We start from the raw sequence: 211,894 nt of genomic DNA, 5'->3' as shown, positions 1-211,894 counted from the left end.
GGAGGTCAGGGCCAGGCAGTGGGGACCCAGCCCTGGTGTTGTGTCTCTATGAGGGTCACACTTGGTCACCCATCTGCACCTTGAAAACTGTGGCCCCAGCGGGGTTTGGCAGAATGTTTTCCTGGACCAGCTTTGCCTTTACACTCAGTGTGAGGTGGGGGAATGTCAGACCCTTCAGAGAGCAGTGAGCAGAGGGAGGGTGGGTGCAGGAGCCCCTGCTGCCAGGCTGGTGCAGGCAGGAGCTGAGGCATGAGAGGTTTGCCCAGCCATTGCCCATTGCCCATTCCCAGCCAGAGCCCCCCGCCCGGGTTAGCAGGGGGGCAGCTGGGGTGAGCCCGGTGGCCTTGGGGAGGAGCTGTCAAAGTGGCCAGCACAGACTCCTCCCCACGCTAACGTGGCATCCCAAAGGGCTTACGCAACCCTGGACAGGGCCAGCGCCACATGGACCGGGCTCCACCGTCCGAGGAGCCTCTTCTGGAGGCTGCACCCACTCATCAGTGCCCTCCCCCAGCCCACAAAGACCCACAGACCCAGTGGTACAGACTCCTCTGTGCATCACTGCAGGGCATTTCCCTGTCAGGAGAATGAGGATGTTGCCACAAGCTCAGGGAGAGAATGGTAAAGAGCTCCCCAGAGCAACTGGCTTTGAGTGTGTAGAGGTGCTGAGGGTCAGCCTCAGCCCTCTCTGCACCCCTTGGTTTTCTTCTTTGGGGTATGGCTGAGAAATGCAATGAGCAGCTGGTGCTGAGGGCCATGCTGGACAGGTGAACCACTGAGAGGAGATTGTGGGAGCCCCCAGACTCAGTTTATAGAGCAACTGGGAGCTGAAGTCTCCATGTAGGATGCAAGTGGGATCAGGTATTAATAAGTCTGCTCAGCCCATGGGTCCTGCAGCCCATGGTGCCCTGTTGTCTGCTCAATCCACAGCATTCAGGAGGGCAGGCCTCAGGACAGGGTGGTGACAGTGGAGCTTCTCTTATTCTGTGTTCAGCAGCCCTTTCTGTGCTGGTTTCCAGCATCCTACAAAATGCTGCTGTCTGTTGATTCCCTTAGGAAGCAGAAGAGTCCCTGCTTGCTAAAATATTTTTCCCTGTTTTTTTCTGTCCAAAATGACTCCCTGGCTGCATCCCCTTGCTGCCCTCTGCCCTCCATGGGGCTCACAAAGCAGTGCCAGGCATTCCCAGAGCAGAGCCCCTCAGGGATCCTCCCAAGTCCCTCCAGCTGGGGGATGGATGCTGAGCTCCTGGTGTGGCCCAGCTCCCAAGGGCATCCTCTTGGATAGCAGGACTGTGGTTGCTCCACAAGGAGAGAGACTTGCACCATGGACACATTATCCTGATGGAGCAGCCCTGTGTGCAGGGCTCCTGAGCTGTTATTTCAGGACTTTTGACCACCAGGCATTCAGGAATGGCCATTTGCAACCCAGCCAGGGGCTCACAGACACTGCAATGTCCTCACTGCACAGGCTTTGCCTCCAAAAGGTTGTTGTTTTATAATAAATTTGTTTTACCATCTAAGGCACAAGGCAGCTCAGCAGAGCTTGTTTGCTCAGACTGTTCCATGCTCCTTCTTCCTCCAAACACAACACTGGCAGCTCCAACTGTCTGCTGGCTCCTAGCAAACATGTAATTCCCTGACCCCACTTACTGCATGCTCAGACTTTGAAACTCAAGGCTTTTTTAAAGCTTGAGGAAATGATCTAAGATGGTCTTGGTGTGGGGTTGTGCCACCTTCCACATGTGCATGCACTGCCCTCTCCTCCAGGCTGGCACTGCCCCATGGGCATCACTGAACCTCAGAGCACCTTCCAAAGCAAACAAGCTCCTGGGAGAAGCCCAGGAGGAGCCTTTACTAGCCAGGGGATACCAGCAAGAGAGGAGATGGCTAGAATCACCTGTACTTTTCCACCTCCCTCCACAAACAACCCTTCCAGCAGTGAAGAACAGTGATCTCCGCTGGCAAACGCTGGCAGAGCTCACAGAAGCCTCCAGAACAAATCAAGATGAGGGGAAGAGACAGCTCACACCAAGCAGGAGGGAGCTGCTCAGCTGCAGCCAAGACAGAGCAAAAGGGCTCATCATAGCTCCCCTGCCATTCCCCAAGCCATCCCCACCACCTCCTCCCAGCCCTGTGACATCCCAAAAAGCTGCCCTCCATTCCCTGACCCCTACTTTGCACAGACACCCCACTAGAGGCGGGGTGAGGTCCTGAGATTGCACAGAGGATTTTCTCTGAGTGGCCAAACCTCGCTAAATTCAGAAGCAGAGCCCAGCCTGTCTGGTGTCCTGGCAGCACAGGTTTGGTGTGGTTTTATACCCGGAGGGGTGCTGGGCACGAGGAGAAGGATGGAGTGACATTAGATATGCTGGGAGAGAAGAAGAAACCTTGTCCCAGCCAATCCCTGTGTCTGCCTGGCCCCAGGGCGGCCCCAGCCCCGCAGGTGGAGGGGTGGAAGGGAAGGCTTGGCACAGGGACAGGTGTCCTGGCTGGCAGAGCCAGAACGGGGCTGTTTCAGCGTCCCCGCGGGCGGAAGGGAGCGGGCAGCCCTCGCTGGCAGCAGGGGGATGCCACCCGCATATTAAGTGGCCAGCTGAGCTCCTGTGAGCCCGCACAGAGCAGCACAGCCCTGCCAAACAGGAACTGGGGGGGACAGGGACACAGGGATGTCACCAGCTGCGCACTCCTGGCTCCCATCACTGCTGTTAGCTGGGCTGCCTCGTCCTGCAGACACCAGCAGGGTGCAAAGGGCTCTTCCTTCTGTCTCCCAGCAGGACACAACCCCAAAGTGTCCTGCATCCCTCAAACCCAGTCTGGGCACCCTCAGGTCTGAGCAGGAAAGGGACAAACAATAGACACCCCAACATTTTGGGGATGAGGGACTGGTCTCTGACACCCCTAGGGGGGTCTGTGTCCGTGGTGAAAGGGTTGTCTAAAGGATTTAATTCTCTATCTCATTGTCTCTCTGTTATCTCTTTCCTTCATCCACTGCCATATTTCTTCTGATTGACAGCTAAGATGATAGAGTTTCCTTCCTTGTACCTGGCACTCGTATCAGGGGATTTTTAACATGAAAAATGTGGGGGGATTGGTGAAAAAAAAAAAAAAGCCTCCAGAGAAGGAAAGAGCCATTTTGACTGTGATTTTCCTGAAGGCATCCAGGAGACCAACAGACATCTAAACCCCACTGTCTCATTTGCAAAATCAATCGAATTTATCTTGGAAACACATTTTGGCCCAAGGTTTTGGCTAGAAAAGCCAGCATGTGGGTCTGTGCTAGTGAACAGACGAGGCAGGAAATGGAGAGAACGCCCTTCTCCAAGTGTCTGAGTGCTCAGCCTGGAGCCCAGCGGCACACAGTGGCCTCCTTCCTCATCCCTGCTTTTCCTCTGCTTTCTTCAAGGTCTGCTGAAAGATGAGGGCCTGGATTTTTTTCCTTCTCTGCCTGGCAGGCAAAGCCCTGGCAGCTCCGGTAAGTGCAGGAGGCAGCGGAGCCTCTGAGGTTGGGGTTGTCCATCTGGAGAAGCCAATGGGGCTTTTATTTTATAACAAATAAAGTACTGAGGAGTGAGAGACAACTTGAGGGTGGCCCTACTGCCTGTTCCAGTGGGTCACCCCCCTTGGGACTGTCCCATGGACCCCCCTCATGTGTATTTTCCTCTGCAGCAGGAGGCTCTGCCTGATGAGACAGAGGTCATTGAAGATCCCACCACAGAGGTAGGTGCTTCTGTCCCTCCTCCTCACCCATCCCCTCAGCACCCCCTGCTCTGGAAAGAGCATCTCCAAAGCTCTGGGGAGCCATTGGGGGGCTGCTCTGCCCCTCAGGAGCTGGGGCTGTGCAGCCACAGCAGAAATACCAACCTCTTCTGCAGGAGCCCGTGGGAGCTAACCCTGTCCAGGTGGAGGTGGGAGAGTTTGAGGAACCCACAGAGGATGTAGAGGAGATTGTTGCAGAGAGTAAGTCACTCTTCCCCTGCCCTCCAGCCAGCAGGGACACTCTCCCCTCCCTGTGTGGGGGAGCTTCAGCCACCCCAAACACTGAGGGGCTCATTTGGGCAGGGCTGTAGCACAAGAACAATGCCAGCCTGGATGCACATTTAAAGCAGAAGAGGCACATGGCCTCTTCCAGCCCTGAGCTCCCTGTAAGCCCATCTTTAAGCCCATTTTTGCAACAGAAGAACCATTGGTGTGGCTACAGAAAGGAGTGCAAGACTAGTCCCAGGGCTAACACAGACTTCTGGAAATCCTCAAGAATAGATGCTGGGGGCTGTCCCTGGCAAAGTCTCAGTCTTCCCTCTGTGCTCAGGTGCCCTGAGCATCTCATGGGAGGTGAGGATGGGACTGGCTCTGACTTTGCTCCCCTCCTGCTCCAGACCCCTGCCAGAACCACCACTGCAAGCACGGCAAGGTGTGTGAGGTGGATGACAACAACTCCCCCATGTGTGTGTGCCAGGACCCCTCCAGCTGCCCCGCCGCCGCCGGCGTCTTCGAGAAGGTGAGAGCAGGACCTGCTTGGTGGCCCAGGGCAGGGAGAGACCCACATGGGCTTTGCCAGAGATGGTGACACATGGAGACAGAGTTAGTGTGGCTGGTCCCATTGCTCACCCCAGAAAACAAACATCTCGTTTGGAGGCTCTCCCTGCCTCTCACACAGCATCTCCCCTTCCTGTGCAGGTCTGTGGCACTGACAACAAGACCTACGACTCCTCCTGCCATTTCTTTGCCACCAAGTGCACCTTGGAGGGAACCAAGAAGGGACACAAGCTGCACCTGGACTACATTGGGCCTTGCAAATGTAGGTGGAGCGTCTCCCTCAGACAAGGGGACCCCTAACTGGGCACAGCCCCCATGTCCACAGCCTGATGGAGAGCAGAGCTCCTGGGGCTGGGGTGGGAGGGCGCTGGGGCTGCGTGTCCAGGGTGTGGAGCTGCATGTCCAGGTGCTGCACTGACCCCTGTGTGTGGCTTGCAGTCATCCCAGCCTGCCTGGACACAGAGCTGACCGAGTTCCCCCTGCGCATGCGGGACTGGCTCAAGAACGTGCTGATCACTCTGTACGAGCGCGACGAGGACAACAACCTGCTGACCGAGAAGCAGAAGCTCAAGGTGGGGACAGGGGACGGGGGCTGGGAGCTCACCCTCACAATGGAGGCCAGCACCCACCCAGAATGACCTGTGGCATCCCTGTGAAGACCCTCCCAAGGTCCCCCATTTCCCTGCTGACTTTTCCCCGGCCTCTCCCACGGCAGGTGAAGAAGATCCATGAGAACGAGAAGCGCCTGGAGGCCGGTGACCACACCGTGGAGCTGCTGGCCCGTGACTTTGAGAAGAACTACAACATGTACATCTTCCCTGTGCACTGGCAGTTTGGGCAGCTGGACCAGCACCCCATTGATGGGTGAGTGCCAGCAGAGCAGGACAAGGGCCCCACCTGAACCATGTCCTGCCTGAGGAGCAGGGGGATTTGGCAGTAGAAGGTGTCAAGGCAGGCTGGAGATGGGACACAAATGGGTGGCTGGTGGCAGAGGCTGTGGCAAACCAGGCTGGGGTAGAGGCACCTTTGCCTCCTGCAAACTGCTCTTCTGCAGGAAGAGGGGCCTCCCCCAGCCCCAGCTGCTCCCACCTCCCTTGGGTGTGGAGTTTCTCTCTTCTCAGATTTACTGTTCTATGATAGTGCCCTAAAATATCTGAGTCCAAAGGCCTTGGGATAGCTTCAGCAGCTGAGATAGCAGCTGCTGGCTTAGCTGTGGGCTGCAGATGGGCATGAGAGTGATCACACACCAGGGCCTGTGGGGTGGGGGCAGCTGGCAGGCGGCAGTTTTGTGCCCAGCACAACTGGCTGCAAAGGCACATACCAGTCCTTGACCCTTATGACACTGATTCTGGGAGGGCACTGGGACAGCAGCCAAACCAGAGAGCTGGGGACACACCTTCTGGGCTGTGACAGTGTGGTCACCCTGGCAGGTACCTGTCCCACACCGAGCTGGCCCCGCTGCGTGCCCCCCTGATCCCCATGGAGCACTGCACCACTCGCTTCTTCGAGGCCTGTGACCTGGACAACGACAAGTACATCGCCCTGGAGGAGTGGGCCAGCTGCTTTGGCATCAAGGAGCGTAAGTGCTCAGGAGGGCAGGGATGGGGTGGGGGGAGACTGGAGAGCACACCCTGAAGCCCCAGTGTGGATGAAGAGATGCTTTACAGCCAGCCCTGGGTGAGGGGAAGGGTACAGGAGCAGTGGGACCTCCTAACTTTGTCCTTCTCTTTTCCTTCCACAGAGGACATAGACAAGGACCTTGTGATCTAAACTCGCCTTCCTGCTCTGCTGCCAACTCTGTCATGTTTTAACCTTCCCACTTCCTTTGGTTTTTAAACTGCTTTTGTTTTGTTTTGTTTTTCCCTGGGAACAAGGTGCTAATATAGGTCTAAACATATGTAGTAACGGTGCTAAGAGAAATAACAGTCCTGTCCATAGCCTTATCTATTACCACTAGATTACTCACCCAGCTGTTTCCACATGCTCTTACCAGCCTTTTCTCTCTCGACGTGTCTTTACCGCTGATTGTTCCTGTGCTAAATATCTGCTCTGCCTCACCATCCGCTCTCGGATCGACTTCTCTTAACTTCTCACTAAAAGCACGTCCCTGGACACGTCAGACACAAAACCCTCTCAGCTGATTCACCGCCCCAGCCACAGATGCCAGCGAGGGAAGGCAGAGCCAGAGGATGTAGGAGGATTGGGTTCTCAAGCAGAGCAGCTGCAGGTGACATTTGTGGCCACTCAGCTCGTGGTAGGAAGGATGAGGAGGGGTGAGAAAGACAGAGAGTGGTAGGATTTTGGTTTCCTTTTTTTTTGTTTTTTGTTCCTTCCCCCTCCCCTTCCCAGGGTTTGAATTTAGCAGTTATTGGGCACAAAAAAAACAAAGGGAAAAAAAAAGAAAAAAAAAAAGAGAAATTGAACAAGTGAACAGGGAAGCGCACAGAATTTAAAACTAATAAGATGAAATTATTCCCATCCTGTAAAATCCTCTTGAATAATAAAGGTTTGAAAGTGCTACTTGCTTCACCATCGCTCAATGACCACCCTGCTGTCTGATTTCCGTGCGAGGTGGGGTGTGGCCGCCTGTTCCCCGGGGTGTGTGTGGCTCACCCTGACATTGTGATTCAGCTGTAGGTGAGATAAAGCTCTTGGCTCTCCCCAGATCACAGTGCCCTTAAGCACTTCCCACTCCTCTGCCTTGGCTGTGCTTAAATTCCAGCCCTGCTGTCCCAGGGAAGCTGTGTCAGACTTGGAAGGGATATTTCTGCCCAGAAAGTGGCATTTGCCACATGCTCGAGGGAAAGGCTGTAATATTTTTTTCTTGTTGTGGATTTAAGGGATGCAAAGGATGGAAGGGAGAAGGTGTTTGGATTTTGCTTTACAACACAGGGTCTTGACAGGAGCAAAGTGATGGCTAAATCTCACAGGCTGAGAACTCTTTTTTTTTACCTCTGAATGTTCCCCATGCCTTATATTATTAAATTCCTGCCACAGTGTGAGCAACCTGATGAGTCTCTGTAATAAAAAATACTGATTTGAAACACTGACAATAAAGCAGCCTGCAATGTTCCTCTGTTTCATCCCATCCTGGTGAAAGGGATTGCCCCCTCAACACCAACCTCAAGTTGTTACCACAGCTCCAAAAAAGGTTTTGGTCCAAGGTAAGCTGAGGTGCTTCTGCCCATTCCAGCCCATCACTGTAAAGGGTTTGGGAATAGTGGATGGGTAACATGGGCAGAGACAGGGTCACTGCAGCAGCCAGCACAGACACTCACATGGCTCTCAGGCCCTTGCTTTCATCAGCAATAAAATCCCTGGGAAAGGCAAAAAGGCACAACAGTAGGAAAATAAACACCCCCATTGGCATGGGCTAAAAATAACCAAGTTGCAAGAGCTCTGGCTCAGCTGTGAGGCCCCTGTTGACAGCCCCTGTGGGATGTGCTGTGCTCCCAGCTGAGCTGTCGGGTCGGATCCTGCACAGGGTCACTCCTGGCTGCAGAGCCCTGGGCAGATCCCACAGAACACAGGCACTGTATTGCCAAGGTGTTTAACCCCAGTGGGAATGCTGTTGCCCAGAGGGGCCAGGGGAGGGTTTTCCACCCCTGCCTTGAAGCACAGCACCCATTCCACCTGGCCACACTGCTTCCCAGGGCTGTTAGCCAAAGGGGGGTTCTCAATGGAGACACAGTGAATGTCCCCAGTGTGAGAACAGCTGCTGCAAACTGGCAGAGCTGACACAGAGAGGGGCACCACTGCCCCATGACCCCTGCAAGAGGCAGCTGGATGGGACCCACCCCCAGACCTGGAGAGCTGTTGAGAGAAGGTTTGGGCAGGGGAGAAGACAGGAAGACAGGCAGGGGCTGGAGGAGATCAGCCATCCTGTGCAATCCTGCTTTGCAGTCGCTCTCAGCCAGAAACCCTCGCTGCACTCCCCCATGAGATGCAGCTGCATTCCTTCCAGCTCAGCCCTGCTGCCAGTGCTGCCAGACAGGCACGGGAGCTTGGGTCCAGTGCAAGGCAAGGCTTTCCAACTCTTCTCTCCCCTGCCTTCCCCTCTGGTGCAGGAGCCAGCTCTAAGTCCCAGCAAGCCCAGGAAAGCCAGCAGGAGAGCTGGTTATCACGGCTCTGGAAGGTCAGTGATCCATCTCCAAGGCATGTCCCATCTCATGGGACAACACTCATGTCCCAGCAGTCTGGCAGAGCCCAAAGGAGCCAACCCAGTGCTATAACAAAGTGCAGCTGCCCTGGCTTTAACTGAGCACCAGATTGAGCTCAGGAGGTTGAAGCTGAGGCTCTCTTAACCCTTCAAAGGTCACAGCCTGAAATACCAAGTGGCTGGAATTTCACTGCCTTGGGGCAAATGCCATACAAGGGGTTATGTCAGGACTTGAGGAATAAGCTGGCCTCTTTGAGCTTTCAGACCCAGACAGTCAGCAAGCGTGGAACAGAACAGCCCTTTCCCTGTTAGAGCTGAAATCGAGCCTTCCCGTGCCTGCACAGCAGTAAAGAAAACTCGCCTGTACTTTCCGAGTGGAAATTCTCAAATTCTCCCTGTGGTTTGTGCTGACTGAGGACACAGTTTGCAAACCTGAAAAAAAAAAAAAAAAAAGAAATAGAAAAATAAGAGACAGATCTGGATCCAAAACCAGCACCAGGCTGACCCAAGTGCTACAGTGCATCTGCAGAGATGGTTCCTTTTGGTGCAGTTACTGAGCCATGTCCTGCATTCAAGAGAGGAAAGATGGGGCAAAGATTTTAGAGATTTGTGCTGTCCTGTCTTGTTTTCCTGCCCCTCACTTTTGTAACAGAAACAAACTGTGACATAAATATGCCACAGGTTTGTGGCTTAAGGTACCTTAAGTTTTGTGGCTTAAATATACAAAATGCAGGTGATGAAGAAGGTGACAAGCCAGGGATCACCATGACTACTCCAGCCACACACGTGGAAACAGCCTGGACTCAGAGCCTCGCTGTTTGCATGGTGCAGCTGCACCTGGAGCTGCCTCTATGCTAACAGTGACACTGGAAACCCATGGAATTAAACCCATCCTACAGCACAGAATCATGGAATCACAGAAAATTCTGAGTTGGAAGGGGCCTACAAGGATCTCTGAGTCCAACTTCTGTGACAGGACAACCCCAAGAATTACACCATGTTCCTGAGAGTGTTGTCCAAATGCTTCTTGAAATCAGGCAGGCACTGTGGCCACTTCCCCTGGGAGCCTCTTCCAGGGCCCAACACCCTCTGGATATTTGATAATATCCAACCTAAGCCTCCCCTGACACAGCTTCACATCATTCCCTCAGGCTCCATGAGTGAAGGCTGGTATTTCACACAGGTTCAAGTCTCATCAGCTGAGATCAGCCCTGCAAAGGAAGACTGAACCATGTACCTGTGTTCAGGTACCCAGGGTGGTGGGGTTGACGGAGTTACCATTCCCAGTGGGGATCTCACACCCAGGTCTCTCTCTCACAGCAGTTCAAGCACACCCAGAATTACTGCTGAGGTGTATATAGAGAATTCCTCTTATCATGGGCTGGCACAGAGAGTGTGCCCCAGTGCCAGGATCGCCTCCACCCCTCTGCCCTGCTCCGGCTTGGGGACAGCTTCCAAACTGCCCATACCCACTGCAGAGCAGCCTTTTGGCTTAAAATCTCATCTATTTCAAAGACAGACGAATTCAGTAAAATGTTGCCCAACCTCCAGCGAAGAGACAGCGCCGTAGGAAACACTTGGAGAGAGGGATCTCCGTGCGGCCGGCCCGGAGGGAGCGCAGAGGGGATGGAAGCAAACCCCCCTCTGCCCCCTGAAACTGTGAGGCACGTCTTCTCCTTCCTCCTCGTCCTGCTCCTCCTCCTCCTGCTCCTCCCCGGCCGATCCCATCCCCGGCAGCGGCAGCGGCGCGGAGCGGCCGGCGGGGGGAGCGGTGCGGCCGGGGATGGAGCGGGAGAATCCGCCGGAGCGGGACGGGCTCGGCGGGGAGGAGGGACCGGCTCCGCATCCCTCGGCTGAGAGCTCTGCCCTTCGCAGCCGAGCGGCTCAGGGCCCTGGTCCCTTCAGGGGACCCACCTTGTTTGGCTATCCCATCCCACCCCATTGATCCCATCCCACACCATCCCATCCCATCCCATCCCATCCCATCCCATCCCATCCCATCCCATCCCATCCCATCCCATCCCATCCCATCCCATCCCATCCCATTGATCTCATCCCATCCCATCCCATCCCATCCCATCCCATCCCATCCCATCCCATCCCATCCCATCCCATCCCATCCCATCCCATTGATCTCATCCCATCCCATCCCATCCCATCCCATTGATCTCATCCCATCCCATCCCATCCCATCCCATCCCATCCCATCCCATCCCATCCCATCCCATCCCATCCCATCCCATCCCATCCCATCCCATCCCATCCCATCCCATTGATCTCATCCCATCCCATCCTATTTTCTAAATCCTTTAGAAACGAAGCATTTGATGAAGTCTGAGGCTAAATTTGGGCAGGGAGTCCACTCTGAACCTCGTGACTCAATGGGAGAATCTTCCTTACCCTTTGCACTCTTATCCTTTCACGTCTCTGGTCTCCATTATTTTGGTCAATTTTCCCCTGTGTGTTTCATCCATGTAGGAAGTGATTGAGTGGATGTTGCTTTGTCAAACTGTTAAGTTGCAGTTTCACAAACTCACATCCAAACTTGCTTTTGCTGATAGCTTTGCCAGTGATTCTTTAAGCCACTCATTCACTACACCATCCCAGCTCACCCAGAGGTGCCCAAGCCCCCCCAGCCCTTCTGGAGCACAGACTATTTTGCAGTCTAAAGAACTCATGGCTTATATGATCCCAAGCTTTGTGTTTTGCAGCTCTGTCTCTTTTTCTCAGTACCATTCCCTCTAATTTTTGAACCTTTTGCCTGGTCTAAACTTGATTTGATGGGGCATAAAACCACAGCCATGGCGTTCCTCCGGGTGGCCTGAGGACAGAGAGAGGATGCAGACAGACAGACAGACAGACTACTATTCACTGCACAGTGATGCTGAGTTCTAACAGGAGCTGGGCTTGGTCTGATGCTCTGGTGCCAAGGTAATTGCATGGTAAGTAATTATTTGTGTCAGGGTTTGTCCAGTTTCTGCACTGCCCATGAAGAACTTCCATTACTATTTTATGTCCTACCACATAAACCAGGGCCATTTCCCATTTTTTGTCAGTCTCAGTATTATGCTCCTAATCAAAGAAACTCTGGTTCTGTGATTCTTGGGAAACAACTCGCCCCAGGACAGGATTTTTATGTGCATTCCCTACATTTTTCTTAATTTCATATTCCTTTTGATTGCTATTCCACCTGGATTCGAGAGACTGCACAAGTCTCTTGTTATTTCTTGTCCAAACACCTCACTGATCACCTTCACTGCCTGGGTTTTGGAGACTCTGCTGCTGTCAGCTCTGGGGCCGAAATTCTCGGTGCACAAAGCCAAGGCTGACCACAGCCTGATGGTGACTGTCTGCGGCTGCCCAGGGCACTCATGGCACCACAACCATGCCTGGCAGGACAATTCCTGGTGGCTGGGGCTGTACCTGACACTCAAAGGGCTTTCCACAGCCAGGAGCAGTGTAAAACCACCACAGGACTCCTACACTGAGCACCCAGTGCTGACCATGTAGTGGTGTAATGCATTTCCTTCCCATGAAATGAAGGATCTCCTGGAAACTGGAGGCTCTTTCTCACCCAACACTAACATTCCCAGAAGAACTGCTTCAACTCACAAGTGCCTGAACTGGATGCAGTCTGGAAGCTGGGTTAATATCTGGGTCAAGTATCACCACTTGTTTGCTCTGCTCCTTCTCCCTGCAGCATCTGCTATTGAGTGCAGAGATGAGTCAGGGCAGACCTTTGGTCTGACCCAGTCCTGCTGCTCTTCTGCTCTAACCACACCTGCAATCATGCCCTGTCTGCTTGGGCTTGAGCAGCACCATTCATCCTGCAGGATTCCTGTTGTTTCCTCCTGGTCATGGTGTCCTTAATGAAAACCTTACTTTATCTTCCATCAGATGATTCCCCCATCACTTGTGAGCCAGCTCCAGGTTTTAGCTCTGGTGTGGATTTTCATGCCCTTCAAAGAGCCGTTCCCTATTCTGAGCACTGCCCACATGCTGTCTGTTTGGTGTGCCTTTATCCTGCTCCACAGGAATAATTTCCTTTTCCTTTACAGTTTGCTCACCCAGGAGTATTTCACTTAACATGTCTTGTTTGCATCCTTCTCCTTTGCCTGGCAGCTGGCATCAGATGAACTACCTGTGGCAGGAAGAAACATGCTGTAATAATGAGAGGGGAAATCTGGAGGGCTCCAGAGGCTTGCTCCTCTTCAGAGGCAGATGCCCATATCCCTTGCACATTAACCATAACACAGGGCCTGTGCACACAGATGTTCTCAAGCCAGTGCTGGCAAACTTCAACCCCTGGCCATGGAAACTCATTTCCCCTGGAGATCTTGGCATGGTGGACAGACTGGAAGGAGAATGAATTTCCCTCTTGGTATGCAAAAGGCAAAAGAGGATGGGAGGAGACCATCCCCCTATCCTTGGCTGCCTCTGCCTAAAAACTGGCAGGGATGAAAGAGCTGCACCTAGAGCTCACACCTACAAACCCCTGCCTGTGCTGCCCACAGGGGCAGCCCTCCAGGGAGGAGAACATGGGTGGGACCCAAGCAGCCTGCACAGCCCTCAGCACTGCGGGGCTCACTGCCACCCTCTGTGTCCATCCCTGCCCCAGCCACCTCCAGACCCCATCACCATGCTCTGCAATGACCCCCTGGCAGACCCAAACATCTACTCTGGAGGGCTTCTCTCCCTAAGGATGCTCAGTTCTGGCTTAGCTGAGGAGGAGCTGCTTTGGAAAGGAGCTGGGCTGGGATGTCAGGTCACAGCTCGCTGCTCCAGCAGCCAGCCCCCCTTGCACAGCCCCAAGCTCAGGGCTCTGCTGAGGGCTCCCCTTCTCCTCCACGCTGGAGCTGTGGCTGCCTTCCCTGCCTCTCGCCTCCAGCCGAGCCTTTAACATGTGTGGGCAAACCCAGGCTCCTGAATGCAACTCGGTTCAAGGCAAAGGTGTTGGGGCACGTTCCATTCGGGAGAGAAGGAATGATTGAATTGCTGGGGAAAGGCCAGCCTTGGACTGCCAAAGCTGGGAGAGGCCTGGCTTCCTGATCCAGCCCTGTCTGGGAAGGTTTGTGAATGGACCCAGGGAGGAGGCAGCCAGGGCTCTGCTTGGCAGCCACAGGGACAGAGGAAACAAGATGGGGTTGAGACATGCCCCTGCTGCAAAAGGTTCCTTCTGTGAGGCTGCCAAAGGATCTGTGAAGAGAGTGAATGAACCTGCCTTGGCATCCTTGCTTCTTTGTAAATGTTTCCTCTTTCCATGCAGGTGGGAGAGTAAAAATCTCCTTCCATGCAGACCAAACCAAGACCACATGGCAGAGCTGTGCTTCACACACACACAAACAGGGGTTCCTGGGTTATCTGACAAGTTTCTACTTCTTCTTCCATGTTCTGTTCCCTCTCTTGCTTCTTCCTGGGCTCAGCTCATCCTTGCACATCTCCTTCCATCCCAGTGAGTTAAGCTGAGAGTAAAGCTGAGCCCAGGTGGTTCTGACTCTTCCCAGCCCCATGGGCACCACACCAGCCCCACAGAGAACAGCAGTGGGGCTTGCTAACCCAAGAGACAACTCTTGGTGGGTGGGTGCCTCTGTATGGGAGTCATCCATTCAAACCCTGCTGCCAGCCAAATCCCATCTCTGCACTCCCCACCTCCATCCCATCCCATCCCACCAAGCAGCTCCTTGGGGCCACAGCTGTCCCCAGACTGATCCCCACACAGGGCTGGAGAGCTTCTCTGAGCTACTCCGAGCACCTCAGGTCTGCTTTGTCCTGCCCACTTTCTATCCTGCCTTCTCCAGAACTCGCCAGACTTCCCAGGAAATGCTGGAAGGGATTTTCTGCCTCTCTGTGCTGGGGTTTCCGGGAGCCAGAGAAACCTCCTACATATCTCCAGATCTAAATCACCAGAGACGTGCCACGGCCAGCAGCCACCCCAGCACCATCCCCATCCCTCTGGAGTGAAGTCAACCTTCCCCCAGAGCTAAACAGGAGGCTCTGTTCCCCACCTTCTTGGCAAGCCCATTGCTCACCCACAGGGGAATGTCAGCCTTCATTCTCCTGGCCCATCAGTCTCTCCTTCCCCTCCCAGCCTCAGGTGTTGGGAAAGAGCAGGCACTGATCTCTCAGCACGTTTTCCTACCAGAACCCTGCCTGTGACCTCTGCCTAGAGACTCTAGAGAAGCAAAGCTGAAAAACAAGAGCACAAATTGAAGGGTCTCAGCTTTCCAGCTGAGTTGGTTCATATGCAGGCACCCCAGGAATGGGAGGATCAGCTGTGGGGTTCAGCTCTTATCTTACTTTTAACCTGGCCCTGCATTGCTGAAGAAGAGATGGTTGGATTTCTTGTAGATTATTTAGTGTATCAGAAGTAGACTGGCAACAACACTTTTCTTCCTTACAACATTCAGAATTAAGCCATGTGCAGCTTTGGAAGTGGTGAAATGATCACACAGGTGAGCATTGAAAAAAAACATCCAAAACCTCCACTGACTTCTACTAATTTCCAGCTTTTCTAATTTCCTCCCATTTCTCCTGACTCTGATGATGACAAGTATGATTCCAGCACTGGGAGCCATTGATTGACCAAGTTCTTCATCCTTTGATTTACTTTCTCATCCACCCACACGTGGCCAGCCTTCGATTCCCTGAGGAATCAGCCCCTCAGTGTTTTTGGAGACTCATCTACAGCAATATTCAGCACAGATGCCCTCAGCAGGGTTGAACTGTTTGCAGGAGGGAGTGCTGATTTTTTGGTGAGAATCCAATGAATGATCTCATCCTAGAAAGGAAGCCAGAAATTGCCACCTCCACCGGGCAAGTCATGAAGTTCACTGTCACTGTCAACTGCACAGACCACCCCATGCTCTCTGCAGATGGTCTGTCATGCCTCTCCACCACCATCACCTCCACCTCCACATTCTTCAGCTTTGATTTCTTGGCAGGAATAGTCAGGACTGCTGTCATGGCTGTGACTGCTATCAGAGCCACTCTGCCACCAAATACCAACTGGACATCAGGCAAGCTTGCCAAAAAGTAGAAGAAAATGAGTTCAATGTCAGAGTAGCAAAACAAACCCCGAAGAAGGGTGGTACAAGCAAGCATTCAGTCTGATAAGGGCAGGGGTGGCACGTGTGGTGTGCTGGATGCTGCTGGGCCAGAGGCAGATTGTGCATCCCTGCAACAGCCCCATCCCTGCAACAGCCCCATCCCTGCACTGTCCCTTCCCCATTTCCCTGCTCTCACGGTGGCAGGGCAGCCTGGCCCTCATCCACAGAGCCAGGGGCTGTTCTGCACACCAGGTGTTGTCCCAGACATCCCTTCTTTCCCCTGGTGTGGCACTTCCTTAGCAGGCCCAGGCAGGAGCACGTCCATGGCACCACGCTGGGGCACCTCAGCTCTGGTGAAGTCCCCAGGATGCCCCTTCTCAGCCCGTGGGAGGAGGCCAGCAATGCCACCACTGATCAGCACCATTCACTGCTTGCATTTCTCACCTGAGCCCCCTCCTGCCTCTTCTTCCCAGCTGCATTTTCCAAAAAGGGCCCACAGGTTCTGTTTTTGAAACTTAGGAGCCATCCAGCTCCTCTCATGGTCACCCAGCCTCCACCCACCATGCTGCAGCCACAGCTCTGCTTCAGACAGAGCCCTCAAGCTTTGGCTTGCTGACACAGCCTGCTCACCTCCTGGAAGCAAGCAGAGGGAGCACCCTGCCAGGGTCACAGAGAGGGAAGGGATGTGGTTTGTGCATGTCCACAGACACCCATTGCAATGCTCCCACTGCCAGCGGGTCAGAGGCTCAGACTGCATGGGAAGAGATCCCTGCTCAAGGAGAAGGGCCCTGATCTGCAGCAGAGGTGCTCTGTGGTGGAGTGGAGCCCTCCTGGCCCACCTGCCTCTCTCACATATCCATCCTCTCACAGAGGTCTCATCTTTTTCTCTATACCACTGTGGCATATTTTCCACTCCTCTGTGTGTCTCCATACAGTCCTCCAGACTTCTGGCTCTTCCTTCCAGACTCTTCCCATATTCACCATCCTAATTCAGCATTCCAGTGCCCCTTGCCACAGCCATTTCACACATCTCATCTAAGTATTTTTGCTCTACTTCTGTCACTCACCAGCACATCCCTCACTGGCTCCATTTCCCTCCTCAGCTCCCCAAAAACCATTTCCACCCCCTTTCCTTGCTCTCAAGGGTGCTCTCTGCCCACCTCCACCCACAGCACTGCCTACTCACACGTGGCTTTCCCTGCCCACCTTCAGCCCTCCCACCCTCAAACTCTTTAGGAGGGCATGGAGCCATCACAAAAGGTTCTGCTCTTTTGGAGAGAAATCAGCCTGACCCAAATCCCCCTTCCACAAATGCAAGAGCCAGTCAGAGGGAGAGGTAATTTGGATGGGAGCCTCCCTTTGGTGGGAGGAATTGGGGTCCACAGGCAATGAGTTTTGGTTTCCTGGGCTGGAAAGTCCTGTGGGACCTCCTACCAGTCACCCTTTCCAGATAGCCCAGGGTACCCTCTGCTGAATGTGGTGCAGCTCCTTCTCTTTGTTTCTTTTCCAAACTTTGCAGCACCTTTGTTCCCTGCAGATTTCAAATTGCTGAAAGATTTATAAGACCGCAGTAAATCACAAGATGCAACACCCAAACAGGGGCTTTAATTATCATCACAAAGGTATTAAACATACATCCAAAAAGAGAGGGGGACTGCTCACCTCTCTGTGGGTATAATTCCCTGTTGATGTGTTTGGGTACATCTCTTCCCCCCACCCTGCATATTTGTATACCAGTGCATGAATTTATCTTTGAAGGCTTTACAAGAATGTGTAATCTCTGCCTTTTATGTGCTTCCATATCTTTTCTCATCTCGATTACCAGGCCTCCCCTTCAGTCATGTTCATGTTATGCCATGAAAGGCATCTGTGCACATACATGGAGAGGAGCATAAACTGCTGTTTACTACCTCCAGACATATTTCCACATAAATACATTCTGCATCAAAAGCTGCTTTTGCACCTTACAGAGATGTTTTGACACATGTGTGTGTTAAGTGTTTATTCTGTGTCCCTAAAACCACTCATTTCTGTGCATGCACAACTTTGGCATGGTTTTCTCCACTGCTAGTGTCATATCCTTGGATCAGCACCATTCCCCACCACCCCAGCCTCTGCATCCTGGCTGCCCAGAGAGGGGAAAGCAGAGATGTGAAGAACTGGTGTATTTTATGGGTCACTTGTTTTATTTACAACACCTACCTTAGGTTAGCCTAAGATGTCTTAACCAGCTTTGAAGGCAATCCCTTGATCCTAAAAACACCCAAATGTCTGTGTTCTTTCCCTTGGGATTAACTCTGCCTTCAGAGTTGGCTCTCATCAAAGGCCCTGGCAGAGAATGTTTCCCCCACCTTCAGTTTTCTGTCTCCTGACCCCCACACAGGCCACATGTCTCTTTAGGAATAAAAGCACACTCAGGAAGGTTGACTCCTCTGTGGAGCACCACAACCTGTGGTCACTTTGTCTTTACCCTCTGTTTACACAGTCCATACATGCAAAAATCCACCACAGAAAAAGACATTGGCCAGGTACATCCATGTGAGGAGTTCCCAGGGATTTGTCCATCTGGCACCCACATGCCTGCTGAAATCCCATGTTCCCACTGCCTTGCTGGTCCATTCCTGTATAAACAAGAGGAAGCTGTGGCCATCCTGTTGTTGTTTCCATGTTCCCTGCAGCCATTATGCCCTCTGGTAATTTTGGACAGAAGCACTAGGGAAATATTAAACCACAGGGTAATATGGAGGGCCTTCAGTGCTGCTGGCAGTCAGGCTTTCTTTTCCCCATCCTTAGTGATTTCAGGTATGAAGAGAAAGGAGATAAATCAGAAATACAGAACTCATGAGGATCCACATACTCTCCTGTTCTGCCAGCAAACAAAGAGCAGAAGAATGTCAAATCCTGCAGCCAGGAAGCAAATGTCCCTGCTGTGCACTGTGGGGCTCATGTCCATGCACACACTCTCTGCTGGACACACTGAGCCACATTTGGGGCCAGCCAGGCCAGCAGGCACACCAGCTGCCACAGGGAGCCTCCTGACCTGCCCCACTCTCCAGGAGCACTGCAAGCTGTGGCTCAAGGCACACATTTTGTGACCTAGGACCTGTCCCTCACTGCACACCAGCCTTGGCACACATGATGGGTGTCCTGCAGCCCAGGACTCACAGCCAGAGTCAGTGCATGGCCAGCACCTGCTCCACCCCTGACACTGCATCTCCCCAGAGGACAGCAGAGCCCAGCAGGTGGTTTCTGTTCACCTTAAGCCCCTTGGATTTAGTGGTTTGAAGCCACCCTGAATAAGGCCCCTGAGGGCTCAGTCAGAACAAGTGCTCAGCTGATGGCTCTGCCCCTCACCTGAGCATTCAGCCACAGCCACTGACACCTCACGGGCCCTTGGTGCAGGAGCTGCAAAGGCTGATCTGATCTGATCTGATCTGATCTGATCTGATCTGATCTGCCCTGGGATGGGGTCCTGAGGCCACTGAGAAAACTGGGCATAGCCAGGGGCTTTGGCTCTCCCCCTTCCAGCTCTGCTGGTTTCCCTGTACCCAGCCCAGGGAGCTTCCACAGGTGCCCACAGAGTCCAACTCCACTGCCCCTTCCTGTCTGCTGCACAGGTACATTCCCTCCTAAACCCCTTATCATTTATCCCATTAACACAACATGCTGCTTTTGCAGAAGGAAATCCTTTCCAAGTACCTAACAAAGCTATGCCCCATAATTCTCTATCCATTTGGGAATCCTGCACGTTGCTGAAATACATCAAGCTGTGCTAAGGACTGGTAAGGAGTGCACAGTCGTGTCTAAAGTAGAATTTCCTCTATAACCAGCTTAGAGAGCATTAAGAGCATATTAATAGCAATCTGGGGCTGCCTAAGGATCAGCCAGTGCAGATCCACACTAGAACACCTCACATTGACATGCAGGGCTGTGCTCCCAGCTGCAGCCAGCCCGGGCTTCTCACGCCCTGGGGCTGTAAGCATGAAGTTCTCCAGACTTAAAACTGGATTAAACACTTGGTCAAGCTTATCTGAGAGCAGACCTGTGCCTGGAGTGGCTCTGTGCAAGAGCCACAGCTCCTGTGCCTTTGCCCAACTTCAAATAACGTTAAATGAAGGGACAAGAGGTGGCAGAAGGGCACAGAGAGAAGCACCTCAACCAGCTGTGTGTGTCTGTGGCAACAGAGCAAAAGAGAGGGAGCAGGGTCTGTCCTCTGAGCCCAGAACAAGGCATTAAGCCATACCTTGTGCCCCTCATCGTGCTCCTACAGTGCTGTGCAAGCTGATCCCAGCCAAGCAGAGCCCCAGCTGAGGCCCTGGGACACCTGAAGAATTACCCCTCCCTGGTTGTGCAATGCTGGTGTGATTTGCATAACAACAAACTATTGCCCAACAATCATATTTGGGCTGCTCACAGTCATCCTTTGTACACATACACCAAGCCATGTCAGTGTTGGCCAATATTTATTAGATCTCAGCCATCCATCTGCCTGCCTGCATCTCTGCAACACTTGTGCTGCAGCAAACCAGAAGGCTGGGTTTCCCATGATCAGTCAAGGAACTGGTTATTTCTCAATTCCTGCTCTCCTGGTGTTTCAAATTCCTTATTTCAGGGACTTCACCCCTCTGATTTGATACCAAAGATGTTCAAGCTGTTCACCTGCAGATTACTTATTTGGCATTAAATAAAACCCTAACAGCAAGAAAATGCAACTGAAGTGAGATGCTCTCCAGATAGCAGGGAGAGCCCCTCAGAAGGCAGAATGACCCCAGTGATCAGCTCAGCCACCTGAAGCACCTCCAGAGCCTGGTGTGTGACCCCTTAGGTTAATTCCCTATGAATTCCCTAAGAGAAGTCACATAATACCTGATGACTTCTCCTAAAACTCAGTGTCAAATCGCCATCCTCAGCCCCAAGGGGCGGTACAGGCACACAACATTCACTTTTCAGTGAAGCACTGGGCTCCATGGAGCTAAAACCTCCCTACAGGATCATGGAGAGGAGGGGTGCACCAGAGTCTGGAGAGGTGAGGATGCTGAATGGGAAGAAGATTTATGCCAACATACCAGCCTGGGGTGCTCTGGTGCCCTGGCAGATGGTCCCGTTTCTGCCAAGTACCCTCCACAGAGCCCATTTGCTGTTATTTATCCAAGCACAAGTCAGCCAGGCACAACCCCATTGTGAGGGGAGGCACACAGGTTTTACAGCAGAGCTTTCTCCAGGCAGCTCAATAGATGGCCGGGAAATAAAACCCAGGAGAGCTTCGCTCTGGGTGGCACCCACCGGAGATAATTGCTGCTGGATACTCGCCTGGGGCTAGGGAGAAGTTCCTACATCAGCACAGCAGAGCTGCTCCCCTGATACCCCTGCTCCTTCACCTCCACATCCTCCCCTTCCAGCCTGCACCAGGGGAAATTCAGCCACAAGCTGAGGTGGCTGTGAGAGTGTCCAGCAGCAGGATGGGTGAGATGGGTTAAACTGCAGTGCCAGCAGCAGGAGCCCACCTCCCACTCCCCCTCCCTGCGGCTCCTGCCTTTTCCCGCTCCCCCCAGACGAGTTCTGGTTTGTCCTGAGGTTTGCTTCTTGCTCGCCTTGTTTATATGAATGATAATTTTGGATGTGGTAATGGCAGAACTGTAGCAACACGCCTCCCTCCCACCCCCCTTTCTCCATCGGTGGTGTGGGGCACCAGTTGCAGTGCTTTAGCCCAGACATTTTGGGGCCAGGGAAGGACCAAGCTCCTCACCTCTCACCTCTCAGCCTCCTTGTTTACTTCCTCTTCTAAGGCCAGATGGTGTTAACAGATCTCAGATCCTCCCTGGCCAGTGCTGTGTGTCCTGGGAAAGCCTCCCATGCTCCACCACCCTCACTGCAGTAGCACTGAGGAACCAGCTCTGGGTTTCACCTGATTTATTCCATATGCCTTCTGCAGGCCTGTCCCACACAAGCCTAATAAATCATGAACCAGATCCTCTCAGAAAAATATTAATAGCCATGTTTATAGTCAGCAGTTTGCAGGAAATTCCCTCCCCACACCTATCGCTGCCAGGCTTATCACTGAACTTTCAGGGGCTGCAATTTTATTATTGATTCCCGTGCCAGGAATACATGAGCTGCAGGTCCCTCGCCTTGCCCCAGAGATGTGTATCTGAGATTCATCCCCTGCAGTTATTGATGGTGTGAATTACCACAGCACCTCACAGCCCTTGTCCTGGGGTGCCTCAGCACCAGGCACGTGCACGTGTCTGCCAGCAGCAGCACCAAGAAGGTGCCTGAAGGATGGAGACACCACCAGGGTGAGGTTCCCTTCTGCCCAACACCAGGAGGGAACAACTCCATTGCTTGGTATCAAATAAGGGAGGCATGGATGGGTGTGATAAGCCATAAAACATCCCGAGAATGGAGGCAACAAGCAGACTGATATGATGCAGGATGAGGAGATACAGGTGAGTGCATCCATGCTGTCCTTAAGGGACCTGTTTCCAGATCAGACACAGCTCTGCTGTTCAGAGCACTCCTTGGGCAGACTGAATGGAGCCAGCAGCAAGGCCCAACAATCCTGGCCAATATTCCCACCAGAAAACTCAAGTCAGAGTCACAGCCAAGCACAGAGGAGCTCCACATAGGGGAAGCCCAGGTGGGATGTCTGTGGTCCTGCCCTTTCTGAGTGTAGCAGGCTTTTCAATGACTGGCCATAGGGTTGCCCTGACCTGTTAGGGACATGTTTTTGCAAATCCCATCTAAACAGATGCTCACCAGGTTTACCCACCGCATTATTTTTTTGGGGAGCCCAAACCAGCCTTACCCTCAGCTCCTAACTCCGTTCTCCCAGGACCTGGTAGTGCAAAGAGGATTTTGCTTCAAGTGACTAATGCTCATCATGCTACAGAGAGCACCAAAAGCAGACAGGTCAAAGAGGAACACTCACCAACTGGCTTTATTTTAGAACTGGTGTCATTGCCACAAGTTGTTTTTATTGTAATAGTTCTTAAATTAGATGCTCTTAACTGCTCTGAGCCAGGGGACAGCAAATGCAGACCACAGCAAATGAAATAGGCCAGCAGAAAGAACACAAGGAGAGTTTGCTCCATCCACACAGAATGCCACCCACTGCCTGTGGGAGACGACAGCTGGGCAGGCAGGATGGCCCTGGACCAGCTTCCCCATCTGAAAAATCCCCAGCCTCCAGCTCCTGTGGGAATTGGCAGAGAGCAGCCCAGCACCAGCTCAGTGAGTGACACAGCCATGTCCCCTCTGCCGTGTCCCAGCTTGCCTGAAGCAGCAGCAGAGAAGGAGCCACCAGGCTTGGGACAAGCTGCAGCCCATGGAGCCAGCACAGGGCAGGCTGGCTGCTCCCTGTGAGGGGGTCACAGCCACAGCAGGGCTGAACAGGAGCAGCCAAAGGCTCCATCCCTACTTGACTCTTGTCCCTGTGCAAAAGCCGTGAGTGGCACTGCAAAGCCCCAAGCGCAGGAGGAAGGCTGCCCACACTCCCCTCTCCTCCCATTCCCCTTCCTGCTCTCAGCAGGCAGGGCTGGGTGAGCCACTCCTGGGTGATTCACTCCCCAGCAGGCAGAAATGCTTTCTCGGATACACACAGCTGGGCACAGGGAAAAGGCACAAGTGCTCTGATCCCAGCTGAATCACTGTGCCCCAAAGAGCTCCTGCATGCAGGGACAGGGCTCCCGCTGAGGTCGTGGCCAGGTGAGTATTGCAACAGCGCGACGTGACTCACCTGCAGAGAAAAGTGCCATTTGGGGTAGGAGTGGGGAACGGGGGAGGAGAGGAGCCTGCCGGGGCACAAACCGGGGGTGGCAGGCACGGAAACACCCAGGTCTGTCTGAGGGTGAGGAGGAGAAGCTCCTGCAGAGCAGTGAGAGGGCTCAGGGAATGGGGTGGGGTGAGCGAGCCCACCCTGAGCGCCACGGGCTCCTCAGCCACGGCTTCTGCATCCCAGAGCTCAAGTGGAAAAGATCCTCGCTCAGCCACTGTACTGGAGTTCCTCTTTTTGTTTCAGGACAGGATCTAGCCACACAAGCCCCCACATGAACAGGATGGTGTCACATGAGGTTGGGCTGGATGATGCCAGGTGCACCTTGCTGGATTCTGCCGTGGAGTCACCCTCGTGCCAGACAGTGGCACTGCCAGGCTCTGGGAAAACCAGCCCATGGGACATTGTTCTCCTTCAGTCCCTAGGCACAAGGCCTCCATCTGTGCCCCAGCAGTGAGCCAGTGTCCCAGCACCCAGAGGCTTCCATGGCACTGCTTTGGGTAATTCCAGTGGCATGCCCTGCACCTGCCCTACAGGGTAACAGACTTTTTCCCACACCCCTGTTTTCCTGCCTGTCCCTGAAGGCAAGGCAGCCTTGATCAGCATTTCCATGTTGTGTTGAAACAAGACATAAACTCCCTGGAGTCAACTGTCCTAACAGCCTTGCCAGGGGCAGCAGGAAAATGGGCAGAGATTCCCAGTAAGAGTTTCCTAACGAGACTTTCCTAATTCCTGCTAGGAAATGTGTGTCCCTAGTCCAGGGCACAGCCTCATCCCTATTTCTAAGGGAAGGGTGTTGGCTGAGAGCAGCAGTGCTGAGCTGACAAGTCATGAGGGAAAGCTGCATCCTCCTGCATCCCCCAAGCCAGCTGGCTTTCCTCCTGGGGACTGCAGAGGAAAGGAAATGGCACCGTGAATCACCCACACCCAGACCAGCAGAGGGGCTCCCCATCTCCCTCTAGTGACTGCAGGCTTGGAGGATTTCAGATTAATTAGGCTGGATCATTAGCTCAAGCTGCAGCCCCACTGGTTCATGGAGCCCTGGGACCTCTTGTCCCAGAGGGCAGAGCCCAGAGCGTCCCCAGAGCAGTGTCCCCAGAGTGGTGGCAGTGTTTATGTATATGACAACAGCATGGCAGAGCAGGGGTACAGAGCCAGAGCCCTGCTGTGCAACGTGCTGTTCAAATGGAGGGCTAAAAAAAAGGTAATACCTATCTATATAAATAAACCAGGCATATATCCATTGGGAATTTCTGAAAAAAAAAACAAAAACAAAACAACAAAAAAAAAATCACTCTTTGGGATGCAAAGCAGCTAGGCCTGGAGAGCAGCTAAGAATTGTTATTAAATAAATTAATTAGCTCAGCAGAGCCCGCCAGGTACTGAACACTTTCCACTTCCAAGCAGGTAAATCAGTCCGTGGGAACAGAGGCTGCTCCACGCCTGCCAGGCAGCACAAGCTGCATTTTAATGTGCGTGCAATTTCTGCAGCTCTGCCCCTGGAACTGGCACACCAGGTGCTGTGTGTCCCCCAGGAGGGACCAAAGAGCCCCTAAATGCCAGGGACAGCAGCCACCTTGCTGGGTGCCCCGATGCAGAAGGGGTTTGTGCTAAAGGATGCCTGTGCCCAGCATAGCCTGGAGCCTGGAGCCTTCCCTCCTTCCCCCAGGGCAGGTCCAGCTGCAATGACCCTTCCTGCATCTCCCACACCAAACATTCTGCATCAAAAGGTGAACAAATCTGTGTCCCGTGTCAGCTTTGCTAAAGCTGAGAATTTCAAGGGGACTGTAGAAAACACCAGCAGTGCTCAAGCCTCCCTTCCAGGGAAGTGGGGAGTTAGGTCTGTGTTACAAGAGGAAGTTCACAATTACTGCACAAGTCGTTACTGGAAAACAAAATTCCCTGGCATGTTGCAAATAAAATCTGAATTCCCCAGTCTGGGGTTCAAGACAGCCCACAGCCTTCATTCCAGGGCCCATCTGAAAGATAAAATGAGACAATATTTACGATGGCGGAGACAGATAAAAGTTCGTAGGGGAAAAACTCTGAGAGGGCATTTCAAACAATTACTATTACATCCAAAACAGCACAAGACTCTTGCAAAAAGAAGCCCACAGTGCTGAAAACTCCTGAAATTAAATCTCTGTGCACACCCTCTCCGTAATCTGAGCAGCACTACTGCAAACAGCTCCAGAGAACAGGACTGTGCTGCCTCTTCCTCTCCTTGGGGAAAGAGAGTTAAGTCGCTGAGAATCTTTGAACAGCCCTTATTTTCACTGTGGGTGACAGCAGCGGTGTCCCTGCATTCCAGGGCATGCAGCTGCTGCAACACACCAGGACTGGGGTCTCTGCTTTGAGTCCAGCTCTGGGTACCAAGAGTGACCCACGAACCAGCAGTCAGTGCTCTCCCCACCCAGCAACGCATCCCCATTCAGGCTGATTCCTTAATGGACCCCGATCCCCACCCTGGATCAACCCTCAGCATTCCCTGGGGGCTGTCCTGAGAACAGAGCACAAACCCAACCTTCCAAGCACTCCTGCCTGCCCAGACAGATGTGCCTGCCCAGACAGATGTGTCTCCCCATATAATCATATCCCCTGCCCTTTCCTCCCAGCCTCCTCCAGAGTCACAACAAGACCCAGAAGCTCCCCAAGGGGCTGCAGAAGCATCTCATGTCACCCCATAGTTCAACAATCCACAGATTTGCCACAACTTGGGCAGGATTAGGCAGAGCTGCTGGCAGGCTGAGCTGCCCAGGGAGGACAGATTATTCCTGACAAGAGCCAAGACTCTGAAAAGGGACATTGTTTCAAGGATGATTTGCTGTTTCCCCCTCACACACACACAAATCTGTAGCTCCAATCTGGCTTTCCTGCGAGGCACCTGCTACCACCTGTGGTCAGCGATGAGACAGGAGAGGGATAAGCAAAGGAAGGAGGGAGTGAAAGATGAGCAGGTCAGACAAACCCAGGATGCCCTGCTGAGGGGCTGAGCTCGGTCTAGGTGCTCAGCCTTGCCCAAACCCAGCTGTTCCAGGTGCTCTGAGGGCACCCCAGAGCAGAAGATGCTCTGCTCCCCTCTCAGGCCAAGCCCTGGCTCCCCTCCCACAGCCCTGCTATGCTCAGGAGCCATGTGTTCAGTCCCTGCTGCAGGAACAGGTTGCAGTACCTCCCTCCCCTCCCCAGCCCATCCTGGCTGGGGGTTTGCTGGCAGCTGGGAAGGGGCAGAGCTGGAACACTGACCCCAGCCCCTGCAGGAGCTCGGCTGGGAGGGCGATGCATGCTGTCCTGGCCTCCCCATGCAACCAAACCTGTGCCAAGCCACAAGGACCAGGGCACGGGGCAACCTCCCCCTCAGCTGCTTGGGGTGTGGGATCTGATTCAGGGGCAGCTCAGCAGCAAACCCACATCCCCAAACACAGTCCCTCTGTCCAGCCACCAGGAGAAGGCATAGCCCAGAGCTGTTCTCACACGCTCTGGCTGCAGAACTCCCTTCCTATTTCTCTTTGCCCTGTGAGATCCCCTGCATCCCCTGCCCATGGCAGCACTCCCCTCCACTCCTCTGCACAGCTAGTCCCCCTGAGGTGGGCTTACCCTTGTCCTTCTCCTGCTCCAAAGCCAGCACTCCAGCCTGGCTTTGGTCACACCAATCTGAGAAGTGATGGGCAATCTCTTCTCCTGACCTCACCCTTACCCTTTGTCTTAACCTTAACCTCCAGCCAGCTGCTCCCCTCCCCTTTATCAGGCAGCAAACTCCCCACCTGCACATTTTCCCTGTATCCTTTTTCTGCCAGCACAGTCCCTGCCCAGATGAGCTGCAGGCAGACCCACACCAACCTGACCTCTAAACTTCAGGAACGCAAATTAAAATGGGCCTGAGAGATAAACCAGCCTCCCAGGTTTACTTTTAAGCTCAATGCAAATGAATACAGAGGACATTTTGCAAAAGTCAACATTGCCTCCTGCTGCAGCACTTAAAAACAAAAAAATAAACCCTTGGATTATGGGATGGCTCGGAACCAGGTTTGGTCCATGGTCAAACATGCAGCCAAAGAGGATGGAGAATGCCTTGAGGTCTTTGCAAAGTTCCTGCAAAGGATTTAGTGGGAGGATTTGCATCTGCTGAGCAAAGAACAGTGCCTGGGGCTGTGCCCCCACGACCCACAGGTCCCAGTGGTCGGGGTTGCTCAAGCTCCAGGGTTCACCCACTGTGCTGGGAGCGGGGCAGGAGCGCTGGGTGAGGAGTCATGTTCACACCCTGGCTCCCTCCAAACACTCACGATGGTTTGGAGCAGGATGCCAGAACCACCTATCATCATACTTCACTTTTTTCCTTTAGTCTTTGCCTTAATCCTTTAATGAATTAAGTGGAGCAATTAAGCAGGATTTTTATTTCTTTTTAAAGCGAACGCGCATGAAAATGGAGATGAGTATTTTTGCTTGAACGTTTAATATGATAATTAATGCAAAGCCCCTAAGCTTTAGGGATTCTTCACACCTCTCACCCAGGTTGCTTATCTTTCTGGCAGACTGCCTCTCATACTTATTCCAACGAAGGTTGCCCCTTCCTCTTGCTCACACTCTGCCTGCACTGCACAGATCGGGGGAGAAGGGAAGGGTGGACACTCAGAGCTGCCTCAGAGCAAAAGCCCCAACCAAGCATCAGTGGTGGAGAGTGCTGCCATAGCAGAAAATGGAGAAACCTCCTTTCTGGGGAAACTCAAAGGGGACCAGCTTGCTATCCAGCAATGTATCCAGCCTCCACCTCAAGCAGCTGAGTTGAGCCTTCATGCCCAGCTCGCTGGGGAAGGGTTTGCTGGACAGGGTGATGAGGGAAGTGCCTTCCCCAACCCTGACAAAGCAGAAGGTTTAGCTCTGCAAAGGAGGCTGGACAGGCCCTCCTTCCAAGGCAGTATTTCTGTACCCTACATCTTCTGGTCTCACCAAACCGCCCAGTCCTCAAGTCCCTGCTCCCTTCCTCTGCTTCCCCTCATCCATCTATTCCCTGTTTGGCTTAAAATATTTGCAAGTATGGCTGAACATTCCCATGCCTCAGTTTCCCCACCAGTGAAAAGGACTTTAACAGATGGCCCTGCTTCCCTGGAGGCACTGGCAGATGACAGACATTTGGGGGATGCTATGGGGCCCAGGTCAACACTGTGGAGGCTCTGCCACCCCTGTTCTCAGCACACATTTTTTACCAAGAAGACTGTCAGCCCTACAGACATCATTATCCCCCGTCCCAGGAATGAAGGGAAGGAGCCTGGGACTGATACAGATCAGAGCAGCACAGCTCCAAAGGTAAATTTCTCAGATATTTCTCCAAGTGGTTGGACAAAGTGCTTCAAGGAGAGGCAAAGTCTTACTGTAGATCCATGAGGTGTTACCAAAGATGGCTCACTTGAGAGCAGGCAGTGGGCCACCAGGGAATCCACAAAGACCATCCCGACTGGGCTGGATGGCATCTCTCAGCACTAGGATTTGCTGTTTGGGAAATGCCTCTGCAACCTGCATTTCTTTCATTTTCCACTCCTTTTTTTCCTTTAATTTATTTTAAACTTCTTCTTTTTTCCATCAAAACACATTTCCTGACACAAAAAGGTTTTGGTAAATGTTGTCTGACTCACTGAACTGCCCAAACAGATCTTCTGCCTCCACAGGAACTGGACCATCCTGTTTGTGGGTACAGGATGTGTGCTGAGGGCTGAGGAAAGCTGTTCCCATTGTGGAACACTCCCTGCCAGATGTAGGCAAGCCCTCCCTCACATCTGGAAAGCAGTCAGACATTTTGATTTTCTCTCTCAATTGTTTGTTTCCTTGTCCTGAGCAGGACAAGCCTTGGAGATGAGGCTCTTCGCCTCCTTCTGCAGAGAAGTCCACCAGCTTTTATTCCTGTAGGAGTGGGGTTTTGCAAATCCAGGAGGAAGACAATAATACCTCCTGAAAAGTAGCTTCAGTATTGGCAGAGAAGTTTGTCTCTTCTCTTTTGCTAGCCTGTGAGTAATCAGTGGGATTTTGGACAGTGGATTTGTTCAGTATAAAAAATGCATGGAGGTTTGGGTGCTGGTGCAGTGTCCCTTGTTGGCCACTGCTCTTTACAACACACCTGAGACCCAACCCTTTTCCATCCCAAGGCACAGAGTGCTGCAGGGGTTGCAAAGCCTGTGGTGATCATGGCCAAACACAGCAGTCAATAAAGCTGATGACCTCTGCCTGGTTGTCCAGTCAGCCAAAGGAAACACTTTTCCCCTCGGGCTCCTGTACTAGATGCTTCAGAAATTGGGGAGATTGCTCCTATAACGTCCCTGGGAAATCTCAGGGACACACCATCCATCAATATTGTGCAGTCTGAGACAGTAGTAGCATCTCCTGCTGCACTGGTACAAGCCCAGACACTGTGCTCTGGCTTCCTGTAAACAAAAGCTGTTTAGCTCTAAATTCTTCTTTTGGTTCAGGCTTGGTTCAGTGAGGATGGTATCAAGATAATCATCACATGGATTGTATTCCTGGTACAAGGCTCTGTTGCACAATGGCGCCTCTTTTAATGCCCTTGGAGCAAAGAACTTCCAGCTGGGTTTCTCTGCCAGGCAAGACTGGGTGTCAGGTCCAAGCACTAAGGCAAAGGAGAAGCAGAGAGCAAGGATCTGAGAGGGGAACATGAAATTCTGGGACTGAGGGTTAACAGATTAACAGACAAACATTTATGGACTGTAACACAAAGGAGAGAGTACAAAGGATTTGGGCTACAGTAGAACTTTTTCCCCAAAGCAAGACAAAGCAGGAGTGGAGTGGTCTTTCCTAGGGAAAAGAGTTACTGGTCCAGGATTTTTCAGGCCAGACCAGAACAAACACAAATTATTTCCCTACTTCAAAATTAACCTCCACTGTGAAAGAGTTTCTGCTCAAGCCAGGCAAACCAGAGACATCTGAGTGAAGCAAGAGTGTGGGCAGACCCTGCTCTGCCTGTGCCTGATCTCCCAGTGCCCATGCAATCCCCAGCACACAATCCAGTGTACTGGACTAAAAGTTAAACATCCAGTCCAAGCTGGTTGTGTGGCATCAGTGAGGAGAGAGACTCATCTTCTGGGAATGGCTCATTCTCCCTGCACAGACACCTGAACAATGGAGCTGTAATTTAACTTCTGATCTTTGCTCTACCCTTCAGATAAATTAGCTCACTGTCCTCCATCCCCACCTTCTAGTAAGACTCAAGCAATTCCCATGTTGACCCCTCCTCTATTATTCACTGTCATCCCCACCAATCTCTTCCACAAACACCAAGCTGAAGTTTGGTTTCTCAGCAAGGATGGTGGAAAAGCACCTCTGTGTTAATCCACCCATCACAGCCGCAGCTCCTTCCTGCAAAACTGGGCCAGGAGAGGCACTGACTGGGTCCCTGCCTTGGCCAGAAGCCACCATGCCTTGCAGTGCATGGTGGGGAGAAGGGGGTCCAGTGCAGCAACTTCAGAAAGACTTATGGTGGCCTGGGACATTCCTGATGCACAAAAGCATGACCAGGCAAAGTCCAGTGAAGAGGACCAGCTCCTGAGCTAGGCACACCAGGAGGGTTAAGGAGTCTGTGATACACCAGGCATCTGGGAACGACCAGCAATACTGAGAGAGAAACCTCCTGCCAGAGCTGGGCATGCCAGCAAGGAATTCACCTCATCCCCCACCACCCACTCAGGTCTGGTGGGCAGCTTTGCTTGAGCTCATTTCCCCAAGCCTCGCTGGGACATGGTGGCTCCTCTTCCCACGGTGTCCTGTCGGGGACTGAGGTGACACACCGCTCCGGAGTCAGTCCTGGTGGCAGGGCCAGCAATGAGATCAGCCACCCATGAGATCAGCCACCCATGAGATCAGGCACCCGTGAGATCAGCCATCCGGCACGCGGGGCAGGACGAGTGGCTCGGGATGAGCTCATGCCTGCTCTGCACGGACGGATGGAGGGCAAGGAGGAGACACGCTGACTCGCCAGCTCATCCCATGACAAGGGCCTGGTACAGCCCACTGTCCTGCCAGGAAAACGTGCAGCTCCAGCCCCCCAGTGGGGCTCTGCTCACAAGGATGATGGCAGTGGGGCCATGGCACACCTTGGTTCTCAGCCAGCGGGTCTTCACTGCCTCCCCCACGACACCAAACCTTCTCGCAGGGTCTCGAGCAGCATCTCGCCCCATCCCATCAGGGTCCCATCTGTCTGTAGAGTGATGACATCCCCTCTGCGGGCTGGCATCCCAGCCTTCTGTCGCACTGAGCTTCTGACTCTGTCCTGGTGCCAGATGGCTTCGGAGGCAGATGACTTCATCTCTTTTAAAGGGGCAAGGGATCTGTCAGCAGTGCCCTGTAGGAATCAATGTGCATCATGCTTGGTGGGAAGCCAACATGGGGAGCATGCCACAGCATCCTTATGATCCCACACAGGGCCCAAAGAGCCTTGGATTGCAGTCCAACACTGCCAGCAAACTCTGAGCCACGCGTCATGTTTGATCTGTCCCAACAATAAGCTTGTGGGGTGGGGGGCCCAGCTCCAGCAGGAGCTCCATGGTGCTGCCCTCCTGAGTGTCCAAGGGTAGGGACTACCCAGCATTCAGCCTCACGAGCCAAAGATGTCTTATAGATCCTACACTGAATGGAGGGGAGTTGTCTGCATCAGCTCTATTCCCAAAACTATGTGTGATGGGTGGCTTGAGTCAAACTCATTCATCACTGGACTCCTCTTGGACTTCAGGCCAGGACAACCTGCAGCTCGAAGGAAATCCCAGCTCAAATTTGTACTAGGTACAAAGGGTGAGTCTCAGAGTGAGAATTAGGTGTGCTCACAGTGATATGATTCAAGGGCTGTAATTACCACTCTGCTCCAAGGGGAGTGATGGATCCAGCCTGTGCCCCTTGGGAGATTCCAAGCAACCCAAATGTCCCTCTCAAGACAGCACCCCCTCATTCCCCCACAGATGCTGCCTGTCTGGGAGCTGCAGGCTGTTTTGCAGGTCTGTAGGAGCGATCCTGAGTCACTGGATCATCAGTGCTGGTCAAGGAGGCTGCAGCCAGACACAGCTCGGGGAGCCCATCCCTGCCCAGGACCGCATCCTCCCCGCCCCCAGCACACGCTCCCGCTGGCTGGGGAAGCGCTGCCGCTGTTCCAGGCAGATAATCGCCCCTTCCCTGGCAAGTCCCTGCATGCTGCTGTGCAAACAGACCCACAGAGCACGGCAGCAGTGCCGGGGCTGAAGGGCCAGACACACAGACAGGCTCTATTCTCTGCAAAGGGGAAACAGAAGTTGTTTGTCCCTGAGGGAGGTAACTCAGATTCCAGCACACCTCTGAGATGGATGTGTGCTGGAGGTTTGGAGCTGGGCTGATATATCAAGGAAGGCACTGTGGGAGAGCTGGGATCGCTGAGGAAATACCCACCAGAGTCTGGCTGCCCACCCTCACCAGCACAGCTGCACCATTCCAGTCCCAGTTCAGTCAGACCCTCGGCAGGGATGATCAAGGGGGTCACACCATCATCGCTGTTTCTGAGGGCAGAAGGGTTTGCAGAAAAAATCCAGTGCCACACCTCAACAGCACTGCCCTGACCGCCAGGTCCATGGAGGAACACTCCAGCTGCAAGTGTTGGCCAAGAAACACACTTTTGGGAGGATGAGCTGGAAGATGGGCCTGCAGGCATGCCTTGAGGAGACAGCGAGTCCAGCCATTGCCAGGGAGGCCCCTCTAAGGGTTTCTTGCTGGTCCAGAGAGTCCTGTGATGATTTCCCTACCCCAGCCTGAACATGCTGCTTCTCTGCATGCAGGTAACCCACAGCAGAATGTCTTGGCTTTATTACATGGAGATCTTGGGTGGAACCAGGAAATGAAATCTCTCCCCGTGATTAGGGAGAAAGAAGCACCTTTGGCAGCCAAGTGATGGAGCTCTGACATTCCCCACACCCTGGAAAAGGTCCCATTGCTTCTGACAGGGGGAGAGAGATCCCAGCAGTGGGACATGGTGGCATGAAGCATTGACAGCAGCTTATGGAGCACTGTTGATTTTTTTGACTGACTGTCTGAGTGGTGTGAAGGACAAATCCAGGCATCACACACAGCTCCATCTTCTTTCTTTGCTCCTGGCACAGTTCCCCCAGCCAGGCCAATCCTCTCTGCTTGCAACCACAGGTAATTCTGCAACCCACCCCTTTCTGCAGGAGGAGTTGCTCCTTGGGATAAACACAACACTTTTCTTCCCAGCCCAGTCTGACTTCAAGTTGAGCAGGAGAGCTGAGGAGGCAGAGCCAGAAAGTTTTCTCCATTTCCAGGCTCTCACCATTCTCCCATGGAATGAACAGCTGGACCTCAGGAAGAGTTCTCCTCTGCTTCTTGAACTTCCTGGATCACTGGGATAGTAACCAATCCAAATGGGCTCTAAGAGACCATGTTTGTCTTTGCATGGAAGGCAGAAGCCATCTTAGAATCCTGGTTAACTATAACATGAAGATTTTGGGGGTTCCATAGCTAGATTGCTGCTCACCCTAAAGCCACAATTTAATTAGGAAAGGTAATGTTTGTTATTAAACCATCTGGTACATTTGAAAAAGCAGGTGGGCTTTTGGATAATCAATCCCTCCTTCAGTCACATGCCTCATGTTCTGCTGCTCCATAGCCAAGGAGCAAAGTTTTTTCTGAGAGCTAAGTTCTGCAGCCAACAAGAACAGTACCATGCTCTGCCTCCTCTGTGGGAAGGGACATCCAGTGCCACCAGCCTGCTGGCAACAAGGTGGAGTTGTCAGTGGCTTTTTCATTCACTGGATAGTCGACATTTTCTGTAAGGGGATCAGGTAATAACCAGCTTACACCCAACTTTTCTGCAGGGCCTGACCAATACACAGCTCTTCCACGAGCACCAGCCTCCCAAAGAGCATTTCATCAGCAGAGCAAAGAAAAGGGATGAAAGAGGGCCCCTGTCACCAGCTGGGAGAGCAAGAAGGCAGTGCAGACAGGGAGAGCTGGCTCGTGGGTGGCATTGCTGAGATCAGCACTGCTAGCTGAGGGCTCACACCTTGCTACACAAGATGAGACCAAGACCCACTGCTCCAGATGCAAGCAGAAGGAACAAAGCACCCATGCAGTCATGAAAGGCTCCCAACACAGGGAAATGCTGGTTCTTGCAGCAATCAGCTGATGCCCTGAAGCCAGAGGTTTGCTCACTTGCACCTTGGTGTGTCTAAATATAATACAGGTATTGTTCTGAGCCCTGCGTCAGCCCCACTGAAATCCAGCCACCAATACCTGATTTTCTTGCCTTCCTCAGCTGCAAGACACGGGACATGCAGCTTGTGTGAAGGAACTTTTCCTTTCCTTCGTCCCAAATGCACCTCCCATTGCCATCACTGGCTGATCACCGGGCCTCCTCTCATGAGATGTCCTTGAAGAAGAGCTAATTTACAATTTCAAGGTGCTATTACTTCTACTGTCACTTTCATAATCCACAAAACTTCACTACAGGTTCCCCTAGAAATCATCTGAACAAACCAGCTGGAAAAATTGACAAGCTGCACTAAATTTTTGCCTTCCTCCCATTCAGTTCAGACTGTTTCTGAAAGGCCATGAAGAAGCTTGAAATCAAAGCCACTTTCCAAGTGGAGTTAAGATGCTGTGAGCAGAGCACCCAACAAGAACACTCGAAGCACAAAAGCTACAGAGATTTCCCAACCCAGCAGTGTTCCACAGTAACCTGAGGGAGATTGTTCAGTCTCACCACACTGTGGATATTTCCTCTCTCATTCCTGGTACAAACTCCCTAGATTTAATCTAAATTCCTGACCAATTTTGATTGTATCAAAACTGCACTTTCTGGTGAATTTACCATATTGCTCTCACTCATCTCCACCAACAACTCTAAATAGTCCCAATATATCATAGGCTAACTTCTTGGACTTGCACCATGAAATCACATGGATTTTCCAATGGATTGGTGTCATGTGTTTTAAATTGACAGCATCTAGTTTGAGACAAGTTCCAGATGAGGCTGTACGTGTGACCAGAGAATCAATAACCTCCTATCTTGGGAGGCTTGCTGGTGACCAGTAAGGTGCAAGTTTGCACCAACCACTCCCACTCCTCCTCAAATGGGATGTTAATAGACCCTGTCTCACTCCTCCATCCATTCCTGTGCCACCATTGTACACAGAGCCTCATGAGGAGCAGCCTGACACCTATGTGTGTGCCTGGAAGTTAAAATTGTCCAATTTCCATACATATATATATATATTAACCATACAGAAAGCTTTCTGGTAATTTCATCTGCAAAAATGCACCAGAGGGGGAGGAAACTTCACCTAAAGTTGAACATTCGTTTCCCATGTTGAGAAGTACCCTGTTTGGGGGAATGCTAATATTTACTGGGGTTTGGGGTGGAGAGGAAGAGGGGAGGCAGAAAGGGACAAAGAGGACTGAAGGATCTTCACAGAGACACCCACAGAAGGGTCTGTGTCATTCCACCTCGGTCCAGCCCTGAACAACTCCCCCAGAGTCAGGATGCTCTATTTGTACAAAGCACAATCCCCCCAAGCTCCTGTACGGTTTCTGGTCTCCCCACGCTGCTGTCTCTCCTTGCTGCCTCCCTCTCCTCGCTCTGCCTCCTGCCTTTTCAGGACAGGACCACCTTTTCATCCTCTCTCTGTGCAGCACCGAGCACCCCGGGGCTTACTGGCGGCAGCCGAGGTTTCTGGGGGCTCCCCCACCACAAACAACAACAACCTTCAAAGTGCCTCTCGCATGCAGCTGCTCTGAGGGCAGATTCAGGTTTCCCCCACCCCCTTCTACCCATCCCTCCTTACAACACCCACCTGGCAGATAGTTAAAAACAATCTTTGAGTTTTTCAGGTGTGTTGGAGGGATTTACCTGACATATTCCACCAGCCCACCACCCCCACCCCCCTTGCAGTTGAAGCCCTGGATTTCATGGCAATGCTAGTTAATCTAACAGTAAAAAGCGCTGCAATTATTTGGCTCTGAGGCTTGGGTCCTTGCCCAGCTCTGACACACGCACACATACACACACACACAACTTCACTTCGGAGCGAGGAGCGGGCGATGCCTCTCCTCCTCCTCCTCCAGCCCGTCACGGAAGGGCTGGCGCTCCTGCCAGCGAGTTCCACCCCTCGCAACTTTCTCCCTCGCCGCTCCCGAGCGGTGCCGCAGGAGTTTCAGCCGGCAGAACCCCTTCTTGCAGGAATTTCTGGGAGCCCTCCGTGATTTGCCAGCACCATGGAGCCCCGGCAGGCAGCGAGGTGCTGCTGCGGGAGAGGATTTTCAGCGGAGGGAGCAGAGAGACAGTGAGCTGCAGGAGAGGGCTCTCTCCTGTTGCAACAGGTAAGGCACGCTGCTCGTGGTGCGGGGAGTTGAAATGACTCAGGGAGCAGTCTGTACAGCGTGGATGGAGGAAGGCATGGAGATTTAGTCGAGAAACTGCCTTTACATGTGAGTAACTTTTGCTGGAAGCAGCCTTCACCTACAGAGAGAGCTTTGGGATGCGGAGCTTTTCATCTCTTCCTCCCTTCTGGCACCCCTATCACGGGGCTTATGGAAGGAGGCAGGAAAAGCTTCATTGGTGTTTGCATGTGGCCTGAGCTGGGGAGCTTCAGCTGGCTGCAGCCAGTGCAAGCAGGTGGGCTCCAGGTATCAAAGGCAAAAGCGACGCTGCAGAGCGAGGCAGGTGTGGAGGGAGTGAGCAGAGAAGCACTCCAGAGGTGTCTGAACAGGGCAGGATTTCTGCAGGGAGCAAGCTTGTGCTGGAGTGAATGGATGAGCAGGAGCGTGTGGCTGTAGGCTCGGCTGTTGGCCGTGTACAGCCCCACTAACCGGGGCGAGGTGGTGCCGCTCAAACTCTGTCCCCACGTGTCCCACTGAGCCACTTCCACTGTCACCTCGAACCGGGCTGTGCTGTGGGGATCTCTGAGTGCCCAGGGTCCCTTACACTCAGGTAGGAGCTCCTCAACTGCCCTTGTGCCCCTCCACGACACGGAGCTCTGTGTGTCTGCACCTTGGTTCGCTGCCAGGTGCCTTGTGACAGCATGAAACCCCAGAGCAAGCCCGGTCCCACTTCAGGGCGTGCAGGAATTATTTCCTATGTACATGTGCAGCCCTGATAAAAGAGGTGAAAATCCAGGGAGGCAGGCCTGGGCACTGGGAGCCAACGGCGCCCTTCCAAACTGCGGTTATCAGCTAATCAGCCTCCCGGGAAAGGGAAGGCGGCTCGGTGGAGCACAGCGCTCCAGAGGGGCAAAGATCGGCGGTCACGCGACTGGGGTTGATTCACAGAAAACCCTTAAAGAAAGCTCTGGCTCCTTAGTTTGTGGCTGCGGAGGGCTGAGAGTTTCCAGGAGGTTTGGAAATTCAGGGGTACGAGCTGGGCAGGCAGGGCTGTGGCAGACAGGCTCCTGCTTTGCCCAGGGCGCCCTGGATCCCTGCAGGTGGACATGGAATGCTCTGTTCCCCCTGTTCCGGCACTCGGAGGGGCAAAGAGCAGGCAGGGGATGTGGAGGGAGCCGCCGTGGCTCTCCAGGCTGTCAGCCAGAGACACCGGGGAGGTTATCGGAGCTTCGGGACACAAAGCAAACAGTCTGTATTGGGCTCCTGAGCAAGGCTGGGCTGTCTCGGGATTCGGGACAGCAAATCTCCAGGCTTGGGATTGTGCGCTTTTATCACCTCCTAATATGCAGCACACCTCACTTACCAGAAACGGGTCAGGGACATCGGCCTGTCTGCTAAGGTTGGGGTTCCTGAGGGTCTGGGCAGGGCAGAGGTCTCTAACCCAGCCGGGGGGTTCGGTCTCTGCTGCTCCCAGCCTGCCTGTCGTACTCAGCGTGCTCTGTGACATTCTCAAAGTGAGCCCACCTGCCCTGCCAGTGCAGGGGAGAGCGCAGCAGGGTCCGCTCGTCTCCCGAGCCTTTCCCTCGCACCATGGATGCATTTCAAATCCTAATATTCCCAAACCAGTGCATCTCCCAAGCCTGCAAACAAACAAGCATCATTCATGTACGAAGGGAGAGTTCAAAGGAGGCACGACACCTGGAATCAAACATCTGTTAGGAACCTAATGCATTTTGCATCCTGCTCTGCTGCCAACTGCTCCAAGGCAAGTCCTGCAGGATCGTTCCAGCTACTGCATGCTGCAGCAATGGCATTCCCTGCTCCCTGCACCTCGCTTTGTTTTTTGCCACGTGTGGAGCATGCAAGTGCACCTCGAGCAGTTAGCAGTGGGCTTCCTCCTGTATCATGGACAAACATAAGAGGATTTAATTCCCCTGAGCCCTTTCAAATTTTTTAAACTGGGTTGGCAGCATGGATGCTGCATTGTCTATTAACAAGCTGATCTGCTGAGCAAGCAATTTTTCCTCTAACCACACTTTTTCCTTGGCAATGAGGCAGGTACTGCTTTATTAGCAAAGAAACTTTCTCCTCTAATTCTTAGAAGTAGGAGCTCCAGGGAGGGGCAGTCTGCAAGAACTGCTAGAAAGGTTTGTAGCTCAGCAATGGACACGGAGCAGGGTTGGCACAAACCAAAGGAAACACTTTCTTTTTCTGTACAGGGGCATAATTAACTGTGGAACAAATTGCCACAGGATATTGCACACACCAAAAGTTGTATCTGGCTTCAAACAAGGTTTTGATCCATTTGGGACGGATGGCTCCAGTGAAGGTCTTAAAATGCAACAGCCCACGATCAGCCATGTACTTGCACTGATGCAAGTGGGAGAAGGAGCAGGTTACCCGTGCCTTCTTTTTATGCCCCTCCACTAAGTAATCAAAAGTGGGAGAGAGAATTTTGAGAGAGAGAGGATAGAGGGGTAGCCAAGCAGGGCTATTTTGATGCCCTTCCATTGTGTGACTATTTTTGAGTGGCCCGGTGGATAGGTGCTGTGACTCAGGCAGCCCGGGAGACGCTGGTTATGCCATGAATAGATGCTCCATATGGCCCAGGTTTGACAGGGACACTCTGTGCCCAGCCTGCTCGTCACAGGTGCTCCAAGCAGTGTCCACGCACCCTTGCTGGCTCCTCAGAGGTGCTGCAATGGCAGGAGATCGCAGAGTCCGGAGCAGGAGGGAGTGACCTGTGCTGGGAGCATGACAAGGACACACTGTGGCAATGAGACCAACGCGTCTGTCCTGGGGGCTGATCTTTTCTCCGGTGAAACGCCGAGCTGCCCCAGGGCCCGGGCTGGCCGTGCAGCAGCGCTTTGGACACGGCACAGGAGGTGGGCGGCTGCGGGCAGGGCTGCGAGCTGAAGGGTTTCTATCAGCTTGCAGGTATCCCTTTGCGTTAATAAATACCTGCTGCAGGGAATTTTTGTGGCACGGCTGCCGGCATCCTGGCCAGCCATCCTTTTAGGAGGGAGGATGATGCCCTGATTGTCTCATTAATTTTTATTTTTTTTGTCCACTGTGTCCTTACGCTGCCTCCAAAGGCAGGAAAGGGACGGGAAGGAGCAGGGCGAGCAGACAGATGGCAGCGGAGTGAGAGGGGCTGCAGGCAGAGCAGAACGCTGCTCTGTGCCCACCCTCGGGCAGCAGAAGGGAAACACCAGCAGGGTGCTGGGCAGGGGAAGAAAACACGGTGGGATCAGTGCAGGAACGGGCTGCGGGTGAATGAGAATTGCCGGCTAGGAGGGAGGAGGAGCACGGTGGGCAGGGCTGTGCTGCAGGGCACACAGAGGCTGAGCAGTCCCTGTGCTGCCAGCTCTGGGCTCCTCACCTGCACCCAGCAGGGCACAAGGGCCTCACGCCCGCCAAGATGCTCTTGGGCTCCTTCCCAAAGAGTTCTGGCGAGTTTAGGTTAGCATGCATGCTCCCCACGGGGAATCACTGGAGGGCTACCAGCGCTCAGGTGATGAGGGCAGTGCCTCCCTGCCAACACCCGGGTTGAGTTAAGGTGACAGCGAGGACTTGCAGGGTCAGACAGCTCGGGGTCAGAGCCTCTTCAACACCGGGCAGAGCTGCTGCTCTCACCAGGCTGGGCTGAGCTAAGCCCTGTGTGGGTCCAGGGCTCTGGTGGGTCAGATGGGGTCTGTGTGTGGGGACCTCTGCTCTCCCAGCTCTGCAGCACCTAAGTAAACAGCTGTTCTGTGAGCAGCAGCATTCATGAAGCTTGGTTGCCTGCGGCGCTCCCTCTTGTGTGGATTCTCTGATGTCTAATAATCGGGTTGGGCTCACATTAGAGCTTTTTCTTCCAGTTGGGAGTCCTAATTTGGATTTCTCTCCTCTGTCCTGCTGCTTTTCACAAGCTTGTGCAAAGTTAGCTCCTTCCAAGTCCTTGCCTATGAGGTTAAATTTGGCTGAAGCTGGCCAGTGGATCTGAATGGCAGCAGGGCTGACAATGTGGTCCCACACACCCAATTCCCTCAGCAGTCTGCAGACAGGGGAATGATTAGCAGTGTAAGATAACTTGCATCCCAAGCATGGGGAAGATGTGAAAGGCTCAGTTTTGGCAGGAGAAAGCGATGGGGAAAGAGCTCAGGATCCCTTGTGGTCTCTCACAGATGGTTTGCAGTGACTGAGGTGTGAGGTCTTTGGTGCTAAGAGCCTCCATGGCAGCTGAATCACAGGGTGATCACAGTCCCAGCAGAGTTGGGGCACACTCATGAGAGATCCTGGCATGCTCCACCTGGCTCTTGTGCCAACAAGCTTGGGCTGCTGCACTGTGGTGCCCAACCCCAAGGTCCCTCACACCCCACCTGGTGAGCTCCCACCAAGACTCCTTCCTGCCAGCACTGACTGCCCCTTCTCCAGCCCTAGGACTGTTTCTTGTCCCAGCCAGCAGGTACCCCATTGCCATGAGAGCCACCAGTGGGATGTGCTGTCTCCTCCCTGTCTCCTGGCTGTCATAGCTGCTCTCCTTGTCCATCCCTCAACACCTCCACTGGTTACCTGTGCAGTGGCAGCTTTTGGATCATAAGCAGGATTTACCCCCTTGCTCCCCTGACTGGAGAGAGCAGAGGAAAGGGATTAGGAAAAATGCATAAGGATGCTTTCCTCTTTGCACAAGGAAGTTCACTTCCCTCATGTCACACGTGCCCTGGGACAGAGCCAGCAGCAAGGCAGTTGGCACTGCAAGGTTCCTTCAAGCCCCCAGACCTCACTGAGGGCTCCATAGCTCTGGAGCTGCTCCATTAACTATTGCTCTAGAATGATGTTGCAATGCCAAGACAGAGAGAGATCACTGACCCTCACAACTCTACAGAGTTCAAGCATGTTCGAGCTGTCCTGTGCCTAACAGATGAGCTCACAACAGTCACACCTCAGCTAGGTGACATATCTGAGCCAGGCCTGGGTGTTGGCAGCAGTACAAAATCCAGCTCTCCCTGGGTTCCTCACTGAGCAAAGAGAAATGCACATTGCAGGTGGAAAGGTGGCAAGAGAAAGCCTTTGGCTTCACATACTAGGTGATGCTCTTGGACAGAGCATGGCTTTGAGGCAAAGACACACAGCACCTGCTTGCTCCAGTGAAGGGTCAGACCAGGGCGGCTGGAGCAGCATCAGGGCACAGCCAGAGCCCCAAGGATGGGGGAATGGGTGAGAAGTGCCAGGGGAAGGGGTGAGTGGCTGGCTGGAGGAAGCCACAGTGAGATGTCATGGGGCAAGGTGCCTTTAGAGTCAGTCTGGGTCTGAGCATCCAGCCTGTGCAATCTGGCACAGTGACAAAGGTGGCAAAAGCATCCAGCTGTAAGGGGGGAGGAGGAACTGGACAAATGCTTCCCAGCTGCCCTTCCCATGTGGAAGGCCATCCTGCCATCTCCTCTCTGGCTCAACTCACCCATGTCTTGCACCACTTAAGGGACAGCACCCCACCCTGTTCCCATTGTCAGCCCTGAATGGTGGTCCTGGCAGGACCCCTTGCAGGTCCCCTGCCCATAGCAGACCAGGCCTGGGGAAGGCAGGGCTGCCACAGAATGGAGCATTTTTACCAAGCACTGCAGCAGGACAGAGAAAAAAGGTTATCTCTGCCAGATCTCCCTCCCATCCTGGGGCCCACACTGTCCCACACAACTCAGCGTCTCACAGGCTTCCCTCAAATTCCTTCAAGGGAGTCTCTGTTCCACCAACATCCCAGAGAGGATGCCAGTCCAAACTCCTTGGGGTACCTAAACCCCCCTGGGTTAAAGCACCTGCCTGGTTCAGCTGGCAGGTGATGGAGGGAACATCTGTAGTGTTTGGGACTGTGCCTGTTCTGCTCAGGGATGTGTGTGTGACCCTCCTGCCATGCAGAGCAGGCCAAGGAGAGTCACTGCTCTGCATGCCAGCATTAGACTCATCAGTCCCAGGGCTTTCCATGGCTCTGCAGGTGAGCAGCCCTCAGTGCCCACCCCATCAGTGCACAGCCACTTCCCCCAGGAACAGAGCTCAGCCTTGAGGGGGTTATGGCACAGGTCTGGCACTGCCACTCACTGCTAGAACAGCATTTCATGGGACACTCGGAGCAAGGGCAGTCCCTGGCTGTAAAAGCCACGTGCACCAGGTTCTACATGATCAGCCACCTTGCTCCAGGCTGTCCAGCAACCTGGAAACAATTCCCAAAACTCCAACCAAGCCATTCAGAGATTGGAAAGTCGAGTTGGGGAAGGAACAGCCCAACTGTGCCTGGATGGAATCTGCAAGTCCAGCAAAAAGCTGCACCCACACTAACACAGCCCCCAAGCAGGCTGGTGCAAGCTGTTCTGCAAACATCAGCCTAAAGAAACCATCCACAGGCGCTGGAAAACCCCGAGATACATTGCAGAAGGAAACACCGTAACTTCAGGGGCTCTTTTCATTAGTTTTCTGGCTTTGTGTAGCACCTCCAGGATGTATTTATTCTGCTGCACTGCAAAACGGAGCAGAGACTGCACAACCAAATGCAGGAGCAGGATCTCCAAGAATGGGATGGTTTTGTTTGGTTGATTGGTTTAATTTTTTTTTTAAGTCCAAGAAGGTAGTTTGAAAGATACCCATCTCCACAGAGAATTCAAACCCCACAGGGTGCCTGTGAGCAGCCATCAGGGAGCTCCCCAAATGGAAAAAGATCCAATTCCACCAAAATCACTGTGGCAGAGGAAAGGGCAAACATTAACCAAGCAGCACAACCCCCCTGCAGGCTGAACACCGGTTGTTTCGGTATTGGGAAGCAAAACATTTCACAGGCATGGCCAACAGTGTCCATTTAATTGTGTGACTTTGCAGCACTGAAAGCCCAGGGAATATTTTCTGGCAGATCCTTGGCAGGCAGCTGTAGGGACATTGCCCCATCTGTAGCTGGAGCCCTTCTGCTCCACCAGGCCAGAAGAACAGTGTCCCTCCCATCTCTTACCTTCCCCAAAATCTTACACTCACCATTTTACAGGATTTACTCCCTTTGCTCTCTGTTTCACAGTGACCATTGAAATGTATCATTGGACTAATTACTTGAACAGCCAATCTCATCTCCTGTCTTTCCCCGTTCTTGCACCCTCTGACAAGGAAGTTGATGTGTTTGGGGTTGATTTTGCTTGGTCTTTATCCTGGGCAAGAGGCTGTTTCTTGTATTGAAGAAAAAAGGAAGAGAAAATGGAGGGAGGTGAGGGAAGAAAGAGAACTTGGAATACATGCTGGCAAAAGAGTAGTAAGGGAACATTTGTCCTTATTTCCCAGTGAAAATGATGATTTTTCTTTAATCTTCTGATCTCAAAACCTTGGGCCAAGCCCCCACCACAGCTCACGAGGGGAATGCTGCTCTGGGTGCACTCAGCACGCGCTTTGTTTTGTGTTTTGGGTTTTTATTGCTTTTAAATGCTCCTCTTGGAGGGAATCAAAAGGTGGGGCTGGGGCCACACCTGCTTCCTGGCAGGCTGCAGCGCTTTTCTGTGATATGACCAACAAACACAGCAGCCCACACATTGCAGGAGACCCCTGGGAGGGCCCCCAGAGAACCCCCTGGCCATAACCCAGCTAGCCAGAATAGCCTTTTCCTGCACCAATCCCCCATCTCCACGGTCTCCCCACGCACACACTTTGAATCTCAGCACCCTGTTTGTTCCCTCACTTCAAGCCGACAGATTTGGGCATGTCTTTGACAGAGGTTCACAATTTGGATGTTAAATTTAGACGCGCGCTCAGGCTCTGATTAGAGATACAGCCACTGTTTACTGGCTTTGTGGGGAGTTTGCATCTACAGGGCTGAGGGCGAAGCCCCCCCAGGCTCTCTGATCCTCACCTGGTGATTAGGAGAGGAGGCTGAATCACCACATAATGATGCCCTGGTATTTCCCTCAGTCGGGAGCGTGCCCTGCCTTCCACACTCCATCCCACCGTGGGCTTGGAGCATGGAGGCACTGCTGCCTCCCTCCCCGTGTGCAACCAGCTCCAGCAGGCCATGGAGAGGAGTGCAGCCTCAGAGTAGAAATAAATGATCCCTTGAGATGAAGAGACCAGAGGCAGATGAGGGTGTTCAAGTGCTAAATGCTTGCAGCTGATGTGGCAGCCCTGAAGTGTGTATGGCCCTTGCCACAGGTCCCATGGATCGTGCTCTAATTACTGCCAGCACAAGGGCATGGGGTAACACAGCTCAGATAAACAGGAGGAATGGTTCTCTTAATCTGCATGAAAAAATCTGTTTGATTTCACCCAGTTTCCATGTGGAGATCCTTGAATTCCATGGCAAGGACCCCTGAGCTTGGCAGTGCTGCCCCTTCTTGGTAGCCACCTACATTTGGGAGTAAGGGCCAGCAAATTGATTTTTTTTTTTTGCTGGTTTCATGCTATGCACAGTTTTCCACCCACAGAACAAAACTCGTAGAAACCCACCTAATTTCTGCTGGTTTATTCCTGTCATCTTCCAGGGTCAGCCCCAACAGGATTTTCCCTGGAGCTGAGCCAATTCACCAGATTTCCTCTCTCTTCAGAGCACTGTCCCTCATTTTTCTGTTAGGCTTCACCTTTCCATTCCGTCCCTTGGAAATGTCCTAGTCCCAGTTCTGGATAGTTTTGTGTTGTGACTGTGGCATAAATGATTCCAGAAGCAGAGGACAGACAGGGACAGCACAGTCATCTCCTGGGAGATCTATTACACTTCAAATTGCAGTAAAACTATGCTGGAGAAAGAGAAACAAGACTTCCAGAGCATGATTGCTTCCCAGTGCATCCTACTAAAGGAGAAACTTCTGCAGGTAATAGGTGATGATTCCAGGCCCAGGATGGAAAGTTGCTGTCAGGGCACACAGACTCTCTGGGCTTATGTTCAATTGAGCATGGTCTGACACAAAGAGAAACTCTTGAAAAGTTGATGGTGATGCCTCCTAGACAGTTCTCCCTAAGTTTTGACTGTGCCTTTCAAAGTTCCAGATCATTTCCAGAGGAAATGAGGCTTCTGCCTCATGCCCCAGATGTGTAGTAGCTCTCCATCCCTCATAATAACTGCTGAAGCCATTGATTGCTTTCAGTCCAGCTTGTAATTGAGAGCAAAGCTCTAAGAAATATTGAGGTCACAACAGGTTTTGCAAAATAATTACCTGGACAGAGGAGTAAAACCCTGCTAACACAGAGGGAAAAAACAGCAATGTTAAGTGAAGCCCTTCTTAGATGTCAGGAAATACACAGGGAAAAGGGAGGTTAAGTACATTCCAGGAGGGATTCAGACGACAGCTTGCATCTTGTTAAATGCCAGAAAACCCACTCCTTGCTCGAGGTTATCCTCCCATATTGAATTGCTGGTGCCCAGGAAGGCATGTGCTCTGGATCCAGCTTTTCTTGTGGTTGTGGAGTTCATAACGTCTGTGCTTTGTGGGTTCTCTGATGTCTTATGAGAGATGAGTTCACATTGCCGTTTCAGTACAATTCAATTAAAAAGTCAATTAGCCCAGATACAAAGCGATCTGCTTCATTAAGTCTGCTGTTGGTGGAACAGCTCTGGTTTGGTTGCTGGTTTATTCTGCTCTTACTCCACTCTGGGCTGTGTGGATGGCCCTGCTCCCAGTGCTGCAGACACGCGTGCGCAGCCTGCGAGCGTCTTCTCTCCGAGTTCAGCAGTTGAAAATGTTGGAAGGGAGTAGCTCAAGGCAAGTCCCTGCATGCTGCACAGCTCTGAAGCGCTGTTAAGTAACAAGCAACAAGCAGAGCTTTTAAGAACATGGTTTTCAACTTCTCAGAAGGAGCCACATGCCTTTTTGGGTCACCCATCTCTGCCCTCCTAGCTTTTCCTTAATTTGCAGCACATTTGGGACTATGTTGTGTGTCCTAGAAGTGAGATGATGGCGTGAAAAAATGAGTCTGAATTTTGTCAAAACTGATTTGTGTTGATTTCTCTCCGACTTCTGGTAGTGAAACGTCAGCCCATTCATTTCAAAAAGGAATGGCCACAGAGAGATTTTTGGGTGGTTGGCACCTATTTACCAAGGAGAGAAGGATTTGAGCAAATACGAAATTCATAGCTTTGTATTTATCAGTAATTAGATATCTCAGTGAGAGAATATGACACATACTGTTAGTTGGGCTCTAACAATTTGTTCCTAGCATTCAACTTGAGTTACAAATTGAACTAGTTCTGGTTCTTAAAGAGATGAGTCTTGAAAAAGTGTCTGGAAAAACAAGTCTTCCCTGTTTAAATTAGGAATGTGCCAAATGACTGGCAGGTACTTGATATATAATTTAAATTTAAAACAGGAAGAAACAGTTCTAGATAAAGATCTCCTAGGATATCTGGGGGAAATATATGCACCTATATTTAGCTTATCCCTGGTTTCAACCCCTAACTGCACACACAGCAGCATCCACTTAGCTTTTGAAAAGAACAGGCCTTGATCCTTTAACAAGCTCTGCAAAGCTCCCTAATAAAGTTACATCCCTGTTAATCACATGGGTGCTCCCCAGTTCCTTCTTTGATGCACCTTGCTCACAGAGACAAACCGGGGAGCCGCAGCTGCTCGTGGAGAAGCTGCTGGTGGCAGGTGGTCATGGATGGCAGATCCTCCACAGCAATCCTGACCCTGGGGCTTTGCCAGGACAAGGCACAAACCAGAGAGACTGCTCAGAGGCTGAGGGTGACATGGGCAAAGTGTCTTGCTGGGAACCTGCTCCTTCAGTCAACACAGAGGAGGCGGCAGGGTCAGGCCTGTGAGTTACAAGAACTTTGAGGTAATTGAGATAGAACTTGACCAGAAACTGAGCAAAAGCTGTTGGAAAGGCCACATCACGGAGCTGCACATTCAGAAGGAGTTTATACAACATAGCATGTGTTCCCCATCATTACTGGGGAAGGACAACACATCCTGTGGCACAGGGAGAGAAAGGGGAAGACAAACCACAGAGAGGCACATCAACCAGTTTGTATTTTGACTCTCGAATACACTTAGCAGAAACTTCAGACAGAAGTTAAGATGCAGAAGGGAAGCTGAAGAAACAAAATGAGGTAGTTTGGATTGGGTGTGGAGAGTTTAGATAGGCTGTTTGACTTAGGAGAAAGCAGAATGAAGAGAGGGCAAGATTGTTCACAGAACAGCAAGTCAGCCTGATCAGAGCATCCTGCATGACTTTGCACATTTTGCCCTCCATGAAGGCAGAAACTGAAGCAGAGAAAGTGAAGAAATCTGAGCCAGCATAGGGATGTGGCAGGACAGGTCTCTCACTGGGACAGGGGGAAGAGGAGCTGAGCTAACAATTGTATCAATAAAGGTCAGGGTAGACAGAGCAGGGAGGTGAGGCTGAGCCCTTGCAGACTTTTTTTTTCTGTAAAACAGTGACCTGAATGAAAATTACCAATATTCTTCCTTTGGTACCTGCAGGGCTCGAGGAGACACCGCACCATGGAAGTCTCCATCAGGAGTCACTTCCTGAGTGTTGCTGTTTTCCTGATGCATTGTGTGGTCTACAAGGCGAGCTGTGGGAAGAGCAGCACTTCCCCTCTGCACTTCACCCACTTCTTCTACAATGCCACCATCTATGAGAATTCAGCCCCCAAGACCTACGTGGAGAGCTATGTCAAGATGGGTATTTACAAGAGAGAGCCTGAGTGGGACATCAGGTACAGAATAGCTTCTGGGGACAACAGTGGTCTGTTTAAAACAGAGGAGCATGTCATTGGGGATTTCTGCTTCTTGAGAATAAGAACCAGGAGCAGCAACACAGCACTTTTAAACCGTGAGGTCAAAGACAGTTACATGTTAATGATCAAGGCCACAGAGAGCACCTTTCCCTATGAAGCCTGGGCCAAAGTCTTGATCCATATTCTGGACAGGAATGACTTGAAACCTCTCTTTTCACCCCCTTCCTACAAAGTGTCCATCAGAGAAGACACTCCTCTGAAAACAGTGATCAGCACGCTCAGTGCCACGGATGCTGACGCTGGCCAGAACGCTGAGTTCTACTATGCCCTCAACACCAAGTCCACCCTGTTCACTGTGCACCCCACCACGGGGGCAGTTCTGGTCTCAGGCAGGCTGAACAGCACCCACCGGGGCAGGCATAACCTGCAGGTTTTGGCTGTGGACAGAATGAGGAAGATCACGGAGGGGAATGGCTTTGGGAACTTGGCTAGTCTCACAATCCAAGTGGAGCCATCTGCCAGGAAACCCCCCTCTATCTCCTCAGTGAAGGTGACATCGCCTGACTCAGATGAAGACTTTATCTATGCAACTCTCTCTGTAGAAAGTGGTGACTCAGAAGCCGGGATTGATTCAGTTGAGTTTGTGGATGGAGATCCAGGAAGACATTTCAAAGTCATCAAATCCTACTTTGGGAGCACCGAGTTCATGATTGTGTCAAACAAAGAGATAAACTGGTTACTTCACCCATTTGGTTTCAACCTCAGTGTGCAAGCCAAGGACAAGAGCAAGCCACCACTGTTCTCTCCTGTCAGAGTTGTCCACATACCTCCTGCCAAGTACGTTTCTGCCAGGTTTGAGAAGGAAGTGTACCGGGTCCAGCTCAGTGAATTTTCCCCAGTTGGAAGCCAAGTTGTCATGGTGAAGATCACACCAGTTTTCCCAAATCTTAAATACATTTTGAGACCTACTCCTGACAGCTCAGGCTTTAAGATCAATCCTCACACTGGACTGATAACTACAGTCAGAGCAATGGACTTCCACGAGCAGTCTAGTTTTGAGCTTGAAGTTACAACCAGTAACAGTCACACATCCACAACTGTTCTCATTGACGTCACTGACTGCAACAATCACGCTCCAAGTTTCACTCAGTCTTCATACCATGGGGCCTTTGATGAAAATGCTCCTCCTGGTACCAGTGTCTTAACAGTAAGGGCTACAGATGAAGATAAAGGAGACAATGGTTTTGTCACCTACAGCATAGCCAACCAGAAATCAGTTCCCTTTGTCATTGACTCCTATTCTGGTGTCATTTCCACCTCCAAGTCGATGGACTATGAGCTGATGCAGAGGTGGTACCACCTGCGAGTCTGGGCGTCGGATTGGGGCTCACCCTTCCGCCACGAGACAGAGGTGTACGTCTCCCTCACGCTGAGCAACGTCAATGACAACGCTCCTGTGTTCGAGAAGGCGAGCTGCAGTGGCACCATCCCACGGGACTTTCCAGTTGGGAGCCCTGTGGCCACAGTCTCTGCAATCGACAGTGATGAGCTGCAGCATATCAAATACGAAATCAAGTCTGGCAACGAGTTACAGCATTTTGAACTGAATCCCATCTCTGGAGTAATATCCCTTAGAATATCTCTGCGAGATCTTCCTTCTGAACAGCCACTTTTCTACTCTTTGAAAATAACTGCAACAGATGGAGAGAACTACGCTTTGCCAACATCTGTAAACATCACTGTGGTCAGCCAAGGTCTCCCCGTCAAAATGCAGTGTGAGGAAACAGGAGTCTTGAAGCAACTGACAGAAACCATCATACACTCCATCGAGTCTCAGTCTCAAGGCCATGGGCAGGATGATGAAACATCTCTGAACTTGCACCTTATAAACCATAATGCTCCTAAGTTTGATGACAGCTTTCCACGATCTATTGATATCATAGAGACTGTTCCCATCAACTCAACTATTGCTGACCTGTCAGCCATTGATCCTGACACTGGTTTTAATGGGAAATTGGTCTATGTGATCTCAGATGGAAATGATGACAGCTGCTTTACAATTGACCTGGAACTGGGTCTCCTTCAAGTCCTTTCTCCTTTAGATCATGAACAAACCAGCTTCTACATTCTTAACATTACTGTGTACGACCTTGGCACACCACAAAAATCATCTTGGAAACTATTGGCTGTGAATGTGTTGGATACCAATGATAATACTCCTAAATTCCCTCAAGGTGCCTATTGGGTGGCAATACCAGAACATGTAGCAGCAGGGACAACAATAGCTCAACTGAAAGCAGAAGATGCTGATACAGATGACAATGGGAGAGTAAAATACTCCCTCCTAACCCCCACGGACAAGTTTGCCATTAACAGTGTCACTGGAGAAGTGACCGTTACTGGTGCTCTAGATAGAGAATTGTGGCCTTGCTATGTGCTGAAAATAGAAGCTAGGGACCAGCCCAAAACAGGCTTCCAGCTATTCTCTGTTACAGACCTCATCGTGACTCTGGAGGATGTAAATGACAACACCCCACAGTGCCTCCCAGCCCTCAACAGTGTGAAGGTCCCCGAAGACCTGCCCGTGGGGACCGTTCTCCTGTTTCTGGAGGCTTTTGACCCTGATGCTGGCTCTGGGGGGGAGGTGAGGTACAGCCTCATTAACAATGAGGAGATGATGTTTCATGTGGATAAGCTGACCGGGGCGCTCCGTTTGGAGAAGGAGCTGGACTATGAGAAGAGAGACTCTTACAATCTAACCGTGCAGGTCAGTGACGGTGGGAAGCCCTTCTCTCGCTCTTCCCTCTGCCACCTGGAAGTGAACGTCATTGATGTCAACGAGAACTTGAACCCCCCACGCTTTGCCTCCTTTGTCTTCAAAGGCTGGGTGCAGGAGAACAGCCCTAAGGGCACGTCGGTGATGATGGTCACGGCAAAGGACATCGACAGGGGCAAAGATGGAGAGGTTCAGTATTTCCTCCGAGAAGGCACTGGCCTGTCTGTGTTCCACATCGAAAAGGACACAGGTAAGGACATCCTTATTTCATAGTGTACCTTGAAGGTTTAAACTGCCTGCTGTGTTTGGCCTGGCTGTGGACAATGTTCTATGCATTCAAGCCTTTCTTGATTGTGCAGGGATTTGCTAAGTCTATCCCTGGATCTGGGTAGGAACAAGCAGGGGGTTTTCTCCTTAAAATAACAGCAAATCAATGTCTGTCCTCCCCAAAATACTGAGGTGTTCTTGTTCTCGTGTGTACCAAAACTTACCCTCAGCAGAAGCAAGCCCTCACCTTCCACAGAATCTCACAGCCTGGCAAGGTGGCTGTGAGAGTTTGTGTGTGCAAAGAGCAGGAAGCAGACTTGAGACTGTTCTGTCATCTGAGTTCCTTAAATCCCTCACAAACATTCTCTGTCCTTCTCCTAGGCACCATCCGGACCATAGGATCACTGGACCGAGAGGCAACATCTCACTACTGGCTGACAGTGCTAGCCCTTGACCTGGGAACAGTTCCTCTGTCCTCTGTCACTGAAATTTATATTGAAGTCACCGATACCAATGACAACCCTCCTCAGATGTCCAGACCTGTCTTCTATGCCTCTGTGATGGAGAATTCCCCACCAAACACATCTGTCCTTCAGCTTGATGCCTTTGATCCAGACTCCAGCTCAGAGGGAAAATTAACTTTTCACATCCTAACTGGAAATCCTCAAGGACTCTTCAGCATTAACCTCATTACAGGTAAGACTGACCCAGCACAGCATCTATCTTTGAGGCTTCCAAGTGCCCAGAGGATGTTGCATATTCAATATAAATAGCCCACACAGCTGCCTTTGTGATACTTTCCTACTGCAGCAGAAGTCCCAGTCTCCAAATACACTCAGTGGGGAGTCTGAGGATTGAAACCCTCAACCTGAGGGCTGTGATTTGCATCCAGATGGCTCTTAGAATGACACAAATGTGCTGCTTTCAAAGCCTTAAACGGTTGCTTTTAATCTTCCCCCTTATAAACAACTGCCCTGTTGCACAGGGAACACCCTTCTGGAGGTGACTGTTCCTGACAGACCCAGGCAGGATTAACAAAAATGAATTCCACTGCACTTAAAGGCTCCACCCATTCTCCAGCACTATTAGTGTAGTAAGTGTAGTAAGCCTCTTCTGCCATCTTGCTAGACTATATCTTTCATCTGAGGATTATTTACCAGATCTTTCAGAGCCATCAAAAACCCGCTGATGTTTTGTGTAAACAGCTTCCTCAAACTATCCCAGCAGAGCTGACATTGGGCCAGTCTGGCAAGGAAAGCTGTGCCGAGCCCTTCATGCCATCAGCTCCTGGGAGAAGAGGGAAGGGAGGGCACAGAGCCTGAGTATGGGAGAGGATTAATTGCATGACTTTGATCTCCTGGAGATGATAAAAGCAGTTCAGCTACTGCAGCGGGATGGAAGCTTGCTCTCAGATGGGGATCTGGATGTATTGAAAAAGGCTAGAGCTGCTCTCAGCCAAGTGTTACCAGTGGTGTAATGGCTCTCTGGCAGTGCTCTACAGCTGCTAGGGAGGGGAATGGAAGAAAGAAATTATTATTATGAAATACTAAAATCTTTTTGTCACAAGAACCTCACAGGGTGTGTTTACATGGCACTGTATAAATGCACCTGGAGATGTCAGCTAGCTGTGACCACTGCTGCGCACAGCTGTAGCTGTCTGTGCTGCCAGAAGCTTTTTAGTCCTGTCAGGACATTTCTCTGCATCCAACTTTCCCACATAATCCAAACAGCTATGCACAACCCAGCCCCAGGACAGCTTGCACAATGCAGGGTTCAACAGAAATGTTCCTTCAGAAGCCCTGTTGCATAAAACCACTGCCTTTTTGATGGGATGTGGAGCAGGATGGCTATCAGGACACCAAACTGGCTCCCCTCTTCAGCTGAGCTGCCATGCACCTGCAGGAAATTCAGCCTTTATGCTGCAGGCAAAACTTTCAGCCCAGTATGAGTGCAGCCCTGCAAAGTCACTCTCCAGGGCTGTCATGTTCCATAGCAAAATGAGTGACTCTGGCAAAATCCAGATGTTTGCTAATGAGACACCTCACCTCTAAGCCAGCCCATTAATCCCCATCTTAGACAAAAAAAGCTCTCAGATATGAGTCATCTCCTCTCCATCTCTCCCTATACTCAGATGATTTGCATGAGAAGAGTGATAAGTTTGTCAGTTCTGAAAGAAACCCATGGGCTGATCTTATCTCTTGCTGGAGGTCTCTTCTTTAAACCCTGGGCTTGGAGGTTGTTTAAGGTCCTGCCTCCAAGTCTGATGAAGATTCAGTTATCCATTATTTTACTTGCATGTCACCCAAAAGAACCTATAATTACCTGTGAACATTGGCATAAACTGAGCAGTTATAACCTCACGTTTTCAGTGTCTAAAGAGAAGTCATTTCTGCTGCTGCCAGAAGGAATATCAGAGTTTGTCTAACGTTCGGGGCCCTAGGCAGCTTATTGGAAACCCAGTGGTGTTTTCATTCTGCAGGCTAGTTGCTCTATTAAGTATAATAAAACAATAATCTTTGGTCTTAACTTGGTACTGCAGCACTGGAAGATGAACTGCTGGTCATCTCCATTAGTGCAGGATTGTATTTTAAAAAAAAAGGTTATCCTACTGCAGGGCAGAAGACTGTGATCAAGACATCTCCTTTTCACCTATCCCACATGGTCATTGTCACCAAAGGACAGACAAATAAGTCACACTGGCACTGAAATAAGCCAGAGCACAAGAGGGCCAGAGGTCACTCTGGGTCTCTCCTAGGTGGGATGTGCCTGGTAGTGGCCTCTTGGCAAAGGGAGAGGAGGAGGAGAAAGCTTGTTCTCATCCTGTGTCCTAATAGGAATTAAGGTCCTGATGTCCTGCTACAGCAGGTGTACCTACACCCTGAGTAACCCTGCAGGATAACCATTTAGGGCAGGGTGACACACTGCTGTAAGTAACCTAATTTGGTTCCTGGTTGTGTGTTTGACTCAGTACCTTGACATGGGGGTGGATTGGCCAGTGAGGCACAGCCAGCAAGGCCCCTTGACTTCTCCTGGGGCCTTGCAGGGAGCCAGAGCAGCCATGGTGCCTGTCCTGGGCTCCTCCAGCATTCCCAAACTACCACAGAAAGGCTCTAAGATCTTCAAGCTTTCAGTTCTTTAAAGAGGGTGGAGAAAAAGGGGGGAAATACATGAAAGGCTGATGAGAAGAAGGAACAAAACTGTGCACTGAGATGAAAGCTCTGTGCCATGGGCGATGGAATCTCTCCAGCCCAGCCTGGCAGCTGGTGTGCAGCAGTGTTTGTGGGAGACAGGGCTAGATAGCTACGTGGAGAGATGGGCAGATAGTAGGGTTTGGGGTATTCTTCTGCTGGAAGAGTTTTCAGCTTGTTTTGTTCAGGATTTGATGTGAAGGGGTTCGAGTCCAGACAGGACCAGGAGGAACTGGGAGGCTGTGGCAGGAAGAGTCAGGATGAAGCCATTCATCCTGCTGAAAGAATCCTTTTACTCTGGATTATTTGTCTCCAGCTCTTATCTAGTGCTTGTTCTTCTGCTGTTTCCTCTGCTGGGTGCAGTGTCAATTGGCTTCCCCTGGCTGTCTGAGGTTCCCTGCATTTCTCTACAAGAAAGGACATCCTGCTCTTTAGGCCCAGGGATGGTTGCTCCCCAAATCAACATAACACACATGGAGTAATGCACAGCAGGGTCAGAGCTGGGGTGGTAGGAGGAGAAGGGAAAAAAAAGGCTAAATGGAAGCAGAAGTGAGACAGGAGAAAGAGGATTTAGGAGAACAACCTCTTCACTTCTTTGTGAAAGCCTCAGTGCCTGGAAACCTGATTCTGGCTATTTTAACTATCTTAGATTTTCCCCCCTGCAGCAAGGGCGGGGGGCCAGCAACCTCCACCCCAGCCCTGTTCTTGCCAGCAGAAGTTATTATTTTTTGTTCCCTGACAACAATGCCCTGGTAATTTGGGTGCTCTTGTTCCAACATGACCAGCCTTCCTCTCTGCCCTTTGCAGGCAGCTAGCAGAAGAGAGGCAGACAATCCTTTCTCATTGCTGTGTGTGGACAGGCTGCTGGAGCACAGTCTGTGCCTGCCTGCATGCAGGCAACAAGAAGCATTGTTTCTGGACCTTCGTGTGAATGCAGAGCTTGGCTAATTGGCCAGGTTCAATTAGGATCTGTAACAGTTTTGTTCAGTCTCTCTAGGATTCAGCAGAAACCTTAAGGACCTCATGCAAGAACACAAATAAAAGACACCCACTCGACTCCCTCACATGTCCCATGGGACAAGCTGGATGGGGTTTTCCAGCAGGGCAGGGTACTGGTAACTCACACACATGCACATGCACACACAAAACACTCATTAAAGCTAAGCATGCACTTCCCTGGCCTTGTAGAGGACAGCAGAAAGAACCGAGGAACTGTGTCCCCAGGCCACAAAAGCTGATGGCAGTTCCCCTCTAATAACAGCTTCCATTTCCACTTTAGCCCTCTGGCCTCACAGGGTGTATAACCAAGCAGCAACAAATGAAAATGTGTGTTAATTCCAGCCAGTTTCTCTCAGGAATCGTGTGCAATGTCCATCTCCCCACCTCCAGGTGCTCCATGTGAACACTGCTGTCAGTTTGTGCATCTGGCATCGCTCAGCACTGCAGCTCCAAACGGGAATTAGGGTGATTAACCCTAATTAATTAACCACAAGGGCTTTCAGATCCCAGGGCACAGTGGTAACTGGCTCCAGAGGGGGGAACCAGGAGCCGTGGTTGGACACGGAGTAAGGGACAGAGTTTGCCTGGGGTCAGGAGGAGAAGCCAACCCTTTGCCTTGTGGCTCAGCAAATGTGAAGATAAACCAAAAAAATTCCATCTGGTGAGACTCCCAGCTGGGATACAGTACAGGTTATGTGATAGAGGGCAGAGTCAGCTCTCACTCCCCAGGAGATATGAGCATCTTCAGTGGTACAGACATTCAAGAGCGTCATCAAATTCCAGTCCATCTGCTTTCACTACAGTCCTCCTTCTCCAGCACTAGAAAGCTGAGCTGTGATCCTGCTTTCTTTCATTTTTTTCATTGAGTCATGGAAGAATTTCAGGGTGTGGCCAGGCAAATCCAGATAGTCACTTCAGAGTGGTTAAGTTCCCTTCCATCAGCTGGCATGCAGTAATCCAGTGCAGACAAGGTGTTTGTCTGCTGCAGATGGATTTTGCAATCTGATAAACCAGAAACATCCCCAATGTGCACATGGGTGTCAGGCAGCTCTCTTATCAATATCTGTCCTGTGGGCTTTTTTGGCCAAATTTGTGAAGCATTCCCTGAGGTAGCTGGAGTTCTGGGCTCAATAGCCAACCTATTGGCAGTGAGAACAGGAGCATCAGAGATCTCAGTGAGCTGCTGCTGCAGTTCCTTCCCTAGGCCCCCATTAGGAGAGCATTTCCATGAGTTTTATTGCTAATGGAGCCCTACAGCCTCTCACTAACCTGGGAAAGTTTTAAAAGCTCCTTAGCCAGTGAGCTCTCTGCTGAGTCCTCTTCACCTGCTGCGATGTTAAAAGGATGATTAGGGAGAGAAAAAAGCCATTATGACAGACAAGCAAACAGAATTTTTCAAGCCATCTTGTCATAGCACATTAAGGAGTGTTGATTTATGATTGTAAAGGCATCAGATAAATGTTTTGTGCCATGGTTGGTGCCAAATGTGAATAATCCCAGAGAACAAGTGGAAACAGTGAACAGTGGTCATGTTTCAAGCAGCTGCTCCTTGCTTCCTCCTTCAGCTGCCTCATGTTTCCTGCAGCCATTTGAAATTTTCTCCTACCTGTCGTGCTCTGAGGCAGACATACACAAAAGTATGGTAAAACTGAAGACAATACTATTAAAATATTCTGGCTTTGCACCAGAAATGAGAGCTGAGAGGGTTCATGCAGCTGGGATTTACAAGTCATTCAGGAAACACGAGTGCACGTGCTCACACCACTGCATGTGCACATGGCATCCCCTGCAAAGCATTTCCCAGCCTAGCATGAACCTGTGTCTCTGCTTGCTGTGCCTGGGAACATTCACCCTGCCTTTCGTTGGTGTGAAGAAGCAGAATTTCCCTTCACAGGGAAGGGAGAGACCTGGATAACTGTGAGTGGAAAAAAGCACTCATGTGTCAGCCTTGATGACTTTCAGGAGGTCAAACATTACATATATAATTTCCATCATTGGTAGAGCGATTGTAAAGTGATCAAGTGCTGCTTTTCTCCAAAAGTGAAGAGTCAAGGCGCTCAGCAGGGACTGTCATGAAACCAGACGTGAAAACAGAAGCCTCAACTTCATCCTTTCCACAATTGCATCTACTCAACTTAGTCATTGACAGGCCAAAAAGAGGCAATTATTATGATTTTGTTTCAACTCTAGTTTATTATAGCCAAAATTCTTCCCTCCTGCATCCAAGCTATTCCCTGTGGTTAAACTACTGTGTATTTTTCAGAAATCCCTCAAATCTTGCAATTGTTGTAGGACTCATCCCGTGTCTCAGCAAGGCTTAAATAATATACCAACAGTGTTTTTGACTGTGTACCTTATTTTTAGCTGGAATGCATTTGTTCTAGCAGTTAGTAGAGGGTATTTCCCAAGACAGAAGGCAAACTTTTGTCAAAACACTGTAAATTACAAAGAGCAAGGTTCAGCACAGGGAAAACAGGAGTAGAGACTTGTTAAGAGGCCAGACTTGTGCCAGCACATGCAGAATGTTTCTTACTTAGAGGCATAAGAAAAGTTTTGTTTTCATGGTCCTGCAGCTTTTCTCACCTAATGCCTTGCCAACCCTCAACTGATGCAGGCATCTGGTAGGTGTTCCCCTCCTCCATGGTCTCTGTGATCAGAGAGCAGCAGCAACACCTCCACAGAGGGATTCAGGCTGGGAGGGGATGGCTTACCCTCTGGGGGTATCTGTCTTTCTCCTCTGATCACAAAGGGAGCCTGAAACAGGACAGGTGGGCAGGCTGATCTTGGGCATTCAGGGATCTGATCAGCCCTGGCTTTTCTTGCATGCTGAGTCTTGGAGCTCAAAGGGTTTCTTTCTTGGCAGGTCTGATTTCCACGACTTCACGGCAGCTGGATCGAGAATACAAGGCTGAACATATCCTAGAGGTGGGTAATGATGATTGTAATTAGCTTTATTTACCTACAAGTGTATTAACTCCTCAAAGAGCTTTCTTTGCAAGTTGGAGCACAGAGAAAGAATCTCATCCCATCAGCTCCCAGCTGCTGGGAAACTTAATTAAATGGTGTGTGTTAACCCAAGAGACAGCTGCAGCAGTACTGTGGGGTTTGTTATTTTCTTGCTGAAGACTGGAGCAAAAGTTCTGTTCTGGAAGCTGTGGGAATGCAGGAGGAGGACTGGAACTGTCCTCTGGCTGGATAGTTTATACATTATGAGGGAAAGAACAAGCCAGAGGAATCCACCCTCTTTTATCTCATTGTATCAGATATTGCTGTATAGCTTTGGTCACCAGCCCCCATCCTCAGCTGCTCACAGCTATGAGTATTCCCATCAGAGGTATCTGGAGGTTTTTGAGTCTATCAGGGTCTGTCATTTCTCTCTGCAGTGCAACATGCTGGGAGCATGCACAGGCAGGGCAGGGTGAGGATGGCTGGTACCTGGGCAAGCCATTGCAATACAAATATTTTCAGATGTCTGATCTCTAAAGACCAGCCTGACCCACTGCCCAGAGCTACTGGAGGCAGGAGCCCTGCAAACTCATCCCCGTGTGCACAGACAGGCCCTGCACAGTGCCAGCTACAGCCACCAGGCTTTGCCCTGCAGAGAGGAGCAGTACCTTTGAAAATTATGAGATACAAATGCAGACCCACACAAAAACTCCTGCCTGAGTCATTGCCTGCCAGGATGGAGGCTGGCTGGTCACGCTCTGGGTCACCTCTAAGAGCCCTGTCACCCAGCAGGAGCAGGGAGGTCATTCTTCCCCTCTACTCAGCACTGCTGAGGCCACACCTCAAGTGTTGTGTCCAGTTCTGGCCCCTCAGTTTAGGAAAGACATTGAGACCCTTGAGCACATCCAGAAGAGGGAAGGAGGGTGTTGAGGGGCTTGGAACACAAGCCCTATGAGGAATGGCTGGGGTTGTTTAGCCTGGAGAAAAGGAGACTCAGAGGTGACCTTATCACTCTCTACAATTCCTGAAAGGTGACTGTGCTTGGGTGGGGTTGGTCTCTTTGACCAGGTAGCACTGACAGAACCAGAGGACACAGTCTCAAGTTGCATCAAGGGAAAATTAGGTGGGATATTAGGAAAAAGTTTTTCATGGAAAGAGTGATCAAGTACTGGAATTGTCTGAACAGGGAGGCGGTGGAGTCACCATCCCTGGATGTGGCACTTGGTGCCATGGTCTAGGGCATGGGTTGGACTCAATGATCTTGAAGGTCTCTTCCAACCCAGTCATTCTGTGAATTCTGTGAATTCTCCCTTTGCTTGCTGACAGGTGGCTGTCTCTGACAATGGAGAACCAGCCCTCAAGTCCACCAGCAGAGTTGTGATCCAAGTGCTGGATGCCAATGACAACCCTCCCAGTTTCCCCCACAAGCTGTTCATGGTGCAGCTCCCCGAGAGAGCAGCCTCGGAGACCCCCCTGCCCGTGTACAGGCTGATCGCTTCCGACCGCGACCAGGGCCAGAACAGCCAGATCACCTACACCATCGAGGAGGAGGAGGAGGGGATCTTCACCATCAACCCCACAACTGGCACCGTCTTCTCCAGGAAAGCTTTTCCTGCCTCCGAATACAACATACTCACGGTGAGAGGAGAGGGAAACAAAGAGATGGTGGGAGCAGAAAGGTGGAGAGGGAGAGAAAAGGGTTCAGGAACAGAAAAGATAAAAGGAAAGAGATGGAGAAAATGCAGAAGTGGAGAGAAGGAGAGCTTGAATAAGGCAAATGTGTTAAGAGGGAGAGAAAGTGAGAAGGAATGATAGGAAATGCAGAAGGTAGGAAGCTATTATAAATGGACAATAAATTTAAAATTCACTGTCCAACCTTGCTTCAGAGAGGAATACAGTAATCCAGTATCCCATATAGATGTGGACCAAACCTGAGCAGTCTTTGGGTTCCATCATGCCTCTGTATGGCATTCTGATCAGGCCATGGAGCTTGGACATAGGTTCAAAGCCTTCCCACAATCTGTGGGTCCTTGAAACAAGGCTTGAGATCCAGGTGTCTGCTATGAATAGAGCTTGGCTGATGGTAAAGAGGAATTTGGGTTGCATGGCTCTGCCTTGGAAGCATCCAGAGCATGGACCACTGGCTCAAGATTTGTTCCATGGAATTTTGGCCACACTGGGAGCTGAAACTCCTGGTGGGTGGGAGGAGGAGCTTTCCATGGAGTTCCCATGAGCTAACTCAGCTCTGTCCCTGAGTTCATGTGCCTTTCTCTGCAGGTCAAGGCCACAGACGGCGGCAGCCCCCCGCTCTCCTCCCACGTCAGACTCCACATCAGCTGGGTCGCCCGGCCCGGCCCTTCCTCAGAACCACTGGCTTTTGATGAGCCCCACTTCAACTTCGCCGTGATGGAAACAGATCCTGTGAATCACATGGTGGGAGTGATCAGCATCGAGATGGGCCCCAGCCAAGTGTGGTTCAATATCACAGGTGAGACACAGAAACGAGAGCAGGGCAGCGGTGTCTGGGAGCGTTTGCTCCGGCTCCCTTGGCTTTCAGCGCTTGCATGCCTGAGCTAATGAAGTTGTTTGCTTTAGGTGTAGGTGAGCTACAGGGAAAGCTTTCTCACAGGCACCAGGAGGTTTAAACAACCATTAGACAAAACTGCCCATCCAGGGCCTCCAGTGCCAAGTGCAATTACCCAACACACTTTTTAAATGACAATCTGGAACTTGCCTGTGTTTGAGGTGTTCTCCAATGTCACACGAGAGGCAGGGCATGCCAGTGCCAGCTCCTCCTGGGAATCAAGTGACACTGTTGGTTTTGTTAGAACAGCCTGCAAGGGTCCAGGTGCGTGGCTGAGTGTTACAGATAACCCCCGTGTCTCCATCCATGTTGAGTCATGAGTAGGGAACTGAAAAGGAAGCATTCCTCAAAGACCTGGTCTGCCCTAACTTGTGGGGCTCTCCCTTCCTCCTCACCACATCCCAGGGGTGATTTAGACATGGAATGTGGAACTCTAGGGCCTCCTCTAAGATACACAATTCAGAGGGGATGTGGGCTGTCACCCCAGGGGACTCTCCAGGCAGCGTGTACAGAACTGGTCCTACCAACGAGGGCCAATTGTGTTCGTGTAATTTGATGTTTTGAAGTGGTGCCCCAATCTACCTTGCACAGCCTTTCCCTGGTACTGCCTGCAGGGCCTGCCCTTGTCAGACAAAGCCTTAATTGGGCCAGTGAATAGTTTTTCCCCTTACTGTGTTAGGGCAAGGATAATGGTGTATAAATACAATTAAGCAACAAGAGATACAACAGGAGCAAGACAATATCAGTGAGAGGTTTATCCAGCATCAGTAGTGTCTCTGCTTGGGTCTGCAGAATTAATGGTGTATTCCTCTGAACGTTATCCCGTCATTTCCCTGCTGAGTGCTGGAGCGTAGCTTGACTTCATCTTTCCCAGTTCCTAGAGCTTCAAGTGATGCTGAAGGTTCTGTTGGTTTCTATCCCAGTGGAAAAGGACAGGATTTTATTTTACCTACAAGGGAAGGAAAGCATCATGGTAGTTGGTAACCAAGGGGGTGATGCAGAGATCCAGGAGCCATTGGCACCTCATTCAAAGTTTCACCTTTCCCAGACCACAAACACTGTCACTGGGATTGATGGAATCTGCAATAACTCCAACAAAGCAACATCTCTCTTCATCTCTTTCCTTTTCTGGCGTCTTCTTTCCGTTTGGCACTGTGCAGAGGCAGCTCTTTTGTCAGGGAAAGACATCCATGGGTCTCTGTCCCTCTGTCTCTGCTTCCTTCTGTCTGCCTCCCAGCAGGAGAGCAGGGGTCCAGATGGCTGGTGAGCACTGCATTCCTCCAGCAGGGGAAGATACATATTTTACAACCAGCAAAGATTTCACCAGCTGGTAACAGAATAAAGCATAATCCAAAGTATCCAGTAGCCAGGAAGGAAGAAGTTGAGACCTGGGATAAATTTCAGAAAACTGTTTCAGCTCTTCCATATCTCAGAGCAGCTTTGGAGGGTTTAATGTGCAAGAGGGTCCTGTTGGGCAAGTGAGGCATGAGAAAGGAACTGCCATGCCAGGGCTGAGCAGCAGTAGGGTGAGAAACAGCCCTCTGCTGCTGAGCTGTTCAGGCCTGCTGTTCCTGGCAATTCTCAGCCATCTGGGTTGGAAGCAACAGGCTTTGCTCACCCTGGAAGCACCGTCTGCCTCCCCAACTGTTGGAGTGTTGAGAATTCAGGTAGCTCACAGGCTTCCAGCCGTGGTGATGAGGACCATTGCTGATATGCCCACAGTGTGACCTTGAATCAGAAGCCAACAAGAGCCCTCTTCTACCCAGCAGGTCCCTGATCCATGCTAAGCCAGTGATGGTGCATGGTTGGAAACCTTGTGCAAGTAAATCAATGCTCAAATGGGCATCTTGCTAATCTAACCAGGACATCACATGAATAAGTGCATCCTTTCCCGTCTCTCCTCCTCCTCATTTTCTGTAATTCCCCTCACCTTCCTTTTCACATTCCTTTGTCACCATCTGTGACTATCTCTTTGTCCAGCTTTGCCTTGTTCTTCCTGTCTCCTGTGTGCATCTATCTATCACACCATTGTTTTGAGTTTCCACATTTAGGAGAAACCTTGTCTGTGGCACTGTCCCCAGTCTAGCTGACTGTAACTGTCCTCCTGTTTCCCTTTTCCATCTGCCCTGTGACCCAGGTGGTGATGATGACATGGATTTTGACATTGAAAAGAGTACAGGCAGCATGGTCATTGCAAGACCCCTGGATGCAAGGAAGAAGTCAAGCTATAACCTGACAGTAGAAGTCACTGATGGGTCCAGTACAATCAAAACCCAGGTAATGTTTCTTTCATTAGTGGAAACCCCACTAATGAGAAGGAGAATGTGCCAAAGGAAACCTTTCCTGTGAGTCTGCTGAGCTCTGGATCAGGAGCCAGACACAGGATTCTCCTTACACTGTGATCCTCCATTACCTTCACACCAAGCTATGATTGTTTCTATGTTGTTGGAAACACAGCTGATCTAGGAAAACCTGGGTCTCTCCTTTTGATCCCAGGCAGCACACAAGGACACATCTACACCACCAGCCAAACTGAGGGGACAGTTCACACACTCAGACCTCAACTCAGATCTCAGCTGCTCGGGCTGAATTACAACACATCTGGGACAGCATCTCAGGGAAGTGTGTACACAGTTAGGGCAGGTTTTGGTTTGTGTTCCATTTCAAGGGGTGTTCCTGGGATATGCTAGCCCAGGTACAGCCAGCACAGATCCATCTGCAAGAGGGGAGGTCAGGCCCAGGGAGTGAGTGGGGCAGCTGCAGAGACCTGTGTGCTGTCAGCATATAAAGTAAATATATATAATATATATAAAGTGAAAGGAGGCACTTCACTCTCAGTCGTGTCCCTGGGCCCCAGCTAAAATGATGAGATTTTGCCCATGTTTACCTACCCTGAGGAGGGGTGTTCAGGGCATGATCTTTCACTAATCATTCTCTCCACACATAAGAAGCAGCCAAAAATCCAGCCCTGGATGCACAGGAAGGCCTAGGATGTGAGTCACCTAATGTCAGTAATGCTTATCATGGGAAATTCACTGTGGGGGATGATGAGTGAGGAACTCCACCATTCCTGCGAAATGTGGTGCTAACGGATGGCCACTTGTCTCAACTACCTTCAAGTATTGTTCCAAATAAACAAACAAAGCCCCACCTTGCTAGTGTGCATTCCCTGCCACCTTGCATCCCATCCCTACGTTTATTTTGGCACTCAAGGCCCCTAGCAGATGTCAAGAAACCTGCTTGTGTAAAACCCCCATGGCATGCTCAGGTTTGCTAAAGGAAGCAAATTATTACACTTGGTTGGGCTTTCTTAAGATGCAGGAAGCACATCAGTAGGAGGGTCAGGACAGCCAGGATAGGAGACCACACAGGAGAAAACAGTGACTTCCCTGGCAGGATTCAGGATGTCAGGATGACATGTTAAATGTAGAGAGGAAAACTTGGCTGAAAAAGGTAGAACAGAAATTTTGCTTCTCCACACACTTGCTGTTCTTGAGATAGGCCAGCCCCTCCCTTCTTTTACCAAACATCCCCTTCTGTCAGCTTTCTGTTGAGTAAATAATGGCGGTTGCTGTGTAGGCACCAGCCAGCAGCAAAGCTGGCACCAGGGCTGAGCTGCTGCTGCTGCTTTCCATGGCAGGCTGTGACTGCTTCCCCATGTGCCAAGTGCAGGCACGTTCACTCTGAATGCCTTGCCAAGACTGGAGAGATTTTAAAAAAGGAGAGGAAGCAAACTGAAAAACACAAAACACAGCAGGAGTCCCTTGGGATGTAGGACAAAAGGGCTCCCGGTCCTCACGGATGGCAAAGCTCCAAGAGTTCTGATGGTTACGGCACTCAGAGTATGTCCATGCCCAAGAAGGGTTGGTAGCTGAGATTTTACATAGCTGCATGTCCAGTTGGTGCCCTCACTGTGCTGTCTCCCCCACAGGCATTTATCCATGTGATTGACATCAACCAGCACCGTCCCCAGTTTCTTGAGAGCCATTACGAGGAGAGGATTCCTGAAGATACCCCCTCAGGGAGAGAAATCCTTCGAGTCAGTGCAACAGACAAGGACAAAGGAAAGGGGCTCATCTATACCATTCATGGCAGTGTGGACCCTAGAAGCACAAGACTTTTCCATCTGGATCCAGGCAATGGAGCCCTCACAACAGCAGAAGGCTTCAGTTCCCAGCCCATGCCTCAGCACATCCTCACAGTGATGGTGAGTCCTAACCAAGCCCTGCTGAGTCCACCAGCTTGGCCAGGATATATGGGTCACTGGAGAAATTAAACGTGGCTCTAGTCTTTGAGGGAGGATTTGTCTGGAACAATGGGGAAGAGGAAAGCAGGGTGTTAACCTGTACTGTATGGCTAAATGTAGTTAACACCCCGCATTCCTCTAACCACCTTCTTTGGAGGGCCACTGGATTCTTATAAAAGAAAACACAGTGTGTAATAGTTAATGCTTGGTTTCAAAGTCAAGGCTGAGTTTTGGTTCTGAAACTTCCAGGCTCATTCCCAGCCAAGGGATTGGTACCACTGCAAAACACCCACCTCTGTGAGAGTGCTGATGAGTTACTTGGGAGATGGTGCAGGCAAGACTGGCTTGTCCCTGGGTGTGACTGTTCCTGCTCTCTCTCTGCAATTCAGGTACGAGACCAGGAGGTCCCCATCAAGAGGAACTTTGTGCGAGTCATCGTCCACGTGGACAGCTGCAACCTTCATCCTCCCCAGTTCAGCAGCATCCATTACGAAGCAGAAGTGCTGGACTCAGCAGTGGTGGGCACAGAGGTCATTCAAGTGAGAGCCCTCGATCAGGACCAGGGAGCTAATGCTGAAATCCGCTACTCCCTTCAGGCAGGTGAGAGCCATTCAACAGGACAGTTCAGGTTATGATTGTACCTGCATTACCATCCTCTACCTGGTGGCCACTTGACCATCTTTCTCTAGCTGTTGCAAAGAGCAGCAAATGGCTGCACAGTTCTAGAATGTGATTTTCTTCCTACCCAGAAAAAATCCAGAGTAGGAAATTTCCATATTATGGAATATTAGCATCTTCTCTTAACAAGACAGCTTAATGTTGAGTCACTGGTCTAAGAAATATTGTGACTGGACGAGTTAGAAGAACCTAAAATCTGCTCCTCTTTATTCAGTTGTTAGGCAAAAGTACTCCCAATTCCCACAGGAGTCATCATCATTCCACTATTTCTACCAAGAAACACATCCTCAAGGAATGGTGGGAACTCTCAGCTTTGACTGGTAGTGGTTTTGAGTCATTCACGCTCAGTGAGCAAATATTTTATCATTCACTGTAAAGGTTAAAACTTAAGCATTTGTGTCTGTGCCACACGGCCTATTTAGCCTGTAAACTCTTTGCAGGAGACAAGCCATCCTTTGCTCCATCTTTCTCACTGCAATTTAGATCAAGGACTGAGGAATTTAATTGCTCCTGAAGTATTGGTAATTACAAGCATGACAGGGCTTGAAGGAACTAGTACTGTCTGTGCTACCATGTTCTGCACACGAGGCAAAAGCTTCAAACATATGCTCTGCCACCACTAAATATGCTTAAATTAGAAGGGTGTTTATCTCCAATTTACATTTTGATTGATTCAAATGTTAGCTCACAGATCCCAATGGGCTCATTGTTCTTATAATTAAAATTATTTAGAAATGAATTAATTTATCCCAGTAAAAGAAATAGATGTTAATCAGGTCTGCATGAGGAGAAAAGGAGTTTCAGAAAACAAAGACCAGTAAGGTGTCTGCATTCTTCACTCTGTAATTTCTCTTCTTGCAGGTAATGGGGAAGGCTTCTTTAGCATCGACCCATATTCTGGAATTGTTACAGTTGCCCAGAAACTGGACCCATCCAGGCAGGAGCGATTTACTCTTATTGTAAAGGCAGAAGATCAGGGGTTTCCTCAGCTTAAAGATTCTGCTACAGTACATGTCCACATTAGACCTTCGGATCGAACCCCTCCAAAATTTCCAGAGGCTGAATACATCACAGAGATCAGTGAATCCACTGCTGTTGGTACTCCTCTGATCCAGGTTTCAGCCACAAGCTTGTCACCAGTCAGCTATGAAATAAAAGATGGAAATGGAGATGGAGTGTTCTGCATGAACTATCAGTCAGGCCTTATTTCCACTCAGAAGAGCTTAGATTTTGAGCAGGTGTCTTTTTACCAGTTGAAAGTCCGCGGTACCAACATGGCTGGAGCATTTATGGACACAGTGGTGCTCATCTATGTCATAGATGAGAATGACAATGTGCCTGTCTTCGTTAAGCCTTCCTTCATTGGCTGGATCATGGAGAATGCCCCACCACAAAGCATGGTTCTGGATGAAAGCAATGCTCCCCTCGTGACCTATGCAACAGATGCTGATCAAGACTCCAATGCTTTGCTGGTCTATGAGATTTTGGAACCAGAGGCACTGAAATATTTCACAGTGGATCCCAGCACAGGGACGCTGACCAGTCGTGCTGATATAGACTATGAGCTCACCCCAGTTTTCCACTTCACTGTACATGTGCATGACAGTGGAAGTCCCAGCTTGTTCGCATCCAAGCCTGCCAAGGTCACCATCCACGTTAAAGATGTCAATGATTCACCTCCAGTCTTTCTCAAAGACACTTACGACATTTCTGTCTTACTGCCTGCCCACCCAGGGATGGAGCTTTTGTCGGTGCAGGCAAAGGATGCAGATTCAGAGGTGACCTACAGCATCGTGGAAGGGAACCTTGATAGTGCTTTCCATATCCATCCACTAACAGGTCTCATCTCCATTCTTAATACTACTGGCCTGAGAAGCCATCGAGAGCTCACAGTCAGAGCTGGTGATGGCTTATATAAGAGTACTGCTCTGGTTAAGCTAAATTTAACTCAGGCACAAGGTACCAGCTTGAAATTTGATCAAGATGTATATACAGCAACTGTGAAGGAGAACTCTACAGATGAGAAGACTCTAACCATTCTTGGGGTCAGAGGGTATCAGCTAAATGAACCCCTTTCCTATTCACTTTTGAATGAAAAGGAAAGGTTCAAAATGATCCAAGCTTCTGGAGTTCTTCAGACCAAGGGTGTGAAATTTGACCGCGAAATGCAAGACATGCACGAGGTAGCTGTGGAAGTGAAGGACAACAGGAAGCCACCAAGAGTGTCCCAAGCCACAGTCAGAGTTTATGTAGAGGATGTCAATGACAACCCCCCGCAGTTTGAGAATGTGCCATACTATGCCTCAGTGCAGGATGGCACAGAGCCAGGGGATGTCCTTTTTCAGGTGTCAGCTACAGACAAAGACGTAGGGGATAATGGAGCTGTTACCTACTCATTTGCAGAGGAATACAAATACTTTCGGATTGACCCTTACCTAGGAGACATCTCCCTTAAGAGGCCTCTTGATTATCAAGCTTTAAATAAATACAACCTCCGGGTCATTGCTAAGGACAAAGGCGAGCCTCCCCTGCGTGCTGAAGAGGAGGTTGTGATCAGTGTGAGGAACAGATCCAACCCTCTGTTCCAAAGTTTGTACTACCGAGTGAAGGTGCCAGAAAACGTGCCCCCATACACATCCATCCTCCACATCCAGGCCCGCAGCCCTGAAGGCTTACGCCTCATCTACAACATTGTGGAAGAAGATTCCCTGAAACTCTTCAACACCGACTTCAAAACTGGTGTCCTCACTGTCACAGGGCAGCTGGACTATGAGCTAGAGACAAAACACACATTTACTGTTAGAGCTACAGACACAGCACTTGGATCCTTCTCAGAAGCCAGAGTAGAGGTGGAGGTAGAGGACATTAATGACAACCCTCCTGTATTTTCTCAGATCGTTTACACAGCGTCTGTCTCGGAGAGTTTGCCACCACAGACCCCTGTTGTCCAGCTCTTTGCCTCTGATAAGGATTCAGGCAGGAACAAAGTAGTCTCCTATCAGATCATGGATGATGGTTCAGATGCTGCCAAGTTCTTTAATATTGATGCCAGCACAGGGCAAATAACAACAGCTCAAGCACTTGATTATGAAACAAATCAACAGTTCCGCTTGAAAGTCAGAGCTGCAGATCATGGGGTGCCTCCACTCAGTAGCGATGCCCTGGTCATTGTAGATGTGACAGACATCAATGACAATCCCCCTGAGTTCAGCCAGCTTCAGTATGAAGCCAAGGTCAGTGAAATGGCTACGTGTGGGCACATCGTGATCAAAGTCCAGGCCCTGGACCCCGACAGTGGAGACACCACCCGGCTGGAATACGTGATCCTCTCGGGCAATGACAACAGGCATTTTGCCATCAACAGCACTTCTGGGATAATATCCATGTTCAACCGCTGCAAAAAGGACTTGGAGCCGTCTTACAATCTCCGAGTTTCTGCTTCAGATGGAGTTTTCAAGAGCACTGTGCCTGTGTATATCAACACCACAAATGCCAACAAATACAGCCCCTCTTTTCAGCAGAGTGTGTACGAGGCAGAGCTGGCAGAAAATGCTGAGATAGGAACCAAAGTGATTGAGCTGCTGGCTATTGACCCAGATGGTGGCCCATATGGCACCATAGACTACACCATCATAAATAAACTCGCCCATGAAAAGTTCTCCATAGACAATAAAGGCTGTATTGCCACACTGCAAAAACTGGACAGGGAAAATTCCACAGAGAGAGTCATTGCCATTAAAGTCATGGCCAAGGATGGGGGTGGGAAGGTGGCCTTCTGCACTGTCAAAATAATCCTTACAGATGAGAATGACAACCCACCTCTTTTCAAAGCCTCTGAATACACACTGTCCATCCAGTCCAATGTCAGTAAAGGTTCTCCTGTCATCCAGGTACTGGCTTACGATGCTGATGAAGGTGCAAATGCAGATGTCATTTACTCTGTTGACTCTGTGGAAGATGTGGCAGAAGACCTTGTGGAGATCAATGCTGCCACTGGGGTTGTTAAGGTCAAGGAGAGCCTTATTGGTTTAGAAAACAGAGCCTTTAACTTCAAGGTGAAAGCTGAAGATGGCAGACCCCCTCACTGGAACTCTCTTGTTCCAGTGAATCTCCAGATTGTCCCCAGAGAGGTGACACTGCCAAGGTTTTCTGAGCCCCTTTACACGTTCTCTGCATCTGAAGATCTTCCAGAGGGATCAGAAATAGGGTCAGTCAAAGCTTTTGCAGAGGATCCCATTATATACAGCCTGGTGAAGGGAACCACTACAGAAAGTAATAAGGATGAGGTGTTCACGCTGGATGAACAAACAGGGGCTTTGAAAATCAAAAAACCTATGGATCATGAGACTACCAAGTGGTACCAGGTTGATGTCATGGCTCACTGCTCACATCTGGAGACTGAGCTGGTCTCTCTGGTCTCTGTGAATATCCAAGTGCAGGACGTGAATGACAACAGACCTGTTTTTGAGGCAGATCCCTACAGAGCTTTTGTCATGGAGAACATGCCTTCAGGAACCACAGTCATTCAAGTGACAGCTAATGACCAGGACATGGGAAGTGATGGGCAGGTCACCTACAGTCTGGAAGCAGAATCTGGCAACCTCCGCGGGCTCTTCACCATCGACGGTGAGAGCGGGTGGATCACCACACTGAAAGAACTGGACTGTGAAGACCAGGAGATCTATCGCTTTTATGTGGTGGCCACTGACCACGGCAGGAAGGTCCAGCTCTCTTCCCAAACCCTGGTGGAGGTGACTGTCTCTGATGAGAACGACAACGCCCCACAGTTCACCTCGGATTTCTATAAGGGCTCGGTCATCGAGAACGCGGAGCCGGGGCAGGTCGTGGTCACCCTGAGCACCATCGACGCCGACATCTCCGAGCAGAACCGGCGCGTCACCTGCTACATCACCGGTGAGTTTTGCCTGGCTTTGACTCTCCCGTGGGCAGGAAGAGAGTATCACCTCAAAGTGAGGATTTGATACCTTGTCTTACACATTATTAGTACAGAAATAGTGTTATACTGAGTGTCCTGTCAGAAGCAGGAGATGAAGGCTGAGCTCTGCCATGAGCTGGACTCGAATCTGGGGAATACAAAACCCTTCTGGAACTGCAGTTGGTGGAATGATCATTAAAATAGCTATCTCACCACTGAATCATCCTATTTCTTTGGGAATAAATAAATAAATAAGATACATAGAAGTAATTACACTGTACTGTAGAAATATTTATTTATACTTTCTTAACAGAGGAATAATTAAGACAGTGTAATTGTAATATCTGTTGGAAAGACAGGACAGGCAGTACAGCAGGAAGGAAGATTTTTCTCACACAGATACTGAGATCTGTATTTAAGTTCTTTGTCCCAGCTTTTCCTCCTACCAGCACTGCAGTCAGTTTACACATCACACATATACCTGTAGCCTGTCTGTGTTTTTTTATAACTATATATAAGTTTTTGGTATTGAATGTGTTTCCTACAAAACCACTTGGAGGCTGGCTTAATAACAAGGCTGCAGTTAGTCACTCTGCACTGGGGGATATTTAAGACTGTCACATCAATCTTAATAAAGGGTTTTGGCTAAGAAGAAATACTAAAAATTACTCTTGCATCCCTGAAACATCACCTGTGCCAACTAAAGTTAACCACTGCTGTAAAATAACAAAAAAAGTTACACTGGAATGTTTGTTGTGCATCTGCACAAGTAGAAGCTTGCTTTTATGGTATTTTTTGACCCTAAAGGGTCTTTCTAAGACCTGGAGCAGATACTTCAAATTAAAATGTTTGTTGAGACTCAAGCAAGGACCCTTCAGGGTCAAAACATGAGGCCAGATCATGCTGCAGCCTGTTATCTATTATTGTAACCATCCGAAATAGGGGAGGAATGCTGGTACTTTAATTTGGTTTATGGCATGCCTAAGTATTTTCAAGCCTTTGGGAGGAAAGATATAATCCATTATATATTCACATTTCTGCCATCTTAAGGGTAGTAGTAACTTCCAAGTACTTTAAACCTGAGAGGATGCACACTAATGTTCGGGGTGAACGCCTTGTGCTCTCTGCTCTGCTCATGCAAACACTGGTCAAACTCTACAAATAAACATGGAAATGCAGCAAAAGAGAGGATTGGGTGAACACAGAGCCTAGCTTCCCCTTGTCCACATTGATTTCAAACACACAGAAACTAAATCTGGGTATTGGCTAGTGTTTCCCAATGTCAGAAGAAGGGCTAGTACAGGTGTCATTGTGCCTCCACAATGAAAGCAGAAAGGGAGTGAATTTCATTTATCCCACTGTGTGAGACCCTTCAGAGTCCAACACAGATTCCACAGCCAGCTCTCTTCACTGACTCCCACTGTGTCATGTGCTTCCTCCTGGGCCAGCAGAGAACACCAGCTCCTTCCCAGGAGACAGGGATTCTCCAGTGGCAGCATCCCACCCATTTAAAATCCAACATACACAACAACAGTAGGAGCAGCATGAATCTGGTGAACCAAAGAGCCTGCTTAGTCTGGATTTACCTGTTTCTCATCATTTGGCTCTTACAGAAACAAAAAGTAACCCCAGAATACAAAGCTGTATGTTAAATATCTCTATAGGTTAAGAGGAAGTACAACTGTACATGGTACCATAGCAGTAAGATCCAAACCGTGTCTGCAGGGTATTTAAGGCTCTTGGATCCCTTTAGGAACATGCACCAAGAAAGACTGACAGGCTTTGGGAAGGTGAGACAATGTGGTTTTGAGGCAATGAATATGCACATCTGCAGAACATTACTGACTTTTCTGCAATCAGTTGTTTCCTTCTCCTGCTGTAATGTGCAGACAGGGAATAACTGAAATATGCAGGGTATTTCCCAGCTGGGCAGTGAGGTTGACCAAAAGCTCTTCACCTGCTGGATGCACCACCAGTGCCCTCTCTGCATCACCATGTGAGTCATGGAATCATTTAGGTTGGAAAAGACCTCTAAGAGCATCCAGGTCCTTCAGGTCTCCTAAGGAACCATCAATGGACACACCCATATTCCCTTTCCTTATCGCTTCTGATTTTCAGCACTTAGCAAATTCCTTTTTTTACTTGCTTCCTGCTTCCTTCTAGAAGGAGACGTACTGGGACAGTTCACAGTTGATCAAATTGAGGGTGAATGGACAATTTCTTCCAAGAAGCCTCTGGACAGAGAAGATACAGAGAAATACCTCCTCAAGGTTATGGCCTCTGATGGGAAATTTCAGGCTACCACTGAAGTGGAAATTTTTGTACTGGATATCAATGACAATAGCCCTGAGTGTGGCCAGGTAAGACGTCTGTTCTGGGGCATCAGGGGCATAAAGGGCAATCCTGGAACGAAAGAATACAATAGAAAAGAAGAAAGAACAGGCAGAGCATGTTAAAGGGTTTGGCTTGTCATAATTCTTCTCACACAATCCTGTTGCTTTGATTATGCTTAACAATTTTAATTAAGCTGCATGTCAAGCAAGAATATTAAATCTAGCCTCCAAGCATGTTTGCCAGCAGCAAGTGAGAGCCTAAACATTATGAAGAGTAATTTTTGGAGATAAACAATGCCAGGAAGCCTCCTGGGAAGGGGCATGTAAATTACTGAGTTTTATATCCTGCTAAGCTGGGAGATTCCCATCAGGAGGTTTGTTGCTGGAGAGAGCTGATCGCTGGTGTGGACGTCACCTGTGGTGAGAACGACAGAGATGGTTACTTCCCAAAAGAGATTCAAAGGCTTGTGTGAAATGAGCTCACTAGTCCCAGTCCACACCCCAGCAGCCAAGAATGGGAGGCACATTGTGTTCCCCTATAAACCACAGGGTTTATCCTTCTCTGTGAAGCTTCTGTGGGTCTGTTCTCCCCCCGTATGGGATGGTGGAATTTTGGAGGTGGCTCAGATGCCAATGATTCCTTCTGTCTTGGCAGATACTCTACACTGGGAGAGTCTCTGAAGATGCTGGGCCGGGTCTTTTCATTTTGAAAATATCAGCGACCGACCCCGACGTGGGCAGCAATGCCCAGGTGACCTACAGCCTGCACGGCCCTGGCGCGGAGGAGTTCCGGCTGGGAGCACACACAGGTGAGAGCAGGGCAGCAGCATGCTTCTGTCCTCCTCCTCGCCCACCCCGAGAAATGCAAGCTCCCAGCATGGCTCAACACTTACCTCCTCATTCCAGCTGTCCTAAGCTAGGAAGGAATGGCCACAGCATAGAGGAGAGTGAGTTCCACATCATTCTGTTAGCTGTCGTTGCAAATGTTGTTAAAATGAAGGGCAGATGTTATTGCTAGCAGCCAGGACTCAAGGAGGAAAGAGAAGTATTTGGCTTGAGCCAAAGACACAAGTTCTGAATCCCAAAACACCTCTTACTGAGTCTTGGGCAGTGTATTTACCCAAACAGACTTGATGATCGTTCTAGAGATCACTTGGAGTTCATTACATTTCAGAAAGCTCAGTGCCGTGGGGTTTAGAAGTACAATTTATTTATGAACAGTTTTATCCCATGATGGCATCCCTTGGATGAAGTTCAGCTGAACTTGCAGGACTGCCCTTGCCAAGCCTTGCCAGGGCCCTGGCTGGCAATGATCCGAGGATAGCCCTGAGCAATGTGGCGTGGACACATCACCACTATTAGCTCAATTATTGTCTCCCACGGTTCATCCAGGAAAACAGCTGAACCTCTCTGAGGCCTTGTAGGCTGTGACTGCTGGAGACACAACCACCTCATGTTCTTCCCCACAGGAGAGCTGACCACATTTGCACCCCTGGACCGTGAGCAGAAGCCCACGTACCACCTCGTAGCCAAAGCCACGGACGGCGGGGGCCGTTCGTGCCAGGCTGATGTGACGCTGATCATCGAGGACACCAATGACAACGCACCCAGGTTCTTCCCCAGTCACTGCGCCGTGGCCGTCTTTGATAACACCACAACAAAGACACCCATCGCTGTGGTTGCTGCCAGGGACCTTGATGAAGGTGAGTCAGAATGGGATTTATGTGTTAGTAGAGTTCATCTTTCATTCTGAATAGAAGCCTTTGAAACCTAGGGAAGTGCCACAGCAATGGGCTTAGATGATTGAATCTTGGCGAAGATGTGCCTGGATCTCTTGCTGACATGTTCCTGACTGGGCTGGCATCAGCATTTCTGAGACCCTGATGGGAGAGCAGTATCTGTAGAAACATGCTGATCTTCTTTGAGAATGTGCTCAGTAACTGCAGCTGCGATGCACAGCACAAACTGTGACACAGGGATCCAAACTGGACAGAAACTTATTCAAAGGTGGGGACTGAGAATGAGTGCAGTAAAGGTAAAAAGGAGTTTTAGATATGAGTAGGGTAGGTAATATGGATGGAGACGTCCTCCTGAAGGCACAGAGATTCTCAGAAATATAGGCAATGCTCCTAAGAAAGGAACTTTAAATAAACCTCCTCAGCAGAGTCTGTATTTAGAGAAGCAAGATCATATTTATCTTCTTTGGAAGCAGATACAAAGAGCAATTATGTTTGAAAACAAGGTAATTAAAAATGGGGAGCACTAGTAAATGCAGACAGCTGACACTGGTGGATGTTGTTGAAGGTGGCTAGATGACTGAACCTGCAGATGGGCAGGGGAACACTAGATGTTCATATGATGTTCATACAGCCTCCCTTTTCCTTGGGAATTGAAGGTCATTCAGTTCATGTAGTCCTAATGCATTATAAATAAATAAACCCAGCAGCATCCCTACCCATTAATTACTGCAGCCTGTCCATTACTCTTCCAGGTCTCAACGCTGAGGTGGTCTATTCTCTGTCTGACTCTGCCAATGGACACTTTTCAATAGAGGAAACCACAGGGGTGATCCACCTGGAGAAGCCTCTGAAGGATTCCCAGCACTCAGCCTTTGAGCTGACAGTCTGTGCCACTGACCGGGGCACCCCGCAGCCCCTCTCTTCCCTCGGCACTGTCACTGTTTCTGTTGTGGATCTCAATGAATACCTGCCTGTTTTCCTGGCCCCTGAATATGTGGCCATGGTAAAAGAAGACGTGGCTGTGGGTACTGAGGTCCTCAACTTGTCAGCTCTGACAAGGGACAATGCAGAAAACACAGAGATCAAGTATGAAATTGTGAATGGCAATGACCACGGGAAATTTCAGCTCAACTCAAACACAGGTAAAATGATCTTGTTCCCAAGCAGGTCCAGGTTGATACAACATCAAAGGCTGTCTTTGCATCTTCTCTGGTTCTTCCCTATTTGGCTCCCACTTCTGCTCACCTCTGTCTTTACACAGCACAAAGTTAGGGAATACAGTCATCTTTTCTACTTCAAATTTTGCCATCCAAGTCACTTAAGGAGTGATCCAAATCCTACTGAAATTAATGGAAAGATTCCGTCTATGCATGGACCTGAGACAGGTCCATGTGAATGAGAGGAACGTGTAAAACAGGATGAGGAAATTTTCACACTTCAAAATGCAGGAGAAAGTGGTTTCATTTAAAAAGTCTTTCCATCAAGAACCCATGAGGAACCTGCAGCCCAGGGTAACAGGCAGCTTTATTGAGTAGCACTCAATGAACATGGATAATAGCACCCTAGCCATGGGCAGGTGGTGAGCCATGATTACCAGCCAGATAAAGCCCTATTGTGCTTGCACAGCGATGTGATCAGAGCTGTTATCACAGGGCCAGTGTTAACTCCCTGAAATGAGCCCTTGGCTGTGTCAGCAATGGCCTTCTGCCCTGGGCTGTGACATCTTCATCAATGGCACCTCAGCCTCTCTGGTCACAAGGCTCTTGATAATTCTTCCACATCAAGGTGGTCAGAGTCAGGTCAACTACACTGTTTCAGCTGTCAGTTTGGCAGTTGCCTTGGCATATCTTCAGTATTCTAAGAAATCTCACGTGCCATTCATTCACAATATTTTCTGTCCTTTCCTCCCCATCTGCCAACATAGGTGCCTTATACATCAATGGGAGCCTGGACTTTGAAGCGAGTCACGAGTATTACCTGTCCATCGAGGGCACGAGGAAGGGCTCAGCCTCTCTCAGCGATGTGACCATGGTGGTGATCAACATCACTGACATTAATGACCATGCACCGGAGTTCATCCAAGATCCCTACTTCACTGACATTCGGGAGGATGCTGCCATTGGAGAAGTCATCCTCACGGTATGACTGAACCAGGCCAGCTGTCTTTACCTCTTCCCTGTTTGTATTTCTATTTGTGCAGTGAATACTATGCAGTATTGACTCCTCTTGTGCACTTTTCCTTGGACACAGCAGCCTCAGTGGGCTTGTGACATTCAGCATCTAAGATTAAAGCATGACTTTAAAAAAGGATGATTGGCAGAATTCCTGAGACTCCATAGGCATGGAGAACACTTTGACTTGTAAGACACCTTTAAGTGAAAATTAAGGGTGGGCTCAGGAGCTTTGAGAAGATCCCAAGAAGACAAAAATGCCTGAAAAAGGACAATGTCATTGTGATCTAGGGTAGGCAGAGGCTCCTCTGCATAGAATAGCAGAGCCCAGGGTGATGTGGAGTTCCCTGTCCAGCCTGTTACCCTCACAGGGGTGGTAAAGTCAGGAAAGGAGAAAATTCAAGAAATAAAAAAGCTGAGGAAATTATGTTGTCTTGAAAAAACTATTGGATGACACTTACTGCACCACCTTTCTTTCCCCCTCCTCATTTGAGACAAGCTCAAACCAATACCCTTAAAGTGGTCCCATTTCTCCATGGTATGTCCTTTTTGACCTAAGGGTCCTAGCAGGGCTTTTTTTTCCTCCAAACAGGTGTCAGCTGATGACTTGGATGGGTCAATGAACAATCAGATCACATATTCCATCGTGGAAGGGAACCCGCTGGGACACTTTGCCATTCAACCCAAAAATGGGCAGATCAGCATTGCCAAGCATCTGGACAGGGAGGAGGTGAGTTCAGGAAAATGAGAATGGGAAGGTTGAAAGAGATGTGTTCCAAAAGATGGAGGGAGAACAGGTTTCTCAGCTACCTCCTGTTTTCTGAATTATTTCCTTATAATATTATAGGTAGAAACAAGGCATTAATTTATTTTCTACACTCACAGATACTGAAGTAGGAAGGCTGGGCTTTAGGAAAGGCACTGTAGAATCATAGAATGGTTTGGATTGGAAGGGACTTTGAGGATCATCTAGTTCCAACCCCTTCCATGGGTGGGACATGTTCCACAGCTCTGAGTTTTGGTCTGCCCCACTGGTACTTCAGACTGGCTGGGTGAGAGCCCCAGCCAATATTGGGAATGTTGGTTTTGGAAACCAACATAACTGGGTTTTGTTTCTCTGCATTAGAGCATTAGAGAAAGCAGGTGTGGGGAGGAGAAAGGTCACAATCTCTCATTCATAAAACAGCAGTAAGTTGTCTCAGCCTGACAGAGTTCAGAAGTTTGTGGGCAACACTCTGAGGCACATAGTGGAATTCTTGGGATGTCCTGCACAGAGACAGGAGCTGATCCTGATTGGTCCCTTCCAGCTCAGCTTATTCTGTGATTCTATGATTCTTAAAACACTGCTGACAGGTGTTTGCTTAGTTTCATCCATCTTTGCCAAGTTATTTCTCTTCTCTGTAACTGTTGTGAGGCTGATTTGGTTTAGCAGTGAGCTTTGAGTGAGATTTATGGATGGAGAGCCTTAGCCAAGGGCAAAGCTGTTGAGGCCATGGTGCATGGACTCAGGCATTTCAACAAGCTGCAGCAGAATAAAACTTCAGTGTGAAAAAGCCACCATTCTGCCATTTCTCCAAGTAATCCTGCACTACAAATCCTCCAGATCTCCAGTTACTCGCTGACAGTTCGAGCCACAGACAACGGCCACCCTGCTCAGTTCAGTGACGTCCCTGTGCATGTCCATGTGTCTGATGTCAATGACAACCCTCCTCGCTTCTTCCAGCTCAACTACAGTGTGGTGGTGCAGGTAAGCCAGGAGAGACTTTGTTCTGCCAGTCCCTCTCACTGCACTAAGGAACTCATTCCTAGGCTGCTGTTAGAGCAAAGTGGGGAGACAGTGATGAATCACGTTGCTGCTGTGTGCTCTGTGTGTTCTAGGGCAGGGGTGGGATTTGTTCTCCTGTTTGTTTTCCTGTTTTGCTGTGTTCCCAATCCAGCAGCTCTGTAGGTTCCCCTGGGCCGTTTCTCTTTGCTTTTCTTCCTCCAATAGCATCTTTCCCCATTTCAGGAGAATGCTCCCGTGGGGACAAGTGTCCTGGAGCTGATCATGAGTGACAGAGACTCTCCAGAAAATGGACCACCATACTCGTTCCAGATCACTCAGGGCAATGATGGGAAGGCCTTTGAAGTCACCCAAAATGGTCTGCTGGTGACATCATCTGTCCTGAACAGAAGAATGAAAGAACAGTACCTATTGCAAGTCCAGGTAGAACCTGTGTTACTGTCCTGGTGTCTGAATTCCCCAGCTTAAGTAGCAATAAAATGTGATTAGCATGGCCCAGCTGAATGAAAACATCTCTGGCTTTGAAGAAATCCAATCCAGGCACAAATTGTGCAGCTTGGAGCCAGCTCCAGAGCTCATTTCTCCACACAGTCTGCCCACAAGAAGCAGGGGGCCAGCTTCTGTGTTGATAAAATCAGATAATACGATCGTGAAAAATACTCTGTCAGCAGTTTCCTTAGACAGATGCTTTCCCCATAATCATTCTAGTGAATTCCAATTTAAAGTGAGCCCTGGATCTGGTCCTACAAGCTTTCTCTAATTATCCCTGTCATTTAAGAAGTGGTTTCAGTTCCTCTTCAAAAAGGATTTCTATTGTTGCAGAATGAATTCATTATTTTTCAATGTTATCAGTAGGGTAGTCCATTACAAACAAAAGGATAATAACATGTAAAGTACATACTTCTTCAGTAATGGCAGTTGTTGTAAAGCTGGGTACTATTATATTACAAACCTCAACCTCTAACTGCTTAGCATTAGGGAGAAATTTATCCCATAATCTGATTATTCGCATTTTTGTGTTTGAGGTTCCTTGACTCAATGCTAGACAGACATTGTCAGAGGTGGGACAGGGGCTCAATCAGCCTGGAAGGTGAACGACTGTGTTGATGTGTGTAACTGCTTTACATCTCCATACACTCAGTTACACATGGAACCACAAAAATTGGTAACATCACAAAAAATTATTAACCCTCAGGAGTTCAGAGCCACTCAGAGGTGCCTCAGCTGCTGCTGAATGCACAGGGGAGTGAGCGTGACCCCAGTAGCAGGAGGCCTCAGTCAGTCTCCATGCTGGAAGGGATGCTGCCCTTTTCCTAGGGCCTTCTCCAGGCAGAGCTCCAGCACTGCTGCCAATTTTTCCCATTCCTTCTTCATTCCCAACCTGCCTGAGAGCTTCCAGTAATTGCTCTCTGAAAGGCACTGTCCTTTGCAAGAGCTCAGCAATCAGGTGAGGTGACAGTAAATCAGTGTGTGGCAATAACAGATCCCTCTGTTTTCCTCGCCAGGTCTCTGACAGTGGCATCCCTCCCCTCTCCTCATCTGCATTTATAAATATCCAAGTGACTGAGCAGAGCCAATACGCTCCCTCAGCCCTTCCCCTGGAAATATTCATCACCACCAACGAGGAAGCTTTCCGAGGCGGCGTTCTGGGCAAGATCCACGCCACGGACCGGGACCCCCACGACACGCTGGTGTACACTTTGGTGGCACAGGTGCCCAAGGAGGGGCTCTTCTCTGTCGGGGCTGCAGATGGGAAGATCATTGCAGGGGACAAGCTCCCCCACGGCCACTACCTCCTGAACGTGACAGTCAGTGATGGAACGTTCACAGCCACCACCAGCGTCAGCGTCCACGTGTGGTGCTTCACGCAGGAGGCCTTGGACAAGGCGGTGGTGCTGCACTTCCGACACCTCTCCCCCGAGGAGTTTGTGGGGGACCACTGGCGCAACCTGCAGAGATTTCTGGGCAACATCCTTGTCACCCGGCGCCAGAACATCCACATGGCCAGCCTGCAGCCTGCAGCTGCCTCTGATGGGGTGGATCTGCTGCTGGCTGTTGGAGAGCCACACGGCTCCTTGTATGAGCCACGGGTGCTGGCCAGCAAGCTCACTGGCTCAGCTGGGGAGATGGACCAGCTCGTCGGGCTGCGGATGAAGAAGGCCATCCATGTGCCCTGTCACGGGTCAGACTGTGCCCACCGTGTCTGCAGGGAGACCATCCAGCTGGATCCAGGCATGATGTCGACGTACAGCACCGCCCGGCTCAGCGTCCTCACCCCACGGCACAGCCTGGAGCAGATCTGCTCCTGCAATGGTGAGCAATCCTTCCTGCCACTGTCTGACCCCACAAACCTGGGCATGTTGTCTTTGCCTTCACGTTTTGGAGCACCTGGATTTTCCATGGAATTTTGTTGCCCAGTGACCAACAGCTCTGCCCACAATTTAAAAGACTCTTAAGAGTCTGAAAGTTTCATATAGTCTATTTTTTAAAATTAATCTCCTGTAGCATTTAATAACAGCAACATCTCTCTCTCATTGGGAAGAGTCACTCATACTTAGCAGGAAATAAAGGTCAGTGATCAGAACTTTTTACCTGTGATCTCATGTGTTGATCCTGGACCTGCAAAGCACAGAGGAACTGATAAATTTGAGGAAAGCCAAATAAAGTGTATTTGTTATACTTGCTCTAGGATACTTCAAGAAATAAGTGGAGGGAGCAGGAATCAGTAACGCTAGGGTAGGAATGTAAGGGGATACCATAGAATAATATAGAAACTTAATAAGGATGGAGAAATTCAACGGTGTTGTAGACCACGTTGAGGGCATCTTAAAGGACAGAAATAGCCAGGCTGATATTTCAGGGTTGCTTCACAGTTAAGTACATAGAAGAAGCACTGGGAGCTCCCAGTGAGACTGTGGGAGGTGCAGTGAAGGGATCCATGGGTTTCTGTGGATATCACTACTCCTGGACAGTTGTGGCATCAGGCTAGGAAAAGAGGGAAAGCTTGATACAGTCCATAGCCTCCAAGTGCCACAAAGATGAGACCTTTCTTTTATTCTTCTTTCAGGAACAGCTGTGAGGTTTGGGGGCCACAGCTACATTTGGTACCAGCACTCCCAGGTCGGCTCCTGGCACATGCACTTTCGCCTCAAGACGCACCAGCACCACGCAGTCGTGTTCCACGCCAACGGGACCGACCACGCCACTCTGGAGGTGGGTATGGCAGTGCAGGGGGATTTCTCTCCACAGGTACAAAAACCTTACTCTCCTCAGGGAAGGGAATACAGGCAGAATATGCAAAAATATGTACCCTTAGTGTAGCTGAAATATCAGACTTGGGAAGACCAAATGAGAGCCAAGCACTGTTTGGCAATTGCTGCAACCACAATGGGAATTGTCCTCTATGCATGTAAATGCACGTGTTGGTCTCTGGTGTGACTTCTGGCAAAGTCATCAGACACCCACAGCAGGTCTACATCACCTTCTTTCTTCCAGCTTGTTTCTTCATTCCTTTCTTGCATCTCACCTCTCAGGACAAAGAATTTATCAGGTGGTTCTACTGGAGCAGAGGGCAAACTTTCTCCCATACCTCAAATTAAAGGTCCTTTACAGTAATGGACAGAAAAGACAGAACAGGAATCCTAAATTGTATTTTTCACACACCCCCCCCCCCTTTTCAACCACTTTCTTCAGATGCTTTCACTATTTTAGACACCTGCAGAGACAGGAAAATTTCATTTTGATCATCCTCCTCCCTTCAGCTGAACACTGAACTTACCAAAGCATTCAAAAATCATCTCCCTCTTCCACTTAGGCAACAGAAGGAAAGCAGATAACTAAAGAATAGTGGTTTTGTATATTTTTCATCAACTGAATTCGGACTAACTGGAGACTAAGATTCACAGGACATGCTTACCAGCTTGCAGAGGTTTGTCCTTGAGACTGGTCACATTGAGAGCTACACACTATAACCTACCTGGAAGTGTTCATCCTGTCCTTGGATTCCCCCATCCCTTCTCATGGTTTCACAACCCCATTTTCCTGTTCCATCTTTCCCCTGTTACAAAAGACCCACACAGCCAGGGAGCTGCACAGCAGCCAACCCCCACACACATGCCTTTTGCACATATTTCAAGCTCCTCTTGCCACAGCCATCACTCCTGAAGAGCAGGAGCAGAGAAATAACATCCAAATTTCCTGTACCCATCTCTGAGAGTGACTTTAAGCTGAACTGTAAAGGGCAAGTGAGAAAAACTTCTCAAGAAGTGTCTCAAGCTTTCTACCTCACCTCTGGGAAGGAAAGTCACCAAAGAGTTCATCAGAAGCAATCCAGGACTTTAGGTGGTGCTCAGGAAGTATAATATGGCAAGAAACTCCACTGATCCAGGCCAGTACAGAGGGTCAAGGGAGAAAAGGCTCATTATTGGTGGAGTTCAGTGAGCCCATGATCTCCTGTGCACAAGCTTGTCTCCACAAGCTTTTCAATAGGAAACATTCATAAAGCCTCCTCCATAAAAGTACCTGTGAATAATTTCTTTCCTGACTCACTATATTAGCAATATCATAGGGATAAAAAAGGTTTCTAAACCACCTGGGCTGATAAAAATGAAGGAATTCTTGAAGATTTTAAACTTTGTAGACTGAAGTACTCCAGATACATACTCCAAAGCCTTGAAAGGACCACAGGTGATGGTTTGTAGATTTGATGAAGAGTATGAGCTCTCCCAAGAGCATGCATATATCACTTTTCCAGTCTCTAAGCTCTCCTGGTGTTCAAAAATAGGTTGCATCAAGAGGATGGCAGACCAGGCAAACTGGGAAAGGCTTGGCAGTGTGTCAGTTCTTGCTGCAGGGAATCGAGTTCTCAGCTGTCTCCCAGCCCCAGAAATTGATAAGCCAAATCTACAGACCCATCTGGAGTGAAATCATGTTCCTGCAGATGAAGTGAAGTGACAAAGTTCTCTGGTGTGCTTGCCAATTGTGCACAGGGATTTACACACGTGTTGCCCTGAGGCCCTTCCATGGCATGTGCCAGCTGCTTCTTGTTCTTCCTTCCTTCAGCAGTTGCTCTCTCCTCCCACTGGTATTTATTTATACCATGGGCTTCTCTAAGAGTTAACTGTTGTGCTGCTCTGCTCCAGAGTAGCCCCTTCACAATGTATGTGGGTTTCTCCAGAGTCAGTGTAGCCCATAATAATTCCTCTCTTCTAACCCCATCCAAGAATCAACCCTCCTCGCTGTCTCTGATGTCCCCCATGCACATTGCTCCTGCCTGGGATGAATTGCTTGGTGTTACATAGCAGGCTCTGCAGGTTTCCCACCAACACTTCATTCCATCTCTTTTCTCCTTTTCCATGGGCTCTTGGCTTCTGTAAGAGAGAGGTTATATCAACAAAGCACTGGGGAGATAAAGGTGAAAAAGGGGTTTAACCCTGACTTCACTCCGAAGCAACACAGCTAACTTTTCCTTTCTCTGTCCTATATGACTTTTAAAGATTAATCTTGTGCCAGAAACAGGAATTTAATGCAGATGTTGATGTGGTTCAATTTTAGCAGCTCAATACCTTGTCTCTAGTCTGGTGGAGATCAAGGATTAGATTGCAGCACCTGTCAGTAGCTTTGGCCTGGTTTTTCAGCATGGGTACAACAGTAATTGCTTTCTCTGCCTCCCAAGTCCTCCTTTTTCCTCCAGAGAGAGCTGCCAGTGCTCCTCCTCAATAAGATTCTTTCACCACCCTCACCCCTGCCAAAGGAGCAACTGCTCCAGCACCTTCCCCACCACTAATGAGACAGTGAGAACAGGACAAAAGCCACATGGCCCAGAACAAGAGTCCATCTGTGACTGGTGATGCACTTATGGATAGTCTGAATGCCAGGGCACTGCTGAGGCTCAGGAAAGTGGGAGAGAGGGCAAGCAGTGGCTGTATGATCCCATGGCTCTGCTCTCTGTTGTGTGGAAAGATGAGCTTCCCTCTTTGCATGCTGGTCAAAGGCTGCCAGGAACGACTACGGGTGGAATTGTGCCAGAGAGACAAAGTGTTCTGCAAAATAAAGCGGTTGCAGTCACTTAATTGATTGAGGCATAGGCTAAAAAAGGTGAAAGGGGCTGCTTGGTACTTCTTGGAATCAGAAAGTTGGGAGTCAGCTGTCAATGTGAAGGCCAGGAGAGGGGGAAACAAGCAGCAGGAGGAAGGCTGAAACCTTCATAAACAGCAGCCACCTGTGTCACAGCTACCTGTGATTGTGTGTTTTACAGGTGGTTAATGGAGTGCCTCAGCTTGGCTACAGCTGCCGGGGGAGCTCCTCGGGGAACCTCTCCTCCTCGCGGTTCGTGAGCGACGGCGAGTGGCACTCGGTGTTCCTGGAGGTGAAGAACACTTCTGTCCGTCTGCTCATCGATGGCCTGGGAAACGCCTCTCTCCAGCTGCCAGGGACCTGTGGTGTCTCCCAGGGCAGGCGGGACCTGGTTTTTGGGGGCCTCCGGCAGTCGCTGCAGTCCCAGAGAGTCACACGGGGCTTCAGGGGCTGCCTGGACGTGGTTGCAATCAACGGCAGAGAAGTGGTTCTCCTTCCTGGGAAAGGGCAGTCGAAGGAAGTCCTGGAGGAGGTGGGGATAAGGCAGTGTTGCTCCCCCACTGGTGCCTGCAGCAGCAGCCCTTGCCTCAACAACGGGATGTGCTCCGAAACTCATGGAGGAGGTATGTGAACACCCCACACAGGGCTGCAGGACAGCAATGAGCAGTGGGGGGGAAAGATGCAACAACTTCATTCATCCCTGTGGAGGGGCTGTTCCAGAGGGGAAGCAGAGATCCTCTGTCCCAAGGGGACCTCGAGTGACTCAGTGCAGCAGCAGCTGCAGGGTGTGAGATCATCATCCTGGCTCTCACCAGGGGACCATGGGCCCAGAGGGCAGGAAGGTGTTTCTAAGGAGTGTGCATGACATAGGAGAACAGAGTGTTGCCAAAAACTCAAATGCATATAGAAATTCCACCCACCCCTCTGCATCCTTTTTGCTTAAGGAGCTGTTAACAAGGCTGGAACCAGGCAAGATGGGATCATGCAGTGATGGTATCTGGGCAGAAACAAGCCAAGATCTTGGTCTCTTCCCACTGCAGTGAGCAACTCCCCAGGGCTATGCAAAGGGATATGGGAAAACCATAAGCACAAATCCAAGAGTCCCAGGCTAACACGGGGTGCACACACCCTAAAGAGGTTTGATACAGGCTCTGCCCTAGGCACCCTGCTGCCCTGTTCCTGCCGTCAGAGGGGCTCCTTGCACTGAGGGGTATCCCCTCCCCACAGAGGGGCTGTGAGGAGAGGAGCTGCTCCCAGTGATGTCCACCCGTGTGTCACTGCCCTACAGCTCACTGTAGCTGCCAGCACAGCAGGGCTGCACCGGTAACACCCCATATATGAGATGGGTACTGCCTGTGCCTCGGCCCTCCGAGGGGCAGTGGGATGCTTCCCACGCTGCTGCGTGGGGCAGGAGCTGCTCCTGCAGCTCTGTGCTGTTTGGGGCTCTTGCCAAAGCACACCCTGCCCAGCGAGCAAGTGAGGACAGAGGAGGCACCACCTTCTCCTGCCCTGCCTGCTGCCTCTGGGAACAAGATTCCCAGCCCTGTCGACTCAGCAGCTGCCGGTTCAGGTGAACTTGTTTGACACCAGGTGTAGAGGTACAGAACAGTTAGTCTGGCTGGCACTCACACCTCAGCCTTCAGACCCTCTGCACAGAAAACCTCTCTGGCTGGGCTGGAAGGAGCTCAAACCCCACAAGGGGAAAACACATCTCTGCTCTAAGTCAAGGCATGCTCTGCTTTCATTGCAGAGAGAATACAGTGGGAGGGGGAGGTGAAAAATCACTCCATCAGTAATAACCTAATGATCATCCAGCACCCTTCCCATAGTTCCCTTCCAGAATGAACGATTTCTCCTGCAAATGGCCCAGCTGACCAGGAAAGAGCCTGTGGGACATGGCCTCAGGCAGGACACTGCTGCAGGGAAGGGATTGCCCAAGGGATGTTTATTTGTGAGGTTATCCTGGTTACTTGGCTTCCCTGAGTGCCATGGGCTGGGTGCTGGGGACCCCGGGCAGGCAGCACGAGTTTGTACAAAGCTGTGCCCAGGGATCTCAGGCGTGGGATTGCAGCACAGGCAGGGACTCGCCTGTGGGACCACGTGGCCGTGTGAGAACACATCTGTGGGGAGAGGACCCAGGCCAGCCCAGCACCACCCCAACCACAGCGCTCAGGACCTCAAACACCAGTGAGCCCCACGTCCAGAACATGTGTTTGGGCACACACAGCCCCGTGGGCAATGTCCAGCACCTGCTGCACCAGTGTCAGCACGTCCTTCTGGTACAGCTACTGACACACATGTGGAAACAGGCCCAGGTTGTTTGCCCCATGCTCTACAGCAGGGTTGTTCAGCTTGTGGATAACTAGCAAAGACTTTTCAAGTGTGCTGCAAGCTGGAAGCTGAATTTCCCGCACAGCAGCACCAGCCAGGTGACGAGCAGGAGCTCAGCACAGCCAGGGACATTCCCATGCTTAGGGCTACACCAAAGAGCAGCCAAAAGTACAAACAGCAGGAGCCCCTCCAAGTCCCTGGCTGTGCTGGGTTTCTCTCTGTCTATGAGCAGCCATCTCCTGCAAGCAGGAGAAACTCGGCATGTTGAGACAGGCATTCATACCACGAGAACTCGCAGGACCAAAGACTCCTGAGAACAACAAATTACAGGGGATTGCACTTAACAGAGTCAGAAACTGTGAATCAGCCAGCCAAGTTCCCCTTCCTTTATCCCAGATTTGTCCCTCAGCTTCCCCATGCAGTAAAGCTATGTCCTGACTGATTTCTGATCTGTCAGGAGAGGACAGCCTTGACTTGTTGCTCCAACAGCTCCCTAGTGCCACTGTGTTTCCCCAGAGTGGCCACCCAGCTTCCAGCAACCTCACCAGGTCCTGTACTGAGCCCACCAGGCCTCCAGGGATGTTCTGGGTCTCCCACAGCACCTGCTGCAGCAGCAGCAAACCTGTGCTTGGGTAGCTGTGTGAGCCCTCTGGGGGGGCCAGCAGCACCAGGCACTGCTTCTGCCTGTTCTTGCCCATTTTTCCACACAGATATGTTCACTCTCACCCTCTCCAGGTTACACCTGCATCTGCCCCGGGCTGTTCTCTGGTGAGCACTGTGAGCTTGGGGACAGTCCCTGCGAGTCCAAGCCCTGCCTGCATGGGGGAACCTGCACCCTCTCGGCCACTGGCTACTCCTGCCACTGCCCTGACTGGTACCTGGGCGAAAGGTAAGGCCTGGGGGGGCTTTGGGAGAGGTGACACCCCATGATGGCCTGAAAACATGAGCATTGTGCTTTTCTGGAGCTCACCAGATCGACAGACTCTGGGATTAATTGCAAACTGCAGGCACCTGAGCATTGCAGCTGGGAGGTGTTCGAGGGCAGAGCCAAGGAGAACAGGACACAAATAATGTGGCATTTGCCCCTCTGTGCTAATCTCCTCTGAGCAGGGGGGAAAACAGAAACATCTCTGCTTACAGCCTCTCCTTGCTGGGGGAGAGTCTCTCGCCACACACTGCTGCTCCCTGTGACAGGAGCTGAGTTCAGCAGTAATGGGAACACCTTGGCTGTGGTGGGGGGAGCTGAGCTGTGATGGGGGCCCTGGCAGCAGGGTACAGGTAGACACAGCCCTGGGTGGCAGGAGGGTGCCCTGAGGCTGGGGGAACCTGCCTGGCAGAGTTGTGAGGTGCCCCCTGCTTAAGTAGCCTGAACAGCCATCCTGCAGGTGCTAAAAGGGCTGCTGCTATCTGGGACCAGCTCTGTGGGGTTCATGCAAAAGAATTCTCTGTCCCAGCTCACAGCTGTGATTTATCCAATTAAAATCCCAGCTCAAGACAGTGGGCATTACCACCCCAGCCCAGCAGCCCCTCCAAGACCCCCTCCTTGCCTCCAGCCCAGCCTGGTCAGAGATTCCCAGCACAGGCTCAAACAGCATCACACCAGTTCATCCTTCTGCCTTGCCCATTTGGGCAGGATGGACACTGGTCCTGTGGATCAAGGTAAAGGCAGAAATGATCCACTGAGCTCTTTGAATAGAAGACTGTAGCTGAGCATTAGGTGGCAGTGTAATACCTGACATCAGCTGGAGCCTGTGGGTGCACATTGCACACACCAGCTCACGTGTCCTAAATCACTGACAACAGCTAGAGCAGTGCAAATCTCAGTGTTTGTTCCATAATGAGAACAAAAAATGGAAGGAAAGCCATTAAAGCACTGTGTATTCCCCCCAGCATGGGGAGGTCATTGCTGTTGGAAGGAAAGGTCCCCTGTACTGTTGACAAACATTTAGGTTATGTGTGAGGTGGAGCAGGACAGAATCAGAAATTCCATCTCAGTTCTGCAGATGCTCCATAAAATATCAAAAAGCCTCTCCAGCAAGGGTGTCTATTCACCACCTCACAGGTTAGTCTTTTACCAAGTGTTTGCTGCAATCTGCACACATCAACAGAGCATCCAGAGGTTCCACAGAGCTTGAGAGCTTGAGATGTTAACACTCCTCACACTGACCCTGGGCTTCCTAATTTAATAGGATGAGAGCATCTCTCTGTGCAGTGTTAACCCTAGAATTCCAAACACTGCTCTGAGGCAGAAAGCCCCCCATTTTAATTTAGGGATACAACTGAAAAACAGGGCCACTCTGTAAAACGTGGTCTCTTGAAAAGCATCATTTTATACTCAAGGAATCCAGCAAGCGAGGGAGAGCAGACCAGGATAGAGCATCCTTGGGTGGTGTAATCCAGAGCCTGAAGAGGATGAAGCAGTTCTGGTGCATCCCAGACTGCCAGGGGCTGTCTCCATCCCTTTCTCCCCACAGGTGTGAGAAGCTGGCAGAGGAGTGCCAGGACAACCCGTGCCACAACGCCGGGCGCTGCGTGAGCAGCCAGGGCTCCGTGCACTGCATCTGCCCGTCGGATTTCCAGGGGGAGTACTGCACCCAGCCCATCATCACCCCTGCCATCGTGCCCACGCAGTGGGCGCTGGGCCCCCAGGAGATCGCGGAGATCGCGGCCGGCGTGCTGGGGGCGGCCATCCTGGCCGCGCTGTTCGTGCTGGTCCGCAAGCGCTGCCGCCAGCGCGCCAAGGCGCACAAGCCGGTGGCTCGGGAGGACCCCGACCTGCTCTCCAAGAGTGAATTCTCCAAGAGCGTGGGCGTGGGCACCCAGCCCGTGCCCCCCATCGAGCTCAACATCCTCAGCGACGCGGCGCACAACAACCTGGACCGGGCCACGCCGGAGCAGCGCAAGGCCGCCGGCACCCCCGAGTTCGTCACCTTCAACTCGGCCAACGCCCCGAAGCACCGCGGCACCATCGTCTGCAGCGTGGCCCCCAACCTGCCCCCCGCTGCACCCCCATCCAACTCCGACAACGAGTCCTTCATCAAGTGCACCTGGGCCAGGGAGGAGATGGGTCAGTAGCCACAGCTTTTTGTTGCTCTTACACATCCTTCTTTCCGTTGGGAAGTGGATCTGAGATTTGCAGACATGAGGGACAAATGGTATTGCCTGAAGGAAAGTAAAGCAGGGGCAAATATTGCCCCAGCCCTGCGTTAGAGCCTTCATTGGCTCTTTTCTCCTGGTTCACCAGTACATCCCAGTTTTCTGCTTTAACCTGTTTGGTCTTGTACACAATCAGCAAGGAAACCATTAATGATTGTGTCAAAAAAACCTGTAAAAGAAAAAAAAAGAAGATCCTAAAAGTCAGTAGGAATTTTAGCGAAGATATTTGCATTTGTGCTCCTGGGCAGAGGGATCACATTCTCAGGGAAACACCTTGAATGGCTCTGGACAGAAAGGTTACCTCATGCAGGAGTTCCTCACAAGAGCAACTGCAGGGAAAGGGAGAGATCCAGGGGATCTCTGGCCCAATCACTTCATAACGTGAGTTTCTTGCGTCCAGACACGATGATGAAGTGTGTCTTTTGGGTTGCTAGAGTAGTGGATATCTGTAGGCTGGTGGGGACACTGCCTCAGCACAGCCAGGGGTGATCTCAGGTCACCACAATTCCCAAATCAGCAAGTACTCCTCCCCTATCCCTGTGTCTCCTCTCCTCCCCATTCTGCCCCATCTCCTACAGGCTCAGAGCTTACAGAAGGAATTGGCAGGAGGGCAAGAGAGATGCAATAACCACTAGAGCTGCAGCTAACACAGCTTTCTTTTCTTCCAGTCTACCCAGCAGAAACGACCTACTGGCCCCCCCGGTACCTGTCATCAGATGTCCAGGAATATTCCCACTACGAGGTCATTCAAGGCCCCCCTGCCTCCTCCTCTCACCCTCCTCTGCCGCCGCCGCCCCCTCCCCCAGCAGACACGGAGCCGGTCGCTCTCTACGGGGGCTTCCCCTTCCCGCTGGACCAGAGCAACAAGCGAGCCCCCATCCCACCCCGCTACAGCAACCAGAACCTGGAGGACTTCCTGCCGCTGGGCCCCGTGGACATGGGATCATCCCAGTGCCAGAACGAGTACACGGCCATCAGCTACTACCCAGCGCAGCTGGTGCAGGGCGAGGGGGTCCCGTACCAGCCTGAGCCGGGCTACAAGAGGGTCAGCATGCGGCTGAGCGTGGCCCAGCCCTCCTACGCTGACTGTGAGCTGGGCCACCAGCCCAGCATCCGAGCCCAGCCCCTGCCACCACCCAACTACGAGGGCTCCGACATGGTGGAGAGTGACTACGGGAGCTGCGAGGAGGTGATGTTCTAACGGGGCTTGCTTGTGGGATGAGGAGAGAAGCACATCTCCATGCAGAACAGAGTGCAGGGAGCTGGCACACGCTGCTGAAGGGAGGATTGTGTGTGTCCCCCTCAGCTTGCAGCATCCTCCCCAGCATGGCTGGGTTGTAATTGTGGCTGGATCTTTCCCCTCGCTGCCCTCCACGGTGCTCCTGCTGCAAATGGAGGGGAAATGCTCCAGCCACTGATGGAGGATGCTCCTGGGATGCCAGTGACTAACCTGCCTCCTCACCAAGGGAACTGCCTCCTCACCATGTAGGACCACAGCACGCTACCTGCTCACACCCAGGAGGAGGAGGGCAAGCACTGCAGGTATGGCAGCAGTCATGGTGGAGAAAGGTGTGAAAGGACTATTAGTGCACAGCCTGGCAGTGCCCCAGGTGGGGTACAGAGGCTCCCTGCTCCCAGCTCTGGCTCCAAGGGCTTGCATCAAGCCAACAGTTTGTTCGTGGAATGGATCAGCTGGTGCAAACCCTCTTCGTGTCTGCTCCCTGACACTGGGAGAGAGAAGAGGGAATGCAGCTGGTCCCACCAGCACATCCCTCACTGGCTAACAGAAGTCTAAGGGAAAAAAAAAAAGAAAAAAAAAAAAGTGAATTTCTGTAGAAAAACCAAGCAACAAGGTTTGTTACAGCAGGAACTGCCCACAGACTCAAACCAGGCTGCCCAGCTGTGCTGTGTGCACACGAGTAAGGGGACTCTGCCCCAGGATTGTGAGCACAGCCTTGTCCCCGTGGCTGTCACAGACTCACACTGAATGCAGCTGTGCACGGTCCTGCCAACAGCAGGGACTCCGTGCTGTACCCCAGAAAGACTGGCCAGCACTGCCTGGAATCTCTGACCAGAGAGGGGCACCAAGGCTGCTGAGCATGGGTCTACCTGTTTGTCCTTGTGCTTGGAAATGTATTGTTTCTTCGTGAGAGGTTTTCTTTGGTTGGTTGTTTGATGTAACTTTTTTTTTGTTGCTGAATTTTTGGAAAGTATTAAAAGAGTTTGGATTTTTTTACTATTATGATTTTATTCAGTATCTTGGGGATTCTCTTTTAAATAAATAGGACATCCTTGCCTAGCTCCAGCCAAGGGAATAACAGCCTCATTTGGGCACCAAAAGCTTTCAAAAAAGTACCAAGAGAGCAAGTTTAAAACTTTTTGGAGGATCCTGTTAAGTGCCAGAGGGATGGGACACAGGTCCACAGTGAGCTGTCTTGCTTTGGGAAGCCATGGGGTATCTCAGCTCAGGAGTAAAGGGGTTGAAAGGACCCAAATTGAAGCCTTTGATCCCTAAGAAACACCACCTGTTTTACCTCTCAAAACTCTCATGCACTTCCACAAAGCTTTTCCACCAGCTCTGCTCAGGAGAAAGTACTCCTGGCCTAGATTAGAACTATTTTATCTAGTTGGTTTTATTCTGCTTGGTAAATTCCTCTGAACATCATCCTAAAATAGTGCATTTCTGTACTTTGTTTTGAGGACATTTAATTTTGAGGTGTCTCAGCAAAAGGCACCACTTTTGCCCATAAGGAAAACACAAATTGTTCTTCCCAGCAGCAGAAGCAGCACAAAAAAGTGGTATTTTCCTTCAGATTTTTCCAGGGTTGCTTTGGCCAGTGGTCACAATACAGGGAAGGTCAAAGGCAACTTGAGATGAAGCTCTTACCCAGGTGAAGTGACACCTGGGAAGGAGCAGCCTCAGTAAAGTCATTTCATGGGATGGGGACAGCCCTGCAATGCTCAGCCCTAAGAAAGGATGGCTGTGGACCCCACCATAGTGACCCTCCAGAGTCAGAAACACCCTGAAGCAGCAGGAGTGCCTGTGCTCAGCTCTCCCTCCTGCCCTGTCATTCAGGTGACCTCAGATCCACAGTCCCCATCAGCCTGCAAAAGCTGCCTAGTTTAAGAAAAAAATTCTGCCAGATTTTCTAAAGATGAACTTTTTATAGCACTGATTTCCCAACAGCCCTGTAATGACACACTGCAATGGCATGAATTATTCAGCAGTAAGGATAAGCCAAGCTGCAGCAGTGCTGGCAGAGTCTTCCAGTGTGGGCTGACTTTTGCTCCTTTGATCTCCAGGGTGGATCAGCAGCAGTTCAGCATCCCCCATCTTTATTCACATGCCAGGCTCTTTTTTTCAGCTGCAGCCTCACTTTTGGCAAAATAGGGAGATGAGAAACCAAGGCCCAGCTTTGGTGGGGCAGAGAAAAGCCCAGCCCATAAGCTGTGCCCACAACCTACTTGCACAAATGAGGTCAAAAGAATAATTTTCCAGGCAGCAAAGCTGGAACACTTTTATTTGAAACCCTTGCTAGGAGGGGAAATTTTGTGTGCTGTGTGGGGGTGGGAGCAGCAAAGGATGGGATCCTGCTCTCACTTCTTCTGGAAGAAAAACCCACACTTCACAGCTGAAAGCCTTTCCACATAAAAAATAGATCATATTTATTGATTAAAGTAAGATACATGATTCAGGTGCAGCACCAGCTCTGCTGCTGGGCAGCCACCCGTGCTGTATGCTGACAATATCCATAGGCACAAGACATGGACGTGACCATTGCAATATTTACACAGACAATTTTCTTGGTTACTGAGCAGCCTACAGTACACAAGTGTCAAGTTTTCATGTCCATCAAGTCCTGTGCCAGCTCCCCCTGGCTCAGCAGAGCCCCTCACACAATGTGTGCCACCAGCACATCTGCCCCATCTTCAAACACCCCTGCTCATCCCAATAAAAGGGAAGAGCTCAAAACCCATTTAATGCTTCTGTGATATCCCAGTCCCCTTGGAAATGAGGTTTTCACTGCTGCTTGCAAAGTGAGTTTAGATGCCAGGAGCCTCCTCGGCAAACCCACTGATGCCCAGTGCCAGGTTGGGGCCATGCCTTGGCACACAGCTGTCCCTAAAATGTGGCCAGCCTTCTTAGAGTGCACTTCTAGCAGGCCAACAGGAAGCATCAGACATTGCCTGCTCCTCACAGTACACCTTCATCTGCTTGGTAATTCTGACTCAAACCAAACCCCAAGGGCCATGCTGGGGTCAGTACACATGAATATTGCACTTGTCCCGCCCGTGTCATGCCCTGGAGCCCCTTCCCAGTCCTGGGTGCTTCCTCCCTATCCCCATGGTGCCCCTCCAGAGGGAGGATTTGAATTAAAGCTTTGCTCTGCTCCTGACCAAGCAATGCTGGTCATGCCAAAACCTTCCCCAGCAGAGTCTTGGAGGAGATGAGGTGAGCCCCAGGAAATGCAGGGAGCAGAAGAGGGGCTGAAAAGGGGCAGTGGCGTGGCACAGACCCATCCCAGACCTGGCCATGGGTCCATGTACCAGCATGTGGCACCCAGAACTGCCAGCAAAGGGACACAGTGCAGATACAAGCACCACCCAGGGAGAGGCAGGCTGCAGGGACATGCTCCACACAGCCTTGTCCTCACAGAACCTGGTCAAACACCAAAAATAACCACAAACCTCACCCTCCACCAAAGATGGGAACACAGCCCACTGGTGCTGTACTCACCCTCTTTTCCCACCACCAGCAGCCTTTGCCCACCCCCAGGGAAGGGCTGCAGTGGAATGAGAGATGAAGGCTCTCCAAAGAGAGCTGGCATTTGGGAGATGCTGTGCTAGCAGGCAGGAGTTTGGCCTCTCCTGTCGAGGATGCATTTTCTCCCTTGTCTTAAAAAAGTAGAAATCCAGCAGAAAGGCAAGGAAAGTCTCTAGGGAGGAAGCTGGGCTCTCAGAGAAAGGAAAGCAGCAGTGCCACAGGACCATCCCCACCAGGCATGCACCAGCCACAACAAAAGAAGCAACAGGAGCACAGGGAGAAGTGCCAGGGAGCTGCATCCTTATGGGAGGAGAAGAGCTGGGCGGAAGCAGAGGATGCAGAGGGAGTGGAACCAGGAGAGGAAGGGTTAAAACCAGAAATATTATAGAGTTTTTGTGTGTGATTTGACATTCAATATCGGCCTGCAGATGCAGGCAGAGCGTGCCAGGGCCAGCTCAGGCACTGTAAACAAGGTGATGTATTCTTGTGGCATGTGGGCAGCATGTGGTGGCCCCTGGGGACACCCCATCCCACCCAAAGGGGACCAGGCTCAGCCCCTCGTTTATGGCAGAGCCTGTTTGCACCCCACATGCCTCAGTTCTGTAAAGCTTCTGAAAGCCAAGTATTGGGTTGTGCGCTGGATGGGCATAAAGAAGTGTCACTACAGAAAGCGTGGGCCAGGGGTCAGCAAACCCCCCCAGGCCAGGGAGGTGCCATGCCCATTGCCCAGCTCAGACTTCCTGCTCAAGGCAGCTGGAAACAGAGCTGGAGCACTGCAGGAGCCAGTGCCCACAGCTGGGGATCCCACTGAGAGAGAGCTGTGGACCCCAGCATGCTCTGCACCTCAGGCTCTGCCCACCCTCCCCACAAGGTTGAGGGGAAGGAGGGAGCTCCATGCTCTCTAACCTGAGCTGAGGTTTGCCTGTTGCTGTAAAAATAAAGTGCTCAAGGAAAAAAAAAAAAATCAAACTGGCACAAAAAAGAGTAGTCCCTGTTCCCTGCCCTGACTGAAGGGACAGGGGAAATACGGAAAGGTTGGGATTTAAAAAAATAATAAAATAAAATCAAATCTACATCCCTGGGATTCCTCACCTCTCAAATGCCTATTTACAGAGGAACTACTTCGCTCTACCACCTGCCCTAAGAGCCCCGAGGGAAGGCACTGCCCCAGCCTGGATCCCACCTTCCAGACGGAGCCCAGGGCAGGATCCTGCTGATCGGTGCTCACAGCCCCGTCCCCTCACAGACCAAACCCTCCAGCTCCCCAAGAGGAGAGGGGAGGCTGTTCCCAGGAGAGCAGTGCCCGCTGTCCATGCACTCCCAGCTCAGCATCCCGAGGGGCCGGCAGGGTGAGGGGATGCTCACTGCACCAGGACAGTGGTGCCGTTCACCACGGTGGCCGCAGGCGCCACCAGCTCCACCAGCGCCTCGTAGGTGCCCACCACGAAGCCCACGAAGCCGAAGAGGCTGATGGCGATGTCCTTGGCAATGACCAGGGGGTGCATGCCCTCGGAGTAGTAGGTGGCGATCTCCAGCAGCGGGGGGAAGATGAGAGCCAGGGCGCTGCTGCTGACGGAGCCCACCAGGGAGATGACGAGGTCCAGGCGCGGGATGAGGATGGCCAGCACGCCTGGAGAAGGAACGGACACGACATCAGTGCTGCCACCTCCCAGATGGCACGAGGCTCCTCCCTGTGTCAAAGCTAGCAAAACCCCACCCAGGGATGCCACTGAGTCACACCTCTGCCCTCCTCCCTGACAGAAGACAAGGTTGCATATTTTTCCGGCAACTCCTCCTCAAGAAGCAATTAAGCTGTTAAATTAACAACTCTTTTTGTCGCCCTGGGCGCCACCAGAGTGAGCTCCAGGGCTGAGCAAGATGGGTGCCGCTGGCTGCCAGCATTCCTGAACCCCCTGTGCGAGTCAGCACTCCTGCTCCCCACACCTGGGGAGCCATAAAGCCTCAGAAACCCCATAAAAGCACGAGAAGAAGAAAAAGGCATCTCCCCCCACCCCAAATCAATCCATGTGGTTTGCGTGCGTTTTGAGCGGCTCCAGCAGCAGCACGCCCACGGCACAGCCTGCGGGAGAACATTTGTTAGGACTCATTTGTTAGGTGAAAACTGCAGCCAAGGAAAATCCCCCTGGGAGACTCCTGACAGCTTCAGCTTAGCAGTAGGCACTGCAGGATATTCCTCTTCTCCTCCTGCACAGCACCAGGAGAGGAGACAGAGGGATGTCACCAGAGCTCTGCACAACACTAGAGAACCCTCTGCAAGCAAAGCAGAGTTCAGTGTTTAACCAGTGACCAAGAGAAATAAATTGGTTTATTGCTTTGAAAGCTTTTCTGCTTAGAAACAGGAGACACTTAGAACCATGGTAGGTACAGCCCCTGTGGAGAAGGGACATCGCAGGGCTCCTTACTGGAGGGATATGTTCTCTCCCTGGTCATGGAACTTCAGAAGAAGGAAGGCTTGAGAGATTGACTGTGCCACCACTGCAACACTGCTGTCATCTGGATAAGCCTAGAGATAACCATCCCTTCACCACGGGAAACAGCAACAAAGGTCCTGAGCCAGTTTATCCTGGTGCTTAGCCCTGAAGAGCCAAAGGAGTGCTCTGCTAGTGACTGCTGCAAGCAGCATCCCTGCTCCAGCAGCCTCTGAGGACAGCACAGCAGCTCCTCTCCAACAGCATCCTCAGCCCACCCTACACTGCTTTTTAGACTCAAAAATAAACAAAATTACTAACTCCCCTCTAAAACAAGCAGATTTGAAGCACCAGCTGCAGTCCTCAGCCTCCGGGGAAACGGTCTAATTTCTGCAGGTATTAATTCAAAGGGGTTTTAAGCATGCTGGTTTTGAAGTTTAAGCTTGAAAGACACCCATACACGAGATTGCATCCTCTCTTTGGAAGCCAAAGCCCTGGTGGGGGCTTGTTGTGCGGCCACACAATCATCCAATGAATATTCATGCAACCCCCCTAATCGCTTTTATCCTCAGCAGGAGCCACAGAGATCCCTTACAGAGAAGGGTGAGGGGAGGAGGTACAAAGGAACCTGCATCCTTCCACCAACACCTCTGCTGCCTCCCTACCCCCAAACAGGAGGGTACAGCCACTGCAGATGCCTAAAGCCATCCCATCTCTCCAAGCCTTCACTTCCACGGCTTGGCACAGCCCAACACCCTCCAGGAGAGGCTCCAACCCCACAAGCAAGTTACAAGTTCACCCACAGCACGAGGGTGGCCAGAGCATATCACCCAGCATGGCAGGATTTCATCCCTGCACCCTCTGAGGACATCAAAGGCTTCAGCAACTCAGCACACAGGAGATGAGCCTTGCCCACTTCTGTTAATGCAGCACTTCTGGCCTTTTATTAGTGAGAGCCAGAAACAGCAGCACCCTGCTCTCAGCCAGCTCCACCACCCCTGAGTTAGCATCAGGCTCCTCTCAAATCCACACCGAAGCCAGCTGGGACGCAGGGCCAGCTCTGGTGCATCAAGCCATGGAGCAGAGCTCCATTTCAGCAGGGGACGCCAGGGAGCTCAGTCAAGCATCTCAGCTGTGCTGACAACAGCAAGCATTTAGTCTTCAGGAGTCAAAGCCAGCCAAAATCAGATACCACCACATTTCACTCCAAACCTTTCCAAAAGGTCCACCAGGTTCGAGCCAGGAGCCTGTTCCACCAAAACCTCACTACAGGCACCACACACCATGAAGGGAAGGGACCCTGTGGGGCTGCTCCAGGCACACCTGCCCAGCAGCACACTCTGGGCAGCACACCAGCGCTCTGGTTATGGGTCACCTACCCCTGTCAGTTGTCTCCTGCTGTGCTCCATGCTGCAATGAGTGCATGGGCACAAGAACACCCCATCCCTCACAGTCAGTGACTCCTTTGCAGTCGTGTGCCCATCACACAGGCACGAGGAGCCTGGCTGCACACTGCCTACAGAAAACAGCCCCTAGGCTGGGCTGCCCTGGCACTGAACCCTGGGCTGGGTGTTTCATGCAAACCCTGCTGGGACTCAACATTCCACAAAATTGGCATCACCAGGCCTGAGGCTCCATGGGGATCTGCCAGTTCTAAACAATGCAGTTTATTACTCCTCCACTGAGAAGACTGGTCCCATACACAGGGGGCAAAGGACCACTGCTGCTCCTTGGAGGCCACTTGACCCACTGATTTGTATTTCCCAGGCCCAGTGACTGCCAGCTGTGAGGGCTTGAGCAGCAGGGCCGAAGGTTCAGTGGGAAGGAGGTGCCACAGCCTCATGGGGAAAGTCAGACGAGCTGGTTGGTACTCACAGGTCACACAGACCAGGGCCATCCTGAGGAGCAGGTTGACCAGCCAGCCCCAGCGCTCCGACACCCGGGCCACGAGGGGAGGGATGATGATCTCAGCAGGCACGTAGAACTGCACAGCGTAGGTGAAGAAAATCCCAAAGGAGAAGAGCAGCTTGACAGCTTGGTACAGCCTGCAAAAGTCAAGGACACAATGAGATAGGCTCTTGCTCCAGCCCTTGCAACATCAATGGCAGAAAACAGAAGGGGAATGATCTCCAAGGACTTCTGTGAGCCAGGGGTCTCAACTCCTGAACACTCTTAGAAAATTAGGGGTGATGCATTTAATTCACAAGGACCTTTACTGAGCAAGAGATAGCACAGACATGTATAGCTGCAACCATGACTGCACATTCCAGCTACTGCTTGGCTTCTGAGGAGAGGGAAGAGGATGGCACTGCTGGGATAAGTCTGGGCTTCCATGCAGAGTGAACATGACAATGTTCCAAAAGCAAAGCGATGTGAACAGGCAACTCAGCCTCCTCCATCAAACAAAAAAGAGCAGCTATTTTTGGAATGCTGCATGATACATGTTTGTGGGGAAGAGTGTTACAAGAGCAGTTTGGGCTGAGCAGAAGGAAGGCAGAGTGCAGACAGGCTGTGAACAGCACCTTGGGCTCACCCCAAGGCAAATCTCACCATGTCCCACATCCTGCAGTGATACAGTGTGGCTGCAGGAGAGAGCCTGTCACAGGTGACCAAAAGGCACCTCCCAGCCCCTCCTCTGCCCTCAGCTTCCCAGCAGCAGAAAAAGCCTCTCCAAAAGAGAAGTAACCTCATATATGGTCCCAACCCTTCCCCAACTCAAGACACACTAACCAATCAGGAAAGAAGGGTTCTGGCCATACCACCTGGGTAAATATGGGGTGGATCCAATCTGAGGGATGTATCTGGCTCCTGCCTTCCCTCTACCTTCCTTCTGCCTGTGCCCTTCTGTATGCTGGGTCTGAGCATCCACCTTCTACAACAGCCCTAAATCAGAGAAATCCAAGTATTCCTATGCAAGACAGCTGTGAACACTAGTGGCAGAGTCCAGAGTCAAACATTTCCCACAGATGGAGTTAGGGATCACCTAAGTGAATGGAATGTTACACAAGTCTATGGGACCACACCGGATGTATTCAAGATTGCAGCCAGCAGGAGCCTGAAGCCACCTTATCATCTTCAAAAGAGCAAGGTGCTCAGGGAGAGGTGCTGCTGCCTTGGGAGAAGAATAATATTCACCTTCAAGAAGGATGAGGGAAGCTACAGGCTAATCAGCCTCACCTCAATCCCCAGAAGAGTATGGATTCAGTTCTCCTGGCATCCATTTCCAGGCACATACTGGACAGTGAACAGCCATCAAGGATTTGCCAAGGGGCAATCATTGAGATATCCTCATCAGTGACCTGGACGAGCTTTCTGTGACCCAAAGCACATTCTCAGCAAATTCCAAGCAAAATCAAATTGGAGGAAATGGCTGACACAGCTTGGAGCAACAACATGATATCACAGGCAAAGTTCAAGTGCAAACACAAATTCCCACATGTGGGAAGGGCTGGGGCCAGGAGAACATCTTGGTGGGCAGCAGACTGAACATGAGCCAATAGCAAGACCCTACAGTGATGAAGGTGAGTCAGAAAGCAGGCTGTGTTAGCAAAAGCACAGCCGGGAGGTTCAGGATAGATATCAAGGGATTATTTTCTTGTTTGGGGCTTGTGCATCTTGAGTATTGTATGCAGTCCTGATACTCCCAGGACAGGACACTGACTTACTCTGCAGAGCAAGTTGAGTACAGGCTACTAAGATGGCTGGGGGTGGAACATGATGTAAAAAAAGAGGCTGCAAGCCCTGGGCACGTTCAGCATGATGAGACGGTTCAAAGGGGATATTAATGTCTTCAGCTGCCTAATAGGAAGGCATGGAGGAAAAAATAACAGGCTCTTGGAGTTGCACACAGAAGAACCAGATGCAGTGGGACAGAGCTGCACCTCCAAAGGATGGTAAAGGGCCAGAAGGGCCTGGACTGGCAGGGAATCACTGTCCCTACTGATACTCAACACTTAAGCTGGCCCTTCTATGAGCAGGTGAGAGGACCCAGTGATCCCATGGTATCCTCTCCAACCTGAATTACCCTGAGGTTCCAGAAGCAAACCAAACACAAAGTTATCTCCAGAGTCCAGAGTGCACCCGTGCAGCCATAAGTGTGCACAGGAGCCTGGAGCCACCAACCCAAGGCTGTTATATCTTATCATTGTATTCCCAATAAAGTGATTCTACAGAAGGCATAAAGTGCTCCAGGGCAATCCAAGATGAATAGTTGTTACTAAAAAAAAAAGTACAGAAGAAGGTTGTGTCCTGCACAGGTCAGGAACCAGGACAAGAAGATCAAAGGGCATTTTAAATACCAAGAAGAGGAAGAATTCAAGCATTACCCTTGATCCATGGAAAACACAGGCCCATGCAGGGCCTTGGAGAGACACTCTGTCAACCACAGCAACACCTGCATCAGCCAGACTGCCATGCCAGGCCATCCCAAAAGGCTTCAAGAAGTGAAATCCCCTCCTGGGACCATAAGCTCTATCATTACCTACCTTCAGCTGGCCACATGCAACCCAACCGTTTCCCCCTCACTACAGCATTTCTTCACCCTTCAGATGGTGCAGTGAGGCAACCCTTCCTAGGAGGCAAGGAGGGATTTCTGCACAGCAGCACTGTATTTTGGACACTGTGGTTAGACCTGGGCACTGGGAACTGACACACTCCTCATTTGAGGAACCTGTGGTTTCAGAGAAATGAGACTGGAAAAGTCCTTAGTCACCCTGTAACTCAACAATTCATGAAACATTCACCAAATCTGCTCCAGAGACCTCCAGGCAATGGCTACAGTTAAGGAAGGTTGCAGCACCTCCACCACAATCCTTGCCTTGTCTCCCAGGCTGCAGGCAAGTCCCATGACTTCTCACCCACATCCCTTATGACCAGCTCCTGCAGCCTAGCCTTTTACTGCTAGGAAAAAAAACCCCATGGGTGAAGCAGGATGGACAAGACATTCACTTCAAGAGCAAGTCTTCACACAACACCTTTGGTTTAATCCACAGGAGCTGTAGTGAAGACTTTATCTCATCTATCACAGCCCTTACTTGAGATAACCCATTCCAAGTCCAACATCCACTGCCAAGAGGCAACATGCACAAACACCAAGGTGTGATGTGTGCTGAGTGACAAGGATCACAACATACCTTCCCTGCAGCTGCCCTGCCATGAGCCTAGGCTTCCTCAGACACTGCTTCCAAAGGGCTAATCTCTTCTCCCTATCCAAAAAACCCTATGCTTATTTTTAGAAAAGTAACTTTACAATATTTTATTTTCAGAAAAGTAGTTTACTTTAAGAAAAAACAGAAGGTGTGGATACTCCTAGAAACATGGATTTACACGGATTACTGCTGGAATCATGCACTCTTCTCTCTGTAGCCAGCCATGTCATAGTAATCTCATGTTCTAAGGGAATGTCATTCTTCAGGGCAAACAGAGTCCAGATTCCCTGCAGAAGCCCCTTTGCAGCATTTCAGGTCAGCAGATGTCATTGCAGGTTGTGGCATGCAGAGCCCAAACCTGGAAAACACCTGCTTTCCACCTTCAGGAGATACAGCAGCATCTCATCCTTCCACACTGTACTTCAGTGTGTACTGAGCTGAAGGGATTCACACCTCCTGTGCTTGGTATGGTGGGATTCAGACCTCCCCACAACACATCTTTCCCTCCTCACTGAGAGCAGGGACCTGGCAGAGCTCCCAAACCCTGCAGGGGACAAGACAAGGCTCTTGGCAGGAGCAGGATCTTCTATCACACCAACACCAACACTCAACTGAAAAGAAACCCACACAGCAACAATTAAAGCAAAACCAGGCTCTATTTTTGTCAAATCTTTGCTGTCTTCAGAGCCCCAGTGACTCAAAACTTGAGTCCTGCCCAATTTACTCCAACGGTGAGACAGTGATCACATGCAAGGTGCTGGGTGCTACTAGGAGCAGAGAGGATGGGCTGAAGTGGAGGACAGGCACCCCCAGCTCCAGGTCTTACCCTGGTCTCTTGCAGGATTTAAAGCCAGCAGAGACCATCAAAGAGGATTGCTTACATTTCTCCTGTGAATGAATATGGAGCCATGACACTGAGCAGCCACCCATCCTCAAGGACAGAGCAGCTCACAGCTTGGGCAGCTGCTGCAGCAGCCACCAGCCCTGGCAAGAGGAGAAAAAACCTCTCCAGGCAGGCAGGCATGGGGTCAGGCCACAGGGCTCCAGACAGAAACTGGAGCATCTCAAGAGGCTTCACCAGATCCCCAAGGACAGACAGGTTTGGAGGCTGCTGCACAGCTCAGCCCCCACAGAAGGAAGGGGTATCCTCATGGCACCAGTGCTCATAGGCAAAGCATTGGCTCAAGATCAGCCACATCCAGGCACAATGTAGAGTCAAGAAGTGGGAGTTCGAGCTCCAGGGCCACAAACCAGGAGCACAACCCACACATGAAGATGTCACATCTCACTCCCTCTGGGAGCTCCCAGCTTTGGGTTGGTTTTTCATGTGCTACATTTGAGGAAGAGAAGTGGATTTTGCACAATCCAGTGATGTTCTGGTATGGCTACGTGGGGGTTGTGTTCAACACCTGCTAGTCAGCTGAGCCCCAAAAAGATGGCACAAGGCTCCAAGAAAAAGGCAAAAGCTGCACCTACCCAGGCAGGGACCACCAGGGACCTTGATGAAGCAGCCTGAGCTCCAAAACCAGGCTCAGACATTACAGCAAAAAGCCTCTTCCAGCCCATGCATCTGACAATCCTTGTCAAACTCCTTGAAGTTTGCCTATGGCACAGTTCCTCAAGCTCACCCAGATTAGTTCCCATAAGGAGTGAGGCCCCCCTCTCCCACCTGCCTGTCTGGGCCCCTCATTCCTCATCCCTCAGTCCCTCCACTGCCCACAGGAACTCACCAGCAGTTGGGCAGGTTGAGTGTTATGCTGGCCTGAATGTCTGCCCCGAAGCGCAGGTAGCCCAGGACACTCAGGCTGATGTACAGGATGGTGACAATGGTCATCCCCACATAGAGGATCACTGGGAACTGCCGGGGTTTCTTCATCTTGTTTTCCAGAGGCAGCACCTGGGAGAAGAGGAGGAGGATGACAGAGCAGCAGGTTGCTTGTTGCTCTATACCACTTAGCCCCAAAAAATACTGTACTGGAGATCTGATTTCTGTGCTCCCGCTGGAGACCTTCACACTTGGCACAGATCACCCACACCCTTGTCTTAAAGATGAGACCTGCTCCCTGCCCTTGGCAGGAGCTGTGCCCAGTGCTGGGTCTTGGGGCAATGCCAACCACCCCAGACCTTGGGTGCATTACACTCTGCACCCCAAAACAGCACAGCCATGCCCACTGTTTTATACCGTTGTATTTTCCCCATCAAACTTTGGAAAGACCAAGACACACTCTCCTCTGCTATCAAGACTGTCTCCTCTTATCAAGATATCAATTAGGCAGGACAATAAAAAAATTCTCTCACAATAAAAATTCTCTCACCTCTATACTCCTAACACTAAACATAAGCCTTCAGCAAACAATTTTATAGCTGTCCTTGGGAGATGCTGATTTCAAAAAGAGACACAGTGGCAGATCTGGTGAGGAGGCAGGACAGGAAAAACTTTTATTTGCTTCTTCACCTCCAAGTCATGCAAGGAAGAGAGCATTTGTGCCTCAGTACTGGCAAGAACTCTCTGCCCAGGGCATAGCATTCAATAAACACTCCTCCTGTAACGGATTTGGCCCTCTCCAGCCCTGTGTTTACACAGCCAGCTTATATTAAGAGATGAAAACATTTTTTCCTTCTTTGAAGCGAGGTCCCGGAAACAACCCACAACATCTTAGAGAGTCATTAAGCTCTCCACCCACCCACCCAGCTTTTTTCACAGACACACTTGGTCTATTTACAGCATCTTGCATGAGAGGCCCATTTGCATGGGCAGGCTGGGGCCACGCGGCTGCCAAAGGGAGATCTTGGTGCCTCCACAGCAGGGTGGGAAGGATCACATCTTTTCATGCCACACTTTTTGGCCTCCCATTTAGGCAAGTGCAGGATCCAGACTGGTTAACAGGACTCAGGACAATTCCTCATCTGCAGGTCAGCCAGCAGAGCCCAAGGGCACAGGCTGGTGTGATTCCCAATCTACTGCCAGATAAAGCCACCTCCAAAGCAGTAACCAACCTCCTGAGGTTTGGAGCACGTGTTCCTCCAGCCTCAGATGGAAGCACCAGAGTTTGACCCAGGAGATAGCCTGGAGCTAAAGTTAACAGCATCATCCAGAATTTGGGCTATTGTCAGAGAAATTCAGCTGCAACTGCAGCTGCAAAGCAGAGCAGGTGCTGCAAGCCTGAGCAGGGCTGAGCCCCCTGTGCAGCAGTCCCACTGTCACATGCCCAGACTTACCACACCAATGCCTTCAAAAGCAAAGATTGCAGTGCCGAAGAACAGAGGGTAGGTCTTCCAGGCTGCTGCTAGAGGCAGGTTTCTGGGATCAGGAATGTCCTGGAAAAAAGCCCGTGCAGAGTTCAGACACAGGGAGGATCAGGAAGACCTGGCCTTTTCCCATCATTCCCTTTCATAGCCTCATGCTGCAGGGAAAGCCCCAGAGCAGAGGGAACCACCATGCCCACAGGAACAAGCAGTAACCCACAGCATCCAAATACCCCATTGCCAAGCTCCCTCCACCTGCCAAAACATGGGACAGCACAGAAATGAAGGAGGGGAGCCATACACACATACCCTGACAATGTACTGGTAGATCACAACAAGGCTGACAAGCATGGCCACGTTGGCCAGCATGGAGAAGATGGACAGGACCTTGAGGTTCTGGATAAATGTGAGCAGCACCACGAAGGGCAGGATGGAAAGCATGTACAGGCGGGAGTCCATGGTGGGGGTCATCACCACCGTCCTGTTTGAGCTGCAGTCATTGGTGGTCCCGTTTGCAGCAGACACAACCTGGGGAAACACAGGAAGCCCTGGTGAACCCCCATCACACAGGTGTAAAAGATCTTAGCAGCCCATCCCAGGTGGGTCAGAGTACCCCAAGAGCTCACTTCAAACACAGCTAGCTGATTAAAGTCAAACCAACACGAGTTTTCAGATAGCTCTGAAGCAAATCCCTGTTATCTTGCAGGGAGCAGAGGTAGGACTGGCTATGGCACCTGAGCCAGGACAGCAAATCCTGCCCAAGCCCAGGTTCACCAAGCAGGAGGACTCAGCAGCCAGGCACACAGAGGGCAGAGAGCACAGGATGCATGTTTGTACTGCCTACGAGGTCAGTTGAGAAGAGAGGAAAGAGGCACTGAGTGCTATTTCCAAAGGTCCTTTTCCTCTTGTTGCACCAGGTTGTTATCTGTCACACAGTGACTTTCAGTCTTTCAGTTACCCAGTGCCCCGTTCACATGCAAGAACATCTGGAAACTACTGCTGGCCCCCAAGTTTCTTGATGACAAATCATCCTTCCTTGGGGACTTTCATTCCAAAGGCCCTGCAGGCCATGTGCTCACTTCTAGAGGTAGCTCAGGTGCAGGAACCAGGTGGCTGAGCCATCCCTCCCAAGAGCATGGGCTCACTGAATCACCAATACAACCATGACCAAGCTGGTTCAGGTACCAGGTCCTGCCCAGTCACTGCAGCAAAGAGTAGCCTGGAAACTGATTCAACCTGCTCCAGAGCAAGTCCTGCCCCAGAGGAGAGGCTGAAGAGCTCTGTGTAAACCAGCATCCTCTGTGAGAGAGGGCAGTGCAGGGCCATACACCCATGGGACAGTGCTGCTCAAGCCCCAGCCTGCCCTGTGTCTTCATGGCTTGCTCCAAAGCCATTTCCAAACCAAAGCCCTGCCCAACACAGTGGCACCTCGCCCAAGGTACCACCTGCACCATGACTCCCCACATAACATGTTATCCCTCACCACAAAAAGAAACAAGCAACACTCCCCCCTCCCCACCCAAAAAAATTCCAAAGCCAAGGGGTTTCCCACCTGTGGCCTAAAAACATGGTGTGGATTTGCAGTTTTTTGCAAATTTCCCTTGAGGGAAAAGCCTTGAGACAACCTTCAGTCTTTGCTGTAAGGGGCTGAGGAGAAAGAAGCCCACCTTGAAGTGGAGCAGGGTCTGTTCCCAGGGGTGGGGGCCAGCAGCAGCCTAGCCCCTGCACACACCTGGTCCCTCCTGCTCTCAGGGCTGGTGGTGTCAGATCACCCATTTACTCCTCCTGCCACCCCACAGTGGGAATCTCCTCAGCTGGAGGAAGAGTCTCACACTGGAGGGACCCCCCTTGTTCCCCAGGAGTCCCCTATGAAGCTGATGGCCATCACTGAAGAGCTGATGAAGGGCACAGCCATGGTGGCAGTGACCAGACCACTGCTGCAAGAGCAGAGCAGGAGCACATGGGGAAAAAAGCTGAGCTGGGGGAGCCTGGGAATGGGGACTCATTATTCCCAGTTTCTTACAGAACAGGAGCCAGCCAAGCAGTTCAGGGTTTCTGTTTATTTCCTCCTGAAGCCTGGCAGGAAGAAACTCTTTCTCTAAAGATGTAATTAAGCTTCAGAGCCACAGGATGAGGAAAGAAACTGGAATGCAAACAGATCCAAGGAATGGAGAAGACAGGTTCACAGCAGGTCCTGGGACCCACACATTACCATCAACACCAATAAACCAATTAACATAGGGGGACAGGACAGAAAAGCCACAGTCCCACTGCTTTTGTCCCTTTCCTGTTGTTCCCTTACTAAGAATGACCCCACTTTTCCTGGACAACATAGACACCTCCAGCAGCTCTGCAAAATCACAGAGATTCTCAGGAAAACCTGCTCTGTTTGAACAGGAAAACCAACCCTCCAAAGTATCTGGGCAGAGTTGTGGACTTTTCCGAGCAGAATATCCTACAGAAACCAGACTTTTGGTGGAAAACAGGGCACAGGACATGGGAGCTAAGAACAGCCCAAGCACCTTTATACCCTCTCACCTCCCCCCGACCCACGAAGGAGGTGTAAGTCCAACCTGTTTTAGATTGTCCGCCAGAAAGACAAAGTACACGCAGCAGAAACCCAGCTGAGTGATGATCAGGAAAAGTCCCACTACACGCCTGGAAAGCAAAAGAAGACCATTTGTCAGCCAGATCACACAGAAATAAGAGCCCACTTGGGTTGCTTTGGGTTGCACTTGCACAGTGCAGCGATACTGCTCGCCCCAAGGTTGGGGTGTACAGGTCAGAGCACAGCCAGTTCACTTCTCTGTGATCAGGAGAGAGGACCTTCTCTCCACCCACCCACAGATCTCAGGCTCTCCAGTCTCCCCCTCCTATCCCTTCCACATGGTCAGGACCAGCCCCAGGAGAAAAGTCTTCTTTTTGGGTTTAGCATCTCCAGTCTGCTGCTGAATTGTCAGAGCTGGAGACAACACTCCCTGGGCGCAGGAAGAGGTGAATGCTCCCATCCCCTAATGTGCAATGATCTGTGTGATGGAATGTGGGACAGAGCAGGGAGCAGCCACTGGACATGTTCCATGTCTAGCAAGATGGGCCAGCACTGCAAGACCCTATCACCCCTTTGTTATGCTGTGGAGACTTAGTCATCCCATGCATTTAGTGTAAGTCACATTTGGCTGTGGACAGTACTGGATCAAAGACATCATCATTACCCTCTGAGGGACACTGAGCACTCAGAGCAGGTGAACCAAACAACATTTTATGTCACTTGTGCTTATCTGCTGACACAGCTCAGTGACCAGAGGCTCTTCTGTCCCAGCTGCAGAACATGCTGGGCTCAAAGACAAGTCCCTGCCTGGGGCAGGGAACAGTACCTTCCCCAGATGGCATGTGTCCTCAGGCAGGCACTGGGAGTTGCCTCCAGCCCATACATCACAGCACCTCCATAGTCCACAAACTGCTTCTGGAACCTGTCCAGAGAAGGGAGAAGAGTCATCACATCAGCCCTGTCTGCTAGTTCCCAAGGCAAACAGTGACATTAAAAGGAAAACAGTTCGTGTAGAAAAGAAGAGCAGTTCCCAAATGAGGCTTTGGCATGGGCAACTTGCTGCTTAGTGGCCTCAGAAAAACCCCAGGGCTTTTTGGGCAAGAGGGAAGAACTGTAGGAGCTGCAGGGCTGAGAGGGGGAGTTGCTCCTTACCTGTTGCAGAAGTGATGGGCACATTTCACCAGGATGCCCATGCAGTGCACAGCCACGACTCCCATCACCAGCAGGCTCAGAGGACCCAGCTGCAGGGAAGACAGGGGGAAGGCTGCACTCTGATGGCCAAAGACAGAGCTGCACGGTACTTTCTACCTCCATGGGCTGTGTGAGTGCAAACACTGCTGGAGGCTGAACCAGAGCTCTGGTGCAGCTCCCAGAAACCAGCCCTTCAGGACCTAGTAACCTGACAGAGCCACGAGCTTGGCAGAAATGATGCAAAAGAAGCAAGCTGGGGCAGTTTGGGTGTAGTAAAGCACTTCCAGAATTGTTTTCCAAACTATCTTGCACATCCCTACTTAGGCAGGTGATGAACAGGTCATGGCCTGGACACAGCGTCCTGCCTGACCCCGGCAGAGAAACCACAGGCCCAGCTCACACAACTCCCCCACACCAGGCAGCAACAATGCAGGAGCAGCAGGAACAGTCTCAGCAGTGAAACTAAGCCACAGAGCTTGGGCTGCAAACATGTGCAAGTCACCAAACACTGAGAGGCGTTGGGGCAGGGACTCAAGCCTCAACACCCCCACACTGGTTATGTGAGCTGTCAGCTGTCCAGTGCCCCAGGGTCACTCTGCCCCACAAGCTCCAGCACAGCAGGGCTGAGCTGCCTTACCAGGATGCCAGCATTCTTCACAGCCAGGGGCAGCCCCAGCAGCCCCGTCCCAATATTCCCCTTCAGCAGATGGATCAAGGTCTGGTACCACCTGAGGGAGAGCAGATGCAGAGGTCATTGTCAGCAGGTGCCCACACCCAGACCATACATAACTTAGCCTGCTAAGGGTCCACAGCAGCTCTGAACTGCTGCAGGGTCATGATCCTGTCCCCTGAACCCAGCTCAGCCAGCTGGGACCAAGTTAGGTATGAAAGCAAAGACTGAACAAACAGATTTTGGGTGGGCATTTGCAAAACCCAGCACAAGCACAGCCCAGCACCAAGAAGTGATTTGAAGGAATCAGTCTCTGCCAGGCAAAGAAAGCATCTTCTGCACACCTGGGTACAAGGAAACCCAGAACATGGCTGCAATGTATCCACATATCCTCTGAATCTGGGCATGCTGCTTGCTTGCCAGAGTTCCTCATTGAATGAACGTGGAGTGGGAAAATATTGGGAAAAGCATCAATCACTGCCCACTGTCAGCAAGCCCAGCTTCACCAGAGAGCAGAGCAACACTGGGGCAGCTGCTCGCTTGGTGCCAGCACCCCAGAGATGTGGGATCACAGCTCTTCCCTCATTACCCTCAGGAGAACTCCCCATAAAACCACAGCTTCACCATCCTCTAGCAAAGTCAACAGGCAGCAGGGAGCCACCACGATCTCCTCCCCCCTCCCCTGTGCCAGGCCAGCCCAGGAAAGAGGGAATCACTCACGTTGTGCCATTGGTCTCCCCGAAGCGCTGGTAGGACTCGGGGTGGGCAAAGCCATTCATGCCGTCAGGAGGGCTCCCCTCCGGTGTGACATCTGTGGAACTGTAGTCATTATAGTCCTCGCTGCGCAGGCGCCGGGTGGACATGGTCCCTGTGGGGACAGCGGCATTAGGGGTGCCCAGCTCAACAGCCCCATTCTCAGGCTTCTTGGGGTCAGCCATTGCGCAGAGAGACAGGCTCGCACTGCCAGAGCAAGGTCTCCTCCAGGGCTTTTATACAGCCACATGCTCCCGCCCAAGCAATCACAGAGTTGGCATGTCCTAAGGTCAAAGGTGCATGGCACATTCCCACTGGCCCTTCCTTCAGGCTCGTGCCCACGTTTGGGCACACCCAGACAGAACAGGGTCAGGAACCTGCAGGCAGAGCCTGAATGTGACCCACTTCATGTCAGGCAAGTGAACTGCATGCCCCTGCTCTAAGGGTGGTGAATGTGACACCACAGGCAGTGGGGTAGGAGGGGACATGCTGGCACTGTGTCTCCTGCTCTGGCACTTGAGACTAGGGCTGTCAGGTGGACAGGCCAGGAAAGTGTAACTGCTTTTAACTCGCACACAGTGTGCTGCAAGGGAACAGCTTGCTCTTGCCAAGGAAGGGAAAGTTTCCTAACTTCTCTTTTTTTTTTTCCTTTTTTTTTCCTTTTTTTTTCCTTATTGAAGATTTTTTATTAAAGAGAATTTTTACAAATATTTATTACACTCCCTCAGAGAGGAGCACAGACCACGTGCTGACAGCAAAACACCTGCCCTAAAGGTTTCACAGCCAAGGAGGTGCCTGTGGGGAAAAGGGGCTTCCCAGGATGAGACACCTGCACAGCCTGGAGCTCTTGCTCCAGCAGAAACTCCAACAGTGTCCAGCAAGCCAGAGGCACCAGCACAAGCCTCACCAAGGACACACATCTCATGCCTTTGTCAGGAGAACAGTCAGCTGGTTCAATTCCCACGCATGCCACACCCAGCATCCCGAATACCCATTGGGAAGGAGCACCAGAGGCAGGGAAATTATGTGTAAGGCTCTTGCGCCACAGCCTGGTGACCCAGTCCTTGCCCCACGGCTCCTCTGGGCTGTCATGCCCCAGGCACCACGCCTGCCCCAGCAGTTCTGGTGCTCCCCATCCCACTCCCTAGCACTGGTAAAGATCTGGGAGTATGAGGAAGCAGCAGAGAAACGTTACTACTGCAAAAAACTGTTTCGTTTCCTGCCAGAGCTCTTCATGCACCCACCAAGTCACGCGAGCGACTTCCAGATGCAGCCTCAGCACAGAGCAGCACATCTGGATGTGCAGGGAACGCTCAGCCCAGGCCATCCAGGCTCTGCCTCACCCCCAGAGCACCCAGGCATTCCCCAGAGCATGGCTCTGCAAACCTGGGTGCCACATGGAAAACCAGCCAAGAGCTGCAACCACTGGGGTCCAGCATGGTGATCAGAAGGGTAGCAGGGAGCAAGGGTTTTTCCTCAGGTATGGATGCTCCAGATTCCAGCTGCTCTGGAGCAGTTATCTAGGCCACAACAGCAGTGCCGTATTTCCTGCGGCACCAGGCAAGACCAGGAGCAGGAAGCAGCAGTGTGTCCCATGGAATACCAGGCTCTGGAGCAGCAGTGAGGCTCCCTGGCTGACAGGCAGGCAATCCAGAGCCAAAGGCAGCACATGCATCACTCCTGTCCAGCCTCCTCCCTCCCCCAGCTGGGACACGCAACCCTGTCCTGAACCGGCTCCGCCACAGGCAGGGACCGGGAAGAGCGGCAGCAGGAGTTTACACAAGGAAAGCGTTAGAAGCTATTTGTCATCGGTGACAGGCCCAAGGGGCAGGACAGAAACCTGGGAGGCTCTGCCAAGCACCACGGGCTGGCAGAGGGCAAGGAGAGTGGGCAAAGGGGGTGCAGGACTGGGTCAGGCATGGTACCCACCCCAAAGATGGCCCGCACAGCATCCAAAGTACCCAGCAGTGACTTAGAGATAAACACAACGTGCTGACATCACTCTGCTTGATCGCTCCCTCTAGATGTTTTTTTTCCCCTTTCAAGCAGGCCTGTCTGCTTTCTGCTTTGAAGAGCCAGAGAAACACACTCATCGTGACTTGCCTGCCTTGTGCCTGGATTAAAGGTTGCGTAGCAGCAGGGAGCGAGCACTCTGTTCTCCCACAATCAACAAGAAAAAGCTGCAAAACTTGTCTCATCCAGACGACAAACCAAAGCAAAACCCCACTGCACCATTCCCTCATCACCGGAAACAGCAAAGGGGGAACATCTACATTCAGTTTCCACTTCAAACCCAACTCCTCAGCCACCTTCATGTGCTTTTTTTGCCACCCACACACAGAATCAATTTCATCCTATTAGGAAAGCTGGAGGGCAGTGACAGCAATTTGTCCCTTATGGTGACAGTCCCATGCCAGAAGTCAAAAGGCAGATGTGACTTGCTGCTGACCCTGACAGCTCTTTCCAGATGAGCTGGGGCTGTGTGTAGATCAGGAAATCTCCCAGAAAAGTGAGCCTCACCGCATAACTCACTGCTGCTTCCCACCATGCATGTTGAAACCTTCATTTCCAAACCACTACTTGTAGTAACCCACCTCAGTGTGACACAAGGGAGAGCCAGTGCTGCCAGATCCCCCTGCCCTGCCTGCAGGGAGGCCACACACAAGTCCCTTCCCCAGACCACCACGTCCATGCCAGCATGACACCTCCCAGTCACAGCATCAGTCCTCTTGTCCCTGTGCTACGCTGTGCTCCCACAGTTCCAGAAAGCCCCCAGACACACCTTTCCAATGTTTCACAGCATGGTCTGGTCCCCACAGACCTCACAGGGAGGCTGCTGGGCACAAACCCCACCAGGCTCCACAGCTCCCACCCCAGCCAGCCTGTGCTGCCCAGCTCCCCCTGCCCCTCCACAGAGCAGCACAGCTGAAGCCTGCAGAGTGTGGGGTTCCCTGCACTCTCCCAGTGCCACTCAGCATCCCGCACCCCTCCTAACACCTCCCATAGGGTGCTGTGCCCCCTTCGCTGCCCGGCACGCCCGGACACTCCGACAGGAGCCCCGTGGCGGGCCAGCCTTCATGCAGGGCATCGCCAGCACGGCCCGGAACACCTATGTCAGCCTCCAGCACCCCCAGGGACCCCCAGCACCCCTGTCAGCTGTCAGGACCCCCAAGCCCTGAGCACCCGCCCATGCACAAGGGCTGCCAAGGAGGCCCTGGAGCCCCGAGCCCCGCCAGCGCGCCCGAGCTGTGCCGAGCACCCAGGCGGGACGGCGGCACTGCCGGGACCCCGCGCACCCACCGCGCCCCGCGGGTCTCTGTGCACGCCGCGGGCTGACAGGCGGCTGACAGGCTGCTGGCAGCCCCCGCCCGAGCCCCCCGGTCCCTGTGCGCCCCCGGGCCCCGCCCCGGTGCCGGTCCCGCACCTCTCCGCCGCCCCGCGCCGCCCGGCCCCGCCGGGCCCGCTCGCTCGGCCGCGCCGTCACGTGACCGCGGCTCAGCTGAGCGCGGCGCGTGCGCGCGGGGAGCGCTGAGGGCGAGGGGCGGGGCTGGGAAGGGTCGGGCTGGGGCGGCGCGGGGCGGTGGCGCCCCCTGGCGGCGGGCGGGCGAGGGGTGCTGGGCGGGTCCGTGAGGGGAAAGGCGGCGGGGCCGAGCCGCGGCCGGGGCTGGGCAGTGCTGGGGAGCAGTGTTGCTGAGCCTGTTGGGCCTGCAGGAGGCTCCGGCGTGCCTTTATCACTCTCTACAACTTCATGAAAGGAGGGTGAAGCCAGGCGGCCTAGGGCTCTGCTTCCAGGCAACCAGTGACATGACAGGAGATTATGGTGTTAAACTGCGCCAGGGCGTGTTTAGGTCGGGCTTTAGGAAGGCTTTTTTCACAGAAAGAGGGATTAGGCTTTGGAATGGGCTGCCCAGGGAGATGGTGGAGTCACCATTGCTGGAGGTGTTTAAGGAAAGACTGGACATGGCCCTCAGCACCATGGTGTGGGGGACAGGGTGTGCTCAGTCACGAGTTGGACTCACAGAGGGAGGTCATGATCACAGAGATCTTCAAGCGAATTGATTCTGTGCTTCTGCGCTCCCCTGCAGCGAGGCTGGTCCTTGGGGCCAGGCCTGCAGAGCCATGCAGGGTTACAGAAGGTCACCTCAAAGCCCCTCAGCATGGGCTGTGGCCCCCTGGGCCATGGCTGTGTCCCAAAGTCCCCACATCACAAATCAGCGTTAGCACATCCCTGCCCTGCCCCTCACTGGCCTCGGGGCTGCTCAGCTCCACTGGCCGCAGCATCCTCCACCACCGCTTCCACCCCATCACCTCCACCTCCCCCAGCTCACACCCACATCCACACTCCTCCCAGTGAAATGAATGTCACCTCTAGGTCACCACCAGCAACAACAGGCACCAGGTCTACATCTTGATAAAAAGATTTATTAAGAACCTGCAGAACCTGCCCAAAAGGAGGTTGCTGCCCTGGCACTGTAAGGGAGCAGGGGCAGAGGATTAGTGCTTCTCCTAAAGCCACAGGGTGAAACAAAGCAAATGGAGGGCACAGAAAGGCAGTGGGAGCACATCTGCATGGTGGAGGAACACCCACAGCAGTTAAGGCATATAAAGTGCTTGTAAAAGACCAGCCCTACTGAAGGGCTAAATAACACAAGCAGGCAGAGACAGCAAGGGATGTGGTGGCTGGTGGCACCTGTCACAGGGGAATGGTGACAGGCTCACACCCTGCCCAAAGCTGCAGCAAGAAGGATGCTGCCTGCCCACATGACAGTCCCCAGCCACTGCCAGGACACCCCCAAATAGGATCTGGGCTGTTGGTCTTCATAGTCATCTCCCAGGTATCCCATGTTCAGGATGCTGCTGCTTGGGTACCTCTGCCAGCACAGGGGAAGGATAGTCCCAAGTGCAGCATTCTGCCTCAGCTCACTCCCAGAGGAAAAATGAGATAAGTGGGAGATGAGCCAGGCTGGGCCCCAGCAGCTCATCACAGCTTTTTGTGCCCTTTGGAGTGAGCACATCAACCAGCAACCTCTTCTGCTGCTGGGAGTGTGACCAAGTGGGAGTGTCCATGTGGGGCTCGGGTGGTTTCCATCCTCTTGTGTTCCTGATGTTCGCCACAGGAGGGCATGGGGAGGTGCCTTCACAGGTGCCTCATGCCACCAAGCTGGTTCCCCATGCAGGACAGGGATGCAGCAGCAGGAGATTCAAAGCTGCTGTATGGAAACAGGTCTCCTGCAGCCACTTTGGGGACACTTGTGCAAAACAGCCCCATGCTCTGGTCAGAGATGGTGGGAAGCAGGGAGACCTTCTGCAACTAGTGCTGCATCCCTTTAGCCTGCCCCACCACTCCCAAACACTCCCTCATCCCCACAGACTGCTCCAAAAAATACTGCTTTTCCCTGGAATGTTTTTGTCTAAACTCACCCTGATAGGATTAAGGAAAAAAAAGAGAAATTGGATAAAAAAATACAACCCCAGGTCATGCTGGGGTTAGGCTCCAAGGCCACCCTGTCTAAGCAGGAGACATGGGTTTGGTCATGGGTCATGGGTTTGGGAACAGCAGAACAGCCAAAGGGGCCTCTCTGGGTGTAGCACGGGAGGAGGTGCTGGGGAGGACAGGACAGGGACTGCCTCTTCCTGACATTAGGAGGGATGGACCTCAAAGGGATGGGTTGGGATAGGATGGGGTGGGATGGGATGGGAGTGCAGCTCCTCAGTGGGAGTGCAGGGAGAAAGCCAGTTTGACACAGCTGAGCTCCTCCCCGCCATTGCTGACGACCACTCGGACACGGTAGTTGCCGTTGGTCATCCAGGAAGGGAGCTCCACATCAGGCACATCAAAATCGCTGGCTGGCAGAGAGTAGGAGCCCTATGGAGAGAGGGGACAGATAGACAAGAGGTCAATCAAAAGCCCAGCCCAGCACCAAAGGGCACAGTGGTACCCACTGGCACTGCCAGCGTCACCGGGGACCCGGCCATACCGCTTTGAAGGGGCAGTGGCAGGGAATGCCGTAGGTCAGCAGGGGCTCCGGGCAGGGCGTGCCAGGTGGGATGAGTTCATCGAGAATGCTGCAGACGTCATTGTAGGTGCAGCTGCCCAGCTGGTCGATGCAGGGCAGCTGGATCCAGAGGTCACCCAGTGCCTTCTCTACCACCAGCACTGCCTGGAGGGAAGGTGTTCATCATCAGCACACCCAGCGGGGCACCCACAGCTCCTCACCAGCCAACTCCCTCAGCTTCTGATCATGCAATCTTTGAGATGTCCATGAGGTCACTGAACGCCCTCCTGCCTCCCCCTCCTGCTTTCAGTTCCCCTCAACCTGCAGTTTCTGTTCCTCCAACCTCAGCTTGACCCCTTTAGCTAACAACCCCCAACACCTCACATCCCCACATCCTTCCCCTCTGCTGTGCCTGTCCCAAAACAGGGCGCTCCCATCCTGCACCTCTGGCTCTACATTCCTCCAGCACTTGCTCCACAGTCCCAAACAGACACCATAGCATTGCTCAAGACAACCCATGCACACTGGACAAGAGACATGTTCTGTCTCATTCTAAAAAACTTCCCAAAAAGTGGTGCAAGGCAGCTGGCAAGGCCAAGGCTCCCAGAGCAGTGCCTTGGCATGTCCTTGGAGGGAGCAGCTGGGTTGGCTGCTGAAAAACAAGTGTTGGAGTAACCTAAAGGAGCACGCACAGCATGGGTTTCACTTCCTCCTGGAGCCATTACACCTCCAGGACATGAGACAACTCAGGTGGTTTCTGTCCTAGGGACAAGGTTGGGAGGCTCCTGCTGAACTGCTGCTGTCTGCTTCTCGACAGGTCTCCCCATGCCCATTGCCCTGTCCTGACTTACAGAGCCCAGTGTGCTCAGCCCTGCACCTCTCTGCACTTCACTCCCCAAGGACTCTCATTCCTGTACCCAGTGACAGGCATTTCCCAGCTGCCAGTGGTTTGGGGAAGCTCTGCCCTCCCTTACCACACGGAGCACATCTGGCACTTACCTTCAGAGGGGATCCCATGGTCTTGCCACTCTTGACAGCTGCGCTGACACGCAGGCTCCCCGGAATGGTGATGGGGTCTGGTGCCACAGAGAGGCTCTGCAGCACCACAGGGTCCCTCTTGTCACCACAGTTCTCCCAGGCAAAGCCACCAACCTGCAGCAGTGAGGGACAGGAAGAGTTAGAGGTAGGGCAAGCCCTGCCTTGTGTTTGCAGGAGGATTTTCCAGAGCTGCACCTCTGACGCCTGCCAAACATCTGCTCACAAAGAACCAGAAAATGACCTTCAGCTCTTTCAAATGCCAGTTCTTGAACTCCCAGCTCTCCGAGACCAAGGACATTGCAGAAACTCTTTGTCCATGTGCCTCTGCATGTACTTTGCACCCAGGCTGCAATTTCCAAACTTGCCTCAGCTCTGCCTCCAAACACTTCACGTGTGACCAGGGCAAGATGCATCCTTCATGCCAACGGCACCAAGCAAGGTGTGTGGGGACAGGTCAGAGCAAGCTGGGAGCAGGTGGTGGCTGCACTGTCAGAGGGATGCTGGGCAGGGGTGTGGGGCATCCCCTTGGAGGGGCTGTGGGGGTGGCATAGCCTTCCACCTCATCGAGGACCAGCCCTGCTCTTGTGAGTCCTCATCCACCAGCTCCAGCCACTTGGTTCCACAGAGGAACAGGAATCACACTCGGGGACCAGATGAGCCAGGTTCATCCTCTGCCTGATACACCCCAGGGGCCTGAACCTGATCTGCAAATGAGTACAAATCCTGATCCAGAGTACAAATGAGCCAGGGAAGCAGCACTGCTCTATGGGATAATGAAAATCCGCATGTAAGGAGATGTCACCTGAATGGGGGACATCACTTATGTGTCCTGTCTGAGTTAAGAGACATGCTGGGACATCTCCCCTGTTTCCTACAAGTCCCACCAACCTGTCCAGCCACCACCAATAAAGACACTCCGATTCAAAGGTGGAGGGATAGCAGCATTTATCTGCAACAGCCATCTCTGAGCCTGCCAGAGGCAAGTGGCAAAGAGAGCAGCCCCAGCTTCCTCCCCGAGCAGGTTTGGCCGGAGCATCCCGTGTCCCCATGGCATGACGTGGGGCTCTCCCTGCCTGCTCGCAGCCGCAGAACCGGTGGAGGCTGTATTGCCTGGTGCCACACGGCAGCCCCAGCGGGCACAGCGCAGCCCACGCAGCTCAGCAGCCCATCCCACCATCCTGCTCGTCCGCCGGGAGCAGCCCGGGGCAGGACACAGGGCTCAGGACAAGCCGGGACAAGGGTAGGCTACACCCGGACACTGAGCAAGAGCTGGGAGCCCCCAGCCCGAGAGTCTGCAGGCAAAAAGATTCCAGCAAGCTGAGCATCAGTGTGCGGCTGCAGATTGCTGCCCGCCGAGCTCCCTCCAGCCTTCCCAACCGGTTCCCCCTTCCCTGGGGCAAGCGCAGCTTTCCTGGAAAATAAATTGCGATATTTCCCTCCACACCGCGTGAGAGTTACACGTGGTAATCGGCTGTGTCTTAATCAGCGCGTGTTAATGAGCCCGGCCCAGCACCCCGTGGGAATAGGGAAGAAGAACCTGGGCTGGAAAAGACTCATGGAGCAGCAAAATGACAGCCGGGAGAGGATCAGTCGAATGACGAGGCCGCTGGGTTTCTGCATTGAGAAGTGTTTGTAAACACTGAATCCCTTCTGCCCCGAGCTGCCCCCAGCCTCCAGCGCCGGGGCTGCTGCTGGTCCGTGGACCCCGCTCCCCTGCCCAACCACAAACACGCACCAGCGACCTTCCACCCTGACGGGATAAGAAATGCTTCAGGTCTCCTGCAATCTCAGCGGGATGACTGAGTGTTCCCCCTCTCCGTCCCGCCGAGTTCCCCGGCAGCCCCTCCGTGCCCGGGAGAGGCGGGGTGCAGGGTCCGCGGTGCGGGATGCGGGATGCGGGGTTCGGGGTGCAGGGTCCGCGGTGTGGGGTGCGGAATGCGGGGTGCAGGATGCGGGATGCGGGGTGCGGGATGTAGGGTGCGGGGTGCAGGATGTAGGGTGCGGGATGCAGGATGCGGGGTGCGGGGTGCAGGATGCGGGATGCGGGGTCCCTCCTCACCTTGCGGAGCCGCCGGGCCCCGCTGCGCTCCACCAGCAGCTGCAGCTGCGGCCCGGCGAGCGCGGCCGGGACGAGCTGCAGCGCGCACAGCGCCAGCGCCAGCCCCACGCACACCATCCTCCGGGAATGTGCCGGGAACGCTCCGGATGGGTCCGGGGAGCTGTTGCCAGCGGTGGAGAGGCGAGCGGAGCGCTGGCCTCGGTTGGCCCGGGTTGGCAGTGGCCGGTCTATGAAGCCCCGAGCAGACGGGATGATCCCTCCCTCCGAGCCCGACCCACCTCCCGATTCTCCTCCCTCTCCCGAGGACGCTCACATTTTCCCTTCCCCTTTTGCTTTTTTTTTTTCCCCCCTCCCTTCCCGGGTTTCTCTCCCAAGCGCAGGACTGGATTCCCAGGGATGCTGGGACGGGAAGCGCCGCTTTCCCGAGCTCCCAGAGCCGCCACTCGGAGCGGGGGGGCGGAGCTGCACCACCACCGCGGGGCACACACATCACCCCGCTCCGATGGGGGGAGCACGACCATCTCCCCACCACCCGTCCCTCCAGCCAGGGCTGCGGCTCTCCTCACATCCCACTCGGGGGTGCCCCGGCTGTGCGAGGGCTGGTACCCTCTGGTTCAGTAGCCGGGACCCCCACGCTCCCCCCGTGCTCAGGGCAGGTGGCAGCTGAAGAGCAGAGATGTTTGAGATATTTGAGATATGTGAGACCCTCGAACCCGATGTGTATGAGCAGGAGGGAGGGGACATTGGGATCGGGTAGCCCCTGACTGGGCAGTTTGCCACAGTTCCCTACGACCCATCTATCTAAAATGCTGGACTTAACATCCCCTCTTCCATCCCTCTCCTCTGTTTTGTGGATCATTTTCCAGATAGAGCTCCCCCAGGCACCCCCATCATGCTGGAATGGTCACACGGGTACCCCTCCATCAGGAGTGGCACAGTAGCGTGGATTTTCCCGTATATTTTGGTGGATGGATGTTTTTATCCTGCGGAGGGGACTGAGCCAACTGAGCACACAGGATACAAGTGCGGCTGGTCTCAGACCTTCCCCTCTGCCACAGCACGGTCAGGAGCTGCTTGTGAAACCCTTCCCACGGTCAGCTCTGCTCTCCTTTGCACACAGACACTTCTTGGCCTCCCCATATTGCTCCCAGCCCTGGGAAGGGTTGCCTGGCTTGTCCAAATCCCCATCTCAAGCTCTATTTTTAGCCTTTCGTCCTTATTTAGCAGCGAGGCCAGGCGGGAGCGTGCAGGCAGGGCATGGGAGCAGGCAGGGGACGTGGTGGATGCTGCTGCCCACCCCGAGCCGGCAGTGACAACTGCGCCGCTGAAGCACTGCTGAGGCTTAAGGGAGAGGAATAAATAGCCCGTTCCTCCCACCCGGAACGGAGCGGAAAGTTATCCCCTGGGATTAGTTTTCACTTTGAGGCCCTAGAGCAGCCGGAGGACAAGGGAGAAGGATAGAGATGCATGGAGAATGGAGAGAGGCACAGAAGGAGCATTGTGTTTGGGGCTGGGAGGGGAGCAGAGCCCCTCACCTCGAGCCCCTGGATTCACATGCTTTTTTGCTTCTCACAGCCAGTGTGAGTAAAGGCTTCATTTCCCTATTCCCATCTTTTTCCACTTCATTTTGCCATGGGGGAAAAAAGAGAATAAAAGACTGAAAGAACAGGTTAACCCACATCTATTTGCTTTGAAAAGCACAGGCAGGGACAGGAATGGTTTGAAATCATTGCACTACCTCAAGGCAGAAGTATGTGTGACCTAAATCCCCACTAAAAGAGCCTGTGACTTTTTTGGGGCTCTAACAGGTGAGAACTTCTCCAAACAGTTTTTTCAGCTATCTCACCCATGCAAAATCGAGTCAGGAGGTCTCAGTAGACACCTTGGATTTGCATTGAAAAAGCAGCCAGGACTTCATTACCCCTTATTTACAAAAGCAAACAGATTGCAAATGATGAGCAGGGCTGTAGGGTGTAGCCAGGACCACTCTCCGCTGCTTGGGCTGCAGCTCTACCAGGACCTGCCAGGCATCACCACAGGCCAGCTCATCGCCCAAAAACCTACCAGCAAAATATCCTCCACCTCTCTTTTTTTTTCCAGACAGGGTTTCTGAAAATAAGATGTACAAACAAGGAAGAAAAAAATGACCCCATCTGCACTCACAGAACCACTCTGCAAACAGACCATGCAGGGCTGGCACTGACACTGTCTTGTACCCATCCTGTTGTGCCCAGTCCTTACCAGCTGGAACCAGAGAGAGAGCCACAAGAGACACTTAAACAGTTTGCACAAATGCTTTTCTTATCCATAAGCTTTGGCAAACACTTTAAATGACCATGGGTACAAATTAACTTGACTTTCCAGCTGTTATCCCATTTACGGTAATTCAGCCAAGCATGTGATAAAGCCTCCTCATCTCACTTTTCTAGACAAAACCCTGGAGATGTCTCCAGCTGCTATCATTCCTTGGGAGACACCAAGATAACACCAAAAAAAACACATTAGGGCAAACTTCAAAACAAGCTGAAGCTGCCTCAGGTGGGGCCACCACATCACCTCTGCTTTTCTGTCTTTGCCTAGGCAGGAATCCTCTCGCTGCCACAGTCCCCTTTTTTTTCCAGGCTGCTACTTGCAGCCTCCAGGCCCTTGTGCTCCCCAGATCCCCAGGGTGCTCTGGTTACCCCTATGATGCCATGGAAAGCCCCTGCTTTGCTCAAAAGCAGCTGAACAGAGCAGTTTCTGGCTGTTTAAGTTCTGCCCTGAAAAGGGAGCAAGTTTTCAGTGTATTGGGGCAGAGGAGGATAAAGCAGGGCTGAGATGAAAGACTGTGTGGCAGGCACAGATCCCATATCACATATCCCAGTTTCCACAGGAAAGACTGGAGAAATTGAGGAATTGCTGAAATCAAGCTAGAATAAGAGAGCTTTGGGGTAGCACAGGCAGGGCTTTTGGCAGGCAGCCTCAGATGCACCCACAGGCTGCAGGAAGGATATAGCATGGTCTGGGCACCCGTGTCTCCTAAAGTCAGCAATCTCTGGAAGCACAGAGTTGTGCCATCAGAACCTGCAGCAGAGGCTGGGATTGGGGTGCTGGAACTGGCCTTGCTGCACAGGCCCATCCCCAAGCCCCAGTTCTGCCCTGCTGGCTCAATGCCTTAGCCTGATGTGACAGAGCTGTTTTTTCTCCACCACTGACAAGAGAAATCCTACCTGGAGCCCCATTTTGTGGCATGGGGCCATCCCCAAGCACCTCCTGAGCACGCCAGAGTTAAAAGGAGAAATTTCCACAAGCACATGTGCAAGCTACTGGACTTTTGTGCAGCAGCAAGACGTGATGGCAGCTGGACAGACTCCTCATCAGCTGCCCCCACAGCTGCTTCTCTTTGCAGCCACGGCCCCAGCAATGCAAATTCAGCCTGGAAATCTGCATGTGCTTTGTGCTTGCCCCTGTAGGCCTTCAGTTTCTGAAGTCTGGACCGGGATTTTTAATTAACCCTGGAGAGGTGGAGACCAACACCTTGTACTTTTATCCCTCAAAGGATCTACTCAGCCTAAATAAGTACTGTCATGCAGGGAAGGAGACTTGCCCCACTCTGAAGTGCTGGGAGAGATAAGAACTGAGACGCTCTCAGTGGTTTCTCAGCAGTGGGAGCTGATGCCAGAAGCTGCTGTGACTCACAAAACTTCACTCAGGTTAAGCAGCACCCACCCAAGAGGACGCAGGCAACTGGTCCCACCAGTCCCGGGGAGACTTGGGGCAGTGTGGGCCTGCCCCTCGCCTTCCCCACCCTTCCATCCAAGCGGTGTTTCACAATTTCCCCCAGCCCAGGGTTACCAGGGCAAGAAAAACACCTCCAAACGTGACAGGGCGACCAGGCACCTCCACTCCCTCACCATCCAGGCGAAATGCCAAGGTGTTGGCATCCCCAGCGCCGCAGGCTGCTTGGACTTCTCCCAGGGGATATTTGGAAAATGTCAGAATAGAAACTTGTTGACAAAAACTTTCAATGTTTCCATACAGGCATGGCCTCGTGACCAGGTTCAAACACTCCTATTTCAACAGTTCTGAGTAGCGCCAATGGGTTTTCAGGTCAAAATGTGTGGTCACTCAGAAATATATAAAAAGATAATTTTAAGAAAGTGTTTTTAAAAATCATCAAAATCAAAACATTTGGAAGAACCTGCCTTTCTTCACATTATTTTTTAGATGGGACACTTTCAAGTCAGTATGTTTCCCTGCCTGTTCAGGACCTATGTCCAGAGTGTAGGATTTCCTCCTGGAAAAGGGCACCCTGGCTCCAGGCCCAGCACTGGGGTGTTTGGGATGCTCAAGAGAAGGTTTGCAGGATGCAGTCCCTCAGGCAGTATGGATCACACCGAAAGCCCTCTCCAGCCAGCACAACGACCCCCAGAGCAGAGCTCTGCCAGGAAAAACATCCCAAAACCACCACTTTTCCACAAGTACCCCCACACAAGCTGAAACTTGGTGGGGTGATGGCAAAAGCCAGATGGATTCTGCTTTGTCTCTCATCCCTACTACTAAGGGGGCTGGGGTGAGTTCAGCAGTGGAATCCCCCTGAGCAGCCGGTCCTGCTCCCACCCTATCTCTGGTGCAGGGGTCCTGTCCCCCTTTCTCCTCGCCCAGGAGAGGACACCCCCAATGCAGGAGTCCTGCTCTCCTTACCCCACACCCACAACGGAGCATCCTCAGCGCAGGGCACCACGGGGCAGAGCATTGGCGGAGCACCCCGGCCCAGGGCGGGGACACCCCGGGGTGGAGGGGGCCCAGGGCCAGCCCCGGGGGCGGGCAGGCTGCGGCCGGGGGCCCTGCCCGCGGCTCGGGGGTGCAGAGCACCCTCTCCCGGCGCTGCCTGACAGCAGCTGCAGGACTTTTTTATTACTTTTTTTTTTTTTAATTATTTTTTTCTGCCTGCCAGCTGGGGCGGCTCATCCCGTCCCGTCCCGTCCGTGACCGGTGCCGCTCGCCGGGCGATGCCGCGCCCCGCGCCCCGCGGCTGAGCGGGTCCCGCCGGGGCTCCATGGGCTGCACCGGCAGCGCCCTGCGCTGCTGCCCCGTCGGTGCCGAGGTAGCGGCTGCGGAGGCTTTTGGGCTGGGCTGGGCTGGGCTGGGCTTGGGCTTGGGCTGGGCTTCGCTCGGGGTCGGGGTTCGCGTGGGGTCGGGGCTCCGTGGGGTCGGGCTGTCGTGGGACCGAGTGTTCACGTTGTCGGGGTTTGATGGAGTTGGGGTTCGCGTGGGGCTGATGTTTGCGGGGAGTCCTGCTTGGTGTTGGGGGCACCCAGCGTGGGTTCCTCCCCACCGGGGAGCGGTGGGGCCGGGCAGTGTGGCTGTCCCCGGCTGTGTGGTGGGGGAGGTGGCGGCGGGGACAATGAAAGCTGGCAGCCACCCGCCCTCCTGCATCCTCCTGTACTCTCCTGCACCCCTCCGGTGGTGCAGGATTCCAACATCACGGGGATTCTATAATTAAGGGGGTGCAGCATCTGGGATGATGATGCCTGTTGGAAATGCTGGTCCCATGGAAGCCAGGGATGGGTTCCCCCAGCTAGACCTCTGCCAGCCTCCCACAGCATCCTCCCTTGTCCCAAAGGCTGTGCCCCTTGTGCTGAAGGCATCACTTCTGTAGGGGAACACTCAGAGTCCTCTCAGATCTCAGAACATTGCTCTGTACTGAATAGCTCTTGGCAAAGTCTCAAATTATCTGCTGATTGTTATTATCATTATTGTTGTTATTATTTGATGTGCTCATGCTGCCCCGGTGCCGCGCCATCGACCTCGGGAGATGTTTTTGCTGTCGGATGTGCTGTGCTTACTGGTGTTGGGCGTTGTGATTGCTGGAGGGTGGCAGAGGAAGGAGGGAAGGCAGAAAGGCCCCGTGGTGCCCGCCACGGGTGGCCCTTTGCAGACCCAGCTGTGAGAATCCAGCCACCTGGGACCACAGAACCCTCTGCTGGATGTGCAGGGGGAGCAGGCACGGAGCTCACAGAGCCCTGCAGCCAACAAGTGCCAGCAGGCTTGGTCGCTTCTCCACATCATGGAAAAAATCCCACTCTTTGCTATATCATAAGATCAGATATTTCTGGGCTGGTTTGTGCCTCTGAGAGCTCTCAAGAATAGGCATAGGACAGGGAGAAACAACAGCCCCAAGGCCCCAGGTGCTGAGAGCCCCACATTTACCGAAACACGGAAATTTGTCATTTGCCTGCAGACGCCTCCCTTCCTGCACTTGCCCGCTCTCGAACTCCTCTGCTCAGCCCTGTGTCACTGCTCACCAACTGTCATTACTCATAAAAGAGCCCTGCTGCTGTGGCTGAAAGTCATTCTGAAAGTAGCACCTAAAATTCCCGTTATTGCTAAAAGGCATAAGGGCGGGCATGGGTCCACTCCTGCCCAGAAGGCAGGATGGGAGACCTTCACCTCCTACTGTTGCAGAGTTGGTCCCTTGAGGTTGCTTGGGGTTAGAGGAGACTTCAAACCCCAGGGGCAAGCCCAGCCAGAAGCCATGTGCAGGTCATGGCATTGGGGACTCTAATGGGGCTGGGGGCTTCAGAGGCATTTGAGGCCAGTCCCAGGTTTGAGGTGACCTTGAGGAGCTGGTGCTGGGCTGGGTTTGGTGGGTGGATGACATACCAGGAGCCACTGTGTGCCCTGGGGGAGGCGCCTTGGCAGCCTCATCCTTGCCTGGCACCAGTCTGCGGGCAGCAGGATGATAAGGGAGGCACTGAGAGAGCCCAGCCCTGAGCCGTGGGTGCTGTCCCGGGGCTTCCTTCCCCTTCAGCCCCATCCATCCATGCTTGGCCACTCACAGTCACTTCTCGCACTTTGGTCACGCTCCTGGCGTGAGAGGCCGAGTTGCCCTTCCCAAAAGGTCAGGGCTGAGGCTTGGCCGCCTTCCAGGGCTGGAGTGAATTTATTTTGAAGTGCTAGGAACTGTATGTAGCACCAGGAGTCACGGAAGGGTCAGAATGCAAAACTCTGGGCTGTCAACAGTGTGAAGTGTTTGCCTAGTCTGTGTCTGCGGCAGAGATCTGACTGTAGGAGAGGTGATAATCACCTCCTAACACAACCACCGCCAGCACTGGAGGAAAGACGGCAGCAGGGTTAAAGACAGGTCCCACGGATCCGTGCCAGCATTGCTCTGGCAGCACTGAGCATCTGCTGCAGGTCCTGGGAGGTGTTACAGTCATGAACCAAATCCTGGCCCCCTTCTCTGCAGCCACAAAGCAAAACCTCCTCCCCAGGAGCAGAGTCAGGATTTAAATACTCATTTCCTGCCTCTTTGTGATTTCCTTTGCTAGGTTGCATGGTTGAATTGCTTAATGTACTTGTAAAACAGGAAAAGAGGAAGAAAAATACAGTTCAAAACCCCACCTCACACTAAGAGCTGAAGCAGAGGCTGCAGCCACCTCAGCTGCCCACACTGTGCTAGCTGCTCTCCATGCCCCAGCACCCTTGGAGATGACTCAGGTCCTGTTGGAAATCCCTATTAATCCATCCATAAACAGTTCTGCTCCAGACTATTAGAAATATTTAGTTCTAAGACTGTAGATACTTTGGGCTCTTTCATAGCTGGAAGGTATTTTTGGCAGAGGTTTCCAAGACCTTACAGGATAAGCTGCGCTGTGGATGGCCCCCACCTGCAGGATGTATCAGGCTGCTTCTTCCCCTGGCCAAAGCTGTTCCAGCTGGAGCTATTCCCAGCCTGCTCCTTCCACACACAGTGGATTCCAGGATGATTTTCCAGCTCTCCAAAATGCATCAGGAGATACCAGAGGTTTGGGTGCCACGCTTCTCTGAAAGTGACAGTGGAAAGTCCCTCAATATTTCAGAGCTTTCAGCCAAATTTTGCTGCACACCCAGAGGTGGAGCTTTTATCCCAAAGGACAATTGAGTGCTTATGACTAAAATTAGCTCTAGATGCTATTTTAATTGCTCCTAGAGGTAGGAAGGTGCCTCACTCATAGCCTCAGGGTAAGTGTTTAGATTTTTCTGTTGATGCTAGTGAACCTGTTGCTCACTTCAGATATTTCTGAGTTCAGTGCAGGTGTCTCAAATCATCTTCCTTTAGAGGCTGAGGGGCTCTGAGGTCCCATCTCACTGATTTGGGGTGTGGGGGAGAGGTGAAGATTCCCTGGATCTGTGCTGGGGACATTGCCTGTCCTATGGAGGTGACCAGCCCTGGGCTCTCTGTCCTTAGGCATCACTTTTGCCATTGAGCAGGACAAATGCACCAGAGGTGGTTTGATTTGGGGATTTTGGGTCACTCCTGGAGGTAGTATCAGCATCCTGCTCTCAGCTCTGCTGAGATCATCCAAAACTCTTGAGGTTTGTGTCACCGTCCCTGTGTCAGGAGGGTGCTCCTACACAGCCTTTATTGGGTGAAAAAAGAGGGGGATATAGAGTGTGGGGCTAGGGCAGGAGGCCTTATGGCACTCCTATGATGCCCTCAGGACTGCAGAACCTTGATGTGTCATTCATCTCTCCCCTTGTCCCCCATCCCCCGACTTCAACACCCATCACAGGATGTGTTCAATACCAGGGAGATGCACACCGGCCTGAGGTGTGTCAGGGGACAGGCGGGGATTCCTGGGGACCCTTTGCAGTCAGGTATGCCAGGATTCAGCAGCATCCCAGGGCACCCCACGCATTCAGGGTGAGCTGCATGGACAAGGAGAACAATCCCTGTAAGCTCGGACTGCCGGGTGCCTCCTCGCTCCCTCGCCTGGGCCACGTTCAACGCCGCGGCTGCTCATGCCATAGAAGGGAAGATAAAGCCGTGGCTTCCCAGAGGCTTGGAGTTCTCCTGCTCTCTGGAACCGCGCCTCCCTCCAGCTTCAGAAGGGGGGCTGCAGAGGAGGTGGAGACAGGGACGTCTGTTTGCTTTCCCTTGCTTTTTTCCCAAGCCAGGCTCTCTAATCCAGGCTGTATTTGGCCGCGCCACTGTGCGCGGGGCCGAGCCGGGGAGCAGCCGGCACAGCAGGTCCCAGCTCCCCGCAGGCAGCAGGAATCGGCATTTTTAGGGGCTGGAGAGCAGCAAGGTGTCTTCCAATTATTTGTCTTGCCCCTCGCACATCTATACCTTACCCAGAAGCTCAGTGATGGGCATCGGGCACCAAATTTGCCCTGCGCCAGCGAGGCCGAGCCATGAAAGCCTGCGAGCTTTGCTTCTATCTTTCAGCAACTGATAAAAATATATCCACTCCTTTTTTTTTTCTTCTCCCCTCCAAGTGACTAAATTAAGCCCATGCAGGGCTGGAAGGCATCCCACGGAGCTGTGTTGCTGGAGGCAGCTCCCGGCTCTGCGTTATCTCAGCGCCGTGGCAGCAGTGGGAGCGTGCGGGGCTGTGCAGCACATTCCTGCGCTCCTGAGGTCATTGCTTGGCCACCGCCTGCTCTTGCCTGCTGCCAGCCCTGCACAGGGGCTGTATCGCCTCTGATTTATGGTTATTTTTCATTTCTCACTCCTGCTCCAGCTGTGTCAAAGCCCATCTGTGTAAGGGCCTGGCAGAGGCGTGTGTTTGGGGGGCTGCAAGGTACCAAAGACCAGACTGACCTGAGCATCCCAGGACAGGAGGGTGGCAAGGGAGTGCCAAAGCTGGAGCCCTGCCAAGTGCTGCCTGCTCTCCTCCACCAAATGTTTTGTTGCTGGAGCCCATTTTGCACCAGCACCATGTTGATGGGATGTTGTGATCATTCCCCCAGGTTTTCCAGCTGAATGCTACATGGTGAACTCTCTGGGATGCATGAGCTTGAGGCTGCCTGATGGGCAGTACGTGCACACCCATGGGTGCTCAGGGCTGGGAGAGGGCAGGGGGCTGGGGAGGGACTGCTGCTCCACGAGGACCTGTGTTTTAGCAGAGCTGATGGAGGCTCAGTGCAGGGTGTTCTCTGCATGCAGCCACCTGCCCCACTCTGTTCCCCTCTGCTCCAGCCCCCTCTCTCTCTGCCAGAGACAGCTAAAAGTCCAGCAGCAGAGAGGATCAGCTTCCCAGGAGCTCTCAGCCTTGAAGACAGAGAATGGTGAGAAAAAAATATGTTTTCTCCCTGCTTTGCTTTCTCAGAGTGATATTAAGGAAGCAGTGGACAGGCCCCAGCATGGCACTAGGGAGGATGGGGATGATGTAGGTGTGTGCTGGTGCAGGAGGGCAAACAGGGTATCCTGGAGACAATGGCATCCCCTCCTCTCAGTCAGACAGGTCATCCCCAGAACAGGAGACCTGACAAGCTCTGTGTCCTCTCTGAGCCTACCAGCACCATCCCAATTAGTGCTAATTTGGACCAGTGAGACAGAGGGAGGTATTTCTGCAGTGGGAAGAGGGCAGTGCTGAGCTCAGCCCATGGCACTGGCAGGTTCAGCAGCCCAGGATGTGCAGGCAGCCCAGACAGCAGGAGTCAGCCAGTGCTGTTTCAGCCGTGTTTGCCTTGCAGCCAATGCCTCCCTGCTTCCTGAGGATGGGGAGAAGGCAGCACGGCCAGAGGAGCGGACGGACAGTGTGAAACTCCAACGCCAGGAGGAGGAGCAGGAGCGGCTGCAGGATGCTGGCCAGGCAGGCACTGCGAGCATCTCCCCGGACACTGAGATCCAGGTCAGCTGGATGGGCTGGTGCTGCTGGAGGCAGCAGCTGGGCATGGAGGGTGTCACTAGCCAGGTCTTCCCTGGCGCATGCTGGGCTGGGCTCTCCCATTTTTGAGTGAAGGACGGGTCTAAGAAATGGTGAAGCTCTGCATCCCTTACACTGGGATTTCTCATCCAACTGCTTCCCAGGTGGAAAAGGGAAAAGTGCTGGAGCTGAAGGAACAGCTTGATGCCCTGAGGAGAGAGCACACAGAAACCCTGCAAGGTGCGTGCCAGGGCAGTAGGGCTCCCTGCAGCTCCCCTCCCCTTGCCCCACTACTGCCAGTGTCCCTTTGGCTGCCTGTGGGGTCATGGGGATGCTGTTCCCTGCTCTCCAGTGCTGTGGGGCTCAGGTGGGGCCTGCTGCCCCAATGTCCCCACCCTGGTGGCACTCAGCTCATGTTCCCCACAGAGCTTCAGGGAGCACATGAGCAGGAGAAGCTGCTTCTGACAGAGTCCCACCACAGGTCTGAGGCAGCCTTACAGGTACCTGAAGAGAAATCCCTGGGGTGGAGGGGCTTGTGGAGGGCTTGAGGGCCATCTGGTTCTGCATGCTGGTTCTGCCATGGTGCCCCACAGTGGCCACCTCAGTCCCTGGCGTGCTCGGGGACCGTGTCAGCTTCTTCAGCCCTGATGTTATTTGGGTACCACAGCCCAGCAGTCCCCAGGCTCTGAAAGAAATCCCAGATACCTCTCATTCTGCTTTTTTTCCCTGGTTCTCCTAGGAGAAAATTCAGGCACTGAATTCTCAGTTGAAATCCTTCCAGGACAGGATGAAGCGGGTGGAGGAGTCACTGTTGAGAACAGACTACAAGAAGCACATCCAGGTGCAGGGGGGTTGTCAGGGATGGGACCTGCTATGGGGTGCTGCTGTGGGCCCCCCAAAGCCAAGGGGCCTCTCTGATGGACCCTGGCAGGGTGGGGCTGGCAGCAGGGAGGAGCAAAGCTTGGCCTGGGGAGGTGTTGGGGTCCCTTGGACACAAATTATGGCCCTACAGGAGCACGGGAGCCCCAGCCCCTTCTGGGAGCAGGAGCTGGAGAGCCTGCACTTCGTCATCGAGATGAAGAACGAGCACATCCATGGCCTGGACAAGAAACTGCTGCACCTGGAGACTGTGGTGGGTTGAAGCATGGGGTCACAGGTGGGCTTTTTGCTTTTCACCTCCTCTATCCACCTAAATTCTGCCCAGAAACTGCAGGTGTGGCAAAGGTGGATGGGGCCAGTTTCCTCTCTTGGTGTGGGGAGGAGATGGGGAAAGAATGCCACCAGGCCAGCACTTCACTAAAATGTGGAGGCAGGGGGCTCCGAAGTGCCCCAGCTCTCTCCTCACCCTCATGCCCCCTTCCAGGAGGAGAGGAACCTTCTGCTGGAGGAGAAGGTGAAAACTCTCCAGCAGGAGAACGAGGACCTGCAAGTTCGCACCCAGAACCACTTGGTCATGGCGAGGTAAGTGCTGGTCCCACCCACCCGCTGCACAGGTGGCATCTCCGATGGGGGGACAGGTGGCAGTGCGGGAACACTGCGGTGCCACCGGGTGCTTTGCAGGGAGCAGAGGGGTCGCGGGTGCTCAGCCTGTGCCCTCTGCCCGCAGGCAGCTGTCCGAGGAGCTCCAGGCCGCCCGCGGGGCGCTGGAGAAGGAGGCGCAGCTGCTGGATCAGGCTCGCCGGGAGAAGGAGGAGCTGCTGTACCGTGTGCTCAACGCGGGGGACGGCACCCCGTTCCCCATGGCTGCCGGCGAGGTGCCGCTCATCGCCACGTAGCACCGCCAGCTGCCGGGGACTGCCGGGGCTTCCCTGCAGCCCTGCGAGCCCAGGGCTGCTCTCACCAGTGCCCCCCGCTCGGGGCAGGGCTCCGGGCTGGCCGAGCCTCACGGACCGGAGTGATGGAGCATTTCACGGGACACCTACACCTGCATTTCCCCAGCCCGTGCGGGGCTGCAGAGGGACTCTGGCCTCCCACCCATGCAGCCCCTGCACCCCTTCCTCTGGTGAGGGGCTGTCTGGGGTAAAAGGGGTCAGCCAGCACACGCAGACTTGCATTGGGCTGGATCCGACCCAGTGCTTGGTTCTGGGTATAAACAGCACCAGTGCTGCCCCAGGGCATGAGGACGATGAGGAGGCCACTAGGACAGGAAGGGGACAAGCACCGGGAGGATGAGGAGGGCACTGGGGACGTGGTGTTAACCTTACCAGGCAGAGCTCCCACCCATGCCCTCCTATTCCCATCACCTCCTCCACCTTGAGCAAATGTCTCCCAGGTACTGCTCCTGCAGCTCAGGCATGTCCCAGCTCACTGCCACAAAGACCCCAAGCCCTACTTGTCTCTGCTGCCCCCATCAGCAGCACCACCAGTCCCCTCTGCTCCCCCAAAAGCTGGGCAGAGGCTGGAGCTGCACATTCAGGGAGCAGAGCATCCTCCCAGGGGGTATCAGACTTTGGCAGGTCACATCCTTCTGCTCAAGCCAATGCATCTCCCTCAGGGGAGATGCTGCCAGCACAGCTGTGGGTCAGGGCTGGATGCACACGAGCACTTTCCCCTGGCTGCACGAGTGTGGTGTGTGTGTGTGGGTGTGTGGGTGTGTGTGTGTGTACACCAGCCAACGTGCTGCTGGCTGTAACGATTACAAACCTGTAAGAAGCAGCAGCCTCAGGAATCCCATGTCAGTGGTTTGGGGAACTGGTGCAGGAGCATCCCAGAGTGGAGCTGTGTGCTGCACACCCCATAGAGTGGGAAGAAGGGGAAGGGTGGGAGCTGGCACCACAAAGACTCAACAAGGAAGCTCCAGATGAGGCCCTTAAGGCCAATCCCCATTCTCCTGCTTCTTCCCTCCTTTCCTTCATTTCAATGGGCTCCCAGCTCAGGGCAGACCTGGACCCTCCCAGCATCAGGGCCACTGCAGCAGCCACTTCCGTCCTTTGTGCTGACCCTTATCAGGAATAGAGCAGCTGAATGGGCAGCCAGGAAGGCAACGTGGATGTGGGGTCCAGCTCTCACCCACACACCTCCATGGGATGGCCAAAGGGGGAATTGGGGGATCCTGTTGTGTCAGAACCATGTCCCCCCAGGGCACCCTCTGCTCCACGCATCCTCTGTGCCTCCTCCAGGTGCTGTAGCACCAAAGAAGGGATCAGGATTTCTGGACAAAGATATATGAGGCTAGTGCAGTCTGGGATCCTGCTCTGGACACCTGGTACCATGTCCCAGTGTCCCAAAGGCAGATCCTGCGTGGGACTTGGAAGAATGTGCCTGACTCTGGGAAAGGGGACACTGGGAACTGAGGAGGAGGAATAAATGAGTGCAGAAAAAGACTCACACACTGTGAAGGGGGAGAAGCCTGACCAGGCAGTACCTTGGCAGTCATGGGGGGAATTATAGGTTAGCTTGGGCTGGGTGCCCAGGCAACATGGAGGGTCAGGGCAGCTTGAGAAGCCTCTGCCCCATTGTGAGCAGCTGAAGGAGCAGGGTGGGCAAGGGCAAAGGGACGTGGGGGGGCTGCAGAGAAAGGTTTCAAAGAAAAAAAAACCAAAACCACAGTCCAGTAACAGCAGCAAAAACACTTGTGTGCTTTATCCTCTCCAAACAAAACTCCTCCTGCGGGGGCTTGCTGTGAGGATTTGGGTTGCTCAGGAAGGTTCACCAGACTCGGGGAAGCAGTTCCTGCAGGTCTGACAGGGCTGGGCCCTTCTGTGTGACAGGACCCACAGCCCAAGGGGCTTTCTTGCCCCCTGGGCACAGGATGGGGGGAGCCAGGCACTCAGGAACTAGCCACCCCCTTTTATTGCCCTGGAGCAGATGGGCACAGGGCAGTCCTGCAGGGCTCCAGGGCCACCTCCCTGGCTCTGCTTCCCGGCAGCTCCTGGGGACCTGTCCCTTCAGGGCAGTGCCTCTCAGAGCTGTGCCAGATCCCATAGCCAAAGTAAATGAGGAAGCCTGTGAAAGGGCAGAATAGGGTGTGTATGGACTGTTTCTCTTCCTTCCCCTCCCAGCCACCAAGTGCTTGCCCCTTCCTTTGGGCCACATATCAGAGGACACAGTGCTCCCACCACTGCTGGACATTGAGGGTCAGCATCTCCTGCCTCCCCACCACCCTTCAGAGCAGCATTAGTGCCACAGGCTCTCAAACCACCAGAGGGGCTGGTGCCAGCTCTGGGGCCTCGTGAGTGGCCGTGCTTACCCACAACCATCCAGAGCAGGTACCGCAGCCAGGCGGCTGCGCTGAGCCGGGCCATCAGCACCGTGTTGATGGAGATGCTGAGGAGAGGCAGGAAGGGCAGGCAGGGAACCTGCAGGGAGCACAAGGGTAAATCCCACAGCTAAATTCAGCTCTTTGCTGCTTTGGCTAGTTGCCCACAGGCAAGGGGAGGCCCAGAGATCCAAGCTGGGACTGCAGCCTGTGCTGCAGAGGGATGCTTGTGGAGGGTGTTTTGGTTGACAGGTCCTGCACTGGGGCAGGAGGGACTGCAGGATCTGAGGTGAGAGGCAGCAAAGCACCCATCAAACTAAGCCAAGGTGTTAAGGCCAGGTATCTTTTTACTGAAGAGCAGCTCTGATTCCCCAGCAGGCACAGGCTCGACTCTTACGGTCCCTATGGAAAACCCCATGAACTACAAGCTGCCTCCAGCAGTACCTTATTAATGTGGGTGCAGCTGAGGGAGCACCCCCAAAAGGCACCCTTTCCCCACATGGCTGCAGCACTTGCCTGCTCCCTGTGCCCCAGATCCCTCTGCCTGGGTACATCCCAAGGGTTGGGCTGGGTGCTCACCATGAAGGATGCTTTATCCTGGCTCTGAGGCTGCCTCCAGATGAGAAGAGCTGCTGCCAGGATCCCCAGGAGAGGCAGGGCCAGAGCTGTGATGCACCAGGCACCCCCAGCCTGCAGGCAGGGCAGCCCAGCAGTGCTCACCCAGCTCAGGGCACAGGCCAGGGCAGCTGCAGAGGGACCACAGTGTCAGGGCAGCTTCCCTGGCTGGGCCCATCCCTCTCCCAGACTGCCATGGTGAGACAAATGACAACTGGAGGACATGGATGGGTGGCTTCGGCTTTTCTCTCCAGCCTGGGAAGCAGAGGGAGTGGGAGGCTTCCTGAGGTCCCATTGGGGCAGCCAGGTGTGTGGCAGTGGGGTGAGGGCAGGAAGGAGCCAGGCAGCCCCTGCACCGGCTGTTGGGTGGTTTTCACTGGGCAGGAACTGCCAGCCCTTGGTACAGCAGGGATGTCCCCCATCACCAGCTCCCTGCAGAGCCCATCCATCATTCCCAGACATACCTGCAGCTGTCAGAGCCCACACCACCACAGCAGAGGAGCGAGGGGTGGGACGGGGGGGTGGCTGGACCAGGTGGTCCCACCAGAGCTGCACAGCTGGGACCTTCCCCACAGAAGCGTCCCAAGGGCTGGGCTCAGGCCGATACCTGAGGAGCAGACGTTGGATGTCAGTGCACATAAACCTGCATCTGCAGTGCATCCAGGCCAGAGCCTTGTCCCAGGCATGGCCTACATCAGAAGCTGGGTGAGCCCTGTGCCCTGCAGTCTCACCTGAGCAGCAGCACACAGCCAGCCACCATCGAGTAGGCCAGCAGGGTGCCAATGGACATGGTGTCAACCAGGGCTTTCAGGTCGAAGAGAAGGGCCAGGAGAGCTGTGGGGAAGGGAAGCCCTTTCAGCCTCTGAGCAGAGCTGGCAGTGCTGCTGTGGCCACCTCAGTCATACTCTCCTGACCTCCCCATGTCCTCCTGACACCCACTGCAACAGAACCTCCATGAACTGCTGATGCTTTGGTCAGTAGTACAAAGCATCCTGTCACCTCCTGCCTGGCAGTGCAGAGAGGCTGAATCACCACTGTGGTTGTCCACCAGTGACTGGACACCATGGAGGCCAAACGGTCCTCACCCACCAAGAGGAGCTCTGTCTGTGCTCAAACAGCTGCACTCAAGCTAGAGGGAAAGAGGACACCCACCAAGCCCTGCTCACAGCTAAGGGTAACCCAAGCACCCACCTGCCACTCCTCCAGACACCAGAGTTGCCACCACCGGGCACTGACAGCGACTGACTTTGGCCAGAGGCTTGAAGAGGAGCCCATCTTGAGCCATTGCATACAGGATCCGTGGCATGGGGAACATGGAGCCCAAGAGGCTGCATGAGAGAGGGGAGAGGATGGGGGAGAACAGGGGAGGAATCCAGGAGGTGCCATCCTGCCTTTTGCCCTTCCAAGGGAGCTCCCATTCATCTGTATGGCTTGTAACCTTCTCAGGATCATCTAACAACATCATGACCCCTTCCTCACCATCAGATGAGGGACAGTGTCAGGGAGGAGATGTCTGCAGTCACCTGTGCATGCCAGAACACCCCAGCCCACTCTGGTGAACATGGTGTCACCTGACCACTCCCTTCAGTGACATGCCAACGGGTTTGGCTGCTCTCCCTGGTCAGGGAGGGACAGGATGGGAACACCAGGGTTTGTGTGGAAAGGATTTTGGCCAAGCAGGAAAGGCAAGGAGGAATTCAGGAGGAAAGGGTTGGGGATATCTCCTAGATGTGTTACAGCTCCAGCACCTTGCCCTGAACCACAGAACCACCATCAGAGGATGCTGCTCACCTGGTGGTTAGGGCACACAGTGACCCCACAGCCACGGCATGCTTTGCTCTGCTCCAGCCAATGTACTCAAAAGCTGCTGGCAGTGGGCTCATGGTGTCCAGCAGGTAGTAGGGCATCATCAGGGTGAGGGCAGCAGACACCCCAAAGTAGGCCAGGAAGCAGATGAGGAGGGAGAGAATGATGCCCATGGGGATGGATCTCTGTGGGTCCCTCACTTCTTCCCCTGGGGAGGACAAGCTCAGCTGTAGGAACAGATGCTCATTTAATGTACACAGAATGCTAAGAGCCCAGCTCAGGCTGGAGAGCAGATCCTATATCCCCCGCAAGAGAGGACACAGAGACCTTCTAGAAAGGACCACTAGATGTTCTGGGCCCCAGGGATATTGGGGTAGAGAATGTCTCTGTTTCAGGATTAGCCCAGACATTCCACATGGACTCTTAGGGCAAGAGAGAGGGGCTGCAGCACAGAGCTGGGAATGTGCCCATTTCCCAGCCTTACACCAGTTCCTGGAGCTGTGGGATTCTTCACCTCCACCTCTCTTACCTGTGGTAGCAATGCAGTCAAATCCAACAAAGGCATAGAAACAGCTAGAGGCTCCAGCCAAGGTCCCAGTGAAACCATAGGGCATGAAGCCTCCCACCCCAAAGGCACTGGTCATGTTGTCAGCCATGGACTGGTTCCTGGGAGGAGGAAGAAGAGTCAGGCAGTGCAGGGGGGGCAGTGCAATGGGATCCTAGCATGGGGTCAAGCTGAACAGCTCATCCAACCCACTCTACCCACAGCATCAACCCACCAGGGCTTAGGACTTTGTCTCTTTGACACATTGCCAAAAGGGAGAAATGGAGAAAGTGGTGTCTCCTGGGATAAAGCACTGGGGTTTGACTCTGAAGGCAGCATAGGGAGAGTGAAGCTCCTCATACCCAGCCTCGTGGGCAGCTGCCTTTGGCAGGTCATCCTCCCTCAGCTTCCAGTTGCTGGTGTTGCCTTTGATGAAGCCACTCACTGTGACAAAGAGCAGGACGAGCACATTGAGAGCTGTGAACGCTTTGTTGACCATGGTGGACTCCTTCACTCCGAAGGAAAGAAGCCCTGGAGAACAAAATATCAAAAACTGGATGAGCCCCCTGGGTGACACCAGGTTAGACTTTACTGGGGAGGATAGAAAAAGGGGGCAGTGGTAAATTCAGGACAATTTGCAGATTTCCCCAGATTCCCTTTCTATTCCCCACTCTTTGCTCAGGGAGATGGCAAAGCCTCAGAGGGCTCAGCACCATCCTGGAGAGCCCACGGTGGGGTGAGGAGCTCATCATACCTGATGGAGGATGGCACAGGGGGAGGCATCCTACCTGCCAGCAGGACCACCAGGCCAGCAGCAAAGACATCTGGGTGCTCTGCCAGCCCCACAGAGCTCATGGCTGCATGAGCACCCAAAAACTTCCCCATCCTCTTGCCGAGGAGCTGGTCAAAGGTAGCGCTCCAAGCCCGGGCAACGCTGGCAGTACCTGAGGAGAGGTGATGGATGTGTTCTGCTGGTCCTAGGAGGTCTCAAAGGACACCCAGCAAAGCCACCAACACAGTGGTGGGAGGGATCAAGAGGGCGTTATACCGATGATGTAGGAGAGCAGCAGGTTCCACCCAGCGAGGAAGGCCCAGAGCTCTCCCACTGTCACGTAGCTGTAGAGATAGGCAGAGCCAGCCAGGGGCACACGGGCCCCAAGCTCGGCATAGCACAGCCCTGCCAGGGCAGACACCACTGCTGCAATCAGGAAAGAAAGGACAATGCTTGGGCCAGAGCTGGTCTTGGCCACCTCCCCTGCCAGGACATAGACACCAGCCCCCAGCGTGCTGCCCACTCCCAAGGCAACCAGATCCACAGGGGAGAGGCAGCGGCGGAGGCTGGAGCTCTCTGAGCTGGCTGGGAATCGTTTTCTGCGGGACAGCAGCTTCAGAACAGAGCGTAGGTGGCTCCAGCACGGCATCTGTGGGGGAGGAAAGCAGCAGGGTGAGGACACTGCTGCACTATGGGCACTGACCACCCTGGGTTTGTGACACAAACCCAGCCTCAGTGATTTGCTTGCACCTGCCACCATCCACACAGTGCTCCTGGACTTGCTGGGTGCTCTCATCCCCAGTGACAAGTGGAGCTATGCATTACTGGGGTTTGTTTGGCTCTGTCCAATTTGTGAGAGGGGACAAGGACATGTGTTTGTCCCCCTGCCAGCTCAGAAAGTCCTGTTGCTCCAGCAGCCTCCCCAGCAGGGACACATAGCCAGGATTACCCCAGGTTTGATGCTGAAACTATTTGAAATACAAACCCATGCCAGAGAAGGAAGGATGGGAGATACTCTGCTCCTGGAAATTGCCTTGAACCATATCAGGAAGGAGCCACCTGCTCAGCTGGAGATGCTCTCACAGCACCTGTAACCCTGGGTCAGCTCAGGTGGAGACTGGATCCCCTGGGCCACCTGCTTGTGCAGTAATGCTTTGGCTTGCTGGGGGCACCAGTGGGGACAGCAGCCTGGCAGAAACCCCGAATTGTGTGACATCTGTGCTTGGGGGAAGGTGAACGTGGTATGGCATGCCTGGGATTCGTGTGCCTTCCCCCATCCAGGACTCCAAGGTGGAGAACCCACCTTCACATCCCATGGTGCTGCCAGGAACTCCAGGTTACCCCACAGCAAAGCAAAAGCCATGCCACACACTGCAAATGCCATCTGCTACCTACATGTACAGGAGCTGGCTGGAAACCCTGTCCAGTGGAACATCCCTGTTATAAGTGCATGACATGCGGCACAGGGGACGTGGAACTGGAGGGAACAGGGACAGGGACAGCCCTGCCCAGCACCCAGACCCACAGGATGAAGTGTTCCTGAAGTGGAACAGGGAGCTCCAATCTCCAGACAAATGCTGTGTCCTGGGGGTGAGCAGCCGCTGCCCTCCCGCCCCCCCAGCAGCACCCACCCACTGCACAGCCCCAGTCCCGCCCAGGGCACCTCGCCCCGGTGATTCTCCCTTCTCCTGCAAACAAATCACTCACCCCAGCCATCCTTTGCTCCAGCAGTGAGTTGGTGGGTACAACGAGCACCAGGCAAGCCCCCTTACGCTCGCTCTCCCCTTAAATCCCTCTCGGAGCACCCTGGTCCTCCCCCCGCTGACCACCGCTCCGGGCTACACAATGGGAAATCTATGCAGAAATATTTTTCCCACAACGCCTTCCAAATCATACACACAGCCTGCAATGCTAATAGGCTCAGAGGCATTATTGAGGGAGTTTAATTCACTTTTCCAAGCTCCTTGGGCAGGTGGAAGGGGGAACCCTTTCCCTCTGTCCCTGCTCCTCACACCAGGACCCACATTTCAGTCTGTGGAGCTGGTTTTGGAGGAAATTCAGGCAGAAAGGAGCAGTAACAAAGCTGGGATGGGGTTTAGGGGTGTGTGCACCTACAGCTATGACTGACCCCAGCTGCCCCTGGGGAACAGAGAGGGAGGTGAACAGGTCTCTAATAGACTGCAGCAGCAAGCCAGAGGAGCACAGACCCAGCTCCATGGGATGTTTGCAGCAGCATGTCCAGCTGTAATTCCCTGAAGCAAAATCCTGAGGCTGCTTGCACTTCCCTGGTATCTGGGCATTCCTGCGGTGAAGCTCACAGGGACTGAGCAGCAGAGCACAAGCAGGGGCACGGGTAAGTCCGGGTCTGGGCTTAAATGAGGGCACAGGGCTGTGTGGATGGGGGTCCCATGTGAGGCTCCTTGGGGAGAGCTCTGTCAGATCATAGGAGCAGGAAATGTGTGCAAGTGGGAAGATCTGAGGCAATGAAAGTCACAGCCAGTTTTGCATGTTGTCTGCAAATTCTTGACCATTGCCATGTGGTAGATGGTGATGGTTAGAAATCTCTTCTACTGCCTCCCAGGGAGGGCTGGATTTCCTGGAGATTGCTCCACTTCTTCCTGTCCGTTACTCTGTTAATCTCCCAGTGCTGATCACTGGTAGAGTCAAGAGACGTGCGAGTAATGGGGAAGAGAAGGCTCCAGGGAGAGCTCAGAGCCCTTCCCAGGCAGTTTGTTTCTGTTTGGTTAGAGGCAGAGCTTTTTAATAAATAATATTAAAATTATAAACATACAACTATATAATATATAAAGGTATAGATATACGTAAAATAGAATTAAACATTAGCAATATAAAGATTTTGTATATAATAAATAATAAAAATAATATTGCATATATGTTAAAATACAACTTGAATATATAAAATATATAGATTATTAATATGAATATAAAGTAAATATGAACAAATATATATATTTAATATTTAAAGGGCTATTTTTGTTTCTATTTGGTTAGAGGCAGAGGTTTGTTTAGTTTTGGTCGGAGTTTTTTTGGGGCATTCATTTGGGAGGATTTTTTGAAGGAACGGAACTCGTTGCTTTTGCCTTGTCTGCCCTGCAGCCTGAGCTGGGCGGCAGTGTCGCCACCGTGTGGACACAGCGCGGTACTGCAGCCATTGCTGAGGCGGTGTCGCCGCCGTGTGGACAGAGCGCGGTACTGCAGCCATTGCTGAGGCGCTGTCGCCACCGTGTGGACACGGAGCGGTACTGCAGCCATTGCGGAGGCGCTGTCGCCGCCGTGTGGACACGGAGCGGTACTGCAGCCATTGCCGAGGCGGTGATTGGGGGTGACCAAGGGAGACGGGGGGGTCGCTCCGCGGCTGCCGAGCGTGGGGAGGGAGCGAGGGGCGGGAGAGCGGGACGGTGTCTGTCAATGGAGGGCAGGGGGGAAGGGGAGTTGGGGCTGCAAAGGGACGCTGTGGCAGAGGATGACAGCGGGGAGGTGGGGGGCGGAGGCGCTGTTTTTTACTGCTGTAGGGGACTAAATTGACTAGGATAAGACATTTGTTTGCCGTTTAAGGTGAGGTGACCGTTCCCTGTTGCCTCAGGGGTTCCCCGGAACGAAACTCCAGCTTTCCCAGCATTTAAAAGGTTTAAATCCAGCTGTGCCGCTGCATTTGACAGCGCTTCTGTGTTCACACGGCCATCCCGGGGAGCCCAGTTTTTATACAGTTTTTCTGGCCTGAGGCGAGAGTTTCCTTTGTTTCTGCTGCGGATTCTCATATTCAGATTAAATCCTTTTCTTGGTGCTGCCCTGGACAAAGGTCCTTCACAAAAATTCATTTAATCCTGGCTCAGAATAAGTCAGGGGAGCTGAGGGAGCTCTGTGCCCCCAGAGAGGAGTGGGAATAACACAAGAGTGGCCTTTGAGGTCCTTGGAGGCAAGAGCAGGTGAGGGGAGCATCCCTGCTCTGCACCCATCCCATGGGACGTGGCAGTGACACAGGAGGGCAGCACAGGAACAACTCCCTGGAATTGTTCTCCTGCTCTGTGAGATCTTCTGTGCCCCTGGGCCATCAGGCAGGAGCATGCTGGCTGCTCTGATAGCAGCCCAATCAACGGTGAGTGAACGCCTTCATCATCCTCATCATCATCTTCATCATCTTCAGCTTTATCCCTGTCATCATCCTCATTCCTGTCCCTGTTCTGTGCCCCAGGGCCACCAGGCAGGAGCATGCTGGCTGCTCTGATTGCAGCCCAATCCATAGTGAGTGAGCCTTCATCATCTTCCACATCTTCATCCCATCATCCTCATCTTCATCCTGTCCTCATCATCCTCATCATCATCATCATCCCTGTTCTGTGCCCCTGGGCCACCTCAGGGTGTCCTTCTGTGCCCCAGGGCCACCAGGCAGGAGCATGCTGGCTGCTCTGATTGCTTCCCAGGCCACAGTGAGTGAGCCTTCATCATCTTCATCCCATCATCATCATCATCTTCATCCCCTCCTCATCATCCTCATCCGTGTCCTCATCATCCTCATTTTCTTCCCTGTCCCCATCCCCCTTCTCATTGTCATCCTCATCCCCCCTCATCCACTTCATCCTCATCATCACCTTCTTCTTCTTCCTCCCTGTCATCATCCTGTCCTCATCATCCTCATCATCCAGCCTCGGGCTGGAGAAGGGCAGGAGAAGGGCAAAGGGACCTCCCTGGGGTCACCAGGGCCTGAATGGACACTTGGATGAGCAGTGGAGGTGAGGAGTGGATCTGAGCTCATCCACAGGGAAATGAGGAGGGGATATTTTGGGGGAAAAAGCTGAGGTGCTGAGTTCACTCACCCTGGCACGAGTTGTGATTGCACTAAGAGGAACCGAGGTGAAAGTCGATCCAAAATCAATCCTGCTTGACTTCTGAATTCCGTGATAAGTTTTACAAACTGACAAATGAGGGGTTAAAAATACATAAAAATGAAACCAAGAGCATTAATGAGGTTCCTGGGAATCCTTTACATTGTTGTCGTAGAATTTATAACAGAGTTTTGAGCTTTTGATGACAACAATGCCATTCTTCGTTTGGATTAGTCACAGTGTGGGATTTGGGGTTTATCTGGATTTTAAAGCTCTCGTGGTGGCCCTGACACTGCTCAGGAGCTGGTAGGAAAAGCAGAGTCAGAGCTCCTGGCAGGCACAGGGTGTTTTTCCCAGAGTGGATTGTGGAGGAATTGTTTATGACTGGGATTGTCCCTCTGGGTGATCACAGCCCAGGTGTTGTGATTATTATAATTCCATACATTTGACTCTCAAAACTTCCCAGCCCAGGGGCTTGAGCTGACAGGGCAGCACACAGATTGTTCTCTGTGCAGCATCCAGATTTGGGGTTCCCTGTCAGCTTTGCTGGTTCCCATGAATTGTCCCATAGCCCCAAATTCCCCGCTCACTTCCCACTGCCATAACCTCACAGTGCCTCATGGATTGTGGTTATTCCCATGCAGAGCTGCCCCTCGAACACCAGCTGTGCCAGGAACAGGCAGAGCTTCCAAGGAAGCTCAGCAGCATCAACAGGGACAGGTGAATATTCCAAAGAATTTGTCGTCTAAAGCCCTCATCCCCCAGCCCCACCCATGTCCCTGGGGACTCTTGACAGAGTTGCCTGGAATCCAGCTGATTTAACCCCATAGCTCGGGCTCTAGGTGCTGTTTCAAGCAGGAGAAGGCAGAGGCTGGAGGCACTCCCAGCCCATTCCAAGGCGCAGTCCCTGTGCCCACAGGAGAACAACTCTCCCTGCAGAAGCTCAGTTCTTTTCAGAGCCTCAGCAGTGGCCTCTGCAAGTTCTTTTCCCTCAGGAAAGGGGTGCACATCCCTGCCTCCAGCACACCTCCAGTGGGACCCACCTGCAAAACCTTTCCCTCCCTTCTGCACTTCCAGCTGCCTCCCAGAAAAACTCCCACTTTCATCCGAACAAAGATCCATCCCACCTAAAGCTTTGATTAAGGTGTCTCTGTGGGCAGTTGCTTGGGATTTAATATCTGCGAGGAAAGATTGCCTTGGCTTTAATGCTGCTGCTGGGTGATGGCCTCAGGCTGGAATTCCCGCTCCAGGCTGAGCGCTATCGGCACTGCCAGGGCAGGCAAAGGCTGCGCCTCACCCGGGTCGGTGCTGTCCGGGAACTGCGGGTGTCCGCGACGGGCTTTCCCTTAGAGCCAGGCGTGGGGAAAGGTGTGGAAGGGCAGGCTTCAAAGTACTGCTCATGGTCAGTGCCATACTGCCTGAAACTAGTTTGCTTTTTTCCTTGGAATTTCCTTGGAACATCTTCCACCACCAATGTCGTACGTGGTCAGAAGCAGCTTTGCCCTTACTGCTGCATATTTCTCAAATATCTTGATTTTGTATGGCTGCTTAGTGTTTAATTTCTATTTCAGTGGTTTAAACTTCCCATTTCACTTGTCTAAAGACTTCACTATTGCAGAATTACTTCATGTGATTGGTAACACTGGGGAGTGTCTTAGAAGGGAAACTTAGCTTCTAGGAGTAATGCAGAAGGGCATTTCAGAGCAGAGTGTAAAGTTGAAGTGAATAAACTGCAGAGGAAGTGTTCAAAAGCTCTGCTGTTTTCTGCCTGTCACGCACAAGGGTAGGTCACAGGGGTTTACCCTGATGCTCACCCAGTTCCACCCCTGCCATGAACAGGGACACCTTTCAGTAGCCAGGGTGCTCCAAGCCCCAGGGTCCAACCTGGCTTTGGACACCTGCAGGGATCCAGGAGCAGCCACAGCTTCTCTGTGCTGGACAGCAGCATTGAAAGGCAGAGTGAAGGTTCAGCCGTGATTTTTGTGTTGCACTTACCATTCTATTGTGTGACAAATGTGGCTTTCATCCTTTTTTGATTTTTTTTTTTTTTTTTAAGAAATTACAAAGATGCCTTATATTCCTGGAGTGTTGCATTCTACCTCTGTTGTTTTTCCTGTAAGTCTGGATCCTCTGCTTAGAATTTTTTCTTCACTTATTAGATGTCCTGGATATGGTGGATGTCCTGATTGAGGGCCGTGATAGCTTTGATGAAGCAGTTGGGTTCTCTTTAAATGAAGACATGATTATCCAAACATTTCCCTTCAGTGCTGTTGTCCCTGCTGTGTTAGAAGCCAGGAATATACTGTTGCTTCAGTCTGAAAATGGAACAGGTACAGGGTTTTTTTGGGTGTTGTGTCATTTCTAACAGAGGAGTGAAAGGGGCAGTATTTTTACACTATTTAACTTCACTACTGTGAGTTTAAAAGTTTTCTCCAAAAACTTGGCATGAATTTCCCCTTTCTGCCCCATTGGTAGGCACCGTTTCTCTTAGAAAAGCTTCTACCCTCTACCTTCACTGCCCTGTTTTGAAGCAGTGCTCCAGTTTAGCCTGCAGCGATGGCTCTTGCATCCTTTTCCATTCAGGTAACTAAAACATTTTGTTATTGCCACAGGAGCCACAGGAGCTCACATTACTGCAGTGTAACTTGTGAGGCAGTTGCTGCTCTTACAAATTTTTGAGTGCTGCTCACCAGCAGCAGCAGACCTCATACTGGATGTCAGAAGAGAGCCATGAGCTGCCCTTCAGTTCATGTTAGAGGTGGCAGGCTGAATAAGGCAAAGCTTATCAAGCGGGAGGTGGTGTCTAAGTGGGTTCTTGTCTTTGTTAAGCTATGCAAGATACGGTTTCACTTTGGATTTGGTAGAAAGGATCAGATTTGCTGGCAACAAGCAGCACCTCTAGGTGTAAACGTGCACGTGGAGGGCAGCAGCCTGTGGTTCAGAGCTGGCTGCCTAAAGAGACTCAGCAGCTGAGTTCCTTCTGACACTTGTGGATTTCTAACATCTCTGTTTCTGTCCCCAGCACAGCTCCTGTGTCCAGTGAAAACAGCGTACACACGTGAGGAGAAACGGCTGCTTTTCTCCAGGCAAGCACGTGAATCACAGAACCTGAAGAAAAAAAATGTCCTGACCCACCTGGAGTGGTTTGGGTCTCAGGAGGGACCTGGGAGCCTCCTTTTGTGTCCTGGGTGCGGCCGTGGCTGGAAAAGGGGTAAAGGATGGAGCAGGAGGGAGAGGAGCAGTGATTGGGACCGATGGTTCCTTGGGGATTTGCATCTGGAAACAGCCATCCTTTTCCCCATGGGAGTCCTGGAAGCAGCACTGAGCAATGACGATACTGCAGCTGGAGCGCTGGCAATGGAGTGTCTGCAGGGAATGTTGCCTGGTGAGTCTCTCCTGCTGTCCCGTCTCACCTGCTCCTGGCAAGGAGAGGAAGTGATGGGGTGATCTGACTGGTCATCAGCATCGTGAGAGAAGAGGACCAAGTCTGGGCTCTGAGGAGAGGTTGGGACTCGTGTTCTGGCACGAAGAGCTAACTTTTATTTTATTGTAAATAGTGCTCAGACTGAGTCTGCTTACAGTATTTTGAGACAAAAAATTCAGGCTGTGGCTCAGCCCATCCTCTGATTTTCAGCAGAAGAAGGGAGTAGGAGCCATGCAGGAGCAAAGCAAGGAAGATCCAGAGCATCTAAAGCACAGAGGTGCACTCTAACCACAAGGCTGCCTTGTCCTGGCTCTGTGGGGCAGCCCCATATCTAGGAACCCTGTGAGCTGCTGGGCACTGTGAGCACCTCTGGGCCAGGGGAGCTCAGCACACCATGGCACAGCCAGGGAGAGCAGGGCTGTTGTCCCACACTGCAGCACAGGCTGAACAAAGCCATGCTTGTCACCCACGCCATCTCACATGAGCGAGGTCTCCAGATACCAATGCCGGCCCAAGGGAACATTGCCCTCAGGGAAAAACAGGGCAGGAAGGAGCAGCCATGCTGCTGCCTAGGAGGCTGTGAGGGTCTCACCCTGCCAGGCTCCTCTAGGGGAGCCCAGCCCTATGGTTGCATGCCAACCATCCACTATGTCACACCCATCCAGGACAGGCAGGGCTGAGCAGATCAGCTGCCTTGCAGCTCCAGAGAGATGCTCAGGCCAGTGGGTACCACAGCCTGAAAGGTTACACATCAGAAGCCTTCAGCATCTCCAGGGATCCGTGGGTTTTTCTGTTTCGTCGGCTGATGTCAGACACCAGTGCCTGTGGTTTCTGGGAAGTTCCACCAGCTCCTCCAGCTCTGCTGTGGCCTCTGTGCTGGCTGGGCAAAGCGTGGTGGCAAAGGTGCTGGGTTAAACGTGGGTGAGGCAGGGAAGGAAACGGCCTCGGGGCACTGCAGGAAACGGTACAGCCTGCCAAGAGCATCCTGGAGAGACAGCCTGCATCTCATCTGTGTCTGCAGCATGGAAAGAGAAGACTGGGAGGAAAACCAGGTCATCATGCTGGGGTCCTGCCCCATGGGTGCTCACTGCAGAGCCTTGGTCAGCACCTACCTCCTTAAGTGGGTCCTGGAGGACCAAGACCAGGCCATTCTTCCCTCCTCAGACTCTTGCAGAGTCAGGGATGGACATTTCCCAGCCATGAGCAGGGAAGGGGTGATTTGGTGGAGGAGGAGGTGGCTGGCAGCAGCACTGGGAGGCAGTGGGACACCTTGGGCCGGGCGTTCGCCAGGAAACCACAGCTGGGGGGACAGAAGGGTGACATTTCCGTAGCTGAAATGCAATCGTTCTGCCTGGCAGTGTGCGTGTCACCGCTGCCCTGCACACACCAGTGGGACTCTTCTCGGGGGGCTCCTGTTTCAGCCAGACCCCCTTCCCCGCAGCCGGGCAGGGTACGGTGATTTTGCGGGTGATTTTGTGGGTGACATTGCCTGCCGTTGCACCGCGGGCACCCGGCTCAGGTCTGGCGTGGCACCAGGGGTGGGATGTGGCCCTGGCCGTGGCAGGCGGGGACTCGGGGGCGGGGACGTCTCGCCGTGCAGAAACAGCTGCTGGCCAAGGACGAGCGCTCGGCCCCAGGAGCAGCGCGGGCGCGGCGGCGGCTGTGAGCGCACCCGAGAGCTCCGCGCTGCCGGTCAGTGCCCGCTGCGGGCCGGGGCACCGCGGGGAGCGGCCCGGGGGCTGCGGCCCGGGGCCGGACGGGGCCGGGCACTTCTTCCCACAATGGCCGGGGGGGAGGAAAGTCGTGGAAAGCCCTGGCTGGGTTGGGCGGCTAGCTGTGCGAGCGGAGGCTCCCTCCAAGGGGTGGCTGCAGGGGGAATCCCTGGGGTTTTTTTCTTTTTATGGAAAATTTTTCCTTCTTGACAAGCCCCGGGGGGCTGCGCTGCTGGTGGGTGCTTTTTGAGGTGGGTGCTGGCGGGGCTGCGGGCCCCGCTGGGTGTGTCCCGGCGGGATGCGCTTTAATCCATGCTTTGGTGCTGCGGGGGCTGCGGAAACACCCATCCTTCTTTCCAGCTGGGATCCAAACTGAGCATCCCCCCTGGTTTGGTACCCACCAAGTTTTGCACAGGTAAATGCACCCCGCAATAGCCCAGAGGCTCGGAGCTCTTGAAGGCCCGGGAGGCTTTTTGGCAGTGGGGTGGGGCAGGGCATTTTGGGGACGTCCCTAGCCCCAGCAGGAGGATGGATGCCGGTGGTTTTTTAACCCGGGGAAGCTCCCTTTGCTTCGGACAGCGGGTAGCGGGGCACGGAGCGTGGTGGCCTCTGTGCTGGGGGAGCCCCGCAAGGCAGTGGGGCTCCTGGGGAGCACCCCTGAGCTCAGACCTTGGGGTGCTTCGGAGAGGCTGGAGGGGTGCATTGCTGGCGAAACAGGCTCCCACGAAGGCTGTGCACGTCATTTAGGATTTCTCACGGGATCCCCATAGCCCACATTTATTTCTCCGTTGCTGGGTGGGGGGCAGGTGTACCCCCATGCTGGGCCACTGCCGCCCGATGGATGGGGTGTGTTTGTCCGGGGATTTCCCCGGGGCTGCTGTCCCGGCCTCTGCGGAGGTGCCAGCAGCAGTGGGGACAGGGACGGGGCACTGCGAGGACAGGTCGGGGACTGGGTGTGGTCGGCGATTCTCCGCCACTGCCGAGATGAGTTGGGTGGTCTCAGCCCTGCTGCCACATGCATGCAGTGAGGGAGAAGGGCTGTGCCGTGCTCGGATTTCCCCATTCCTGGGAGGGTACACAGCTCCAAAGTGACATTAAGAGGCTGCCTGTGTGGGGGGTGGGATCCCCTGGCACCTACCCAGCATCAGGCCGCATTGCAGCCCCACTGCGTGTGGGACATGTGGGGGCTGTCCCCTGTCCCCAGCCAGGAGCCGCAGGAAGGGGGTGAGGCCTCCCCCGCTGGAGAGGGAAGGGGAGGTGAAAGCAGCTCTGGCTTTCTGCAGAACTTTCTCCCTCAACCAGAGTTCCTGTGGGTGCTTAAAGCTTCCCGTACCCAAGCAGGAGCACGTAGCTGCACAGAGGGTTGCAGGGCTGGGTCTCCCCTTGCCTGGGTGCTCCTGCAGGGATGTGCAGCCAGGGAAGTCTATGTGATTTCTCCTGCTCGCTCCACGGCATGAAACCGAACTCCTCCGGGGTCAGAAATCCCCCAGGGTGGCCCTGCTCTGCTGTGAATTTTTCTGCAACGTGTCTCAGAGGGAGGGTGCAGGAGCCAGGCGGGGCTGTGCCTCATGGCTGGCCTCAGCTGACGCTCAGCGGTTCATTCATGGCTGGGCTCCATTTTCCAGCTGTTTTTCTCCCTCTACCAGCTTCCTCGGAGCAAATGGCGCTGCTGGGGCACCTTCTCTGCGAGGGTGGGGAGAGCCCACACCGCAGTGGGTTGTAGTTATAAGTGGTGCTGGTGTTAGAAAACAACCAGCAAGTTACCCTGGAAACCCAGCTGTGTTTTCTGGTCTCCAAGGATGTGTGGGACTGATGGTGGCCTTGATCGCTGCACAGAAACCCAGATAACAGCTGTGGGGGAATATTGTGGGGGCTGCCCAGCACCGTGTGACAAGGAAATGTCCCCAGCAGCTGCTAAAGCTGGGATGGCCCCAGGGCCTGGGGCTGCAGGGAAGCAGAAAGGACATTATGGGGTGCAGTGAGAAGGGCCAGCCCTGCAGAGGGTGCTTGGCCCTTTTCCACATATTCAGCACATTTTCCCCTCTGGTTTCTCTGGGTACTGGCAGGAAGCTGTGCAGGCTCTGCTCTGCCCCTGGCCTGGGGTGCCCTCAGTCCAGCAAAGGCTCAGTAACCACAGGGTGGCTGGCAGAGCCCCTCTCGCTGATCCATCCTGCACCACCTGGCATTGCTCTCCCATGGGCACCACACCCCAGGAGGGAGCAAACCCTCCTCTAACTAACACAGCCTGCAGAGAGGGGCCTTGGCTCACACTGACCTTTCTGTTCCCTTCCACAGCTCCTCCTTCTCCTCACTCCAGAGATTTCCAGCTTGGGAAGCCATGGCACCCCAGGGAAAGGTAAGGGTGAGCTCCACATGGCAGGGGTGGGTCCTGGGCTGCCACAGGCAGACCCCAGAGCTGGGGCAGTATCTCCAGCAGCAGCAAGGATGTGGTGACGTGCATGGACACCATGCTGCCCAGAGTCTGTTTACATTCCTGCCTCTCCAGCCAGTGCTGTCTGGATGTGATGCAGATGGGAGAAGTGCTGGGCTGGGGAGCAGGGACAGCAGGGAGCAAAAATCCTTTTGGGAGCATAGTGGGATGGGGAAGAGAAGCGGGGCCGTGGGAAGGGGAGGAGATATTGCACTGGAGATTTGGGCATTTGATGGAGAAAACTCCCGCCTGAACATGCTGCAAGGCATGCAGCTCGGTTTGGGCCTTCCCCCTCTCCCCAGCTTGGATTACTTCCCACTCCAGAGTGGGGCTGGTGCAGTGTGGCAGCTGGGTGAGCAGGTGCTCCCCTGCAGCCAGGAAAACATCTCAGTGTGGGTGGAAAAGCCTGCCTCGGTGGGCAGCTGTGGCTGGCTCAGTGCAGCCTGCCTGCTGGCAGGGGAGGAGTCCCAGCCCAGAGCCTTCCCTCTCCACTGCTGGGGCCAGGCTCTGCTTTCCATTCTCTGGAGAAATGAAGCAATTATTTCCTCCAGCCTTACTACCCAAGGCTTTCTGCCAAGCTAAGGCAGTGATTGCTCTAGATGAGGAAACCGAGGCACAGTGTAGGTGAGCATTTTCCTGCAGTAATCCAGGACCCCAAGCAGCCATGGGGTGGAAGAGAGCAAAGCTATGCTGAGAATTTTGCTTCCACCCTCCTGTCCCCAGTGTGGCTTATTTTTAGCTGGGAGGTCCCGGACAGGCCAGGATGACTCAGAGGCTGGAGGAGGGGAGGCGGGAGGCCCCTGACAGCTGAAACAGGATGGAAAGTGGGATAGGGTTGTGAAGAGTATGCAGTGGGCAGGATGCTGTTTCCATCCTAACTGATGTTCCCGCACTTCCCTGGGGCTCATTCCCAGAGAGAATGCAGGGATTGTGGGGTGATGCAGAACACTGAGCTCCTGCCTCAGTTTCCCTTGCCCCAGCAGGGCAGGCAGCTCATGCCTCGATGGCTCAGCAGGCAGGAACACAGCCCTGCTCTTCATCTCCATTTAGCTACAGCCAATATCTTGACTTCCCAATACCCTCCAGCCACCCTTGTTCACTCCTGCTGCCTCCAGGCACCTCCTTTGCCTTGCAATTTATTTCCATCTCTGCAAGGCATGTGTGTGGGAGCAGCTTGTGCCAAGCCAGGAGGGTCTGGGAGCTGCCGGGAAGTGGGGCTAAATCCAGCTCTCCTGATGAATCACCTGCAATACGATCTGTCCCGTGCCCTCCTGGTTCCCTGGAACATCTCCTTTTGGTCCCTGCCACATGGGACACCAATGCTAGCAGCTCCTCCCAAGAGGGCCTGTGGATTGTGCCCAGTTTCTGGAAAATAGGAGGAGAGAGGCTGGTTTGTTTCTGAAGGTGCTGGGTGGGATGTGCAGCAGAACTGTTGTGCCATGACATTGGGATGGGCCCCAGGAGAGAGGTGGGTGTGGAGCTGCCCTGAGTCCATCTCCCTGGGCTCGTTCCTGGAGGCACTTCCTCGGTCAGGGACATTGATGCCCATCTTCTCCCAGGATATATTGGCTTTAGATGTCCATGCTGGCAGCAGGCCTGGGCCTTTTTACAGCTCCTGAGGATCTTAAAGAAGCCATGCAGCAGATCCTGAGCAGATGAGCCCAGGGAGGTGCACATACCCAGCTGGCACGTGGTACAAGCAGAGCCAGGGGAGGATGCTCACTATCCCAGGATGCTGACACAGCTGACAGCTCCAGCTGAGCTCCCAGCCCTCCTGTTTCTCAGCAAGACTGCTAAGGAAATGCTGCTGCTCAGTTCTTCTCATTCTGTGCCTGTGGTGGGGATGCATCTCAGTTCCTGATGCGGGGCCAGGATGGTTTTGCATCTGCTTCTACCCAGGGTGGTGCTGATCTCATTCAGAGTCTGGCTCCAGGCTCCCGTGGGGTGAATTCCCCTGGACAAAACTGATCTGGAAAGGGGGATTTTGGTCCCTCCTTTTTCCTGAGGTCTCTGGAGGTGTCATTCCTGGGCTCCCTGTCATGCAGTCTGGAAGTGGCAGAAAAGCAGATAGAAGTGGATCATATTAACCTCCAGGATTTCTCAGGCTGTCTTGGGAAAGTTTTTCCCAATACCCAGGGTCTCTGCTTCAACCCCTTGGATCAGCCTGGGCCCCATGGGAGTGCATGCTGGAGCAGGACAAACTGTTGGCAGCTCTGATGCTTCTCACTGTTTTCCAGTTAGGGGCCCATTTGTGCCTCTAGATTTGTCTCTCTGCTTGGAGGCCATACAGAGCCTGGGGGGACCCTCAGCACCCAGAGTGGTTTCTTGCTTGCAATAGGCAGTGGAAAATTAATTCTCTTTGTAGGGAGAGTAAACAGGAAAAGAAACAACTGCAGAGGAGAACAACTGTTTATGTCTGAGGTTTGCCTTGGGCAACCTGAGCCACAGCAGATCTCACCTCAATCCTGCTCAGCTTCAACTTCTCCTTCCCCTATCCCACTGGGGCTCCTACTTCCTCTTACACTTTCTCCCCTCCTTTCCCATAGGTCTACAGGGGCTCAGTGAAGGATTTCCCAGGCTTTAATGCCAACCAGGATGCAGAGGCCTTGTACAATGCCATGAAGGGATTTGGTATGGACGCTCCTGCAGACTGTCCCTGGTGTCCCCTATTCCTTTGGTTGACCCTGGCTGGGTGTCCTGCATCACTTCCCCTCTCAGCTGACTGACTGCTTCAGCAGTGTGCTAAGGCTCTCCTGCTTTCCTTTCCTCCCTGGAGCCAGCTTGGCTCTGCTTGTCCTCCCAGCCCCAGCTCCAGAGCAGCTTTGGGGACAGCAGGGTGGCTGTGGTGACTCCTGGCTCTCCCCACAGGCAGTGACAAGGAGGCCATCCTCGACCTCATCACATCCAGAAGCAACAAGCAGCGGGTGGAGATCTGCCAAGCCTACAAGTCCCTCTATGGGAAGGTAAAGCCAGGAACGCTCGCTGGCCCATGTCCCCACTGCAAACACAAGTGGCTGTGGCTGCCACCACCCAGCCCACACAGGGACCCACTCAGAGGTGCTGTGGAGCAGGGAATCCCCCAGCCCCTTTCTCCCCCTCCACCAGGACCTCATTGCAGACCTGAAGTACGAGCTGACAGGGAAGTTTGAGCGGCTGATTGTGAGCCTGATGCGCCCCCCAGCTTATGGAGATGCCAAAGAGATCAAAGATGCCATCTCGGTAAGGGGTGGACATGCCCCCCAGGGCCCCTCTGAGGACAGCTCAGCCAGCCCCATGGCTCATGAGGCTGTGTCTCTGCCCACAGGGCATCGGCACAGATGAGAAGTGCCTCATTGAGATCCTCGCCTCCCGCACCAACCAGGAGATCCATGACCTGGTGGCTGCCTACAAAGATGGTGAGGGCTGAGAAAGGGCCCCTTGGGCCACAAAAAGGGCAGAGGTGAAGGGATCCAGCTCTCCAGGCCTGACCTCTTCCCTTCCTATTCCCAGCCTATGAGAGAGACCTGGAAGCTGACATCGTTGGAGACACATCGGGCCACTTCAAGAAGATGCTCGTCGTTCTGCTTCAGGTGTGTCCATCTGTCCAGAGTCTGTAGGTGGTGGGTGACTGTGCCCTGCAGGGCTGAGCCCATCTCTCTCCCACAGGGTGCCAGGGAAGAGGACGATGTGGTGAGTGAGGACTTGGTGGAGCAGGATGCCAAGGTGAGGCTTGGTGGGTTACTGTGATAGGTGGTTATCTGGGCAGGGATGGGGCTGGTGGCACTGGGACATCTGGATTTAGCCTGAAAAAGGCGAGTGGTTGCCAAAGGCAGCACCCTGAGTCAGGCTGTGCTACCTTCCCCATCCCACAAGGACCTGCTGGAAGCTGGTGAGCTGAAATGGGGCACAGATGAGGCCCAGTTCATCTACATCCTTGGCCGGAGGAGCAGGCAGCATCTCCGCCTGGGTGAGCATCACCTGCGAGCTCAGGGTGGGCCTGAACGTATCTTGGCAGCTTCTCCAGGCATCTCCTTGCTCTCATTCTGCAGTCTTTGATGAATATCTGAAGATTGCTGGGAAGCCCATTGAGAGGAGCATCCGGGGAGAGCTCTCTGGTGACTTTGAGAAGCTGATGTTGGCCGTGGGTAAGCCAGCCCCACATGGGGATCCTGCAAAAACACATCACTGCTCTTCCTCACTGGGAGGGCTCAGCACTGGGGCCAGCAAGGTCAGGGTGTACCTGGTATCAGGGAGCTCAGGGAGGCTCCTCCAGGATGGATGGGGATGCTGGATATGGTTCCCATGGGGTGTGGGTGCTCAGACGTTTGGGGCACTGGAGGCACTGGTGAAGCTGGTTGTTGGCATCCCTCACCACACCTTAATTTCCCTGCAGTGAAATGCATCAGAAGCAAAGCAGAGTATTTCGCTGAAAGGCTCTACAAGGCCATGAAGGTGAGTGGACTTCCCCTTCTCTACAGAAACCCCCCAGTGTTGCAGGGGTCTGGCCAGAGGAGGCATCCCCTTGCCACGGGGTGCTGCTGGAGAGAAGGGTGATGCAGGACTTACGTGACCTGGGGTCTCTGCCCCACCCTCCAAAGGAGTTACTCCTTCAGACCCAGGGCTGGGTAGAAGTCAGATAGAGGGTCCCACATGTGATGGGCTAAGCAGAGTTGCTCAGACATCCCAGGCTTGATGTGGGGTTGCTCCATTGCAGGGTCTGGGCACGAGAGACAACACGCTGATCCGCATCATGGTGTCCCGCAGTGAGATCGACATGCTGGACATCCGGGAGGTGTTCAGGACCAAGTATGAGAAATCTCTCTACAACATGATAAAGGTAAGGGCTGGGGGTTCCTGCTCACCCTCCAAGCAGCTGCTGGTGCTGCCTCCCTCATGATGCCAGCACCCCTGGGAGGGCTGTGCTGGGTGTCCATCTCTGAGGACAGGGTTCAAGGAGACCCCTCTCCATCAGCTTGTCTCATGGCACTACCTTGACTCTACCTACTGCATGGTTCTCTGTCTCCATCTGCCTTTCCAGGAGGACACGTCTGGGGAGTACAAGAAGGCTCTGCTGAAGCTGTGCGGAGGGGATGATGAGTAAGACCATCTGTCACCCCCCTTTGTCCCTCTTCACCCCCTTGGTGCTGGGTATGACATCTGGGTCAAAGCCTGGTGGAGCACCTGGACCAGCAGCACCCACAGGGACTGTGGTTCAGTACAGGGAGCCCTGTGGCCCCTCTACATGACCAGCCACAATGTCATGGTCCCTTCTTGGCACATGGGAGCCCTGCAGGGCAGGGCCAAACCCCTGGAGGGAGGATGCTCTGGTGGCAGAGGTTGGGATTCACCACACATTTCCTCCCATTCCCACCCATCCAGCCCCACAGCAAGCACCTGGCTCCTGCCGCTGTGCCCAGTGGATACAAAACCCCCCTCATGGAGGAGCAAGACAGGGTGAGGGGGTCTGCTGGCAGGTGCAGGGCCCCCATGGCTCACTGTCCCCTGTCCTTGCCCTCCGTTGCAGTGCTGCAGGTGAGTTCTTCCCCGAGGCGGCGCAGGTGGCCTATCGGATGTGGGAGCTTAGTGCGGTCAAAGTAGAGGTCAGCACCCCCAGCCCCCCTGCACCCCCTCTGTGCTGCCTGCCAGCTTGGGACTCCTGGCTTCTCCTGTCTGCCATGGGGCACAGCCAGCCCCACACCTCTGCTCTGTCTCTCGCTCCCTGGCTTCTCTGGATGCCATTCTCTGGTTTTGGGGTACGAGGTTGACAGGATGTAACCGTGGCAGGGCTGGCTGCCCCCCCGTGGGCTCCACTAACCCCCTCCTCTCTCTGAGGCCTTCCTCCCTTGGGGCAGTGGGTCCTGCACGTCTCTGCAATGCATCACATGAAACCCTGCCCACCAAAGAACTCCTGCCCCTTGGGGTAGCCCAGAGCTGGCCAGGGCATGGCTGCAGTCTGGGGAGCAGCAACCTGCATGCAGCTGAAGCTCCCACAAAAGGGTGCTTTGGGATGTGCAGAAAATACACCCTGAGCCCTACGTGAACGCTGGGAGCATGGAGATGTGTTTGAAGCTGTAAGGACACAGGGGGATAGAACTGTAGGGCAGGAGTGGGCACCTTTCAGCGACTCTTCTGTCTCTCAGTGACGTGGCCAGCCCAGGCTGAGATGTTCCAGGCTAGGGTAGGCAGGTGTAACACTGGGCAGGACACCAAGACTCCAGGGACTGTGTTGCTCTCTTCTTCCTGCTCTCTGCTAGTCTGGCTATGATTTGCCCCTACTGAAAGGGGTGACAGTGGTGGGGAGATCCCCAGGTGCTTGCACTAACACAAAACCTGCTTTGGCCTCAGCTTGCTGGGTGGCACCTTCCCCCCTCTCCATCTCCCCTTCTCTCCATCTCTCCTCTCCATCCCTCTCTCTCTCCATCCCTTCATCCCTTCCTCCCTCCCTGTCTCTCATCTCGAGGGTGAACATAAACCCCTCTCTGCATCCACAGCTGCGAGGAACTGTGCAGCCTGCAGGAGACTTCAACGATGATGGGGATGCGCAGGTGCTGAGGAAGGCAATGAAGGGCCTGGGTAAGTGAGGACTGTGAGTTTAGGTTCTTCCTGCTGCTCCTCAACAGCTCCTGGGGCAGAAAATCCACCCTGGCCCACACAGGGCTGCATGGAAACCCCAGGGGGAATTGAGACAGAGTTGTGGGAGTTCTCCCTTCCCGCCTGCCCAGTTTGTGGGGGTGGCAATGTGCCCATGGTCAGGGTGACACGGTGACACTGTGTGGTTCTGCTGTCATTGCAGGCACGGACGAAGGGGCCATCATAGAGGTGGTGACCAGGAGGAGCAACGCCCAGAGGCAACAGATCCTAAAGGCTTACAAGGCTCATTATGGCAGGGTACTGCAGCCTCCATCCCACCCTGCTTCCTCCTGCACACATCCTGCCCCCTGCCACATGGAGATCAGCCCCTCACTTAAAGGAATCCTGCCCAGGGAGCAGTGGGCATCTGGGGCACACTCACCTGTCCTGGCATGATTCCCCCAAGGGAAACAGTTGTCACAGCAGCCTCCCACTCTGGGTGTCCTTCCCCTTCACTTGCCCCATCCTCAGCTCCACACAGAGGACTCCAGAGCCAGAATCTCCTCAGAGCCACCCGAATATGTGACATTAAACTGCCCCAAGAGTTTTCTTAGATGTCTCCAATCCCTATACTCTCCTACCCTTTTTTTCCTTTCATGTTGGCTCAACTGGTCTGTCCCTGCAGAAGCAGGTGGGGACTGAATCCTCAAACACTTTTGCAGGACCTGATGGCAGACCTGAAATCTGAACTTTCTGGCAGCTTGGCCAAGCTGATCCTTGGGCTGATGCTGACACCGGCCCAGTATGATGCCAAGCAGCTGAGGAAGGCCGTGGAGGTAATTGTCACACTGCTGGTGGCCCAGGGCTGTCAATGCCCACAGCTTCATATGCCCCAGGGTCTCGTCTCCTGTGGAGAAGAAAAGATCAGAAATTATCAGGACAAAGACCTGGTTTGCACTAAAGACTTGCATGCCTCTTTGTAGCCCAGCATGCTCAGCCAGCTGGTAGCCACAGGAGAACCAGGGTAGGGGCAAACCAGTGACATGCACTGCTATCCACCAGTCACAGCAGCTGGGACCCCACTAGCAGTGTATTTGGACACTTCATGTTGTTTCCTACTAGCCCTTGGGGCCATTTGCTGAATGTAGACTTTTGCCACATGGTTGACCTGGACCCCTCCTTGCCTGGCACTGCAGGGCAGTGCAATCATGTCCCCATCTGGTGTTGGCACCTGCAACACCCACCATGCCACTCTCTTCCAGGGGGCCGGCACAGATGAGAGCGTCCTCATTGAAATCATGGCCACGCGGAACAACCAGGAGATCAAGGCTATCAACGAGGCCTATCAGGAAGGTAGGGCACGGAGGGACAGGGGAGCACCCAGGCTCTGGGCACAGATAATTCTGTACAAGGCTCTTTTACAGCCCAGGCAAAGTTTTTTCTCTGGGTTAGGTCCATGGCTTGGTGTTGTGAAGGTCTGGTAGTCCTTCCAGCAGAGTGCTGGTCCTCACCTCTCCATCTCACCAGCCCTGCCCCAGCTCTGCCATCAGTGCCATCTCTCTTCCCTGGGAGCTCTTTCATCCTATTCTCTCTAGAGTACCTAGAGCAAGAGGCTGTGCTTATTATGCTCAGGGCTTTGGAGCTGCTGGGGTGATCCCCTCTTCCCTGGGTTTGAGCTCAGCAGATGGAGGCATCTGCTTCAGCCATGCTTCCCACGAGGATCACAGGCACAACAGGCACTGGTGGGTGGGAAGCTGAGCTGCAAGGCTCAGCCATTCCTTCTCCACAGCCTACCACAAGACCCTGGAAAGTGACCTGAGCGGTGACACATCAGGGCATTTCAAGAGGATTCTCGTCTCCCTGGCTCTGGTATGGGCAACTCTCACTGGGTGTTTTCCTCTCCCTGCCACTGGCAGTGCTGTGGGTCTGGAAGGACAGTGGCTGGGGAAGACAGAGCATCACTCCCTGGCTGGGCAGTGCTGGTGGGCTCTGTCTGCCACCCCCTCACTTGGGGCTCTCCCAGGAGATGTCCCCTCCGCATCTCCATGATTTTTGTATCCAACCACAGGGCAACCGTGATGAAGGACCAGAGAACCAAACGCAGGCACACGAAGATGCCAAGGTAAGACCCATGCTCTTATGGACTTTGCATTTAAAAAAAGAAGAGGATGTTGCATGCCCTGATCTGGAATTAACATTCTCAGGGAAGCAAATGCTGCTTGGCCAGGGTCTCTGTAAACTGCAGGGGGAGATGCCAGGTGAAATGACACCCTTGGAAGTAAAGCTCCCATGCCTGATTGCTGAAGCCCTTGGCTCTGCTGCTCCATGCACAGGGAGAGCAGCCCCAGGGTGTCCCCAACCAGTGCAGAGCTGCCACTCTGGGGTTCAGTAGTACACACTGATGCTGAAATTTGGCTCTTGAGCTTCAAATGCAGCTTTGGGCTGGTCTGCAGGAGCCACCCTCTGTGATTTGTGCAGGGGGCAGCCCTGACACACTGGGGTGCTCCAAACCTCTACTGAGCTGTGGTGAGACACAACTGGAAGGGGAAGGCTGAGCAGCCAGAAGCAGTGCAGGGGGCTGTGGGGGCTCATTCCCTGGCTCAGCTCCTGGTCCCAGGAGACCTGTGACCCACAGGCTGTGTTCCCTGACCTCCTGCTCTTCAGCGCCACGTCTTTTCTATAAGGGGCTGGGAAATCTGTGCAGGGTCAAACCCGAACTCTTGCTTGGCTGTCCCATGCCAGCACTGGATGTTCCAATGCACAGAGAGCACCACAGCATTCCCAGCAGGGCTGCCACCAGCAGAGGGAGTGGAGGCTGTGCTGCCTGTGTCCCTGTCTGTGCACTGCCTGCACCCTGCTACACTCTGCCTGTACCTCTGCTCAAGCACTGCTTGCACCCTGCCACACTCTCTGCCTGACCCTCTGCCCAGGCATTGCCTGCACCCTGCCACACTCTCTGCCTGTACTTCTGCTGATGCCTTTTTGGAGCCACTTAAAAACAGAGGTTAGACAAAATTAAGAGAATTAAAAGCGCTTAGATTTACTGAAGGGCTTTCAGGTGCATTTAGGGCACATGTAGCCCTCCCAGGGGGCTACACCCCAAAATGGATGGTGGGTCATGGGTTTTCATACTTTTATAAGTTTGCATATTGGGAGTTAATCTTTCAATTACAGTTTCAGCTAATGAAGTCATTTGCACCAAGTTTGCTCCCCCACAACTTACTTTTGTTTACATTTCTCAGGGCCTGAGACAGTCAGGTGTCCTTGATTCCCAGGCCTAGAGAGGAATTGTTTTGTCTGACTAAAATGGGAAAGCAGAAGTTAACAGTCTATATGGAATTCAGAGTTACACACTGAGGAATTGCAGGAATGCAAATATATGAAACATATAAAAGCTGAAATCATTAGGCATCACTGCCCATTCACTGCCTGCACCCCTGCTGCAAGTGCTGCTGCTCACCTCACCCTGCTGAACAGAGAGAGCCAGGGATGACATGCACAGGGACAAGCCAGCCAGGTGGCACCTGACCTGGCACCACGCTGTGTTTTGTCAGCAAAGCTGCCCTTCCCCTCATCCCACTGGCAGAGATGGGCAGGCTGGTGGGAGCCAGCCTAGAGCCAGGCAAGGATGCTCCAAGAGGAGCAAGAGGCTGGTACCCAAGCTCCAGGGCTGGGGGGACCCTGATTGCTTGGCCAAAGACCACCCTCCCAAGGTACTGGTGTAGAGGCCATACTGGAGGAGGACATGGGTCCTGCTCATGGGGAAGCAGGGGACCTGGGGACAGGGATTTTGCTATACTTCCCTTGCTTTGTCAGGGAACAATAAAGGTTGAGCACCACCTTCTGACCCTGTTGTCTTCCTGTCTCTCTCTCTCCACCAGGTTGTTGCTGAGACCCTGGTGAGTGCCTGCCCTTTCGCTCCTCACCCTTCTGCATGTCTGAAGGGATGCTGCCATCCTGTGGTGCAGGGCTGGGGCTGGGAACTGCAGCCCCACAAGCCACGCATTTCTGACCACATGAGCTGTGCTCACTGGCTTGGGACTCTAGTGTCCTTGCATCAGGATAGGGGATAAGGGGATAGATGGGACCTGCAATGAGAGCATTTCCCTGTAGTGTGGGGCAGGAGAGGGAGAAAGCCCCCTGCACTGCCCTTGGGGACCAAGCCTGCGTGCAGGACCCATGTTTCAGGCAGTGTGGGACTCAGGGCTGGCTTCCCTGGCTCCCCAAAAGTGGGAATTGGGGAAGGGATGACTTAGAAGCCTAAAGGAGGAGATGAGCACAGCCTCCCACTGATGTCCATAGAGGAATGGCAGCTGTTTCATTCATGGGCAGCATTGCTGTGGTCCAGGGTGGCTTCTGTGTCTAGCAGCCCTGAATTTCCTCTTCAGGTGGTGTTGGTCACCCCTGAAATATCCTCCACAAAGGAAAAAAAAAGTCTTAACTGTGAGCACTACAGAGCTTTTTCCATAAAAACTTGAAAACATATTTTCTTAGAGATAATCTGTGAGTGCATAGCTTCACATCCATGCAGAGGAAATGCCTTTTTTAGGGGGAAAACATCCCCAGCTATTTCCTTGCTCATAAAAGGTGACCCTCTTTACAAAAGGGTTTCCAGTCAGGACTGGCTGTCCCAGGAAGAGCTGTTTGACACCTGTGTCCCTCTCTGCCAAGTCCATCTCTCTGCTTCCCTCTTCACTCTTTGCTCTCTCCCAGAAACTTGCTGATGTCTCCAGCAATGACTCCAGTGACTCCCTGGAGACGCGATTCCTCAGCATCCTCTGCACCCGCAGCTACCCCCACCTCCGCAGAGGTAGGATCACATTTCTCCATCAGCTGCAAAACAAGTGCTTGGATTTGGGCTGGATGGGAGGTGGGGAGATGGGGATCCTCTCAAGGCTGAGGTTGAGCCCTGTCTCCCCAGCTGTGGTGGGGAGGAGGCAGTGGGAAGAGCTGGTGTGGCCTGGCATTTGAGGTGACTTGAAGTTACCCAAGCCTGCTCTGGTCCCACCTGGTCCAGAAGTCTCCACATCTGAGGCTGGAGTCTCCTGGGTGCCCAGGGCTGGAATGGAATAGCTCAGCAATGATCCTTTCCTCTCCCCCATCCCCAGTGTTCCAGGAGTTCATCAAATTGACCAACCACGACGTGGAGCACGCCATCAAGAAGCGGATGTCGGGAGATGTGAGGGACGCCTTCGTGGCTATCGGTCAGTGCTCCCTCAGGCCAGCAGCCCCTTCAGCTGTCACTGCCAAGGCAGTGTGGCAGCAGATTCCTGCTGCCCTTGGGCCATGGAGACTCCCAGTGGGGCATGGGTTGGAGCACCTACAGAGTCCCTAGAGAGGGCCAGGACTGCACCCTTGTATGAAGGAGGGTTTGTGGCTGAGACAGTGGTGCCACAGTTCCTTGCTGTGCTGTGTCCCCTGGGTGCCAGGAACCCACTTTCCATCCCCTCTGTGTGTTGCAGTCCGCAGTGTGAAGAACAAGCCGGCTTTCTTCGCTGACAAGCTCTACAAGTCCATGAAGGTGAGGACAGACCTTCCTGGGGCTGGGCTATGGGAGAGGGCTGGGCTGGGATTCTTTGGGACTCTGCTTTAACCCCCAGAAAGGGATGGGGTTTGTCCTCTGGCTGTCCCTGAAGGAGTGAGGAGGGCTGACCATAAACCAACACCTGGGGTTATCAGATCTGTCTGACTGATGTCTTGCTGGCAGCAAGTCCAGCATATGTCCAAGGAGAGATCATAGAACAGTTAGGGTTGGAAGGGACCTTTAAAGGTCATCTAGTGCAATTCCCTGCAATAAGCAGGGACATTTTCAAGACTGCTTAAGGCCCCATCCAACCTGGCCATGAATGTTTCCACAGAGGGGAGATCTACCACCTTTCTGGGCATCTTGTGCCAGTTTCACCATCCTCATTGTAAAAAACTTCTTCTGAGTTAAAACCATCACTGCTTGTCCTATCACTACAGATCCTGCTAAAAGTTTCTTCCCATCTTTCTAAAGCCACTTTTCAGTATTAAAAGACTGCAGTAAGGTTTCTCCAGAGACCTCTTCTTCAAGCTGAACAACCTCAGTTCTCTCAGCCTTTGCTCACAGGAGAGGTGTTCCAGCCTCTTTTTTGTGGCCTTCCTGTGGGCCTGGTCCCCAGCTTGGACTGTGCTGGAGATGCCAGGAGCATCTGTGAGCCCCAGTCCATACAGGGCTTTTTATTCAAGCTCCCCCTTGCAGGGTGCTGGCACAGATGAGAGGACCCTGACCCGGATCATGATTTCTCGGAGCGAGATTGACCTGTTCAACATCCGTGGCGAATTCATAGACCTGTTTGACAAATCGCTGCACCACATGATTGAGGTGAGAGGACAGGGACTTCCCTTCCTGGCTCATCACCTTGTCTGGCTGAGCCCTGGCCCTGAGTCCTGTGGGGACCTGAGCAATGGCTGAGCATCACCTGAGGAGGGGGAACCTGGCCCCAGTGTTGGCTGGTCTGGCTATAGAGAGGATGTGCTGGCATCTTCCACTGCTGCAGGGTGTCCAGGACATGGGGCTGTGCCTTCCCTGTGCCCAGCACCTTGAACCAGGCTGCCCCAGGGCAGGTTCTCTGACATGGCTTTTCCTCTTGCAGAAGGACACCTCTGGCGACTACCGCAAGGCTCTGCTGGTCCTGTGTGGTGGGGAGGACTAGGTGGCAGCTGGGGCCCTTTGTGTCTGAGCCAGCACACAGCCACTGCCTTGATGTCACCGCAGCTTCGGGGGCTTCAGGGGACACTCAGTCCCCTCCAGAGAACAACTCACTTTGCGCTGGAAAGCAGCACCACATTGCAAGCGGGGATGTCTCGGGGAGGGGAGCAGAGGGGTCTGGGTAGGGAGATTGTCTTGAAGCAAAATAATTCATACCCGAACATGCCACTAAACCAAGGAATTTACCCAGATAGAAAAGACAATTTTAAATCTGATAAATAAAACCTCACTGTTGCTGACCCTGGGGCGAGAGCAGTTGACTTACTGCGGCAGGTTTGGGTGGGACTGAGAAGCCTTGGTGTCTCCTTGCTCCCACAGGCAAACTCGGGTAAGAGCCCAGCCCCAGCTCCAGGGAGGGCCCTGAAGACACCACAAAACCTCTCTGAGCAACGCTTCTACTGAGAAAGGGGCTGAAAATGCATGTGGGGCTGGCAGCAGTGCAGGGACTTCACCAAGAGCTTCACTTCATGCCTCTGAAAATCCCCAGCAGGGTTCAGGCCGTTGTGTGGATGATGCTTTCATAAACCAGAGATACAAATCAGGCTTGATGGTATCCACCCGTCCTCACACGCGGTTTCCTGTGCTTTCAAGCTGCTGAAGAAGCAGTCGAAAGGCACATGCCACAGAGGCTACACCCCCAAACAGTTTGTTTACACTTCCCCCAGCATTCAGGAGAAAAGAACTGGAATTTCCAAAAGTGGGAAATTCCAGCACTTTCAATTGTTTCCAAGTCAGAACAAAAGGTTGTGAATACCCTAGTCTTCCTCGGAACAGCTGGGTGAGGAAAGCTTCGTCTTCAAAATATCAAAGCAGTGTTAGGAATAATAATGCAATATTATTACAACACTTCAAAACCAGCTGAGGTCAAGAAGCAGCAACATGTAGAGACAAACCAGGGAAGCTGAAACAACTCAGCTGGGTATTATCCCACTAAAAATTCCCTTGATGCCTTCCTGTAAAACATCCCCTTGTAACAAAACAACCTTTCTTGAGGGAGAACAGTCTGGTTGAAGCTTTTTCACCCTCCCCATACTTCCCATAGAGATTTGGGTTCCACTGTCTAGTCCCTGTGTGTGAGAAGGATTGGGCGTCCCTGTCCAGACAGCATCTGGGATACTCAACATCCCCCACGCCTGCAGCAGCCTATGGGTCACCTGCTTGGCCAGGAACCTGCTGCAAAGACTCTGAGCAGCTGCAGAAGTTGTTTTGAAGGGAGGATGTAACCCCGATCTTCATCTGCCAGTCTCTTCTGCGGCTCCACGCTGCAGCTCCGAGCTTTGCAGCAGAGCCTTCTGGTGGCACGGAGACTGCAGGCAGCAGAGTTGCCCACCTCCCTGCAGCTAGGAACTGGGCTCAGGAGTGAGGAAGGGCCAAGGAAGTTCTGAGGCTTGGGTGACAGCCCATCACCCCTGGGAGAGCCAGATTTGAGGCAGCAGAGCCCTGTTCCTCAAGAGAAGGAGGAAACCCTGCTCAGCATTAGCACAGGGCAATGACACGAGAGCTATCATTTCCTTCATTCTTGTGGCCAAAACAGATGCTCCAGGGGTTTGTATTGGGGGGGGGGCTGTCCGTGGGCACAGGTGTAAACACTCCAGTGAATTTTCTGACTGTACCACAATTGCTGTACACCAATGGACAGGGATTTCACCACTCATAGTCAAGATGTCTCAGAGTGACACAGGACCACAAGTCCCTCAGGGCCAGTTCCCAGCTCAGGGTGATGCCACCACCAGGAGGACTGGCTGACTACAGCATATTGGTCCCAAGGCCAGGAATTTCCCTGGCACCTGCTGCAGGCTGCTCCTACAATGCAGACAAGATAGCAGAGTCACACAATGTTTGGGGAGAGGAAGGGAGAGTGAGACAGGGTTTCTTCCTTGAGCAACTCCCTCTCCTGCAAAAGTCCTGCAAACAGAAAGCCTTTGTCTTGCCCCAGTGCCACAGTAATCCATCTCCTGCAGCAGCTGTCTCAGCTGGAGCTGAAAACAGCTGGTGGTATTTTAATTGCTGCAAACACTCAGCACAGTCAGTACCCGAATTGAGCACAGATTATCTCAGCACCTGCCCCATGCTGGGGTTGGGTCTGCCCTACACAGAACCACAGACTGGCCTGAGCTCAGCAGGGCTACCTATCCTAAGACAATACCAGGAAGATGATAGGATCTTGGGAAAACACTAGCATGGCCTCTGGGACTAACTCAAAAAGCAGCTTCATCCCTATCCCTGTAGCACCCCAGTCTCCAGAGAAAATACACTTCATAGCACCACTGTCCAGGAACTCCTCTGTTCCCTCCACTGGCCACAACCCACCCAATCGAGAGCAGTCAGTGACAAAACTCATGCCTAACCTCCGTGATCAACAAGGAGGTGAGCATTTCAGGGAAGGCTAGGAAAGGAAGGGGGGAAATTAGTAAGGCTGTGAGCAGGCTAAGGGCTGGAGGTAGGTCCATGCTGGCCATCCACGCTTTAGCTTTCAGGGCTACTGCAGGGGAGAGTCTGGGATTTACACTTTACGCATTGACCAGCAATTTCAGGGGCAAGGGCTCGCTTCCAGGCAAGGCTAAGGCCAGATTTCACAGGTTGCAACATCCAGAAAACCCCATGAGCCCATGTTTGCTACACAGAGAGGGCCGGATCTCTCCTCTGAGTCAGCCACTGCAGATTCTTCCCCGCCAGCCCCTGGAGAGGAGGAGCCACAAAGGCAGATGGGATGTTGGTCTAAATCCCTAACACAAAGCAAGCCACTTCCATCCCAGCTGCTCCTTCCTCTGAGGGGAGAAACCCAGCCTTCAGTCTTGGGAGGTGGCGAGCTGGGACTGGAGAAACAACAGCTCTCCAGGACTGTTCCCATATCTCTGGAGCAGCTCTACAGGATACAATGACTGCTTCTGAGCCCTGTTCTCAGGCATTTCAACTGGATGAGACACAGCCTGGGGGGAGAGGAAGAGGGAAAATCCCCTCTGTGCCTATTGCTGGTTTTGTACATTGAGACTGCAAATGATTCAAAGCTTAAAGCATACAATGAAATCCTCTGAGCAATCCCAGACCTGGTTCCCAGAGGCTTTTTTGGCCCCACTATGGGACTGCATCAGGTCCCACCACAACTGATCCCCTGCTGATGTGGAGGAGGGAGAGGATGGCAGGAGGTGGTGATTTCCTGTGAAATGGGTGACACTGAGTCCAGCCTCACATGCCAGAGGCAGAGGAAGACGGGAGCCATCATTCAGTAAGAGGGCAAACCCAGCAAAGTGAGTGCAGCCCAACATCCCTGAAAAACCAGGGTGTGATCCAGCCCCGTGTGAAGGCAGAGTACTGCAGAGGCTTGGTGAAGCAGGAATGCTCCCCAATACCTCCCTTCTCTCCTATCTTGATCCCTTCTACACTCCCTTCTGCCCTCTCAGCAGCCAACTATCCCAGGCTCCCTCCCCTACCTCTCCCTTGCCCTCCATCCCAGAGCCCTCCCATTCTGCCAGGTTAATTTGAGTTTCTGATTTGCATAAGCAGCAGATCACAATGTTCTGGAAATCCCCTCCTGCAGCCAGAGCTTCCTCCCCACTCTCACAGCGTCATTTTCGGCCTTCTGCTTCCTTTTGCTGCTGGAGCACCAGGACACATCCGACCGGCACAGCACAAACTGCAGATCCCAGATGCTGATGCCAAGGGGATCCATCGGCAGCCCTCTGCAGAGCTGAGCCCACAGGTGGCCCTGGAATGCTGTACCAAACCAGCTGCATCTGCTGCCTGCTCTGCTCCCACCTTGCACCAGGGCCAGCTCCAGGTCCCGGCTGACCCCACTGCCCCATCAGGTTCAAGTGAGCTCCGTTTGCCCAGCAGCACAGAGGGCAGGGGGATTTTTTTGGGCAATAAGAGCTGTTGGGCCAATGCCACTTTGAATTCACACCACTGGGCCCACCCTGCTCACTCTGGAGTGGGATCAACTTGAAGGAAGCCAGACCTGATTGGAGACAAGTGGGACCTGAGGACAGGGCAGTTCCACCACCTCTCATCTGCAGCCTGTGTTCCTTCTCAGCCCATTTCCCACAGCAGTAATCAGGGCACATTCACATAAGTAAGCTGCAACTGAAGGTGCTGAACCCAACTCCCATTGCAGAAAAACTCAAAACCCTAGTGTGTCAACGTGTCAGCTGTGAACACACCCTCACAGCCACACAGGTGTGCTCATAAACCACCACTGCCATCAGGGGAGTTTTCTCCCCTGGGAGCATGGTGGGACCAAAGGGATGAGGAAGGACCAAAAGCCTTTCATTTTCATAGTGAAATTCATGCTGGTGTTTGGGCCAGCCTGAGCTGGCAACCTCAGGTAAAAACACAAAGAGCATCTGGCTAGAGAGGTGGAGAGGCACCAAGTGAGAGCATATCATCCACAGGTTTGCAGGTGCAGGCAGACCCCAGATCCACAGCTCCTCACCCTCCTGCCCAGCACTCACACTCCTGCCATCCAAATCAGATGGACCAAAGCTGGGCCCTCTTGAGGTCTTGCAGTTCACACCTGGCAAGTGTAGACCAAACACCCTGCCAGGTACAACTGTACCTGCTGGCAAGGAGGTGGGGAGCTGGAATCAGCCTCTATAAAATAGAAACATTTAAAGCCTTGGTGTTTATTCCAGCACCAGCTGGCTCCAGCCTTGGTTCTGACCTCCAGTTTTCCTGGTGGATGGTTTCCAGGGATTCTCTGCAACCCAGGAAAACCATCACCTCCATCAACAGACCCAGCTCTTTCCTGCCCCCCCAGGAAGATGCATCCTGTTCTGACTCCAGATAGGGACAAGGATGAGATGGAAATACACGTGGAACAACAATGCCTCTTGCCAGATGCAGCAGTTTCTCTTAGGAAAAGCACACGTTTGCAATCCCAGTGAAGTTACCCAGAAACCAGGCAAGGAAAATGATGTAACGAGGCTCTTCAGTTAACCAAAAATGAATCACAGCCTTCAAAACAGTTCCCCCCACCCCTTTTTGCTGACTAATACCTGACACAGTACACAGGCCCCTGGGAGGAACGGCACAGGAGAGCCCTTTAAGTGGTGCCTGGCTCCCTATCAAAACCACACAGAGGCTGTCTGGGACCTCCATCATGGGGAATTCCCCTTCTCCATGCCTAAAAGTAAGCTCAGCTGGGCCAGCCTTCCTGCATTTGGGGATTGCAGGCACAGAGCTCCCGCTCTGAAGGGCTCTCACTCCCCCCACAGCCCCTCCAGGACTCAGCCTGGTGAGTAGCGCGATGATTTTTTTCGGTGCGAGAACTCCTGGGATGGAGTGAGGGGAAGGCAGGCAGCTTTTGGGGTGCTGCAAAACCAAACCACCCCTTTTGCTCCTCAGAGAAATAAGCAGAGTTTCATTATTTCATGTAGGCTGAAGCAATAATTTATAAACAAAGGTGTTTTCTGGTTCTGTGGGACTGCATTTAGCTTTGAAGACAGGTTTTCTGAGGGTTTATAGAACAGCACTGGGCTTCTTGTTGGGGTAAAACAAGACTTCCAGGGAACAAAAGGGAAGATGTTGGGTACGTGTGGGGTCTTTCCCTCTCATCCCCAGCTGAGACTTCAGACACGAGCACAAAGAGCGCATCAGGGTCCCATCAGTGCTGAGCTCTCATAACCCAGCCAGGCTGCCAGGGTGACATCCTGCTGCCAGCAAACGGCAGTCAGGAAAAGGAGTTTCTGAGGTTTTAATTTTTACGAACCAAAACATCAAATTCCCAAGGAGTGGTGGAGCTGTGTGAGTACAGCTGAGTAAGAAGCCAGGACTGGGGCAGCTGGAAGCAGCTTGATCTCCAGTGAAGGACCTCGATGAACCCAGCACCCGGTCACCTAAGGAGGACGTCTGGAGTACAGGCAAAGAGCAGCACAGCTGCTTACAGCAGGATTTCTTCGCTCCTGGTTCATTGCTTTTATTTACACGTGTATTTAATAAAAACCAAACACCTTTTCTCTGTGGCAAAACCAACAGAAGAAAGAAAATCAGGTAACTTTTGAGCAGTCCTGAAGAGCAGAGTGAACCCAGGTGTTGCCTGTGCTTGGTGCCGCTCTGGCTGATTTCAGTGGCTCACCACAGCACAATTCCAGCAGCAGCGCAGAGAAAAAGGATCCCTGGAATACAGGCTTCGGTTTGAGGGAGGAATTTCCTCACTTAAACATTAACTTAGCGGCTCGGTGGGGAATTCTCCCTGCCTCAGAGAAACGTCAGCCTCAGCCGACCGGCACCACCACCCTCTTCCTTCCCGGGGCCGAGGCCACCAGAGCGCCTCAGCACAGCCTCCCCTCAGCCACTGCTCCCCACGCCGGGGGGACGCCAGGAGCCCCCTCGGCCCCGCCATTTTGTGTCTGCACAAGCCGGGGAGCCGCTGAAGGGCTCGGCCTCGCCGCTCTCCTACGAGCGCAACCTCCCGCAGGAAGAAGTCGCAGGCCGGCTGATGCCGCTCCTCAAAGCCCCACTAAGCCGGGCGGGACCCCGGTGCAGCCCCAAGGAACCCCCAGGAGACAGAAACAAGGACAACAGCTCCGCCATGACGAGCACCATCTCCACCACCGCCCAGCCCTCCCCTTTATAGCCCCCGCCGCGCGCCGATTGGCTGTCCCGCCTGTCAGTCAGGCTGGGAATTTCCCGGAGGCGGACCCAGCGGTGGCGGTGCTGGTGGCGGAGCGGAGGGACCCGCACCGAGACCCCGATCCCGACCCCAATCCCGATCCCGGCGGCAGCCCCGCCGTGGGGCGCACGGCAGGTGAGCTCGGAGCGCTGCGGGGCCCTGGCGCCCCCGCAGACAGGAGCCCTGCCCGGGGCACCGGGGTCTTACGGGGCACCGGGGTCGCGCCGCCACAGCGAAGGGGACCAGGCCGGAGGGAACTGCCGGGACCGGGGCTGCGCATTGTCCGTGTCTGGCCGGTTCCCGGGGCGTTCGGGTGGCCGCGGTGAGATCCCGGAGGGAGTCGGGGCCGCGCCATCCCCCGGGGATTTGCCCCGGAGCCGCCCGGTGTCGCGGGCTGTCGCGCTGATCGTGCCGTGCCTCAGTTTCCCTCTCCCGGCCAGGGCGGGTCTGCCGCCCCACCCCCGGGGACGGGCTGGTGTCTGTGTGTCTGTGTTCCCGGCGGTGCCCGGGGGGACGAGGAGGCTCGGCGGGGTGCGGGTGGGGGTCCCCCAGCCCCCCGGGCGGTGCTGGCTCCCCGGGGCGGCCCCGCTCCTCCCTCGCCCCGCCTTGCACAACCCCGGCGTTTCCCCGGGCCCACGCATCTCCTCCCCACTATCCCTGGTGTGCGATCCCTCCCGGGCAGGGCCGGTTCGTGGCCCCCTCCGTGGGGGGCTGGGGTGGCCATGGCCTCCAGGACTCTCCTGTTCGTGCTGTTTTCCTTTCCCTTTGACTTTTTCTCTCTGGTCCAACCGTGTGTGTCCGCATCGGATGCTGGTCCAGAGGCTGGAATAGCTGGAGCAGGGATGGCAGCGTCCTCCTCTTTTGGGAGCGAGGCACAGCTTTCTCCTCCCTCGTGGAGATCAGAGAGAAAAATATAGAAAAGGTGCTGTCACTGCTGCTTTTAGGTGAGAATAGCTCCAGGTGGGACTCATAGGGATGTGCATCCTCTCAGAGATCTTGCTATCGTGTTCCTGTGTCCCTGGCACAGAAGTTGCCCCCTGTTCAAGTCAAATCCAATTTTTTCCCTTGAGCTGGTTGTTCCCATCACTTGGATGGGTTATTCCCATCACTTGGAGGAGTTATTCCCAACACTTGGGGAAATGGGAGCTGTTGTGCTATTTTGGAGTGCACATTTCATGGAGAGTACTGTCAGCTGAAGTGTTCCAGAGACTGGACTTTGGGTGCTGGGATGAATTCTGGAGACAAGAAGGCTCCAACCAGGCACGTCCTTGAGAGCTGTCTCTGTGGTGAGGTGAAGTAAGCAACAAGAAAACAGGAGAGGCTTTTTGCTGCCTTTGGCATCATTCCTGGTTCTGCAAGAAATCCCGCAACACCCTTTCAGCCCGACCTACGCCAGGCAGATCTATTTAGCACAGGGCCGTGGGTTGTTGCTTGCCAGCAGCTGGTACAAAACTCTGGTGGGTGGAGGAAACTGAACTATCTACTCTTGTGGCATTGCAGATTTTGTTTTAAAGCAGCAGTTCTTACACTTTGGGTGGCACTTCGCTGGTGTAGTTTTGTGGTGTCGCTATCTGCTACTGGCTTGGTTGTTGCCAGCTGAAGCTCACCAAGTCGGACAGGAGAAGATTGCAAACAAGAAAAAAGCTACAAGGAGTGGGGTGGCTGTGCCTTGTTCTGCTTTGGAGTGCTGTGACAGGCAGCCATGATGCTGCTGAGCTCTGCAGGGAGAAGTGGAGCAGGCAGAATGAGCCAGATGTCTTTGTAGCAGAAGATGAGGTCTTGCATAAATCCCCCTCCCATGCTGCCAGGAGAGCACCACCATGCCTGGCTGTGTGTCCTGCCTGTATTGAAGCTTGGGCCCATCCCGAGGATGCAGCTGTGTGTGGTTACCCATGTTTGTAAAGCTGGCAGACCCAGGGAAATGCTTTGTTTTCTTTGTGAGTAGCCTCATCAGAAGCAGGTTGTTTCATGAAGTGTCTTCGGGAGGTGGGTTTTTGAGGGAAGAGTGGGATTTCTGACTGGGGGACATCTATAATATCTGCTGTATTTTGGGTAGGGCTCTTGCCTTTCCCACCCTTTGTGGCTAAACTGGCTGGAAAGGAACACACTGCAAGTGGAGGTTCAGACCTTTTCCTTTGAGACCTGAGCCCTGCAATGCCTGCTTTCCTCTTATATTACTTCCAGCCCAGTGGACCACACTGCCCAAAAAGCCTTGTTATTGCTGCCTCCTAAACCCAACTCTACTTTTGCTTTCCTGCAAATGACACTAGTCCAACAGTCCAGGAATGATTTTCCCTTGTTTGGGAAACTGCTGGAGACCTGTGGAAGAAAACCAGTCTGAGGGCTACAGTGTTTTCCAGTAAAGTGATCAACAAACAAACAAAAAAGGTCATTCCATGGTGTCTGAGTGGCTTTTGCTTTCCCTCTGAGGAGGCATGCTGGGGACCCAGCAGCCTCAATCATGGGAAAATTATGCTGGCAGCCTGCAGGGATTTGCTTTCACCTCCTGTGATCTTGGTGCGGAGGAGGCTTCCTGTGAATGCTGTGCACAGGAGTAAGGAAAACCCCCTTCTCCTTAGGGCTGGGCTATCACAGGATGGGAATTGAAGGGATGCCAAGCCTGCAGCTCTGGGAGGCTGCTCCCCACCCTGGGGTCACTGCCCAAAGCAAACCCCCAGCAGTGCCAGCCCCTCCTGCACAGGCTTGACATCCTAAGCCTTGGTATCTTCAGTAATTTTGAAGTAGGAATCGCATCCTTCTGCATGGCTGGTACACTGATGGCTGGGTCAGTGGTGTATGTTGTTCTGGGTGACAGCAGTGACAGCTCCAGCTCACTCCCAAGCCACAGCACAGCTATTTAAACACCACTCTGCTTTCATCTTTGCCCGTGAATCTCCCCTGCCCACTCACATTCTCATTCTCTACTTTTGCTGAGTTGCCATAAAAATTTGCTACCTAAAGGTCTTGGTGTCCCACATGGAACCAGCAATGCCCACAGGTGCCTGTCTGGCAATCTCTGACAGCGGCTGGGCGTGGAGCCAGTGAGCTGCAGCCAGGTAGCCGTGGTCCGAGCCTGACCCTCAGGCCCCAGGGCTGTGAAATACTGTCAGATCACCTTCAGAACTGTTGACTGGCAAAGAGGGAAGTGTTTTCTGGTGGTTTGGTGGTTTCTGCTGGAGTGTGTTTTCTTTGTGTATCTAACCATCATTAGGTGCTGATATATGATCCCCTCTCTCCTCCCCTCATGTTTTTATTGAAATTAGATTTTTCACTGTAAATCTCACGTGTCAGAACTCTTAAGGGGAAAAAAAAAACAACACAACAAACCAAGACTGAGATTAATGACTTGGTTTCTGGTCCCCAGAGTGACCTCTGTTCCAGCAGCTCCTTGCAGAAATTAGATTGTGGCTCCACTCCAGGAACATCCACCCTGTCCCCAGTGGTAGCTTGTAATGCTGTGGAAACCCCTCCCTCTTGCTGGCTATTGTTTGCTGGTGAATTTGCGGCTGGTCTGTGCTTCGGTCAGCTGGAGATAGTCCAGTTCCTCTCTGCAGCTGTTGTTTGAAAACAGCTCCTGTGGTCTCTCTGCTACAATCTCCCTGATAGCGTACAGACCTTGAGTAGAAGAGTTCTTGATAGAGTCTTGGGAATAGGGAATATCTGTGGCTCTGTCCATCTGGGAGAATATGGGATGACTGTGAGTGAGCTCTGCTGTCTGGCAGGGTGGCCAGTACTGCTGGACTCTGAAGGATTCCTGCAGGGATGCACAGGGGACAGGTACCTCCCATATGCTATGGGACAAGGCAAAAAACCTCCAGGTTTGGGATCTGGCATTAAGAGAATGAGGACTGGTATTTCAGGCTGCTTCCAAGCCACATGAGGAGATGGTACCACAGGAGAGGGCAACTCTTCCCTCTTCTTCCTCTCTCTGTCTTCCCTGACACATACCTGGGCTCATCCCAGTGCAGGATGCAGGTGCCCCACAAGATGGTCACTGCAGGGTGGGTTTGGTACCCAGCTCCTTCCAGAGCCCCAGGTCTGGAGCAGCACGTGGTGACTGGACAGCTGTGAGAAGCAGACTCGGGTCCCCAGCAAACCTGTGATGCCATCCCCATCCTCTGCCAGGCTGGCCAGGCAGGTAGCATGGCCACAGGTGATGGCATTTCCCAGCCATGAGGGTCCCGCTGGGCTTATCCAACCTGACCGTGATCACTTCCAGGGAGGGACATCCACAGCTGCTCTGGGCAGCCTGTTCTGGTGCCTCACCCCCTTGCAGTAAATAATCTCTCCCTAATTCCTAATCCAAACCTGCCCTCTATTTAAGACTGGCTGTGACAGTGCTGACATTGCTGGGACCCACAGGTTGGAAATGGCCCTGATTATTCCACAGCTTCCTGTCAGCTGCTCTGGGCTCCAGGAATAGCCTCTCCTCAGCTCACCCCAAACCACCACAGTTGGGCAGTTCCAGCTGCTTGTGACAAGGTCACCAGCTCCCAATAAAGGAGCCAGAGACAATGGGGGGTTTGGCAGCGCTCACGGAGCAGGAGGATGATGAGACACACTTTAGCAGAGTGCTGCTAAGGGCAGTCCCAATTCCCTGTCGCTGAGGCAGGCATTAATTACTGCTTCAGTTGTGGATGCTGCCAGGTGGCAGTTGTCATCTGGAAAGTCCCTGCTACTCCCTGGCAGGCAGGTCATTTAAATTGGAGATCAGCCTGGATCACTCATGGCATGAGCATTAGTCTGAGGTTGACATAGTTTCAGGTACAGGCTACCCCCTTCCCCTTTCTAAATGGCTCCTCTCAGCACCCTCCTGCTTACCAGCTGTCTTGGCTAGGAGAAGAGCACTTTGGGGTGCTCCTGTTGTGCCCCCAGGCAGCATCCCAGCTTCAGCTGGCACCAGGACCTTCACAGCTGCTGCTCTGCTCCATGTCCTAACAAGCTGGCATCAGGGGGGATAGTTCTGATCAGTTGTGCTGTGATTCACAGCAGCTGCTTTATCCCCCCAGGAGATGGGTGAGACCTGGAGCCAGGATCCTGCCCCAGCTGTTCCCAGGCCAGACTTCAACAAGGGGGAGGCCTTAGGCCACCCCCAAGTGCAAGAAATTGGAAAAGCAAACAGCATACTGCTTGCTGGTGTTTTGTCTCCTTGGGCTTTGCTCCCAGCCCAGCACATGCCCGGATGTTTCCTGTGCCCAGTTCAGGAAGTCGTGCTGCTGGCAGCTGGCTTTTCTGGCTGAGGAGGAGGACAGAGTGAGTCCCTGCCTGGCTCCTGGGGCTCATTCCCCCCAGTACAGCCCAAACATCCCCCAGCTGCTGGTTAAGGCTTTTGGAGTTACAGACACTGCCCCTCCCCAAACAGCCCCTCACAAGCCTTTATGCACCCCAGAAATCCCATATGTTGGGCAGGATGCCCTGGTGACAGTGCCCAGGTTTGCTCTGCTGTGGGTGAATGCTCCTGGCCTGTGTCTCCATCTCTCCTGGAATGCAGCAGCCAGGGGTTGCAGTCTTCTCTATGACTCCAGCACCCTTCATGGGTGAGATTTAGCCCCAAGTGGTGCTGCTGGTGATGCCTTCTCGTGTGACAGTTCTCATGGCTGTGAGTCACCCTGACATGTTCGCCCCAAGCAGGGCTGGAGGGGGAAGTGCCTTCACCTGGGTCACTTGTTGGCTGGCAAGCAGTAAGACACCAGCACAGCACCCTTGATCCCCATACAGTTGGGACCAGGGGACTGTGGCACCATCTGGAGCCAGAGGAAGGTGACACCGTGCTCCATTGCCTTGCAGGGATGCCTGGCTGGGAGGTAGGCGACTGAACAGCAGGCATGGATGGGAGAGGACCCTATCATATCTATGACCCTGGTGGGAGCTCAGAGGAGAATGGATCCACGGCCTTGGAGCGGCTGGTGGAGGAGAACGCCCGGCTGAAGGAGAAGATGCAAGGGATCAAGTCTATCGGTAACTGCTGTGTGCCAGGGGGATGAGATTTGCCTTTGGGGCAGCCCAGCCTGTGCCCAGAAAGCCAGGGGTTTTTTGCTTGGTTGAGGAAGGGTGCTGGTAGAAGCTGGGGGTTTTGGCACCGGGGCAGCAGCAAAGCTCTCTCTGTCCTAGAGGGCTGAGCAGGATGTTTGAGCTTTTTCACACAGCGATGCAGAGGGAGCAAGAATTTTGATGAACTTCTGGGGTGTTTGGTGGTGGAATAAATGGCTGGAAAGAAAAGTCAAGCGCTGAAGCAAGGACAGCTCCTTGGAGTTCATGTGTGCTGGGAGCTGTTCTGCTTTTGATGAAAATCCCCACCTCCTGCAAGCCCTGTTGGGCCAAGGGCTTTTCCCAGGTGTTTCTCAAGGAACCTGATGTTGACTGCTCCCTGCAACAGCAGGAACGTGCTGGTGTTGAAATGTTCCAGCTGAGTTGGGCCACCCTCTTTCTTCTCCTTGTCAACCTTCCCCCGCTGCCACCCCCAGTTTTGCTTTCTGTCTCGTGAGCCAGCTTCCTCCTTTGAGTCCTGCTTCTGCAGCTGAATTTCCACCTGCCTCGTGATTCCCGTTGTGTCACCATGCCCTTACCTGGGCCAGGGACTCATTGGTGTGACAGCAGCCCCCCCTCATCAGGAGAGGATTGCATTGTTCATGCCAGACCCCAAAGTGGGGAAGTTAGACCTGTAAGTCCATCACCCAGGCTTAAATTTGTCTCTTCTGAGAAGCAGAGACCTCTGAGAGCCACAGTGGTGCCTTCTGCCCCCTGTATCCAGTCCTCTGTGTGTCAGCATGAGGATCTCTGAAACCAGCGGGCCGCTGATCCAGCTTTGCTATTGGATTTATCCCAGAATAGTTGTTTCCAGATTAAGGAGGACTATTGTGAGCACTGCTCCAGCCAGACAGGGTTTTTGGTGGATGGGCCCACTGCAGGACAGACCTTTGGGGAAGGAGGCTGAGCATCCTTCTGTTGCCCACAACAGGAGAGCTTCTGGAGGAGTCCCAGGTCGAGGCATCCAAGCTGCGGCAGAAGGCAGAGGACCTCGTGAAGGACAACAAAATGCTGATTGGATCATCTTCCTTGGAGAACTTAGTGGAAACTGGAGGTAGGAGATGTGAGGTTCATGCGGGAGGAGTAACCTGATGTCTCAGAATCCTGAGTTTGGGGGAAGGGAAAGGCTTTGCAAGAGACTTTAATGTAGGTCCCTTACAGCCGTGTTATCTCTGGAGTATATCATGCCATCCTCCCTGCTAAAAAGAGGTTTCTGTGACATCCCCATAGGTGGGGTAGAAATCATCCATCAGTGCCTGTCCTGCATCCCTGTGCCAGGTGGAGAGAGGCCCTGCTCTCCAAAAGGCTCATGGCTGCATCCTCTCCCCTCTCCGCAGCCGTCGGCCCTGATCCCAGCTTTGTACGGGCAGCCCCAGGCAGTGCCCAGCCGGATGTGGAAGCACGGAAATCACCTCCGAGTGTGAGTCTGCTGGATGTGGAAGCTGGTGCTGGCATGGCTGGAGAGGGAGGCACTGTGCATCTAATTAAAGCAAAAGGCAAAAGGGGTCAGCCTTTAGCCTCTAGAAATAGGGATGAACCTGAAAGGAGGGGTCAGCTCCCCTGCTGTACTCCTGGTGGTCCCTCTCTTTGTGTTGTGGGCATCTTGGGCTGCCATTCCCTGGGCAGCTCTGACCTGGCTGCCCCCCTCTTGCAGGGATCCTCCTCAGAGTTTGAGATCGTTGCCATGGAAGCACAGGGGTTTCCCCAGGAAAGCACTGAGTGGCCCTCCTGTCTGCAGAATTTGGGGTTGGGGGCTGAGGAGTCAAGTCAGTGTCAGGAGTTTAGGGGTGTGCAGGGCTGCACTTCTGTGCCTAGGCAGGCACCAGCAGGGCTGGCTGACCCATGTCAAGGCAGCCCTTGGGCAAACCACAGAGGAGGGATAAACTGGACATGGATCCTTCCCCAAATACAACTGGCCTGGTTGGGCCTGGGTGAGGGTCCAGTGAAGCAGCCTCAGCCAGATGGGGACACCAATGTCTGCAGATGCCACATAGCAGTGACAGGAAGAGCTGTGACAACACAAGTGGCAGTCGGTGATGCTCTGATGTTCAGCTGGTGCCCACACTGGGTGGGAGGACCAGGCCTCCAAGCCATGTCATTGCTGAGAGGGTCTGCCCTAGCCAAAACACCTCTGTGTGCTCCATTTGCTGCCCCCTGAATGTCCTCCTGACTGTCATGTCATTGCCCCATCCTGTCCTCCTCTGATATTTTGTGTGCTGAAATGGAGGGGAGAAAGGATGGGGAGTCCAAGGGGAATGAACATCAGCTGGCACCACATGGTACCAGTAAGAGGAGATGCTCTCCTTGCACATCCCTGTTTGCGTTGGCCAGAGAGGCTCTTGGAGGGGTTGAGTTTTACTGTGTGCTTCTGGGGTTCAGCTATGAGGTGATGGAGAACAGAATGGGATCTGCTTGGACACTAGCTGCTGATGCCTGAACAGAGTCCCAAGTCCTATGCTCACACCCAGATTCTCCCATCTTGGGTCCTCCCGAGCCAGCAGGGTGGGACAGGACATGGGTGGGAGGAGCTGGCTGTTCTGTGCCCCACACACACCCTCCCACAGCAGGTTTGGGGCTGTAAATTTCAGGGTCAGAGTGCTGGGGACACACTGGGCTGCCCTGTGGTGCAATCTGGGCATTCCCACAGGCAACAGGTGAGTCAGTGTGGCTGGGAGCAGGTGTAGGTGTGCCAGTACATCCCCAACTCCTCCCAGCAGTGCCACGTGTGACAGCTGCTGTGCCAGTGGCACCTCCTAAGCTATGGAGGAGTTAACCAACTATACCAGAGGAGCATAAACCTCCTGGGGACACTCCCCATGGGCAGGGTACACCCTGACACTGATGGGTGTGTCCTGACCTGGGCTTTCCAGGCTGTTTAAATCCCGTGCGTCACCTACTTGGCTGTCACCTGCCAAAGGGTTCGGGTGCCTGGTGCTTGGCGTGCCACAGTATCAGGAAGCACAGAAGTAGGACAGGTTGAAGGAGAGCATGGGAATTGGGGTAAGACCACCACCACTTACAGCATGGAGCAGGGTGTCTGTAGAGAGGACAGTGTCAGAAGCTGGGATTTTTAGTCTCGGTGCAGATGGGAAGAGCTCAGGTGGAGAAGAGACCAAGGGTGGAGATGCCTCCATTGCTGTCAGCAATTTGAGAGTGTGTTCTGCTCAGACTGTCAAGGGGCACAGGGATTCCATGGGCTGCTGCATGTCCTCCTTCACCCAGGGACTTGGTGTGCCATATCCAGCAGCTGGGAATCAGACCTTTACAAAGCTGACACAGTTTTTCAGCATACTAAGAGGTGCTGGCCCAGCTCTCCACCCCAGCGCTGGTTGGGACATAAAGTTGATCTGCCCCAAGAGGAACTTTACAATACTCCTTGAACTTGTCTGACCACACCTGATCCCCGTTCCCAGGACTTGGAGCAGCCACCAACTGAGGATGCCAACCTGCTGCCCCAGCTGCAGCAACTGGAGAACACACTGAGTGGCTGTGCCAAGGAGGCCAGCAAGGACCAGGTCTTTGTGCGCATGGGCTACATGGCCTCCGAGCTCAAGCGCTTGGCCTCCAAGGTGCACAAGAATGAGCAGAGAACATCCTTCCTGCAGGTGAGCGAGGGCTGGCCTGGCACTTCATGGAGATTTTCCCCCTTCTGTTTTTTCCCAGCAAACCCCTCCTGCCCACCCTGAGGTGGACACCCACCTCCTTAGTGTGACCTGGTGGGAGGTGTGGGTAGCCCAGGGCTGGCCGTGGTCCTCATGCTGGCAGTGTTCACCCTGCAGACGCTGTGTGAGACCCTGCACAGTGAGAACAAGGAGCTGCGCACCAAGCTGGAGCACGACCTGGAGCAGAGAAACCAGGCTCTGGAGAAGCTCAGGTGAGGGTGGGCTGTGTGGATGGGGACAGGCTGTTCTGGAAGCTTCTTCCTGCTGACCCATCTCTTCCTGTGGTTCCACAGGTGTGAGAACCAGGAGCTCCGGAGGATGGTGACGCTGAGCAGCCAGGACAATGGGAAGAGGGAAGCTGCTGAGCAGCAGCAGGTGAGGAGGCAGCATCTCCTTGGAGAGGACTGGGAAGGAGGCAGGGAGCCCGCTGATACATCAGCAAAGATGGCCTCATTTAATCGAGCCCCAGTTTGTCCCAGTATGACCAGCAGGACTTCTGACAGTCTCAAGGGGATGGGGGAGGCAGTGGGAGGGGAACTGGCTTGAGTTTGGCCAGCCTTGGGCACAGCCTCCACAAAAGGCCTGAGGGTCCCCCCCATGCGCCTCCAGCAGAGCGGGGCCATGGTGGAGAAGGCGCCGGGCAGAGAAGAGCTGGAGGCCAAGGAAAAGAAGGTGAAGATCCTGGAGCACCAGCGCAGGGAGGTGAGGACCAGGCTGGGAGGGAGGCACCACTAAGGAGGCGGGGAGTGGGCAGAGGGGGCACATGGCTGGGATGGGACTGAAAGACTGGGTCAGGGCTTCAGAGCTGCAGGGAAGCACTGCTGGAGCTGGGATCTCCATCCAGCTGGTCCCCAAAGTGCTTTCGTGACAGGATTCTGCTGGGGACCACCACAGCTGGTTCATAGCAGGATTTTGGCTCCTGTTCAGCCATCCCTCTCTCCCTGCAGCTGCTGGAGGTCAACAAACAATGGGATCAGCACTTCCGCTCCATGAAGCAGAAGTATGAGCAGAAGGTAGGGCTGGGTGCCTGGGGGCACATTTCTGCTGGGGGCTGGCTGTGGGGACTCAGAGGACACGGTGTAGGGAGGTTTAGGGGCTGCCTGTAGCTCCTTTTCCCCCATGTGGGTCCTTGCAGGCCAACGTCCCCACTCTCTCCTGGCAGGTCACAGACCTACACCAGGAGCTGGCTGAGGCCCGCAGGGCAGTGACTGAGCTGGAGTCAGAGCGGGAGCAAAAGCAACGAGATTTTGACCGCAAGCTGCTCCTGGCCAAGTCCCGGATCGAAACAGAGGAGGTAAGTCCCTTGGGAAGGGTGACAGGGAACTGCCAGCCCTGTTGCCCTGCCTTGGCTGATCTCTTCCCCCCTGGTCCCGCAGGCAGAGAAGGAGAGGCTGGGCATGGAGGTGAGGGACCTGCAGCAGAGGATGCGGTTCCTGCAGGAGCAGCTGGCTCCTGTCACCAGGCAGCGGGAATACCAGGAGAAGGAGATCCAGAGGCTGAACAAGGTGAGGCCCAGGGTACAACCCCGCACTGTGAAATGTCTTTAATGTTGTCCAGTCTCTTCAACTCTCTCCAAAATCCAAAACTGACCCTGATAACCCACTCTTGCCCAGTCAGATACTCGTGTCAGACTTACCCACATCCCTCTGGGCTCTGAGGAAGGGGGCTTCAAGGAGGGTCTGTTGTCCTCCTTGCCCCTGCCCACTTCGCACACTGAGAACGTGCCCAGGGTCCTGCAGTGATATCTTGGGCACTGAACTTGCTCTGACCCTGCTCCCTCCTCTTCTGTCTAGGCACTAGAAGAGGCCCTGAACGTCCAAGCCTCTCCACCACCCATCTTTGCCATGGAGCCGGCAGGGAAGCTGCCACAGCAGGAGCTGCTGACCCAGAATGAGCTACTCAAGCAGCAGGTAGGACAGGACACAGAGCCATTGGGGACAGGGAAGGAAATACATGGCCTGAATCTGCACAGCAAAGAGCCCTCTGTGCCAGCAGCAGCCAGGCAGGTGTCAGTGCTGGGGTGGTGGAGGTTGGGGACCCAACTCAGCATCCTCCAGGATTAATCTTAAGGACTGCAGCTACAGGCCATGGAACCAGCTCAGCTTGGCATGGCCAGTGGAGTCAAGGATGACAGCACAGTGATAGGGTTGCTATGGGGAGGTGTCTGCCCTCTGCCAGATGCACCCACATTCTTCCTTCCTGCCAGGTGAAAATTTTTGAGGAAGACTTCCAGCGGGAACGGAGTGATAGGGAGAGAATGAATGAGGAGAAGGAGGAGCTGAAGCAGCAGCTGGAAAAGCTGCAGAAGCAGTTGGTCCTCTCCAACAACCAGGTAAGCAGCGCTGAGTGCTACTAGCAGCACTCTGGGAGCCCTGTGTCAACTGCATGTGTCTCAGAAATGCTCATCCCCAGTGTCAGAGTCCCTGTACATGCCTAAGAGTAGGGTCTGAAGAGGACAGGAAGGCCAGAAGTGTGTTTTTTCTGCTGCTTGTCACTGCCAGAGCATCTCCTTTCATTCATCTCTTTCTGCACCTTTCCTGGGGGTCTGGAGACTGGTGCAGGCATTCCCTCAGCAACCTTAACCCATGAAGATTGGGGGTGGCCAGGTGGGCTCTGCACTAATCCCTCTTCCTTCCCAGCTGCGAGCCTCCAAAGATGACTGCCAGAGGGAGAAGGAGGAGAAAGAGAAGCTGAAGAAGCTGCTGAAACAGCACAAACAGGTAGGGAAGAAACCCTCCCTGGGCAGAGGGGCCAGAGGAGGCAGTGGGTGGGTGGTGGGCTGCCCTCGGGATCTCTCCAGCTTCTGTACTTGCTCCTTACAGGCTTCTGGAGAGAGGCTGCACCCCGAGCCAGGGCCAGGGCCGCTGGGCCCAGCCTGCCCCATGTACCAGTACCAGTACAGTCCCCCCATGGCTCACCCCATGTACCACGGCTACGAGGAGTGGCAGCAGATCCGATACCCGCCAGCCATGCCGGGCGAGCACACGCAAGGACAGAACTTCCACCATTTTCCCCCGGTGAGGCTCTAGCTGTGCCAGCAGGAGGGAGAGCAGAGGGTGACATATGGGTGGGTCTGGGACTTGCTGCCTTTCAGGGCCACTGAGTCCCAAAGCAAGGAGCTGAGCGCGTGTGTCCTGGTGGCATGTGACTGCTCAGTCCCTTTCCTTCCCTCCTTCTCCTCCTCACACTGTCAGTCAATCACAGATTGCAGCCTCATGATCCATACCCCAGGTAATTCCCTATTCCTGTTCCATCTCCTCCTGCAGCCCGAGTGCCCCTGGCGCCCGCCCTGTGCCATGGCTCGCAGCCAGAACGCCCAACCAGTGGCCGGGGTGAAACCAGTCCCCAAGGACTTGGGTAAGGCTCAGACCCTCCCTGACAGGGGTTCCCATTCTTCACCCTGAGACTTGGGGCACTTGGCTAAACACATGGGGAGGGATGGTGGCACAACTTTCCTGGCAGTGGCCATTTAACCTTACCCCTCCCTCCCATCAGCTGAGGGGATGATTTTGCCATGGGATTGGTCCCTGCTGTATCCCTGCCAGCATCCCCACAGCACCTAAAGTCAGGCTGAGCCCAAACAGCTGGTGGAGTTATGGCAGTTGGTGTTCAGTGGTAACAGCCATGCCATGGCTGGCACCCTTCCTGTGGGGCTTGTGGGAGAATGAAGAACTGTGCTTACTCTGTGCCACCCCTCTGTTGTGTCTCAGAACAGGCAGGTCCTGGATTGCCCTAACGCCGAGGACCAGCCACACTCCAACACCAGTGGAAGACGAGTAGGGTGTGTGTATGTGCCCGTGTGTGTGTGTCCAGGAGCTTCCTCCAGCTGCCAAGGCCTGTGCAAGGACATGTGCTGCACGTGGGGGGCTCATCAGCGCCTTCCCCCAAGGAAATCATGAAGGAGGGACTAAAGCTGGCATCGTGGTGGCAGCCAGCATGGGGTCAGTCCCCTGCAGCCATCCCCTTCCCCACGAGGAGCCTGGCCTGGCATTGCTTTTGACCCAAGCCAGATCTTCAGGGAAGAGGAGCCAGTGTTTCCCAGGAGCTGCCCCAATCCAGAGCCCCTGGAGGCGCGGGTAACAGCGGGGACTCTCCCGGTGGTGGGAGACCCCACACTCGCAGGCAAGTGCTGGCCGCAGCCCTGGCCCAGCCTGAGGGTGGCTGGTGTCTTTGTATTTATTTAAGGACTGAAGTGTGTCTGAGTCTCTCTGGTTTTGTCCTGAAAGCTGCTTCCTGTGGGGCAGCCTCTGCATGGGGAGTGGGAGAGGGAGGGATACGAGGACTGTTGGTCCCCATGTGCTCAGGTATAGCCCGACAGACTGAATGCAAGGGGACCCCACCCTTGCTTGGGCACCCCAGGATCCATTGCCCAAGTGCGTGCCTCCCACCTCCCTCTGTGTGCTGAGCTCAGCCCCTCACCCTCCTCTCTTCTGCACCCCCACCTCTGCCAGGACAGGGAAGCCCCTGCTGCCCCCCTTCTTTCCATGAAGCAGTGGCCTTGGGAACAATCATTGCACAGCAATTGGGGACAGACATTGCACACAGCAAATCTTGCTCCACAGAATAGTTCTGGAGGTAAAAAGACCAACATGACCCAGTTTCTGTAAGCATGGCTGTCACAGTTGTGACAGCAGGAGGCACAGGATTCCACTTGTCTCTTCTCCTGCCCCCAGTCCCTTTTGCCCACCTGTCCTCTTCACTCACTCCCCAGCCTGTCCCCAAATGATGGGCTGTCATGCTATGTCCATGTTTGCCGTTACTGTGGAAAAAATGGAATTTCTTCTGTCAGGTGCTGCTACCTCCTTGCTAGCCACACTAGCCCACTCAACCCCCCTTTAACCGTGTCCTACAAGCAGGGCTGCACATTTGCAAAGCCTTTATTTTCTGTTTCTGTGGTGAGTGATGAGGGGCCAACCACCCCTGACCAGGAGAGCAGCACGTCTGTGTGCCAGGACCACGGGCAGCCTGAATGCACTGAAGAGCTGCTCCGTGCTCGGCACGGTCAGGCCAGGCCCGCCCCAGCCAGGGGCTTTCGGGCTGAGCCTTCATGGAGAAGTGGTCTCCTGCTCAGGGACAGCTGACCCCTGCATCCTCCCACTGCCTGGGATGGTGGATTGGAGGGGGCAAGCTGGAGGCCAGGAGATGTCACCACCAGGGATGGAGGTGGGACACGGGGGTATTGGAAGCATCTCACTGCCATTGCTGAAGTCTCTGCCACGAGCTTGCCCAGCCCAGCATCCTGACTGGGAGGTGCCAGAGACAGGAGCAAGGGAGGGGACAGTGTGTGATTCCTGCTGCCGGGGAACATCTGGGGCATGGAATGGAAGCAGCTGGGGGGAAGCTGGCCCTCATGCCAGCAGCCTGAGGCTCTACTGGTCCACTTGTTCCTGCTGGTTCTGCCGTAGCCTCAGGTAGTTCACGATGTCTCTCTTCACAACGTCAATGTTGGTGCGATGGTACCAGCGCATGATGGGCACGCCCTCAGGGCTCACCAGGAACTTCTCGAAGTTCCACTTGATGTCATGGTTCCGCAGAGGCTCCCAGAAGAGCTTGTTGGGGTTCCCAAACTCCTCTGCCACTGGCGGACAGGCATTCTGCAAGGGGGAGCCAGTGCATCACTGCCTTGCCCTTCCAAAAAGCAAGCTGGGTGCATTTCCCTCACCTTCCCTTGCCATAGCACCCACCTTCAGAAAGGTGAAAATCTTCTGCTCCTTGGCCCCATTCACATCGCCTTTCTGGAACAGCTGGAAGTTGGGAACAAAGCCATTTCCTGGGCGGACGTACCTACGAGGCACAGGAACAGGATGCACAGGGATGATGACAGGACCCCAAACCCCTTGTTTGTGGGCCACAGCCAGCAGCAGCTGCAGCCTACGCTCCCACCACCTGGCTGGGACCCCAGCAGAGGCAGGAGAGTGAGGTGTCCCACAGCCCCCACCACAGTACTCACTTAAGTGCTGGGAGGATCTCTGAGTTCTGGCCAGGTTCCTGCTTCCCAAACTGGTTGGAGGGGAAGCCAAGGACCACGACCCCCTGGTTTCTCAGTTCATCTTGTAGTGCATTCAGTTCTGCATGCAAGGACAGCCAGAAGTGGATTAGCGGAGGACCAACATACCTCCACACCTGGACTTCCCCCCTGGGCCCATCCCAGTCAGGCTGGCTCCTGGGGAGCAGGCATTAACCCCTTCCCCATCTCCCCAAAGCAGAATGAACTATGGGGATGTGCCAAAGGCTGCAATCCTGGGCCCTGCTCTGACCCCAAAGGGCCCGTGCCCCCCAGGACTCTTACCAACATACTGCAGGGTCAGGCCTCAGTATGTGGCTACGTTGACAAAGAGCACTGTCTTCCCCTTGTACCTCTCAAAGGGAATGTACTCATCCCCGTCGAGGGTCAGGGCCCCGTAGTTGTAGATGGTGTCCGTCACCGAGTGGTAGCAGTCCACCTGTGGGGCGAGGAGCATCCCGTGGGAGCAGGCTGGGAGCTGCCGGCCACCCCGCTCCCATCCCCAGGGCCAGCAGAGCAATGAGGCCAGCCCTGCTGCTGCCTGCGGGGACGGCTGCCAGCATTGTGTCCCCTGCCCTGAATGCCGCTGGCAGCAGCCACGCCCCGGCAAGCCAAGGTCGCGGTGGTGGGACAGGCTGACTGGGGCATGCCGATGCACCCGGGTCTGGCTGCAGCTGGGGGAATGTTGACCGAACAGGGAGCAGCAAGAAGGCGAGTGGCTGAAAACAGCCGGAGCACAGGAGGAGGCCAGCACCAGAATCCCGAGGCTATAAGGCAAGGGAGCAGGACCCACCAGCCCTGGAAGCCCAGGGGGACAGGGGCAGTGCAGGGGGGTCCGTGTGAGATGGGGGTCGGGCTGGAGCAGCCCCTTCATCGGGGCCTTCATCCTCCCCACAGAGGAGCCCGTCTCCTGTCCCCACCAGGGTACCCAGGCTCAGCCAAGTGCCACCGAGGGGCTATTTTGGGAGCTGGCAAGAGGTGAAGTCACTCTAGGACTGAAGGTTCCGCGGGATTGTTTGTTCCCGATGGCAAGATGGGGAGCCCTGCTGAGGGAGGGGGGGGTGACAGTGCCCCGACCGGCTGGGCTGTGGGGACACAGTGGGTTTCACAGCTTCCAAACATGGGGGAACCCTCCCGGGCAATGCATGGAAAAAAGTCCCTGTGCTCTGCCACTGAGGGGGTCACTTGGGGGACACATGGCTCCGTCCCCAACCCCAGGACAGCGATTCTTGGCTCTTGGCAAGAACTTACTCAGAAAATGTCCCCGTGATCCAGGCACCAGGATTGTAGGGGAAAGGCTGGGGTGTCACCGGACCTACCGTGCTCCTTCCCTGCCCCGGGAGTCCTGCAGAGAGCCTTGGGAACAGGCGCGTCCCCAGGGTGTCACACAGCCCCTACACCCCCCTGAACGCCCCGTGGGAGTGTCCCCCTCCTCTTACCTTCTCCCTCTCCTCACTTCGCCCCAGCTGGACGAGTCCAGCCAAGAAAAGGGGCAAAATCCAGTTGCTGCGGGAGCAGCCCCCCATGGCGGGGTGCGGGGTGCCGGCGCCCCCTGACAGCGCGGGGCGAGCGGCGGGGACCAGCGCTGTTGTCTCCTGCTGTCACCTCCGGGCCCGGCGGCCAAGAAATAGCTGCGGGGCTGCGAGGGGGGAGCCAATGGCCGGGGGGGGCCGGGCCGAGGACGCGTTAACCGTGTGGGCTCTGGGACGGACACACGGACGGACACCGCCCCGGGGTGGTGCCATGGCCTGGCGGTGACCCGGGGCACCCTCGGGGACACGGGGCAGCGGCGTGTGCCCGGGGTTTATGCAACGTGTTACCCGAGCCGGGATTAAACCCGCAGAGTGGAAAGAGAGATATCGGGGGGAAGGAAGAGAGGCCAGGGGGCAGAGGTGTCGCGGGGGAGAGGTGCCCCATCCTGTGCAGGCCACCCAGCCAGGTGACATTTCCCCCCACCAAGGGGGGGTGTTGGCACCCGAGGAGCAGGGACCAAACCCCCAAGCCCCTCCAGCAGCAGCCTCGGGGAGGCGGGGCTGGGTTCGGTGGGTGCCCCCCCAGTGACTACTCGAGCTGGGCTGGGGAAGGCTGATCCCGCTCCTCTCCTTTGTGCCCGGTAAATGAAGGTGCTGCTAGAGGCAGCTCTGGAGGAGAATCCCTCCTGCCAGGGGTTTTCTGCAGCTCCTGGGCTGTTGGCTCCATGGCGACCTTGCTGGGGTCAAGGGCAGGGCACTGCAGTCCCTTAGGCTTTACTGTCCCCGGGGACAGGAGTTTCTAAGGTCCTGTTTGCTTAGCTAAGGAATGTGAACATTTACCCTGGGCTGTCTCCAAGGAAAATATCAGTGGTGAGGTATAAATTCCCTGAAATCCCCCAAAAAATTTATTCAATGGGAGAATTAACTGGCTGGAGGGGAGCTGGGGGAGTTGTGGTTTTGGGGGGAGGCTGGCCTGGGGTGGAGGACAGTATGGGGTGGCAGTGGGTGAGCCCTGGGGGGACCATGAGTGCCAGCATGAAGTTTGGCTTTACTAGAAAGCAGGGTCAGGCCACAATGCTGTCACTGAGCCATCTGCTGGAGATGCCACCAAGGAAGGAGGGGAGTGTGGCCATGGGTTAAGAGGAAGCTGGGAGCAATCTCCCAATCTGTGTTCCTTCAGCAGAAGGAACACCATGTCCTGGGAAAGGCTGATGTTATGAGGCTCCAAGTGCAGCCTCAGCTGGCGTGGGAGGGCTGGGGGTTGGGTACATCTCCCAGGCACACAGAGAAGCCATGGAGCAAGGAAGCTGCGGGTCTCTCTGTCACTGGCAGCATATCCCAAAGCTTTAAACCTGCACTGCTACTGGGGGAATGGCTTAGTCCTGCCCTGCCTGGACCCCAAGCAGTGTGGGGTGTTCCTCTGGGTCCAGGCAAACCCTCTGGATGCTCACCCACTGCCTGGGGACTGCACAGAGCCCATCACAACATGCCAAGAGCCAGGCCAGCCACAGGCGTGCTCTGGTTGACTCACACAGATACGGCTGGGAGTGGAGCAAGGTGGCTCCTTGCCAAAACCTGTAGGAGCCAATATCTGAGGTTTGCCCCTCCCCACCTCTCCTAGGCTCTAGGGAGATTTGAGGCCCTTGGGCTGCAGCTCCTGGCCTGCATGCTGCTTGCACATCTCTGCATCCTGCAGCCAACAAGGACCAGTGTGTGCTGTGTTCCCCAGCACAGCTCACACGTCTGACCCTGACCAGGGCTTGAGCCACCTCCTGCAACAGAGCTGGGACAGACCTGGGGAGCTGCTCAGTACTGTGCTCCCTGCCCCACTATTTCCTACCACAGGAACAGTCACCCACTCTAGTTATAGGGGTGTGAGGCACAGCGTGGTTGTGTCCCTTCCACGTGTCCCTGGTGCCTGCCAAGAGCAGTGAAAGTCTGAGTCACTCCTGAACTCAGTTTTCCTAAAACCAAAATAAAAATAAGGGACTTGTTTATCCAAGTCCCATCTCCTTGTGTCCCAGTGTCAAATCAGCCTTGGTGAACTTTGGGAATGGGGAAGGAGTTAATGAGACCCAGCTGATGGACACTCTGCCACTGAGCTTCCATGGCACCCTGCACGTGTCACCCAGTGTCCCCAACATGCCATGACATGCTGAAGGCTGCATGGGAGAGCTAAGGGGCCCAGGGGCTCCACCAAGACTGTGCTGCTCCACCTGCAGGACTGGGGTCCCCCACCCCAAAAAGCACCCGTGCAGGGCAGGCTGACCCTCGCACGAACCTTCCTGCTCAGTTGTTTTTCTAGCAGAGCTGGATGGGAGCCAGCTCCCGCCTGCTGCAGATGTTTGGCAAGAGTCTGGGGCGGGAGGCCAGGCGCCTCCAGCTCCCCGGCCGCCATGCTGCTGCTGCCACCAGCCTCCCCTGCTGTCCCTGTCCCCTCAGCCACGTGCCGGGGCTGCAGAGACCTTGAGCCAGGCTGCAGGGCCCAGCTGAGCAAAGGAAATGTGAAAGCAGTGGTGTAGGCCACCTAATGCTGCCTGCTGGGCTTATTCCAGAGCTGACCGAGGAGTACTTTGACACAGAGGGACAGGGATGGTGCCAGCAGCGTGGCAGGACAGTGGCAGGGAGCTTGGGCAGCAGCAAGCAGCATTGCCCTGGCTAGCAGCAGTGCAGTTTCCCTCTGGCAGCCTGGCCTGGCATCACTCCCAGGGCAACCTCTGAACCCGTTCTAAGAGTGCAACTGGAAACAAAAGCAAAGCAAGCTCTGCCAGGCAAGAGGCCCCAGCTCTTTCAGCACCAGGCTTCTCCAGGCTGCCAGCCCGCAGCTCATCCAGCCCTCATTGCTCTGCCCCAGCCCGTGTGCTCCCACACACTGCCCTGGTTCAGCAGCAGCCTCCCTGCTGAGCATAGTGCCCAGCACCCTTTGGAGTAAGGGTCCACCTTCCTGAGTGCCCCCACAGCCCCTAGGCTATGTGCTCTTCCCCCTCCAACATTACCATCCCTTCCTTCTCCAGGGGAAGATTTGCTCCCTGTAGAAATGCCCCTGGCCCATTGTTCCCACTTCCCCCTGCAAAGGGAGGCTGTCCAGAGGCAAGGTGAGAGCCAGCATCCTGTGTCCCCTTCTCCCTTCTAGGACTGCCCCATCTGCCTCCCCCAGCAGCAGCCTCCATGGGCCAGCAGCCAGCTCTTGACACATGCCAGCACCTCCAGGGAAGCATCCCAGTGGATGTTGAATCATTTCAGAGTCCACATCACCCTGCCTGCTACAGCGTCACCGAAGCAGGACCCGCTTCTCAACAGAAAGGCATTTTTCCTTGGCATAACTACATGCAAACAGTGCCTCCAAGCTCCAACACTGTTCAGGCACTGAAGCCAGGGCCACAGGGGGATTTGGTTATCTTGTTCCATCCTGGAGGAGGAATTTCCAACTTGGAAATCCAGTTTAAATCCATTCTCTGCCATCTTAACGCTTTAAAAAGCCATGGCTTCTCCCTGCTTTACCTCTGCTGCCATTTAGCTCCATGTTTGTTGTTGTTACAAGCAAACTCATCTTTCCAAGGCCTTTCCTGGAAATGTTTGCCACGGGTTTCAAACTTCCCAGAAAATTCATACCAAGAAAGGAAATCTCTCACTTCCCTCTGCTGCTCTTGACATGGGGAATGCAGAGATGGGAACAGCCATTGTGTGTGGTTGTATGGATGGGGGCAGAGGTGTTCCATGCTTTTCCTTGTGTTTTGCTCCAAACCAGGCTTCCTTCCCAAATCACTCCAATGTTTGTGACTTCTCCCCTATTCCTCTCATAGCAAAGCTGCTCAGCTATTATTCCTGGTGCTGCTGACCATCTCCACAGTGCCCCCAGGGAAGCAATGCTAGGGCGGAGCATGGGGAAGAGCAGAGCCAGGGCTGCTCCCACCCTGCACATCTGTAATGTTCTCCAGCTGCCGCTGCACCGTGCCAGCAAGGGAGGGAGAGAGGAAAAAAAACAGGAAAATAACTGGTTATTTGCCTCAAACTCTGCAACTTGAGAGGGGAAGAGAATGTTGACAGCTCAAAACAGAAATATGTTTTTTTGCTGGGCGAGGTATAAGTGTCTGCTTCCTCCCAGCATAACCACAGCCAGGGGCTCCAGTGCAGGCACTTCTGCTCCCCAGGTCTGCATCCCTGTGCTAGGCTCCCTCCCCAAGGAAGGAGGTCTTTGCCCAAGGTCCTACTTCTCTGGGAACCTCCTTCTTCTCTGGCCCCACCACCCAATGCAAACCCAAATCTGGCTATTGTGAATCAAGCCACACAGGGATGGAACGTAGGATTTTCAACACTGCAGGGCTGGTTGCTCTTTTCAGCACAGAAAATAGGATTTAAACAATTCCCACCGGCGTCACTGTGGTGTTTCCCCACATCCTTGCCTGATTCATCCTGTCAACTTTGCGACCTTCCTTGCTGTGAGTCAGCAAGATGCTGTTTCATCTTCAGGGCTCCTGCCAAAGTGAGCCGGCACGAGGCTGGTGTGAGAGAAGTGACCTGAGTGGGAGAAAGCCACAGCCACAACCACTGTCAGAAAGTCCTGAGGGATCCTTCCTACCCACTGTGTCCAGACTGAAGTTTGCCCTCTTGGAGCATAGGGCTGGGCTGGCAGTGAGCTTCCTGCTGGGCTCCAAGGCCAGGTAGAACCCCAAGAGACCTTTGGGCAAGGCAGTGCAGGAGGTCAGAGCAGGGAGGATTTCTGAAGAGCCTGCAAAGTACCCCAGATCTTGCAGAACCAGACACCACCCGTAGTGTGGACAGAGCTGCACGACACACTCACATGAAGTCCATTTATTTCATAACAAAGGGCGATACAAGAGCTTACACGATCCCTTGTCACTGCCTGAGAAAAACCCGCTCCTCCCACTTCACCTGCCCAGGCGAGGCATGCACAGGCTCCCCAGCAGGGCTGGTGTGCTGTGCAAACAGAGGGAGCTCTCACTATCAGGAGTGGGGAATGCAGCCAGTGTGCAGACAGGAGGGCTGGCAGGAACTGCACACAATTCTCTGCCACACAAGACCCAGAGGAACCAAGAGCCCTGCAGGATTTTCGTACCATTGCAGCAGATGGTAGAGGAGAAGCCAGTGCCAGCTGCACGTCTGCTGTGCAGCCAGCACAAGTTCTGTCATGGATGCTTTTAGCCAAGCACTAAATGCACAACCAGAAGCCACATCCATCTTGCTTTGACAATTTTTTTCCCCAACCACCTTGACAGCTGGGACTCCAAAGAAGAAATAACTTTGTCAGGCATTTCCACTCCTCGCTGCTTGCCTGGGAGGACACAGTGTCACCAGTGAAGGCGAGACAAGCCTGCCTCCCTCATGGGAGTGAGATATTTCCAGCTGAGACATGTCTGCAAAATCACACCTCTCCCCATGCTACCCATGCGGTCATTTCCCCTTTGTCCCCATGAACTTGGTGGGCAAAATGAGCAGTGGGTACCCAGTGAGAGCCAGGTAGAGGCACAAGTCTGGGTACTGGCCCACTCTAGCTCCTGCCCAGGCTCCAGCTCTCAGGATGCCCCATCGAGGTCCCTGGCACAGGGTCCCATGGCTGTAGCCCACAGCCCAGCGAGCTGGCCGTGCTCCACTGCCCGTGGCTCAGACGATGCCGTTGCGCGTGGGGTGTGTTCGTACTCGGTAGATGATGACGGCAGTGGCTGGGCACAGCACCAGGGCTGTCATGATGAGGATGGTGGCCAGGATGATCAAGACGATGACCCAGATATCCAGGATGTGCTTGGGGAGGTCAGTAGGACTTGTGAGGTGAGGGAGGTCCATCCTGCAAGGGAAAGGCAGAGGGGTGGTGGGGCAGCCCCCTCCATCCCTCCCATAGCCAGAGTATCCCCAGTTCCCTGCTGCTCTCTCCAGGGACACCCTTGTGGCCAGATCCAGCTTTCACCTTGGATTCCTTCGAGAGCCTTTACTAAAGGCTCCTTCAATTACCCGCAGGATTTACAGCATGCTTTGAAGGCACTGGATAAAACCCCGGGGAGAAACTTCCCTATTAATTGCTACTGTTTGTTACAGAAGCTGGTAAAGGAAAGCCACAACCGCGTGTCCCGCTGATCACTCACTGCTGTATCATCACGCGGGGAAACGGTGGGGTCAGGTCAGCCAGGTGTCCCCTCGTTTCTGGGGAGCCTCGTGTGTGTCCCCCCACCATCCACACCTCGTGCTGAGTCACGGACTTACCCATCAGCTGAAGGGGACAGAGGGACCGGGGAGCGGGGACCCCCCTTCCACGGGGACCGCAGCTGTGCCCTCGTCCTGCTCCGGCACCTCGGGGATGGGGACACACTGCCGTGGGGGAGAGGCGACAGCTGTCTGTGCCCTGCCCGTGCCCCGTCTGTGCCCTGCCCGTGCCCCGTCTGTGCCCTGCCTCTGCCCTGCCTGTGCCCCGTCCGTGCCCTCCCTGTGCCCTGTCTGTGCTGCCTCTGTGCCCTGTTCGTGCCCTTCTGTGCCCTGCCCGTGCCCCATCTTTGCCTTGCCTGACCTGCCTGTGCCCTGCCTGACCTGCCCGTGCCCTGCCCGTGCCCTGCCTGTGCCCTGCCCGTGCCCTGTCTGTGTCCTGTCTGTGCCCTGCCCGTCCTTCTTGCCCGCATCGCCTTACCTACGGCGCTGCCAGGCTCCGGAACCGGCTCCGAATCCGGCTCCTGCTCCAGCTCCTGCGAGAAGCGACAGCAGCGGCAGATCCCGCCGGGAGAGAAAGACTCCGCCTGGCCCCGCCCGGCCCGGCCCGGCCCGCGGAGGACGGCAGGGGAGGAGGAGAAGAAGAAGAAGGGGATAGAAGGAAGGGGAAGGACGGAAGGAAAGCCAAGGCACAGCAAGCCGTTTTTTCTACACCAGGATAAAATAAGAACACGCTGCATCTCATCCCACCTAGAATCGGGTTCCACTGGGGGTGACCCTTGGGAGCTGAGCCTGAAGGTCTCAGGTGGGGACCGTGGGGACATTTAACTTCACAGTCCTTAACAAAGGAACCTCCCTAGCCCGTCCCCCTCCTGCTTCAGCAGGGCTCACAGGCACCCACTTGCCCCCGAGTCCCAGGGCAAGACCACCCAAAGCCCCCATAGCCACCCGCAGTGAGGTGTTCGCACTCCCCAGGAATTCAGACAGGATGATTTACTGAGGAACGGGCAGAAAGCATCACCAGGGAGGGGACAGACCTCAGCCTGCCGGCTGGGAACGGTGTTTCTGCTGCCCAGTGGAATATTCCACCCCTTTGGTGATGCTAAATAGCGAAAGTAAGATGGGATGCTTCCTTCTGGGACACAAGCTCAGTGTCACTCACAGTGGGAGCCACACACTGCACCTTTCCCTCCCGCCTTTTCCCAGGGAAACCTATTGGATTTCTGGTGGTGGAAAGCCCTACCACATGCTCTCAAGACACCCCTGGCACCCCTGGCCGGGAGCAGTGCACAGGCAGCCTCCTCCTGCCCTCCCAGCAGCGCTGTCCTGCAGCTGCTGCAGGCGGATAAAAAGCATGTGGGGTTTTTATCGCGGGCAGCAGCAGATCCTCACGGACAGGGCTTTCCTGTGAAGCTGCAAGCAGCGGGCAGGGACTGACTCCAGGCACTGTGTGGGGATGGATACCGGGGTGAGCATGGGCAATTCATGCCACAGCTGGCAGCGGTGCTTGTTTGGGGTATCCAGCAGCAAACTGGGAGCAGCTTGCTGATGTGAGCTCTGCCCTCTGTGCACACAGTAGAGCATCCACAGACCTCATGTTTTCCTGCTGATCCCACCCACGGCAATGTTCATTCTGGTCAGGATGCTGTCTTAGTGCACATGAGACTGAAGACAAATCATCTTTGGGTTGTGAAAAAATCATCTGCTCTGGTGAGACCCACCTGGATCTGTGTCCAGCTCTGGGATCCCAGAGTAAGAAGCACACGGAACTGCTGGGTGACTCCAGAGGAGGCCATGGAGATGTTTCAAGGGCTGAGCCCCTCTGCTCTGGAGCCAGGCTGGGAAAACCGGGGATGTGCACCTGGAGAAGGCAAGGCTCGGGGAAACCTCAGAACCTCTTGCAGTGCCACAAGGGACCCTGAGAGAGCTGGAGAGGGATTTAGTACCAGGGCTCGGAATGACAGGATAAGATGGAATTGCTTCCCACTGCCAGAGGACAGGGATAGATGGCCTATTGGGAAGAAATCCTTCGCGGTGAGGGTGGTCAGGCACTGGCACAGAGCAGCTGCGGCTGCCCCATCCCGGGCAGTGTCCAAGGCCAGGCTGAACGGCCCCGGAGCTCCGGGGCGCACGGACCGCGGCCGTGCCCACAGCAGGGGCGGCACCGGCGGCGCCCCAAGCTCCGCCCCTTGCGCGCCCCGCGGCGTCACGTGCCCAGGCCGGCGTGGTGACGTCAGGCGGCGCGGCGGGGCCCGCCCGCTTGCAAGATGGCGTCGCTGCTGCAATCGGAGCGGGTGCTGTACCTGGTGCGCGGCGAGAAGGAGCTGCGGGCGCCGCTGCCGCAGCTGTACTTCTGCCGCTACTGCAGCGAGCTCCGCTCGCTCGAGTGCGTCTCACACGAGGTAACGGCGGACCGGCCGAGCCGCAGCCGCACACCGGGCGGGACCGGGCGGGATCGGGCGGGACAGTGCTCTCTGCGTACTGCGATTGGGTTGCTCTCCCGCCACTCATTCTCTTTCTGCTTTGCTATTGGTTGTTGGCGCGGCTGGCGGGTGGGCGCAGCGCGGCACGGAGCGCGGGGATTGGCCGCGGGTGACGGGTGGGGTGGTGCTGCGCCTTGGATTGGCTGACCGTGCCTGTCCGTCAGCGGAGCTCGGGCTGTGATTGGCTGGGGCGAGCGCTGAGGGGCGGCTTCCCCTCATGGTGGATGTGCCCCCATGAATGGCCCCGGCCCGAGCAGCGGGGACCCCCCCAAACCTCCGCGGGGACCTCTCAGCCCTCAGCAGGACCTGACTGTTGGGTCCACACCCGCCACCCGTCGCACACCCTCCCCATTGGGCCCGGGCGTGGCGGGGCAACGACCCCCCCACCATGGACACACCCCTGCTCGTTATACGCTATGACTTTTGCTGGGGGGGCGGAGGGGGGGCTTGTCTTCCTAAATTGTCATATTAAAATCGCTGAGAGTGGTTTTGTGGAAGCCTGGATGAATTAAGAAATCGTGATGGATTTGGAAATCCTTGAAAGAATGACTGTGCAGCCCAGATCTCAGAGGAGGCATCTTTAAGGAAATGTGCAGGCCTCTGAAGAGTGGATTTGTGACCTGGCTGTATCCATCATGAATTCACTGTGGTGTGAGCAGTGTAGTCACGGTGCGCGGCCACACTGAACGATCAGTTTTAATTCTGCTTCAAGAAGAGGCCCCCAGTCTTGCTGCTGTTGTTTTAATTGATGAAATTCACTGTGACAGCAGAGAGGTACAAAGCATCTTGTGAAATATGCACATATCTGACCAGTGTAACTGCAAGGACAGAATAAATTTAGGTGTAACTAGAAAATAAAACGTTTAAACTGTTCTTTAAGCTGAAAATGAGATTCTGGTAACTGCTAAAGGCCGACACCTAGCTCTTTTCCCATTTATGAGGTGGAGTCGTTTAATCCATTCTGACTTAAGAAGCCTTATAATTTTTGTTATTAAGATCAGAATCTGGCTGAGATGGGCTAAGGTTTAGCATACTAAAAAATATCTCAAGCCTTCCCTGGCTTCAGCGTGCTGTTGCAAGACACGAATCCTTGTTGGGTCTTGTGGCAGTTTGGAGCTTTTTTGGACAAAGGAGTGCCAGGTAACGTGTGTGATGTGACTGTGTCTTCTTCAGGTGGACTCTCACTACTGTCCCAGCTGTCTGGAAAACATGCCTTCAGCTGAAGCCAAGTTGAAAAAGAACAGGTGTAGTTGCTTTGGTTTTTTTTTTGGTTTTTTTTATCAAGGCTCCCTATTTAAAACAGTCCCTTCCCGTGTTTGTTCCCATGGCTGCTTGTTATGTTTGAGTCTGTTTTGGGGAATAAGTGTCGTTCCATGATGTATCATGTGCAGTTCATGACTTTTGGAGGGTTTTTTTATGGCCTGGGCTCATAATAAAGAGGTTTTTTTGTATCACATTATGTTTCTCACTACTGCTGCTCTAATGCTGGCTCTGAATCCCTCAAGTTCCTGTGACAGCTCTGCTGCCCTTTATCCCTAGTGCTGTTGCCTAGGAGTTTATGATCTGTTGGTTTAATGCCAGTGTGGTTATCAGGAGCATTTCTCTCAGCCTGGGACCCTTCTCAGAGCCCTGCCTTGTTGTGTGCAGGTGTGCCAACTGCTTTGACTGCCCCTGCTGCATGCACACCCTTTCCACACGGGCCACAAGCATCCCTGCACCGCTGCCTGATGACCCAGCCAAGACCACCATGAAGAAAGCCTATTACCTGGCCTGTGGCTTCTGCCGATGGACTTCCCGGGACGTTGGCATGGCAGACAAGTCTGTTGGTAAGGGACAGTTAAAAGGCAGGATACTGAGTTACAGCACGAGCCTAGTTTGTTTTGAAGGTAACAGATAATCCAGTTAGTTCCTGACTGTACTATAGACTTGGTATCTGCCTAGGATTGGAGTTGCAGTTGAAAATTCACATGAAATTTCTTTGTTGCTGAACACTCATCTGAAGAGCTGAGCTGAGTTAGTGAAATACGTGACCCACTTCTTCCATGCCTGTGTTACCTGACTAGTGAGAAAACTGTCAAACTGTTTTAGTCATTGCACAGCTGGGATCTTGTTTGTGTGCTTTCACAGTCTTTGAAGCTGCTCAGTCTGACAGCATAAACATCTAATTTATTTCCCATCACTTTTTTTCACTTACATTCATTCTATAGTTGCTAGTTAGTGTTTGAACTTGGCTTTTCTCTTCACAAGAGCACTAGAACAAAGGTTTCATCTATTTTTTTGTTATGTGAGATGTACAGAAAATACCTGTCAGGCTCCAGAAATGGGCTTGAGTTGACCAAGCAGATCCTCTGACTTCCAGTATTGATGTGACTGAAAATGGAGCTGAGGATGCAGATACAGCAGCCAGTAATAAGAGACACACATGTAAACACATATACCTGCTGCTGAAGTGACTCCTGGGGGTGTCCTGAGTATCTCTCAGGCAACACTTGTTTCAAAACACAATATAAAAGCTGTTAGACCTCCTTCATTCTGAAGCTGCCTGTGCAACTCTTTCAGAGGTGTATATTTGTACAGACATGAACTTAAACTATTGCAATGGTAGGTGTAGCAAAAACAGGGAATGTCATATTTATAAATAGCACCAAGATAGTTGAGTGTTGGGTGTGATTTCTATGTGGCATCTGGAAATCTCCTGTGGACTTTGCTTTTTCTCTTTTGTGCAGCGAGTGGTGGCTGGCAGGAGCCGGAGAATCCTCACACACAGAGGGTGAGTGAGCAGGAAAGCTGTGCTTGAGCTGAAATTCATCAGCCAGAAAGAGCTGCTAGAGTGTCAGGCCCTCTCAATCACTTTTTCTGCATCTATATGATCCTTCAGATAACAGTTCCAACTCCTGATCTTCACCTTGACTGAATTCAGTGGAGGGAAGGCCTCTTGGAGGCCCCCTGAGGATATTGCAGTATAAAATCTCCTGAGAAGAAACTCAATTGAAACCAACCTATCTAATGGTGCTGTTAAGGTGAATGTGCTACGTGAAAAAAAGCTGTTTTCCAATCAAAAGTGTGTCTAGGATCTGGAAAACACAACTGCACCTTTAACACCCTTCCCTGTTACCCATTAGGGCTCCAGTCTAAATGTGACCAGCCTCGGGGAGGGGGGGAAAGATGCTAAAGATGCTGTTTGCTCTGCCAATCCAAATTGCTCAGATTTGGCACATGACATTACTGTGTGTACTCATGGCAAATTCGTGAGTGAAGTCTCAGTGCTGAATTGCAAAGTGAGAATTGGATGCTGCCCTCCACATGTCATTCCCAAGGGAGGGTCAGTTTGTCACCCACTGTGTGGGTTAAGACATGTTAAGGTACCCAGGCTTCTTGAAGTACGTTGTGCACAGTACAGCTGGTACTAGAAACAGAGTGAAACAAGTAGCAGGAACTGCAGCTCCCTGTTCCTTCTCCTCCTCCAGATTAACAAACTGGTGGAGTACTACCAGCAGCTGGCTCAGAAGGAGAAGATCGAGCGGGACAGGAAGAAGCTGGTGCGACGCCGCAACTACGTTCCACTGGCCTTCTCGGTGAGCTGGTTGTGCCTTCCTCTCAAGGCAGGAAAAGTGATCCACAGCAGCCTCAGCCTGGAAAATTAGATAGTTGGTAGCACAATAGGGATGCCCAAGAAAATGAAGCTTTTTTTAGGGATGAATACTTTTACACTCATTACTGTGTATTACATTGCCACTCCCTCTGATAGTCCTCCCTATCAGTACCAGTAGAGTTTATACTTGCCATGGCAAGGAGTATGTTCTCCAGCAGTGAAGTGCAGTGTAACTGCAGCCAGAGTGCCAGTGGCAACTCTTTCTCAGGACAGTTCATCCCCCAGCTCAGTGAGAGATAGATCAGCATTGTCTGACACTTCTCTGCATGAAATCTCTACTGAAATTAACCTTAAGAGTTGGTTGTGGCTTGAATGACTTGTTTATTGAACTTGGCAGGTAAATGCTCACTTTATTTAGCTGGGTGACTGCATATGCTTGCTACTTCAATGAATTGTGCTTGCTCTGTGCCCTTGCTTGTGTCTTATGGCTGCATTTTTTGTCTCCGTTGCTACCTGCTGCTATTTTGGGGGCTCTCCACAGCAACACACTATACATGTAGTGGTAAGTCTTTTCACAGTTTCTGCTGGTGTTAAAGCTCTCATGGTACGACTGGAGGGGAGTAACAGATCCTACACCCTGCCTCAGGGCCTCTGACTTAGGTGTGCCTAGAACAAACACAGGTGAAGCCTAGCTCTTCAGAGGGTAACATGTTACCAAAATATTTTCTGTTAGTCTAGAAACAGGGCAGTGTTTTTGAGTAAGTAATGTACACCTGAAAAGCAGTCCTTCACCAAGCTTGGCTGAGTCACAGCTGTCTGCTTGGCCAAGGCAAGTGCTGCTACCCTTAATCACCTCATCCTTGAAAAATCACCGGACTAGGCTGATGCTCACATTTCTCGTTTGGTGAGAATTCAGGTTTTCAGCTCTGCCCAGAAGGAAGATGTCTACCTCCAAGCACCCTGGGGCAAGCTGTAGAAAGCTGAGGAGTAGGTCAGCTATTTCTGGTGAGAGATACTTGTAGGTAACAAGGCTTGTAGGAGATTGAACCTTCCAGCTGCTTCAGGTAGTGCTACAGAGGCTTTCAGGTGGATGCATAACCACACCAACCTACTTTTTTTGGCAGCTGAGCTCTCTTCTACTCTACTTGACATGGAGTTGCTCTGAAGAGAATATCCAGGGGAAATGTGTCAGTAGTGCAGGCTGGTGAATTCAGGAAGGATCAAAAAGCTTTATAAGCAGTAGCCACACACATCTTTCTTTCCCCATCTGCAGTGCAGTGGGAATTGTTTTCTCCTTACCAACAGTTTAAGCAGAAAAATGGATCTTAGGAAGCGTTGAATACCTTTTCCTTTTTGCTTTCCTTTGCTTGTACCCCCATGCTTGTCATGCAGCTCAAAGGATGAGTTTGCAGCAGGTCTTTTTGTCCCATCAGGAAGCAGACCTGAGGGTGACAGTTCCCTTTTTCCTTGTAGGACAAATATGGCCTTGGAACGAGGCTTCAGCGCCAGAGACCCGGAGCTCCCATCAGTGCCCTCGCTGGACTCTCGTGAGTCTCGGGGTTGGGGTTATATTTGGGGGGAGGATTGGAGGTGTAGGCAAGACAGGAGTAAAGCAAGAACAATTAGCAGATAGCAGTGAGAGGAGACTTCTCCTTTTGAGTACTGGAGAGGTGTCACATCCTCAGGCATCTCTCTGCAGCAGCTCCAGATGTTCTGCTTTCTCCCGAGAAGAACAAGTGACTGCGCACATCCTTGTTGCACATACTGTTGTGCAGTCTCAGCTCTGGCTACCATCTGTGTTATGCAGTTGCTCCCAGTGCCCTATTTCATGACTGAGTTGCCCCTTATTTTGATTTAGTGTGAAAGAAGGAGAAGACCAGAAGGAGATCAAGATTGAGCCAGCTGATGCAGTGGAAGAAGTGGAGCCTCTTCCTGAGGATTACTACACAAGACCAATCAATCTGACAGAAGGTAAAACCTTAGTATTTTGTCACTTTTTGGCCTTACATTTTGTAATATGGGCATTTCCTACAACCTTGTGATGCTCTTCATGACCCAAGTTTCTGGTTGTTTTTATGGTGGGATTGAAATACTGGGAAAGATGTGACTTTTTATGGTAGCTTTGAATGCAGCCTCAGCTTCATGTTGTACTTGGAAAGCTCAGAGCCAGAAGGCCGGAAGGACTATTTAATTCTCTTGCTGGTCTTAATTTCTGTGTGTGTGAAGCATCAACTTTTGAATGGAGAAAAAAGCTGATGTCCTTTTTCAAATAACAGCAGGAAATAAGGAAATAGCAGCTGCTGGAGAGCCAGAACCAAAAGGGGCCTGTTGAGTAACAATTGCGCGTTGCTTTGACATCAGCTTGGAAGAGCTTGTGTACATTTGCCAGGTCTTTAGCTGACTCATAAATTTAACCCACAAAGACTGTAAATTGATCAGTAAGACTTAGTGTGAACAGGACAAACCAAAGGTACAGGAGTGATGTGGGCTTCCAGCTGAGGTGGCTCCAAGTGGAACAGATGTTGTTGGTTGTTCTGCAGGTGTACAAAATCTGCCACTATCAATTCATGAAAGGTGAATGGAAAGGGGTAGATCTTCTTGGTCTCCTTTTCTCATGAGGCTCTTGGCATTGTGGGTTTGATGCTGGTGAAGAAGACAACTTTCCTGGTTCCCCACAGTGAGGGAAAGGCTGCCAGGTGGCTCATTTGCCTGTTAGGCACTGGAACAATGAGGAGCCTGCATTTTGAGAGAAACTCATGGGAGGTTTTGGCTGCTGGGAGTTTCTTGCTTGGGAGCTGTTTTCTCTCATTCTCCATGTGAGTCTGAGTTATGCAAACTCCTTGCTAAGAAGCTGTGTATTGTACTCGTGCAGCATCCAGCTGTGAGGGTGACAAAGCTGTGAAACTCATTTGCTGTGGTGAGGGAAAAGAACTATGTTCTAGATGATTACAAAACTCTTGTTTCCATCCCAGCTCAGCTTTGATGAAAGATATGAATTCCTTATTTCTCCTAGGCGAGCACTGGTGTTGCTGTTATGTTAGTGTGCCCAGTCAGGGCAGCCCTTTATTCAGCTTTTGCCTTTCTATTTATTTCTCGAATTGTGATGGTTTCTAAAGGTTTTTGAATTACAGGGTCCAGTTAAATTTAGATGTCTTAGAGATGGTGTGGGGTCTCCACACAGTGCGAGCTGCATATGCAGATTCCAGCTGGAGTTTCAGTTCCTGAGACATTTCTTTGTTTTGCTTTCTGTTGTGTTCCCAGTGACGACTCTGCGCCAGCGCCTGCTGCAGCCTGACTTCCAGCCCATCTGTGCTTCCCAGCTCTACCCACGTCACAAGCACCTCCTGATCAAACGCTCGCTGCGCTGCCGGGTAGGGAATTCAATCCAGAGGTGCCTTTTCCAGGCTCTGAGCACTTGGGTGCTGGGAAATGGGCTCTGTGTTTCTCTTTTAAAAGAAATGGCTCAAATGCTTCTGGTTGTTGAAAGTTCTCAGCCAAGTTAGTGCTGACAGCACTGAGGGGCTGAGGGAGGCTGTCACATCTCTGCTGTGATGACAGTTGTGAAAGGGGGACAACGCTGTCAAAGCTTCATAAAGATACAAAGGGAGTTTGTGCTAGTGCCCTGCTTAGCCAAGGAGTCAAAGAAGACTGCTGGTGCAATTAAAATAAAAAAAAATTTGCTGTGACTAAAGACAAAAGTCAAACAAAATATTAGGGAGAGAAAGTGCAGAATACTGACAATGTCACTAGAATGAAGGCAGGAAGAGGTTATTTCAGAGAAGCAAAACAGAGATCTGGGAAGTGAAGACAGGCAAGAGTTAAATCCAACTTCTGCTGTTGGCTTTCTACACAGCCTTTACTACATGATTTGTGTTCTGAGTCATACAAGGATATTTATTTATCTAGTTCCTAAAGTAATAGAGCAATATTCTTGTTATTTAAGATGCAGAATGCTTTGCAAATGCAGAATATTTTCTCAGAAATAAGTAATGTCAGGGTGATCCTTTATTTGAAGAGTAGCCTGTGAGATCAGGACTTTTATCTGCTTCAATTTTTTTATGGATTCTGGAGCATAGGTCAGAGGGCTTACAGTTATTTGTGCTGCAGTCAGTGTCCAGGTGTTTTCAAGACTGGTTCCAAGTCTTGTATTTCTGAGGTTGCACTGGTAGTGCTGGATATGACATTTTGGAGTATCAGTAGCTGAACACATTGCTGGCTACATGCATCCCAGATAGTTTTTATGTGCTGGAGGCTGTAATGTCATGACTGGTGACACAGCACTTGTGGCTCTGATTCTTCAGTGTGTAACTTTTGATGCTGACTTAAATACCTTTCTCTCTAGAAATGTGAACATAACCTGAGCAAACCAGAATTCAATCCAACGTCTATCAAATTCAAGATCCAGCTGGTTGCTGTGTAAGTAAGAAATGAGGACTGGGGAGAACAACTCCCTGTTCATGCTTAGTTAATGCCTTCTATTTTAATTTCCTTTGACCTCCTGTGGGATTGTGTCATCCCTTAGGATGGTGTAATCACCTTTTTATATATTTAGCTTATCTGTAATAGATTTGCTTGCTGATGTACTAAAGATTTCAGCAGTTGGAAAAAACACTGCCTGCTGTGCCAGCCCCAGGCTGTCGCTGGTGTTTGTTAGATTAGGGTTATATAGCAAAAGGACACTTCATTTTTCCTTTTAGGAAAGCTCTAATGGCTTTGCAGACAGCAACACAGTCCCTCACAATCATTTGCTCTGTTATTTTGTAGTAACTACATCCCTGAAGTGAGAATCATGTCTATTCCCAACCTGCGCTACATGAAGGTCAGTAGCTTTTCCAGAAATGTCTTAGGCTGAGACATAGCCAGGAGCTTGAATGTGGGATCTTTCAGGAAGATGACATGGTGTTCCCTGAGGGCTCTGCTCACTGTGTTTAGAGGGTGCAGGGTTTAAGGGAGTGCCCACCTCATGTACTTGTCACTGCAGCAGTATATTGCTGTGCATCACAAACACTTGCCCATGTCTGAAAAATAAAAGGTGTGGAATTGAGATCTCAGCTAGACTCCCAAAATAAGTATTTCTCATATTGAGAGTTTTGCATGGCATTGGTGCCTTTGTTGTGGACGGGGCATGGTCACTGTCCATCCATTGAGAGAATGTGATGCACTTTTTGAATGTGTTCATCAGTTGGAGTAGATGGAGGTGCTTACATTAACTATTAATTTTAGCACAATTGCTTCTTGAACTGTGATTCCTGAATCTCCCCAGGAGAGCCAAGTCCTTCTGACTCTGACTAACCCTGTGGAGAACGTCACACATGTGACATTGCTGGAGTGTGAGGAGGGAGACCCTGATAACATCAACAGCACTGCCAAGGTATTGATTGTACCCTCCTACTGTGTAAGCCCAACCCTCTTCCAGTATTTACCACTCCCATTTGTGGTAAATCCACGATTTTCATATGTCCTTCAACCCCTGCCAACTGGGCTGCGTTTCCCTCTTTGGAGCTTAAATTACTATAACCAATGTAAACAGCAGCTCATGAAGTATTTTGAAATTGTGTCTGTTCGTTGATATCCAAAACCCAAGGGAGAAATGTATTATTTCACTGGCAGGGTGGTATTCAGGTGGTCCTGGAGCAGAGAAAAGCTGAGGATGAATCACTTTTCTGTTAAACCACAGGGAAGCAGACCTCAGAAAAGGAGAGCCCTCTCCTGTTTGTGTTGTAGCTGGTGATCAGTGCTGAAAGGCTTTTTTGCCTTTGTGCTCTGTTTCAGGTGGCAGTTCCTCCCAAGGAGCTTATTCTGGCTGGCAAAGATGCTGCAGCAGAATATGATGAGCTGGCAGAGCCTCAAGACTTCCAGGATGACCCAGAGTGAGTGTCCTGTGGGGATCCTCTCCCTTAAATCTCGCTCTCCTCCTGTCTGTCTTCAGTGTGGTTGGAGTTCCTCTGAGAGCATTGTTCCACTTAGAACAATGCTTTGGAGAACTTGGCTGACCCCGTGTTCCTGTGTGTTCTGCCTTGCAGCATTATTGCCTTTAGGAAAGCCAATAAGGTGGGAGTTTTCATCAAGGTCACCCCACAGAAAGAAGAGGGCGAAGTGACCGTGAGTTTCAAGATGAAGCACGAGTTCAAAAACCTCACTGCTCCCATCCGACCCAACGAGGAGAGCGACCACACCTCCGAGGTGATCTGGCTCACCCACCACGTGGAGCTCAGCCTGGGCCCTGTGCTCCCATAGCAGCTCCCAGTGCTTGCTCCCGACGGCTGGATGGACTTGGCCCCCTGAGAAAGCACCTGGTGAAAGGTTCTGCCAGAGCTCCTTTGTGATGTGTGGGTGTGCCACGGGCCCGGCCGGCCGCCAGGAGGGGGCTGAGGCTGCCGTGGTTTGGGCTGGTTTGTTCTCCCTCCCCTTGTAGTGCCCACTAACCACCACTCCACTTCCCCTCACTGCCACAGGCTAGAGTAACTTGCAGCATGTGTTAGAGCACAGAGAAAGATCTCCTTACAGGTTTGCACTGAATTTGGTTTTATCAACAGATAATTAAGGCAGAATTTGCATTTATCAGCAGAAAAGACCCCATACTGTTTTTTTCTCCATGTTGGCCCACAGACCTGATGTTCTTTACCCCATAATGAACAACTCTTTCAGACAGAGCAATGCTCTTCCCAAACAAACAAACATTTTAAGAAGTGTCCCTGCCTTCTGCATTCTGGCAAGTTACTGCCAGCAGCATGATCTTTTCTTTTGGTTTTCGGCTTCCTCATAGGATACCTCAACTGTGGGGGCTGGGCTGCAGAGCCCTACCCCTCTGGTATATGTAGCTTGCTTAGCTGAGGTGGCAGATGTGTTTTCACAAAGGAGTTGATCAGTTTGCCTTTCAACTTTAAACATAGTGTACTGTAGTGTTCATGGATGTAACTGGTAACCAAGCCTGCCATCAGCCTGCTGCATCTCAGCTGGATGTGGCAGAAGGATGTGCTGCAAGCTGGGAATTCGTGTTCTGCTGCAGCTCTTGACTGAGGCAGGAATGCTCTGGAGAGGCAGGGAGGCTCCCTGGCAGACTTCAGCTCAATAAATGTTGTGTTGCTAGGGGTTGTAGCAATGAGGGTATGAATGTTAAGGTTAGTTCTTACAGATTACAAAAATTACAGATTACAAAATTGTAATTACAAAACTTCAGCAGTAATTTGAGTTCATAATCTTTGTTTTTCCAGTTAGGGTGGGTGGGAGGGAGGTGTAAAGGGGTAAACTCATTGTATGCTGACTCCACACACTGTAGCAGAAGGTCATTTACCTGGGGTGTAATTTGGCTGCAGTCCAAGCTGAAATGGGTGATTAGGAGCTGTGTATCCAGGAGACTGAATTCCCAGTAAATGCATGGCTCTTCCAGGTAGGTGAGATGGCTCATCCTGCAGAGCATTCCCATTTGAGACCTTGACCTATGTTTGTGAGGGGCTTTGACATGCTGCTTTGCTGGGAAGGGCTTGAATATCAGCCAGCCACAGCCACATCCCTCCAGATGCTTGTGTCATGGCTCTGCCAGCCTGGATCTGTGAATCCTCTGCATGGAGGGGCAGGATGAGGCTGCCTGCTCTCTGTGGGTGTGGTGCAGCATCCCAAAACATCTCCCTTAGTGAAGGAACCTGCTGTGGTGTGCTGGAGGGGCTCACACCTCAGCTCTGGTCCTGCAGCAGGTCTCAAAGTGGCGAGGATCACGTTTACAACTCTGTGTAGGTGACACACAGATGTACAGCATGAGTTGGAGACTTGTAGTTAGTAGTTGATGTGTAGTGCTAGTGCCTGCTGTGGCTTTCCCTGTCCAGGTAACACAGACTTCACCTCTGGCCACCACTTCTCCTGTTCAGTAGCCAAAACAGCTGCTGCACTCGCAACATGACCACAGAATTACCTCCCAGGACCCAAGTCTTGAGCTGTGCCTGGGGCTGGGGTTTGCTGCAGGCAGCGTGACCTGCACCCTTCTCACTAAAAAAAAAAAGGTGCATTTTAGGCTATGCCATTCTGAGCGCTCTGATGAGCTCGGCGAGCTGTTTTGTCCCCTCCCTGCAGGTGCTGTAGGCGATAGGAAAGGTATTGGCGTGTCCCTGCCTCTGTCCCCGCTCCCCAAAAGGTGCCTGTTGCCTTATGCTTGGCGTCGTGTAGTGACTTCAATAAAACACACGTGTCTCTCGGATTCATTGCGCTGCCTCTTATTCCAAAACAATCATCATTTAAAGAAAACAAAAAACGGAGCTCCCCCGTCTTTCCCAATGGTCTCGTCCTCTTGTCCCCCCCCCCGTTGCCCGTGGTGAGCTGTGCCGGGAGCGCTGCGGCCGCGTCGCTGTGACGTCACCGCCCCTCAGCCCGCCTTTTCCGTCACGGCGGCGGTGGAAGTGGCGTCACTTCCGGCCGCCGCCTGCCGGCAGCGGAGCGGAGGCGCCATGTCCACATCGCTGGGCTCCAACACCTACAACCGGCAGAACTGGGAGGATGCGGTGAGCGGGGGCGGTCGCGAAGGGCCGGGACAGCCGGGGAGAGAGGGCCTGGGCTGGCGGGGCCCTGCTGTTCCGCGGGAGCGTGCGGGGCGGCAAGGCCGCGAGGCGATGGGAGTGCGGGGAGGCGGCCCCGGGGCTGGGACCTTCCCTGGGGACCCGCTGCCTTCTCTGGTGACCCACTGCATTCCGTGGGGACCCGGACCTGTCCTGGGGGTCCGCCCCCTTCCGTGAGGACCCGCCACGTGGGATTGAGCCGCCCGGGAGGGCTCTGCCGCAGTTCTCCGGCCCTCACAGCGCAGAGGGAAGCGCTGTCCCGCCGCTCCTTCCCGTGCCGCGGTGCGGGGGCTGAGCTGGGCCCCTCGTGTGCCCGTGGCCGCGTCCCTTCGAGCTGAAGCCTCTCCCGAGTGGGCCCAGTGCAGACAATCGCTGCTGAGGGATAACGGGGCCTATGTCACCTGCTGCAGTCCAGGCACTGACAGGTTCAGATCTCAAGAATGCAGTTTTTATTTGGTTATTCTGAGTTTTATTCCAAACTACAATAGCTACCAGATTATCATTCTGTAACAATTTGGGCCTGAGTCGTGGCTTGCATCAATCTCAGTGTCTCTGAATCCATTTGCATCTTTTAATCTGTCTGATGAGTTAAACTAGATCATTTTTCAGAGTATGACTTGAATGCTGTTGTGATGGTAGAACTTATTATAAATTCCCGATTTTCTTCTTGCTCGATTCAGGACTTCCCTATCCTGTGCCAGACATGTCTTGGAGAAAATCCCTATATTCGGATGGTATGTACCTGTTGGACCCTGCAGTCCTTCCTTCTCTCTGTGGTGGCCCTAAAACTGTGGGTTTGGGGACTAAAATAGGACTGGGTGCAGGAGGAGATGCTGAATTGAGCACACACTCCTCAACAGCTGGTTCTGCACGAGAGGATCTGGTCCCAACCGTTTTGGTGTGTAATATCATGGTTAGGGGTGTGATTTAAGAACAAATCAATCAAAAAGGTGAGGAAGATGACACAGTCCAGTGTCTGGAGTGCAGGAAATAGTAGAAAATGAAGTTTTAGTACTGTCAAACTCCAACATGGAGAACTGTGAGCTGCTGAAATTCTAATTAGCACAATTTCTTAGATGTGAGGAACATGCACCTCTAAAGTTAAAGTTGATTTATGAGGTAGTTTAAGTTCCTGTTTTTTTTCTTTGGTTTGTTCTGTACAGGGTGAGTCAGTCCATGTTATGTTGCTTTTCTCTGCCTGGTGTGGTTGTCTATGACCTGCACTGATACTATCTCCTGCACATTTGTGTTCCACAAAGAAAATGGGTTGTACTTATGAAACATAACCCTGATGCTACTATAGGGGATATTTCAAAACTTGTTTGTTTCCATGAGCTTATTTCATGTAACATCATCTTTCCTTAAAAAGAACTATTAATGCTCCTTTTAATTCTCACCTTTCATATGTACATGAAGTGGGGTTTAAAGTACTCTGTTTTTAATGAAAGTTTCTAAACCAAAAGTGTATTGAGGGTATTTAGGATTCCTGGTTTTTATCCTGTTGACTTTCCAAGATGTAAGCCAAATATGCAGGGGTGAACGAGTCTAAATGCAGCATAATTATGAAAAAACCTGCTTTGTTATAACATCAATTATATGTTTCATATTTTATGTTGAATTGATGATATTTCATGTTTTCTTTTATTTTTTTTAATATTTCAGACCAAAGAAAAATATGGAAAAGAATGCAAGGTATGTTTGTGCGTTTTGAAGAAAAAATGTCAAAATAGGTGCAGATCTAGGAATAATACATTTTAATTATTAAAAACCTGTCAGCTTCAGAAGAGTGCTTATCTGGGTTAACTTAAAATGTTTATGTAACTGAATAAATTTTTAGGTCAGTCTACTGTGCTTGTTAGACAAAGTCAGTTGGTCCAAAAATAGTAAAATTATTGAACAAATCCTAAATCTGTCTAAAAAACCTTCATGTTTATCAGAACGTGGTTTTGTAAATACTGTTCTACTGTATTTGAAGTTATTGCAGCACTTTGAATGGTCCTTGTTTTCTTCTGCATGTTTGTTGTTTGTACTGGAAAGTGCAAAATACCTGGAGTGTGGGTTTTGCTGTGTATGTTATTCATGGCTGTTGGGTGGTTTGTGTTATTTCCAAGAGCAAGAAATACTCAGTGTTGTCTGGACTGAGAGAAATTAAAGGAGATTTTTTGCCCTCCTATCACTTTTCATCTGAGGTAGAGAAAAGGAGTAATTTGGAGTCTGTACAGATTGAGATTGTGTTATGTACTCAAGCTGTACATGCAGAGGAAGTAAATGCATCATTCCATGAGAGAAGAGGGAGGAGCAGTTTTCTGCACCAAACCTCTCATAACGTCTCCTGGGTTGCTGCTCTGCTGGTGCCTGATGTACCCATTGCTGTAATTCATCTCTAGAAGCTCCACACTGACATCATCTGGAATCAAAGAGAATTTATGTATCTTTGAGTAGATCTGCACTTGGGTTATTGCAATAAATAAAAGCAACAACAAAAAACTATCTTCCCTAAAACTTCCTCCTGTCAAAGTAAAGC

The 211,894-nt window shown here is 52.9% G+C and overlaps 11 protein-coding genes and 1 long non-coding RNA gene across 20 annotated transcripts in view; 7 read left to right on the top strand and 5 right to left on the bottom strand.

Annotated features, from left to right (window-relative positions):
* Positions 1–7,050, top strand: part of SPARC (secreted protein acidic and cysteine rich) — a 9,414-nt gene extending 2,364 nt beyond the window's left edge. The window contains exons 2-10 of the mRNA XM_033073399.2: positions 3,401–3,469; positions 3,664–3,714; positions 3,870–3,954; positions 4,371–4,492; positions 4,672–4,792; positions 4,969–5,102; positions 5,246–5,394; positions 5,961–6,109; positions 6,272–7,050. Of these exons, the coding sequence (XP_032929290.1) occupies positions 3,413–3,469; positions 3,664–3,714; positions 3,870–3,954; positions 4,371–4,492; positions 4,672–4,792; positions 4,969–5,102; positions 5,246–5,394; positions 5,961–6,109; positions 6,272–6,300 (897 nt within the window). The 5' untranslated portion in view covers positions 3,401–3,412 and the 3' untranslated portion in view covers positions 6,301–7,050. The remainder of the gene's footprint in view (positions 1–3,400; positions 3,470–3,663; positions 3,715–3,869; positions 3,955–4,370; positions 4,493–4,671; positions 4,793–4,968; positions 5,103–5,245; positions 5,395–5,960; positions 6,110–6,271) is intronic.
* A 29,755-nt stretch (positions 7,051–36,805) lies between these two features.
* Positions 36,806–92,541, top strand: FAT2 (FAT atypical cadherin 2). The gene is made up of 24 exons (XM_033072811.1): positions 36,806–36,856; positions 48,271–51,556; positions 51,955–52,269; positions 58,624–58,685; positions 60,033–60,344; positions 60,984–61,194; positions 63,428–63,567; positions 65,222–65,497; positions 65,926–66,136; positions 67,076–71,128; positions 73,314–73,510; positions 74,139–74,292; positions 74,953–75,186; positions 75,975–76,364; positions 77,147–77,361; positions 77,986–78,123; positions 78,997–79,140; positions 79,402–79,599; positions 80,682–81,489; positions 82,244–82,389; positions 85,433–85,874; positions 88,318–88,471; positions 90,057–90,649; positions 91,407–92,541. Exons 2-24 carry the CDS (start codon positions 48,292–48,294, stop codon positions 91,937–91,939), a joined length of 13,191 nt encoding a protein of 4,396 aa, XP_032928702.1. The 5' UTR covers positions 36,806–36,856; positions 48,271–48,291; the 3' UTR covers positions 91,940–92,541.
* Positions 92,542–94,376: 1,835 nt separating this feature from the next.
* On the bottom strand, positions 94,377–114,947 carry LOC117003401 (proton-coupled amino acid transporter 1-like). Its single transcript, XM_033073320.1, has 11 exons — positions 114,912–114,947; positions 111,455–111,602; positions 110,702–110,792; positions 110,026–110,114; positions 109,700–109,795; positions 108,899–108,983; positions 106,635–106,853; positions 106,299–106,397; positions 104,810–104,976; positions 99,808–99,977; positions 94,377–97,133 (listed from the first exon to the last, which is right to left on the bottom strand). The coding sequence occupies exons 2-11, from the start codon at positions 111,595–111,597 to the stop codon at positions 96,865–96,867; spliced, it is 1,428 nt and encodes a 475-aa protein (XP_032929211.1). The 5' UTR covers positions 111,598–111,602; positions 114,912–114,947; the 3' UTR covers positions 94,377–96,864.
* Positions 114,948–115,889: 942 nt separating this feature from the next.
* Positions 115,890–120,885, bottom strand: GM2A (GM2 ganglioside activator). Its single transcript, XM_033073597.2, has 4 exons — positions 120,581–120,885; positions 118,483–118,635; positions 117,466–117,648; positions 115,890–117,353 (listed from the first exon to the last, which is right to left on the bottom strand). The coding sequence occupies exons 1-4, from the start codon at positions 120,695–120,697 to the stop codon at positions 117,198–117,200; spliced, it is 609 nt and encodes a 202-aa protein (XP_032929488.1). The 5' UTR covers positions 120,698–120,885; the 3' UTR covers positions 115,890–117,197.
* Positions 120,707–133,672, top strand: CCDC69 (coiled-coil domain containing 69). The gene is made up of 10 exons (XM_033073517.1): positions 120,707–120,781; positions 125,517–125,666; positions 130,546–130,615; positions 131,024–131,181; positions 131,361–131,436; positions 131,623–131,696; positions 131,936–132,037; positions 132,209–132,328; positions 132,560–132,657; positions 132,803–133,672. Exons 1-10 carry the CDS (start codon positions 120,707–120,709, stop codon positions 132,969–132,971), a joined length of 1,092 nt encoding a protein of 363 aa, XP_032929408.1. The 3' UTR covers positions 132,972–133,672.
* A 45-nt stretch (positions 133,673–133,717) lies between these two features.
* LOC117003391 (cationic amino acid transporter 2-like) lies at positions 133,718–142,454 on the bottom strand. Its single transcript, XM_042779760.1, is given in 14 exon segments — positions 133,718–133,977; positions 134,755–134,895; positions 135,076–135,141; positions 135,386–135,494; positions 135,974–136,140; positions 136,474–136,616; positions 136,741–136,843; positions 137,201–137,337; positions 137,801–138,023; positions 138,345–138,481; positions 138,722–138,890; positions 139,148–139,303; positions 139,408–139,780; positions 142,296–142,454. Coding segments are annotated over 14 exon segments (2,343 nt in total).
* Positions 142,455–148,987: 6,533 nt separating this feature from the next.
* On the top strand, positions 148,988–165,063 carry LOC117003349 (annexin A6). 3 transcript variants are annotated; one of them, XM_033073229.2, is made up of 26 exons: positions 148,988–149,091; positions 151,407–151,467; positions 154,089–154,173; positions 154,411–154,505; positions 154,648–154,761; positions 154,847–154,937; positions 155,032–155,111; positions 155,188–155,244; positions 155,395–155,488; positions 155,571–155,666; positions 155,915–155,973; positions 156,236–156,358; positions 156,560–156,618; positions 157,046–157,121; positions 158,013–158,094; positions 158,315–158,409; positions 158,814–158,927; positions 159,354–159,444; positions 159,881–159,960; positions 160,160–160,213; positions 161,973–161,990; positions 162,805–162,901; positions 163,200–163,295; positions 163,554–163,612; positions 164,315–164,437; positions 164,709–165,063. In XM_033073229.2, exons 2-26 carry the CDS (start codon positions 151,450–151,452, stop codon positions 164,766–164,768), a joined length of 2,016 nt encoding a protein of 671 aa, XP_032929120.1. In that variant the 5' UTR covers positions 148,988–149,091; positions 151,407–151,449; the 3' UTR covers positions 164,769–165,063. The 3 variants fall into 3 exon arrangements, with proteins under 3 accessions (XP_032929120.1, XP_032929119.1, XP_032929118.1); XM_033073227.2 differs by lacking the exon at positions 148,988–149,091 and adding an exon at positions 149,499–149,526; XM_033073228.2 differs by lacking the exons at positions 148,988–149,091; positions 161,973–161,990 and adding an exon at positions 149,494–149,526.
* Positions 165,064–171,425: 6,362 nt separating this feature from the next.
* Positions 171,426–185,317, top strand: LOC117003350 (TNFAIP3-interacting protein 1-like). 5 transcript variants are annotated; one of them, XM_033073232.2, is made up of 17 exons: positions 171,427–171,566; positions 177,219–177,389; positions 178,390–178,512; positions 178,796–178,878; positions 180,872–181,063; positions 181,238–181,332; positions 181,414–181,495; positions 181,733–181,822; positions 182,068–182,133; positions 182,283–182,414; positions 182,497–182,625; positions 182,914–183,030; positions 183,327–183,452; positions 183,760–183,840; positions 183,943–184,137; positions 184,387–184,477; positions 184,836–185,317. In XM_033073232.2, the coding sequence occupies exons 2-17, from the start codon at positions 177,257–177,259 to the stop codon at positions 184,898–184,900; spliced, it is 1,800 nt and encodes a 599-aa protein (XP_032929123.1). In that variant the 5' UTR covers positions 171,427–171,566; positions 177,219–177,256; the 3' UTR covers positions 184,901–185,317. The 5 variants fall into 5 exon arrangements, with proteins under 5 accessions (XP_032929126.1, XP_032929123.1, XP_032929125.1 ...); XM_033073234.2 differs by having other exon boundaries at positions 184,831–185,317; XM_033073231.2 differs by having other exon boundaries at positions 181,730–181,822.
* A 662-nt stretch (positions 185,318–185,979) lies between these two features.
* On the bottom strand, positions 185,980–188,749 carry LOC117003353 (glutathione peroxidase 3-like). Its single transcript, XM_033073241.2, has 5 exons — positions 188,564–188,749; positions 187,410–187,563; positions 187,071–187,188; positions 186,805–186,904; positions 185,980–186,714 (listed from the first exon to the last, which is right to left on the bottom strand). Exons 1-5 carry the CDS (start codon positions 188,648–188,650, stop codon positions 186,490–186,492), a joined length of 684 nt encoding a protein of 227 aa, XP_032929132.1. The 5' UTR covers positions 188,651–188,749; the 3' UTR covers positions 185,980–186,489.
* Positions 188,750–193,393: 4,644 nt separating this feature from the next.
* On the bottom strand, positions 193,394–195,865 carry LOC117003354 (small integral membrane protein 3-like). 2 transcript variants are annotated; one of them, XM_033073243.2, is made up of 2 exons: positions 195,231–195,865; positions 193,394–194,399 (listed from the first exon to the last, which is right to left on the bottom strand). In XM_033073243.2, the coding sequence occupies exon 2, from the start codon at positions 194,396–194,398 to the stop codon at positions 194,219–194,221; it is 180 nt and encodes a 59-aa protein (XP_032929134.1). In that variant the 5' UTR covers position 194,399; positions 195,231–195,865; the 3' UTR covers positions 193,394–194,218. The 2 variants fall into 2 exon arrangements, with proteins under 2 accessions (XP_032929134.1, XP_032929133.1); XM_033073242.2 differs by lacking the exon at positions 195,231–195,865 and adding an exon at positions 194,813–194,951.
* Positions 195,866–196,974: 1,109 nt separating this feature from the next.
* Positions 196,975–209,015, top strand: LOC117003351 (dynactin subunit 4). Of its 2 annotated transcripts, XM_033073236.1 has the most exons (14): positions 196,975–197,151; positions 198,406–198,476; positions 198,880–199,058; positions 199,959–200,002; positions 200,700–200,807; positions 201,366–201,386; positions 202,298–202,371; positions 202,683–202,795; positions 204,086–204,195; positions 205,167–205,240; positions 205,589–205,643; positions 206,088–206,195; positions 206,597–206,694; positions 206,848–209,015. In XM_033073236.1, the coding sequence occupies exons 1-14, from the start codon at positions 197,017–197,019 to the stop codon at positions 207,059–207,061; spliced, it is 1,404 nt and encodes a 467-aa protein (XP_032929127.1). In that variant the 5' UTR covers positions 196,975–197,016; the 3' UTR covers positions 207,062–209,015. The 2 variants fall into 2 exon arrangements, with proteins under 2 accessions (XP_032929127.1, XP_032929128.1); XM_033073237.1 differs by lacking the exon at positions 201,366–201,386.
* Positions 209,016–209,206: 191 nt separating this feature from the next.
* On the top strand, positions 209,207–211,887 carry LOC117003355. The gene is made up of 3 exons (XR_004419499.1): positions 209,207–209,316; positions 210,051–210,104; positions 211,033–211,887. It is a non-coding gene; the product is annotated as an uncharacterized LOC117003355 (long non-coding RNA).
* Positions 211,888–211,894: the final 7 nt, after the last annotated feature.

Source organism: Catharus ustulatus, chromosome 15 (assembly GCF_009819885.2).
Source record: "Catharus ustulatus isolate bCatUst1 chromosome 15, bCatUst1.pri.v2, whole genome shotgun sequence".
NCBI classification, from domain to species: domain Eukaryota; kingdom Metazoa; phylum Chordata; class Aves; order Passeriformes; family Turdidae; genus Catharus; species Catharus ustulatus.
Note: the sequence above shows the minus strand (reverse complement) of the source record. Positions and strands in the feature narration are given on the sequence as shown.

Coding starts and splice junctions, on each gene's coding strand:
- FAT2 (XM_033072811.1), top strand. CDS start 48,292: ATGGAAGTCTCCATCAGGAGTCACTTCCTGAGTGTTGCTGTTTTCCTG. Junction 61,195..63,427: donor AGTGTGGTTCAATATCACAG/GTGAGACACAGA, acceptor CCTGTGACCCAG/GTGGTGATGATGACATGGAT. Junction 76,365..77,146: donor TCAGCTCAACTCAAACACAG/GTAAAATGATCT, acceptor CTGCCAACATAG/GTGCCTTATACATCAATGGG.
- LOC117003349 (XM_033073229.2), top strand. Junction 154,174..154,410: donor CAATGCCATGAAGGGATTTG/GTATGGACGCTC, acceptor CTCTCCCCACAG/GCAGTGACAAGGAGGCCATC. Junction 159,961..160,159: donor TTCTCGTCTCCCTGGCTCTG/GTATGGGCAACT, acceptor ATCCAACCACAG/GGCAACCGTGATGAAGGACC.
- LOC117003354 (XM_033073243.2), bottom strand. CDS start 194,398: ATGGACCTCCCTCACCTCACAAGTCCTACTGACCTCCCCAAGCACATC.
- LOC117003401 (XM_033073320.1), bottom strand. CDS start 111,597: ATGTCCACCCGGCGCCTGCGCAGCGAGGACTATAATGACTACAGTTCC. Junction 108,984..109,699: donor ACACATGCCATCTGGGGAAG/GTACTGTTCCCT, acceptor TTTGCTTTCCAG/GCGTGTAGTGGGACTTTTCC. Junction 104,977..106,298: donor CTTTTGAAGGCATTGGTGTG/GTAAGTCTGGGC, acceptor CTCTTCTCCCAG/GTGCTGCCTCTGGAAAACAA.
- CCDC69 (XM_033073517.1), top strand. CDS start 120,707: ATGTGCCGGGAACGCTCCGGATGGGTCCGGGGAGCTGTTGCCAGCGGT. Junction 130,616..131,023: donor AGCCTTGAAGACAGAGAATG/GTGAGAAAAAAA, acceptor TTTGCCTTGCAG/CCAATGCCTCCCTGCTTCCT. Junction 131,182..131,360: donor CCCCGGACACTGAGATCCAG/GTCAGCTGGATG, acceptor ACTGCTTCCCAG/GTGGAAAAGGGAAAAGTGCT.
- GM2A (XM_033073597.2), bottom strand. CDS start 120,697: ATGGTGTGCGTGGGGCTGGCGCTGGCGCTGTGCGCGCTGCAGCTCGTC. Junction 118,636..120,580: donor GGGCCCGGCGGCTCCGCAAG/GTGAGGAGGGAC, acceptor TCACTGCTGCAG/GTTGGTGGCTTTGCCTGGGA. Junction 117,649..118,482: donor CCATGGGATCCCCTCTGAAG/GTAAGTGCCAGA, acceptor CCTTCCCTCCAG/GCAGTGCTGGTGGTAGAGAA.
- LOC117003351 (XM_033073236.1), top strand. CDS start 197,017: ATGGCGTCGCTGCTGCAATCGGAGCGGGTGCTGTACCTGGTGCGCGGC. Junction 204,196..205,166: donor AACGCTCGCTGCGCTGCCGG/GTAGGGAATTCA, acceptor CTTTCTCTCTAG/AAATGTGAACATAACCTGAG. Junction 206,695..206,847: donor GACTTCCAGGATGACCCAGA/GTGAGTGTCCTG, acceptor TCTGCCTTGCAG/CATTATTGCCTTTAGGAAAG.
- LOC117003350 (XM_033073231.2), top strand. CDS start 177,257: ATGGATGGGAGAGGACCCTATCATATCTATGACCCTGGTGGGAGCTCA. Junction 181,064..181,237: donor AGAGAACATCCTTCCTGCAG/GTGAGCGAGGGC, acceptor TTCACCCTGCAG/ACGCTGTGTGAGACCCTGCA. Junction 182,134..182,282: donor AGCAGAAGTATGAGCAGAAG/GTAGGGCTGGGT, acceptor CTCTCCTGGCAG/GTCACAGACCTACACCAGGA.